Source organism: Somniosus microcephalus, chromosome 24, assembly GCF_052327205.1.
Source record: "Somniosus microcephalus isolate GS21.2 chromosome 24, FLI_Smic_1.0, whole genome shotgun sequence".
Lineage (NCBI taxonomy): Eukaryota > Metazoa > Chordata > Chondrichthyes > Squaliformes > Somniosidae > Somniosus > Somniosus microcephalus.
In genome coordinates this window covers 60,735,797-61,024,154 of record NC_141010.1, presented here as the reverse complement: position 1 = coordinate 61,024,154, position 288,358 = coordinate 60,735,797, and the positions used below count along the sequence as shown (strand labels likewise).

General features: G+C 51.0%; 2 protein-coding genes across 5 annotated transcripts in view; one reads left to right on the top strand and one right to left on the bottom strand.

Annotated features, from left to right (window-relative positions):
- Positions 1-72,114: 72,114 nt before the first annotated feature.
- Positions 72,115-193,096, top strand: LOC147101506 (1-phosphatidylinositol 4,5-bisphosphate phosphodiesterase delta-3-like). Of its 2 annotated transcripts, XM_085966653.1 has the most exons (15): positions 72,125-72,532; positions 111,309-111,458; positions 114,521-114,749; positions 118,093-118,222; positions 138,307-138,532; positions 139,305-139,506; positions 150,325-150,469; positions 151,843-151,995; positions 166,123-166,251; positions 170,311-170,455; positions 172,030-172,146; positions 177,849-178,027; positions 183,692-183,827; positions 184,750-184,899; positions 188,784-193,096. In XM_085966653.1, exons 1-15 carry the CDS (start codon positions 72,445-72,447, stop codon positions 188,870-188,872), a joined length of 2,268 nt encoding a protein of 755 aa, XP_085822779.1. In that variant the 5' UTR covers positions 72,125-72,444; the 3' UTR covers positions 188,873-193,096. The 2 variants fall into 2 exon arrangements, 1 of the variants encoding a protein (XP_085822779.1); XR_015073490.1 differs by lacking the exons at positions 184,750-184,899; positions 188,784-193,096 and having other exon boundaries at positions 72,115-72,532; positions 172,030-172,180; positions 183,692-183,786.
- Positions 193,097-279,865: 86,769 nt separating this feature from the next.
- The window catches only part of nmt1a (N-myristoyltransferase 1a), a 128,531-nt gene continuing 120,038 nt past the window's right edge, over positions 279,866-288,358 (bottom strand). For all 3 annotated transcript variants that reach the window (XM_085966646.1, XM_085966644.1, XM_085966647.1), the window contains one exon: positions 279,866-279,923. In XM_085966646.1, the coding sequence (XP_085822772.1) occupies positions 279,903-279,923 (21 nt within the window). In that variant the 3' untranslated portion in view covers positions 279,866-279,902. The remainder of the gene's footprint in view (positions 279,924-288,358) is intronic.

Genomic DNA, 288,358 nt, shown 5'->3' with positions numbered 1-288,358 from the left:
CAGGAAGTGCATTCCAGGTCACAGCAACTCGCTGTGTAAAGAATTGTTCCTCAGGTCGCCTCTGGTTCTTTTGCTAATTATCTTAAACCTGTCCTCTGGTTACCGACACTTCTGACACTGCATCATTTTAAATACTTCAACCAAGTCTTTCCAAAGTTTACACTTTTCAACAGTAAAAAGGCCCAGCTCTCGGAACCTATCATGCTGGCTAAGAGTTTATAAACTAGATTTTAATCGAGTGGTCCGCCTCTAAACGTTTTCCAGAGACTCTGGCCCCGATTTTCGGCTTGTGTGGGAAATGGTCGGGTTTCCCCGAATGTGGGGTTTCTGACACACATAAAAAAGTGTTAGCCAGCTCCACACAATTTTCCCTCAAGTGGCCAATTAATTCCCAGCATGTGGGAAGCCTTGCTAATTGTCCAATTCGAGTCAGAAATCCCCACAGTATGATGTCATCATTCGTGGTGCTTTCAAAATGTCCAGCAAGCTTCTCCACCTCTGCAGGCTTCTCAACCACTCTTGCACAATGGCAGAGGAGCCTGCACCAGCTGCTGCCAGCGGCAGAGGCCGAGCTGCCTTCAAATTCGACAAGGCTTCACTGCAGGCATTATTGGATGGGGTTAGGGCACACGGGGAGGTCCTCTTCCCTAGGTCAGGGAGGAAGAGGCCTCCCACTGAGACCAATGCTGCATGGATGCAGGTGTCAGCAGATGCCAACTCGCTGGGAGTCACCAGAAGAACCTTGGCATTACATCTCTAATTCCTTCCTTAACTTTTTATTTTATTTTTTTATTCATTGATGGGCTGTGGGCGTCGCTGGCTGGCTAGGCCTGCATTTAGTGCCCATCCCTAATTGCCCTTGAGAAGATGGTGGTGAGCCGCCTTCTTGAACCGCTGCAGTCCATATGGTGTAGGTACACCCACAATGCTGTTAGGAAGGAAGTTCCAGGATTTTGGCCCAGCGACAGTGAAGGAAAGGTGATACAGGTCCAAGTCAGGATGGTGTGTGGCTTGGAGGGGCACTTGTAGGTGGTGATGTTCCCATGCGTCTGCTGCCCTTGTCCTTCTAGTGGTAGGGCCCCCATCCTCACTGTGGAGGAGGAAGAGGCTGTGCAGCCAGACTCCTCAGAGGAAGCTCCAACCTCTGAGGGCGCAGCGTCAGCAGAAGTAAGCGCACCCAGCAGCAGCGCAGACACTCACACCTTGGGGGGACCTTCGGGACATAGAATAGTGTTGTGACCTGGTGTTTCACAGCTCACAAGTGAGCCTCAGCAGATTCTGGAGACAGGGACAGTAGTGGAGAGTCCTCGTCGGAGGGCGCAGGACTCTGCCAGCTCAGCTCAGCTGCACTGCATGTCGACCCTCTGCCTCTGGGTCCATCCGCAAGAGAAGAGGTGATGGATCTCCATGCACAGATGCAGGAGTCTCTGGCAGGTTTTGTCTCCAGGGTCGCTGCGAGTGTGGAGCGAATGGAAGAGTCCATAGCGACCATGAGCAGAGCCTTTGTGGAGTCATTGGCGCATGAACGCAACACCATGGAAAGGTTGGCAACCTCCATGGAGGAGATAACTCGCCAGGGTACGGAAAACATGGTGAGTGCTCATAAGAGAATGACATCTCTTGAGCAGCATTGGCCATCTGTTGAACAGAGAAACCAGACCTTCATGGAAGTCCTTCTGAGTAGGACTGCCAGTGCAGATATGGGTCCCCATGGCCCCCTAAAGCACAGCAAGGTGCTCTCAAGCCACTTCCAAGCGCTGGCCCCTTCTGGCCTGTGCAGCTTCGGGTGAGCGAGCAGCAGCCTGGTGCTCCTGGTGCTCATCCTGCTGTTCCTGGTTCTGCTGCTGCCGCCTCTGCTGCTGGAGATCCTCTAATGGCAAGAAGGGAAGGAAAAAAAGGTGTCCCATGCTTCTCGTAGATGCCTCCGCTGAGGAAGCGCTGAGTGAGGGTGGCGAGAGGGGCTTCCCAGGAGATCACACTGGAGAAGTGTGTGAGGCTCCAACCTTCCACAGCTGTGCCTAAGCCTTGAAGAAGTAGCCCCAAACCTGCAACAACAAGGTCCTTCAACATACAAGTGCTGTCCCTTTAAACCGCAGCTTCTCCGATTGACCTGCAGCTGACAGCAAGCAAGCCGGCCAGCTTCACGCCAGGTCTCAGCAGCTGGGTTCCCCGCAGGCGGGTTTGATGTGGGGAAAGCCCCAAGTCGCAACGGCCCCGGAAAATCTACCTCAACCAGCTGATAATTGCTTATTAGTGCTCCGACGGCCAGACCCGCCAGCAGCGGCCGGGACTGAAGCGGGTCGCGGGGAAATGGCGGTCCGAAAATTGGACGGGGCGGGGAATCAGGTGGGGGGGTCCCGACCCGCTTTTTTGCTGATTTTCGGCCCCCGGCTACATGAAAAGCTACCCGACGGCGGCCAGAAAATTGACCCCTCTATCTCCCACAAGGTGAGGGGAACAGAACTGGATGCCTCCTCAATTTCAGAAGGTGGAAGATATTTGCAGTGTTTGACCGCCTTGTCCAATCTGCTTGGCCAATCAGGATGATACTGGGTTGCTCCAGTGTCACCATCAAATCAAAATCATTTAACAAAAGTGCCCCGTTTTTAAAGGGGACAGAAACAAAATACACCCACATCATAATATAATCTTAAATAAAACAAAGGAAACTTAGCAAATTAAATCAGAATGTTGTCTTCTGTGTCGAGAATACCCTCCAGATTCTCCGGTGCCCACCGCTCACGGAAGGCCTCAAGTGTTCCGGCGGACAGCATGTGCTCCCTCTCCAGGGAATCCCGGGCGTGTGGAAGAGAGGCAGGCGGTTGGTCAGACCGAATGACCCCCTCGACTGCCCACTGCCTAGACCTGTCAATGGCCACTTTGGCCAGGCCCGGGAGCAGACCTATGAGGAGGTCCCCGGCCTGCCCGCTCCCCTCCGCACTGGGTGACCAAAGATCAGGAGCATGGGTCTGAAATGCAGCCAGAAATTGAGGAACAGTCCCTTCAAATAGTGGAGGAGGGGCTGCAACCTACCAAACTCCACGTAAACGTGGAAGACGGGCTCCTCCAGGCCGCAGAAATTACAGGTAGCCTGAGAATCCGTGAATCTGTTTAAAAGCTTAGGCCTAGAAATTCAGTATAGCCAGTTTTGGGGCGGTAAAGTCGGGCGGGCGCTAAAGTTTGCGCCCGGCGCAAAGTCGAGGGCGCTTCGCCGATATTCAGTAGCTTCGCCCTAAGAGGTTGCTGGAGCGCTAAAACTGGCGATGCACAACTATCTTTAGGCGCTAAGCTGGCGGTGCTGAGGGATAGCGCTGAGGCCGGGCGCAGCGCAGGTGCGGTCATTTCTTGATTGACAGCAGACACCATGGCGCCGGGCAGCTCTTAAAGGGAGAAGGGTCGACTTGGTCTGCTGCAACGGCCTGCACACTGCAGCCTTCCAGCTAGGCCTGAACACTGCTGGTGAGCAGAAGGAGCCATGGCAACGGTACAGAAGGCCCGTGAGCGTGCCCTGCGCCACTCAGCCCAAGACTTGAAGGTGATGGTGACGGCCTTGGAGAAGAGACAGCACATCTTGTTCCCGGACACTGGCAGGAAGCCTCCCACCAGCGTCTATAGGAAAGCCTGGAGGGAGGTCGCCCGCAGGGTGTCGACCACCGGCGATGCCCCCAGGGACAATGTCCAATGCCGGAAGAAGTTCAATGACCTGACCAGGATTGTCAGGGTGAGTACCCTTTCCAGTCTCCTCCTCATCCTTGCATGTACACCTGACATGATGGGCAAAGGGACCTGAAAGCCCTAATGGCCAGCCCTCAGCCAGCAGCTATGGGACAGTCATGAACATCAATTGCACATTCTGCACTTTACACCATGGGAGGCAGTGCACACCACATCAGGGCTACACACTGGCCAAGCTATTCCACCATGGGAGGCAGTGCACACCACATCAGGGCTACACACTGGCCAAGCTATTCCACCATGGGAGGCAGTGCACACCACATCAGGGCTACACACTGGCCAAGCTATTCCACCATGGGAGGCAGTGCACACCACATCAGGGCTACACACTGGCCAAGCTATCCCACCATGGGAGGCAGTGCACACCACATCAGGGCTACACACCGTACTTACAGGCCGTCCTTTCTCTTGCAGGCAAAGCTTGCAAACAACCGAAGGCACCAGGAGGAGACCGGGGGAGGCCGCCCCCAGATCCAGGAGCTCACTCCCCTGGAGGAGCGCGTGAGTCGCCTCATGGGACCCCGGGTGATTGGGCCCGTCGCCTGTGGAGATGCCGACCCTCTTCTGGGCCACAATGGTAAGGACATCACTTTTTGGACCTCTCTCGTCGCACTTGCACATCCGATCTACCTCCTTTGCCACTGTCCGACCAATGCGCTGAATGCCACCAGTCATGCCTCCCTCGCTGACGCCCTCTCCTCACTCTAAAGCTACTCTTGTGCCTTCCTGCTTTCAGCTGGTGACGAGGAGCTCCCTGAAGCTGCCAGTGACAGCCCCTCCGAGGAGGAGGAGGAGGAGGAAGAGGAAGGCGGACCATCAGGGCAGCACTCAGGTCCGGCTGCAGATGCCGAAGTAGTGGACACGTCTTCCCTGGAGGAGAGCCTGGAGGAAGTGTCGGAGGGGAGTGGAGCTGCTGGGACCAGTGGCGTTCAGCAACCCAGGAGGGCTGCGGTTGGTCCGCGGCCTTCCCCCCAGAGGGGGGAAGGATCGGAGGGGAGTGCAGTTGCTGGGCCCAGTCGCCGCCGGCAACGTGGCAAGGGTCGGGCAGCTCGGCCCCCTGCTCCCCAGCGGGCGAGTCCGGACTCCAGTCCGGGCACGTTCAACTCAGAGGAGGCGCGCCACCTCGATCAAATGGCCCAGGATTCGGATCGCCGGCACACCGAGCTGATGGGGGTAGTGGCACGGATGCCTGAGGCGATCGAGTCCCTGGCTAGCAGTGTGCGCGAGTTCGGGGCCTCACATGCCACGAGTGGCCGGCTGATCAGTGATGCCGTCCAGACAGTGGCTGCTCTGTTGCGGTCGCAGACCAGGGCAACAGGGGCACTCACTGCTGCCGCACGCGCTGCGTCAGCCAGGCATTGCCTGGACACCCGCCGCGCTGCAGCAGCACAGCGGGCTGCCCTTCGGCAGATTGGTGCGCATGCTGCAGTGCGGGCCCGGGCGAGTGCCAGCGTGCCACATCACCAGCCAGCGCCTCCCATCCGCCAGCTTGCACACATTCCTCCAGCCGTCACCGCCACTCCCCCAGTGGAGCCTCAACGGCAAGCGGCTGCGAATGATGTTGGCCAGGCACAGCTGCGCCAATCACCAGCTGGCCCCTCGACGGCCAAACCCCGTCTAGGCCGCCCCCCAAAGGCATCTGCCGGAAGGACATCTGACCCTCAGGAGCCTTCCCCCAGCCTCGCAGCAGCCACTGGGCAGAGCTTGCGGAGGAGCAGCAGGCCGGGCAGGGGCCCCAAAAGGCTCGACAAGGTCTCGCCCTCGCGGCCCAATAAGTAGACGGTGTGGCCAAGTGTTATTTTATATGGCGATGCCTATGTTTCTTTTGGGGATGGTTGTTTTGTTTCTGGGGATGTTTTTTGGGTTAAGGCCGAGGATGAAGGCCATTTTTGTCCAAATGTTCAGTTATTCCTCCCCAGGTTGTAGGAGTGAGTCATTTGATGTACTGTTTTTTGGGGCCGTTGAATGTTTCCGGGTTTCATGTGGGAAGGGGTTTCATTGGTCTAAAATAAAGATTTCTCTTTATTCAGAGAGTGTCCATGTTTGTTGTTGTAAGTGTTTGTTGCCTTCGCCGGCTGAGGGCTTGCGGAGCGGCTGCGTTCATGTTCCTTCATGGCCACAAGGCATTCCCTGACAGGGGGCTTTAAAGTGACGTTCAATAAGCCGCCGACGGACGGCCCTTGGACCTTCTTGCTCCCTCCTGGGATGATACTCCTCCTCCTCCTGCTCCTCCTCCTCATGCTCCTCCTGCTCCTCCTCCTGAGGTGGTGGTCCAACGTGAGGTGGCAGTGCCTGAGTCCTGCGGAGAGCCAGGTTGTGCAGCATGCAGCAAACTACGACGAATTGGGAGACTCGGTCCGGCGAATACTGCAGAGATCCGCCGGAACGATCCAGGCAGCGGAACCGTTGCTTGAGGACGCCAATTGTTTGCTTGATTATGTTCCTGCTCGCTTGATGACTCTCGTTGTATGCCTCTTCAGCAGGGGTCCTGGGCGCGCGGAGCGGAGTCATGAGCCAGGTACACAAAGGATAGCCTTTGTCCCCGAGAAGCCATCCTCTTGGGGGAGGCTGTGCCTCGAACATGTCACGTACAGTTGTCTGCCGCAGGATAAAGGCATCGTGGCTGCTGCCTGGAAAGCGGGCATTGACAGCTAGGATGCGCTGCTTGTGGTCACACACCAGCTGCACATTGAGGGAATGGTAGCCCTTCCGGTTGCGGTAATCCTCGGCATGCTCCACAGCTGCCCGCAAAGCCACATGCGTACAGTCAATGGCGCCCTGCACCAAGGGGAAGGCTGCGAATCTTGCAAATCCCAGTGCACGCTGATGCTGCCTCTCCAGGGCCATGGGGAAGGAGATGAATTGGCGTCTCCTTCTGAAAAGGGCATCGGTCACCTGGCGGATGCAGCAATGCACGGCGAACTGGGATATGTTAGCAATGTCCCCAGCAGCGGATTGGAAGGAGCCGGTGGCATAGAAGTTCAAGGCCACCGTCACCTTCGCTTCCACCGACAGAGACGTCCTGCTCCTGAGCTTTGGACGCAGATCTCTGCGAAGCAGCTGGCAGATCTCTGCAACCACCTCCTTTCGGAATCTCAGCCTTTTTACACATCGCGCGCCACTCATGTTGAGGTAGGAGCGCTGCTGGCGGTATGCCCTGACTGGGTAAGGCCTATGTTGCCGACGCCTGTTGCCCCCTCTGCGTCTAGCCAGGGCTGCCCCTCTCACACCGCGTCTGCGAGCCCTATGGACATGACGCTGAAACTCAGCGTTGGCACCCCATGCAGCCCCCATAATATGCTGCCAAACAGTCAAATATCCAAGAGGCCACTTGCAACGCTCTGGCCTGAAGCCAAAAATACCTGAGCTAGTGTTGGCCCAAACCAGAAAGCTCTCTTCCTTGGTCTCTCTCCAGAAATCCGTTGCACAAGAGTGTTTGCTGCAAAATGCCTGCCCTTTATATTGCAGGGTAAGTGCCCTTTAATTTACGCTCCCCGGGGCACGCGTCGGCTCTGTTGCGTTCCACTAAACAAGCGTGCGGGCCGCCGGTCGCACAATGGGGCGGTCCCACTGAAGTTCTGGATCGGGGCGCGCAAAGGGCGTTGCACGAGGATATGACGTCATTTTCTGTGCGCGCAGGTGAACGTGCGCTAAGACTTTGCGCCGGCGCTAAATGTCTACTTAATTTGGGGCGAGGCGCAGGTCGCGCTGCGCCCAGACGCTACACACATAGCGCCCGAAATTCACTTCTCTTAAGGCACTAACGGCTGGCGCAACCAACTGAATTTCTAGGCCTTAGTAACCTGGGCTGCTCCATGTAACACTCTCCACGCCAGATCCCCAATGGAACAGGAGAGACTCCCAAAGAGAGAGCCCTCGACAGTGGACACCCACCTCCTCCGGACAGCAAGATGGAACGCCGGGCGTGTCCGGACAGTGCAATGGTTTGCCAGGGAGTGTCCAGACATAAGATCATAAGAATTAGGAGCAGGAGTAGGCCATACGATGCAGCATCCACAGCCCTTTGGGGTACAGAATTCCAAAGATTCACAACCCTCTGAGTAAATCTCCGATCTCCGAGCTCAGGGGGAGGGAGAGAAGTAAAAACTAATCAAAGTGTGACATCACCAGAAAGCAGGTAAGTGATTGGTTGGTGAGTATTTCTCTCTTTTTAAACTTTAACTCTGTGGTTTATAGTTGCTAAGGTCTCTCTGGTATAGCGGACTGTTGGTAAACCATTTAACTGTAGTGTAATTAGTGGGATTGATTGATTTAATTTAATTTCAATTAATTAAAGGGTAAGTCATGGCAGGACAGCCCGGCCACATGGTATGCTCCTCCAGCGCTATGTGGGAACTCAGGGACACTTCCTGTGTCCCTGACAACTACGTGTGCAGGGAGTGTATCCAGCTGCAGCTACTGACAGACCGCATTGCGGCACTGGAGCTGCGATTGGATGCATACTGGAGCATTCGTGATGCTGAGGACATCATGAATAGCACATTTAGGGAGTTGGACACACCGCAGGTAGAGGTTGGACAGGCAGAAAGGGAAGGGGTGACCAACAGGCAGAGTACTAGGCACAGGCAGGTAGTGCAGGGGTCCCCTGTGGACAACCCCCTCTCAAACAGATACACCACTTTGAGTACTGTTGGGGTGGATGGCTTATCAGAGGAAGGCAGCAGCAGCCAACTTCCTGGCACCAGGGGTGGCTCTGCTGCACAGGATGGGAGGAAAAAGAGGGGTAGAGCTATAGTAATAGGGGATTCAATTGTAAGGGGAATAGATAGGCATTTCTGCGGCCGCAAACGAGACTCCAGGATGGTGTGTTGCCTCCCTGGTGCAAGGGTCAAAGATGTCTCAGAGTGGCTGCAGAACATTTTGGAAGGGGAGGGTGAACAGCCAGTTGTCGTGGTGCATATAGGTACTGATGCACCTCAATAACTTCAAGGCTCAAAGTTAACTGGATAAAACTAGGCTTTTATTAGCAAAGAAAGACGCCTGTGTCTTCACCTAGCATTCTGCTGTTCTGCTGCAAGACAAGCCTGGGCTTGTCTTAAGTAGGGCCAGGTATGGGCGGAGCCGACACACCCAATGGGGAGAAAGGGGGCGGTGCACTATATACAATACAAGGTAAAAACACAGGAGCAGGCAATACAATATGTGTAGTTAAATACAGAGTCTGATGAATGACATATTTCATCACATTCACCCCTTCTACAGAATTAGTCTGTCCGGGGGTGTGATAGTCCTCTGTGACCGACGTAACGGTTGCGGTGCCGCGGGTGCCGGCTGGGTGTCCCAGGTGACCTCCTGGGTCTCTGCCGGGGGCGCCACTGGGGTTGTTGAAGGAGTAGGTGGTGGGGGTACCATTGGCTGGTGTTCTTCCGGGGGTGACGAAAGAATAGTGGGTGGAGTGGGTGGGTAATAGTTGTTGTGGTTGTTGTTGTTGTTGTTGTTGTAGTCATTGTCGTTGTTGCTGTTGTTACCGGCTGGGGCGAGGTCTTTTATGGACACAGTGTCCTCCCGTCCGTCGGCGTGCCGGACATACGCATATTGTGGGTTGGCGTGGAGCAGGTGCGCTGGCTCCACGAGAGGGTCCGTCTTGTGGCCCCTCACATGCTTCCGCAAAAGTACCAGACCTGGGGTGGAGAGCCATGACGGTATGGATACGCCTGAGGTGGATTTCCGGGGAAACACAAACATTAGCTCATGAGGCGTGGCATTAGTGGCGGTACACAATAGTGACCGTATTGAGTGGAGCACATCTGGGAGGACTTCCTGCCAGCGGGAGATAGGGAGGCCCTTGGTCCTTAGAGTTAGAGTGACTGCTCTCCATACTGTCCAGTTCTCTCGCTCCACCTGACCGTTACCCCGGGGGTTGTAGCTGGTGGTACGGCTCGTGGCAATCCCCTTGGACAGCATGTACTGGCGTAGCTCTTCACTCATGAAGGACGCCCCCCTATCCGTGTGGATATAGCTTGGCATACCAAACAGGCAGAACAGGCTGTTGAGGCATTTAATGACCGTGGCGCTGGTCATGTCTGGGCAGGGGAAGGCGAATGGGAAACGGGAGTATTCGTCCACAATGTTCAGGAAGTAAACATTGCGGTCGACGGACGGGAGGGGGCCCTTGAAATCTAAGCTAAGCCGCTCAAAGGGCCGTGTAGCTTTGATTAGGTGGGCTCTATCAGGGCGGTAGAACCGAGGCTTGCACTCAGCGCAAGTACGGCAGTTCCTGGTCAGAGACCGAACTTCCTCAATCAAGTAGGGTAAGTTGCGGGACTTTATGAAGTGGAACAGCCGTGTGACCCCTGGGTGGCAGAGGTCGTTGTGGAGGGTCTGTAGCCGATCCCCGGTGGTGTTGGCACACATCCCTCGTGAGAGGGCGTCGGGGGATTCGTTAAGGGCCCCCGGCCGGTATATGATGTCGTACTCGAAGGTGGAGAGCTCGATCCGCCACCTAAGAATCTTATCATTTTAATCTTCTCCCTCTGTTTATTATTGAACATAAACGCTACCGACCGCTGGTCGGTAAGTAGGGTGAAGCGTTTGCCGGCTAGATAGTGCCGCCAGTGGCGCACTGCCTCCACGATGGCTTGGGCCTCCTTTTCCACGGAGGAGTGTCTGATCTCGGGCCGCTGGAGGGTCCTCGAGAAGAAAGCTACGGGCCGCCCTACTTGGTTGAGGGTGGCCGCCAAGGCAAAGTCAGACACATCACTTTCCACTTGAAAGGGAGTGTTCTCGTCCACTGCCTGTAGCGTGGCCCGCTCAATATCCTGCTTAATGCTTTTGAAGGCAGCATGGGCCTCAGCAGAGAGCGGGAAAGAGGATGCTTTCAAGAGGGGGCGGGCTTTATCGGAGTAGTTAGGGACCCATTGGGCATAATACGAGAATAACCCCAGGCACCTTTTCAGGGCTTTGAGAGTGTTGGGCAGGGGCAGCTCCCGTAGGGAGCGCAATCGGTTGGGGTCTGGTCCGATTTCCCCATTCTCAACCACGCTGCATAGTATGTAGAGGCGCGTGGTGTTGAAAACGTACTTGTCCTCGTTGTAAGTGAGGTTGAGTTTTTGTGCGGTTTTCAGAAACCTCGCGAGGTTTGAGTCGTGGTCCTGTTGGTTGTGGCCGCAGATGGTGATGTTGTCGAGATAGGGGAAGGTTGCCTGCAAGTGGTGGTCATCGACCATGCGGTCCATCTCCCTCTGAAAGACCGAGACCCCATTCGTCACCCCAAAGGGGACTCTGAGGAACTGGTAGAGGCGTCCGTTTGCCTCGAAGGCGGTGTACGAACGGTCCTGTGGTCTGATAGGGAGCTGGTGGTACGCTGACTTGAGGTCGATACTGGAGAACACCCGGTATTGGGCAATTTGGTTCACCATCTCGGATATGCGGGGTAGCGGGTAGGCGTCTAGTTGGGTATAGATGTTGACTGTTTGACTATAGTCAATCACCATCCGCTTCTTCTCGCTACCCCTCACCACCACCACTTGGGCGTGCCACGGGCTGTTGCTACGTTCAATAATGTGCTCCCTCAGGAGACTGTCTACCTCGGTCGCGATAAACCGCCTGTCCTCCCAGCTGTACCTCCTGCTTTTGGTCGCTATTGGCCGGCAGTTAGGGGTAAGGTTCGCGAATAGCGAAGGCGGCTTTACCTTCAGGGTAGCCAGACCGCACACTGTGAGGGGCGGCTGGGTCCCACCGAAATTGAGCATGATGCTTTGGTGGTGGCACTGAAAATCCAGGCCCAAGATCACGCTCACACATAAATCCTTCATAATTAACAGTTTAAAATTATTATATACAGTGCCTTTAACGGCCAATCGTACCGCGCAGTAACCCGCAATAGTCGATATCTGGGTTTTGTCGGCCATAGAGATCGTGCCCTGAGTAGGGACTATAGTTAGAGAGAGTCGTTGTACCAGACCAGGGTGAATGAAGCTCTCTGTGCTCCCGCTGTCAATTAAACATTTAACCTTGCACCCGTTTACCTCGATGTCCACCATCGATTTGGATAGTGGGTGCGGTCTGGACTGGTCCACTGTGATCGACGCCACTGTAGGGCCCTGATCGGGACAAGATGGTGGGCCACACGAGGCCGGGTAAGATGGTGTCCACGATGTCTGCTCGCGAGATGGCGGACCCCACGAGGTCGGACAAGATGGCGTCCAAGATGGCCGCTCCCACGGCGCGCACGCGGCGGTGGCGGGTTTGCCTGCGGGGTTCCCTCTGCACACCTTCCCAAAGTGCCCCTTCTTACCGCACTTACAGCAGGTGGTGCCTTTCGCCGGGCACAGGTTCCTGGTGTGCTTTGGCTGCCCGCAGAAGTAGCATTTGGGGCCCCGATGCGTCGCAGCGGTCGTAGGGCTTCTGGGGGGAGAGCAGGGCCCCGACGGTGTTGGGCTACCGGGCGGGGAAGATGTCTTCCAACATGGCGGCGCCCTTGCTGCGTACGAGGCGGCGTGGGCCGCGCGGCCTGAAGAGTAGGAGTCAGAGTTCTTCTGAGCCACATCCAGTGATCACGCTGTGTCCACAGCCTGTGTCAGATCTAGGCCCGTTTTCTCTAGCAGTCTCTGCCGGATGTAATTAGAGCTAAGGCCTGCGATAAAGGTATCCCGAATAAGCTCGTCTGTGTATACCGTGGCTTTCACGTCTTTGCATTTGCAGTCTTTGCCAAGCACTTTTAGGGTGACTAGAAAGTCCTCTAGCGACTCTCCGGGTCGCTGTGTGCAGGTAGCAAGCAGTTGCCTGGCGTACACCTCATTGGTAGGCCACTGATAGTGGGCCTTTAGAATGTTGCAGGCATCCAGGTAGGTGGCGGCGTCTTGGATGAGTGGAAAAACCCGGTGGCTTACCCGATTCTGCAGGATCCCGAGTTTCACATCTCCGGTGGCTCTAGAGGCTGTGACGGCTTCGGAGTTGGCCATAAAAAATTCCAAGCACTGGAACCAGTGTCCAAACCATGCCGATGCATCCGAAGCATGCGGGTCCAAATCCAAGCGTTCCGGTTTCAAAAGTTGATCCATCGTTGAAAGTTTGCTAATAAAATTGATGCGCCTCAATAACTTCAAGGCTCAAAGTTAACTGGATAAAACTAGGCTTTTATTAGCAAAGAAAGATGCCTGTGTCTTCACCTAGCATTCTGCTGTTCTGCTGCAAGACAAGCCTGGGCTTGTCTTAAGTAGGGCCAGGTATGGGCGGAGCCGACACACCCAATGGGGAGAAAGGGGGCGGTGCACTATATACAATAGAAGGTAAAAACACAGGAGCAGGCAATACAATATATGTAGTTAAATACAGAGTCTGATGAATGACATATTTCATCACAGGTACCAACGATATAGGTAAAAACCGGGATGAGGTCCTAAAAGCTGAATATAGGGAGTCAGGAGGTAAATTAAAAAATAGGACCTCAAAGGTAGTAATCTCAGGATTGCTACCAGTGCCACGTGCTAGTCAGAGTAGACATAGAAGGATATTTCAGATGAATATGTGGCTAGAGGAATGGTGCAACGGGGAGGGATTCAAGTTCCTGGGACATTAGAACCGGTTCTGGGGGAGGTGGGACCAGTTCAAACCGGACGGTTTGCACCTGGGCAGGGCTGGAACTGATGTCCTAGGGGGAGTGTTTGCTAGTGCTGTGGGGGAGGGTTTAAACTAAAAGGGCAGGGGGTTGGGAACCTGAGCAGGGAGACAGAGGAAAGGGAAACAAGGATAAAAGCAAAAGATAGGAAGGAGAAAAACAAAAGTGGCAGTCAGAGAAATCAACGGTTTAAATCAAATGTGGCCACAGTAAATAATAATTCGAATAGGTCTAAGAGCGTTAAAAAAACAAGCCTGAAGGCTTTGTGTCTTAATGCGAGGAGCATTAGTAATAAGGTGAATGAATTGGCTGCGCAAATAGAGGTAAACAAATATGATTTGGTTGGGATTACGGAAACGTGGCTCAAGGATGGCCAAGGCTGGGAACTCAACATCCAGGGGTATTCGATATTCAGGAAAGATAGGCAAAAAGGAAAGGGAGGTGGGGTAGCTTTACTGGTTAAAGAAGGGATTAACACAATTGTAAGGAAGGATATTAGCTCTGATGATGTGGAATCTGTATGGGTAGAATTGAGAAATACCAAGGGGCAGAAAACGTTAGTGGGAATGGTATATAGACCTCCAAACAGTAAGGCGGAGGTTGGGGATGGCATTAAAAGGGAAATTAAAGAAGCATGCAATAAGGGGACAGTAATCATCATGGGTGACTTTAATCTACATATAGATTGGGCTAACCAAATTAGTAACAATACTGTGGAGGAGGAATTCCTGGAGTGTTTACGGGATGGTTTCCTGGACCAATATGTTGAGGAACCAACCAGAGATCAGGCCATCTTAGACTGGGTATTATGTAACGAGAAAGGATTAATTAGCAATCTTGTACGAGACCCCTTGGGTCGGAGCGATCATAATATGATCGAATTCTTCATTAAGATGGAGAATGAAGTAGTTGACTCAGAGACTAGGGTCCTAAATTTAAATAAAGGAAACTACGATGGTCTGAGGTGCGAGTTGGGAAAGATTGATTGGGGAATGTCACTCAAAGGGTTGATGGTGGATAGGCAATGGCAAACATTCAAAGACCGCGTAGATGAACTACAGAATTTGTTCATCCCAGTTTGGCATAAAAATAAAACAAAAAAGGTGACTCAACCATGGCTAACAAGGGAAATTAGGGATAGCATAAGATCCAAGGAGAGGACATATAAATTGGCCAGAAAAAGCAATAATCCTGAGGATTGGGAATAGTTTAGGATGCAACAAAGGAGGACAAAGGGATTAATTAAGAAGGGGAAAATAGAATATGAGAGTAAGCTTGCAGGGAACATAATAACTGACTGTAAAAGCTTTTATAGGTATGTGAAGAGAAAAAGATTGGTGAAGTCAAGCGTAGGTCCCTTGCAGTCAGAATCAGGGGAATTTATAATGGGGAACAAAGAAATGGCAGACCAATTAAATACATATTTGGTTCTGTCTTCACAAAGGAGGACACAAATAACCTCCCAGAGATGTCGGGGAACATAGGGTCTGATGAAAGGGAGGAACTGAAAGAAATCAGTATTTGTAGGGAAATGGTGTTAGGGAAATTGATGGGATTGAAAGCCGATAAATCCCCAGGGCCTGATAATCTACATCCTAGGGTACTTAAGGAAGTGGCCCTAGAAATAGTACATGCATTGCTGATCATCTTCCAACATTCGATGGAATCTGGAACAGTACCCATGGATTGGAGGGTAGCTAATGTTACCCCACTATTCAAAAAAGTTGGTAGAGAGAAAACGGGGAATTACAGACCGGTAAGCCTGACATCGGTAGTGGGGAAAATGCTGGAGTCCATTATATAAGATGTAATAGCAGAGCACTTGGAAAACAGTGACATGATCGGACAAAGTCAACATGGATTCACAAAAGGTAAATCGTGCTTGACTAATCTACTGGAATTTTTTGAGGATGTAACTGGTAATATAGATAAGGGAGAACCAGTGGATGTGGTGTAGCTGGACTTTCAGAAGGCTTTTGATAAGGTCCCGAATAAGAGATTAGTGTGTAAAATTAAGGCACATGGGATTGGGGGCGAGGTATTGATGTGGATAGAGAACTGGTTGGCAGACAGAAAGCAAAGAGTTGGAATAAACGGGTCTTTTTCCAAGTGGCAGGCAGTGACTAGTGGGGTACCGCAGGGATCGGTCCTTGGACCCCAGCTATTCACAATATATATTAATGATCTAGACAAGGGAACTAGATGTAATATCTCCAAATTTGCAGATGGCACAAAGCTGGGTGGGCGTGTGTGCTGTGAGGAGGATGTCGAAAAACTCCAGGATGATTTGGACATGTTGGGTGATTGGGCAGAAACATGGCAGATGCAATATAACGTGGATAAATGTGAGGTTATCCACTTTGGTGGCAAAAACAGGAAGGCAGATTATTATCTAAATGGCAATAGGTTGGGAGAAGGGGAAGTGCAACAAGACCTGGGTGTCCTTGTGCACCAGTCGCTGAAGGTAAGCATGCAGGTGCAGCAGGCGGTTAAGAAGGCAAATGGTATGTTGGCCTTCGTAGTGAGAGGGTTTGAGTACAGGATCAAGGATGTCTTGCTGCAGTTGTACAGGGTCTTGGTGAGACCACATCTTGAGTATTGTGTGCAGTTTTGGTCGCCTTATCTGAGGAAGGATGTTCTTGCCACGGAAGGAGTTCAGCGAAGATTCACCAGGCTGATACCTGGGATGGCAGGAATGACGTATGAGGAGAGATTGGGTCGACTGGGCTTGTACTCGCTGGAGTTTAGAAGAATGAGAGGGGATCTCATTGAAACTTATAAAATTCTGACAGGACTGGACAGACTAGATGCAGGAAGGATGTTCCCGATGGTCGGGGAGTCCAGAATCAGGGGACACAGTCTAAGGATAAGGGGTAAGCCATTTAGGACTGAAATGAGGAGGAACTTCTTCACCCAGAGAGTGGTGAACCTGTGGAACTCTCTACCACAGAAGGCGGTGGAGGCCAGTTCATTAAATATATTCAAGAAGGAGTTGGATATATTTCTTAAGGCTAAAGGGATCGAGGGGTATGTGGAGAAAGCAGGGACCTGGAACTGAATTTGGATGATGAGCCATGATCTCATTGAATGGCGGAGCAGGCTCGAGGGGCCAAATGGCCTACTCCTGCTCCTATCTTCTATGTTTCTATGTAAAAGAAATCCTTCTCATCTTAGTCTTAAATGAGTGACCCCTTATCCTCGTTTATCCCTACTCTCTGTTTACTGCTTGTTAACCAATCCTCTATCCATGCTATTATATTACCCTCAGCCCCTTGAGCCCTTATCTTTTCTGTGGAAACTTATCAAAAGCCTTTTGGAAATCCAAATATACTATATCCATTGCTTCCCCTTTATTTACCCTGCCAGTTACATCCTCAAAGAAATTTGTCAAACACTATTTCCCTTTCATAAAACCGTGTCGACTCTGTCTAATCATATTATGATTTCCTAAGTGCCCTGTTACCACTTCCTTAATCATGGATTCCAGCATTTTCATAGAATCATAGAATGGTTACAGCACCGGTGAAGGCCATTCGGCCCATCGAGCCCATGCCGGCTCTCTGCAAGAGCACTTCAGCTTGTCCCACTCCCCCACCCTTTCCCCGTAGTCCTGCACATTTCTTTCCTTCAGGTACTTGTCCAATCCCCTTTTGAAAGCAGCGATTGAGTCCGACTCCACTACCCTTTCAGGCAGCGCATTCCAGATCCTAACCATTCGCTGCGTAAAAAAGTTTTTTCTTTGGTTCTTTTGCCTTAAATCTGTGTCCTCTGGTTCTCAACCCTTCCGCCAATGGGAAGAGTTTCTCTCTCTCTACTCTGTCCAGACCCGTCATGATTTTGAACACCTCGATCAAATCTCCTCTGAACCTTCTCTGCTCCAAGGAGAACAACCCCAGCTTCTCCAGTCTATCCACGTAACTGAAGTCCCTCATCCCTGGAATCATTCTCGTAAATCTTTTCTGCACCCTCTCTAAGGCCTTCACATCCTTCCTAAAGTGCGGTGCTCAGAATTGGACACAATACTCCAGTTGAGGCCGAACCAGTGTTTTATAAAGGTTCATCATAACTTCCTTGCTTTTGTACTCCAGGGCCTCGATTTTCATTGGGCCGTGAGGCAGGCTTTTAGACGTGCAGGGGGTTAAAATCGCAAAACCTAGGGGTCGCGACCCCCCCACCTGGTTCCCGCCTCCACGCCATTTTAACCTAGGTGTGTCTGATTGACCCGAATCAATCCCACCTGCAACAGGCCGGACTGGTCTTTCGGGCCCTTAAGCAGCAATCATTGGCCTTTATAATCCCATTTTAACAGGCCCTTGCCTGTTTAACCGTTTTCCCACGTAAAACGCGCCTGGTGGGGATCACGCCTGTGAAACCTGGTGTGGGCACTATTGGCTTGCTGACCATCAGCTGCAGGTCAACCATTAAAGAGGAGATTTGATCAGTCATCATTTGCAGGTGGCAGGACTTTGTTGTCTCAGCTCTGGGGGAACTTTTAGAAGGCATAACCACAGCTGTGGAAGTTTGGAGTCTGACACCCATCTCCAGTGTGACTTCCTGCGCGACCTCTCTCGCCACCCTCACTCAGCGCTTCCTCAACTGAGGCACCTACCTACCACTTTTTGCTTCCCCTCTTGGCATTAGAGGACCTCCAGCCCCATTCGCGAAATGACACATGCCACAACTGCAGAAGTTGCCATCAGAAATTTTATTTACAATAACCAACTGATGGCATTTTTAAAATAAACACTACATTTCACCCAAGTGACTACCCTTGTGACTATTAGTGCTTTATTTTCCTCTTACGCGTGCCCCTACGTAGTGGTTCCCCTGTGGCTTCAGCAGATGTGGAGGCCCCTTGCTCACTTTCCTGCTGCTCCTGTCTCGACACCTTTGGCGGGTGTCCTCTGGGATGGCGAGCCTGTGAGGGCTCGCCAGCAGTCTGCTGCTCCTGCAGCTGTGCAGGGGTTGAGACCTCTATCTCCGTTGGGTGTGTACTCTGGCGGGATTCTGACCGAGGGCTCTGCAGTGGCATGGAAGTGTGAGCGCTTGGACAGGAGCCCCCACTTCCTTGAGGGCTGCCACCAACCTCCCTCTCATGAGTCAGGTCCCCCTCAGTGCCTTCAAGTGGCTTGAGAGCACCTTGCTGCACATCAGGGGGGCCATGGGGACCCGTATCTGCAATGGCAGTCCTACTCAGAAGGACTTCCATGAAGTTCTGGTTTCTCTGTTCAATAGATGCCCATCGCTCCTCAAGAGATTTCATTCTATTCTGAACACTCACCAAGTTTTTCATACCCTGGCGACTAACCTCCTCCATGGCCATAGCCCTCCTGTCCTCTACCGTAGCCAGCCTTACCACGGAGGCAGCAATCATTTACACGTAGGTAGCCATCCTTTCCGTGTTGACGCGTTCATGCGCCAATGACTCCAGAAAGGCTCTGCTCATGTTCGCAATGGACTCCTCCATTCGCTCCACACTCGCAGTGACCCTAGAGACAAAACCTGCCAGAGACTCCTGCATCTGTGCCTGGAGTTCCATCTGATCTTACGGATGGACCCAGAGGCAGAGGGTCGACATGCAGCTGAGCCGAGCTGGCAGAGTCCTGCGCCCTCCGACGAGGACTCTCCACTGCTGTCCCTGTCTCCACAATCTGCTGATGCTCACTTGTGAGCTGTGATACATCAGGTGACAACTCTACTCTATGTCCCGAAGGTCCCACCGAGGTGTGAGTGTCTGCGCTGGTGCTGGGTGTGCTCTGATGCTGCACCCTCAGAGGTAGCAGATTCCTCTGAGGAGTTTGGAAGCTCAGGCTCTTCCTCCTGCACAGTGGGGACGGGGGCTCTCGATGGTCCTGTGGGGGAGTCAAGGAAAAAGTTAGAGATGTGATGCCAAGGTTACATGCACATTGCATTTTGCAGATGATCATAAGTCCATATGATGTAGCTTCAGAATCATTATCAGTGACTCATGCAATGCCAATGAGAGAGATGGAAAACTATTCTGTCACCAGCTTATGGGAATGCTCCTGCCTGTCCTTCCCCAACATTCACATCTCGGTCAGCCCCGGCAATCTCCAGGACCGCCTCCTCCCAGGGGGTGAGCTGGGCTACTGAGGGTGGGCCTCCTCCTGTCCTCGCTCTTTCCCTTTTATTGTGAGCTCTCTTTTCCTGCAATGAGGGAGGCAACTGGAATTTGAGTGAGAATGAAGGAGTGAGTGTAGAGATTGTATAGCATAGATACTTAGAAGTAGACAAAGATGGAGTGAGGTTGCAAGACCAAGGGCCCACCCTGTGTTGTCAGTTGTGTTCAAAGCATCAGAGTGAGAGGGAGTGTGAAGGCTGCATGGTGGCATAGTTCTGTGAATGTGAGCATAGAGAGAGAGGGAATGGGTAAGGGTGCATGGATGTGAGTGTCTAGTGGGATGTGCAGGATGAGATTGCTAAAGCTGAGTGCTGGTGAGGAAAGGCAATGGGGATCAGATTGAGGGTGATGGAAACATCATACAGTACTTACTTTTCCAGTGCGAAGAACGTCATGGAATCTTTTCCTGCACTGTAACCACGTTCTTCGTGTTAGCCCCAAGGAGTTGACTTGACCTGCCACCTCTAGCCACACAGCCTTGGTCTGGCTGGGAGGCCTCTTCCTCCCTGAAGAAGGGAAGAGGACCTCCCTGTGGGCCCTAGCACCATCCAATAATGCCTGTAGTGAAGCCTCATCAAATTTGGGTGCAGATCTGGCCCTCCTGCTGGCCGTTCCTCCTGCAGGCTCCTGTGCCATCTTAATGCTGAAGGTTGGAAGCCTGCAGAAGAAGCAAGGCTTGCTGTGGACCTTAAAAGCAGCAGCAATGATGACGTCATATTCTGCGACTTTCTGACTGGAAATACTCAATTGCCAAGGCTTCCCACATGCTGGAAATCAATTGGCCAATTGTGTTAAATTTGCATCAATCTCACAGACCCATTTACAATCGTGTCGGAATCACTGAATTCGGGGAAACCACCAATTCCCCGCACCTGAATGAAAATCGACCCCTATATCTCTATTCATGAAGCCCAGGATCCCGTAAGCCTTTTTAACTGCTTTCTCAACCTGCCCTGCCACCTTCAATGATTTGTGCACACATACCCCCAGGTCTCTCTGTTCGTGCCCCCTCTTCAGGATTGTACCCTTTAGTTTATATGTCCTCTCCCCATTCTTTCTACTACAATGTATCACTTCACACTTTTCTGGGTTAAATTTCATCTGCCACGTGTCCGCCCATTTCATCAGCCTGTCTATGTCTTCCTGAAGTCTCTCACTATCCTCCTCACTGTTCACTATACTTCCAAGTTTTGTGTTAGCTGCAAATTTTGAAATTGTGCCCTGTACACCCACGTCCAAGTCATTAATATATATCAAGAAAAGCAGTGGTCCTAGAACCGACCCCTGGGGAACCCCACTGTATACCTTCCTCCAGTCCGAAAAACAATCATTCACCACTACTCTCTGTTTCCTGTCACTTAGCCAATTTTGTATCCATGCTGCCACTGTCCCTTTTATTCCATGGGCTTCAACTTTACTGGCAAGCCTATTATGTGGCACTTTGTCGAACGCCTTTTGGAAATCCATGTACACCACATCAACCACATTGTCCTCATCAACCCTCTCTGTTACCTCTGTTCCCGACGACTGATATCAGGCTAGCTGGTCTGTAGTTCCCTGTTTTCTCTCTCCCTCCTTTCTTGAATGGCGGGGTTTCAGTTGCAACCTTCCAATCCGCTGGGACCATTCTAGAATCTAGAGAATTTTGGAAGATCACAACCAATGCATCCACTATCTCTGCAGCCACCTCCTTTAGAACCCTAGGATGTTGGTCGTCAGGTCCAGGGGATTTGTTGGCTTTTAGTTCCATTAGTTTCTCAAGTAATTTTTCTCTACTGATATTGATTACTTTAAGTTCCTCACTCTCATTCACCCCTTCATTTTTGGTATGCCTTTTGCGTCTTCTACTGTGAAGACAGATACAAAATATTTGTTTAATGTCTCTGCATTTCCTTAAATGGCCGACAGTGAGATGGAATGTTGGGGAGTGTCTGGACAGTAGACGAATGCGATGAAGTGGAGAGTGTGCAGGACCAGCCGTACAGGAAACCCCTCCCTCCGCGCAGAGTGGAATGGCACGGAGGGAATTTCGGAGAGATGGCTAAAGTTAAGAGGCGAGGGAGGATTTAGACCACCTTTCTACAGGCTAAAGTGCTGACCATATTTATTTAAAAATAAAATTATTCACAGGACCAGTAACAGAAATGGAATGGAATACAGCACCGTCGGTATATTACACCTCGCACAGCTGGGGCCCCAAGATTCCAAGTCCCGCCATGTGCAGGAGTACATGAGGCAGGGGGAGGGGGGTGTGGTGGGTGTGTGTGGACTTCAATGCCCCCCAATCCCCCCAACGCTGACCCCATCCTCAATTGCAGAGTCAGTTCATTGCAATATTGCTGGTCGGGGCAAAGGCTCATGTCCTGCAGGAATTGGACGGTTATGTTAGGAGGCCAAGAAAATTCATGGGCGAGGGACAGATGAAGCCCTGCTGAAAGTGGAAGTGCTGCATTTATTGCTCAACTTCACCTACAGCAGTAGCAGCATGCAGCAATGTGAAGAGAGGGCTGCGACAAGACCCAGTCAGAAGAAAGGCTGCGATTCTTCGGCGTGACGTCGACGTAGTGAATGACATTAGACATAGGATGGGCGGAATGGTGGGAGTGGAGTGCTAAGAGACCTGTCAACACAGCAGCCAGGGCCATGGGAAGGAGGTGGTACAGACTCTGAGAGCAACTCCTCGACCTCAGGACACGTGTCCAACAAACTTGATTGAATTCTTTGATGAAGTAACGGAAAGGTGTGATGAGGGTAGTGCGGTGGATGTTGTGTATATGGACTTCCTGAAGGCATTTCATAAAGTGCCACATAATAGACTTGGATACGAAAGTGGCTAAGGGACAGAAAGCAGAGAATAGCGGTGACCAGTTGTTTTTCAGACTGGAGGGGGTTATACAGTGATGACCCCCAGGGGTCGGTATTAGGACCACTGCTTTATTTGATATATAATAATGACCTGGACTTAGGTTTAGAGGGATAATTTAAAAGTTTGCAGATGACGCAAAACTCGGAAATGTAGCAAATAATGAGAAGGATAGTAACAGACTTCAGAAGGACATAGACAGGCTGGTGAAATGGGCAGACACATGGCAGATGAAATTTAATGCAGAGAAGTATGAAGTGATACATTTTAGTAGGAAGAATGAGGAGAGGCAATATAAACTAAATGGTACAATTTTAAAGGGGCTGCAGGAACAGAGAGACCTGGGCGTGTACGTACACAAATCTTTGAAGGTGGCAGGACAAGTTGAGAAGGCTGTTAAAAAAGCACACGGGATCCGTGGATTTATAAACAGAGGAATATATAGGGTCCAAAAGCTAGGAAGTGACGCTAAACCTTTATAAAACACTGCTTAGTCCTCAACTGGCGTATTGTGTTAAATTCTGAGCACCGCACTTTAGGAAGGATGACAAGGCCATCAAAGGGCTGCAGAAGAGATTTACTAGAATGGTACCAGGGATGAGGGACATTAGTTATGTGGAGAGACTGGAGACACTGGGATCGTTAGCATTAGAGCAGAGAAGGTTAAGCGGAGATTTAATAGAGGTGTTCAAAATTACGAGGGGTTTCGATAGAGTAAATAGGGAGAAACTGTTTCCTGTGGCAGGAGGGTCGGTAACCTCAGGACACAGATTTAAGATAATTGACAAAAGAACCAGAAGTAAGCTACAAATTTTTTAATTCATTCTTGGGATGTGGGCGTTGCTGGCAAGGCCAGCATTTATTGCCCATCCCTAGTTGCCCTTGAGAAGGTGGTGGTGAGCTGCCTTCTTGAACCGCTGCAGTCCGTGTGGTGAAGGTGCTCCCACAGTACTGTTAGGGAGGGAACTCCAGGATTTTGACCCAGCGACGATGAAGGATCGGTGATATACTTCCAAGTTAGGATGGTGTGTGACTTGGAGGGGAACTTGGAGGTGGTGGTGTTCCCATGCGCCTGCTGCCTTTGTCCTTCTAGGTGGAAGAGGTCGCGGGTTTGGGAGGTACTGCCAAAGAAGCCTTGGCGAGTTGCTGCAGTGCATCTTGTAGATGGTACACACTGTTGCACCGGTGGTGGAGGGAGTGAATGTTTAAGGTGGTGGATGGGGTGCCGATCAAGCAGACTGCTTTGTCCTGGATGGTGTCGAGCTTCTTGAGTGTTGTTGGAGCTGCACTCATCCAGGCAAGTGGAGAGTATTCCATCACACTCCTTACTTGTGCCTTGCAGATTGTGGAACGGCTTTGGGGAGTCAGGAGGTGAGACACTCGCCGCAGAATACCTAGCCTCTGACACGCTCTTGTAGCCACAGTATTTATGTGGCTGGTCAGTTAAGTTTCTGGTCAATGTGACCCTCAGGATGTTGATGGTAGGGAACTTGATGCTGGTAATGCTGTTGAATGTCAAAGGGAGGTGGTTAGACTCTCGCTTGTTGGAGACAGTCATTGCCTGGCACTTGTGAATGGAACTGAACACTGTCCAATCACCAGCGAACATCCCCACTTCTGACCTTATGATGGAGGGAAGGTCATTGATGAAGCAGCTGGAGATGGTTGGGCCTAGGACACTGCCCTGAGGAACTCCTGCAGCGATGTCCTGGAGCTGAGATGATTGGCCTCTAACAGCCATAACCATTTTCTTTTGTGCTAGGTATGACTCCAGCCAGTGGAGAGTTTTCCCCCTGATTCCCATTGACTTCAGTTTTACTAGGGCTCCTTGATGCCAAGCTCGGTCAAATGCTGGCTTGGTGTCAAGGGACAGTCACTCTCACCTCACCTCATCTGGTTTAACCCAGACAGACTGATAGTAACCCTAGAAATGCAATAACAAACTGTTTTTATTCATTCTCGGGGTGTGGGCGTCATTGGCAAGGCCGGCGTTTATTGTCCATCCCTAGTTTCCTTTAAATGGTGTTGATGGGCCTTCTTAGCAGTGTGGTTGTGATGAAATATTTCCATTCATCACTGCCTGTGACTGAGATCGGTTTCAGTGTCATTTCCCTTCCCCCAGACCTCATTGTATTGTGTACTGGAATGTGCTGTATTGTATACTGGAATGTGCTGGAATGTGCTGTGTGTAGGGCTCCGCCCATACCTGGCCCCGTTTGTAAGCTAGCTTCAGTCTAGCCCCAGTCTCCAGAAGGACGACATCTCTCTCGCTTACGTGTTTCGTTCTAAGTTAATAAAAGCCTTGTTTTGTTCTGCTACCTTCGAGTCTCGGAATTATTGAGGCACATCAGTGGTATAACTGAATGGCTCGCTAATCACTTCGGAGGACAGTTGGTGTGGGCCTGGAGTCACATATAGGCCCAGACCGGGTAAGGACGGCAGGTTTCCTTCCCTAAAGGACACGAGTGAACCAGTTGGGTTTTTACGACAATCCGACAGCTTCATGGTCGCCGACACCAACTTTTTATTTCTAGATTTTAAAATAAACTGAATTCAAATCTCAACCTGGTGGGCTTTGAACTCAAGTACTCAAGATTATTAGTCTAGGGCTCTGGGATGCTCGTCCAGTAACATAACCACAACACTATCATACCCAACTAGTAACAACCTCAAGGATAGAAGCATATGAACTAAATGATCTGTACAGAGCCCTGGAAAAATTACATTATATCACTGGAGAATTCTGCAATGCTTGTATCTCTTTTGACGAATCATTTTCTAAATGGGAACTCTGTAAAACAAGCCAATCGACTCAGTCATATATACTGACTAGTCTGTGACTGAAAGTAACAAACATTCTGTTCCCAGGCAAGAGAAAATTGCACATAATACCCAGTAATGAAGAGCTACAGGAGGAGGAACAACAGATGTTCATCCGTTAACCCAACAGGATTAGGAGACAATTGAGATCCTGGGATTTTAAGGTAATTGGCAAAAGAATCGGGTGTGAGGTGAGGAGAATTTTTTTACTCAGTGAGTTGTTGTGATCCTGAATGTCCTGCTTGAAAGGATGGTGGAAGCAAATTCAATCGGAACTTTCAAGAGGGAATTGGATATATACTTGAAAAGGAAAAATATTTGCAGGGCTGTGGGGAAAGAGCAGGGGGGAGTGGGACTAATTGGAGAACTCTTTCAAAGAGCTGGCACAGGCACGATGGGCCGAATGGCCTCCCTCTGTGCTGTAAGATTCTATGATCTCACTCAGCTGAGGAAATAAGGGAAGAAGCATGGGACATCCTGCACCCACAGGTGACTCGTGCAGAAGAAGTGCTAATGTTCAAAGATACTAGATCAATTTCCCTTTCCTGACCTTCAGACTGTGAGGAGTCCCTCACAGGAGCAGGACTGGAAGGAGGCAATGGCTATCTGCAACCTGCATGCGTTTCTCAGTCCCTGTCTCTCCACAGGAGTCGAAGAAGAAGCAGAGAGAGAACTGAGTCAGTGGCAGGATCCTCCACAGAATGGACATCACCTTCTCACTTGCACTGACCAGCCTGGATAGAGTCACTCAGGGGAGGGGGCGGCTACAGGTAGTTCAGGTGACACTGGATGCTGAGGTGTTCAATTAGGCTCATCACTGTGCACTCCCCATGTGACTTTTCACCTTTATCTCATTCCTGTTCGAACACCTCTAAGTGCAGCGTGTCCAAGGCGTGCATGGCCGTTCTACTTGACTATAAGCCTCCTGGGATGGAGGTGACGCTTCCATCAGAGCCAGAGTCCTGGGCTGGCTCCTGCCCAAAACATGAACCAACTGCACTGCCCTGTCCCCCTGCGCTCCTTCCAGATAGAGGGCATTGAAAAGCTGGGCTCACACACTTCAGGTTCATTTTTTGATATTGGCAGCCCAGAGAGATTTATTAAACTTCTCAGAAGGGATGTCAGGAAGAGGAGCTGAAGATTGCTGGGGTTCTGTCTTGGAGTCTGACTGAGACGTGAAGCTCAGTTCAACCTGCTGCACACACCTCGCAATGCAGTGTCCGAGGAGAGTCAGGGGAGGAGCCTCACTTGGTTGCGATCCTGGAGGGATTAGTGCGTGAATCAAAGCTACCGGTTTCTCAGCCTTACCCAACATAACCTCCAGGCCGGGAAACCTCGCTCCAGATCAACACGGACACGCCAATTTAAACAAAAGATACAGAAGATAATATCCGCAACTCGGCAGACACAGTTTCTGATCCACTGGTGTGGGGAAATAAAAGAAATGGAAATGGGAGATGAGCAGAACGATGAGGGAAAGGGTGGAGACAGTCGTTCTTTGCTGTACAAGCCTTGTAGGCCGACAGCCTCTCACATCTCACTCCTGGCTTAACTTATCGCTCCTCCAGCCTGCTCCCACTGGCACCGATCCAGCTCAGGGTTTGCTTTCAGTGCAAATTGGGTTTCTGCCATAAACTGCTGTCATTAATTGCAGGGTATTTAAATTTCCCCCAAGCTATGCTTAGCTTTTATTTTCATAATTACAGGTTTATTAAGAATGTGTCTACATCTGCAGGAGGCTTGACACCACAGTGCGGCTGGTTCAGGAGCAGGCTCCACTGTTGTTAAAGACCTCACCAATGTTACCCGAAACCATACAGGACAAACAATCCCAGGTCTGATTGCTGGTCCGCGCTCTCTTAGGTGACCTCAGCCAGAGGTTCCTCGCCTCTACATTAGAGACGGCGAGAATCAGGCAGAGTTCCAGCTCTTGGTTACGATTCAGCGCTTTCTACGGGAACACGTGCACACATAGGCATTGGATCAGGACAGAAATAGGCCAGCTGTGATGCACGTCACAGTCAAAGAGCTAGCCAACATTCACTCTCAGGTATCACAGAGCTTCTGGGGCCTCTGGAACTGTATCCAGCAAGGGGTCAGTGAATCCAGGACTGGCCATTGACACCAACTCACACATGACACTGAGGGAGTAGGACTGAATGCTGCCAGGCTCACAGGCAGTCTTGTTCCGACACAACCGAGATAGACTAGGACTGTTCAATCTTTGAATATCTAACAATCATCGTGCCCAAAAATTAAGATAAAGACAGAAAACATCTCAATTTTAGATTGTGAATACAATTTGACTTAAAGATGCATGGTAAAAATGCAAAGAGTAACTGGACACAAAATAGGCCCTCCCTCACTTTACTGTCACAGAGATACCTGGTGTGTCCAGTCAGTGGAATCTCATTGACCAACTTTGGACCTTCCCTTGATGATCAGTTCAAAGCTGAAACAGTGAGGCTTTAATTAATCTGTCTGTGTTTTTCTGACTGACTCTAATCTTTCTGCTAAATCCAGTTGCAACATGACCGGGACATTTAATGACATGCTTCTCTGTAGCAAATGCCTTTCTCTTTAATTACATCATCTGGTCTCTGCAGTAATTCCATATACACAGTCATGAAAAGACAAATTAATGTTGTGAGCACAGTATACGTCATTGTGAACCGCACTGTCCTCACTGTGAGCCGCACTGTCCTCAATGGTGGGTGGAGAAAGCGCAGGAGATCCAGCAGCTAGCCGACAACAACGACGTGCGTGGATTCTTTAGCGCAGTCAAGACCATCTATGGCCCAAGCACCCAAGGCCCTTCCCCACTGCGGGCCAAGAACGGAGAGGTACTCATCAAGGACAGGGAAGCAGTCAGTGCCCGCTGGAAGGAGCACTTCGAAGATCTCCTTAACCACGAATCTGTCTTCGACACGAGTGTCCTCAGCTCCATCCCACAGCATGCTACCCGCCACCATCTCAGCACAACTCCAGCCCGGCATGACGTTGAAAAGGCCATCCGACAACTGAAGAACAACAAGGCCTCAGGAGCAGATGGAATCCCTGCCGAGGCACTAAAGCATGGCGGAGAAGCACTACTGGTGCGAATTCATGAACTTATTTCTCTTATCTGGAAGGAGGAGAGCATGCCAGGGGATCTCGAGATGCTGTAATTGTGACCATCTTCAAGAAAGGTGACAAGTCCGATTGCGGTAATTACAGAGGAGTTTCCCTGCTATCTGTCACAGGGAAAGTCATCGCAAGAATCCTCCTCAATCGCCTTCTTCCAGTGGCCGAAGAGCTCCTCACAGAGTCGCAATGCGGATTCCGCCCACTAAGGGGTACAATGGACATGAGCTTCACCGCGCATTAACTACAAGAGAAATGCAGGGAACAGCATCAACCGCTGTACATGGCCTTCTTTAATCTCACAAAGGCCTTCGACACTGTCAACCGTGAGGGATTATGGAGTGTCCTCCTCAAATTCGGCTGCCCTCAAAAGTTTGTCACCATCCTCCGCCTGCTTCACGACGACATGCAAGCCGTGATCCTGACCAATGGTTCCACCACAGACCCAATTCACGTACGAACCGGGGTCAAGCAAGGCTGTGTCATCGCACCAACGCTCTTCTCAATCTTCCTTGCTGCAATGCTCCAACTCACCCTCAGTAAGCTCCCCACTGGAGTGGAGCTAACTAACAGAACAAACAGGAAACTGTTGAACCTCCGTCGCCTCCAGTCCAGATCCAAGGTCGTCCCATCCTCTGTCATCTAATTACAGTATGCAGACGACGCTTGCGTCTGCGCTCACTCGGAGGTCGAACTCCAAACCATCGTAAACACCTTCACCGAAGCATACGAGAGCATGGGCCTTACACTAAACATCCGTAAGACAAAGGTCCTCTACCAACCTGCCCCCGCCACACAATGCTGCCCCCCAATTATCAAAATCCATGACAAGGCCTTGGACAACGTGGACCACTTTCCATACCTCGGGAGCTTACAGTCAACAAGGGCAGACATCGACGACGAACTCCAACACCGCCTTCAGTGTGCCAGTGCAGCCTTCGGTCGCCTGAGGAAGAGAGTGTTTGAAGACCAGGACCTCAAACCCGGCACTAAGCTCATGGTCTACAGGGCAGCAGTGATACCTGCCCTGCTGTATGCCTCAGAGACATGGACCATGTACAGCAGGCACCTCAAAGCACTGGAGAGGTACCACCAACGCTGCCTCCTCAAGATCCTGCAAATCCATTGGCAGGATAGGCGCACCAATGTCAGTGTTCTTGCTCAGGCCAACATCCCCAGCATCGAAGCTCTGACCATGCTCAATCAGCTCCGATGGATGGGTCACATTGTCACATGCCCGATACGAGACTCCCAAAACAAGCGCTCTATACGGAGCTCCGGCACGGCAAGGGAGCCCCAGGTGGGCAGAGGAAACGCTTCAAGGACACCCTCAAAGCCTCCTTGAAAAAGTGTAACATCCCCACCGACACCTGGGAATCCCTGGCCCAAGACCGCACAAAGTGGAGGTGAAGCATCCGGGAAGGCGCCGAACACCTCGAGTCTCTTCACCGGGAGCAAGCGGAAGCCAAGCGCAGGCAGCGCAAGGAGCGCACGTCAACCCAAGCACCCCACCCACACGCCCCTTCAACCACCGTCTGCCGCACCTGTGACAGAGACTGTAGGTCCCTCATTGGACTCATCAGTCACCTGAGAACTCATTGTTAATGTGGAAGCAAATCATCCTTGGTTCCAAGGTACTGCCTAAGAAGATAAGAAGAAGACTATGAGCCTCACTGTCCTCACTGTGATTGGCACTGTCCTCACTGTGAGACACACTGTCCTCATTGTGAACCACACTGTCCCACACTGTGAACCGCACTGTCCTCACTGTGAGCCGCACTGTCCACACTGTGAGCCGCACTGCCCTCACTGTGAGCCGCACTGCCCTCACTGTGAGCCGCACTGGCCTCACTGTACTCACTGTGAACCGCACTGTCCTCACTGTGAGCCGCACTGTCCTCACTGCGAACCTCACTGCCCTCACTGTGAGCCACACTGTCCTCACAATGAACCGCATTGTCCTCACTGTGAACCGCACTGTCCTCACTGTGAACCTCACTGCCCTCACTGTGAACCGCACTGTCCTCACTGTGAGCCGCACTGTCCTCACAGTGAACCACACTGTCCTCACTGTGTCACACTGTCCCTGGATTTACAAAAGGTAAATCATGCTTGACTAATCTGCTGGAATTTTTTGAGGCTGTAACTGGTAAAATAGATAAGGGAGAACCAGTGGATGTGGTGTATTTGGACTTTCAAAAGGCTTTCGATAAGGTCCCGCATAAGAGATTAGCATGTAAAGTTAAGGCACATGGGATTGGGGGCAAGGTACTGACTTGGATAGAGAACTGGTTGGCAGACAGAAAGCAAAGAGTTGGAATAAACAGGTCTTTTTCTGAGTGGCAGGCAGTGACTAGTGGGGTACCGCAGGGATCGGTCCCCGGACCCCAGATATTCACAATATACATTAATGATCTAGACGAGGGAACTAGATGTAATGTCGCCAAGTTTGCAGACGACACAAAGCTGGGTGGGCGTGTGTGCTGTGAGGAGGATGCCAAGAAACTCCAGGATGATTTGGACAGGCTGGGTGATTGGGCAGAAGCATGGCAGATGCAATATAATGTGGATAAATTCAAGGTTATCCACTTTGGTGTCAAAAACAGGAAGGCAGATTATTATCTGAATGGCTATAGATTCGGAGAAGGGGAAGTGCAACGAGACCTGGGTGTCCTTGTGCACCAGTCGCTGAAAGTAAGCATGCAGGTGCAGCAGGCGGTTAGGAAGGCAAATGGTATGTTGGCCTTCGTAGCAAGAGGGTTTGAGTACAGGAGCAAGGATGCCTTGCTGCAGTTGTACAGGGCCTTGGTGAGACCACATCTTGAGTATTGTGTGCAGTTTTGGTCGCCTTATCTGAGGAAGGATGTTCTTGACATGGAAGGAGTTCAGCGAAGATTCACCAGGCTGATACCTGGGATGGCAGAAATGACGTAAGAGGAGAGATTGGGTCGATTGGGATTATACTCGCTGGAGTTTAGAAGAATGAGAGGGGATCTCATTGAAACTTATAAAATTCTAACAGGACTGGACAGACTAGATGCAGGAAGGATGTTCCTAATGATCGGATAGTCCAGAACCAGGGGTCACAGTCTAAGGATAAGGGGTAAGCCATTTAGGACAGAAATGAGGCGGAATTTCTTCACCCAGAGAGCGGTGAACCTGTGGAATTCTCTACCACAGAAGGCAGTAGAAGCCAATTCATTAAATGTATTCAAGAAGGAGTTGGATATATTTCTTAAGGCGAAAGGGATCAAGGGATATAGGGAGAAGGCAGGGACAGGTTACTGAATTTGGATGATCAGCCATGATTGCATTTAATGGCGGAGCAGGCTCGAGGGGCTGAATGGCCTACTCCTGCTCCTATCTTCTATGTTTCTATGTTTCTCACTTTGAGACGCACTGTCCTCACTGTGAGCCGCACTTTCCTCACTGGGAGCCACACTTTCCTCACTGTGAGCCGCAGTGTTCTCACTGTGATTCACACTGTCCTCACTGTGAGCCGCAGTGTCCTCACTGTGATTCACACTGTCCTCACTGTGAACCGCACTGCCCTCACTGTGAATCGCACTGTCTCTCACTGTGAATCGCACTGTCCTCACTGTGAGCCGCGCTGTCCTTACTGTGAATCGCACTGTCCTCACTGTGAGCCGCTCTGTCCTCACTGTGAATTGCACTGTCCTCACTGTGAGCCGCACTGTCCTCACTGTGAATCGCACTGTCCTCACTGTAAGCCGCACTGTCCTTACTGTGAACCGCAATGTCCTCGCTGTGAGCCGCACTGTCCTCACTGTGAATCGCACAATCCTCACTGTGAGCCGCACGGTCCTCATTGAGAACCGCACTCTCCTCACTGTGAGCCGCACTGTCCTCACTGTGAGCCACACTGTCCTCACTGTGAGCCACACTGTCCTCACTGTGAACCGCACTGTCCTCACTGTGAACCGCACTGTCCTCAATCTGAGCCAAACTGTCCTCACTGTGAGCCGCACCGTCCTCACTGTGAGCCGCACCGTCCTCGCTGTGAGACGCACTGTCCTCGCTGTGAGACGCACTGTCCTCAATCTGAGCCGCACTGTCCTCACTGTGAGCCGCACTGTCCTCACTGTGAGCCGCACTGTCCCTCACTGTGAGCCTCACTGTGAGCCTCACTCCTCACTGTGAGCCGCACATTCCTCACTGTGAGTCGCGCTGCCCTCACTGTGAGCCGCGCTGCCCTCACTGTGAGCCGCACTGTCCTCAATCTGAGCCAAACTGTCCTCACTGTGAGCCGCATTGTCTTCATTGTGAGCCTCACTGTCCTCACTGTGAGCCGCACATTCCTCACTGTGAGCCGCACTGTCTCTCACTGTGAGCCGCACCGTCCTCACTATGAACCTCACCGTCCTCACTGTGAGCCGCACTGTCTCTCACTGTGAGCCGCACCGTCCTCACTGTGAACCTCACCGTCCTCACTGTGAGCCGCACTGTCCTCACTGTGAGCCGCAATGTCCTCACTGTGAGCCGCACCGTCCTCACTGTGAATCGCACCGTCCTCACTGTGAGCCGCACTGTCCTCACTGTGAGCCGCACATTCCTCACTTTGAGCCGCACTGTCTCTCACTGTGAGCCGCACCGTCCTCAATGTGAACCTCACCGTCCTCACTGTGAGCCGCACTGTCCTCACTGTGAGCCGCACTGTCCTCACTGTGAATCGCACTGTCCTCACTGTGAGCCGCACTGTCCTCACTGTGAACCGCACTGTCCTCACTGTGAGCCAAACTGTCCTGAATCTGAGCCAAACTGTCCTCACTGTGAGCCGCACTGTCCTCACTGTGAGCCGCACTGTCCTCACTGTGAGCCGCATTGTCTTCATTGTGAGCCTCACTGTCCTCACTGTGAGCCGCACATTCCTCACTGTGAGCCGCACTGTCTCTCACTGTGAGCCGCACCGTCCTCACTATGAACCTCACCGTCCTCACTGTGAGCCGTACTGTCCTCACTGTGAGCCGCACCGTCCTCGCTGTGAGCCGCACTGTCCTCACTGTGAGCCGCACCGTCCTCACAATGAACCTCACCGTCCTCACTATGAACCTCACCGTCCTCACTGTGAGCCGCACTGTCCTCACTGTGAGCCGCACTGTCCTCACTGTGAGCCGCACCGTCCTCACTATGAACCTCACCGTCCTCACTGTGAGCCGCACTGTCCTCACTGTGAGCCGCACTGTCCTCAATCTGAGCCGCACTGTCCTCACTGTGAGCCGCACTGTCCTCACTGTGAGCCGCACTGTCCCTCACTGTGAGCCTCACTGTGAGCCTCACCGTCCCCACTGTGAACCTCACCGTCCCCACTGTGCGCCGCACTGTCCTCACTGTGTCACACTGTCCTCACTGTGAACCTCACCGTCCTCACTGTGAGCCGCACTGTCCTCACTGTGAGCTGCACTGTCCTCACTGGGTGCCACAATGTCCTCACTGTGAACGGCTCTGTCCTCACTGTAAACCGTACAATCCTCACCGTGAGCCGCAATGTCCTCACTGTGAGCAGCACTTTCCTCACTGTGAGCCGCACTTTCCTCACTGTGAGCCGCACTCTCCTCACTGTGAGCCGCACTGACCTCACTGTGAGCCGCGCTGTCCTCACTGTGAGCCACACTGTCCTCACAATGAACCGCACTGTCCTCACTATGAACCGCACTGTCCTCACTGTGAGCCACACTGTCCTCACTGTGAGTCACACTGTCCTCACTGTGAGCCGCACTGTCCTCACTGTGAACCGCACTGTCCACACTGTGAGCCGCACTGTCCTCAATGTGAGCCGCACTGTCCTCAATGTGATCCGCACTGTCCACACCGTGTCACACTGTCCTCACTATGAACCGCACTGTCCTCACTGTGAACCGCACTGTCCTCACGGTGAACCGCACTGTCCCACACTTTGAACCGCGCTGTCCTCACTGTGAACCGCACTGTCCTCACGGTGAGCAGCACTGTCCTCACTGTGAGCCACACTGTCCTCACTGTGAGCCACACTGTCCTCACTGTGAACTGCACTGTCTCTTACTGTGATCCACACTGTCCTCACTGTGTGCCTCACTGTCCCACATTGTGAGCCGCACTGTCCTCACTGTGAGCCGCACTGACCTCACTGTGATCCGCACTGTCCCTCACTGTGAGCCGCACTGTCTTCACTGTGAACCGCACTGTCCTCACTGTCCCTCACTGCGAGCCGCACTGTCCTCACTGTGAGCCGCAGTGTCCTCACAATGAACCGCGCTGTCCTCACTGTGAGCCACACTGTCCTCACAATGAACCGCACTGTCCTCACTGTGAGCCGCACTGTCCTCACTGTGAATCGCACTGTCCTCACTGTGAGCCGCACTGTCCTCATTGTGAGCCACACTGTCCTCAATCTGAGCCGCACTGTCCTCACTGTGAGCCGCACCGTCCTCACTGTGAGCCTCACTGTGAGCCTCACTGTCCCCACTGTGAACCTCACCGTCCCCACTGTGAGCCGCACCGTCCTCACTGTGAGCCGCACCGTCCTCACTGTGAATCGCACGGTCCTCACTGTGAATCGCACGGTCCTCACTGTGAGCCGCACTGTCCTCACTGTGAACCGCACTGTCCTCACTGTAAACCGTACAATCCTCACCGTGAGCCGCAATGTCCTCACTGTGAGCCGCACTTTCCTCACTGTGAATCGCACGGTCCTCACTGTGAGCCGCGCTGTCCTCACTGTGAGCCGCACTGTCCTCACTGTAAACCGTACAATCCTCACCGTGAGCCGCACTGTCCTCACTGTCAGCCGCACTGTCCTCACTGTGAGCCGCACTGTCCTCACTATGTGCCACAATGTCCTCACTGTGAACCGCACTGTCCTCACTGTAAACCGTACAATCCTCACCGTGAGCCGCAATGTCCTCACTGTGAGCTGCACTTTCCTCACTGTGAGCCGCACTTTCCTCACTGTGAGCCGCACTCTCCTCACTGTGAGCCGCAATGTCCTCAATATGAACCGCACTGTCCTCACTGTGAGCCGCACTGACCTCACTGTGAGCCGCACTGTCCCTCACTGTGAGCCACACTGTCCTCACAATGAACCGCACTGTCCTCACTATGAACCGCACGGTCCTCACTGTGAGCCGCACTGTCCTCACTGTGAGCCGCACTGTCCTCACTGTGAGCCGCACTGTCCCTCACTATGAGCCGCACTGTCCCTCACTGTGAGCCGCACTGTCCTCACTATGAACCGCGCTGTCCTCACAATGAACTGCACTGTCCTCACTGTGAGCCACACTGTCCTCACTGTGAGTCACACTGTCCTCACTGTGAGCCGCACTGTCCTCACTATGAACCGCACTGTCCTCACTGTGAACCGCACTGTCCACACTGTGAGCCGCACTGTCCTCACTGTGATCCGCACTGTCCACACCGTGTCACACTGTCCTCACTATGAACCGCACTGTCCTCACTGTGAACCGCACTGTCCTCACTGTGAACCGCACTGTCCCACAATTTGAACCGCGCTGTCCTCACTGTGAACCGCACTGTCCTCACGGTGAGCAGCACTGTCCTCACTGTGAGCCACACTGTCCTCACTGTGAGCCGCACTGTCCTCACTGTGAACTGCACTGTCTCTTACTGTGATCCACACTGTCCTCACTGTGTGCCTCACTGTCCCACATTGTGAGCCGCACTGTCCTCACTGTGAGCCGCACTGACCTCACTGTGATCCGCACTGTCCCTCACTGTGAGCCGCACTGTCTTCACTGTGAACCGCACTGTCCTCACTGTCCCTCACTGCGAGCCGCACTGTCCTCACTGTGAGCCGCACTGTCCTCACTATGAACCGCGCTGTCCTCACTGTGAGCCACACTGTCCTCACAGTGAACCGCACTGTCCTCACTGTGAGCCGCACTGTCCTCACTGTGAATCGCACTGTCCTCACTGTGAGCCGCACTGTCCTCATTGTGAGCCACACTGTCCTCAACCTGAGCCGCACTGTCCTCACTGTGAGCCGCACCGTCCTCACTGTGAGCCTCACTGTGAGCCTCACTGTCCTCACTGTGAGCCGCACCGTCCCCACTGTGAACCTCACCGTCCCCACTGTGAGCCGCACCGTCCTCACTGTGAGCCGCACCGTCCTCACTGTGAATCGCACGGTCCTCACTGTGAGCCGCGCTGTCCTCACTGTGAATCGCACTGTCCTCACTGTGAGCCGCACTGTCCTCACTGTGTACCACAATGTCCTCACTGTGAACCGCACTGTCCTCACTGTAAACCGTACAATCCTCACCGTGAGCCGCAATGTACTCACTGTGAGCCGCACTTTCCTCACTGTGAATCGCACGGTCCTCACTGTGAGCCGCACTGTCCTCACTGTGAGCCGCACTGTCCTCACTGTAAACCGTACAATCCTCACCGTGAGCCGCAATGTCCTCACTGTGAGCTGCACTTTCCTCACTGTGAGCCGCACTTTCCTCACTGTGAGCCGCACTCTCCTCACTGTGAGCCGCAATGTCCTCACTGTGAGCCGCACTGTCCTCACTATGAACCGCACTGTCCTCAATATGAACCGCACTGTCCTCACTGTGAGCCGCACTGACCTCACTGTGAGCCGCACTGTCCTCACTATGAACCGTGCTGTCCTCACTGTGAGCCACACTGTCCTCACAATGAACCGCACTGTCCTCACTATGAACCGCACGGTCCTCACTGTGAGCCACACTGTCCTCACTGTGAGCCGCACTGTCCTCACTATGAACCGCACTGTCCTCACTGTGAGCCGCACTGTCCCTCACTATCAGCCGCACTGTCCCTCACTGTGAGCCGCACTGTCCTCACTGTGAGCGCACTGTCCTCACTATGAACCGCGCTGTCCTCACTGTGAGCCACACTGTCCTCACAATGAACTGCACTGTCCTCACTGTGAGCCACACTGTCCTCACTGTGAGTCACACTGTCCTCACTGTGAGCCGCACTGTCCTCACTATGAACCGCACTGTCCTCACTGTGAACCGCACTGTCCACACTGTGAGCCGCACTGTCCTCACTGTGATCCGCACTGTCCACACCGTGTCACACTGTCCTCACTATGAACCGCACTGTCCTCACTGTGAACCGCACTGTCCTCACTGTGATCCGCACTGTCCACACCGTGTCACACTGTCCTCACTGTGAACCGCACTGTCCTCACTGTGAACTGCACTGTCCCACAATTTGAACCGCGCTGTCCTCACTGTGAACCGCACTCTCCTCACGGTGAGCAGCACTGTCCTCACTGTGAGCCACACTGTCCTCACTGTGAGCCACATTGTCCTCAATGTGAGCCACACTGTCCTCACTGTGAGCCGCACTGTCCTCGCTGTGAACTGCACTGTCTCTTACTGTGATCCACACTGTCCTCACTGTGTGCCTCACTGTCCCACATTGTAAGCCGCACTTTCCTCACTGTGAGCCGCACTGACCTCACTGTGAGCCGCACTGTCCCTCACTGTGAGCCGCACTGTCTTCACTGTGAACCGCACTGTCCTCACTGTCCCTCACTGCGAGCCGCACTGTCCTCACTGTGAGCCGCACTGTCCTCACTATGAACCGCGCTGTCCTCACTGTGAGCCACACTCTCCTCACAATGAACCGCACTGTCCTCACTGTGAGCCGCACTGTCCTCACTGTGAGTCACATAGTCCTCACTGTGAGCCGCACTGTCCTCACTATGAACCACACTGTCCTCAGTGTGAGCCTCACTGTACTCACTGTGAGCCTCACTGTACTCACTGTGAACCGCACTGTCCTCACTGTGAGCCGCACTGTCCTCACTGTGAGCCACACTGTCCTCACTGTGAGCCGCACTGTCCTCACTGTGAGCCGCACTGTCCCTCACTGTGAGCCTCACTGTGAGCCTCACTGTCCTCACTGTGAGCCGCACCGTCCCCACTGTGAACCTCACCGTCCCCACTGTGAGCCGCACCGTCCTCACTGTGAATCGCACGGTCCTCACTGTGAGCCGCGCTGTCCTCACTGTGAATCGCACTGTCCTCATTGTGAGCCGCACTGTCCTCACTGTGTACCACAATGTCCTCACTGTGAACCGCACTGTCCTCACTGTAAACCGTACAATCCTCACCGTGAGCCGCAATGTCCTCACTGTGAGCCGCACTTTCCTCACTGTGAATCGCACGGTCCTCAATGTGAGCCGCGCTGTCCTCACTGTGAGCCGCACTGTCCTCACTGTGAGCCGCACTGTCCACACTGTAAACCGTACAATCCTCACCGTGAGCCGCAATGTCCTCACTGTGAGCCGCACTTTCCTCACTGTGAATCGCACGGTCCTCACTGTGAGCCGCGCTGTCCTCACTGTGAGCCGCACTGTCCTCACTGTGAGCCGCGCTGTCCTCACTGTGAGCCGCACTGTCCTCACTGTGAGCCGCACTGTCCTCAATCTGAGCCAAACTGTCCTCACTGTGAGCCGCACTGTCCTCACTGTGAGCCGCATTGTCTTCATTGTGAGCCTCACTGTCCTCACTGTGAGCCGCACATTCCTCACTGTGAGCCGCACTGTCTCTCACTGTGAGCCGCACCGTCCTCACTATGAACCTCACCGTCCTCACTGTGAGCCGTACTGTCCTCACTGTGAGCCGCACTGTCCTCGCTGTGAGCCGCACTGTCCTCACTGTGAGCCGCACTGTCCTCAATCTGAGCCGCTCTGTCTCTCACTGTGAGCAGCACCGTCCTCACTGTGAACCTCACCGTCCTCACTGTGAGCCGCACTGTCCTCACTGTGAGCCGCACTGTCCTCACTGTGAACCGCACTGTCCTCACTGTGAACCGCACTGTCCCACAATTTGAACCGCGCTGTCCTCACTGTGAACCGCACTGTCCTCACGGTGAGCAGCACTGTCCTCACTGTGAGCCACACTGTCCTCACTGTGAGCCGCACTGTCCTCACTGTGAACTGCACTGTCTCTTACTGTGATCCACACTGTCCTCACTGTGTGCCTCACTGTCCCACATTGTGAGCCGCACTGTCCTCACTGTGAGCCGCACTGACCTCACTGTGATCCGCACTGTCCCTCACTGTGAGCCGCACTGTCTTCACTGTGAACCGCACTGTCCTCACTGTCCCTCACTGCGAGCCGCACTGTCCTCACTGTGAGCCGCACTGTCCTCACTATGAACCGCGCTGTCCTCACTGTGAGCCACACTGTCCTCACAGTGAACCGCACTGTCCTCACTGTGAGCCGCACTGTCCTCATTGTGAGCCACACTGTCCTCAACCTGAGCCGCACTGTCCTCACTGTGAGCCGCACCGTCCTCACTGTGAGCCTCACTGTGAGCCTCACTGTCCTCACTGTGAGCCGCACCGTCCCCACTGTGAACCTCACCGTCCCCACTGTGAGCCGCACCGTCCCCACTGTGAGCCGCACCGTCCTCACTGTGAATCGCACGGTCCTCACTGTGAGCCGCGCTGTCCTCACTGTGAATCGCACTGTCCTCACTGTGAGCCGCACTGTCCTCACTGTGTACCACAATGTCCTCACTGTGAACCGCACTGTCCTCACTGTAAACCGTACAATCCTCACCGTGAGCCGCAATGTCCTCACTGTGAGCCGCACTTTCCTCACTGTGAATCGCACGGTCCTCACTGTGAGCCGCACTGTCCTCACTGTGAGCCGCACTGTCCTCACTGTGAACCGCACTGTCCTCACTGTAAACCGTACAATCCTCACCGTGAGCCGCAATGTCCTCACTGTGAGCTGCACTTTCCTCACTGTGAGCCGCACTTTCCTCACTGTGAGCCGCACTCTCCTCACTGTGAGCCGCAATGTCCTCACTGTGAGCCGCACTGTCCTCACTATGAACCGCACTGTCCTCAATATGAACCGCACTGTCCTCACTGTGAGCCGCACTGACCTCACTGTGAGCCGCACTGTCCTCACTATGAACCGTGCTGTCCTCACTGTGAGCCACACTGTCCTCACAATGAACCGCACTGTCCTCACTATGAACCGCACGGTCCTCACTGTGAGCCACACTGTCCTCACTGTGAGCCGCACTGTCCTCACTATGAACCGCACTGTCCTCACTGTGAGCCGCACTGTCCCTCACTATCAGCCGCACTGTCCCTCACTGTGAGCCGCACTGTCCTCACTGTGAGCGCACTGTCCTCACTATGAACCGCGCTGTCCTCACTGTGAGCCACACTGTCCTCACAATGAACTGCACTGTCCTCACTGTGAGCCACACTGTCCTCACTGTGAGTCACACTGTCCTCACTGTGAGCCGCACTGTCCTCACTATGAACCGCACTGTCCTCACTGTGAACCGCACTGTCCACACTGTGAGCCGCACTGTCCTCACTGTGATCCGCACTGTCCACACCGTGTCACACTGTCCTCACTATGAACCGCACTGTCCTCACTGTGAACCGCACTGTCCTCACTGTGATCCGCACTGTCCACACCGTGTCACACTGTCCTCACTGTGAACCGCACTGTCCTCACTGTGAACTGCACTGTCCCACAATTTGAACCGCGCTGTCCTCACTGTGAACCGCACTCTCCTCACGGTGAGCAGCACTGTCCTCACTGTGAGCCACACTGTCCTCACTGTGAGCCACATTGTCCTCAATGTGAGCCACACTGTCCTCACTGTGAGCCGCACTGTCCTCGCTGTGAACTGCACTGTCTCTTACTGTGATCCACACTGTCCTCACTGTGTGCCTCACTGTCCCACATTGTAAGCCGCACTTTCCTCACTGTGAGCCGCACTGACCTCACTGTGAGCCGCACTGTCCCTCACTGTGAGCCGCACTGTCTTCACTGTGAACCGCACTGTCCTCACTGTCCCTCACTGCGAGCCGCACTGTCCTCACTGTGAGCCGCACTGTCCTCACTATGAACCGCGCTGTCCTCACTGTGAGCCACACTCTCCTCACAATGAACCGCACTGTCCTCACTGTGAGCCGCACTGTCCTCACTGTGAGTCACATAGTCCTCACTGTGAGCCGCACTGTCCTCACTATGAACCACACTGTCCTCAGTGTGAGCCTCACTGTACTCACTGTGAGCCTCACTGTACTCACTGTGAACCGCACTGTCCTCACTGTGAGCCGCACTGTCCTCACTGTGAGCCACACTGTCCTCACTGTGAGCCGCACTGTCCTCACTGTGAGCCGCACTGTCCCTCACTGTGAGCCTCACTGTGAGCCTCACTGTCCTCACTGTGAGCCGCACCGTCCCCACTGTGAACCTCACCGTCCCCACTGTGAGCCGCACCGTCCTCACTGTGAATCGCACGGTCCTCACTGTGAGCCGCGCTGTCCTCACTGTGAATCGCACTGTCCTCATTGTGAGCCGCACTGTCCTCACTGTGTACCACAATGTCCTCACTGTGAACCGCACTGTCCTCACTGTAAACCGTACAATCCTCACCGTGAGCCGCAATGTCCTCACTGTGAGCCGCACTTTCCTCACTGTGAATCGCACGGTCCTCAATGTGAGCCGCGCTGTCCTCACTGTGAGCCGCACTGTCCTCACTGTGAGCCGCACTGTCCACACTGTAAACCGTACAATCCTCACCGTGAGCCGCAATGTCCTCACTGTGAGCCGCACTTTCCTCACTGTGAATCGCACGGTCCTCACTGTGAGCCGCGCTGTCCTCACTGTGAGCCGCACTGTCCTCACTGTGAGCCGCACTGTCCTCAATCTGAGCCAAACTGTCCTCACTGTGAGCCGCACTGTCCTCACTGTGAGCCGCATTGTCTTCATTGTGAGCCTCACTGTCCTCACTGTGAGCCGCACATTCCTCACTGTGAGCCGCACTGTCTCTCACTGTGAGCCGCACCGTCCTCACTATGAACCTCACCGTCCTCACTGTGAGCCGTACTGTCCTCACTGTGAGCCGCACTGTCCTCGCTGTGAGCCGCACTGTCCTCACTGTGAGCCGCACTGTCCTCAATCTGAGCCGCTCTGTCTCTCACTGTGAGCAGCACCGTCCTCACTGTGAACCTCACCGTCCTCACTGTGAGCCGCACTGTCCTCACTGTGAGCCGCACTGTCCTCACTGTGAGCAGCACTGTCCTCACTGTGAACCTCACCGTCCTCACTGTGAGACGCACTGTCCTCAATCTGAGCCGCACTGTCCTCACTGTGAGCCGCACTGTCCTCACTGTGAGCCGCACTGTCCCTCACTGTGAGCCTCACTGAGAGCCGCACTTTCCTCACTGTGATTCACACTGTCCTCACTGTGAGCCGCAGTGTCCTCACTGTGAATCGCACTGTCCCCACTGTGAATCGCACTGTCCTCACTGTGAGCCGCACTGTCCTCACTGTGAGCCGCACCGTCCTCACTGTGAACCTCACCGTGAGCCTCACCGTCCCCACTGTGAGCCGCACCGTCCCCACTGTGAGGCGCACGGTCCTCACTGTGAGCCGCGCTGTCCTCACTGTGAGCCGCGCTGTCCCTCACTGTGAGCCGCTCTGTCCTCACTGTGAACCGCACTGTCCTCACTGTGAGCCGCACTGTCCTCACTATGAACCGTGCTGTCCTCACTGTGAGCCACACTGTCCTCACAATGAACCGCACTGTCCTCACTATGAACCGCACGGTCCTCACTGTGAGCCACACTGTCCTCACTGTGAGCCGCACTGTCCTCACTATGAACCGCACTGTCCTCACTGTGAGCCGCACTGTCCCTCAATGTGAGCGCACTGTCCTCACTGTGAACCGCGCTGTCCTCACTGTGAGCCACACTGTCCTCACAATGAACCGCACTGTCCTCACTGTGAGCCACACTGTCCTCACTGTGAGTCACACTGTCCTCACTGTGAGCCGCACTGTCCTCACTATGAACCGCACTGTCCTCACTGTGAACCGCACTGTCCTCACTGTGAACCGCACTGTCCACACTGTGAGCCGCACTGTCCTCACTGTGATCCGCACTGTCCACACCGTGTCACACTGTCCTCACGATGAAACGCACTTTCCTCACAGTGAACCGCACTGTCCTCACAGTGAACCGCACTGTCCCACACTTGGAACCGCGCTGTCCTCACTGTGAACCGCACTGTCCTCACGGTGAGCAGCACTGTCCTCACTGTGAGCCACACTGTCCTCACTGTGAGCCACATTGTCCTCAATGTGAGCCACACTGTCCTCACTGTGAGCCGCACTGTCCTCACTGTGAACTGCACTGTCTCTTACTGTGATCCACACTGTCCTCACTGTGTGCCTCACTGTCCCACATTGTGAGCCGCACTGTCCTCACTGTGAGCCGCACTGACCTCACTGTGATCTGCACTGTCCCTCACTGTGAGCCGCACTGTCTTCACTGTGAACCGCACTGTCCTCACTGTCCCTCACTGCGAGCCGCACTGTCCTCACTGTGAGCCGCACTGTCCTCACTATGAACCGCGCTGTCCTCACTGTGAGCCACACTGTCCTCACAATGAACCGCACTGTCCTCACTGTGAATCGCACTGTCCTCACTGTGAGCCGCACTGTCCTCACTGTGAGCCGCACTGTCCCTCACTGTGAGCCTCACTGCGAGCCTCACTGTCCTCACTGTGAGCCGCACCGTCCTCACTGTGAGCCGCACCGTCCTCACTGTGTCACACTGTCCTCAATGTGAACCTCACCGTCCTCACTGTGAGCCGCACTGTCCTCACTGTGAGCCGCACTGTCCTCACTGTGAACCGCACTGTCCTCACTGTGAGTCACTCTGTCCTCACCGTGAGCCGCAATGTCCTCACTGTGAGCCGCACTTTCCTCACTGTGAGCCGCACTGTCCTCACTATGAACCGCACTGTCCTCACTGTGAGCTACACTGTCCTCACTATGAACCGAACGGTCCTCACTGTGAGCCGCGCTGTCCTCACTGTGAGCCGCACTGTCTCTCACTGTGAGCCGCACCGTCCTCACTGTGAGCCGTACTGTCCTCACTGTGAGCCGCACTGTCCTCGCTGTGAGCCGCACTGTCTTCACTGTGAGCCGCACTGTCCTCACTGTGAGCCACACTGTCCTCAATCTGAGCCGCACTGTCCTCACTATGAGCCGCACTGTCCTCACTGTGAGCCGCACTGTGAGCCGCACCGTCCCCACTGTGAACCTCACCGTCCCCACTGTGAGCCGCACCGTCCTCACTGTGCGCCGCACCGTCCTCACTGTGAGCCGCACTGTCCTCACTGTGTGCCACAATGTCCTCACTGTGAACCGCACTTTCCTCACTGTGAGCCGCACTTTCCTCACTGTGAGCCGCACTCTCCTCACTGAGAGCCGCACTGTCCTCGCTTTGAACCGCACTGTCCTCAATATGAACCGCACTGTCCTCACTGTGAGCCGCACTGACCTCACTGTGAGCCGCACTGTCCCTCACTGTGAGCCGCTCTGTCCTCACTGTGAACCGCACTGTCCTCACTGTGAGCCGCACTGTCCTCACTATGAACCGTGCTGTCCTCACTGTGAGCCACACTGTCCTCACAATGAACCGCACTGTCCTCACTATGAACCGCACGGTCCTCACTGTGAGCCACACTGTCCTCACTGTGAGCCGCACTGTCCTCACTATGAACCGCACTGTCCTCACTGTGAGCCGCACTGTCCCTCACTGTGAGCCGCACTGTCCCTCACTGTGAGCCGCACTGTCCTCACTGTGAGCGCACTGTCCTCACTATGAACCGCGCTGTCCTCACTGTGAGCCACACTGTCCTCACAATGAACCGCACTGTCCTCACTGTGAGCCACACTGTCCTCACTGTGAGTCACACTGTCCTCACTGTGAGCCGCACTGTCCTCACTATGAACCGCACTGTCCTCACTGTGAACCGCACTGTCCACACTGTGAGCCGCACTGTCCTCACTGTGATCCGCACTGTCCACACCGTGTCACACTGTCCTCACTATGAACCGCACTGTCCTCACAGTGAACCGCACTGTCCCACACTTTGAACCGCGCTGTCCTCACTGTGAACCGCACTGTCCTCACGGTGAGCAGCACTGTCCTCACTGTGAGCCACACTGTCCTCACTGTGAGCCACACTGTCCTCACTGTGAGCCACACTGTCCTCACTGTGAACTGCACTGTCTCTTACTGTGATCCACACTGTCCTCACTGTGTGCCTCACTGTCCCACATTGTGAGCCGCACTGTCCTCACTGTGAGCCGCACTGACCTCACTGTGATCCGCACTGTCCTCACTGTGAGCCGCACTGACCTCACTGTGATCCGCACTGTCCCTCACTGTGAGCCGCACTGTCTTCACTGTGAACCGCACTGTCCTCACTGTCCCTCACTGCGAGCCGCACTGTCCTCACTGTGAGCCGCACTGTCCTCACTATGAACCGCGCTGTCCTCACTGTGAGCCACACTGTCCTCACAATGAACCGCACTGTCCTCACTGTGAGCCGCACTGTCCTCACTGTGAATCGCACTGTCCTCACTGTGAGCCGCACTGTACTCACTGTGAGCCGCACTGTCCTCAATCTGAGCCAAACTGTCCTCACTGTGAGCCGCACTGTCCTCACTGTGAGCCGCATTGTCTTCATTGTGAGCCTCACTGTCCTCACTGTGAGCCGCACATTCCTCACTGTGAGCCGCACTGTCTCTCACTGTGAGCCGCACCTTCCTCACTGTGAGCCGCACTGTCTCTCACTGTGAGCCGCACCGCCCTCACTGTGAACCTTACCGTCCTCACTGTGAGCCGCACTGTCCTCACTGTGAGCCGCACTGTCCTCACTGTGAGCCGCACTGTCCCTCACTGTGAGCCTCACTGTCCTCACTGTGAGCCGCACCGTCCCCACTGTGAACCTCGCCGTCCCCACTGTGAGCCGCGCCGTCCCCACTGTGAGCCGCGCCGTCCCCACTGTGAGCCGCGCCGTCCTCACTGTGAATCGCACCGTCCTCACTGTGAGCCGCACTGTCCTCACTGTGTGCCACAATGTCCTCACTGTGAACCGCACTGTCCTCACTGTAAACCATACAATCCTCACCGTGAGCCGCAATGTCCTCACTGTGAGCCGCACTTTCCTCACTGTGAATCGCACGGTCCTCACTGTGAGCCGCGCTGTCCTCACTGTGAGCCGCACTGTCCTCACTGTGAGCCGCACTGTCCTCACTGTGAGCCGCACTGTCCCCACAGTGAATCGCACTGTCCTCACTGTGAGCCGCACGGTCCTCACTGTGAACCGCACTGTCCTCAATCTGAGCCACACTGTACTCACTGTGAGCCGCACTGTCCTCACTGTGAACCGCACTGTCCTCAATCTGAGCCAAACTGTCCTCACTGTGAGCCGCACTGTCCTCACTGTGAGCCGCATTGTCTTCATTGTGAGCCTCACTGTCCTCACTGTGAGCCGCACATTCCTCACTGTGAGCCGCACTGTCTCTCACTGTGAGCCGCACCGTCCTCACTATGAACCTCACTGTCCTCACTGTGAGCCACACTGTACTCACTGTGAGCCGCACTGTCCTCACTGTGAGCCGCACTGTCCTCCATCTGAGCCGCACTGTCCTCACTATGAGCCGCACTGTCCTCACTGTGAGCCACACTGTCCCTCACTGTGAGCCTCACTGTGAGCCTCACTGTCCCCACTGTGAACCTCACCGTCCCCACTGTGAGCCTCACTGTCCTCAATATGAACCGCACTGTCCTCACTGTGAGCCGCACTGACCTCACTGTGAGCCGCACTGTCCCTCACTGTGAGCCGCTCTGTCCTCACTGTGAACCGCACTGTCCTCACTGTGAGCCGCACTGTCCCTCACTGTGAATCGCACTGTCCTCACTGTGAGCCGCACTGTCCTCACTGTGAACCGCACTGTCCTCAATCTGAGCCACACTGTACTCACTGTGAGCCGCACTGTCCTCACTGTGAACCGCACTGTCCTCAATCTGAGCCAAACTGTCCTCACTGTGAGCCGCACTGTCCTCACTGTGAGCCGCATTGTCTTCATTGTGAGCCTCACTGTCCTCACTGTGAGCCGCACATTCCTCACTGTGAGCCGCACTGTCTCTCACTGTGAGCCGCACCGTCCTCACTATGAACCTCACTGTCCTCACTGTGAGCCACACTGTACTCACTGTGAGCCGCACTGTCCTCACTGTGAGCCGCACTGTCCTCGCTGTGAGCCACACTGTCCTCCATCTGAGCCGCACTGTCCTCACTATGAGCCGCACTGTCCTCACTGTGAGCCACACTGTCCCTCACTGTGAGCCTCACTGTGAGCCTCACTGTCCCCACTGTGAACCTCACCGTCCCCACTGTGAGCCTCACTGTCCTCAATATGAACCGCACTGTCCTCACTGTGAGCCGCACTGACCTCACTGTGAGCCGCACTGTCCCTCACTGTGAGCCGCTCTGTCCTCACTGTGAACCGCACTGTCCTCACTGTGAGCCGCACTGTCCTCACTATGAACCGTGCTGTCCTCACTGTGAGCCACACTGTCCTCACAATGAACCGCACTGTCCTCACTATGAACCGCACGGTCCTCACTGTGAGCCACACTGTCCTCACTGTGAGCCGCACTGTCCTCACTATGAACCGCACTGTCCTCACTGTGAGCCGCACTGTCCCTCAATGTGAGCCGCACTGTCCCTCACTGTGAGCCGCACTGTCCTCACTGTGAGCGCACTGTCCTCACTGTGAACCGCGCTGTCCTCACTGTGAGCCACACTGTCCTCACAATGAACCGCACTGTCCTCACTGTGAGCCACACTGTCCTCACGGCGAGTCACACTGTCCACACTGTGAGCCGCACTGTCCTCACTATGAACCGCACTGTCCTCACTGTGAACCGCACTGTCCACACTGTGAGCCGCACTGTCCTCACTGTGATCCGCACTGTCCACACCGTGTCACACTGTCCTCACTATGAACCGCACTTTCCTCACAGTGAACCGCACTGTCCTCACAGTGAACCGCACTGTCCCACACTTTGAACCGCGCTGTCCTCACTGTGAACCGCACTGTCCTCACTGTGAGCCACATTGTCCTCAATGTGAGCCACACTGTCCTCACTGTGAGCCGCACTGTCCTCACTGTGAACTGCACTGTCTCTTACTGTGATCCTCACTGTCCTCACTGTGTGCCTCACTGTCCCACATTGTGAGCCGCACTGTCCTCACTGTGAGCCGCACTGACCTCACTGTGATCTGCACTGTCCCTCACTGTGAGCCGCACTGTCTTCACTGTGAACCGCACTGTCCTCACTGTCCCTCACTGCGAGCCGCACTGTCCTCACTGTGAGCCGCACTGTCCTCACTATGAACCGCGCTGTCCTCACTGTGAGCCACACTGTCCTCACAATGAACCGCACTGTCCTCACTGTGAGCCGCACTGTCCTCACTGTGAATCGCACTGTCCTCACTGTGAGCCGCACTGTCCTCATTGTGAGCCACACTGTCCTCAATCTGAGCCGCACTGTCCTCACTGTGAGCCGCACTGTCCTCACTGCGAGCTGCACTGTCCCTCACTGCGAGCCTCACTGTCCTCACTGTGAGCCGCACCGTCCTCACTGTGAGCCGCACCGTCCTCACTGTGAGTCACTCTGTCCTCACCGTGAGCCGCAATGTCCTCACCGTGAGCCGCACTTTCCTCACTGTGAGCCGCACTGTCCTCACTGTGAGCCGCACTGTCCTCACTATGAACCGCACTGTCCTCACTGTGAGCTACACTGTCCTCACTATGAACCGAACGGTCCTCACTGTGAGCCGCGCTGTCCTCACTGTGAGCCGCACTGTCCCCACTGTGAACCGCACTGTCCTCACTGTGAGCCGCACTGTCCTCACTGTGAGCCGCACTGTCCTCAATCTGAGCCAAACTGTCCTCACTGTGAGCCGCACTGTCCTCACTGTGAGCCGCATTGTCTTCATTGTGAGCCTCACTGTCCTCACTGTGAGCCGCACATTCCTCACTGTGAGCCGCACTGTCTCTCACTGTGAGCCGCACCGTCCTCACTATGAACCTCACCGTCCTCACTGTGAGCCGTACTGTCCTCACTGTGAGCCGCACTGTCCTCGCTGTGAGCCGCACTGTCTTCACTGTGAGCCGCACTGTCCTCAATCTGAGCCGCACTGTCCTCACTATGAGCCGCACTGTCCTCACTGTGAGCCGCACTGTCCCTCACTGTGAGCCTCACTGTGAGCCGCACCGTCCCCACTGTGAGCCTCACTGTCCTCAATATGAACCGCACTGTCCTCACTATGAGCCGCACTGTCCTCACTGTGAGCCGCACTGTCCCTCACTGTGAGCCTCACTGTGAGCCGCACCGTCCCCACTGTGAACCTCACCGTCCCCACTGTGCGCCGCACCGTCCTCACTGTGAGCCGCACCGTCCTCACTGTGAACCGCACTTTCCTCACTGTGAGCCGCACTCTCCTCACTGTGAGCCGCAATGTCCTCACTGTGAGCCGCACTGTCCTCACTTTGAACCGCACTGTCCTCAATATGAACCGCACTGTCCTCACTGTGAGCCGCACTGTCCCTCACTATGAAACGTGCTGTCCTCACTATGAACCGCGCGGTCCTCACTGTGAGCCACACTGTCCTCACTGTGAGCCGCACTGTCCTCACAATGAACCGCACTGTCCTCACTATGAACCGCACGGTCCTCACTGTGAGCCACACTGTCCTCACTGTGAGCCGCACTGTCCTCACTATGAACCGCACTGTCCTCACTGTGAGCCGCACTGTCCCTCACTGTGAGCCGCACTGTCCTCACTGTGAGCGCACTGTCCTCACTATGAACCGCGCTGTCCTCACTGTGAGCCACACTGTCCTCACAATGAACCACACTGTCCTCACTGTGAGCCACACTGTCCTCACTATGAACCGCACTGTCCTCACTGTGAACCGCACTGTCCACACTGTGAGCCGCACTGTCCTCACTGTGATCCGCACTGTCCACACCGTGTCACACTGTCCTCACTATGAACCGCACTGTCCTCACTGTGAACCGCACTGTCCCACACTTTGAACCGCGCTGTCCTCACTGTGAACCGCACTGTCCTCACGGTGAGCAGCACTGTCCTCACTGTGAGCCATACTTTCCTCACTGTGAGCCACATTGTCCTCAATGTGAGCCACACTGTCCTCACTGTGAGCCGCACTGTCCTCACTGTGAACTGCACTGTCTCTTACTGTGATCCACACTGTCCTCACTGTGTGCCTCACTGTCCCACATTGTGAGCCGCACAGTCCTCACTGTGAGCCGCACTGACCTCACTGTGAGCCGCACTGTCCCTCACTGTGAGCCGCACTGTCTTCACTGTGAACCGCACTGTCCTCACTGTCCCTCACTGCGAGCCGCACTGTCCTCACTGTGAGCCGCACTGTCCTCACTATGAACCGCACCGTCCTCACTGTGAGCCGCACTGTCCTCACTGTGTGCCACAATGTCCTCACTGTGAACCGCACTGTCCTCACTGTAAACCGTACAATCCTCACCGTGAGCCGCAATGTCCTCACTGTGAGCCGCACTTTCCTCACTGTGAATCGCACTGTCCTCACTGTGAGCCGCACTGTCCCCACTGTGAATCGCACTGTCCTCACTGTGAGCCGCACTGTCCTCACTGTGAACCGCACTGTCCTCAATCTGAGCCAAACTGTCCTCACTGTGAGCCGCACTGTCCTCACTGTGAGCCGCATTGTCTTCATTGTGAGCCTCACTGTCCTCACTGTGAGCCGCACATTCCTCACTGTGAGCCGCACTGTCTCTCACTGTGAGCTGCACCGTCCTCACTATGAACCTCACCGTCCTCACTGTGAGCCACACTGTCCTCACTGTGAGCCGCACTGTCCTCACTGTGAGCCGCACTGTCCTCGCTGTGAGCCGCACTGTCCTCGCTGTGAGCCACACTGTCCTCCATCAGAGCCGCACTGTCCTCACTATGAGCCGCACTGTCCTCACTGTGAGCCACACTGTCCCTCACTGTGAGCCTCACTGTGAGCCTCACCGTCCCCACTGTGAGCCTCACTGTCCTCAATATGAACCGCACTGTCCTCACTGTGAGCCGCACTGACCTCACTGTGAGCCGCACTGTCCCTCACTGTGAGCCGCTCTGTCCTCACTGTGAACTGCACTGTCCTCACTGTGAGCCGCACTGTCCTCACTATGAACCGTGCTCTCCTCACTGTGAGCCACACTGTCCTCACAATGAACCGCACTGTCCTCACTATGAACCGCACGGTCCTCACTGTGAGCCACACTGTCCTCACTGTGAGCCGCACTGTCCTCACTATGAACCGCACTGTCCTCACTGTGAGCCGCACTGTCCCTCACTGTGAGCCGCACTGTCCCTCACTGTGAGCCGCACTGTCCTCACTGTGAGCCACACTGTCCTCACAATGAACCGCACTGTCCTCACTGTGAGCCACACTGTCCTCACTGTGAGCCGCACTGTCCTCACTATGAACCGCACTGTCCTCACTGTGAACCGCACTGTCCTCACTGTGATCCGCACTGTCCACACCGTGTCACACTGTCCTCACTATGAACCGCACTGTCCTCACAGTGAACCGCACTGTCCTCACTGTGAACCGCACTGTCCTCACGGTGAGCCGCACTGTCCCACACTTTGAACCGCGCTGTCCTCACTGTGAACCGCACTGTCCTCACGGTGAGCAGCACTGTCCTCACTGTGAGCCACACTGTCCTCACTGTGAGCCACATTGTCCTCAATGTGAGCCACACTGTCCTCACTGTGAACTGCACTGTCTCTTACTGTGATCCACACTGTCCTGACTGTGTGCCTCACTGTCCCACATTGTGAGCCGCACTGTCCTCACTGTGAGCCGCACTGACCTCACTGTGATCCGCACTGTCCCTCACTGTGAGCCGCACTGTCCTCACTGTCCCTCACTGCGAGCCGCACTCTCCTCACTGTGAGCCGCACTGTCCTCACTATGAACCGCGCTGTCCTCACTATGAACCGCGCTGTCCTCACTGTGAGCCACACTGTCCTCACAATGAACCGCACTGTCCTCACTGTGAGCCGCACTGTCCTCACTGTGAATTGCACTGTCCTCACTGTGAGCCGCACTGTCCTCACTGTGAGCCGCACTGTCCCCACTGTGAACCGCACTGTCCTCACTGTGAGCCGCACTGTACTCAATCTGAGCCAAACTGTCCTCACTGTGAGCCGCACTGTCCTCACTGTGAGCCGCATTGTCTTCATTGTGAGCCTCACTGTCCTCACTGTGAGCCGCACATTCCTCACTGTGAGCCGCACTGTCTCTCACTGTGAGCCGCACCGCCCTCACTGTGAACCTTACCGTCCTCACTGTGAGCCGCACTGTCCTCAATCTGAGCCGCACTGTCCTCACTATGAGCCGCACTGTCCCTCACTGTGAGCCTCACTGTGAGCCGCACCGTCCCCACTGTGAACCTCACCGTCCCCACTGTGAGCCGCGCCGTCCCCACTGTGAGCCGCGCCGTCCTCACTGTGAGCCGCGCCGTCCTCACTGTGAATCGCACGGTCCTCACTGTGAGCCGCGCTGTCCTCACTGTGAGCCGCACTGTCCTCACTGTGTGCCACAATGTCCTCACTGTGAACCGCACTGTCCTCACTGTAAACCGTACAATCCTCACCGTGAGCCGCAATGTCCTCACTGTGAGTCGCACTTTCCTCACTGTGAATCGCACGGTCCTCACTGTGAGCCGCGCTGTCCTCACTGTGAGCCGCACTGTCCTCACTGTGAATCGCACTGTCCTCACTGTGAACCGCACTGTCCTCAATCTGAACCAAACTGTCCCTCACTGTGAGCCTCACTGTGAGCCGCACCGTCCCCACTGTGAACCTCACCGTCCCCACTGTGAGCCGCACCGTCCCCACTGTGAGCCGCACCGTCCTCACTGTGAGCCGCGCCGTCCTCACTGTGAATCGCACTGTCCTCACTGTGAGCCGCACTGTCCTCACTGTGTGCCACAATGTCCTCACTGTGAACCGCACTGTCCTCACTGTAAACCGTACAATCCTCACCGTGAGCCGCAATGTCCTCACTGTGAGCCGCACTTTCCTCACTGTGAATCGCACGGTCCTCACTGTGAGCCGCGCTGTCCTCACTGTGAGCCGCACTGTCCTCAATCTGAACCAAACTGTCCTCACTGTGAGCCGCACTGTCCTCACTGTGAGCCGCACTGTCCTCAATCTGAACCAAACTGTCCTCACTGTGAGCCGCACTGTCCTCACTGTGAGCCGCATTGTCTTCATTGTGAGCCTCACTGTCCTCACTGTGAGCCGCACATTCCTCACTGTGAGCCGCACTGTCTCTCACTGTGAGCCGCACCGTCCTCACTATGAACCTCACTGTCCTCACTGTGAGCCACACTGTACTCACTGTGAGCCGCACTGTCCTCACTGTGAGCCGCACTGTCCTCAATCTGAGCCGCACTGTCCTCACTATGAGCCGCACTGTCCTCACTGTGAGCCGCACTGTCCCTCACTGTGAGCCTCACTGTGAACCTCACCGTCCCCACTGTGAACCTCACCGTCCCCACTGTGAGCCACAATGTCCTCACTGTGAACCGCACTGTCCTCACTGTAAACCGTACAATCCTCACCGTGAGCCGCAATGTCCTCACTGTGAGCTGCACTTTCCTCACTGTGAGCCGCACTGTCCCCACTGTGAATCGCACTGTCCTCACTGTGAGCCGCACTGTCCTCACTGTGAACCGCACTGTCCTCAATCTGAGCCAAACTGTCCTCACTGTGAGCCGCACTGTCCTCACTGTGAGTCGCATTGTCTTCATTGTGAGCCTCACTGTCCTCACTGTGAGCCGCACATTCCTCACTGTGAGCCGCACTGTCTCTCACTGTGAGCCGCACCGTCCTCACTATGAACCTCACTGTCCTCACTGTGAGCCACACTGCACTCACTGTGAGCCGCACTGTCCTCACTGTGAGCCGCACTGTCCTCCATCTGAGCCGCACTGTCCTCACTATGAGCCGCACTGTCCTCACTGTGAGCCACACTGTCCCTCACTGTGAACCTCACTGTGAGCCTCACTGTCCCCACTGTGAACCTCACCGTCCCCACTGTGAGCCTCACTGTCCTCAATATGAACCGCACTGTCCTCACTGTGAGCCGCACTGACCTCACTGTGAGCCGCACTGTCCCTCACTGTGAGCCGCTCTGTCCTCACTGTGAACCGCACTGTCCTCACTGTGAGCCGCACTGTCCCTCACTGTGAGCCGCACTGTCCTCACTATGAACCGTGCTGTCCTCACTGTGAGCCACACTGTCCTCACAATGAACCGCACTGTCCTCACTATGAACCGCACGGTCCTCACTGTGAGCCACACTGTCCTCACTGTGAGCCGCACTGTCCTCACTATGAACCGCACTGTCCCTCAATGTGAGCCGCACTGTCCCTCACTGTGAGCCGCACTGTCCTCACTGTGAGCGCACTGTCCTCACTGTGAACCGCGCTGTCCTCACTGTGAGCCACACTGTCCTCACAATGAACCGCACTGTCCTCACTGTGAGCCACACTGTCCTCACTGTGAGTCACACTGTCCTCACTGTGAGCCGCACTGTCCTCACTATGAACCGCACTGTCCTCACTGTGAACCGCACTGTCCACACTGTGAGCCGCACTGTCCTCACTGTGATCCGCACTGTCCACACCGTGTCACACTGTCCTCACTATGAACCGCACTGTCCTCACAGTGAACCGCACTGTCCCACACTTTGAACCGCGCTGTCCTCACTGTGAACCGCACTGTCCTCACGGTGAGCAGCACTGTCCTCACTGTGAGCCACACTGTCCTCACTGTGAGCCACATTGTCCTCAATGTGAGCCACACTGTCCTCACTGTGAACTGCACTGTCTCTTACTGTGATCCACACTGTCCTCACTGTGTGCCTCACTGTCCCACATTGTGAGCCGCACTGTCCTCACTGTGAGCCGCACTGACCTCACTGTGATCTGCATTGTCCCTCACTGTGAGCCGCACTGTCTTCACTGTGAACCGCACTGTCCTCACTGTCCCTCACTGCGAGCCGCACTGTCCTCACTGTGAGCCGCACTGTCCTCACTGTGAGCCGCATTGTCTTCATTGTGAGCCTCACTGTCCTCACTGTGAGCCGCACATTCCTCACTGTGAGCCGCACTGTCTCTCACTGTGAGCCGCACCGTCCTCACTATGAACCTCACTGTCCTCACTGTGAGCCACACTGTACTCACTGTGAGCCGCACTGTCCTCACTGTGAGCCGCACTGTCCTCCATCTGAGCCGCACTGTCCTCACTATGAGCCGCACTGTCCTCACTGTGAGCCACACTGTCCCTCACTGTGAGCCTCACTGTGAGCCTCACTGTCCCCACTGTGAACCTCACCGTCCCCACTGTGAGCCTCACTGTCCTCAATATGAACCGCACTGTCCTCACTGTGAGCCGCACTGACCTCACTGTGAGCCGCACTGTCCCTCACTGTGAGCCGCTCTGTCCTCACTGTGAACCGCACTGTCCTCACTGTGAGCCGCACTGTCCCTCACTGTGAGCCGCACTGTCCTCACTATGAACCGTGCTGTCCTCACTGTGAGCCACACTGTCCTCACAATGAAGCGCACTGTCCTCACTATGAACCGCACGGTCCTCACTGTGAGCCACACTGTCCTCACTATGAACCGCACTGTCCTCACTGTGAGCCGCACTGTCCCTCAATGTGAGCCGCACTGTCCCTCACTGTGAGCCGCACTTTCCTCACTGTGAGCGCACTGTCCTCACTGTGAACCGCGCTGTCCTCACTGTGAGCCACACTGTCCTCACAATGAACCGCACTGTCCTCACTGTGAGCCACACTGTCCTCACTGTGAGTCACACTGTCCTCACTGTGAGCCGCACTGTCCTCACTATGAACCGCACTGTCCTCACTGTGAACCGCACTGTCCACACTGTGAGCCGCACTGTCCTCACTGTGATCCGCACTGTCCACACCGTGTCACACTGTCCTCACTATGAACCGCACTGTCCTCACAGTGAACCGCACTGTCCCACACTTTGAACCGCGCTGTCCTCACTGTGAACCGCACTGTCCTCACGGTGAGCAGCACTGTCCTCACTGTGAGCCACACTGTCCTCACTGTGAGCCACACTGTCCTCACTGTGAACTGCACTGTCTCTTACTGTGATCCACACTGTCCTTACTGTGTGCCTCACTGTCCCACATTGTGAGCCGCACTGTCCTCACTGTGAGTCGCACTGACCTCACTGTGATCTGCACTGTCCCTCACTGTGAGCCGCACTGTCTTCATTGTGAACCGCACTGTCCTCACTGTCCCTCACTGCGAGCCGCACTGTCCTCACTGTGAGCCGCACTGTCCTCACTATGAACCGCGCTGTCCTCACTGTGAGCCACACTGTCCTCACAATGAACCGCACTGTCCTCACTGTGAGCCGCACTGTCCTCACTGTGAATCGCACTGTCCTCACTGTGAGCCGCACTGTCCTCATTGTGAGCCACACTGTCCTCAATCTGAGCCGCACTGTCCTCACTGTGAGCCGCACTGTCCTCACTGTGAGCCGCACTGCGAGCCTCACTGTCCTCACTGTGAGCCGCACCGTCCTCACTGTGAGCCGCACCGTCCTCACTGTGTCACACTGTCCTCACTGTGAACCTCACCGTCCTCACTGTGAGCCGCACTGTCCTCACTGTGAGCCGCACTGTCCTCACTGTGAGTCACTCTGTCCTCACTGTGAACCGCACTCTCCTCACGGTGAGCAGCACTGTCCTCACTGTGAGCCACACTGTCCTCACTGTGAACTGCACTGTCTCTTACTGTGATCCACACTGTCCTCACTGTGTGCCTCACTGTCCCACATTGTGAGCCGCACTGTCCTCACTGTGAGCCGCACTGACCTCACTGTGATCTGCACTGTCCCTCACTGTGAGCCGCACTGTCTTCACTGTGAACCGCACTGTCCTCACTGTTCCTCACTGCGAGCCGCACTGTCCTCACTGTGAGCCGCACTGTCCTCACTATGAACCGCGCTGTCCTCACTGTGAGCCACACTGTCCTCACAATGAACCGCACTGTCCTCACTGTGAGCCGCACTGTCCTCACTGTGAATCGCACTGTCCTCACTGTGAGCCGCACTGTCCTCATTGTGAGCCACACTGTCCTCAATCTGAGCCGCACTGTCCTCACTGTGAGCCGCACTGACCTCACTGTGAGCCGCACTGTCCCTCACTGTGAGTCGCAAAATCCTCACTGTGAGCCGCACTGTCCTCACTGTGAGTCACAAAATCCTCACTATGAACCGCACTGTCCTCACTGTGAGCCTCACTGTACTCACTGTGAACCGCACTGTCCTCACTGTGAACCTCACCGTCCACACTGTGAGCCGCACCGTCCTCACTGTGAGCTGCACTGTCCTCACAGTGTGCCGCAGTGTCCTCACCGTGAACCGCACTGTCCTCACTGTGAGCCGCACTGTCCTCACTGTGTCACACTGTCCTCACTGTGAGCCGCACTGTCCTCACTATGAACCGCACTGTCCTCACTGTGAGCCGCACTGTCCTCACTGTGTCACACTGTCCTCACTGTGAGCCGCGCTGTCCTCACTGTGAGCCACACTGTCCTCACTGTGAGCAGCACTGTCCTCACTGTGAGTCACACTGTCCTCACTGTGAGCCGCACTGTCCTCACTATGAACTGCACTGTCCTCACTGTGAGCCTCACTGTCCTCACTGTGAGCCGCACTGTCCTCACTGTGAACCACACTGCCCTCACTGTGAGCCACACTGTCCTCACTGTGAACCGCACTGGCCTCACTGTGAACCGCACTGTCCTCACTGTGAGAAACACTGTCCTCACTGTGAGCCACACCGTCCTCACTGTGAACCGCACTTTCCTCACTGTGAGAAACACTGTCCTCACTGTGAGCCACACTGTCCTCAATCTGAGCCGCACTGTCCTCACTGTGAGCCTCACTGACCTCACTGTGAGCCGCACTGTCCTCACTTTGAACCGCGCTGTCCTCACTGTGAGCCACACTGCCCTCACAATGAACCGCACTGTCCTCACTGTGAGCCGCACTGTCCTCACTGTGAGCCGCACTCTCTTCACTGTGAGCCTCACTGTCCTCACTGTGAGCCGCACATTCCTCACTGTGAGCCGCACTGTCTCTCACTGTGAACCGCACTGTCCTCACTGTGAGACACACTGTCCTCAATCTGAGCCGCACTGTCCTCACTGTGAGCCGCACTGTCCTCACTGTGAGCCGCACTAAGCCTCACTGTGAGCCTCACTGTCCTCTGTGTGAGCCGCATTGTCCTCACTGTGAGCCGCACTGTCTCTCACTGTGAGCCGCACTGTCCTCACTGTGAACCTCACCGTCCACACTGTGAGCCGCACCGTCCTCACTGTGTCACACTGTCCTCACTGTGAACCTCACCATCCTCACTGTGAGCCGCACTGTCCTCACTGTGAACCGCACTGTCCTCACCGTGAGCAGCAATGTCCTCACCGTGAGCCGCACTGTCCTCACTGTGAGCCGCACTGTCCTCACTATGAACCACACTGTCCTCACTGTGAGCAGCAATGTCCTCACTGTGAGCCGCACTGTCCTCACTGTGAGCCGCACTATCCTCACTATGAACCTCACTGTCCTCACTGTGAACCGCACTGTCCTCACTGTGAATTGCACTGTCCTCACTGTGAGCCGCACTGTCCTCACTGTGAGCCGCACTGTCCTCACTGTGAGCCTCACTGACCTCACTATTAACCGCGCTGTCCTCACTGTGAGCCACACTGTCCTCACAATGAACCGCACTGTCCTCACTGTGAGCCGCACTGTCCTCACTGTGAGTCACACTGTCCTCACTGTGAGCCGCACTGTCCTCACTATGAAACGCACTGTCCTCACAGTGAGCCTCACTATACTCACTGTGAAACGCACTGTCCTCACTGTAAGCCGCACTGTCCTCACTGTGAACCTCACTGCCCTCACTGTCAGCCACACTGTCCTCACAGTGAACCGCACTGTCCTCACTGTGAGCCGCACTGTCCTCACTGTGAACCGCACTGTCCTCACTGTGAACCTCACTGCCCTCACTGTGAACCGCACTTTCCCTCACTGTGAGCTTCACTGTGAGCCTCACTGTCTCACTGTGAGCCGCACTGTCTCTCACAGTGAACCACACTGTCCTCACTGTGATCCACACTGTCCTCACTGTGTCACACTGTCCCTGGATTTACAAAAGGTAAATCGTGCTTGGCTAATCTACTGGAATTTTTTGAGGATGTAACTGGTAAAATAGATAAGGGACAACCAGTGGATGTGGTGTATTTGGACTTTCAAAAGGCTTTCGATAAGGTCCCGCATAAGAGATTAGCGTGTAAAGTTAAGGCACATGGGATTGGGGGCAAGGTACTGACTTGGATAGAGAACTGGTTGGCAGACAGAAAGCAAAGAGTTGGAATAAACGGGTCTTTTTCTGAGTGGCAGGCAGTGACTAGTGGGGTACCGCAGGGATCGGTCCTAGGACCCCAGCTATTCACGATATATATTAATGATCTAGACAAGGGAAGTAGATGTAATATCGCCCTGTTTGCAGACGACACAAAGCTGGGTGGGCGTGTGTGCTGTGAGGAGGATGCCAAGAAACTCCAGGATGATTTGGACAGGCTGGGTGATTGGGCGGAAGCATGGCAGATGCAATATAATGTGGATAAATTCAAGGTTATCCACTTTGGTGTCAAAAACAGGAAGGCAGATTATTATCTGAATGGCTATAGATTGGGAGAAGGGGAAGTGCAACGAGACCTGGGTGTCCTTGTGCACCAGTCGCTGAAAGTAAGCATGCAGGTGCAGCAGGCGGTTAGGAAGGCAAATGGTATGTTGGCCTTCGTAGCGAGAGGGTTTGAGTACAGGAGCAAGGATGTCTTGCTGCAGTTGTACAGGGCCTTGGTGAGACCACATCTTGAGTATTGTGTGCAGTTTTGGTCGCCGTATCTGAGGAAGGATGTTCTTGCCATGGAAGGCGTTCAGCGAAGATTCACCAGGCTGATACCTGGGATGGCAGGAATGACGTAAGAGGAGAGATTGGGTCGATTGGGATTATACTCGCTGGAGTTTAGAAGAATGAGAGGGGATCTCATTGAAACTTATAAAATTCTAACAGGACTGGACAGACTAGATGCAGGAAGGATGTTCCTGATGATCGGGTAGTCCAGAACCAGGGGTCACAGTCTAAGGATAAGGGGTAAGCCATTTAGGACAGAAATGAGGCGGAATTTCTTCACCCAGAGAGCGGTGAACCTGTGGAATTCTCTACCACAGAAGGCAGTAGAAGCCAATTCATTAAATATATTCAAGAAGGAGTTGGATATATTTCTTAAGGCTAAAGGGATCAAGGGATATGGGGAGAAAGCAGGGACAGGTTACTGAATTTGGATGGTCAGCCATGATCGCATTGAATGGCGGAGCAGGCTTGAGGGGCTGAATGGCCTACTCCTGCTCCTATCTTCTATGTTTCTATGATTCTCACTGTGAGCCACACTGTCCTCACTGTGAGCCGCATTTTCCTCACTGTGAGCCGCACTTTCCTCACTGTGAGCCGCAGTGTCCTCACTGTGATTCTGACTGTGCTCACTGTGAGCCGCAGTGTCTTCACTGTGATTCACACTGTCCTCACTGTGAACCGCACTGCCCTCACTGTGAACTGCACTGTCTCTCACTGTGAATCGCACTGTCCTCACTGTGATTCGCACTGTCCTCACTGTGAGCCGCACTGTCCTCACTGTGAATCGCACTGTCCTCACTGTGAGCTGCACTGTCCTCACTGTGAATCGCACTGTCCTCACTGTGAGCTGCACTGTCCTCACTGTGAATCGCACTGTCCTCACTGTGAGCCGCACTGTCCTCACTGTGAATCGCACTGTCCTCACCGTGAGCCGCACTGTCCTCACTGTGAACCGCAATGTCCTCACTGTGAGCCGCACTGTCCTCACTGCGAATCACACTGTCCTCACTGTGACCCGCACTGTCCTCACTGTGAACCGCACTGTCCTCATTGTGAACCGCACTGTCCTCACTGTGAGACACACTGTCCTCACTGTGAGCCGCACCGTCCTCACTGTGAGCCGCACCGTCCTCACTGTGAGACGCACTGTCCTCAATCTGAGCCGCACTGTCCTCAGTGAACCTCACCGTCCTCACTGTGAGCCGCACCGTCCTCACTGTGAGCCGCACCGTCCTCACTGTGAGACGCACTGTCCTCAATCTGATCCGCACTGTCCTCAGTGAACCTCACCGTCCTCACTGTGAGCCGCACCGTCCTCACTGTGAACCGCACCGTCCTCACTGTGAGACGCACTGTCCTCAATCTGAGCCGCACTGTCCTCACTGTGAGCCGCACTGTCCCTCACTGTGAGCCGCACTGTCCCTCACTGTGAGCCGCACTGTCCCTCACTGTAAGCCTCACTGTGAGCCTCACTGTCCTCTCTGTGAGCCGCATTGTCCTCACTGTGAGCCGCCCTGTCTCTCACTGTGAACCGCACTGTCCTCACTGTGACCCTCACCGTCCACACTGTGAGCCGCACCGTCCTCACTGAGCCGCACTGTCCTCACTGTATCACACTGTCCTCACTGTGAACCTCACCGTCCTCACTTTGAGCCGCACTGCCCTCACTGTGAGCCGCACTGTCCTCATTGTGTGCCGCAATGTCCTCACTGTGAACCGCACTGTCCTCACCGTGAACCGCACTATCCTCACCGTGAGCCGCACTGTCCTCACTGTGAGCCGCACTGTCCTCACTGTGAGCCGCACTGTCCTCACTGTGAGCCTCACTGTCCACCGCACTGACTTCAGTGTGAACCGCACTGTCCTCACTGTGAGACACACTGTCCTCACTGTGAGCCGCACTGTCCCTCACTGTGAGCCTCACTGTGAGCCTCACTGTCCTCACTGTGAACCTCACCGTCCACACTGTGAGCCGCACCATCCTCACTGTGAGCCGCACCGTCCTCACTGTGTCACACTGTCCTCACTGTGAACCTCACCGTCCTCACTGTGAGCCGCACTGTCCTCACCGTGAGCCGCACTGTCCTCACCGTGAACCGCACTGTCCTCACCGTGAACCGCACTGTCCTCACCGTGAGCCGCACTGTCCTCACCGTGAGCCGCACTGTCCTCACTATGAACTGCACTTTCCTCACTGTGAGCCACACTGTCCTCACTGTGAGCCACACTGTCCTCACTATGAACCGCACTGTCCTCACTATGAACCGCACTGTCCTCACTGTGAGCCACACTGTCCTCACTATGAACTGCACTGTCCTCACTGTGAGCCGCACTGTCCTTCACTGTGAGCCGCACTGTCCTCACTGTGAGTCGCACTGTCCTCACTGTGATCCGTACTGTCCTCATCATGTCACACTGTCCTCACTATGAACCGCACTGTCCTCACTGTGAACCGCACTGTCCTCACTGTGAACCGCATTGTCCTCATGGTGAGCCGCACTGGCCCACACTGTGAACCGCGCTGTCCTCACTGTGAACTGCACTGTCCTCACGGTGAGCAGCACTGTCCTCACTGTGAGCCACACTGTCCTCACTGTGAGCCGCACTGTCCTCACTGTGAACCGCACTGTCTCTCACTGGGATCCACACTGTCCTCACTGTGAGCCTCACTGACCCACACTGTGAGCCGCACTGTCCTCACTGTCAGCCGCACTGTCCTCACTGTGAATCGCACTGTCCTCACTGTGAGCCGCACTGTCTCTCACTGTGATCCACACTCTCCTCACTGTGAGCCGCACTGTCCTCACTGTGAATCGCAATGTCCTCACTATGAACCGCACTGTCCTCACTGTGAGCCACACTGTCCTCTCTGTGAGCCCCACTGTCCTCACTGTGAGCCGCAATGTCCTCACTGTGAGCCGCACTCTCCTCACTATGAGCCGCTATGTCCTCACTGTGAGCCGCACTGTCCTCACTGTGAGCCGCACTGTCTCTCACTGTGAGCCGCACCGTCCTCACTGTGAACCTCACCGTCCTCACTGTGAGCCGCACCGTCCTCACTGTGTCACACTGTCCTCACTGTGAACCTCACCGTCCTCACTGTAAGCCGCACTGTCCTCACTGTGAGCCACTCTGTCCTCACTGTGTGCCGCAATGTCCTCACTGTGAACCGCACTCTCCTCACCGTGAACCGCACTATCCTCACCGTGAGCCGCAATGTCCTCACTGTGAGCCGCACTGTCCTCACTGTGAGCCGCACTGTCCTCATTATGAACCACGCTTTCCTCACTGTGAGCCACACTGTCCTCACAATGAACCGCACTGTCCTCACTGTGAGCCATACTGTCCTCATAATGAACCGCACTGTCCTCACTGTGAGCCTCACTATACTCACTGTGAACCGCACTGTCCTCACTGTAAGCCGCACTGTCCTCACTGTGAACCGCACTGTCCTCACTGTGAACCGCACTGCCCTCACTGTCAGCCACACTGTCCTCACAGTGAACCGCACTGTCCTCACTGTGAGCCGCACTGTCCTCACTGTGAACCGCACTGTCCTCACTGTGAACCACACTGCCCTCACTGTGAACCGCACTTTCCCTCACTGTGAGCTTCACTGTGAGCCTCACTGTCCTCACTGTGAGCCGCACTGTCTCACTGTGAGCCGCACTGTCTCTCACAGTGAACCACACTGTCCTCACTGTGATCCACACTGTCCTCACTGTGTCACACTGTCCCTGGATTTACAAAAGGTAAATCGTGCTTGACTAATCTACTGGAATTTTTTGAGGATGTAACTGGTAAAATAGATAAGGGACAACCAGTGGATGTGGTGTATTTGGACTTTCAAAAGGCTTTCGATAAGGTCCCGCATAAGAGATTAGCGTGTAAAGTTAAGGCACATGGGATTGGGGGCAAGGTACTGACTTGGATAGAGAACTGGTTGGCAGACAGAAAGCAAAGAGTTGGAATAAACGGGTCTTTTTCTGAGTGGCAGGCAGTGACTAGTGGGGTACCGCAGGGATCGGTCCTAGGACCCCAGCTATTCACGATATATATTAATGATCTAGACAAGGGAACTAGATGTAATATCGCCAAGTTTGCAGATGACACAAAGCTGGGTGGGCGTGTGTGCTGTGAGGAGGATGCCAAGAAACTCCAGGATGATTTGGACAGGCTGGGTGATTGGGCAGAAGCATGGCAGATGCAATATAATGTGGATAAATTCAAGGTTATCCACTTTGGTGTCAAAAACAGGAAGGCAGATTATTATCTGAATGGCTATAGATTGGGCGAAGGGGAAGTGCAACGAGACCTGGGTGTCCTTGTGCACCAGTCGCTGAAAGTAAGCATGCAGGTGCAGCAGGCGGTTAGGAAGGCAAATGGTATGTTGGCCTTCGTAGCGAGAGGGTTTGAGTACAGGAGCAAGGATGTCTTGCTGCAGTTGTACAGGGCCTTGGTGAGACCACATCTTGAGTACTGTGTGCAGTTTTGATCGCCGTATCTGAGGAAGGATGTTCTTGACATGGAAGGCGTTCAGCGAAGATTCACCAGGCTGATACCTGGGATGGCAGGAATGACGTAAGAGGAGAGATTGGGTCGATTGGGATTATACTCGCTGGAGTTTAGAAGAATGAGAGGGGATCTCATTGAAACTTATAAAATTCTAACAGGACTGGACAGATTAGATGCAGGAAGGATGTTCCTGATGATCGGGTAGTCCAGAACCAGGGGTCACAGTCTAAGGATAACGGGTAAGCCATTTAGGACAGAAATGAGGCGGAATTTCTTCACCCAGAGAGCGGTGAACCTGTGGAATTCTCTACCACAGAAGGCAGTAGAAGCCAATTCATTAAATATATTCAAGAAGGAGTTGGATATATTTCTTACGGCTAAAGGGATCAAGGGATATGGGGAGAAAGCAGGGACAGGTTACAGAATTTGGATGATCAGCCATGATCGCATTGAATGGCGGAGCAGGCTCGAGGGGCTGAATGGCCTACTCCTGCTCCTGTCTTCTATGTTTCTATGATTCTCACTTTGAGCCGCACTGTCCTCACTGTGAGCCGCACTTTCCTCACTGTGAGCCACACTGTCCTCACTGTGAGCCGCATTTTCCTCACTGTGAGCCGCAGTGTCCTCACTGTGATTCACACTGTCCTCACTGTGAATCGCACTGTCTCGAACTGTGAATCGCACTGTCCTCACTGTGAATCGCACTGTCCTCACTGTGAGCCGCACTGTCCTCACTGTGAATCGCACTGTCCACACTGTGAGCCGCACTGTCCTCACTGTGAATCGCACTGTCCTCACTGTGAGCCGCACTGTCCTCATTGTGAACTGCAATGTCCTCACTGTGAATCGCACTGTCCTCACTGTGAGCTGCACTGTCCTCACTGTGAATCGCACTGTCCTCACTGTGAGCCGCACTCTCCTCACTGTGAACCGCACTGTCCTCACTGTGAGCCGCACTGTCGTCACTGTGAGCCGCACTGTCCTCACTGTGAGCCGCACTGTCCTCACTGGGAGATGCACCGTCCTCACTGTGAGCCACACTGTCCTCAATCTGAGCCGCACTGTCTTCACTGTGAGCCGCACTGTCCTCACTGTGAGCCGCACTGTCCCTCACTGTGAGCCTCACTGTGAGCCGCACTGTCTCTCACTGTGAGCCGCAGTGTCCTCACTGTGTCACACTGTCCTCACTGTGAGCCGCACTGTCCTCACTGTGAGCCGCACTGTCCTCACTGTGAACCGCACTGTCCTCACTGTGAACCGCACTGTCCTCACCGTGAGCCACACTGTCCTCACTGTGAGCCGCACTGTCCTCACTGTGAGCGCAATGTTCTCACTGTGAGCCGCACTGTCCTCACTTTGAACCGCACTGTCCTCACTGTGAGCCGCACTGTCCTCACTGTGAGCCACACTGTCCTCACTATGAACCGCACTGTCCTCACTATGAACCGCACTGTCCTCACTGTGAGCGCAATGTTCTCACTGTGAGCCGCACTGTCCTCACTGTGAACCGCACTGTCCTCACTGTGAGACACACTGTCCTCAATCTGAGCCGCACTGTCCTCACTGTGAGCCGCACTGTCTCTCACTGTGAACCTCACCGTCCTCACTGTGAGCCGCACCGTCCTCACTGAGAACCTCACCGTCCTCACTGTGAGCCGCACCGTCCTCACTGTGAACCGCACCGTCCTCACCGTGAGCCGCAATGTCCTCACTGTGAGCCGCACTGTCCTCACTGTGAGCCACACTGTCCTCACTATGAACCGCACTTTCCTCACTGTGAGCCGCACCTACCTCACTATGAACTGCACTGTCCTCACTGTGAGCCGCACTGTCTTCACTGTGAGCCGCACTGTCCTCACTGTGAGAAGCACTGTCCTCACTATGAACCGCGCTGTCCTCACTGTGAGCCACACTGTCCTCACGATGCACCGCACTGTCCTCACTGTGAGCCGCACTGTCCTCACTGTGAGCCGCACTGTCCTCACCATGTCACACTGTCCTCACTATGAACCGCACTGTGCTCACTGTGAACCGCACTGTCCTCACGGTGAGCCGCACTGGCCCACACTGTGAACCGCGCTGTCCTCACTGTGAACTGCACTGTCCTCACTGTGAGCCGCACTGTCCTCACTGTGAGCCGGAATGTACTCACTGTGAACCGCACTGTCCTCACTGTGAGCCGCACTCTCCTCACTGTGAGCCGCGCTGTCCTCACTGTGAGCCGCAATGTACTCACTGTGAACCGTACTGTCCTCACTGTGAACCACCAGGGTGGCTCCAAGTGCTATTTGGAATCAGTCAGAAGGAGCCCAGTGTAAATGAATTAAAGGGAGTTTTCAAATAGCAAACAGAACAATGTATCATCTCCCGCATTTAATAAAAATGGAGTACAGCAACAACAACTTGTATTTATATAGTGTCTTTAACATAGTCAAATATCCCAGGATGCTTCACAGGGGCTTAATAAGGCAAAAGTTGACATGAAGAAATTAGTGCAAATGACCAAATGCTTGGTCAAAGAGGTAGGTTTTAAGGAGCGTCTTAAAGGGGTAGAGTGGTAGAGAGACAAATGTGTTTGGGGAGGGAATGCAAAGATTAGGGCCTAGACAGCTGAAGGCACGGCCGCCAATGGTGGGGCAAAGGAAGTGGAGGATTGCTGAGTTATTGGAGGGTTGTAGGGCTGGAGGAAGTTACAGAGATAGGGAGGGGCAAGGCCGTGGATGGATTTGAACATGATGACGAGAATTTGAAAGCTGAGGCGTTGGTGGACCAGGAGCCAATGTAGGTCAGCGAGGTGATGGGTGAACGGGACTAGGTGGGGGTCGGGGCTCGGGCAGCAGGTGATGGGTGAACGGGACGTGGTGGGGGTCGGGGCTCGGGCAGCAGGTGATGGGTGAACGGGACGTGGTGGGGGTCGGGGCTCGGTCAGCGAGGTGATGGGTGAACGGGACGTGGTGGGGGTCGGGGCTCGGGCAGCAGGTGATGGGTGAACGGGACTTGGTGGGGGTTGGGGCTCGGGCAGCAGGTGATGGGTGAACGGGACGTGGTGGGGGTCGGGGCTCGGGCAGCAGGTGATGGGTGAACGGGACTAGGTGGGGGTCGGGGCTCGGGCAGCAGGTGATGGGTGAACGGGACTAGGTGGGGGTCAGGGCTCGGGCAGCAGGTGATGGGTGAACGGGACGTGGTGGGGGTCGGGGCTCGGGCAGCAGGTGATGGGTGAACGGGACGTGGTGGGGGTCGGGGCTCGGGCAGCAGGTGATGGGTGAACGGGACTAGGTGGGGGTCGGGGCTCGGGCAGCAGGTGATGGGTGAACGGGACGTGGTGGGTGTCGGGGCTCGGGCAGCAGGTGATGGGTGAACGGGACTTGGTGGGGGTCGGGGCTCGGGCAGCAGGTGATGGGTGAACGGGACGTGGTGGGGGTCGGGGCTCGGGCAGCAGGTGATGGGTGAACGGGACTAGGTGGGGGTCGGGGCTCGGGCAGCAGGTGATGGGTGAACGGGACTTGGTGGGGGTCGGGGCTCGGGCAGCAGGTGATGGGTGAACGGGACGTGGTGGGGGTCGGGGCTCGGGCAGCAGGTGATGGGTGAACGGGACTTGGTGGGGGTCGGGGCTCGGGCAGCAGGTGATGGGTGAACGGGACGTGGTGGGGGTCGGGGCTCGGGCAGCAGGTGATGGGTGAACGGGACTTGGTGGGGGTCGGGGCTCGGGCAGCAGGTGATGGGTGAACGGGACTAGGTGGGGGTCGGGGCTCGGGCAGCAGGTGATGGGTGAATGGGACTTGGTGGTGGTCGGGGCTCGGGCAGCAGGTGATGGGTGAACGGGATTTGGTGGGGGTCGGGGCTCGGGCAGCAGGTGATCGGTGAACGGGACTAGGTGGAGGTCGGGGCTCGGGCAGCAGGTGATGGGTGAACGGGACTTGGTGGGGGTCGGGGCTCGGACAGCAGGTGATGGGTGAACGGGACGTGGTGGGGGTCGGGGCTCGGGCAGCAGGTGATGGGTGAACGGGACTTGGTGGGGGTCGGGGCTCGGGCAGCAGGTGATGGGTGAACGGGATGTGGTGGGGGTCGGGGCTCGGGCAGCAGGTGATGGGTGAACGGGACTAGGTGGGGGTCGGGGCTCGGGCAGCAGGTGATGGGTGAACGGGACTAGGTGGGGGTCGGGGCTCGGGCAGCAGGTGATGGGTGAACGGGACGTGGTGGGGGTCGGGGCTCGGGCAGCAGGGATTTGGATGAGCTCAAGTTTCTGGAAGCTGGAAGATAGGAAGCTGTCCGGGAGAGCATTGGAATAGTCATTTTACTGTGTAGTTACCCAACCTCTAGTTCTTCATTTAAGTTACTATTTCTTGTTTTAAGCAGCTTAGTGTTGCCCTGAACTCTCTGCCTGGGCTCTGCAGTCAGCTTAATAAAGCTATGTATGTACCAGAATTTGAGTGTAACCTGCCGTTTGATGTCTGCTCCGCCCAGTAACGTCTGACTAATTTGGTCAACTCTCAGTGTTCTCAGTCTCATGGTCCACGGAGAGATTCTTTCAGGGTCAATCATAAACTCACAGGAGCAGCCTTAACATTTCTGGAATATGCAACTGAGAACTGAACGATTTGCCCTGTAGCGAGATTGTAACAAGTTGGATCACAGCCTAGTTATCAATTCATTCATTGATTCAACATGAACTCAGCCAATAGCAACGCTCAATAAAGACATCAATGTCACACCAAACCCACTAGATTTCTAAACTTGCTGCTGCATGTGGAAGGCCCTGTAAGTGGGCCGGGACCTGGAGATGCTGGTCCTGGCCTTTACTCAGAGTCTCCAGGGGGCCCATACGCACCCCAAATGTGAGCACCCACTACAGAGAGCTGGGGTCACGGGCGGAGACGCCCTATTCTGGGAGTTCCTGCTTCTCCGACCTCAGTGAATCTCAACGTTACATCGAAAGCTGGTAAGCCCAGTGAGAAGGGTGCAAGTGTGCCTCACTAGGGGATCCAGGGAAGGGAAGACCATCGAAGATGAGGGCCTTTCTTTTCTAAAAAAATCATTCTTAGTATCAGGTCCCTTCCCAAGGTTCTCAAACATAATTTGTTTGGGTGGGGGGAGGGAACTGGACACCCCTCCCTGGACTACACCAGATATTGTATCCCTTCGAGCTGGCAGGAGCCGGTGACATGCTTGTAGAGGCATGGGTGCCCGACAGCACTATGCTAATGAGGTTCCCTCTGATCCCACAAACTCCAGCAAGGTTAGTTGATCTGTTGGAATTCTATACAATGGGACTGAATGGGAAGGGAATTTGTCCATTAGAATGTTACAGAGGGAGTGTTTGGGAAGGGGTTTGACCCACTAAAATTCTATGCAGTGGGAATGAATGGGATGTTGTTTGACCCATTATAATTCTGTACAATGGGCGTGAATGGGAAGGGGTTTGGTCCATTGGAATTCTACACAATGGGAGGGAAAGGAAACCTGTCTATTATCCAGCCTTCCCCAGAGACCTTTTCTTGCCTCTTGTGTAAAGGCCAGGTAAGCCTGCACTTCCTATCAACTGAACCATGACCCTCTGTGCAAAGCCTCAGGATTGTGTGCCCTGCACAAACAATGAAAATGTGCCTCGATACCTTTAGGATTTTCACTACGTATCTACGTTTACAGAACGTGATTAATAGTCACACCAGATACTTTTGTAACAGTCTAAACTACCAAACAGGTTTATTCATAGATGGTCATTTTCAGATCAAGCAGTAACAGAAAGTTACAGAGAATTTACAGCACAGAAACAGGCCATTCGGCCCAACTGGTCTGTGCCGGTGTTTATCCTCCCACCCCTCTTTAACTCACCCTATCAACAGATCCTTCTATTCCTTTCTCCCTCATGTACTTATCGAGCTTCCCCATAAATGCATCTTTGCTATTCGCCTCGACTATTCCATGTGATAGTGAGTTCCACATTCTCACCACTCTCTGAGTAAAGGCGTTTCTCCTGAATTCATTATTGGATTTAATAGTGACTGTCTTATATTTGTGGCCCCTAAGTTGTTGAAGTTAGTCCGAAGAACATAACAGCTCTGAACCAGTTCATGAAAGGGTTAATTAAACAATCCTGTCAGTTGACTTTCTTGGTTTGGCTTTGTGACAAACACTTCTTGGAAGGGCAGAAGCCATTCAATCCCTTTCTATTTCACTCCCTCTACAGTGAAACAACAACATGTCATAGTGTAGCCTCGGGCAAACACTGGACTATTGCACCAATGCAAGTTCGTCCACCTCTCCCAGCCGCTGACCTCTGACCTCTCTGAGATTGCCAATTAGAGACCGTTTTAAGCTGAGGGCCAATGCCCACTAAGAACTGATTGAGACTGCTCCAAATCATTTCACATCAGACTCCTGCACCCAGCGGACAGTGGAGACCTCCCTCTCAATGCCCAGGCTGGAATTGAACCCAGGTTGCAGTGGACAGTACAGTAGAGGTGTGGGTGACAGTCATTATTACCCTGCATTTCTGCATCATTGTGGAGTGGGAGAGGAGCTAAGCCTCCTGCTCCTGCACCCGAGGGCCTGGTGTCTGCCAGCGGTGGCTGCCAGGGAGATTGTTACTGATAGAGAAGAACTGACAGCAGAGTAGACTTTGTGCAATCACTGGGAACAAAGGAGTGGACCCACCACAGCTCGAGAATATTTTAAAATAGAACCACACAGCACAGAAGGAGGCCATTCGGCCCACCATGCCTGTGCCGGCTCTTTGAAAGAGCTATCCAATTAGTCCCACTCCCCCCTGCTCTTTCCCCAGAGCCCTGTAAGTATTTCTCCAATTCCCTTTTGAAAGTTATTATTGAATCTGCTTCCACCGCCCTTTCAGGCAGTGAATTTCTGATCATAACCACTCGGTCCATAAAATAAATTCTCCTCATCCCCCTCCACCCCCCCTGGCTTTTTTGCCGATGATCTTAAATCTGTGCCCGCTGCTTGCCAACCCTTCTGCCATTGGAAACAGTTTCTCCTTTAAAACGCTTCATCATTTTGAACACCTCGACTAAATCTCCCCGTAACTTGTTTTGCTCGAAGGAGAACAATTTAGCAAAAACAACTTTTAAAAAGTGGCCATTTGCGCTGGTCACAGTTTCGCTGTCACAAGTAGACTCAAAGTGAAGGGGCCACCTGCGGGAGAGGGCTTGGCTTGAGTTGAATCTGGGCAGTCGGAGCTTTCCACGCACTGAACATATTGACATGGCATCAAGCCAAGGGGGCAGGGCAAGGCTGCCCTTTATATTACAGTGTGAATGAGAGCATTCAGGGCTGACAAGTGGGAAAAAAGCTATTGAATTGACTGAAAGCATTCTCTTTCCAATTTTAGCTCATTTGGCGGCAACCCTTTCCTTATACAGAAGCTGAAAGTCACATGAGCTGAATTCCTGGTTTATAAGCAAAGGGTACAAGAAGCTTCTCATTAACAGGAGCCAGGCGGCAGCTTCAAGAACATTGCAGGGGAGCAGAGTTTGTGCAAAGGACGGGCGGCTGGGAGGAGGTGGACGGTGAGCAGAGGCAAGGCTGAGAGGAACAGCCCAATCCAACGGGACAGTGGAGCTCCGGGCACCGAGACAAGGGGCAGGAAGGAGAGGTGGAGGGAGAGAGGCTCGGCTCAGCCCAGCCCAGCCCAGCCGGCAGTCAATCAGAGCCTGGCTCTGTGTCTGAGGCTCCGAGCTCAGGAAACACAAGGCAGCGAGAAGCCGGACCATGATCGGCACCAGGTCCAGGGGTTCGCAGCTCCCGGACCCCGACCCAGATCCCAAGAAACTCGCTCTGAAAGCCTTCAAGAAAGTTGGTAAGGATCGGTGGGCACTGGGCACCGCTGAGGGGAGGGCAGGGCTGTGCCCAGCCAGGCACTGGCAGGAGGGCGAGGAAGGGTTTAACGGGTAGCGTTTAGACTGTGACTGTGCTGAGATCCCACTGCTGAGGTGACCAAATTTCGGGTCTCGCCCAAGGAGGAAACTCCAGGAATTTGCCACTGCATCAACAGTGCATTCCTTAAAGGTTTAACTTCATTGTCAATCTGGCTCGCTTGGCAACACTTTGCCTCGGAGTGAGAAGGTTTCTGAGACCTTACAGTGAACACATTGGCTGCTGTGTTTGCTAACAAAACAGCAGTGACTGCACTTTAAAAGCACTTCCTTGGTGTTAATGCCCACTGGGACGTCCCGAAGATGCGACAAGGCGCTATATAAATGCAACTTCTGTCTTTACTATTTCGAGAATCTCAGACTTGAAACGCTCTCCTGTTTGAGGCAACTACTGGTCTCAGAGTGGCATCTGTGAAGTGCCATGTGCCAAAACGGAGGTTATACTGCTGGTTGCACCTCCCTGTAGATAGCACTGAGGACAACCACAAAGGGAGATCTGTTCTGGTGGGGCTAATTTTTAATATAAAGAAAAGGCAGGGATGTCCCCTCTCTCCTAACATTGGTAGCAAGATTTGAAGGCTCCCAAATGTCCCAACAGGCAGCCTGAGACTGTAGTTATACTGCACCTAGTGTGAACTCAAACTGTGGTGAGATGCTCATGGGGTGGGGGGGGGGGCTGTCCCCATTCAGCTTTACTGCTCTCAGGATTCAGATCAGATCTCTCAAGTTGCACTGATGTGTTGAGTGATATTCAAACGCCCTTTCACCTCAGCAAGAGTGAGGGCTGTAGAATGGACTGTGAACCAATAAAGGGAGGGTAGGGGTGTGCTCAGGCACAAAGACAAACACAACTGAAAATAGCCGAAAGATAAGAAAAGGGACCAGAGCAAAGTCCAGATCATCACTACTGTTAAAGGCAATATAAATACTGCAGGGTCAGAGAAAAATATAGGAAATAGTTGCAAAGTAACGGATAAAAAAACAGGAGTGAAAAAATGCAAGGATTGTGATTCGTTAAAATGAGTGAGGAAAAGGGTAGGTTAGGGTCCGCTGCTCAAATTCAAGTACTCTGCATCGATCTAGTCCGAGACATTTTACACTAGTGTCGGGAATGGGGGACATTTTACACTAGTGCCAGGAGTGGGACACTTTACACTAGTGCAGGGAGTGAGACACTTTACACTAGTCCGGGAGTGAGACACTTTACACTAGTGCCGGGACTGGGACACTTTACACTAGTGCCGGGAGTGTGACACTTTACACTAGTGCCAGGAGTGTGACACTTTACACTAGTGTCGGGAATGGGGGACATTTTACACTAATGCGGGGAGTGGGACACTTTACACTGGTGCCGGGACTGGGACACTTTACACTAGTGCGGGGAGTGAGACACTTTACACTAGTGCCAGGAGTGAGACACTTTACACTGGTGCCGGGAGTGTGACACTTTACACTAGTGCCAGGAGTGTGACACTTTACACTAGTGCCAGGAGTGTGACACTTTACACTAGTGTCGGGAATGGGGGACATTTTACACTAGTGCGGGGAGTGGGACACTTTACACTAGTGCCGGGACTGGGACACTTTACACTAGTGCCAGGAATGGGGGACATTTTACACTAGTGCTGGGAGTGGGACACTTTACACTAGTGCCGGGACTGGGACACTTTACACTAGTGCGGGGAGTGAGACACTTTACACTAGTGCCGGGAGTGGGGGACACTTTACACTAGTGCCAGGAGTGAGACACTTTACACTGGTGCCGGGAGTGAGAAACTTTACACGAGTGCCGGGAGTGAGACACTTTACACTAGTGCCAGGACACTTTACACTAGTGCCGGGAGTGGGACACTTTACACTAGTGCCAGGAGTGAGACACTTTACACTAGTGCCAGGAGTGAGACACTTTACACTAGTGCCAGGAGTGAGACACTTTACACTGGTGCCGGGAGTGAGAAACTTTACACTAGTGCCGGGAGTGAGACACTTTACACTAGTGCCGGGAGTGAGACACTTTACACTAGTGCCGGGAGTGAGACACTTTACACTAGTGCCGGGAGTGGGACACTTTACACTAGTGCCGGGAGTGGGACACTTTACACTAGTGCCGGGAGTGAGACACTTTACACTAGTGCCGGGAGTGAGACACTTTACACTAGTGCCGGGAGTGGGACACTTTACACTAGTGCCAGGAGTGAGACACTTTAAACTAGTGCCGGGAGTGGGACACTTTACACTAGTGCCGGGAGTGGGACACTTTACACTAGTGCCGGGAGTGAGACACTTTACACTAGTGCCGGGAGTGAGACACTTTACACTAGTGCCGGGACTGGGACACTTTACACTAGTGCGGGGAGTGAGACACTTTACACTAGTGCCGGGAGTGGGGGACACTTTACACTAGTGCCAGGAGTGGGACACTTTACACTGGTGCCGGGAGTGGGGGACACTTTACACTAGTGCTAGGAGTGGGACACTTTACACTAGTGCCGGGAGTGGGACACTTTACACTAGTGCCAGGAGTGAGACACTTTACACTAGTGCCAGGAGTGAGACACTTTACACTAGTGCTGGGAGTGGGACACTATACACTAGTGCCGGGAGTGAGACACTTTACACTAGTGCCAGGAGTGAGACACTTTACACTAGTGCCAGGAGTGAGACACTTTACCCTAGTGCCGGGAGTGGGGGACACTTTACACTAGTGCCAGGAGTGGGACACTTTACACTAGTGCCGGGAGTGGGACACTTTACACTAGTGCCAGAAGTGAGACACTTTACACTAGTGCCGGGAGTGAGACACTTTACACTAGTGCCGGGAGTGGGACACTATACACTAGTGCGGGGAGTGGGACACTTTACACTAGTGCGGGGAGTGGGACACTTTACACTAGTGGCAGGAGTGAGACACTTTACACTAATGCGGGGAGTGGGACACTTTACACTAGTGCCGGGAGTCAGACACTTTACACTACTGCCGGGAGTGGGACACTTTACACTAGTGCCGGGAGTGAGACACTTTACACTAGTGCCGGGAGTGAGACACTTTACACTACTGCTGGGCGTGAGACACTTTACACTAGTGCCGGGCGTGAGACACTTTACACTAGTGCCGGGAGTGGGACACTTTACACTAGTGCTGGGAGTGGGACACTTTACACTTTAGGAACCTGTTTCAGCAGAATTATTAAAAAGACGTACATGGGGAAATGTCCTGAATGCGTGCTCCCTCTGCCTGCTTCAGCTGTGGAACTGGACATGGGGAAATCGTATGCATGAATTCCTGGAATGCTGTCCGTGGGTGAGACTCCACATCCAACGCATTCAGTCAAAATATTTAACCTGCACTGAATTTCCTGGGTTTCAGTACAGAAACACAGTGGTGTTCCTGGCAGCAGTTTGCATTTAGCTTTTGTTATTTGGAATATTTTTCTGAATATGATTCACTCTTTTTATTCTGTTGTTTTATTTTACCATTTTTCCTTTGTTTACCTGGTCCAGTCCCTACATTGTAGAGGCTGGGTCCCTAGGCCTACTCGCGGTGTAGAGGCTGGGTCCCTGGGCCTACTCCCGGTCTAGAGGCTGGGTCCCTGGGCCTACTCCCGGTGTAGAGGCTGTGTCCCTGGGCCTACTCCCATTGTAGAGGCTGGGTCCCTGGGCCTACTCCCGGTGTAGAGGCTGGGTCCCTGGACCTACTCCCAGTGTAGAGGCTGGGTCCCTGGGCCTACTCCCATTGTAGAGGCTGGGTCCCTGGGCCTACTCCCGGTGTAGAGGCTGGGTCCCTGGGCCTACTCCCGGTGTAGAGGCTGGGTCCCTGGGCCTACTCCCATTGTAGAGGCTGGGTCCCTGGGCCTATTCCCATTGTAGAGGCTGGGTCCCTGGGCCTATTCCCATTGTAGAGGCTGGGTCCCTGGGCCTATTCCCATTGTAGAGGCTGGGTCCCTGGGCCTACTCCCAGTGTAGAGGCTGGGTCCCTGGGCCTATTCCCAGTGTAAGGGCTGGGTCCCTGGGCCTACTCCCGGTGTAGAGGCTGGGTCCCTGGGCCTACTCCCGGTGTAGAGGCTGAGTCCCTGGGCCTATTCCTAGTGTAGAGGCTGGGTCCCTGGGCCTATTCCCAGTGTAGAGGCTGGGTCCCTGGGCCTATTCCCAGTGTAGAGGCTGGGTCCCTGGGCCTACTCCCAGTGTAGAGGCTGGGTCCCTGGGCCTATTCCCAGTGTAGACTGGGTCCCTGGGCCTATTCCTAGTGTAGAGGCTGGGTCCCTGGGCCTATTCCCAGTGTAGAGGCTGGGTCCCTGGGCCTATTCCCAGTGTAGAGGCTGGGTCCCTGGGCCTATTCCCAGTGTAGAGGCTGGGTCCCTGGGCCTATTCCCAGTGTAGAGGCTGGGTCCCTGGGCCTATTCCCAGTGTAGAGGCTGGGTCCCTGGGCCTATTCCCAGTGTAGAGGCTGGGTCCCTGGGCCTATTCCCAGTGTAGAGGCTGGGTCCCTGGGCCTATTCCTAGTGTAGAGGCTGGGTCCCTGGGCCTATCCTAGTGTAGAGGCTGGGTCCCTGGACCTACTCCCGGTGTAAGGGCTGGGTCCCTGGGCCTATTCCTAGTGTAGAGGCTGTGTCCCTGGGCCTACTCCCGGTGTAGAGGCTAGGTCCCTGGGCCTATTCCTAGTGTAGAGGCTGGGTCCCTGGGCCTACACGCAGTGTAGAGGCTGGGTCCCTGGGCCTATTCCTAGTGTAGAAGCTGGGTCCCTGGGCCTACTCCCGGTGTAGAGGCTGGGTCCCTGGGCCTATTCCTAGTGTAGAGGCTGGGTCCCTGGGCCTACACCCAGTGTAGAGGCTGGGTCCCTGGGCCTACTCCCGGTGTAGTGGATGGGTCCCTGGGCCTACACCCAGTGTAGAGGCTGGGTCCCTGGGCCTACTCCCGGTGTAGTGGATGGGTCCCTGGGACTACTCCCGGTGTAGAGGCTGGGTCCCTGGGCCTACTCCCAGTGTAGAGGCTGGGTCCCTGGGCCTATTCCCAGTGTAGATGCTGGGTCCCTGGGCCTATTCCCATTGTAGAGGCTGGGTCCCTGGGCCTGCTCCCTGTCTAGAGGCTGGGCTCCCTGGGCCTACCCCCGGTGTAGGGGCTGGATCCCTGGGCCTACTCCCGTGTAGTGGCTGGGTCCCTGGGCCTAATCCTGGTGTAGTGGCTGGGTCCCTGGGCCTACTCCCAGTGTAGAGGCTGTGTCTCTGGGCCTACTCCCAGTGTAGAGGCTGAGTCCCTGGGCCTATTCCTAGTGTAGAGACTGAGTCCCTGGGCCTACTCCCAGTGTAGAGGCTGGGTCCCTGGGCCTACTCCCAGTGTAGAGGCTGGGTCCCTGGGCCTATTCCTGCTGTAGAGGCTAGGTCCCTGGGCCTATTCCCAGTGTAGAGGCTGGGTCCCTGGGCCTATTCCCAGTGTAGAGGCTGGGTCCCTGGGCCTATTCCCAGTGTAGAGGCTGGGTCCCTGGGCCTACTCCTAGTGCAGAGGCTGGGTCCCTGGGCCTATTCCTAGTGCAGAGGCTGGGTCCCTGGGCCTATTCCCAGTGTAGAGGCTGGGTCCCTGGGCCTATTCCCAGTGTAGAGGCTGGGTCCCTGGGCCTATTCCCAGTGTAGAGGCTGGGTCCCTGGGCCTATTCCTAGTGCAGAGGCTGGGTCCCTGGGCCTATTCCCAGTGTAGAGGCTGGGTCCCTGTGCCTATTCCCAGTGTAGAGGCTGGGTCCCTGGGCCTATTCCTAGTGTAGAGGCTGGGTCCCTGGGCCTATTCCCAGTGTAGAGGCTGGGTCCCTGGGCCTATTCCTAGTGTAGAGGCTGGGTCCCTGGGCCTATTCCCAGTGTAGAGGCTGGGTCCCTGGGCCTACTCCCAGTGTAGAGGCTGGGTCCCTGGGCCTATTCCCGGTGTAGAGGCTGGGTCCCTGGGCCTATTCCCAGTGTAGAGGCTGGGTCCCTGGGCCTATTCCTAGTGTAGAGGCTGGGTCCCTGGGCCTATTCCCAGTGTAGAGGCTGGGTCCCTGGGCCTATTCCCAGTGTAGAGGCTGGGTCCCTGGGCCTACTCCCAGTATAGAGGCTGGGTCCCTGGGCCTATTCCCAGTGTAGAGGCTGGGTCCCTGGGCCTACTCCCAGTATAGAGGCTGGGTCCCTGGGCCTACTCCCAGTGTAGAGGCTGGGTCCCTGGGCCTATTCCTTGTGCAGAGGCTGGGTCCCTGGTCCTATTCCCAGTGTAGAGGCTGGGTCCCTGGGCCTATTCCCAGTGTAGAGGCTGGGTCCCTGGGCCTATTCCCAGTGTAGAGGCTGGGTCCCTGGGCCTATTCCTAGTGTAGAGGCTGGGTCCCTGGGCCTATTCCCAGTGTAGAGGCTGGGTCCCTGGGCCTATTCCCAGTGTAGAGGCTGGGTCCCTGGGCCTATTCCCAGTGTAGAGGCTGGGTCCCTGGGCCTATTCCCAGTGTAGAGGCTGGGTCCCTGGGCCTACTCCCAGTGTAGAGGCTGGGTCCCTGGGCCTACTCCCAGTGTAGAGGCTGGGTCCCTGGGCCTATTCCCAGTGTAGAGTCTGGGTCCCTGGGCCTATTCCTAGTGTGGAGGCTGGGTCCCTGGGCCTATTCCTTGTGCAGAGGCTGGGTCCCTGGTCCTATTCCCAGTGTAGAGGCTGGGTCCCTGGGCCTATTCCCAGTGTAGAGTCTGGGTCCCTGGGCCTATTCCCAGTATAGAGGCTGGGTCCCTGGGCCTACTCCCAGTGTAGAGGCTGGGTCCCTGGGCCTATTCCTTGTGCAGAGGCTGGGTCCCTGGTCCTATTCCCAGTGTAGAGGCTGGGTCCCTGGGCCTATTCCCAGTGTAGAGGCTGGGTCCCTGGGCCTATTCCTAGTGTAGAGGCTGGGTCCCTGGGCCTATTCCCAGTGTAGAGGCTGGGTCCCTGGGCCTATTCCCAGTGTAGAGGCTGGGTCCCTGGGCCTACTCCCGGTGTAGAGGCTGGGTCCCTGGGCCTATTCCCAGTGTAGACTGGGTCCCTGGGCCTATTCCCAGTGTAGAGGCTGGGTCCCTGGGCCTACTCCCAGTGTAGAGGCTGGGTCCCTGGGCCTACTCCCAGTGTAGAGGCTGGGTCCCTGGGCCTATTCCTAGTGTAGAGGCTGGGTCCCTGGGCCTATTCCCAGTGTAGAGTCTGGGTCCCTGGGCCTATTCCTAGTGTAGAGGCTGGGTCCCTGGGCCTACTCCCAGTGTAGAGTTGGATTTGTGGACCTTTCTCAGGCTCAGAAGGTATTAAGGCCTTCTCAGGCCGTGACCGTACCTTCCCCCCTCCTCTGATGGATGATCAGCCATGATCTCATTAAATGGCAGAACAGGCTCGAGGGGCCGAATGGCCTACTCCTGCTCCTATCTTCTATGTTTCTATGTTTCTCCCCCCAGTGGGAGACACTGCATCATCCAGTCACTGGCTCAGATTGGGACCTGATCGTACTGGCACTGAAACCTGTCTCTGTCCTGCTCTGTGGTGCTGAATGTTGGTTTACCAGCGCTGGGCTGCTGCAGATATATGTCACACTACAAACAAGAGTAAGGCACAATAACCTGTGACAGGAACTCAACGCTATGCGGGCGCTGTAAATATTGGTTTGTCTCAGGGCGCTGAGCCATTTACTCACAGCATTCTCTCAGTTTATTCATCAAAAGAAGCTGCAATGATTCTGGGTTGGCCTGCATTTCCTGTCACCTATTGTGATGTGAATGGGAGACAGAGCGAGAGGAGAGAGGGACAGAGACAGGAGAGAGAGATCATAGAATGGTTACAGCATGGAAGAAGGATATTCGGCCCGTCGAGCCCGTGCCGGCTCTCTGCAAGAGCACTTCAGCGAGTCCCTCTCCCCCGCCCTTTCCCTGTAGCCCAGCACATTTTTTTCCTTCAGATACTTATCCAATTCCCTTCTGAAAGCAATGATTGAGTCTCCAGGCAGTGCATTCCAGATCCTAACCACTCGCTGCGTAAGAAAGTTTTTCCTTACATCACCTTTGGTTCTTTTGCCAATCACCATAAATCTGTGTCCTGTGGTTCTCGACCCTTCCGCCAATAGGAACAGCTTCTCTCTATCTACTCTGTCCAGACACCTCATGATTTTGAACACCTCTATCAAATCTCCTCTCAACCTTCTCTGCTCCAAGGAGAACAACCCCAGCTTCTCCAGTCTATCCAGGTAACTGAAGCCCCTCATCCCTGGAATCATTCTCGTAAATCTTTTCTGCACCCTCTCTAAGGCCTTCACATCCTTCCTAAAGTGCAGTGCCCAGAATTGGACACAGTTCTCCAGTTGAGGCCGAACCAGTGTTTTATAAAGGTTCATCATAATTTCCACGCTTTTGTACTCTATGGGCTGGATTTTAATTCAGCAGTCGGGAAGGAGGCGGGACTACAACTTTCAGGTTTTAGTCCCGCCTCCATCGAGATGTGGCCAATCCACGCGATTTTCCCTTGATTGACCTTGTTGAGCCCGCCCAGCGGGCTCAGCAGGCCAATGAAGGGCCACCCGGCAACAGGTGACGTCACAAATTGAAATTTCATCTGTCAGGACGTGTTGACAGATGAAATATCAGTGTTTCACAGCTGTTTGAAGCTGTCAAACACTGACAGTCTGACTTCTAACCTGAGTCCTTTTACACAGACTCAGTTAGAACTCTCACCGGCACTGAAAGCTGAAGGCTGTCACTTTTGACAGCTCGCGGTCATTCTGCTTTCAGTGCCGGCTGAGTGATGGACTCCCGAAACCTAGAGGAAGAAAGGCTGTTAAGGTAAGTACAGGTAATTTAAACTTCTTTACACACTTTAGACACACCAAACACACTTACCTTTGCACTCATGCACCCATCACTCACCTGAACACTGACATCTCGACCCCTCCAAGTCCTTCAACCCGACGGCCCGACTGCTCTAACCTGGCGTGGTTTGGAGCCGTCGGGAATCCCACACGAAACCCCTCAAAATAGGGATTAGGCTAAAAACTGCCCATTAACTGCCTGTTAACAGGCAGTTAATTGGCACTAATTCCTTCCCGCCTCGGGTCAGCGGGTCCCAGTGCGGGGCGGGTACCCGCCTCCCCTGAAACTTACGTGGAGGCGGGTTTTGAGCGGGATGGTGTTGGGACCCCTGAATTCAGGATTTTTGCCCCCCGCACGCCTAAAAGTCCGCCTCACGGCTCACTGAAAATCCAGCCCTATATCTCTATTCATGGAGCCCAGGATCCTGTAAACATTTTTTACTGCTTTCTCAACCTGCCCTGCCACCTTCAATGATTGGTGCACATATACCCCCAGGTCTCTCTGTTCATGCTTGACCTCGTCCTCACCAATCTACCTGTCGCAGATGCATCTGTCCATGACAGCATTGGTATCAGTGACCGCAGCACAGTCATTGTGTAGAGGAAGTGCCGTCTTCACACTGAGGACACCCTCCATCGTGTTGTGTGGCACTACCACCGTGCTAAATGGGATAGATTCAGAACAGATCTAGCAGCTCAAAACTGGACATCCATGAGGCGCTGTGGGCCATCAGCAGCAGCAGAATTGTATTCCACCACAATCTGTAACCTCATGGCCCGGCATATCCCTCACTCTACCATTACCATCAAGCCAAGGGATCAGCCCTGGTTCAATGAGGAGTGTAGAAGATCATGCCAGGAGCAGCACCAGGTGTACCTAAAAATGAGGTGCCAACCTGGGGAAGCTGCAACACAGGACTACATGCATGCTAAAAAGCAGAAGCAGCATAATATAGACAGGGCTAAGCTATCCCACAATTAATGGATCAGATCAAAACTCTGCAGTCCTGCCACATCCAGTCATGAATGGTGATGGACCATTAAACAACTAACGGGAGGAGGAGGCTCCATGATTATCCCCATCCTCAATGATGGTGGAGCCCAGCACGTGAGTGCAAAAGACAAGGCTGAAGCGTTTGCAACCATCTTCAGCCAGAAGTGCCGAGTGGATGATCCATCTCGGCCTCATCCTGAGGTCCCCACCATCACAGAAGCCAGTCTTCAGCCGATTCGATTCACTTTACATGATATCAAGAAACGCTGCACACTGGATACAGCAAAGGCTATGGGCCCCAACAGCATCCCGGCTATCGTGCTGAAGACTTGTGCTCCTGAACTAGCCGCGCCTCTAGCCAAGCTGTTCCAGTACAGCTACAACACTGGCATCTACCCAACAATGTGGAAAACTGCCCAGGTATGTCCTGCCCACAAAAAGCAGGACAAATCCAATCCAGCCAATTACTGCCCCATCAGTCTACTCTCAATCATCAGCAAAGTGATGGAAGGTGTCGTCGACAGTGGTATCAAGCGGCACTTACTCACCAACAACCTGCTCACTGATGCCCAGTTTGGGTTCCGCCAAGACCACTCGGCTCCCGACCTCATTACAGCCTTGGTCCAAACATGGACAAGGAGATGAATTCCAGAGGTGAGGTGAGACTGCCCTTGACATCAAGGCAGCATTTGACTGAGTGTGGCATCAAGGAGCCCTAGTAAAACTGAAGTCAATGGGAATCGGGGGAAAACTCTCCACTGGCTGGAGTCATACCTAGCACAAAGGAAGATGGTTGTGGTGGTTGGAGGTCAATCATCTCAGCCCCAGGACATCACTACAGGAGTTCCTCAGGGCAGTGTCTTAGGCCCAACCATCTTCAGCTGCTTCATCAATGACCTTCATCCATCATAAGGTCAGAAGTGAGGATGTTCGCTGATGATTGCACAGTGTTCAGTTCCATCCGCAACTCCTCGGGTAATGAAGCAGTCCATGCCCGCTTGCAGCAAGACCTGGACGACATTCAGGCTTGGGCTGATAAGTGGCAGGTAACATTCACACCACACAAGTGACAGGCAATAACCATCTCCAACAGGCGAGCGTCTAACCACATCCCCATGACATTCAGCAGCATTACTGTCGCCAAGTCCCCCACCATCAACATCCTGGGGGTCACCATTGACCAGAAACTTTACTGCACCAGCCACATAAATACTGTGGCAAAAAGAGCAGGTCAGAGGCTAGGTATTCTATGGCGAGTGTCTCACCTCCTGACTCCCCAAAACCTTTCCACCATCTATAAAGGCACAAGTCAGGAGTGTGATGGAATACTCTCCACTTACCTGGATGAGTGCAGCTCCAGCAACACTCAAGAAACTCGACACCATCCAGGACAAAGCAGCTCGCTTGATTGGCACCCCATTCACCACCTTAAACATTCACTCCCTCCACCACCGGCGTACCGTGGCTGCAGTGTGTACCATCTACAAGATGCACTGCAGCAACTCGCCAAGGCTTCTTCGGCAGCACCTCCCAAACCCACGACCTCTTCCACCTAGAAGGCCAAGGGCAGCAGGTGCATGGGAACACCACCACCTCCAAATTCCCCTCCAATTCACACACCATCCTGACTTGGAAGTATACCGCCATTCCTTCATCGTCGCTGGGTCAAAATCCTGGAACTCCCTCCCCAACAGCACTGTGGGAGCACCTTCACCACACGGACTGCAGCAGTTCAAGAAGGCGGCTCACCCCCACCTTCTCAAGGGCAACTAGGGATGGGCAATAAATGCTGGCCTTGCCGGTGACGCCCACATCCCATGAACGAATAAAAAAAAAAAGCACCCCCTTTAGGATTGTACCCTTTAGTTTATATTTCCTCTCCTCATTCTTTCTACCAAAATGTATCACTTTGCATTTTTCTGCATTAAATTTCATCTGCCATGTGTCCACCCATTCCGCCAGCCTCTCTATGTCCTCTTGAAGTCTATCATTATCCGCCTCACTGTTCACTATACTTGCACCCTGTTCACCAAAGCAAGTAGAGCAAGTGAGGTAGAGACAGCGAAAGAGGGAGCGAGAGAGAGAGAGCGAGAGAGACAGACAGACAGAGCAACAGAGACAGACAGAGCGAGACAGACCGAGAGAGAGAGCGAGAGACAGACCGAGAGAGAGAGCGAGAGACAGACCGAGAGAGAGAGCAAGAGACAGACCGAGACACAGAGACAGACAGAGAGAGACAGACAGAGAGAGAGAGAGAGAGAGACAGACAGAGAGAGAGAGACAGACAGAGAGAGACAGACATAGAGAGAGAGAGACAGACAGACAGAGTGTGAGACCGAGAGAGAGCGAGAGACAGACCGAGAGAGAGAGAGACAGAGAGAGAGACAGAGACAGCCAGAGAGAGAGAGACAGACAGAGAGAGAGAGAGACAGACAGAGTGAGAGACCGAGAGAGAGCGAGAGACAGACAGAGAGCGAGTGAGAGCGAGAGAGAGAGAGAGAGAGACAGAGTGAGAGAGAGAGAGACAGAGTGAGAGTGAGAGAGGGAGTGAGTGAGAGCGAGAGAGAGCTAGAGAGACAGACAGAGCGAGAGAGAGAGACTGCATTTATGTGCTAAACCATAAATGTATTTTGATGCTTTGGCAACATAAGATGTAACTTATCATGCCAATAAAGCGATTTGAATTTGAATTTGAATTTGAGAGATACAGAGTGAGAGATTATAGTTTGGTTTAGCAAGATTGCATTAACAGTTTGTATTCAATGTGTTACTAAGTTTCCAGTATTAAGTGTCCCTCTCGGATATATAAGTATAAAATAAACATCCTCATCCTTTAAAGCTGGCTATCCAGTATTGGTCAGTTCTGCCTTCTTTTGGGATGCGAGGCTTCACCCTGGCTGTTACTGCCTTTCTGTGATTGTCCTCTTCTCGTCCTAGCTTGGCTAACCTTACACACAAGTATTTCTCTGTATCATTATACTGTTGTCTTACTCTCTGGGTTCAGAGACTTGAGCTGTTAAACACCAGTTGGCATACACTGCAGGTTTTCCTGTGACGCCACTCTGTTACGCGGGTTGCGGTGAATATTGGATATTCGGGGGGGTCGCATGCGCCAGTCACAGAAGTATCCAATTCTCCTTTTAAACATAGAAACATAGAAACTAGGAGCAGGAGTAGGCCATTCGGCCCTTCGAGCCTGCTCCGCCATTCAACGAGATCATGGCTGATCATCCAAACCCTAGCACACGGTCCCTACACCGACAGCCATCCCACCCAAGCCCTATCCCCGTAACCCCGTAACCCCACGTATTTAATCCCCCCTAACACTAAGGGCCAATTTTTTATCATGGCCAATCAACCTAACCCGCACATCTTTGGACTGTGGGAGGAAACCGGAGCACCCGGAGGAAACCCACGCAAACACGGGGAGAATGTGCAAACTCCACACAGACAGTCACCCGAGGCCGGATTTGAACCCGGGTTCCTGGCGCTGTGAGGCAACAGTGCTAACCACTATGCCACCGTGCATGCAAGGAAATCGGACAGTGCCTTTCCAAGTGTGTGTGCTCAGGCCTGTCCGAATTTCCAATCGTTGGTGTGTACCTCTCTTCAATTAATCTCTTCACCTTCTAACTTTCACTCAACACTTTCTCCACATGGAAGACCAGCTTGCAAAGCTCCTTGCAGCTTCCTGTAACCGCCTGCCTGTTCTGAATCTTCCAAGTGTTGATAGTTCTATTAACCTTCTGATTGGCTGTTGAAAGCATGACCTGGGGTCAATTTTTATTTACGAAGTACATCTCATTCAAGGGACACGATCAATCGAGATGGCCAATTCAAATCAAATCAGAATGATCTGATAGAGGTCTTTGAAATTATGAAGGGGTTCGATAGGGTAGACGTAGAGTAGATGTCTCCACTTGTGGGGGAGTCCAGAACTAGGGGCCATAAATACAAGAGAGTCACTAATAAATCCAATAGGGAATTCAGGAGAAACTTCTTTACCCAGAGAGTGGCGAGAGTGTGGAACTCGCTACCACAGGGAGTGGTTGAGGCGAATAATATAGATGTATTTAAGGGGAAGCTAGATAAACACATGAGGGAGAAAGGAATATGTTGATAGGGTTCAATGAAGAGGGGTGGGAGGAGGCTCGTGTGGAGCATAAACACCAGCATAGACTGGGTGGGCCGAATGGCCTGTTTCTGTGCTGTACAGTCTTTGTAAATCTATGCGATTCTGTCACATGTTTCCTTTGTATTTCCACCTCCGTAACATCGCCCGTCTCCGCCCCGCCTCCGCTCATCCGCTGCTGAAACCCTCATCCACGCCTTTGTTACTTCTAGACTTGACTATTCCAATGCACTCCTGGCCGGCCTCCTACATTCTACCCTACGTAAACTTGGGGTCATCCAAAACTCGGCTGCCCGTGTCCTAACCCGCACCAAGTCCTGTTCTCCCATCTCCCCTGTGCTCGCTGACCTACCCAGTTAATCACAGAATCACAGAAACCCCACAGTGCAGATAGAGGCCATTTCGGCCCATCAAGCCTGCACCGGCACATATCCCACCCGATCCCCGTAACCCCTACACCAACACATATCCCACCCTATCCCCACGTATTTAATCCCCCTAACACTAAGGGTCACTTTATCATAGCCAATCAACCTAACCTGCACATCTTTGGACTGTGGGAGGAAACCGGAGCACCCGGAGGAAACCCACGCAAACACGGGGAGAATGTGCAAACTCCACACAGACAGTCACCCGAGGCCGGATTCGAACCCGGGTCCCTGGCGCTGTGAGGCAACGGTGCTAACCACTATGCCACCGTGCTGCGCCTCAATTTCAAAATTCTCATCCTTGTTTTCAAATCCCTCCATGGCCTCGTCCCTCCCTATCTCTGTAATCCCCTTCAGCCCCACAACCCCCCGAGATATCTGCGCTCCTCTAATTCTGCCCTCTTGAGCATCCCTGATTATAATCACCCCACCATTGGTGGCCAAGCCTGGGCCCTAAGCTCTGGAATTCCCTCCCTAAACCTCTCCGCCTCGCTACCTCTCTTTCCTCCTTTAAGACTCTCTTTAAAACCGACCTCTTTGACCAAGCTTTTGGTCACCTGTCCTAATTTATCCTTATGTGGCTTGGTGTCAAAATTTTTTTGTCTTTTAATAGTCCTGTGAAGCTTCTTGGGATGTTTTACTATGTTAAAGGTGCTATATAAATACAAGTTGTTGTTTAAGGTGCCAGTCAACTCAATAGGGATGTGTCAGAACCCATAATTGCTGAGTTTTAATTAGTTTAATTCTCCAATTAATCTCACTTTGCTGTTCTGAGCTTAAACCACATTAAGACTGAAGATTGGTGATTGATCTGATCGAAGTGTTTATAATGTTAAAAGGATTCGATTGGGTAGGTAGAGAAAAATGGTGGGAGGAGTCCAGAACCAGAGGGTTCAATCTTAAAATTGGCCATTTAGGAGTGAAATCAGGAAGTATTTTTTCGCACAAAGGGTAGTGGAAATGTAGAAGTCTCTCCCCCAAAAGGCTATGGGTGCTGGGGGTCGATTGGTCAAGACGGAGATCGACAGGTTTTTGTTAGGTATGGGTATCGGGCGATATGGAGCAAAGGCGGATAAATGTGGAAGGTTGAAGGTAATGTGCGTTTAATTGTCTACAGTTTTGATTGGGCTCCAGTCAAGGTGGACAGCTGGCTTTAATTGGATTATGTCTGTGTGAGCCCTTTGTGTCACAAGGACCTCCCAGAATGCAATGACTTACCTGTTTAACTTTCTCAGAATGCCTGTGATGTGTTTTAGAATGGCTGTTTTTCCTACATTGACACCTCAGTGCAGCACTGAAGGAGTGCTGCATGGTTGGAGGTGCTGTCCTTCTGCACAGCTGGATGTAAAAGATCCAAGGGCACTTTCTCGAAGAGGTGCAGGAAGTTCTCAGAGTGTCCTGACCATCATTCATCCCTTGGGGTGAATCCACACAACACAATCAGCTTCCGGTATTATCGGTGGATTCTTAAAATAGTCATAAATAATTTTACTTTTATTTACGGTATTTATCATTTTGCCTTCTCCTTCCTCCCTTTCCCTGCCCAGAATGTTGTGTTCCAGCCTCTGCTTGTCGTCCTCTGTAATTAGGCCAAGGCCCCCTCTGCCCTCTCAGGTGGACTTGAAAGATCCCGCGGCTCTATTCAAAGAAGATCAGGGGAGTTCTCCCCGGTGTCCTGGCCAATATTTACCCCTCAACCAACACCTAAAACAGATAATCTGGTCATTATCTCATTGCTGTTTGAGGGAGCTTGCTGTGCACAAATTGGCTGCATTACATTACAACAGTGACTACACTTCAAAAATCACTTCAATAAAAACAGAAAATGCTGGAAACACTCACCAGGTCAGGCAGCATTTGTGGAGAGCGAAACAGAGTTAACGTTTCAGGCCGATGACATGTCATCAGAATTTATTTCAGATTTCCAGCATCCGCGGTATTTTGCTTTTGCTTCAGAAGTACTTCATTGGCTGTGAAGCACTTTGCGACATCCTGAGGTTGTAAAAGGCGCTACATAAATGCAAGTCTTTACTTTTGAATTGGTTGGAGGGAGGGGTGCAGCAGTGGCCTGGGACAGTCTTACTTACGGTGACCATCTCCTGCCTAAACTGTAAAGGGGCATTTAAAACATGCGGTGTATTTATAACGAGTGCAATTGTGTGTTCACAAAATGGGCTGTTCATATGTGCCAGAATGTGAAATCAGTCTCGCCTCGCTGTGAAGCCACTGCCCTGTAAAGTGCTGGGATTACTCTGCACATAATGAAACACTACAGAAATACAAGTTATTATTGTGCTTGTGTATTATTTCTTTTTAAATACAGCAATCAAATGGAATGCTACGGTCTGGTTTTCAATGATCAAAACTACCAAACTGTCTGATTCCAAACCAGCAGACTGGCCGCACTATCCCTGAGAGAAAGAAAGAAAGAGAGAGAGAGAGAGAATGAAGGGAGAGGCAGCGAGCGATAAAGAAAAGCCAGAGTGACAGGATAAAGAGAGAGAGAAAATGGAGTGACACAGAAAGATAAATCGAATGACAGGGTGTGAGAGAGAGATGGAGGGAGAGTGAGAAAATACAGTGATGGAGAGAGAGAAGGAGAATAAAGTGACAGGAGGGAGAGAGAGAGAGCGAGAGGGACTGAGAGGAGTAAGAGAGAGACAAAGGGCACCCTTGTGCATGTGCCACTCTTGCAGGACTGCCAGCTCCAGGCTGCTGAGCAGCAGAGGGACCTGGGGTTAAAGTTTTTGAATCATTGACTGTCCACGAGAAGAGTCGCAAGGCCTTTGCAAAAGCGACTAGGGCGTTAGGATGTATCGCTATCAATAAATATATAACTAGAAGAACAGTTCTTAACTAATACACGGCCTTGGTCTGGTTATGTCTACAATACTGGGCCCAGTTTCAGCCCCTTCCCATGGTGAGAATATTGGGATGTGGGAAAGGTTCAGCGGAGGGACACTCAATTCACCAAACTCTCGCTTTGGCAACTTACACTGATGTCTCCCAGACCTCCCCAGCCCCCCTCAATCCTCACCAGCCCCCCTCAATCCTCACCAGCCCCCTCAATCCTCCCCTGCCCCCCTCAATCCTCCCCTGCCCCCTCAATCCTCCCCTGCCCCCCTCAATCCTCCCCTGCCCCCCTCAATCCTCCCCTGCCCCCCTCAATCCTCCCCAGCCCCCATCAATCCTCCCCAGCCCCCCTCAATCCTCCCCTGCCCCCCTCAATCCTCACCAGCCCCCTCAATCCTCCCCAGCCCCCCTCAATCCTCCCCAGCCCCCCTCAATCCTCCCCTGCCCCCCTCAATCCTCCCCTGCCCCCCTCAATCCTCCCCTGCCCCCCTCAATCCTCCCCTGCCCCCCTCAATCCTCCCCTGCCCCCCTCAATCCTCCCCTGCCCCCCTCAATCCTCCCCTGCCCCCCTCAATCCTCCCCTGCCCCCCTCAATCCTCCCCTGCCCCCCTCAATCCTCCCCTGCCCCCCTCAATCCTCCCCTGCCCCCCTCAATCCTCCCCTGCCCCCCTCAATCCTCCCCTGCCCCCCTCAATCCTCCCCTGCCCCCCTCAATCCTCCCCTGCCCCCCTCAATCCTCCCCTGCCCCCCTCAATCCTCCCCTGCCCCCCTCAATCCTCCCCTGCCCCCCTCAATCCTCCCCTGCCCCCCTCAATCCTCCCCTGCCCCCTCAATCCTCCCCAGCCCCCCTCAATCCTCCCCAGCCCCCCTCAATCCTCCCCTGCCCCCCTCAATCCTCACCAGCCCCCTCAATCCTCCCCAGCCCCCCTCAATCCTCCCCAGCCCCCCTCAATCCTCCCCTGCCCCCCTCAATCCTCCCCAGCCCCCTCAATCCTCCCCAGCCCCCCTCAATCCTCCCCTGCCCCCCTCAATCCTCCCCTGCCCCCTCAATCCTCCCCTGCCCCCCTCAATCCTCCCCTGCCCCCCTCAATCCTCACCAGCCCCCCTCAATCCTCCCCTGCCCCCCTCAATCCTCCCCAGCCCCCTCAACCCTCCCCAGCCCCCCTCAATCCTCCCCAGCCCCCCTCAATCCTCCCCAGCCCCCCTCAATCCTCCCCTGCCCCCCTCAATCCTCCCCTGCCCCCCTCAATCCTCCCCTGCCCCCCTCAATCCTCCCCTACCCCCCTCAATCCTCCCCAGCCCCCCTCAATCCTCCCCAGCCCCCCTCAATCCACCCCAGCCCCCCTCAATCCTCCCCTGCCCCCTCAATCCTTCCCTGCCCCCCTCAATCCACCCCAGCCCCCCTCAATCCACCCCAGCCCCCCTCAATCCTCACCAGCCCCCCCTCAATCCACCCCAGCCCCCCTCAATCCTCCCCTGCCCCCCGCACTCCTCCCCAGCCCCCCTCAATCCTCCCTTGTGTAAGATGTAGGATCACAGGTCACACTCAGATTACCCAGAGGGTTTTAGGAGTTGTAAGGTGTTTTATTGGAGAGCTACAGTTTAGGTATAATCAGATACTACATGCGATTGAAATAGATACAGTAAACATACAAGCCGTGACAGATGAGGGCGATCTACGGCCCCGGAGCGGAACGAAACGACCGGACGGATGGACCGATGGTGAGGCAGTACGGTGGTCCCAGATTGGGCGGATTCTTGCAGTCTGTGGCAGTGGTCACTTCCGTTGGGTCATTCCTCGAGCTGCTGGAGGTGTTAGGCCATCAGCCAGCATCGATCCACTTCAGAGGCTAAACTTGACCAAGGTATGAGGCCGTAGCCACCTCGGGGAAGCCTTCGCCCCTAACTGAAGGCCTGTTTTCCTCTCTGTCGCCTGTTTTCAGATCTTATTTCGATGGGCTGGTGGACACCTGGTGTCAATCATTTTTACCCATCCCATTGTCCAATTGCAAGGGAGAGGCTACCTGTGACAGCCCCTCCCATCTTGCTGAGGTCAGCTGTTTCCCTATCTCTGTTCTAAATGTCTTGTTGCCCTTTATCAGCTTGTTTATCTTTAAGGCTCCTTGCTAAATCCCTTATCAGCATAGCTATGCCTTGAAATCCTGCTTTTGTGTTCTGACCCCGTAATTCAGCTCTCTCTGACATGACTGAAATCTTTGTGTCATCAACTTAGGCAAACTGCTGATCTAGGGAACCCGTAACAGACTATTATTTCTTCCAATCCACGATTTCTTACACCATCCACCTTGAGATGGAAATATCCTTATTGACTTCTCACAATTGGCTCTTGACTAATCCAGCTAGCTTTTATCTCAACTTGGACATTAATTAGTAGGAAGACTCAGAAATGAAGATTTCTTACAGTCTCTGAGGGGGAGGAGCAGCCTCCGATCCCTTACTTAAATTCAATTCACTGTTCCAATTCTGCCCCACCTGGGGTCTCCTCTATGTTTCTTTAGATCTTCTTTTCCGGTGTGCTCAATTAATTTGTTGGTGCTGGTTAATCATCGGCATGAGTACAATTGGCTTATGTATCAAAGTCTTACTCCACACGTTACATATATCAAATACACTATCACTACAAGTTGGAGAACTACCAGAGCGTGTGAAATAATACGAACCTAAGGGTATTAAGCCCAATATCCCACCAGTGTGAGTTGTCCTCTATGCTGTTAATTTCACAGAAAACATAGAAACATAGAGATAGGAACAGGAGTAGGCCATTCGGCCCTTCGAGCCTGCTCCGCCATTCAATGAGATCATGGCTGATCTTCGTCTGAGATCATAGCTGATCTTACCAGTTCAGTACCCCGTCCCCGCCTTTTCTCCGTAACCCTTAATCCCCTTAGCCTTCAGAAATATATCCAATTCTCTCTTGAAAATATTTATTGAATTAGCCTTCACAGCCCTCTGTGGCAGGGAATTCCACAGGCTCACCACTCTTTGAGTGAAGAAATTCTTCCTCATCTCTGTTTTAAATGATTTGCCCGCTATTTTTAGACTGTGGCCCCTGGTTCTGTGCTCCCCTGCCATTGGAAACATTCTCTCTGAATTCAGCCTGTCCAGGCCTGCCATAATTTTATATGTTTCGATGAGATCCCCTCTCAATCTTCTAAACTCCAGTGAGTACAAGCCCAAACTATTCAATCTCTCCTCGTAGGTCATTCCCGCCATTCCAGGTATCAGCCTGGTGAATCGCCGCTGCACTCTTTCCATGGCAAGAACATCCTTCCGCAGATGGGGCGACCAAAACTGTACACAATACTCCAGATGCGGTCTCACCAGCACCTTGTACAGCTGTAGTAAGGTATCCCTATTCCTATACTCGAACCCCCTTGATATGAAGGCCAACATACCATTTGCCTTCTTAATCGCCTGTTGCACCTGCATGCTCTCCTTCAGTGACTGGTGCACAAGAACACCCAGGTCCCTCTGCACTTCCCCATCTCCCAATCTATTGCCATTTAGATAATAATCCACCCTCCTGTTTTTACCCCCAAAGTGGATAACCTCGCATTTATCCACATTATAGTGCATCTGCCACGTATCCGCCCATTCCCCCAACCTGTCCAAATCGCACTGTAGCCTCCTGACATCCTCATCAGAGCCCACCCCTCCTCCTAGTTTAGTGTCGTCAGCGAATTTGGAAATATTGCATCCAATTCCCTGATCCAGATCATTTATATATATTGTGAACAGCTGGGGTCCCAGGACAGATCCTTGCGGCACCCCGCTGGTCACTGCCTGCCACTCCGAAAACGAGCCGTTTATTCCAACTCTCTGTTTTCTATCCGCCAGCCAGTTCTCTATCCACGTTAATACTTTGCCCCCAATCCCATGAGCCTTAATTTTGCATGATAATCTTTTGTGTGGAACCTTATCGAAGGCTTTCTGGAAGTCAAGGTACACCACATCCACTGGCTCTCCCCCATCTATTTTACCAGTTACTTCCTCAAAAAATTCCAGCAGATTAGTCAAACACGATTTACCCTTTGTAAATCCATGTTGACTCTGTCCGATCCTTTCCCCATTTGTCAAGTGCTCCGCTATTTTATCCTTAATAATGGACTCTAGCATTTTGCCCACAACCGATGTAAGGCTTACTGGTCTATAATTCCCTGCTTTCTCTCTACCCCCCTTTTTAAATATTGGGGTAACATTAGCTACCCTCCAATCCACGGGTACTGTTCCCGAGTCAATGGAGTTCCGGAAGATGATCCTTAGAGCATCTGCTATCTCCAGGGCCACCTCCTTAAGTACCCTAGGATGTAGTTTATCAGGCCCCGGGGATTTGTCGGCCTTCAGTCCCCTCAACTTACCCAACACCATATCCCTAGAGATACTAATTTCTGTCAGCTCCTCCCTCTCATTAGTCCCTATGTTTGCCGATATTCCTGGGAGGTTATTTGTGTCCTCCTTTGTGAATACAGAACCAAAGTATGAGTTTAATTGGTCTGCCATTTCCTTATTCTCCATTATATATTCTCCCGAATCGGACTGCAAGGGACCGACTTGGGATTTTACCAGTCTTTTCCTCCTGATATACCGATAAAAGCTTTTGCAGTCTGTCTTTATGTTTGCTGCAAGTTTACTTTCGTATTCTATTTTCCCCTTCCTGATTAATCCCTTTGTCCTCTTTTGCTGTATCCTGTACTGCCCCCAATCTTCCGGTCTGGTGCTTTTTTTTGCCAGTTGATATGCCCTTTTTTTTGATTTTATGCCGTCCCTAATTTCCCTCGTTATCCACGGTTGAGTCACCTTTTTAGGTTTATTTTTATGCCAAACCGGTATAAACATGTTCTGGAATTCTTCCATTCTATCTTTGAATGCTTGCCATTGTCTATCCACTGTCAATCCCCCCAGAAACACCACCCAATCAATCTTACCCAATTCCCGTCTCATACCCTCGTAATTCCCTTTATTTAAGTTCTGGACCTTAGTCTCTGATTCAATTTCCTCACTCTCCATCTCGACTGAGAGCTCGATCATATTATGATCGCTCTGACCCAAGGGGCCTCGTACAAGAAGATTGCTGATAAGTCCCTTCTCATTGCACAATACCCAGTCTAAAATGGCCTGATCTCGAGTCGGCTCCTCGACATATTGGTCCAGATAACCGTCCCGAAAACATTCCAGGAATTCCTCCTCCTCAGAATTTTTACTAATTTGGGTAGTCCAATCAATATGTAAATTAAAGTCACCCATGATGACAGCTGTGCTCTTATCGCACGCTTCTCTAATTTCCCTTTTTATGCCTTCCCTCACCTCCATATTACTATTTGGAGGCCTATATATCACACCCACTAACGTTTTCCTCCCCTTGCTATTTCTCATTTCTACCCATACAGATTCCGTTTCATCCGAGTTAATATCCTTCCTTTCCATTGCATTAATCCCCTCCTTTACCAGCAATGCTACCCCACCTCCCCTACCTTTTTGCCGATCCTTCCTAAATATTGTATATCCCTGGATGTTAAGTTCCCAGCCTTGCCCACCCTGCAGCCACGTTTCTGTAATCCCAATCAAATCATACTTGTTTACCTCTATTTCCACAACTAATTCATCCACCTTGTTCCTAATGCTTCTAGCATTAAGATACAAAGCCTTCAGGCTTGCTTTTTTCACACTCTCATTATGAATTAGTTTGGCCCTTTGTGTTTCTCTCCTTTGCTTATTGCTTCTCACCTTTCTACCATCTATTTCTAACTTCATATGACTTCCCTCTTTTCCACTACCTAGGTTCCCATCCCCCTGCCAAATTAGTTTAAATCCTCCCGAACCGCCCTAGAAAAAATTACCCCGAGGACATCGGCTCCCTCACAGTTCAGGTGTAGACCGTCCCCTTGGTACAGGTCACTCCTCCCCAAGAACTGGTTCCAATGCCTCAAGAATTTAAATCCCTCTCCCTTGCACCACTGCTCAAGCCACGTATTTAGCTTATCTATCTTACTCTCTCTAAACTTATTAGCTCGTGGCACTGGTAGCAATCCAGAGATTACTACCTTTGAGGTCCTACTTTTCAATTTAGCTCCTAACTCCCTAAATTCAGCTTGTAGGACCTCCTCCCTCTTTTTACCTACATCGTTGGTACCTACATGTACCACGACAACTGGCTGATCCCCCTCCCCCTTCAGAATGCTCTGCACCCGCTCCAAGACATCCTTGACCCTTGCACCAGGGAGGCAACATACCATCTTGGAGTCTCGGTCTCGGCCACAGAAACTCCTATCTATCCCCCTTACAATTGAATCCCCTATCACTATAGCCCTATCCCTCTTTTTCCCGCCCTTCTGTGCAGCAGAGCCAGTCATGGTGCCCTGAACCTGGCTGCTGGTGCCTTCCCCTGATAAGTCATCTCCCCCAACAGTACCCAAAACGGTAAACCTGTTTTGGAGGGAGATGACCGCAGGTGACTCCTGCACTACCTTCCTGCCTTTACCCTGCCTTTTGGTCACCCATTTACTGTCTGAGCTAGCCTTTACCTGCGGTGTGACCAACTCACTGAATGTGCTATCCACAACATCCTCAGCATCGCGTATGCTCCAGAGTGAGTCCATTCGCAGCTCCAGCGCCGCCATGCGGTCCGCTAGGAGCTGCAGCTGGACACACTTCCTGCACACATAGTTGTCAGGGACAGTGTCCCTGATTTCCCACATGGCACAGGAGAAGCATGACACAGGTCCGAGCTGCCCTTCCATGACTTAACCCTTACAATACCCTTTTATTTACTACGATTTAGCTTAATTATTGAATTCTACTTAGAATAAGTTTGTGAAAGTACTCACCAACCAGTCACCTACCTGTTTTCTGGTGTTGTATTTTCACTGCCGCCTCCTGTCCTGGAACCTTTTCCACCTAGGTTAGGCTCCTGAAATAAAATAAATTGAACCTACCTTTTCAACTTCCCCTAACCCCTAAAAGGTTAGAGGAGGTGGAAGGGTGGGAGACACTACACTGTAGTGTTTCGGGTTTAGCAACAGCTCCACCTATATAAGAGTTACTGGCCTCCTGCTCTCCCGACTGCACCAGCTGTGAAAGAAAAAGCCCGCGAAAGGTGAGCTTTTAAACTCACCAGTTACTGGCCTCCTGCTCTCCCGACTGCCCCAGCAGTTACTGGCCTCCTGCTCTCCCGACTGCCCCAGCTGTGGTCTCGGGCCTCGCCTCTCTCCGGTTTTTATACCGGGCTCCGACTCACTGCTCCCGACTGGTCTCGGGCCTCGCTGGTCGCCGGGTTTTCTCCCGAGCTCCTCCTCGCTGCTCCCGCTGGTCCCGACTCCGCCTCCACCCGCTGCCGATGCCGCACTGGGGCCTACCTGAGCCTCTGGGGCCTCTTGTAGTCGCTCTGCCGCTCAGCTCCGCCTCCACCCGCTGCCGATGCCGCACTGGGGCCTACCTGAGCCTCTGGGGCCTCTTGTAGTCGCTCTGCCGCTCAGCTCCGCCTCCACCCGCTGCCGATGCCGCATTTCAATATCTATTCTCGAGGTGTCTTGCTCCAAAACATAAAAATGTTTTAGGGAGGAGTTCAGTCACATCACGAGCTCACTGAAACCCTCAGACAACAGGGGGATGTAGTATCCGAATTGTGCCACATAATTGTGCAGCTCATACTTAAGTATCTCATTTGCTGTCAGTTTCACTTGAGCATAAGTTTTGATATTGAGTAAAACGTGTTGATTGATGGGACAGGTCCTGTTAGACCCGTAAACCATGGTAGTTGCGGTAGTGGTAACACAGGAGGCACCACCAAAAGCACCTCATACTGGATTTGTACTGGTTTTCCCCACGCTCTGTTACTTACAAAACACAATTATTACAGTCAGTTAAATTCAGTCTTACAATCATTTCAAGCGACATTACAGTTTAACATCTAATCAACAAATCATGGACTTAAAAGATTCTCCAGATCTCTCTTTTACTCATATCCATCTTGTGGATAATTCTTACTAAATTTATTTCTCCCTACCCCTCAATTGCCCCAATCCAAATTCCATGTAACTCTCCACTTAAACTTCAATTTCAATCCCTCTAACAGGTACCAGTGTGTTTAACTTTATTCTGATTGTTTCATTAATTAGATAGTTTCTCGATGGAGTGTGTGGCAATGCTTTAAAAGTTGTTTCACTCTCCTGAGCCACATTAACTATTTCATGTCTTGCTGTTGTCAAGTAACTGAGCATGTCTGAGACCTGTTCCTCAGTGCAAACTCACCATACATTCCCGGATGGTAATTGCTTCATACGTAACAAATCACAGTTACACACTCATATCGTATCTCAATATTTTGCCACACGTGCTATTCGATACAAGCCATTCTCGGGCTTTCAGGTGATCCTATCAAAAGATTGTAGTTGTCTGGAGATCTGTGATCATCTCCCTCTGCGTGGCCCCAATGTCTTGGGTAGTGGCCAGGCGATCAATGCAGTTTTCTTAAAAGGTTCATTAAAGGCAGGGACACAAATGTCTCCAAGAGAAAGCTATCAATTTACTATTTGTAACTACACTTTCCTGACTTTCACTAGAATGAAAAGTCCCATTAATAGCAGATTCTATCTCATTCATGAGCCCTGGAGGAACTTTACTGTCTAATACAATATTTAAGATAGAAATCATAGATCAAACATTCCCACTTGATCCAAGTTATTAACACCTTTTAAAAAAATTCTTTATAACCTGCTATATTGTGCCTGAGTCCATTTTATCATTTCAAAATGATCCTAAAATCCAAACAGCAGTATTGTTGGACTGACAGGTTTTGTCAATGTTCAATTTCATATTTCCCCAAATGCTTTCTTCCTTGATACCCAGCAATTGGCAGGACCACCTAGACTGCTCTCAACCAGTTTATTTTAATGAAAATGTAATTATCCCCTTTAACTTCCGGTAGATTTCCCCTTCTCGTATCTTATCTTATCAGCTCCAACTTCAGAAACAAGTGATTCCCAGACTGGGTGGTTTACACGGTGTTTTAACATTAGAGACAGAAGTGCTGCAATTGATTTACAAGGTAACTTCCATATAACAAAAGAAAGCAGAGAATCCATTGTGGCTCTGCTTAAAAGCCCAAGGGGTTAATTCATCAAATCATAATTTTCCTTCTATCACTGTGGGGAAATATTCACTTAAAATTAAGAAACTTAAATTTAATAATGTCCAATATCTAAATTTAATTCAACAATTCTAAAGTTGGTAAACTTAAACAGCTGTCAGTAGAACGGGTTAACTCCTTTGCAGGATTTTAAGAAGGCGGAGCGAATATTGGCAGGTGCACACAATTGCATCACTTCACGTAAATTAAAAAAAAACTTTCCTGAACGAAAAAGACAGTTGTGTTTTCACAATTCAATAGGATAGTTAACTTTAATAATTCCAGTTTAATTCAGGCCAATATTTTATTAACTAACCACGATACAGAACAGATAAAATAAAACAAATAAAAACACTAAGTTACATCATATTTCTCTTTGTTCTTTCTTCAGATGCCGTTTCAAATCACTGTAAAAATACTGAATACAACTGGAGAAAAATTAGTTTTCACATTTAAACAAAACAAATCAAAATACTTTGGAAAATTCACGATAGCAACCGTGACTCCAAGGTTAAATCTTAGACTGAAACTTAATCTTTTGTTAAACAAACTTTTTGTTTTTCTCAGCTTTTCCACACCAGCTTAATTAAGTTGTAGTTCAAAGTTTTTTTTTCAAATTCTGGGTGCCCAATCTTATTCGCACATTCTTAAACCTTCTAAAATCCAAGACAAGACTACAAAGGGTTAAATGGCTTTTAGCTCTATGTACAGAAAAGTGGGTGGAGCTAAAACAAACACAACAGACACTTTCTTTTAAAGACAAACTTTCAGACAAAAGGAATACTGTAACTCCTTAAACATTCATAAATGCTTTGTAAAAAGACATTAAAATTCACACTGAAAACAAAAAAACCTGCAGAACAGCAGAAAAGAGACATGATCTTTCCTTTTCTCCTTTATTCCATCATAATTATTTTATCCTTTTCCTCATAAGCCAATTTTCAATTTCTGATGTTTTCTACTGAATCTCATTCTGTACTGATTACTGCCGCTGGGATTCTGGGAGAGTAGGGTGGGTGCCTCCCGAACCACCGGGGCATGCACGCACGCACGGGGGTGACTGAGTTGAGTTTGCGATAGTCAATCGTCATTCGATAGTCATCTGGTTTTCTAACCGGCCAAACTGGGGAGCTGGTCATGAACGTGCCTTTGCAAACAACACTCTGCTTTAGCTCCAAGGGAAGGGATCCTTGTATAGTTGTCTGGGTTGAATTGTCAAAGCCTGATAAAACTTGGGGTACGCCCTTTGTAGGATCGGGGTGGGGATCGTGAATGATGGTGGCAGAGGAGCCGGAGTCGACTACCGTTAATTGTTGACGGGCTCCAGAGTCAACAGTGCGGACTACCGGTCTCCCACCACCATCGTAATGGAGAGGGGAAGTCATCTCTCCCTGAGAGGCCTGCAGGAGTCAGAGGGGAGGCAGAAGTTCTGTCATTTGCTCGGGTTGTTGATGCTCCACGGCAACCAGTCGGGCTCCCAGTCCGATGGTCAAAGCCCCTAAGGCTGCCTCTATTCTCTCTAGTCGCTGTTCGACCAGGTCGGGCTCCCGGTCCGATGGTCAAAGCCCCTAGGCTGCCTCCATTCTCTCTAGTTGCTGTTCGACCGGGTCGGGCTCCCAGTCCGATGACCAAAGCCCCTAGGGCTGCCTCCATTCTCTCTAGTCGCTGTTCGACTGGGTCGGGATCCCAGTCCGATGGTCAAAGCCCCTAGGGCTGCCTCCATTCTCTCTAGTCGCTGTTCGACTGAGTCGGGCTCCCAGTCTGATGGTCAAAGCCCCTAGGGCTGCCTCAATTCTCTCTAGTCACTGTTCGACCGGGTCAGGCTCCCAGTCCAATGGTCAAAGCCCCTAGGGCTGCCTCCATTCTCTCTAGTCGCTGTTTGACCTGGTCGGGCTCCCAGTCCGATGGTCAAAGCCCCTATGGCTGCCTCCATTCTCTCTAGTCACTGTTCGACCTGTTTGGGGTCTGCTTGGCTTCGGGGGTTGTTGTTGCACTGACGGGCACAGTTGCCTTGACGGTGGCAGATGGAACAACACATCGAGGCAGCATTTCCTGCCACAGGAGTTTCGGACGGCCCTGACTTTGGGGTAGGCAGTGGGCCTTCGACGGCCGCTACTGGAGCTTTAGCAGGTGTCCCGGGGATATTGGCACGGGGCTGATCCCAAGCCGTTCTGGCATGGGTGCGTACTTGTTCCCACGGGGAGTCTTTGGAGACGTAAACGCCCAGCGCGTTACAGACCAATGGTTGGAGGCCGTTAGCCCGGAGAGTTAAAGCAGTCCCCTCTACCACCCCTGGTGCGCTGGAAAATGTCATGGAGTTTATGCATGAAGGCATTGGGGCTTTGGGTAGGGCCCTGTTTGGTGCTAGTTAGGACCTGGTGGAAGTTGATACCCTCCTCCCCTAGTGCTTGACATACTTCTACCTCAATATCCTCTATTACGCCAAACAGCAGAATGTCCTGACCCATCTCTTATTTTAATTTGGAGGAACACGCAGCCAGGAGGACCTGTTTAAGGTCGTCCCCTTCTAGTTCTGGATGAGTGACCTTAAAAATCCTCCACCACTGCCTGAGGTCGATTGGGCTGGTGTTCATGTCCACCGTCCCTTGGTCATCCTTTAGTGCCCTGACCTCAAAAGTGATAAGGAGCCTATGCGTGGTGGTGGTGACCGTTTCCCCCCTGTCTTTAGGGTCGAGGAGAAGGATTGGACGCCTGCCACCTCCTCTTTAGTCAGGTGCTGAGACTGACGAGCAGCATTGGCCCGAGTGACCACACACACCGGTATCGCCTTGTTTGCTTCGCCATCCTTGTACGGTGGAGGCAGAGCCGAGGGGGTCGGGTTCTCCGCTAGGTTGTCCCAACAAGGGCCGGGATCTCTCAGTTTGATTTTGGAGACAGCAGCCACCACTGCCCGCTGTTGGCTGCTTATCGCCTGAAGCTGTTGGATTTTTGCTGAGCGTGGGATGTGGTCTGCTTCGGGGGAGGCAGTGGTTTGGCACCAGTTTAATTCCCTTATAGCGCTCCTTGCGTCTTCCAACTCCTCACTTAATCTGGTACTTTCTGCCTGTAGTTCAATATTTTGTTCTAGTATTTGCTCTCGTTTCCTTTGTGTACAGTGAGCTTGGTCGTGACCCTTTTTCTCCCAGCATAACTGGGTGCAAAGGTCAAAAGTGCTTTCCTGCCACCTGTTGTTTTCTTTCTGTAACTCTTTGTTTTTCTTATTTAATTGTACAGCGCACAAGTGTGCTCCGTAAGCTAACTTAGCTCGACCCGTTTCCAGCTTAAGTTTGCTTTTCTTAACATCCTCAGAGAGTCTGTCAAGAATATAATCACAGTCCCCGTTACTATCTTCGAGGATTTTTCGATGAACCATTGCCACAGATGTGCCGGCTTTTTCTGTCAGGCTGTCTATTAACCGTTCCCGGTGATATGCCAACACCATTGTATTTCTGGTTTTGCTTTTAACACACTCTCTCCCTGTCCCTTTTTTCAGGGAGCCCCCTACCCAGTCTACGCGACGATCACGCGCAGTTGACCAAGTCTCTCCGGTCCTCGAACCGGAACCTCACAACTCCCAACACTGTATCCCACTTCTGACACCAGTGTAAGATTTAGGATCACAGGTCACACACAGATTACCCCGAGGGTCTTAGGAGTTGTAAGGGGTTTTATTAGAGAGCTACAGTTTAAGCGTAATCAGATACTACATGCGATTGAAATAGATACAGTAGACATGGCAGCTCCGTGACGGGTAACTCGCAGTCCGGATGGGAGGAGGGGAGCCGGGCATGGTGGCCAGAGCGGGAGAAGCAGGCCACCACACGTGGAGCCGGCAACAGTGAGGAGGAGGCGGCGGTGACGAGGAGGACGGAGCGGCTGAGGGACATCGTGCTCCCACTGCCACGGGAAGCCATTGTATTGACTCTGAACGTGGCGCTGTATGTATAGCTGACGCGTCCCCACGGGGAACAAGCATTCCATTGTACTTGTACTTGTACTGGTTACATATGGCAAATAAAGCTGAACTGAACTGAACTGAACAACCCGTGACCGATGCGGGCGATCTATGGCCCCGGAGCGGAATGAAACAACTGGACGGACGGACGGTGAGGCAGTACAGTGGTCCCGGATTAGGTGGATTCCTGCAGTCTGTGGCAGTGGTCACTTCCGTTGGGTCGTTCCTCGAGCTGCTGGAGGTGTTAGGCCGTCAGCCAGCATCGATCCACCTCAGAGGCTAAACTTGACCAAGGTGTGAGGCCGTAGCCACCTCGGGGAAGCCTTCGCCACTAACTGAAGCCTGTTTTCCTCCCTCGGTCGCCCGTTTTTAGACCTTATTTCGATGGGCTGGTTGATACCTGGTGTCAATCATTTTTACCCATCCCATTGTCCAATTACAAGGGAGAGGCTACCTGTGACAGCCCCCACTCCCATCTTGCTGAGGTCAGCTATTTCGCTATCTCTGTTCTAAATGTCTTGTTGCCCTTTCAGGAGACAGCTTGTTTATCTTTAAGGCTCCTTGCTAAATCCCTTATCAGCCTTGAAGGCCTGTTTTTGTGTTCTGATCCCGTAATTCAGCCCTCTGTACAACTCCTTTTCTGACATGACTGGAATATTTCTGTGTCATCAACTTAGGCAAAATGCTGATCTAGGGAACCCGTAACAGACTATTATTTCTTCCAATCCACGATTTCTTACACTTGCGCCCCATAATCCTCCCCTGCCCCCCTCAATCCTCCTCTGCCCTCCTCAATCCTCCCCTGCCCCCCCGTCCTCCCCTTTCACACCCATGCCCTCCCTGCCCCCAGTCCTTCCTGCGTCCCCCCCCCCTCCAGTGGTCCCTGCTCTGGGACAGCCAGTATGAACAGCCACTCTGATATGATCAAAAACAGGAAACAATGTTGGCTGTAATAATTTGCTCTCTCGGTGATATCAGTGAAAGATACCAGTTACCAAAACAATTTCTTCAGGACTCTGGCTCCTGGGCACACAGAAAGCTTGGTCCCCTGTCTGAGTACTCACATTATTCTAACAATGGGCCAGTGTGTCCAGCCCTACTGTGCCGAGGTCTGGAGCTGGCTGCATCTTATTGTAATGTCAAACATTAATTTTATCAAATCAGACTGAAAAAGATTGCAGTCCATTAAAGGCCCATTGATTATAAACACCTGGGTTCTGAGTCTCCACACTCCGTGTCTCCAGACAGTCTGACAGTCTCTGGGCTCCGTGTCTCCAGACAGTCTGACAGTCTCCACACTCCGTGTCTCCAGACAGTCTGACAGTCTCTGTAAAGTCTGTGGGTTGTGCAGTTAATTACGACACAGACTTCAGGAGTAACATACAACAGGACTTTACTATTCGAAGGTCAGGGCGAATCTGCCCTATAAATCATGCCACAGCACTTATATACCGGTGTGGTCACCGTCGGTATTACCGTATACAGAAGCCAAACAAGTAGTGCCACACCTAAAATAGTTCTCTTAAAGGTGAACGGTTACATACAATAGTCTCTTAAAGGTAGACGGTTACATACACTACAATCCTCCCTTTTTAGCTTACAACATACGTATTCCCCATTAAACATAACATATTCAACTTCATGTAAAACAATTTACAGATATAGTCTCTGCGGAAAACAGTTCACAGGTTCAGTCTCTGTGGGAACAGTTCACAGATTCAGTCTCTGGTCTTGACTCGGTCCGAACAACATCTCTGTGGTGTAGCCGGTTCACATTGCTAGCGTGACTCATCCAATAGTCTTTCCCTTGACGCAACAGCTTGAACTTCCGTCCTGCTGAAGCAGCAGTGCTGACTTTTACAAACAGCTGGACTGCCTTAGTAATTTTTCCCTACTTTCCCATTAGAAGTGATAATGATTTAGATGGTTATCATCTTCGGCTTCGTCTTTTCCTTTTTTGCTTCTTGGAGACTTTCGGGGCTCCCTTATCAGCTGCCAGCTGTAGCGCCACCATCTCCCTATGTTCCTTAGACTTTAAGTGCTTCATCCTGATTTCTGCACTTTGGGAGTTTTCATCACAAGCTGGGCAGACCAAGTCCTCGTAATATTCCGTGTCACTCAACAGGTCATGGTAATATTCAGTGTCATCCTGAGCTAGTCTAGCGAGAGGGCCTGCTACTTCTTCCTTACCCAACTGGACGTTAGCCGACTGTTGTTCCCTCCCTAGACATCTTTCCTGAAGAGACTTCTTTATGCGTTCATATTCATCCCACTCTTCCTGGGTTTCCTGCAAATCCTTCACTAATGACTTCAATACTTCCCCTTCCAGCGGAGATTGATTGATTGGGCTATTCAATCCTTCTACTGGAGCATCTGTTTCAACATTCTGTTGTTCCCATTGACGTGATTCAGCGTACTTTTGGCATCCCAGTAAAATCCGTGTTGCACCCTCAGCTATATCCGTAACTTTTGAGAGCTCCGAACTCCTTCCCTCTGAAGATTGAAGCTCGTGTTCAGATTGTTCCCATTGCAGAGTCTTGTCCCTCAACGTATGAAGGAGTTGGCTGACCGTTAACTCTTCCACGGGAACACTGTGAATCAGAGTCTTCTCCATTTCATCCACCTTTTCCTCCAATGCTTTCACCTTCTTTTCCTCTTGGACTTTGGTTTTCAGCGCTCGGAGAAGTTGTGCCATGATGCTATCTAGCTCTTGTGCCATGATGCTCTCTAGCTCATGTCTTACAGTCTCTGTGTTTCTTACAGTTTCCTTTTCTTCCACTGAAAGGATTCCCAGTTGACTCTGTTCTTCAAGTTGTTGAACCTCGGTCATTGCCGCCTCATATTTGTCTTGGGTTTCCTTCAATAATTTTCTGAGTTCTTGGACATCTTGCCTTTCATGTTCTGCCATGTCTTTCACCTCTACTTTCTCATCTATGGATGGAACTTCTACCGATGAGTCTGTCTTGGCCTTGAGCTCATCAAGAATTTCCTGCAGCCTTTGGACTTCTTGCTCATGTTCAACCTTTAGTTGCTCATATGCTTCTACTGAAACTAGCTTTTCGGAGGTTGCCGAGTTAACCCCCTCCAGAATTGTAGCCTGGGCCTGTTCATACTGTTCTTTCAACTTCTCACACTCTGCTTGTAAGGAGTCGTAGAGAAGAACTGGAATAAAATCCTGGCTTCCTGAAGATTCCTCTTCATTTGCTTCTTTCGCAATTTTCTGTTGGAGTTCAGCCAAGGCTGCTATGCTATCTGCCTCTCGAAGTCTCACTGCCATCAAATCTTCTTTATTCTTGCAGTCTATCTCAGCCATTTTCCCTTTACTTTCATTTAACTGAGTGAGTAGTCCCTTATTCTGGGCTGAGAGATATTGCACCTTCTCATGTAGACCATAGCACTCCTTCTCTGTTCGACCTAGCTGGTTACTGCTGATTTGGTTCTGTGTTTCAAGTTCCAACATCCTTTGCTTAGCTTCTTTCAGTTTCGCCCCTATAAGCTCCTCTTGCAACATGGCCACATTATTCTCATCAGGTAAAGAAGCGTTTCTCTTTTCCATGTCCAAGATTTTTTTCTGCATCTCTTTAAGTGCACACTGCGATTCAGCTTCTCTTAACCTTGCCTGCACTAGCTCCGTCTCCAATTGCAGAACAAAATCCTCAGTGTAGCGTGGGTTGCCTTTATGCTGTATCTCTAGATCATGCAAATATTCTAACTCCTGAACATCATAAGGGAGATGTGATCGGTAATTGGTCACGATGGCTCTATGGTCGCTCTCTGCTTGAGCCAGCAGGTTCTGTTGTCTTTCCAGACTCTCCCATTCGGTGTCATAGAACTTTTTCATTGTTTTCATCTCTTGTACGAGACGGTAACTCAATTGTTCTAATTGTTGTCGTACTTTGAGATAACGTTGAGTTCGAGCCCGGTGTTCCTCCGTAATGCATATGTCTGTAACTTGAACAGACTCAAAATTCTCTGTCTTTAGACACGCCATCGTTTTTCCAACCTTAGTCAGTGAGTTCATGTTAACCTTGTTTTTCATACTTGGGCTGGACTTATCGTCTTCCGGCTCAGAGTCTGAGCTGCTTGTCTGCACCGAGTCCTCACTCGTCATTGCTTGTAGGTAGTGCCATTCCATGTCTATTTTCTTGATCCACTCCCGTCCTAGAAGTGGTGGTCCTCCCTCAGGTAGTACGTACAAGTTCATTCTTGGGTGTTCTTTACCCCTATCTCTCACCTTGACTCTTATCTTTCCCATGGGGTATACTTTATGCCCCGTGTATGTCTGCAAGACGAACTTGGTATCTCTTAAGGGTATATGTGAGAAGAGCCGGTGGTAATCCCTTCGATTTATGGCTGATACAGCTGATCCAGTGTCCAACTCCATTTTCACTTGGACTCCAGCTATTTTTAGCATGACCCAGATAGTTTGTAGGTCAGCTTCCTTACTCACATTATGAATTCTCAGACTACCCAGCTCCTGGCCGTTTGGGTCTGAGTCTGAATTCTGTTCGTCTGAACTCTTCTCAGCCACCTTGTGTACCTTGTTGTACTTTTCCTGTGATGGCTTCCTTTGGTTGTTGGTCTTCTTCCCTGACCGGCATACCTTAGCGATGCGACCCAGTTTGCCACATTTCCTACATTCCTGGTTCTTAAACCAGCATTGGTTCTGATCGTGTGTTGTCTTCCCACAGCGATAGCATTTTGTTATACTCGAGGTAATTTGGTCCACACCGAGTGCCGCTGCCTTTAGCTGCATTTCCGCAGTTCCTTTCGCTGCAGCTTCGTGCGATGCTGCTATAAGGACAGCCCTGTCAAGTGTAAGGTCGTTCTCTTCGAGTAATCGCTTTTGCGTCCCTTCCTTGGACAGTCCGCATACGAACTTGTCTCGCAATGCCTCTGTCAGATTCCCTTCAAACTGGCAGTATTTCGCTAGTCTACGCAGTTCGACCAAGTATTCCGCGTTGCTTTCGTCTTTCCGTTGCGTTCTCGCATAGAATATGAATCGCTCAGCCAACATCAACGGTGTGGGGTTCAAGTGATCCTTCAGAACAGCCACTATCTCATCGAAAGTCTGATCCGCCGGTTTAGCTGGTGATAGTAGATGCTTCAAGAGCCCGTATGTCTTTGCTCCCATCGAGTTTAGCAAGGTTATAGCTTTGTCGTCTTCTTCTATTTTGTTGGCCTCACAATAGACCTCAATGCGTTCCACGTACGTGGCCCAGTCTTCTATCTCCGAATTAAAATCGTTGATGTTACCATGCTTAGGCATCTTCCTCTCTTTGGGAACAACACAAGTATTTCTTTAAATTATTATTTCTTTTTTTTTCTAAGATGGCGGTTTTCCCGCAAAAATGGCGGTTTCCCGCTCTTATCTTCTCTCCCCGCCCACTTCAATGGCGGTTTCCCGCTTCTGTCTTCTTCCCCGCCTAATGGCGGCTTCCCGCGTTTCTTCCCTGGCGGGAGGGGTACACTTTCCCCACGGGCGACGGCCGCTGGCTTTCAGGTTCACAGCCTGCGCGTCGGCTTCAAGGCTTTCCCTTTTTTTTTATTTTATGGCAGGGCGACCGGCTCTGGGTACCCCGTTGACGGCGAACAGGTTCAGCCGCTGGGCTGGCTCTCGCACAGTTCCCCTTGCTCGGCTCTGTCTCTCTCCCACTCGCTCGGCTCTACCGGCGCTGGGTACACCCCGTTGACGGAGGACAGTTCAGCCGCTGGACTGGCTCTCGCACAGTTCCCCTTGCTCGGCTCTGCCTCTCTCCCACTCGCTCGGCTCTACCGGCGCTGGTTACACCCCGTTGACGGAGGACAGTTCAGCCGCTGGACTGGCTCTCGCGCAGTCTCTCTTGGTCGGCTCTGCCTCTCCCGCTCGCTCGGACCCCAGCCCTCTCGCAGTCCGGTGCTTCTCTCCCCGGCTGCGGCTGAGTTTCTCTCTTCCCGCGCCTACGCTCCCGGTCGCAGCGCTTCGTGGCTTCGGTCACTGCCCGGCTTTTCCCGCCGGTCGCGGTCTCTCACGACGCCGTTGGACCCGACTTTTTGTCCGGCTCCTTTTCCCCCTCGACCGTGGTCGAGTGCCCAGCCCTTATCCTCCGGCTATTCTTTTCACTTTCCCTTACTCACAGTCACCGTGGCAGAAGGGACAGTCAGTGCCTGTTGCTGATGGAAGTTTTTGTCGCTAAAGTCTTCCTCCTTTCTATTGCTGCAGCCTTGAGTTTTCTCCCAGCCGAATGACGAGGGCGGTTGCCTCTTTTCGACGCTCTTTCGTTGCTTTGAAAATATTGTTGCCGCAGGGTACGATCGGACTCGTCGCCACTGTAAAGTCTGTGGGTTGTGCAGTTAATTACGACACAGACTTCAGGAGTAACATACAACAGGACTTTACTATTCGAAGGTCAGGGCGAATCTGCCCTATGAATCATGCCACAGCACTTATATACCGGTGTGGTCACCGTCGGTATTACCGTATACAGAAGCCAAACAAGTAGTGCCACACCTAAAATAGTTCTCTTAAAGGTGAACGGTTACATACAATAGTCTCTTAAAGGTAGACGGTTACATACACTACAGTCTCCACACTCCGTGTCTCCAGACAGTCTGACAGTCTCCGCACTCCGTGTTTCCAGACAGTCTGACAGTCTCCACACTCCGTGTCTCCAGACAGTCTGACAGTCTCCGCACTCCGTGTTTCCAGACAGTCTGACAGTCTCCACACTCCGTGTCTCCAGACAGTCTGACAGTCTCCACACTCCATGTTTCCAGACAGTCTCCACACTCCGTGTCTCCGGACAGTCTCCGCACTCCGTGTTTCCAGACAGTCTGACAGTCTCCACACTCCGTGTCTCCAGACAATCTGACAGTCTCCGCACTCCGTGTTTCCAGACAGTCTGACAGTCTCCACACTCCGTGTCTCCAGACAGTCTGACAGTCTCCACACTCCGTGTTTCCAGACAGTCTGACAGTCTCCACACTCCGTGTCTCCGGACAGTCTCCGCACTCCGTGTCTCCAGACAGTCTGACAGTCTCTGGGTTCCCGTGAGAATCCTGGGGAATTCTCCATTTTGAATTCTCCCTAAATAAGTATTATTAGTTGTCGGTTCAAGTTTGTATTCTGTAACTGTTACGCGAGGTACGGCGATTCTTGAATAATCATGCTTTTAAACTCGGGTAATACGCCCTGGGTGGACCCGATTAGATTTAAAATGGAGGAAGCCAAGGTGCTGGGCCTTTCTCGGCCAAATTAAAGATGGTTTCCTCGCAGAACAAAAGAGACAGCTTTTCTGTAGGAACAGAACTAGACGAATTAATGGAATTCCAGGGCCTGAGATAAGAGGCGAAGGGAGTGTAAGATTATCATGGAATGTTACGATATCTGCGGTGAATTAAAAACATTGGTCTCTCACGGAAACAGCAAGAATACCATGGAGAACTGTTTAATTTGTGATGCCATAACTACCCCGGATGGGTCTTGATGGTCAAAAACAGGTGATGTAAGAGTGTCATCAGACTAGAAGCTGCGTGAGCCAAGGTGCTGCCGACATGGCATCTCTACGATTGGATTTTGGGTTTGAGTAGTCGGCCAGTGATTGGTTCAGGAGGACTCCATCGGTTTTGAATGAGAGTAAGGGTACAAGAAGAGGTCTCTCAGACACTTCGGTTGTAGAGATATTTGGCAGAAGAGAGCTTGGGAACATCCCCTAGAAGAGCCGAGGAGAGATTCGGGTTGGCAGAGGACCCACACATGTCACATTGGGCGGACGAGTGAGCCTAGAGGCCAGGGCTGACCGGGGTGGGCTTGTGGAGATCGCGACTTCTTCCCAGGACATAATGGGTAGTATAAATCTTGATCGCCCCTTGCTTAACCAGTGCTCAGATGCTGTAATGTATCCAGTCCCACTTACAGTGAACAAGATATAATCACTGACACCAATACGGGTCAAGTCGAATCTTTTGGAAATTAGGAGTGAAAGGGTTAATTGGCGAAGAGCCAGAAACTCACCAGTCTCCAGACAGTCTGACCGTTATGGGGGTCCCCGTGAATCTGCCGTTTGTAGAGGCAATATTCTGGCATCGTGCTCTGTGGGGTGTTTTGCCCTTGGAGTACCAATCAGAAATTCTGGGTGTAGGCGGAAAATTGTGTGGCATGTGTTTAAAATTCCCAAAGTGCGCTCTGGGTAGTCGAGCCGCCTCCAGTGAGCGCAGAGTTAGGATATCACCCTTTGTGCTTTCAAATTTACACTTGAGTTAACTGATGGACTGAATTATTGGGAAACGGAACGCACCTGTCTCCTCTCCTCTCCTCTCCTCTCCTGCCCTGTCCGGGAGCCTCTGAAATGTCCCTGCTTACTGTGTTTGTGCAGGGAACTTGACCTTTGCCCTCCTGCCTCACTCAGGACTGCATGAAGATGAAGACGTGAAGTTCATGCTGAAAGGCAGCAAGTTAAAAAAAGTAAAGTCGAGTACATGGAAGAAGGATCGACGGATGAAACTGCAGGAGGATGGGCTGTCCATCTGGTGCGAGTCCAGGAATAAGTCACCCACCTGTGAGTATGGGCACAGCACCGGCTGCATTACTGCTTCAGCAATCGTGTGTTTTCCTGGGGAACCGAGGACAAATAAATCGAGTGGAGCAAGAGACGGTCTCAGCCCCCACGTCCCCTAAATTCCCTGAGATGGCACAGGCCCATTGTCAATAACTGGACCATGTCATTGGTTAACAGACAGGAAACAGAGAGTAGGAATAAATGGGTCTTTTTCAGGGTGGCAGGCGGTGACTAGTGGGGTACCGCAGGGATCAGTGCTTGGGCCCCAGCTATTCACAATATATATCAATGATTTGGATGAGGGAACCAAATGTAATATTTCCAAGTTTGCTGACGACACGAAACTAGGTGGGATTGTGAGTTGTGAGGAGGATGCAAAGAGGCTTCAAGGCGATTTAGACAAGTTGAGGGAGTGGGCAAATACATGGCAGATGCAGTATAACGTGGGTAAATGTGAAGTTATCCACTTCGGTAGGAAAAACAGAAAGGCAGAGTATTATTTAAATGGTGATAGATTGGGAAATGTTGATGTACAAAGGGACCTGGGTGTCCTTGTACACCAGTCACTGAAAGCAAACATGCAGGTGCAGCAAGCAGTTAGGAAGGCAAATGGTATGTTGGCCTGCATTGCAAGAGGATTTGAGTACAGGAGCAAGGATGTCTTACTACAGTTATACAGGGCCTTGGTGAGACCACACCTGGAGTACTGTGTGCAGTTTTGGTCCCCTTACCTAAGAAACGATATACTTGCCATAGAGGGAGTGCAGCAAAGGTTCACCAGACTGATTCCTGGGATGGCAGGACTGTCGTATGAGGAGAGATTGGGTCGCCTAGGCCTGTATTCACTAGAGTTTAGAAGAATGAGAGGGGATCTCATTGAAACGTATAAAATTCTGACAGGGCTAGACAGACTGGATGCAGGGAGGATGTTTCCCCTGGCTGGGGGTGTCTAGAACGAGGGGTCACAGTCTCAGGATACGGGGTAGGACATTTAGGACTGAGATGAGGAGAAATGTCTTCACTCAGTGAACCTATGGAATTCTTTACCACAGAAGGCTGTGGAGGTCAAGTCACTGAATATATTTAAGAAGGAGATAGATAGATTTCTAGACACAAAAGGCATCAAGGGGTATGGGGAGAGAGCGGGAATATGGTATTGAGATAGAGGATCAGCCATGATTATATTGAATGGCGGAGCAGGCTCGAAGGGCCGAATGGTCTACTCCTGCTCCTATTTTTTTTCCCTATGTTTCTATTAATTGGGGAAAGTATTTTTTCCTCATTAGCCACATCCTCTGCTTTGTTGGGTCGATGGTTTGTTCTGTGACTACTGACAGCGTGGGCATCAGTGATGGCAAATAGTGTCAATGATACACTGTACCATTAGCACAATGTGTTACTGTAAGGGAGGGCTGAGAGACAGAGTTATTGGGGGGATTTCTAACCCCATAAAATGGATGGGTTGGGGTCAGAGGGAGGTTAACGAGTTTAAAAACTTGAATCCCGACCCCAACCTATCTCCAACCTGCCCACTTCTGGCTTTAACAGAGGCGAGACGGTGAGCGGTCAACCGGCCCGCTCCCAGGAGGCGAGAGTCCATTTAAATATTACAATCAGGCTGCGAGCCTCATGGTGATCCACCATTTTAAATTTAACTTTGAATGGTCGGGTTTCCCGCTCGCTCGGCTCTACCGGCGCTGGTTACACCCCGTTGACGGAGGACAGGAAACAGAGCTTTAAAATGTTAATCAGGACCTGCTGTTAAATTTAGCAGGGCCTGCGGAGGCAGTCTTGGCCCCCCATCCCCCCCACCCCCCCCCCCCCGGATCCCTACCCACCCCCAGATTAAAAGTCCGGCTATCGAGTCAAAACAGAGCTTTTACAAGGGCTGTTGGCATCCTAGATCTAAGCAATAAGTGAAGGTAGAATTCGATCTATAGGATCTGATTACAGTAACTGAAGGGAGGGTTAGATCTACAGGACGGATTCATTGATTGTGGGATCGCTTAGCTCTGTCTATAGCATGCTGCTTCCGCTGTTTAGCATGCATGCAGTCCTGTGTTGCAGCTTCCCCAGGTTGGCACCTCATTTTTAGGTACGCCTGGTGCTGCTCCTGGCATGCTCTTCTACACTCGTTGTTGAACCAGGCTTGATGGTAATGGTAGAGTGAGGGTTATGCCGGGCCATGAGGTTACAGATTGTGGTGGAATACAATTCTGCTGCTGCTGATGACCCAAGCGCTTCATGGATGCCCAGTTTTGTGCTGCTAGATCTGTTCTGAATCTATCCCATTTAGCACAGTGGTAGTGTCACACAACATGATGGAGGGTGTCCTCAGTGTGAAGACGGGACTTTGTCTCCACAAGGACTGTGTGGTGGTCACTCCTACCAGTACTGTCATGGACAGATGCACCTGGACAGGTAGATTGGTGAGGAGGAGGCCAAGTTAGTTTTTCGCTCGTGTTAGTTTCTCGCCACCTGCCACAGGTCCAGTCTGGTATCTATGTCCTTTAGGACGTGGCCAGCTCGGCCATTATATAGCACCTTTAACGTACTAAAACGTCCTAAGGCACTTCGCCGGAGCATAATCAAACAAAATTCGACACCAAGCCACATAAGGAGATATTGGGACACGTTTTGGTCACAGAATTAGGTTTTAAGGAGCATCTTAAAGGAGGAGAGAGAGGTAGAAAGGCAGAGAGGTTTAGGGAGGGAATTCCAGAGCTTAAGGCCTAGGCAGCTGGAGGCACGGCTGCCAATGGTGGAGCGATTAAAATACAGGCACAGAGCAAATTATTAGTGTTGTAGGTGAGGTGGATTGAATTGAATGGACTGCTGGAGTGAGCTTGGGGCACTAGGAAGGTAAATACGAAGCTTCTGAGAGATTGGGCTAAACTTTCCTCTTCACTGCCCGGGCAGTGAGCTGGCAGTGCCAATCGTCTGCCCATCAGAGAGCCTGGCCGATTTTCATTCCAGATTCCCGGCCAATCCGTGAAGAGAAATCTTTTCCCAGGTGATTTTCAGAAGCTCGTCCATTGCTAATCTCTTGTCTGATTTTTCAGTCTCGGTGATGGATATCCGGGATGTCCAAGAGGGTCACCAGTCGGAGGTGATGAAGAAACATGGCAGCAGCTTCTCCGAGACACGGTGCTTCACCATCGTGTTCACGGGCAGCCGGACCACCCTGGACCTGGTGGCAGCATCGGAGGAAGAAGGGAGGCGATGGGTTCATGGGCTTAAAAAACTGAGGAAAAAAGCAGAAACCATGAGCCAGCGAGATAAAATTGAACAATATCCTTTGTAAAATTCTTTTGACAAAGATAGGGGAAGGAATAGGCTGGGTAGTAGACTGGGTTCTAGCATTGTCATTGTGCACCAAGGACCTGATGTCACTCTCAATTTTTCTGGTTGCTGATGATGGTGCTGAGCACCATGACTTGAGTCAATGCCAAACTCGGTGCCCGGCAGCCATATCTACACAGCCGAAAACAGCCTCCAAATTGGCACCAACTTGGCAAACTCGCCCCAAAGTAAACCCAATAACAACAGACCATTTGAGAAACAGAATCCTCCTATTGCTACTGCAAGGGGTGTTTAGGATGGCCCAGGATGACCCCCATCTGATCTCCCCTCTCTTACTGCAGCTTCCCCAGGTTGGCACCTCATTTTTAGGTACGCCTGGTGCTGCTCCTGGCATGATCTTCTACACTTGTTGTTGAACCAGGCTTGATGGTAATGGTAGAGTGAGGGATATGCCGGGCCATGAGGTTACAGGTTGTGGTGGAATACAATTCTGCTGCTGCTGATGGCCCACAGCGACTCATGGATGCCCAGTTTTGAGCTGCTGGATCTGTTCTGAATCTATCCTGTTTAGCACGGTGGTAGTGCCACACAACACGATGGAGGGGGTCCTCAGTGTGAAGGCGGGACTTTGTCTCCTCTTGGCCTGGCTTTTGTTGGGTGTTATGATCATGAGGCCCTGTCCTGATGTTGTTCACACATCGATTTTCCTGGAGTTTCTCTTTGTGTAAGTTTCCTCTGGTGGGGGGAGTCCTGAACCTTAAAATTAGAGCCAGGCTGTTCAGGGGTGATGTCAGGAAGCACTTCTTCACACAAAGGGTAGTTGAAATCTGGAACTCTTGCCCCCTTAAAGCTGTTGAGGCTGGGGGTCAATTAAAAATGTCAAAACTGAGATTGATAGATTTTTGTTAGGCAAGAGTGTGAAGGATTACGGAAACAGGGCAGGTAAATGGAATTAAGATACAGATCAGCCATGAAAAAGAAAGAAAGACTTGCATTTATATCGCACTTACCACGACCTCAGGACGTCCTAAAGCGCTTTACAGCCAATGAAGTACTTTTGAAGTGTAGTCACTGTTGTAATGTAGGAAACACGCCAGCCAATTTGCGCACAGTAAGCTCCCACAAACAACAATGTTATAATGAGCAGATGATCTGTTTTTAGTGATGTTGATTGACTATTGGCCAGGACACCTCAGATAATTCCCCTGATCTTCTTCAAAATAGTGTCATGGGATCTTTTACATCCACCTGAGAGGGCAGAGGGGGCCTCGGTTTAACATCTCACCCGAAAGACGGCGCCTCCGACAGTGCAGCGCTCCCTATAGGCCTTGTTTGTAAATACATTGCAGGTCTCTGGAGTGGGACTTGAACCCACAACCTTCTGACTCAGAGGCGAGAGTGCTGCCCACCGAGGCACAGCGAACTGCCTTGTTATGAGGCATAGGTATCATTTGCAAATACAGCACGGATCTTTGAAACTGAGGCCAAAAAATGAGTCACCCTATTAGCGCCCCGGAAAAATTAGCGCCCCCGCGACCGAAATTGAGTGGTAGCGCCCCAAGATGGAAGCGGGGTGCTACTGGAAGCACCCCGCCTCCCTCTTGGGGCGCTATGAGGGAATATCGCGGCGCTACGTGCCACCGTATTGCAGACCTTCCTCCCCTTCTTAAAGGGGAGGGGCCTTGCGCAGCACGACCCGCGGCCCAGCTGGGCCCCCAGGGATCAGAGTGCCAGCAAAAGAGCCCGGCACTCAAGAGAATTGCCGGGCTCATGGAGCGCAGCCGGCACTCCGCGGGGGGGGGGGGAAGCAGGTAAGGAGGCCGGGGACAGGAGCGGAGGCAGGTGCTGGCAGGTGGCCACCAACAAAAATGGCCGCCCCGCACCTCGCCTTTAAATAGCGCCTCCCCGGCTACAGGTAGGCCTCCCTGACCCTGTCGGACATAGCGTCCGGTGGTAAGTCAGGGGGCGCTCCCGAAGATCGTGAGCGTGGCGCTGCGCACGATGATGACATCATCGCCGGTGGCGCAGCGCCACAGAGCGCAAACAGTTAGCGCTGCCGCTAACCTCCCGCTGAATATCGCGGGAGGCGTCGGCGGCACCACGCCTGGGCGCGAGTTGCTTTGCGCCCAGGCGCGGCACCGCCAACGCCTCCCGCGCTAACTGGAGTCGCAAAGCAACTGAGTTTTTCCCCCTGAGAGTTATGGTAGACAAGGCCACGTAAAAGGTAAATAGGATTCTGGGATTTATACACAGGGACTTGAATATAAAAGTAATGAAGTGACGTTGAACTTGTGGAAGACATTAAGTTGGGCCAAAGTTGGACTATTGCGAGCAGTCCTGGGAATCTCGTTATAGAAAGGTCATTGCAGCAAAGACCCACGCCAATGACACGGAATGAGAAGTTACACTGAGGAAGAAAGGTTCAAAAAATTAGGGCTTTGTCACTGGAACTGGGATGATTAAGGGGGATCTAAAAAGTTTTTCAAATCTATGAATGGTTGTAAATGGGTTGATAATAAAATATTGTTTTGAATGGTTAATAAATCGACAGAAGTGGGTACAGAGTGAAGGCATCAGTAGCGACCGAAGGGAACGTTAGCAGAAGTATGTTCACACGGAGAGTTATTAGAACATAGTTATTGGAGCATGGTTTGCTTCACCACCCGTGTCTACTGAGGCAGAGACATTTATTAAAAGGGAATTGGATTAATATCGGAAAAGGATAGGGAAGGGCAGTGAAATGGGATTAGAGTAGGGAGCTGCAGCTGGAAAGCTGACACCAACATGTACATGAGGGGCTGAATGGCCTCCCATGCTGTAGTTTCTATGGTTCTATAAGCCAGCGTGCGATACCAGCACATACCAGGCCTATCGCTCTACTTTAAGCCTTGCATCCATTTATGTATCTGTGCACATGCTGTGCATGCTACTGTTCCTTTTTATATTTCAGTTTACAGGAAACTCTTTTAACCGGCACCTCGACATCCGGAAATCTCTCTTAACCGGCAAAATTCAGGAGTAGGTTCAGGTAAGTTTTACTTCATATTAGTGGCCGTGTAACCGGGGTTCCTGGATCTGTGGCCGTGTAACCGGGGTTCCTGCACCTGTGGCCGTGTAACCGGGACTCCTGCGCAAGTGCCATGTAACCAGGGCTCCTGCACCTGTGGCCGTGTTTGGGGCTCTCGTACCTTGGTAATTATACCTCTCTGTAATCTGGACTTTTTGATCAACCGACACCACGCCAGTCCCGTCGGTGCCGGATAAGAAAGAGTTTCCTGTAGTTTCCTGAATAAGTGTCCACTGATTTCGTTATTGCCTTAAATCCAGCCACCTTGATTCATCAACACCTACAGAAGGCTGATAAAAATAATGACAACAAAATCAGCTTCAAGGAAGTGAAAAATCTGCTGAAGATGATCAATCTCAAAGTTAATGACGATTACGTCAACTTGCTCTTTGAGGTAAGACCCATGAGTGTGGAGGGAGGGAGCCTGACGATGGGTGCTTATCCATCACTGTATCTCAGTGACACCTGACCCTTTGACTGTGTGATATGTTGCTGGGCTCATCAGAGCGAAGGATGTCCATGGGGAATCTGGCCATAAGCCCAACTGTCTATTGGGCCATTGCCTTACCAAATGACCACTGAGGGAGCTGGTCCATACAACAATGCTCCAATATTAATGTTATAATCTGTTGCATTTGGTCAGTATTGACTGAAAGAAAAATTTACATTTCTATAGCGCCTTTCACAACCTCAGAATGTCCCAAAGCGCTTTGCAGCCAATGAGGTACTTTTGAAGTGTAGTCACTGTTGTAATGTAGGAAACACGGCAGCCAATTTGCACACAGCAAGCTCCCACAAACAGCAATGAGATAATGACCAGATCATCTATTTTTTTAGCAATATTGATTGAGGGATAAATATTGGCCAGGGAGAACTCCCCTGCGCTAATTCAAAATAATGCCCTGGGATCTTTTATGTCCACCTGATGGGCAGGTGGGGCCTCAGTTTAATGTCTCATCTGAAAGACGGCACCTCTGACAGTGCAGCACTCCCTCAGTACCGCTCTGGAATGTCAGCCTGGATTATGTGCCCCAGTCCTCGGAGTGGGGGCTTGAACCCACAGTCTTCTGAGGTGAGAGTGCTACCACTGAGCCAAGCTGACACCTTTACCGCTGTATTGGTTCATATCTGGTGGACGATAACCTGGACTGTCGACATTGGACAGACTCTGGGTCCGTTTACCCAACAATGGTGGGTCCGTGACGGGCGGAAGCAATGACGGGTCTCGGCCACACTGCTGGATCCATTCCGGCCTCCGAAATTACTTTCCGATGATTGGGCTTGTTAAGCCCGCCTAGCGAGTTTCCTGGCCAATTGAAGGAAGCGCGTCTGATGACATCATTTGATGACACGTCATCAGCTGGTTTCCTTAAAGGGACCATGCCCAAATTTAGTTTGACAGTTGTGCTGTCAGTGTTCTACAGCACTGAGGTGCTGCAAACACTGACAAGCACTGCACAAAGGCACAGGGCTGCACCCAGGCTCTCCCTTGATTCCCTCCATATGGACACCAACACAGCCTGGTTGCACATTGCACAGGAGGGCACAAGCAGGGATGTCGTCAGGAGGACCAGGCTGCAGTGGCGCAAACCTTTCAATGATCTCAGTAGATCATGAAATGTTACTGCAAAGTCACACTCCGCCTCATCCTGCTGTGCCACTCATCACATCCCCATCGCTCTGTCTTCCCTACCCTACTCCTGCACATCCTTACTCACACCAACTTACCTTTAACCTCCACCCATCCCTCTCTATCTACATTATCACTTCCCCATATCACTAGCCACCCCTCACACTCACCCTCATCCTAGTCCAATCATACCAATTAACAACACACAAGGGTAGGCACTTGAGTGTTTTAGCCAATATTCATGTAAAGTTTCTGTTAATATGTTGTCAAACATTGAAATCTTTATTTTCAACACTTTGCCTTCTTGGACAGATTTCAGTGCACCTTTGGAAGTGGCTTAGTGAGTTGCAGTGAATGGTGAGACATAACGGTACCCCCCCCCCCCCCAATGCTGATGGGTGTGAAAGGAATGGCGTGGGCATTGTAGGGATGCTTTATGGTGTTGGTGTGGGATGGTGCCAACCTGGCAAATCATGAGGCAGCCAGGGTGTACAGCGTCAAGTGAAGTAAATCTGGCCATGGTGAGACTATCCCTGGCCTCCCGGGCAGCAATGCGGTCAGCTGCTGATGCTCTCTGTCCTGTACAGCATCAAGTGATTACGGAGAAGGTTGGTGTTGTTGGTGCTGCTGGTGTGCCTGGTGATGCTGGTGTTGAGGCTGATAGTGGTGGGATTCTGAGGACCAAGGTGAGAGAGTATAAAGTGCACCTATGCTGGTGGAATAGATGGCAGGTGAAGTCGAGATGACAGAAGTGATCTGTCAATGGTGAGAGAGGTAATGAGGTCAGACTGGATGGAGACTTGTGTAAAGACTTGCAGCATCCCTGAATCTGTAGTGGAAATGCAGTTTACAGAAGCTAGTGGTTAAGGGAACATATCTCAATGAGCTGGGAGCTTTGACTTGACATTTGAAGCTGATTCAATGGCCAGTGACCTTCTGCCTCAGCTTCACAGACGCGGTCTAGGCACAGCGGAAAACCAGTGGGTGACCTGTCAAATCCAAAAAGCTGGGAAACATCCATTGATAAGTGGCTGTAAACAGGCCACTAATGATTTTAATTGCCTCCCCCGCCACTGCCTGTCGGGTCTGCTCAGCGCTGGCAGACCCGACATCGGGAACGTCTAGTGTGCACATTTTGACAGCGGGTTCCTGACCCATTGTCAATCATTTTAAATTTAACAGCTGACCCGTCACCCATCCTGTCCGCTGAGCGCCAGCAAAATTCCAGCCTGGGTGTGAGCTCGTCTGACCTGTAAACACAAACATAGCTGAAAACACCAAGGGGTAAAAATTGGGTAGCTAATTTTAGCGCCCCGAAAAAGTTAGCGCCCCCGCGACCAATTTTCCCAGATAGCGCCCCGAGAGGGAGGAGGAGGGGCGCTACTGGAAGTGCCCCATGTCCCTCTTGGGCTGCTGCGAGCCAATATTGTGGCGCTACGTGCCGCAGCACCACGCTCTGTGGCACGTCGTGCCGCAGTACTGCAGGCCTTCCTCCCCTTAAAGGGGAGGGGCCTGGCACAGCATGTCCTGGCGCCCAGCTGGGCCACCAGGGATCGGGAGTGCCGGCAAACGAGCCCGGCACTCAAGAGGAGTGCCGGGCTCACGGAGAGCAGCCAGCACCCCACGGGGGGGCTTCACGGGAGCCGGGGACAGCAACGCGGGCAGGTGCTGGCAGGCGGCCAGCATCAAAAATGGCCGCCCGCCACCAACCATTTAACTAGCACCGCCCCGGCCGCAGGTAGGCCCCCCGACCCTGTCAGACATGGCATCCGGCGGTAAGTCGGGGGGCCCCACCCAATATTACAGCTGGGGCGCGAGCGGTGCGCTAGTTGATTTGCGCTGAATTTCGCGGGAGCAGTTAGCTGCGCCGCGCCCAGGCGCTATTTGATTAGCGCCCCATTAGCGCCCTCTTAGGGCCCTCTTAGCTAATGGGAGGCGCAAATCAAACGAACTTAGCCCCCCCAAGTGTTGCCTGTTACATAGGCTGTTAGCCTTTATAGCGTTATTAATATATTCCTCTCTACTCTCTTGTTCTATATTCCCTGTTATCTTTCTTTTCCTTTTCTGGTGTGCATTCCTGCTTCTCTCTCCAATAGGTTGATTTGGCTATGATAAATTGACCCTTAGTGTTAGGGGATTAAATACGTGGGGTTACGGGGATAGGGTGGGATATGTGTCGGTGCAGGCTCGATGGGCCGAAATGGCCTCTAGCTGCACTGGTGATTCTGTGATCTGTGATCCGTGAATACCATGCATGGCTGAAGGCTTGAGGTTGTTCTCTTTGATTTCTCTGCGTGAGGGGTTGGATCCAAGGGTCGGTGAAGGACAGTACAAAGCAAGAAACAGATAAAGAGCTGGAGCTATATCAGCATTCATAGCATTAGTGATACCCATGGATGTAATAAAGGACTTTCCCTATCCCTGTGGATACTGGGATAGACTGGCCTCCATTGTGCCTTCTTGGAAAGCAAGAGAAGGGCAGAGATCCACATTCTACACCTGCAGGAGATTGCGTACCTGAAGGGGGAGTGGGGGGAGATTGTGTTCCTGAAGGGGGAGGGGGCGGGAGATTGCGTACCTGAAGGGGGAGGGGGGCAGATTGTGTTCCTAAAGGGGGAGGGGCGGGAGATTGTGTTCCTGAAGAGGGAGGGGCGGAGATTGTGTTCCTGAAGGGGGAGGGGCGGGAGATTGTGTTCCTGAAGGGGGAGGGGGGGAGATTGTGTTCCTAAAGGGGGAGGGGGGGAGATTGTGTTCCTGAAGGGGGAGGGGCGGGAGATTGTGTTCCTGAAGGGGGAGGGGCGGGAAATTGTGTTCCTGAAGGGGGAGGGGGGGAGATTGTGTTCCTAAAGGGGGAGGGGGGGAGATTGTGTTCCTGAAGGGGGAGGGGCGGGAGATTGTGTTCCTGAAGGGGGAGGGGCGGGAGATTGTGTTCCTGAAGGGGGAGGGGGGGAGATTGTGTTCCTGAAGGGGGAGGGGCAGGAGATTGTGTTCCTGAAGGGGGAGGGGCAGGAGATTGTGTTCCTGAAGGGGGAGTGGGGGAAGATTGTGTTCCTGAAGGGGGAGGGGGGGAGATTGTGTTCCTGAAGGGGGAGGGGGGGAGATTGTGTTCCTGAAGGGGGAGGGGGGGAGATTGTGTTCCTGAAGGGGGAGGGGTGGAGATTGTGTTCCTGAAGGGGGAGGGGGGGAGATTGTGTTCCTGAAGGGGGAGGGGCGGGAGATTGTGTTCCTGAAGGGGGAGGGGCGGGAGATTGTGTTCCTGAAGGGGGAGGGGGGGGAGATTGTGTTCCTGAAGGGGGAGGGGGGGAGATTGTGTTCCTGAAGGGGGAGGGGCGGGAGATTGTGTTCCTGAAGGGGGAGGGGCGGGAGATTGTGTTCCTGAAGGGGGAGGGGCGGGAGATTGTGTTCCTGAAGGGGGAGGGGCGGGAGATTGTGTTCCTGAAGAGGGAGGGGGGGAGATTGTGTTCCTGAAGGGGGAGGGGTGGGAGATTGTGTTCCTGAAGGGGGAGGGGCGGGAGATTGTGTTCCTGAAGGGGGAGGGGGGGAGATTGTGTTCCTGAAGGGGGAGGGGGGGAGATTGTGTTCCTGAAGGAGGAGGGGTGGGAGATTGTGTTCCTGAAGGGGGAGGGGCGGGAGATTGTGTTCCTGAAGAGGGAGGGGGGGGCAGATTGTGTTCCTGAAGAGGGAGGGGGGGCGATTGTGTTCCTGAAGGAGGAGGGGTGGGAGATTGTGTTCCTGAAGGGGGAGGGGGGGAGATTGTGTTCCTGAAGGGGGAGGGGTGGGAGATTGTGTTCCTGAAGAGGGAGGGGGGGAGATTGTGTTCCTGAAGGGGGAGGGGGGGAGATTGTGTTCCTGAAGGGGGAGGGGCGGGAGATTGTGTTCCTGAAGGGGGAGGGGTGGGAGATTGTGTTCCTGAAGGGGGAGGGGTGGGAGATTGTGTTCCTGAAGGGGGAGGGGCGGGAGATTGTGTTCCTGAAGGGGGAGGGGTGGGAGATTTTGTTCCTGAAGGGGGAGGGTGCGGGAGATTGTGTTCCTGAAGGGGGAGGGGTGGGAGATTGTGTTCCTGAAGGGGGAGGGGTGGGAGATTGTGTTCCTGAAGGGGGAGGGGTGGGAGATTGTGTTCCTGAAGGGGGAAGGGCGGGAGATTGTGTTCCTGAAGGGGGAGGGGGGGAGATTGTGTTCCTGAAGGGGGAGGGCGGGAGATTGTGTTCCTGAAGGGGGAGGGGTGGGAGATTGTGTTCCTGAAGGGGGAGGGGTGGGAGATTGTGTTCCTGAAGGGGGAGGGGCGGGAGATTGTGTTCCTGAAGGGGGAGGGGTGGGAGATTTTGTTCCTGAAGGGGGAGGGTGCGGGAGATTGTGTTCCTGAAGGGGGAGGGGTGGGAGATTGTGTTCCTGAAGGGGGAGGGGTGGGAGATTGTGTTCCTGAAGGGGGAGGGGTGGGAGATTGTGTTCCTGAAGGGGGAAGGGCGGGAGATTGTGTTCCTGAAGGGGGAGGGGGGGAGATTGTGTTCCTGAAGGGGGAGGGGCGGGAGATTGTGTTCCTGAAGAGGGAGGGGGGGAGATTGTGTTCCTGAAGAGGGAGGGGCGGAGATTGTGTTCCTGAAGGGGGAGGGGCGGGAGATTGTGTTCCTGAAGGGGGAGGGGGGGAGATTGTGTTCCTGAAGGGGGAGGGGGGGAAGATTGTGTTCCTGAAGAGGGAGGGGGGAGATTGTGTTCCTGAAGGGGAAGGGGGGGAGATTGTGTTCCTGAAGGGGGAAGGGGGGAGATTGTGTTCCTGAAGGGGGAGGGGCGGGAGATTGTGTTCCTGAAGGGGGAGGGGTGGGAGATTGTGTTCCTGAAGGGGGAGGGGTGGGAGATTGTGTTCCTGAAGGGGGAGGGGCGGGAGATTGTGTTCCTGAAGGGGGAGGGGTGGGAGATTTTGTTCCTGAAGGGGGAGGGTGCGGGAGATTGTGTTCCTGAAGGGGGAGGGGTGGGAGATTGTGTTCCTGAAGGGGGAGGGGTGGGAGATTGTGTTCCTGAAGGGGGAGGGGTGGGAGATTGTGTTCCTGAAGGGGGAAGGGCGGGAGATTGTGTTCCTGAAGGGGGAGGGGGGGAGATTGTGTTCCTGAAGGGGGAGGGGCGGGAGATTGTGTTCCTGAAGAGGGAGGGGGGGAGATTGTGTTCCTGAAGAGGGAGGGGCGGAGATTGTGTTCCTGAAGGGGGAGGGGCGGGAGATTGTGTTCCTGAAGGGGGAGGGGGGGAGATTGTGTTCCTGAAGGGGGAGGGGGGGAAGATTGTGTTCCTGAAGAGGGAGGGGGGAGATTGTGTTCCTGAAGGGGGAGGGGGGGAGATTGTGTTCCTGAAGGGGGAAGGGGGGAGATTGTGTTCCTGAAGGGGGAGGGGTGGGAGATTGTGTTCCTGAAGGGGGAAGGGGCGGGAGATTGTGTTCCTGAAGGGGGAGGGGCGGGGGGGATTGTGTTCCTGAAGAGGGAGGGGAGGAGATTGTGTTCCTGAAGGGGGAGGGGCGGGAGATTGTGTTCCTGAAGGGGGAGGGGGAGGGGGCGGGAGATTGTGTTCCTGAAGAGGGAGGGGGAGGGGGCGGGAGATTGTGTTCCTGAAGGGGGAGGGGGAGGGGGTGGGAGATTGTGTTCCTGAAGGGGGAGGGGGCGGGAGATTGTGTTCCTGAAGGGGGAGGGGGAGGGGGGGAGATTGTGTTCCTGAAGGGGGAGGGGGAGGGGGGGAGATTGTGTTCCTGAAGGGGGAGGGGGGGAGATTGTGTTCCTGAAGGGGGAGGGGTGGGAGATTGTGTTCCTGGAGGGGGAGGGGCGGGAGATTGTGTTCCTGAAGGGGGAGGGGCGGGAGATTGTGTTCCTGAAGGGGGAGGGGGGGAGATTGTGTTCCTGAAGGGGGAGGGGGGGAGATTGTGTTCCTGAAGGGGGAGGGGGGGAGATTGTGTTCCTGAAGGGGGAGGGGGGGGAGATTGTGTTGCTGAAGGGGGAGGGGCGGGAGATTGTGTTCCTGAAGGGAGGGGCGGAGATTGTGTTCCTGGAGGGGGAGGGGGGGAGATTGTGTTCCTGAAGGGGGAGGGGGGGAGATTGTGTTCCTGAAGGGGGAGGGGGGAGATTGTGTTCCTGAAGGGGGAGGGGGGGAAGATTGTGTTCCTGAAGGGGGAGGGGCGGGAGATTGTGTTCCTGAAGGGGGAGGGGTGGGAGATTGTGTTCCTGAAGGGGGAGGGGCTAGAGATTGTGTTCCTGAAGGGGGAGGGGGGGAGATTGTGTTCCTGAAGGGGGAGGGGCGGAGATTGTGTTCCTGAAGGGGGAGGGGGGGAGATTGTGTTCCTGAAGGGGGAGGGGGGGAGATTGTGTTCCTGAAGGGGGAGGGGCGGAGATTGTGTTCCTGAAGGGGGAGGGGGGGAGATTGTGTTCCTGAAGGGGGAGGGGCGGGAGATTTTGTTCCTGAAGGGGGAGGGGCGGGAGATTGTGTTCCTGAAGGGGGAGGGGGGGAGATTGTGTTCCTGAAGGGGGAGGGGGGGAGATTGTGTTCCTGAAGGGGGAGGGGCGGGAGATTGTGTTCCTGAAGGAGGAGGGGCGCGGGTTGGATCCAAGGTCTGGGTCGCGATATGCATGGTGCTGCGGCACATAGTGCCGCGATATTGACTCGCAGTGCCCCAAGAGGGAGGCGGGGTGGTAGGTGTGCTTCCAGTAGTGACCCGCTTCCCTCTTGGAGCGCTACCACTCAAGTTCCGACGCGGGGGCGCTAATTTTTCTGCGAAGTTAGTGCCCTCAATTTTTAGCCCCTTGAATTTAACGGCAGATGCCTAGGACATTGGACTCCTGTGAACTCGCAGCATGTTTATCTTAGCTTAACTATTGCACGTTTGAAATTTGTTCTTGGGATGTGGGCAATGTTGACAACAACACATTGATTGTCGTGAGAAGTTGGTGGTGGGCTTGCTCCTTGACCCGTTGCTGTCCTGGTGAAGATGGCGCTCCCCCAATGGTGTGAGATAGGGAATTCCAGGATAGCGACCCAGCGATGATGAAGGAATGGCGATACATGTCAGAAGGAATGGTGATATATGTTGGAGTGTAAGAACACTGGGTTTCAGTATTCCAACTAATATATGCCAATGAGCCAGATGAATTCTTAACCCCTTGATTTTCTCCTCACCTAAGGAACCGTCTGGAGTTGTAACGCTCCATTTAAGCCGAGGAGTGAGTGATGCCTGGGCCAGCTCATCAAATTGCTCTTTCATTAACCAGTTCGCATTAAATTTAAGTTTTAGATTTCGACCCTCGATTAGAATACGAACAAGCTACAGAGTGAATGAATTAACTCTTGTTAAATAATCAAAGACCGAGTCAGACAACTGGTCATGCACTAACGACTATTTATTGGTTACAACATCACAACTTAAGGCTAAAGTTGGGTGCACAACCACGAATAGATCGGAGTTGATGTAGTCAGAATTACCTAGCAGTTAATGGACAGACACTTAACAAAGTCAGTAGCTGAGGTTATGCTAGTTTTTTTGCCCCTAATAGGCTAATATACATTGGACACATACAGGCTGAGGTACTAACTGAATACTTTGCATCTGTCTTTCCCAAGGAAGAAGATGCTGCCAAAGTCATAGTGAAAGAGGAGGTAGTTGAGATACTGGATGGGATAAAATTGATAAAGCGCAGATACTAGAAAGGCTGGCTGTACTTAAAATAGATAAGTCACCAGGACCGGATGGGATGCATCCTAGGATGCTGAAGGAAGTAAAGGTGGAAATCGCGGAGGTACTGGCCATAATATTCCAATCCTCCTTGGATACGGTGGTGGTGCCAGAGGACTGGAGAATTGCAAATGTTACACCCTTGTTCAAAAAAGGGTGTAAAGATAAACCCAGCAACTACAGGCCAGTCAGCTTAACCTCGGTAGTGGGGAAGCTTTTAGAATCAATAATCAGGGACAAAATTAAGCTACTTGGATGAGTGTGGATTAATTAAGGAAAGCCAGCAGTGATTTGTTAAAGGCAAATCCTGTTTAACTAACTTGACCGAGTTTTTTGATCTTTGAGTTAAAAGAGAGGGTTGAAGGGGGCAATGTGGTTGACGTGGTGTACATGGATTTCCAAAAGGCGTTTGATAAAGTGCCACCTAATAGGCTTGCCAGCAAAGTTGAAGCCCATGGAATAAAAGGGACAGTGGCAGCATGGATACGGAATTGGCTCAGTGACAGGAAACAGAGAGTAGTGGTGAACGGGTGTTTTTTGGACTGGAGGAAGTTATACAGTGGTGTTCCCCAGGGGTTGGTTCTAGGACCACTGCTTTTCGTGATATATATTAATGACTTGGACTTGGGTGTACAGGGCACAATTTCAAAATTTGCAGATGACACAAAACTTGGTAGTATAGTGAACAGTGAGGAGGATAGTGATAGATTTCAAGAGGACACAGACAGGCTGGTGAAATGGGCAGACACGTGGCAGATGAAATTTAACGCAGAAAAGCGCGAAGTGATACATTTTGGTAGGAAGAATGAAGAGAGGCAATAAAAACTAAAGGGTACAATTCTAAATAGGGTGCATGAACAGAGAGACCTGGGGGTATATGTGCACAAATCATTGAAGGTGGCAGGGCAGGTTGAGAATGTGGTTAAAAAAAGCATACAGGATCCTGGGCTTCATAAATAGAGGCAGAGAGTACAAAAGCAAGGAAGTTATGATGAACCTTTATAAAACACTGGTTCGGCCTCAACTGGAGTATTGTATCCAATTCTGGGCACTGCACTTTAGCAAGGATGTGAAGGCCTTAGAAAGGGTGCAGAAAAAATTTACAAGAATGGTTCCAGGGATGAGGGACTTCAGTTACATGGATAGACTGGAGAAGCTGGGGTTGTTCTCCTTTAGAGCAGAGAGGTTGAGAGGAGATTTGATAGAGGTGTTCAAAATCATGAGGGGTCTAGACAGAGTAAATAGAGAGAAACTGTTGCCATTGGCGGAAGGGTCGAGAACCAGAGGACACAGATTCAAGGTGATTGGCAAAAGAACCAATGGCGACATGAGGAAAATTTTTTTTACGCAGCGAGTGGTGATGACCTGGAATGCACTGCCTGAAAGGGTGATGGAACATAAGAACATAAGAACATAAGAAATAGGAGCAGGAGTAGGCCAATCGGCCCCTCGAGCCTGCTCCGCCATTCAATAAGATCATGGCTGATCTGATCCTAACCGCCAATCCACTATCACAGAACCATCTCCTGAATCTAACAGAATTAGACACACGAAATAGGAGCAGGATCAGGCTACACGGCCCCTGGGCCCGCTCCGCTACCCACAGGGCCATGACCGATCCGAACCTAGGCTCATGTCCAAATTCCTGCCCGCTCCCCGTAACCCTTAATTCCCTTTACTTCTAGGAAACTGTCTATTTCAGTTTTAAATTTATGTAATGATGTAGCTTCTACAGCTTTTTGGGGCAGCATATTCCATGGACCTACCACCCTCTGAGTGAAGTAGTTCCTCCTCATCTCAGTTTTGAAAGAGCAGCCCCTTATTCTAAGACTATGCCCCCTAGTTCTAGTTTCACCCATCATCGGGAACATCTTCCCTGCATCCACCCGATCCAACCCCTTCACAATCTTATATGTTTCAATAAGATCGCCTCTCATTCTTCTGAACTCCAATGAGTAGAGTCCCAATCTACTCAACCTCTCCTCATATGTCCATCCCCTCATCCCCGGGATTAACCGAGTGAACCTTCTTTGTACTGACTCGAGAGCAAGTATGTCCTTTCTTAAGTATGGACACCAAAACTGTACGCAGTATTCCAGGTGCGGTCTCACCAATACCTTGTACAACTGAAGCAATACCTCACTATTTTTATATTCTATCCCCCTAGCAATGAAAGCCAACATTCCATTGGCCTTCTTAATCACTTGCTGCACCTGCATACTAACCTTTTGAGTTTCGTGCACCAGGACCCCCAGATCCCTTTGTACTTCAGTACTTTCCAGTTTCTTGCCATTAAGATAATAACTTGCTCTACGATTTTTCCTGCCAAAGTGCATAACCTCACACTTTCCAGTATTGTATTCCATCTGCCAAATCTCAGCCCACTTACTTAGCCTGTCTATGTCCCCTTGCAGGTTTTTTATGTCCTCCTCACTCACTACTTTCCCTCCCATCTTAGTATGATCCGCAAACTTTGATATGTTACACTCGGTCCCCTCCTCCAAATCGTTAATATAGATTGTAAAGGGTTGGGGACCCAGCACTGACCCCTGCGGAACACCACTAGTTACTGATTGCCAGTCTGAGAACGAACCATTTATCCCAACTCTCTGCCTTCTGTTAGATAGCCAATCCTCTATCCATGCCAGAATATTACCCCCAATCCCGTGATTTTTTACCTTAAGCAATAATCTTTTGTGTGGCACCTTGTCAAATGCCTTTTGGAAGTCTAAATACACTACGTCCACTGGTTCCCCGGTCTCATCCTCTAAGGGACCAACATTTACTTTAGCCACCCTTTTTCTTTTTATATAACTATAAAAACTCTTACTATCTGTTTTTATATTTTTTGCTAATTTACTTTCATAATCTATCTTCCCTTTCTTAATCAATCTTTTTGTTATTTTTTGCTGTCTTTTAAAGTTTTCCCAATCCTCTATCCTCCCACTAGATTTGGCTACCTTATATGCCCTTGTTTTTAGTCGAATACTATCCTTAATTTCTTTACTTAGCCACGGATGACTGTCTTTTCTTTTACACCCTTTTCTTCTCAGTGGAATATATATTTTTTGGAAGTTGTAAAATAACTCCTTAAATGTACACCACTGATCATGTATCATCTTACCCTTTAATCTATTTTCCCAATCCACTCTACTCAATTCCGCTCTCATACCTTCATAGTCTCCTTTATTCAAGCTTAGCAAGCTTGTTTGAGATCCAACCTTCTCACCCTCTAATTGAATATGGAATTCAACCATGTTATGGTCACTCATTCCAAGGGGATCCTTTACTAGGACATTTTTAATTAATCCTGTCTCGTTACACAGGACCAGATCTAAGGTTGCCTGCCCCCTGGTCGGTTCAGTTACATACTGCTCAAGAAACCCATCCCTAATACACTCAATGAACTCATCCTCAAGGCAGCCCTGCCCAATTTGATTTGTCCAATTAATATGATAGTTAAAATCCCCCATAATTATAGATGTTCCCTTATTACAAGCCTCAACTATTTCCTGATTGATACTCCGTCCAACAGAGTTGCCACAGTTCGGAGGCCTATAGACTACGCCCACTAGTGTTTTTTTCCCCTTATTATTCCTTACCTCCACCCAAACTGTTTCATTATCCTGATCTTTTGACCCAATGTCATTTCTCTGTATTACAGTGATTCCTTCCTTTATTAACATAGCCACCCCACCTCCCCTTCCTTCCTGCCTGTCCTTCCTGATCGTTAAATAACCTGGTATGTTTAATTCCCAGGCATTGTCGCCCTGCAGCCATGTTTCTGTAATGGCCACAAGATCATACCCATATGTAGTTATTTGTGCCATTAACTCATCTATTTTGTTACGAATGCTACGTGCATTCAGATAGAGAACTTTCAAAGATGTTTTGTGACACTTAGTTCCTGCTTTTGCCCTTTTTATTACTTTACCTTTTACTCCATACCTTCTGCCCCTTCCTGACACGCTCTGGTTTTTAATTTCCCCACTGCTACCTAAGTCTATGACCTTCTCTGTTGTCATTTTTATTATTTGCTCTCTAGGAACCTCCCCCCCACTAGTTAGTTTAAAGCCCTCTCTACAGCCCTAGTTATATGATCCGCCAGGACTCTAGTCCCAGCACTGGCCAAGTGAAGCCCGTCCCAACGGAACAGCTCCCTCCTGCCCCAGTACTGGTGCCAGTGTCCCAGGAAGCAAAACCCATTTCTCCCACACCAGTCTTTGAGCCACGCATTTAACTCTCTAATTTTATTTGTCCTAGCCAAATTCGCTCGTGGCTCAGGTAATAATCCAGAGATTATTACCCTTGTGGTTCTGCTTTTTAATTTGGCCCCTAGCTGCTCAAACTCCCTCCGCAGAACCTCCTTCCTTGTCCTATCTATGTCGTTGGTACCAACATGGACCATGACAACTGGATCCTCCCCCTCCCACTCCAAGTTTCTCTCCAGTCCAGAGGAGATGTCCTTAACCCTGGCACCAGGCAGGCAACACAGCCTTCGGGACTCTCGCTCTCGGCTGCAGAGAACTCTATCTATCCCCCTAACGATACTATCCCCTACCACTACAACATTTCTTTTAACTCCCCCCACTTGAATGGCCCCCCACTCCACGGTGCTGTGGCCAGGTTGCTCATCCTCCCCGCAGTCCCTGTTCCCATCCTCACAGGGAGTAAGAGCCTCGAACCTGTTGGACAAGTGCAAGGGCTGCGGCTCCTCCAACACTACCTCCTGGATCCCCGTACCTGCCTCACTTCTAGTCACAGCATCCTGACCCTGGCCACGGACTACATCTGAATTAATTAATCTAATTGGTGTGACTACCTCCTGATACACAGAGTCCAGGTAACTCTCCCCCTCCCTGATGTGTCTCAGTATTTGAAGCTCGGACTCCAGCTCTTCAACACGGAGCCGGAATTCCTCGAGCAGCCAACACTTACTGCAAATGTGATCACCGTGAGCATCAATGGTGTCCACCAGCTCCCACATATTGCAGCAGCAACACATCGCCTGATCTCCCATTCTATGTAATTAATTAAATTTATTAATATTATTCTTAAATACCCTCTGCCTCGATTCTAGATGGTGAATATCACACCTTAGAAACTATAAACCAAGGGGATTTAAGCTTAAAAAGGGAGAAATACTTACCAACCAATCACTTATCCGCTTTGTGGTGATGTCACACCTTGAATACTTTTTACCTCTCTCCTTCCCTGAGATTGGAGATTGATGAAGCCTACTGTTGTGTATGTAATATGTGTGCTACTTTGAACCTATGGACAGGACTGCACTACTTGTAGGGCGTAGTGATACGCAGTACCACTCCTGGCCATAGGGGTATAAATAGTACTGTGGGTACTGATCTCCCCTCAGTTCCCGCCTGTGGGCATGAAGTAAAGACCTACGTGCAGTCCCTACCTCCAACCAGTAAAGACCTGTTTGAGTTATACGTTTAAGTCTTTGTGTTAATTGTTCAATACAATACACATACTTAACACTGGCGACGAGTCAGGTTCTTACCCTGCGGCAGTTGAAGAGAGGTTTCAAACATCACCACCCCACTAGAAGCGACAGGCTTTAGGACTCTGAAGCCTCCATCAGCGACTGAGCACTGGAGTGCAGCAGCCATCCTGACAGCTTCCAGCGACTGACAGAAGTCTTTCTGCAGTTTCCTTGTTCAACCTAGGTGGTGGGGTAAGCCGTGCAGCGTTGGCTGCAAAGACAGGGCTGGGGAAGTTGGAGAAGATAAGGGCGATCGCAATCCCTGATAAGAGCCGCGGTGAAACGCGCGAGCGGGTAAGCCAGAGCCCGGGAGGGAGCGAGCAAGAGCCGCGCGAGCGGGTGAGCCAGAGGCCGGGAGCCGCTTCAAGTGCGAGGCGCAGCGCGGGCCAGCGATCGGGACCAAAGATAAGGGCCGCACTCGGACTGAAAGGCGCGGCGGCTGCAGAAGCTCAAGGTGCGAGAGCCGCGGTGCACAGCGCGGGCTATCGATCGCGGCGAAGATAAGGGCCGCACTCGGGGGCTGAAGGGAGACGGCGTCGGGGGACGGGTGAAGACCGCCAAGCGCGGGAAAACCGCCATTTTGTGGGCGGAGGACGACGGCAAGAGCGGGAAGCCGCCATCTTTGATAACAAGTAAACAAAATAAAATCTGAGAAATTGCAAATCTACAATGCCTAAACACGGGAATATTAGCACCTTTGATAGTGACCTCGAAGATTGGGCCATATATGTTGAAAGAGTAAAAAATTATTGTAAGGCCAATAAAATTCGTGACCAAGATAAAGCTCTAACATTATTAAATTTAATGGGTGCGAAGACATACGGGCAATTGAAACACCTGTTATCACCAGATGAACCGGCGGATAAGACGTTCGATGAGATTGTTACTGTCCTGAAAGATCATCTAAACCCCACGCCGCTGATGCTAGCGGAACGATTTAAATTTTACGACAGAAAGCAGCTACAGCATGAAAGCAATGCTGAATATTTGCTGGAATTGCGTAAATTAGCGAAATATTGCCAGTTTGGAACGGGACTGACAGATGCACTACGAGACAAATTTGTGTGTGGTTTATTTAAACAGGATACACAAAAGCGACTGCTCGAGCAGAATGAGCTGACGCTTGAGAAGGCGGTCACTATGGCAGCAGCACACGAAGCCGCAGCGAGAGGCACGGCAGTAATGCAGCTACGGTCACCGGAGCTCAGTGCACACAAATTGGGTGTGAGTTCTGGCAAATGTTATCGTTGTGGAAAGACAACGCATGATCAGAACCAGTGTTGGTTTAAAAACCAAGAATGTAGAACTTGTGGTAGGCTTGGACATATAGCTAGAGTATGCAGGTCAGGGAAGAAGACCAGCAACAAGAAGTCACCGCAAGGAAAATACGCAAAGGTACACAAGGTGACCGAACAGGAGTCCGATTCAGACGCTAGCAGTAATGAACTGGCTAGCTTAAGCTGTAATGAACTGGCTAGCTTAAGAGTACTCAACGCTGGTAAGGGTGCAGACCTCCAGACAATTTGGGTCACTCTTCAGATAGAAGGAGTCCAAGTAAAACTGGAATTGGACACTGGATCGGCATTGACGGTCATAAATAAGAAAGATTACGGAAAGTTATTCCAACATATTCCCCTACAGGATACGGGGATTATATTGAAAACATACACGGGGCAAAGAGTGTACCCCATCGGGAAAATAGAGGTTGCAGTGGTCCACAAGGGCGAAGACAGTCAAATAATGGACTTATATGTGATATCTGAAGGAGGTTCTCCACTACTAGGACGGGAGTGGATTAGGAAAATGAATATGGACTGGCATTTCCTACAAACAATAACGAGTGAGAACTCGGGGAAGATAGTCGGCCCAGACTCTGGAACGGATGATGGTAAGCCCAACTCAGGTGCAAAAGACAAAGTTTCAGCACAGAATTCCACTGAGCAACAACAACATAGTTTAACTGTGGATTCTGAGTCTGGCAAGTCTACTGATGTGCCCATTTCTGAGGGACACCGGGCTCGAACTCAACTCCATTTCAAACTACAACAGCAATTAGAACAAATGCTTCGCCGTTTTGAGCAAGAGTTGAATGCAACGAAAGAGTTCTTTGATATAGAGTTGGAGAATCTGGAAAGACAACAGAAGCAGCTGATGGAGAAAATGGAGCAGGAGCACACAAAACGTCTGATGTCAGAGGAGTTAACGGTCAGCCAACTCCTGCATATGCTGAAGGACAGGACTCTGAAATGGGAAAAACTTGAACACGAACTTCAATATTCAAACGAAAGGGGTTTGGAGCTCTCAATAGTTATTGGAAGAGCTGAGGTGGCAACACAGACTGAGATGACTGCAACAGAGCAGCCCTTGGATGCCAAAAGTACGCTGACTCACGTCAACGTAGAACAACAGACCGCTGAAACAGCTGCTCCGGTAGAGGGATTGAATAGTCCGATCAACCAATCTCCAAAAGAAGTTGAAGTAGTAAAATCTCAAATGAGGTCATTAGTAAACGACTTGCTGAAAGCCCAGAAAAAGCTGGATGAAGAGGTACGCATGAAGAAGTCTCTTCAGGAAAGATGTCTGGACTTGGAACAAAAGCTGGGTATGGAGGAAATAGAAGACCCTCTCGCTGGCCTAGATCAGGATGACACCGAATATTACTATGTCCTGTCCTGCCCAACTTGTAACTTCGACTCCCACCATACAGAAATCATGGAGGAGCACCGAAAGTCTACGGAACATCGGGAGAAGGTGGCTCTACTACGGAAAAAGGAGGAAGAGAAGGAGGAACTGCGCATGCAGCTGGCAGCTGACAGTGGAGCCCAGAGAGTCTCCAAGAAGCAGAAAAGGAAAAGTCGAAACAGAAGATGACCCATCTGAACCATTATTACCTCTACCAGATCACACACGTGGTCCCTCCGAACGGAGCCAATTCAGTTTGGAAGTTCAAACTGTTAAATCCATGGAAGGACTATTGAATGAGTCACTCCAGCAACGTGAACCGACTACACCACAGAGATTGAATCTGTGAACTGTTTTCCGCAGAGACTGAATCTGTGATCTGTTTTGACATGAAGTTATCTATGTATCTATGTTATTCTGTTATGTAAACCTGAAGTTATATATGTTATATATGGAAAGAGTGCAACGGCGATTCACCAGGCTGATACCTGGAATGGCGGGAATGACCTACGAAGAGAGATTAAATAGTTTGGGCTTGTACTCACTGGAGTTTAGAAGATTGAGAGGGGATCTCATCGAAACATATAAAATTATGGCAGGCCTGGACAGGCTGAATTCAGAGAGAATGTTTCCAATGGCCGGGGAGCACAGAACCAGGGGCCACAGTCTAAAAATAGCGGGCAAATCATTTAAAACAGAGATGAGGAAGAATTTCTTCACTCAAAGAGTGGTGAGCCTGTGGAATTCCCTGCCACAGAGGGCTGTGAAGGCTAATTCAATAAATATTTTCAAGAGAGAATTGGATATATTTCTGAAGGCTAAGGGGATTAAGGGTTACGGAGAAAAGGCGGGGACGGGGTACTGAACTGGTAAGATCAGCCATGATCTCATTGAATGGCGGAGCAGGCTCGAAGGGCCGAATGGCCTACTCCTGTTCCTATCTCTATGTATCTATGTATTACGTTATGTTAAATGGGGAGATGACTGTAAAGCTAGGAAGGGAGGAATGTTGTGTATGTAATATGTGTGCTACTTTGAACCTATGGACAGGACTGCACTACTTGTAGGGCGTAGTGATACGCAGTACCACTCCTGGCCATAGGGGTATAAATAGTACTGTGGGTACTGATCTCCCCTCAGTTCCCGCCTGTGGGCATGAAGTAAAGACCTACGTGCAGTCCCTACCTCCAACCAGTAAAGACCTGTTTGAGTTATACGTTTAAGTCTTTGTGTTAATTGTTCAATACAATACACATACTTAACACCTACCTGAGCCTCTGGGGCTTCTTGTAGTCGCTCTGCCGCTCAGCTCCGCCTCCACCCACTGCCGATGCTGCACTGGGGCCTACCTGAGCCTCTGGGGCTTCTTGTAGTCGCTCTGCCGCGCTGCTCCGCCTCCACCCACTGCCGATGCCGCACTGGGGCCTACCTGAGCCTCTGGGGCCTCTTGTAGTCGCTCTGCCGCGCTGCTCCACCTCCACCCGCTGCCGATGCCGCACTGGGGCCTACCTGAGCCTCTGGGGCCTCTTGTAGTCGCTCTGCCGCGCTGCTCCGCCTCCACCCGCTGCCGATGCCGCACTGGGGCCTACCTGAGCCTCTGGGGCCTCTTGTAGTCGCTCTGCCACTCAGCTCCGCCTCCACCCGCTGCCGATGCCGCACTGAGGCCTACCTGAGCCTCTGGGGCCTCTTGTAGTCGCTCTGCCGCGCTGCTCCGCCTCCACCCGCTGCCGATGCCGCACTGGGGCCTACCTGAGCCTCTGGGGCCTCTTGTAGTCGCTCTGCCGCGCTGCTCCGCCTCCACCCGCTGCCGATGCCACACTGGGGCCTACCTGAGCCTCTGGGGCCTCTTGTAGTCGCTCTGCCGCGCTGCTCTGCCTCCACCCGCTGCCGATGCCGCACTGGGGCCTACCTGAGCCTCTGGGGCCTCTTGTAGTCGCTCTGCCGCTCAGCTCCGCCTCCACCCACTGCCGATGCCGCACTGGGGCCGACCTGAGCCTCTGGGGCCTCTTGTAGTCGCTCTGCCGCTCAGCTCCGCCTCCACCTGCTGCCGATGCCGCACTGGGGCCTACCTGAGCCTCTGGGGCCTCTTGTAGTCGCTCTGCCGCGCTGCTCCGCCTCCACCCGTTGCCGATGGAGATAGATTCAATCATGGCTTTCTAAAGGGAATTTGGATAAGTACCTGAAGGATAAAGATTTGCAGGGCTACGGGGAAAGGGCAGGGGAGTGGGGCTAGCAGAAAGCCGGCACAAGCTGAATGAGCTGAATGGCCTCCTTCTGTGCTGTAATGATTCTATGATTCTAAAATAGGATAATCCGTATCCAGACCCCTTTAAACAAGCTCGCAAACTAGGAAACAATGAGACGTCGGTTTGATGCATTTTAATAATATTGTCCTACCAGGTACATACAGTAACCATGAGATTACTGGTACAGACAGATACTCACGGAGGAACTCATCGGGAAAAGTTTAAACGCATAGTTCTAATCTGCTTACGCTGGACAAAGTGAGAAGTTCATGTCCTACTGAGCTTTTGTGTGTTGTTCCATTTATAGTGTCAGTAATGTCTTGCTAGCACACTGATAACATGTCAATACGTTCTGGTTATTTTAAATTAATACGTAACATGTTAACCCATTAAGTCACCTTGTCCTCTTTAGTGCACCTACGTGCCACTATCATTGCTGTTCTCACAGCTTGTACCCCACCATCTCTGCAAAGGCAAATGCTTTGTACCAATCAACCATGGGGAAGTTGGTAGAAACCCATTCAGAATCTCAAACTGGGAGTGGCTGCAGGTTAACTTAATGGAGCACCGCATGAGGTGCTTTTGATATTTATTGTGTTAATGATTCTTTAAGGTATATGGAGTATTTATTGTCAGCACTCAGGAAAACCAATCATCTTCTCTGTACCATGACAAATTTTAGCAATGTCTCACTGGGCAAATGTCGTCTCTCTTTCAGCAATGTGACAAGTCCAAAACAAATAAATTGGAAGAGCACGAGATCGAGGAGTTCTGCAAGCTCCTGATGCAGCGGCCAGAGTTGGAGGAGATCTTTCAACGTTTCTCGGGCAAGGACCAGTGGCTGACTGCTGGTGAGATGGAACATTTCTTGAAGGAACAGCAGGAGATGGTTACGAAGGAAAATTGTTTGAGCATCATACAGAAATACAGACTTAATGATAATGGTATGGCAAATATTGAAGGCAACTGTGTGTTCAACTTATTTTAAACACTAGCTGATCTTTTGTGGCAGTGCTATGGGATCCTGAGCAGGGTTGTGAGATTTAGCGGTTAAGTTGGCCTGTCCCTTTAAGACTACTGCTGTTAATAGGCACATCCTGGTAATTATGTGGGAGAAATGGGGAAGGTGTTTTGGGGTAATGGGAGAATTGGGCATGGGATGGCAGGATTTGAGTGGGGTGTCCCAGGGTCTGAGAGGTGCGTGTGTGTGATATGAAAAGGAAGGGGTCGAGGTTCGAGGGTGTTCGTTGTGAGTAGCTTCCTGTTGGGGTTATGGGTCACAGAATTGGTCCTCCATTGTGGAAATGTTGGGGGACGGTGATGAGTGTCATGAAGTAGGAAGTTGGGCATATTGGCAGAATTTACAATATAGTGCTCGCAGCATGCTTGTGATAGGGGTGGCGCATGGAGGGTTGGGTAGAGTTCTAGTGTACAGGCTCCTTGTGCTTCAGATCTTAGGCCCACCCTCCCTTTGCTGCAGAACCATGGGCCCCTGACCTTTGAGCTTCCAGACCTGAGACCAACTTGGTACTGCTACATTCTGGGACCCTCTCTTCCTGTGCTGCCTAAACCTGGGACCTTCTCGAGTTCTGACCCTGTGGTCCTTGTAAAGTTGGGCTTGGCTTACTGAGTGACTCCTAGGTCTGGCTGTATTAGGATATAACCCTGCAATATTTTCCTGAGTAATAGTAACCTTGAAACTGTTTTGATCTTCAGCCAAACAAAACCAGCTCTTGACCTTAGATGGCTTCATGATGTACTTGCTGTCTGCTGAAGGGGACGTGTTTAACCCCGAACATGACCAGGTCTACCAGGACATGACCCAGCCACTCAGCCACTACTTCATTTCAACTTCCCATAACACCTATCTGATGGAGGGCCAGCTGGGAGGACCAAGCAGTACTGAGGCGTACATTAGGTAATTAGATCGTATTACAGTACATAGTATTTACAGCACAGAAACAGGCCTTTCAGCCCAATAGGTCCATGCCAGTGTTTATGTTCCACACCAGCCTCCTCCTTCCCTTCTTCATCTAACCCTATCAATATATCCTTATACTATTTTCTCCCTCATGTGTTTATCTAGCTTCCCCTTAAATGCATCGGTGCTATTCACCTCAACCATTCCCGTGGGAGCGAGTTCCACATTCTCACCACTCTCTGGGTAAAGAAGTTTCTCCTGAATTCCCCATTGGATTTATTAGGAACTATCTTATATTTATGGCCTCTAGTTCTGGTTGCACCTGGAAGTGGAAACATCTTCTCTATATCCACCCTATCAAACCCTTTCATTATCTTAAAGTCCTCTATCACCCCTCAGTCTTCGCTTTTCTAGAGAAAAGAGCCTCAGCCTGTTCAATCTATCCTGATAGTTACAACCTCTCAGTTCTGGCATCATTCTCGTAAATCTTTTTTGCACCTTCGCCAGTCCTTTTGATAATATGGAGACCAGAACTGTTCACAGTGCTCCAAGTGGGGTTTAACCAAGGTTCGATATAAGTTTAACACAACTTCTCTGCTTTTCAATTCTATCCCTCTAAAAATGAACCCCAGTGCTTGGTTTGCTTTTTTATGGCCTTATTAACCTGCATCGCTACTTTATTCTGCATTTTTATATACCTTTTTATCTTTATACCTGCATCCCTACATTACAACAGTGACTGCACTCCAAAAGTACTTCATTGGCTGTAAAGCGCTTTGAGATGTCTGGTGGTCGTGAAAGGCGCTATAGAAATGCAAGTCTGTCTTTCTTTCTTTAAATGATTTGTGTTCTGTTCCTCTACCTGATTGAGACACTACGGGGAGAAATTCGATGCCTTAGCGCCTCCCGTTATCGCCTCCCGGGGGCAATAACAGGGCGCTAACAACTTACCGACCGGGCGCGGCGAAATGAACGACTCCCGCTAAATTAGCCGAGAGGTTTGCGGCGGTGGTAACACATTGTGCCCGGAGATCGTGACGTCTTTGTCCTGTGCATCGCCCCGGACCCGAACTTCGGTTCCGCCCCCTGCAGCATCGCCAGGTGAAAACACCGGCAGCCGCAGGAGGCGTTCATCGGGAGGCCGGGCACTTCGGGGGCGCAAGTTAAAGGGGATGTTGGCGTGGTAAGTATAAAAATTGTTCCAATGCATTATTTCAATTTTTTCCATTTTTCTTTAGCCGCGATCGATCGGCCCGGCGCTCGGCTGGAGGGCATGGGGATGATTGGGCCGGATTGCGGCCGCCGTCGGGGGTCAGCTAACTGATCCCAATGCAGAACCTGCCGCAATGTCCCTTCCCTTTAAGGGAGGGAAGGAGCCTCGGATCGGGGCAGTGCTGCACCACTACCGCCCTGCCTGCGTCCTTTAGCGCTCCAGGAAGGAAGTGGAGTGCTTGATTTGGCATTCCACTTCCTTCCCGGAACGCTAACAGCCAATTTATTTTTCAGGATTTGAAAAATTAGCGCCCCAAACAGGGCGATACCGAATTTCTCCCCCTTATTTTCCAAGGACTATGTGGCCTCTTTATTTACCAAAATGTTCCACCTCACACTTATCTATATTGAAGCTCTTTTGCCAATTACGTGCCCATTCTGCAAGTTTACTAATGTCTTCCTGTATTTTGTCGCAGTCCTCCTCAGTATTAACGACAGCCCCCAGTTTGGTGTCATCTGCAAATTTTAAAATTGTACTTCCGATTCCCAAGTCCAGATCGTTTATGTAAATGGTGAACAACAGTGGTCCCAGCACCGTTCCCTGTGAAGCATCAATTATCATCAGCTTCTCAATAGCTTTCTTGATCAGTTGTGCAAAGGCTCCCATATTTCCGCGTATTATCCATGCCTCACTGGCATAATACATTTATAAAATATTAAGGGGGAAAAATTGGGTGAGGAGCGCCACCTGTTAGTGCCTAAAGAGGCAGGCAGTGGCTAGAGCGCCACTGGCTGCGCCTCCCGCGATATTCAGCAGGGGCGCTAATGGTGGCGTTAGCCATTTGCGCTGCGCCGCCACTGATGACATCATCGGTGCGCACAGCGCCCCGTTCGCGATATTTGGTAGCGAACGCCGCAGTTGCGCCGTTCGCTACCCGCGCCCGGTTCATGGGGCCTTACTGTGCCGGCAGCGGTGCAAGTTAAGGTGAAGGTGCGGGACGGCCGCCTTTTCGGCAGCCACCTGCCAGCACCTCCGTCCCCGGCCTCCTGACCACCCCCCCCCCCCCCGCGGCATTGCCAGCTGTTTCCCGAGAGCCCGGCACTTCTCCTTGGTGCCGGGCTCGTTTGCCGGCACTCGCAATCGGGGTTCGCGCTGTTGCAGGCCCCTCCCCCTTAACAGTGGGAGGAAGGCCTGCAGTACCGCAGCGTGCCGTGCCGCAGCGTGTGGCACTGCGGCACGTTGCGCTGCGATATTCAGCTTCAGCGCCCTAAGAGGGACGTGGAGCGCCTCGAGCCTCGCCCCGTGTCCCTCGAGGGGCAATGAAACTGAATACCTGACGATCGCTAAAGCCTCGAACGCTGCGCTAAATCCTGCGCTCAGGCGACTTTTGCGCCACTTTGGCGCCCCAACCCAATTTCTAGGCCTAAAAGTCTTGTGTAGACTGCACAGTTTCTCTACACGTTAACACTACTTTCTGTGTCTTGATTTTTCAGTCATGCCTTATGTGTCAATATTTGGAGGGTGTGTTACATCTGCGTATGTTAATTTCTAAGGCTGATTCACTGAAGTCCTCCTGGTGAGGAATAGTGCTCACATGGAGTGTGCCAAGGAGTGGAGGAACTGATGCGTCAGTTGTACAGCGCCTTGGTGAGACCCCACCTGAAGTAATTGTGTTCCATTCTGGGCACCGCACATCAGGAAAGATATATTGGCCTTGGAGGGGATACAGCGCAGATTCACCAGATTAATACCGGGTCTTAAAGAGTTAAATTATGAGGATAGGTTGCATAAACTTGGTTTGTATTCCCTTTTATTCCCTTGCGTTTAGATGGTTGAGGGGTGATCTAATCGAGGTGTTTAAAATGATAAAGGGAATCAATAGGATAGATACAGAGAAACTATTTCCTATCGCATTTATAATGTAGTGAAACGTCCAAGGTGGATAATCAGACAAAAACTGACACTGAGGCAAAGAAGGAGGAGTTAGGGCGGGTGATCAAAACCTGGGCAGTCGCGTTTTGGATGAGCTGAAGTTTATGGCGGGTGGAAGATGGGAGGCCGTCCAAGGGACCATCGGAATAGTCACGGCTGAAGGCAGCAAAGGTGTGGATGAGGGTTTGAGTCTGGCCGAGGCACGGGCGGAGCTAGGTGATATTACTGAGGTGGTCTTTATGATGCAGAGGATCTGAAGCTGCACTCCGGGTCGCTAAGATTGCGAACAGTCTGGTTCAGCCTGAGACGGTGAGCAGAGAGGGCGATGGAACCAGTGGCTGGGGAACAGTCTGGTTCAGCCTGAGACAGTGAGCAGAGAGGGTGATGGAACCAGTGGCTGGGGAACCGTCTGGTTCAGCCTGAGACGGTGAGCAGAGAGGGTGATGGAACCAGTGGCTGGGGAACCGTCTGGTTCAGCCTGAGACGGTGAGCAGAGAGGGCGATGGAACCAGTGGCTGGGGAACCGTCTGGTTCAGCCTGAGACAGTGAGCAGAGAGGGTGATGGAACCAGTGGCTGGGGAACCGTCTGGTTCAGCCTGAGACGGTGAGCAGAGAGGGCGATGGAACCGGTGGCTGGGGAACCGTCTGGTTCAGCCTGAGACAGTGAGCAGAGGGGGCGATGGAACCGGTGGCTGGGGAACCGTCTGGTTCAGCCTGAGACGGTGAGCAGTGAGGGCGATTGAACCGGTGGCTGGGGAACCTTCTGGTTCAGCCTGAGACGGTGAGCAGAGAGGGCGATTGAACCGGTGGCTAAGGAACCGTCTGGTTCAGCCTGGGACAGTGAGCAGTGAGGGCGATGGAACCGGTGGCTAAGGAACCGTCTGGTTCAGCCTGAGACAGTGAGCAGAGGGGGCGATGGAACCGGTGGCTGGGGAACAGTCTGGTTCAGCCTGAGACAGTGAGCAGTGAGGGCGATTGAACCGGTGGCTAAGGAACCGTCTGGTTCAGCCTGGGACAGTGAGCAGTGAGGGCGATGGAACCGGTGGCTAAGGAACCGTCTGGTTCAGCCTGAGACAGTGAGCAGAGAGGGCGATGGAACCGGTGGCTGGAGAACAGTCTGGTTCAGCCTGAGACAGTGAGCAGAGGGGGCGATGGAACCGGTGGCTGGGGAACAGTCTGGTTCAGCCTGAGACAGTGAGCAGAGAGGGCGATGGAACCGGTGGCTAGGGAACAGCATTTGTGGCGGGGGGATGAAGTCAATGGCTTTGGTCTTCCCAATATTTAAATAGAGGAAAGTTCGGCACATCCAAGACTGGGTGTCGGACAAGCAGTCTGCCAACACGGAGGCAGTGGAAGGGTCGGTAGAGGTGGTGGTGAGGTAGAGCTCAGTATCATCAGTTTACATGTGGAACCTGATGTCACTTCCACAGCTAATGTCGCCAAGGGGCAACATGTAGATGAGAGAGCCAAGGTTAGATCCTTGGGGGACTCCAGAGGTAACAGTGCTGCAGGGGTGGGGGAAGAGAAGCCATTGCAGGGGATTCTCTGGCTATGACTGGATCGGTAAGAACGAAAGCAGGCGAGGGCAGTCTCACCCAGCTGGACAACAGAGAGGAGTTGCGGGAGGATGATGTGATCAACTGCGTCAAAGGCTGCAGAAAGGTGGAGAAGAATGAGCAGCGATAGTCTACCGCACTCACCGTCACAGAGGCTGTCATTTGTGACTTTGATTAGGGCTGTCTCAGTGCTGTGGCAGGGGCGGAACCCTGATTGAAGGGATAAAACATGGAGTTGCGGGAAAAATGGACATGGGTTTGGGAGGTGACAACGCGTTCAAGGACTTGATAGAGGAAAGGGAGGTTGGAGATGGGGCAATAAGGACAGAGGGGTTAGGGTGGGTTTTTTGAAGGGGTGGAGAGTAAGGACAGCAGATTTGAAAGCAGGGATGACAGTACCTGAGGAGAGGTCGCCGTTAACAATATCAGCTGACCTGGGGGACAGGAAGGGAAGTTGGGTGGTCAGCAGTTTGGTGGGAATAGGGTCGAGGGAGCAGAAGGTGTGTCTTATGGACAAGATGAGCTCAGAGAGGCCATGAGGGGAAATAGGAGTGAAACTCGAGAAAGATGCGAGTTCAGGGCTAAGGCAGGGGGATCCTTAGGGAAAGTTTGGCTTGGTGGGCTAGGAGAAGGGAGGGAAGTGGCAGAGGCAGCTGAATAGATGGTCACGATCTTTGTGACAAAGAAGTCCATGAGCTCCTCACACTTGTTATTGGAGGTGAGGGTGAAGGAGACAGGGGAGAGGGGTTTAAGAAGACGGTTTACAGTAGAGAAGAGAAGCCGGGGATTATCTTTGCATTCCAGGCTGATCCTGGAATATGAACAGTTTGGGCCGAGGAACGCGGGACCCGATAGTGCTTTTTGTGGTCCAGCCAGATCTGGTGGTGAATGGCTAAACCAGTTGTCTGCCATAAACATTCAAGTCTGGTCTCTTGGACTTAAGGGAGCAGAGATGAGACTGTACTGGGGGGAACTACCAGGGTGGGAGAGAGTAAGGGGGGGGAAATTGAGTTGCGCCACCTTTGGGGGCTAACTTCGCCGGGGCACCCCGAAAAAATTAGCGCCCCCGTGGCTGAAATTTACCGATAGTGCCCCAAGAGGGAAGCGGGGTGCTACTGGAAGCACCCCGCCTCCCTCTTGGGGCGCTGCGAATGACTCTCGCGGCGCAACGTGCCGCAGCGCCAAGCTCTGTGACACGTCGTGCCGCGGTACTGCAGGCCTTCTTTCCCTTCTTAAAGGGGAGGGGCCTAGCGCTGCGTGACCCGGGGCTCAGCTGGGCCACCAGGGATCAGAGTGCCAGCAAAAGAGCCCGGCACTCGAGAGAAGTGCCGAGCTCACGGAGTGCAGCCGGCACGCCGTAGGGTGGGCGGGTCAGGAGGCCGGGGATGGCAATGGGGGCAGGTGCTGGCAGGCTGCCAGCTACAAAATGGCCACCCGGCACCTCCCCTTTAATTTGCGCTGCCCCGGCTGCAGGTAGGCCCCCCCTGACCCTGTCGGACATAGCGTCCGGCGGTCAGTCAGGGGGCGCTACCGACGATCATGGCCAGGGTGCGAGCGGGCATCAAAGGCGGAGTTGATTGATCAGATTGGTAGCTGCAAAAGTCTCGTGGTGAATTGAGGGCCAAAGGTGACAGTTGAAAGTGTGAAAGTGCCTTTGTGATTGAGTTGGGGGACGTAGTGATCAATAACATGTCATTCTGTGGTGGACACTAGGTGGAGCAGTAGAGCTGTATATAGCTGTATGTATAAAACTACACTACCCAGCTATACATACATTAAGACTACATTACCCAGAAGGCAACAGTCAAGATGGCAGCCTGCACACAGGAGCACACATGGAAGCCTCTACAGGTACTGTACCTAGAGAACGTGTACTGAATAAATAACTAGCTAGAAGCTAGCAGTGTTCATAATAAGAATGTCTAGTTATTAATGAACATAACATGGTACCAGGGTGGTGAAGATCTGCTGAAAATTGTGAAAAGCGACATGGAGAATTTGAAGCCACCAGGAGGTTTGAATCTCGAGGGAAATGTCGACTACAATTGGCGGATTTTTAAACAACAATTCGAACTCTACATTGCAGCCATCGGATTCGGTACGAAGCCAGACGCAAGGAAGATAGCGTTGCTGCTTACGGTTGCAGGCCCACAGGCGATAGAGGTATTTAATACATTTGTATTTAATCCAGCGGAGAACAGAGAAAAATTAGAAGATGTGCTAAAAAAATTTGATGCACATTGCTCTCCCAAAAAAAATGAGACCTATGAAAGATACATCTTCCGTTCTCGGACACAGCAACAAAATGAGACTTTTGTTAGCTTTATAACTGATCTGAAACTGAAAGCACAGACATGTAATTTCTCTGAGCTCAAAGCATCCATGATTCGTGACCAGATTGTGTTTGGTATTCATGATAAAAAAGTCAGGGAACGTCTGTTGAGAGAAATCGAACTAACCTTGGAAAATGCTGTGAAAATATGCAAAGCCAGCGAGCTAGCTCGAAATCACGCGAAGACTTTCAGTGAAATCAATAATGATGCGAATGTAATGTGTGATAATGCTGCTGTCGGTGCTGCGTCCTACAAGGGGAAGAACCGTGGGCAGAACAGAAATGAAAAGCAATCGGAGGATGAAATTTTTAATTGTAAACGCTGTGGTTACAAACACCAGTTAAGACAATGCCCAGCGTTTGGAAAAATGTGCACAAAGTGTAATGGAAAGAATCACTTTGCCAAACAATGCTATTCAAAAGTAAAAACGACGAAAGGGCAACGAGTTAATGTGATTGAGGACACTGATGTAAGTGAGACATTTTTTGTAGGAATGGTGTCATGTGACAATATCAAAAAAGATACAGAAAATGTGCAGCCCTCAGAAATAGACAATGCTGAACATAAAATTAATGCAGTAAAAGAGGACAAATGGATGATCCCACTGCAGATAAATGGATCATTAGTTACACTGAAACTGGACACTGGGGCAAAAGCAAACTTAATCAGTATGAGTGACATTAACAATATGAAAGAAAAGCCCAAAATACAGAAAAAGTCAGTACTACTGAAGGACTATAATGGACAGAAAATAGATAGCTTAGGTGTATGCAGACTTAAAGTGACAGTCAAAGACAAAGTGCATCATCTCATGTTTTCTGTTGTGGCTGAAAGACTTGATTCACTACTGGGTGACAAAGCTTGTGAAGACTTAGAACTGGTCAAGAGAGTCTACCGTATAAACTGTGCCATAAGCAGACCAGATGACTCAGGTGATGAAGCAGAGAGCCCATCAAGGATGAAAAGGCCAAAGGGTATCCATGTCTTCAAAAAGCCTAGTTTCTCCAAGAAAATTTTCTGAATGGCAGGCAGTAACAAGTGGGGTACCACAGGGATCTGTCCTGGGCCCCCAGCTGTTCACAATTTACATTAATGACCTGGATCAGGGAGTCGGATGCAGCATTTCCAAATTTGCAGACGACACTAAACTAGGAGGTGGGGTGGGCTCAGAGGAAGAGACCAGGAAGCTCCAGAGCGATTTGGACAGACTGGGAGATTGGGCGGATAAATGGCAGATGCACTATAATGTGGACAAGTGCGAAGTTATCCACCTTGGGTGCAGGAACGGGAGGGCAAATTATTATTTAAATGGCAATAGATTGGGAGAGGGGGAAGTACAGAGAGACCTGGGTGTTCGTGTACACCAGTCACTGAAGGCGAGCATGCAGGTGCAACAGGCGGTCAAGAAGGCAAACGGTATGCTGGCCTTCATAGCAAAAGGGTTAGAATACAGGAACAGGGATACCTTGCTGCAGCTGTACAGGGCACTGGTGAGACCACACCTCGAGTACTGTGTACAGTTTTGGTCGCCTCATCTGAGGAAGGATGTTCTTGCCATGGAGGGGGTGCAGCGGCGATTCACCAGGCTGATACCAGGAATGGCGGGAATGACCTATGAGGAGAGACTATGTAGTTTAGGGATGTACACACTGGAGTTTAGAAGATTGAGAGGGGACCTCATAGAAGTGTATAAAATTCTGACAGGTCTAGACAGACTGGATGCAGAAGGAATGTTTCCCTTGGCGGGTGAAAACAGAACTAGAGGACATAATTTAAGGATAAGGGCTAAACCATTTAGGACAGAGATGAGGGGGAATTTCTTCACTCAGAGAGTGGTGAACCTGTGGAACTCATTGCCACAGAGGGCAGTGTACGCCAGCTCATTAAATATATTTAAGAGGGAATTAGATATATTTCTACGGGCAAAAGGGGTTAAGGGTTACGGAGAGAAGGCGGGGACGGGATACTGAATTAAAGGATCAGCCATGATCTCATCGAATGGCGGAGCAGGCACGAAGGGCCGAATGGCCTACTCCTGCTCCTATCTTCTATGTATCTATGTATCTAAGAAAGAAAAATACTTTAAGGTCAAAGAGAAGCCAAAGGAAGAAAAGCACAAAGAGGAAAAACACAAGGAGAAAAAGTCCAAAGATATAACCGCAACAGATGTTGTCAAGCAGTGGAAAGAGAAAAAGAAAAAGAAGCCTGCACCAGAGCAGGAAGCAGTTCCGGTGGATACTCCTTCTTCCCTCAGGCCAATCTTTGGTGTTCCATTAGCCGAGGCTGCTGAGAGGACTATGCTGTATGATGGGATCCAGCTGCCAGCAGTTTTTCAAGAGTACATTGACTACATTGAGAGTTATGGCATGAAGAGTGAAGGAAACACTGAAACCCTCTCCAAGCAAAGATCGCAAGGAGACCTCGATCTATACAAAAGCAGATTGATGACAATGCCGCAACTGCATCTTGTCATTCACTGCCAGAACAATCTCATGAAGACACATCAGACTTACCCGTGTTCACAGAATCACAGAAATCACAGAAACCCCACAGTGCAGATAGAGGCCATTTCAGCCCATCGAGCCTGCACCGACACATATCCCACCCGATCCCCGTAACCACTACACCAACACATATCCCACCCTATCCCCGTAACCCCACGTATTTAATCCCCCTAACACTAAGGGTCAATTTATCATAGCCAATCATCCTAACCCGCACATCTTTGGACTGTGGGAGGAAACCGGAGCACCCAGAGGAAACCCACGCAAACACGGGGAGAATGTGCAAACTTCACACAGACAGTCACCTGAGGCCGGATTCGAACCCGGGTCCCTGGCGCTGTGAGGCAACAGTGCTAACCACTATGCCACCGTGCTCCACACGTGAAGTAAAAGAGCCTGATAGACTTAATCTTTGAGTACAATGTAAAGCTTTGAAAATGTGTTGACTGTTTTGAAAATGTTTATGTTTATAGAGCACTAACAAAAGTGTTACTGATATTATCTTTATTGTTTTCTTGAAAGTTGATTGATATTGATTTTGTTAAACCTCCAAAGAAAGGGGGATGTAGTGATCAATAACATGTCATTCTGTGGTGGACACTAGGTGGAGCAGTAGAGCTGTATATAGCTGTATGTATAAAACTACACTACCCAGCTATACATACATTAAGACTACATTACCCATGAGGCTAGGCTACCTAGAAGGCAACAGTCAAGATGGCAGCCTGCACACAGGAGCACACATGGAAGCCTCTACAGATACTGTACCTAGAGAACGTGTACTGAATAAATAACTAGCTAGAAGCTAGCAGTGTTCATAATAAGAATGTCTAGTTATTAATGAACATAACAGGGGAGAGTTTCTTTCAGGGGCAGATGCAGCAGGAAGTAGGGTTGGTGAGGAAAGGGATGTGGATGGAGAGAGACTCAAGGAAGTGATCAGATAGGGCCTCATCTGTGATTGAGACGATGGGAGTAGAGAGGCCATGTGAGATGGTAAGGTCGAGGGTGTGGCTGTGAATATGAGAAGGGGAGTTTATATGGAGGGAGAGATTCAGGGAGGGCAGGACGGTAGTGAACTCCGAGGAGAGAGAGCATGATGAGTTGAGATGGAGGTTGAAATCTCCAAAGATGAGAAGTCGCTCGATGCTGTTCTCTCATGAACGATATTGTTCTTGTGTTGCTCACACGTTCCAGTCATGAGAGAGAGATGGTTTTGTAAATTTTGTGATTTTTAATATTCCAACATTCGGTGTGTGACTCTGGGTGTTTTTCAGAGCTCTTCTGAGGGGCTGTCGCTGTGTGGAGTTGGACTGCTGGGAGGGGCCAAATGGAGAGCCAATCATCTACCACGGATACACCCTCACCTCGAAAATCCTCTTCAAAGACGTTGTCACAACCATCCGGGATTACGCCTTCACGGTAAGAGACAGGGACCATTCCCAGAGTCTGACAGTAAGAGACAGGGACTATTCTCAGAGTCTGACAGTAAGAGATAGGGACCATTCCCAGAGTCTGACAGTAAGAGTCAGGGATCATTCCCAGAGTCTGACAGTAAGAGTCAGGGACTATTCCCAGGGTCTGACAGTAAGAGATAGGGATCATTCCCAGAGTTTGACAGTAAGAGACAGGGACCATTCCCAATATCTGAGTGCAGCGAATGCACCCTGTCAAACCAGGTCCACGCAGTCTGCATTCCCATTTCTGAGGGACACCAGGTTTCATGTCCTAAACCACCCGAATTCTTGTTGTTTCAGACACGTTTTATGCCATTGTTGTGTTTCACACATGGATCTTGTGTATACTGTACATTGTGAACTAGCTGAGCAAACATACCAAACTCTTTTTTGCCAATAGTTTCCCCATCTCTCCTGAAGGTGCTGACTCTCACTGGGGTACAGGTCCCTTCCTCCCCTGAAGGTGCTGACTCTCACTGGGGTACGGGTCCCCTCCTCTCCTGAGGACTGACTCTCACTGGGGTACGGGTCCCCTCCTCTCCTGAAGGTGCTGACTCTCACTGGGGTACGGGTCCCCTCCTCTCCTGAAGGTGCTGACTCTCACTGGGTTACGGGTCTCCTCCTCTCCTGAAGGTGCTGACTCTCACTGGGGTACGGGTCCCCTCCTCTCCTGAAGGTGCTGACTCTCACTGGGGTACGGGTCTCCTCCTCTCCTGAAGGTGCTGACTTTCACTGGGGTACGGGTCCCCTCCTCTCCTGAAGGTACTGACTCTCACTGGGGTACGGGTCTTCTCCTCTCCTGAAGGTGCTGACTCTCACTGGGGTACGGGTCCCCTCCTCTCCTGAAGGTGCTGACTCTCACTGGGGTACGAGTCCCCTCCTCTCCTGAAGGTGCTGACTTTCACTGGGGTACGGGTCGCCTCCTCTCCTGAAGGTGCTGACTCTCACTGGGGTATGGGTCTCCTCCTCTCCTGAAGGTGCTGACTCTCACTGGGGTGCGAGTCCCTTCCTCTCCTGAAGGTGCTGACTCACTGGGGTACAGGTCTCCTCCTCTCCTGAAGGTGCTGACTCTCACTGGGGTACAGGTCTCCTCCTCTCCTGAAGGTGCTGACTCTCACTGGGGTACTCAGTGCTGCATAATCACACATTAGTGCATAATTGCACACTACTGTATAATCACAGTTTGCAGTGTATAATCACATGCTATATAATTAGACTGCTGTATATTCATGCACTCTGTATAATCACAGACTGCACACACTACTTATTAAATGTTGAGTTCTCAGGAATTGCCTACTCTTGGCTGATGCCATGTAACCTCTTGAATTCTCTCCCCAGGTCTCTCCCTATCCCGTTATTCTGTCCCTGGAGAATCACTGTGGCGTCGAGCAGCAGACTGTCATGGCCCGGCATTTGAAGGAAATCCTCGGCGACATGCTGATAACCGCAACGATCGACGGCAAAGTCCCGAAAGAGCTTCCCTCACCCGAGGTAAATGTGTGGCCAGTGTGGATTGTGTCGTATCTCTCCGTGTAATTACTTTGTACAGGTTTGCATTTCTATAGCACCTTTCATGACCTCAGGATGTCCCAAAGCACTTTACAGCCAATGAAGTACTTTTTGAAGTGTAGTCGATGTTGTAATGTAGGAAGATGGACACTGATGATTCTATGGCACTTTACAAAGCAGTGCAGGGACCTCTGGCCAACATTCTCGCCCTTCACACTACCACTAAACTGTTCAGTCCCCTCAAGACTGTTTGTGGGAAGTTGAGTGCTCTCATTGGCTGCTATGTTTCCCTGCTTAACAACAGTCACTGCTCTCCAAATCACTATGAAGGGTTTGGAGACTTATTGATCTATTAAAGAACTATAGGAGCACTGGTGTGATCTTTAAACCACTAGAACCCCTGTTTGTTTCTCTATATCCCACTGTTCCAGTGTGACCCCTCGATATCACACTGTTCCAGTGTGACCCCTCTAAATCCCACTGTTCCAGTGTGACCCCTCTATATCCCACTGTTCCCCAGTGTGACCCCTCTATATCCCACTGTTCCCCAGTGTGACCCCTCTATATCCCACTGTTCCCCAGTGTGACCCCTCTATATCCCACTGTTCCCCAGTGTGACCCCTCTATATCCCACTGTTCCCCAGTGTGACCCCTCTATATCCCACTGTTCCCCAGTGTGACCCCTCTATATCTCACTGTTCCCCAGTGTGACCCCTCTATATCCCACTGTTCCCCAGTGTGACCCCTCTATATCCCACTGTTCCAGTGTGACCCCTCTATATCCCACTGTTCCAGTGTGACCCCTCTAAATCCCACTGTTCCCCAGTGTGACCCCTCTATATCCCACTGTTCCCCAGTGTGACCCCTCTATATCCCTCTGTTCCCCAGTGTGACCCCTCTATATCCCACTGTTCCCCAGTGTGACCCCTCTATATCCCTCTGTTCCCCAGTGTGACCCCTCTATATCCCTCTGTTCCCCAGTGTGACCCCTCTATATCCCACTGTTCCCCAGTGTGACCCCTCTATATCCCACTGTTCCCCAGTGTGACCCCTCTATATCCCACTGTTCCAGTGTGACCCCTCTATATCCCACTGTTCCCCAGTGTGACCCCTCTATATCCCACTGTTCCCCAGTGTGACCCCTCTATATCCCTCTGTTCCCCAGTGTGACCCCTCTATATCCCACTGTTCCAGTGTGACCCCTCTATATCCCACTGTTCCCCAGTGTGACCCCTCTATATCCCTCTGTTCCCCAGTGTGACCCCTCTATATCCCACTGTTCCCCAGTGTGACCCCTCTATATCCCACTGTTCCCCAGTGTGACCCCTCTATATCCCACTGTTCCCCAGTGTGACCCCTCTATATCCCACTGTTCCAGTGTGACCCCTCTATATCCCACTGTTCCAGTGTGACCCCTCTAAATCCCACTGTTCCCCAGTGTGACCCCTCTATATCCCTCTGTTCCCCAGTGTGACCCCTCTATATCCCTCTGTTCCCCAGTGTGACCCCTCTATATCCCTCTGTTCCCCAGTGTGACCCCTCTATATCCCTCTGTTCCAGTGTGACCCCTCTATATCCCTCTGTTCCCCAGTGTGACCCCTCTATATCCCTCTGTTCCCTAGTGTGACCCCTCTATATCCCACTGTTCCCCAGTGTGACCCCTCTATATCCCACTGTTCCAGTGTGACCCCTCTATATCCCACTGTTCCAGTGTGACCCCTCTAAATCCCACTGTTCCCCAGTGTGACCCCTCTATATCCCTCTGTTCCCCAGTGTGACCCCTCTATATCCCACTGTTCCCCAATGTGACCCCTCTATATCCCTCTGTTCCCCAGTGTGACCCCTCTATATCCCTCTGTTCCCCAGTGTGACCCCTCTATATCCCTCTGTTCCCCAGTGTGACCCCTCTATATCCCTCTGTTCCCCAGTGTGACCCCTCTATATCCCTCTGTTCCCCAGTGTGACCCCTCTATATCCCTCTGTTCCCCAGTGTGACCCCTCTATATCCCTCTGTTCCCCAGTGTGACCCCTCTATATCCCACTGTTCCAGTGTGACCCCTCTATATCCCACTGTTCCAGTGTGACCCCTCTAAATCCCACTGTTCCCCAGTGTGACCCCTCTATATCCCACTGTTCCCCAGTGTGACCCCTCTATATCCCACTGTTCCAGTGTGACCCCTCTATATCCCACTGTTCCCCAGTGTGACCCCTCTATATCCCTCTGTTCCAGTGTGACCCCTCTATATCCCACTGTTCCCCAGTGTGACCCCTCTATATCCCTCTGTTCCCCAGTGTGACCCCTCTATATCCCTCTGTTCCCCAGTGTGACCCCTCTATATCCCTCTGTTCCCCAGTGTGACCCCTCTATATCCCTCTGTTCCCCAGTGTGACCCCTCTATATCCCTCTGTTCCCCAGTGTGACCCCTCTATATCCCTCTGTTCCCCAGTGTGACCCCTCTATATCCCACTGTTCCAGTGTGACCCCTCTAAATCCCACTGTTCCCCAGTGTGACCCCTCTATATCCCTCTGTTCCCCAGTGTGACCCCTCTATATCCCTCTGTTCCCCAGTGTGACCCCTCTATATCCCTCTGTTCCCCAGTGTGACCCCTCTATATCCCTCTGTTCCCCAGTGTGACCCCTCTATATCCCACTGTTCCCCAATGTGACCCCTCTATATCCCTCTGTTCCCCAGTGTGACCCCTCTATATCCCACTGTTCCCCAGTGTGACCCCTCTATATCCCACTGTTCCAGTGTGACCCCTCTATATCCCACTGTTCCAGTGTGACCCCTCTAAATCCCACTGTTCCCCAGTGTGACCCCTCTATATCCCTCTGTTCCCCAGTGTGACCCCTCTATATCCCTCTGTTCCCCAGTGTGACCCCTCTATATCCCTCTGTTCCCCAGTGTGACCCCTCTATATCCCTCTGTTCCCCAGTGTGACCCCTCTATATCCCACTGTTCCCCAATGTGACCCCTCTATATCCCTCTGTTCCCCAGTGTGACCCCTCTATATCCCTCTGTTCCCCAGTGTGACCCCTCTATATCCCTCTGTTCCCCAGTGTGACCCCTCTATATCCCTCTGTTCCCCAGTGTGACCCCTCTATATCCCTCTGTTCCCCAGTGTGACCCCTCTATATCCCTCTGTTCCCCAGTGTGACCCCTCTATATCCCTCTGTTCCCCAGTGTGACCCCTCTATATCCCTCTGTTCCCCAGTGTGACCCCTCTATATCCCTCTGTTCCCCAGTGTGACCCCTCTATATCCCTCTGTTCCCCAGTGTGACCCCTCTATATCCCTCTGTTCCCCAGTGTGACCCCTCTATATCCCTCTGTTCCCCAGTGTGACCCCTCTATATCCCACTGTTCCCCAATGTGACCCCTCTATATCCCTCTGTTCCCCAGTGTGACCCCTCTATATCCCTCTGTTCCCCAGTGTGACCCCTCTATATCCCTCTGTTCCCCAGTGTGACCCCTCTATATCCCTCTGTTCCCCAGTGTGACCCCTCTATATCCCTCTGTTCCCCAGTGTGACCCCTCTATATCCCTCTGTTCCCCAGTGTGACCCCTCTATATCCCTCTGTTCCCCAGTGTGACCCCTCTATATCCCTCTGTTCCCCAGTGTGACCCCTCTATATCCCACTGTTCCCCAATGTGACCCCTCTATATCCCTCTGTTCCCCAGTGTGACCCCTCTATATCCCTCTGTTCCCCAGTGTGACCCCTCTATATCCCTCTGTTCCCCAGTGTGACCCCTCTATATCCCTCTGTTCCCCAGTGTGACCCCTCTATATCCCTCTGTTCCCCAGTGTGACCCCTCTATATCCCTCTGTTCCCCAGTGTGACCCCTCTATATCCCTCTGTTCCCCAATGTGACCCCTCTATATCCCTCTGTTCCCCAGTGTGACCCCTCTATATCCCACTGTTCCCCAGTGTGACCCCTCTATATCCCACTGTTCCAGTGTGACCCCTCTATATCCCACTGTTCCAGTGTGACCCCTCTAAATCCCACTGTTCCCCAGTGTGACCCCTCTATATCCCTCTGTTCCCCAGTGTGACCCCTCTATATCCCTCTGTTCCCCAGTGTGACCCCTCTATATCCCTCTGTTCCCCAGTGTGACCCCTCTATATCCCTCTGTTCCCCAGTGTGACCCCTCTATATCCCACTGTTCCCCAGTGTGACCCCTCTATATCCCTCTGTTCCCCAGTGTGACCCCTCTATATCCCTCTGTTCCCCAGTGTGACCCCTCTATATCCCACTGTTCCAGTGTGACCCCTCTATATCCCACTGTTCCAGTGTGACCCCTCTAAATCCCACTGTTCCCCAGTGTGACCCCTCTATATCCCACTGTTCCCCAGTGTGACCCCTCTATATCCCACTGTTCCAGTGTGACCCCTCTATATCCCACTGTTCCCCAGTGTGACCCCTCTATATCCCTCTGTTCCAGTGTGACCCCTCTATATCCCACTGTTCCCCAGTGTGACCCCTCTATATCCCTCTGTTCCCCAGTGTGACCCCTCTATATCCCTCTGTTCCCCAGTGTGACCCCTCTATATCCCTCTGTTCCCCAGTGTGACCCCTCTATATCCCTCTGTTCCCCAGTGTGACCCCTCTATATCCCTCTGTTCCCCAGTGTGACCCCTCTATATCCCTCTGTTCCCCAGTGTGACCCCTCTATATCCCACTGTTCCAGTGTGACCCCTCTAAATCCCACTGTTCCCCAGTGTGACCCCTCTATATCCCTCTGTTCCCCAGTGTGACCCCTCTATATCCCTCTGTTCCCCAGTGTGACCCCTCTATATCCCTCTGTTCCCCAGTGTGACCCCTCTATATCCCTCTGTTCCCCAGTGTGACCCCTCTATATCCCACTGTTCCCCAATGTGACCCCTCTGTTCCCCAGTGTGACCCCTCTATATCCCACTGTTCCCCAGTGTGACCCCTCTATATCCCACTGTTCCAGTGTGACCCCTCTATATCCCACTGTTCCAGTGTGACCCCTCTAAATCCCACTGTTCCCCAGTGTGACCCCTCTATATCCCTCTGTTCCCCAGTGTGACCCCTCTATATCCCTCTGTTCCCCAGTGTGACCCCTCTATATCCCTCTGTTCCCCAGTGTGACCCCTCTATATCCCTCTGTTCCCCAGTGTGACCCCTCTATATCCCACTGTTCCCCAATGTGACCCCTCTATATCCCTCTGTTCCCCAGTGTGACCCCTCTATATCCCTCTGTTCCCCAGTGTGACCCCTCTATATCCCTCTGTTCCCCAGTGTGACCCCTCTATATCCCTCTGTTCCCCAGTGTGACCCCTCTATATCCCTCTGTTCCCCAGTGTGACCCCTCTATATCCCTCTGTTCCCCAGTGTGACCCCTCTATATCCCTCTGTTCCCCAGTGTGACCCCTCTATATCCCTCTGTTCCCCAGTGTGACCCCTCTATATCCCACTGTTCCCCAGTGTGACCCCTCTATATCCCACTGTTCCCCAGTGTGACCCCTCTATATCCCTCTGTTCCAGTGTGACCCCTCTATATCCCACTGTTCCCCAGTGTGACCCCTCTATATCCCTCTGTTCCCCAGTGTGACCCCTCTATATCCCTCTGTTCCCCAGTGTGACCCCTCTATATCCCTCTGTTCCCCAGTGTGACCCCTCTATATCCCTCTGTTCCCCAGTGTGACCCCTCTATATCCCTCTGTTCCCCAGTGTGACCCCTCTATATCCCACTGTTCCCCAGTGTGACCCCTCTATATCCCACTGTTCCCCAGTGTGACCCCTCTATATCCCTCTGTTCCAGTATCCTCCCTTAATACCCCACTGTATCTCTATATATAGGAAACTCTCGTTTAAACGGCACCTAACTATCCGGAATTCTCTATTAACCGGCAAAATTCTCACTCCGAAAATAACACCTCAATAACCGGCAATGTTGCCGAGTCCGAGTCTCCCGCGGTGGCCGAGTTCGTCAGTGGGGGTAGTTCTCCAAACTGCCACTACTCGTCTTCTTGGCGCTGTCGGAAGTCGGAACACCTCAATAACAGGAGTCTGACTCTCCCGCGCTACCGGGAGTCTCTTCCGATCCGCCATTTTGCAGGGGTACTGTGACTCCCACGCTGCTGGTAGTCATTGCATTGCATTACCCTCAACTGGCAGTACTGTACTTAATCAAGCATCTTCCACCATCCATTTAACACAACATTCTCTAGGTGAGTACCCAATTACTGTATACTGCACATTTCTTGATTTTTTAATTTTTATTTGTTAAAAATAGCCTCGGTAGATAACCCTCTCTGTCACCTGGAATTTTTGATCAACTGGCAACACGCCGGTCCCGTCGGTGCCGGAGGCCAAAGAGTTTCCTGTACCACTGTTCCGTAGTGTGTTGCCTCTGTATTCCTCTTTTCCCCAGCGTCCCCTTCTCTATATCCCACTGTTTCCCAAGCTGCCTTACAGGAGGCCAGTATTTACTGTAAGGGCCGAACGAGCGGTGCTCACCGTTAGGTTTGCCATTGTCTGTTTACTCTCCTTGAGCTTTTGCAGGGTTTAGCGGGACATCGAAATGGCACAGCGCCCTCTGCAGGGCATCTGGGATTATGTGAACAGAGCAAGCAACTGTGTGTCTCCTTAACCAAACTGAAGTATTGTTAATGAGCACCTCAGGGTCTGAACCAGGAAGTGTAAGTTAGAATATTGAATTCAATGTCAAATCAGGTACAGAAAGCAAAATAAAGAGAGGGGAAGAAAGATTGGTTTAAGAGAGAGAGAGGAAAAAAAGAGATGGAAATTTAAAAAAAAAGTTTCTAACAATTAAAAGCTGAAGGAATGAGACTCCACACTTGTAAAAGTTAATTTTCAGTGCCAGAGAGGTTGTTTGGCAGCAATTAAGAGTTATTATATGCCATTAAAAGGGTACTTACACTGGAATGGCAGATGGAGTATAATGTGGGAAAGTGCGAGGTTATCCACTTTGGCAGGAAAAATAAAAAAGCAAATTATTATTTAAATGGAGAGAGATTACAAAATGCTACAGTTCAGAGGGACCTGGGGGTCCTTGTGCATGAAACACAAAAAGTTAGCCTGCAGGTACGGCAAGTAATCAAAAAGGCAAATGGAATGTTGGCCTTTATTTCAAAGGGGCTGGAGTATAAAAGTAGGGAAGTCCTGCTACAACTGTACAGGGTATTGGTGAGACCACACCTGGAGTACTGCGTACAGTTTTGGTCTCCTTATTTAAGGAAGGATATACTTGCATTGGCAGTTCAGAGACGATTCACTAGGTTAATTCCAGAGATGGAGGGGTTGATATATGAGTAAAGGTTGAGCAGGCTGGGCCTATACTCATTGGAATTTAGAAGAATGAGAGGTGATCTTATTGAAACATATAAGATACTGAGGGGGCTCGACAAGGTGGATGCAGAGAGGATGTTTCCCCTCGTGGGGAAATCTAGAATGCGGGGTCGCCCTTTTAGAACTGAGATGAGGAGGAATTTCTTCTCTCAGAGGGTTGTAAATCTGTGGAATTCTCTGTCCCAGAGAGCTGTGGAGGCTGGGTCATTAAATACATTTAAGGTGGAGATAGTAGATTTTTGCAAGATAAGGGAGTGAAGGATTATGGGGAGCAGGCGGGGTAGTGGCTTTGAGCCCAAGATCAGCCATGATCTTATTGAATGGCGGAGCAGGCTCGAGGGGACAAGTGGCCTGTTCCTGCTCCTAGTTCTTATGTTCTTATGAATGGACAAGCCCTAACTTTCTGTGGCGAACTTAGTCCATATCTACGTCCATATCAGTACAGGAACTTCACTCCGCTCAATACATTTGAATGGAGAGCCAGACGCCGAGATGCTGTTTCTGCGCAGCTTACGGAGGGGCAGCGCATCTCGGACAGTAACTTCCAGATTTTCACGTTCAACTGCGCATCTGCTCTCGCCTGAAGTTGCTGCCCTATTTGCACGTAAATAACAGTGAGCGCTGTTAGCCCCATCGTTACTTTTACAGTAAATTCTGGCCCACCATGTAAGTCTTTCACTTTATCATGTCATGTACTGCACTGTTGAGCTCCATTCTGGTTTTAGGCGGACTTTGTGCTGGAATTGATGGTAATCATTGAATGTTTGCCCAAATATGGGTGAACTAACGACTGGACGCCAGGAATGTCTGCAAGTTACCCATGTCCAGTGTTGCATGCGTTAGTGCATTTTGACTTATGATACACAGACCCGTTGCTGTCTATATTGGCCCAGAAATTCGGGTCGGGGGCTTCCCGCGGGTGTAAGCCCCCGACCTGCACTTACCTTGCGCGCCGGCCGTTGAGATGTGGGCCCCCGTGGAATTCCAATCCGGGGCCTGCTCCAACTGCCGGCGCACAGTGCTTGCGTATCCCAGGGGCGCAGTTAGTTCAATGCTTCCCCTGGGATCACGTGGGCCATGGGGAGCCAATCGGAGCAGGGAATGCTCCATTCATAAGTTTGACAGGAAGAGCTGTCAAAACTTATAAATACTACGGGCCCCAAAACATCACTAAATCTTCAAATAATTTTTTTTTTAAATCAAATTTTTTAAATAAACTATAAATTACATGAAATAACTATTTTAAACAATAATTTAAATTTTTGAAAAAATAATTTTATTTTCTAACGGGGCTAAAAATAAACTTTAAAGTATTTAAAAATAATAAACCTGTGGAAAAGATGTTTTAATTTTAATTAATTCACCACTTACCTTGTAAAAAGCAGGCCTTGCGACAGCTTTTTAAATGTGTAAATTCTGGAGACCAGCAGGTGTCTTGAATCTCCATTCTCTGAATACCTCATAGAAATCTCGAGTATTACAGTTGTCAAATTGGACCAACTCTCCCCCTTTCTCCAGTACAAAGCTTGTAAAAGCAGGACGCATTTTACTTCCTTTGGATATTTCCGCATTTATTTCTCCCATCCAATCGTGTGGCATTGCCCTCACAATCTTCTCATACATAATTCCTATTGCTTTTCCTTCTACCTCCTGATCCTCCTCCCACACCATGTCCCTCACTATCGCTTCCGGCAACCAACCTGGAATTACCTCGTATAATACATCTTTCACAGATATAATCCCAGCTTTTATAAAAGCTTGATTAAATAAAACCTCTCCTTCGATGATGACCCACCTGTTCAACAATAAGGGCTGTTCTAAAAATTCCTCAGCCCCCTTGGGCATAAACTGCACACTCTTTAAAAATTGGGCCCAAGTCCCTACAACCCACTTATAAAACCTAGGGAGAAGTTTAATCGATTTCAAAAACATGTTATTGTATTCCATATACAATAGCCCCTGCCCTCCTATCCCACTTCATTTTTAAAAATGCTCAAAACAACTCTTCCAAAAACTTGTATTTGACTTCTGAAGAAATCTCTTCACCCATTTGATTCTAAAGGATTTCTTCTTCAAATCAATATCTGGAAAATTGAGTCCTCCCTGATTTCTCCGTCCAATGATGGTATTGTATGCCACCAAGGCTGGTTTCCCTTCCCATAAAAACCTCACACAAGCCTCTCAGATGGACTTTTCCGCCCACTCAGGAATATCCTCCACCGTCAATAAGTACCATAGCTTAGATAGCAGGAGAGCGGACACCACTGTCGCTCTTCCTTGCACTTTCAACCACCTTCTTTCCCATCTTCCCAAAATCTTTTTAATTTTCATAACCTTCGGTTCCCAATTTAATCGATCCACTTCGTCTCTGTCTTTCTTGCACCCCATATGCACCCCCAGAACTTCTAAAACCTCCACCACCTTAAAGGGACATTCCCCCAACCCCTCCCTGCAACCAGGCATTGGGACTTACTATAATTCACTCTGGCTCCTGAAGCTCTACAATATTCCTCCACTATATCCATAGCTTTCCTCACTGACTCCCCATTTCTCAATGTTAAGGTTGTGTCATCTGCATATTGGTGCATCACCGACACCAGCCCAGAACTGGGGACCACAATCCCAACTACACCTTGTTTCTTTCGCATCATGTAACCTAATGGTTCTGCTACCAATGTGTACAACAATTGGGACAGGGGACAACCCTGTCTCACTGACCTCTGTATCGGAAAATACTTGGATAAAAAAACCATTACATTTAACACAGCTAAATATGTTTGAATAAAAAATCCTTATCCACTGAATGAAATTTTCCTTGAAACCAAATGCTTCCAAAACCTTCAATAAAAACTCATGAGAGACCCGATCAAAGGCGTTCTCTTGATCTATCTTTAATACATAAGCCTCCCTCCCACTCTCTTCCATGAGCTCTATCGCATCTTGGATTGAGACCACAGAGTCTGCGATGTCCCAGCCTATGACTCCATAGGACTGAGAGGGCCAAACTATCTCCGGTAACACCTCCTTCAAATGATTTGCCATAACCCTCGCCAAGATCTTATAATCCACATTTAATAATGTGATGGGCCTCCAATTCTTCAGATCCCGTCTATCCCCTTTATTTTTATAAGCTAAGCTTATGATCCCTCTCCTCATAGATGCATGGGCCAGGCTTCCCTCAATTTTAATTTCCTTAAAAACTTCTAAGAGCAATGGACTTAAAATCTCAAAAAATTCTTTATAAAATTCTGCACTTAGTCCATCGGACCCTGGGCTTTCCCCCCCTTCATTCCACTTATTGCTACTTTTATTTCCGCTAATCCTACTTCTTGTCACACATGCTTCTCTCATCCTCCTTTAAACCCTCTTCAATAAAAGCAGTGACCTTCCCCATCGCCAAATTGGAAATGTCTTCTTTAGTATATAACTCTTGATAAAAGCTGCTAGCCGCCTCTAAAATCTCCCCACTTTCATGAATGATCTTCTCCCCAACCGTCAACTCTTCAATTAACGATAATCTCTGTCGCAGCTTCTCCTGCTCTAGAAAATATCTAGTGCATCTTTCGCCCTCCAATGCATCTCTAGCCTTTGCACGGAGAATGGCCCCCTTGCATTTTTCAGCTTGCAATAATTCCCACTCTTCCTTTAGCACCCGGAACTTAGTCTCAGCTCCCTTATCCCCTCCGTCAACTGCTTTACAGACATCCGTAAACCTTTTGTTTATATTCTCTTCTCGTTGCCGGTTAGCTGCCATTCTCTTGTTCCCATAATGTACCGAAAAAACTTTTACCTCATATTTGAAATTGTCCCACCAAACTCTTCTTCCTTTCAAGAACAAAGGTTCCTTCCGAGCATTCTTTATTATATTTATAATCCCTTCTTTATAAGCAATTTCTTTCAGGTATTGATTGTTTAAAATCCACACCCCTGTTGTTCCTAATTCTAAGAACCAAAGCCGAGTGATCACTAAAAAATACTTTTTTATAATAAATCTCCATGACCTCCGAACTTAACCCTTCCCACATTAATACAAAATCTATTCGGCTCTGTTTTAAAACATCACCCACCCAACCTGCTCTGGAGAACTCCCTTTTTATGGGGTTCCGGTCCCTCCATAAGTCTCTCAAATTTAAATTTGCCATCATTTTTACAATCATCCCTCTGGAGTTATCATCCTTAAAGGTCATCTGGGCTGAAATGTCCATCCGAGATAAAAATACATTAAAATCCCCCACTATACAAGAATTTTCCACCTCTGCCGCTTCAGTGAATAACCCCCGAAAAACCTCGCGACGCTTGCAATGGTCGTTCGGTGCATAGATATTAAAGAGATCGCAATTAAATCCCTCCATTTTTACCCTTAGCCGTAAAAATCTCCCCTCAGTGTCCTTGTCCACCAAGGCAACGTTCTCTTTTATGGACGGACTCACCAAAACAGCCACCCCTCTACGGTTATTGTTTGCACAACTTGCAAACACCTCTCCCTTCCAAACCTTCTGAACTCTTTCTAGAATATCCTCATCCCAAAAGGTTTCTTGCAGACACAACAAGTCCGAACCTTTAAAACCCTGCAACAACTGCTGCAATTTCTTCTCACCCCTCAGTCCGTTCACATTAATCAAGACCAATGTAATCATGGCTCCAAAGAAGGGAAGTATGCCCGATAATCTCCCCATCATTTAATCTCTGGCCCTTCCCTCCTCTCATGCTCCTTCTCAATTTTTCAGGCAGCTGTTGCTTTTTCCTGCAGCCTCCGGCTCTTTTTCACCTCCTGTTTGACCCCTCCCTGCTGTTTCAGCCTCTTCCTTGCATTAAGTTTGGGCCCGGGAGCTGCCCTTTCTCCCTCCTTCTGCCCCTCACTAACCTTTCCCTTTCCACATGATGCCACCCCACCCCCGACCTCCATGTCTCTGTCCCCCTCTAATTCCTCACACTCAAGCTCTTCTGCAACCCCCTGTGCCTGCTCCCCGTCCGATACATAATCCTGCTCCCAGTCAGGTACTTCATCTCCCATAGAGAGTCTTCCTGCTATCGCAGTTTCTCCCAGTGCCACCCCCTTCGACCACATCTCCACCTCTGACCCTTGCACCTTGTTCCCTCACTCCATGGGACAATGGCACACCTAAATTGTTCCCTTCTGACGTCTCTATCTCGCCGATCCCATCCTGCTGTCCCTTTAATGCTCCTGCCTCTTGCACCCTCTCCCCGTCCTGCCCCCTCCCGCTCACCAAGATATCCGACTCCCCGCCTCTCCCCGGAGCACCCACTTCCACCCCACACCCCGCTCCCGCCTCCTCTCCCCCCGCAGACACCAGACTCCCCAGGGGGAGCCGAACTGCACTAAGGCTCGAGTCTGCACTCGACCCTCGCTGCCCGCTGCTGTCTTTGTTCCCCTCCACAGCACTCGGCATGTTTTCCGCCATCTCCATCCTGTTCTCCGCTCCGCCATCCTCTGCCTCTTCCTGTGCTCCTTTTTCCTTCATTTTACCGGCTGTGTCCTCCGACTGCACCGCTCCTCCGGCCGTTCCGCACTCATCTCCTGCTCCTTCTCCCATCTCCTTATCACTCATATCGCTCCCTTCTGCCACACACTCACAGTGGGTGGGGCCTTTGCGACACACCCCACAGCTCTCTGCCTTGCAGCTCCGAGCAATGTGTCTCGACTCACCGCAATTGTAACAACACAGGTCTGGACAGTTTCTTACGAGATGGTCATGTCCAAGACAATAATAGCACACCTTTACTTGGTTATCATGCAGCACACGAAAGTACTGCACTCCTTCCAGTGTCTCGAACTTCATACTGTACGGCAATGACCTCACCCCCTCAGGGAACTGCACCTTTACATACCGGGTTCCGTCTGCTACCCGTGTTCCCGGGTAATACCTCCTCTTTACTGCAGAACAGATTTTTATGTCCCACGACTCCAACTTCTTGCTTAGCACTTCATCCTCAATGTAAACTGGCAAGTTTAGAAATGAAACCACCACCTCCTCTGAATATAGCAGAGCCACCTCCAAGAATTTCTCACCAACTTTCAGACTGAGTAACAGTCTTTCCACCTCCTCACAGCCACTGACCGTCACCGCGAGTCCCACATTTGGCTTAGGTCGGCAGGTAAAGCAGCTTCCCTCGCCACAGTCCTCATGAACCGCCTGGATAATATCCCAAGCTCGAATCTTCTTATCTTCACACTGCACCACCACCGTGTTTTCTTTACCAAACCTCCTGAGGTCCCGGCCCAAATCTTTGGGCCTTTTTTTTCCCCTTTCCCACCACAGTTTCTCCCCTAATTAAATTCCTCTCGGGAACACTGTCCTCTGAGGGGCCCGGCACTCCGGACCCCTCAGCAGCCATCTGGCTGTTTTTGTGGGCCCAAAAAAGGCCCTAAAACCTGAAAACAAAACCCCAAAACCCACCACCAACTTTTGACAAAAATCCCTCCAACTCCCAGCTGCAATCAGGCAACCAGTAACACCTGGCTCACTCCTAGCCCCTCCCACCTAGAGAGTGCCACCCACTGAGCCAAGCTGACAATTATAGCAGCATACAAATTCGGGAGGTGCATCATATGATTTTTTCATTTGCACCCGAAGGTAATTTAAAATTTGAAAGTCCAGTTTCACAATGCAGTGAGTCACAAGCTCAGCCTACATAGATGAACTATTTACAAACAAATGCATGTTTCCTTAAATCTGAACTCTCTCTAAGTGGTAGAGAGAAAGTTGTTCCGAGGGCCGATACAATCCTCTGACACCATTTCTTTGGCAGGAACTCAAGAGAAAGATTCTAATAAAGGGGAAGAAATTGAAGCACTCTGGGCCCACAGCAGAACAGCAGGAGGAAACGGCAGATGAAAATGAAGAGGAGATTGTAAAAAATGAAAAGAAGAACAAAAAGGTAAAGGGGTACAGGCTGTGGGTAAGGGGGAGGGGCGGTTAGAGCAGAGCGATGGACTTGTTTCAGTGTTCCCTTGAGTACACCTATGTTACACCTATGCAGGAGCTGGGTGAGAACGTTTAGATCTTATATTGAATTTGATACAAAATGTTTCACAGGAACAACGTGCATTGTGCCATTAATGTAGTAAAACATCCCAAGGCCCTTCACAGGAGCCTAATCAGACAAAATCTGACACCGAGCCACATAAGGGGATGAGGTCAGGTGACTAAAAGCTTGGTCAAAGAGGCAGGTTTTAAGGAGCGTCTTAAAGGAGGAGAGAGAGGTAGCGAGGTGGAGAGGTTTAGGCAGGGAATTCCAGAGCTTAGGGCCCAGGCAGCTGAAGGCACGGCCGCCAATGGTGGAGCGATTAAAATCGGGGGATGCGCAAGAGGCCAGAATTGGAGGAGCGCAGAGATCTAAGGCTTGTCGGGCTGGAGGAGGTTACAGAGATAGGGAGGGGCGAGGCCATGGAGGGATGTGAACACTCGGGTGAGAATTTTAAAATCGAGGCGTTGCCAGTGTAGCACACCCATTATTTGGCTACCGCCAATTCTGCCATGCCCCGAGGTGAAATCTCGCTCGGATTTCCCGTTATTAAGTGAGCAGCTACATGCTTCTGCCACTAGATGGAGCCTCAGAAAGCCCAGTGCCCCTGGTTTCTGAAACTTCTCAGAATCTCCAGCCGCCATTTTCTTTTCTCTTCGGGTAAGAGATAGTTTTAGATTTTTGTCTCCTACAGTTTCTTTAAGCATTAATTTAAAAAACTTCTTTCTCAGCAGATTGCTGCCTTTCAGCCTCCTGCTTCTCTTCTAAAATTAAAACGAGATCAGGCTCCTGTTCATCCACTCCTGATACCTCTAGGCTTCTGTTTGTGAATAGGTTTTAATTTTAATATTTATTTTTAGTTTTAATAAATAATCAATGACGCCAGCTGTAGATAGATAATATCATCCCACCGGCTGCATGCGATTCAGGGTGGCCCAGTACGTCCCACTCCACTGGCTCCCAGTGCAGGCCCAGGCGGATTATCTACCTGGGGCCTCGCCCTCTCTCCCCTCCGCCCCATGTGGGCCAGTCCAAGCCCATTGTGCTTGCTTCCATCCCCACCCTGCTGACTGTGGCCCAGCTCCCAGTGCTGTCCTGCTGGCCAAAGTCTGGCTCTCCCCTCCCCTCGCACTGGATGTCCATCAATCCCAGCCTGCTCCCCATGTCTGTCTGGATCAGCGCTAGTTGTGTCGGCCCAGGCCGTGTGTCATTGCTACTCCAGGGCAATTCGAGGTAGTTCCGGTCTAAACAAGATGAAGTAGTTCCAGTCTTATATCTGAGCGCCCTGGTCCCAGGGGCAGACTGGCTGTGATAACTTGGAAGAGTTCCCAAGTGCCCTCATGAATGGTTCCATAGAAACATAACTTAGAAACATAGAAGATCGGAGCAGGAGTAGGCCATTCGGCCCCTCGAGCCTGCTCCATCATTCAATGCGATCATGGCTGATCATCCAAATTCAGTACCCGGTCCCTGCCTTCTCCCCATATCCCTTGATCCCTTTAGCCTTAAGAAATATATCCAACTCCTTCTTGAATATATTTAATGAATTGGCCTCAACTGCCTTCTGTGGTAGAGAATTCCACAGGTTCACCACTCTCTGGGTGAAGAAATTCCTCCTCATCTCTGTCCTAAAAGGCCTACCCCTTATCCTTAGACTGTGACCCCTGGTTCTGGACTCCCCGACCATCGGGAACATCCTTCCTGCATCTAGTCTGTCTAGTCCTGTTACAATTTTATAAGTTTCAATGAGATCCCCTCTCATTCTTCTAAACTCCAGCGAGTATAAGCCCAATCGACCCAATCTCTCCTCATACGTCATTCCTGCCATCCCAGGTATCAGTCTGGTGAATCTTTGCTGAACTCCCTCCATGGCAAGAACATCCTTCCTCAGATAAGGCGACCAAAACTGCACACAATACTCAAGATGTGGTCTCACCAAGGCCCTGTACAACTGCAGCAAGACGTCCTTGTTCCTGTACTCAAACCCTCTCGCTACGAAGGCCAACATACCATTTGCCTTCTTAACCGCCTGCTGCACCTGCATGCTTACCTTCAGCGACTGGTGCACAAGGACACCCAGGTCTCGTTGCACTTCCCCTTCTCCCAATCTATTGCCATTCAGATAATAATCTGCCTTCCTGTTTTTGACACCAAAGTGGATAACCTCGCATTTACCCACATTATACTGCATCTGCCATGCTTCTGCCCAGTCACCCAACCTGTCCAAATCATACTGGAGTTTCTCGGCATCCTCCTCACAGCACACACACCCACCCAGCTTTGTGTCGTCTGCAAACTTGGAGATATTACATCTAGTTCCCTCGTCTAGATCATTAATATATATTGTGAATAGCTGGGGTCCTAGGCTGTTGGCGCACAGGAAATCCGCGCCGAGAATGGGTTGCGAAACCTTGGCCATCACAAACTCCCAGTAAAAACAGTTGGCCCCCGAAACACAACTGCACCCGCCGTCTGCCAAAGGTCCGAATTGCTCCGCCATTGGCCGCTTCAAGGGCGAGGCCATGAATCCCGGTCTGCACATTGAGGGCGGACGCGGGTAATATGCTGCACTGCGCCCCGGTGTTGCACAGAAAACGATGACCGGAGAGAGTATCGGTAATAAGCAGCAACTTGCCCGCGTTGCCGATCGCCATCGCGGCCGCGGGGCGCCCGTTAGACCCGTTCCTCGGTGGTCGTAGTTTTTTTGGGGGGGAAGCTGCAGGGAGGGCGGCAACGTCTCTCTTTCGCGCCGAACTGCGCATGGTAGATACACAGCCCAGCAGGCTGATGAGCTGGGGCGGCGTCTGTGGGGGATGGGTGCCTCGTACTGCTGAGTAACCGCAAAAATTTTGTCCGCCTCTGCCGCGAGTGCTGCGCAGTCCTCAACTTCGGATCTGGCCAGGGCGGCTTGCACCTGTTCCAGTAGCTGGCTGAGGAATATTTCACGGAATAGGAAGCATTCCGGTTCGGAGCCAAGGAGTGTGAGCATTTGGCTCATTAACTCCGAAGGCTTGGAGTCCCTGAGCCCGGGCATAGTGAGCAATCGACGGGCGCGCTCTGCTTTAGTGAGCCCGAAAACTTGCAGCAACCGCGCCTTGAGGGTTTCATACTTGCGCTTGGAGGGTTCTCGAGGAGGCTGACGATCTGCGAGGCAGTAGAGCTGTCGAGTGCGGGACCACATAGAGATATTTGGTCTGATCTGCAGCGATGTCCCTCAGGGCGAATTGGGCCTCTACCTGAATGAACCACGAGGTCACTTGCTGCTCCCAGAACTGCGGTAGCTTCAGCGAAACGGCGTTGGCCTCCATGCTGTGTCCTTTTTGTGAAAAACGTTCACAAAAAACGGGGTCACCAATGTAGGAATTGATGAATTCCTAACTAAGAACTGAGGTCGACTCAGGAGATCAATCAAACAGGTCTTTAATGTAAGACTAAACGAGTTCAAACAGTTTGATGAGATCGATACAGGAGAGCCACGAAAACAGGTCTTAACAAGATGGAGATTCCACGAGGACTGCCTGGGCAGTCACGTGGTTTGCGACGTGACGTCATCGCATTTGCCCGCATTTTCCCGCACTCTTAAAGGGGCCACGCCCCGTGCATACAAACACTATATACAAAACAAAGTAATGTCTAACACAATGGTACCGGCTTAGGCTGGTGTTAGAACATCGGTAAAGGGAATTATGTACAGTTGCCCAGAGTCCTTCAGTGGCTCCGCCACAATCTCACACTATCAGCATGACCTTCTATTTCTTTTTCCCTCATGTGTTTATCGCTAACTGCACGATGCTATTCACCTCAACCACTCCCTGTGGGAGCGAGCTCCACATTCTCACCACTCTCTGGGTAAAGGGGTTTCTCCTGAATCCCCCATTGGATCTGTTAGTGACTGTAATATATTGATGGTCCCTAGTTTTGAACTAAACCAAGGTTGGTTTATATTCCAATGAACCTTTATTGATTTTGCAGAAACTCACCAGGGAGCTGTCGGACTTGGTGATTTACTGTCAGAGTACTCACTTCCAGAGCTTTGACCAGACTTGGAGCAGGCAAGCTGTCCACGAGACATCCTCGTTCTCCGAAACCAAGGCCAAGAAGCTGATTGCTGAAAATGGTGAGCCCTGCTGTTTAAATTAAATGCTGCGTTCCCCTGGGGATGCATTGTGCGAATCAGTAATTCTCGTTAGATTTTTCAGTGGGATCCCTTGGGACTTAACAACGCACGAGGAGCACAATGCGAATATTATAGTGAGCTGGCCCAGGGGTGGAGCAATGGGCAAAGGATTGGCAGGGCTGGTGGTCAAAGTCCAGACCTGGCTGACTCGGTCCCCAGAGGCCAAAAATTTAGGCAAGGGGTCTGAAGGCCACCAGAGGTCCCCCTGCAAGGTCCAGGGGCAGAACCCCAGTAGGGTCGGCGGTCGAAGCATGATGTAACCTATTGATGTGGCCTCTGTGAGCACCGTCACCCCTCTGTCCCTTCCTCCCTGTTGAAAGAAATGGAAGGGCGACCAGACAGCTCAGGTTTTGTGCAAATCTGGCCCACTTCGGAGTGATTGGGGGGCAGTGGTCATATTCATCCCATCATGACCACCCCACTGGCTCCGCCTCTGAGCGGACTTCACCGTGACGGGGGGGGGCTGTCGACTCATATGGCAGCACGGTGGCATAGTGGTTAGCACTGTTGCCTCACAGCGCCAGGGACCCGGGTTCAAATCCAGCCTCGGGTGACTGTCTGTGTGGAGTTTGCACATTCTCACCGTGTTTGCGTGGGTTTTCTCCGGGTGCTCTGGTTTCCTCCCACAGTCCAAAGATGTGCGGGTTAGGTTGATTGGCCATGATAAAAAAAATTGGCCCTTAGTGTTAGGGGGGATTAAATACGTGGGGTTACGGGCTTACGGGGATAGGGCTTGGGTGGGATGGCTGTCGGTGTAGGGACCGGGTGCTAGGGTTTGGATGACCAGCCATGATCTCGTTGAATGGCGGAGCAGGCTCGAAGGGCCAAATGGCCTACTCCTGCTCCTAGTTTCTATGTTTCTATGTTTCTATATCTGGGCAGACACACAGAGCGCCCGTGCAGCGGCGAAGAGAGAGAGTCGCGGTGGAATTCCTGACAACCAGCTGAAGAGCAGCATCGGCGCGCGGCAGAGAGCGCCGCACGCTTTGCCGGAGAATGCCGCCTGTCAAAGGGAGAGGTTAAAGCGGTGACATTTCAGCCCGCAGCACCCGCAGCATATCGCCGTTCTGCACTCCCCGAATCACTGGGGGCTGGTGTGCGGACTCCAGTGTCCCTCCCCTTTAAAGGCTGGAAGGCACCTTCACCGCCACTCTCTCCCGATTACACAACACCTCATATTCGTTATCGCTTGGAGCCTAACGCCACTCACCTACACCATTAGCGCCTGATTTAGCACTCCCCTGCATTCTTTGAGCGCTGTGACTGAATTTAGCGGGCAGCGAGATTGATTAGCGCCTGGCGCTAAACTTCCAACCTCTCAAAAGATACCGAATTTCTAGCCCTATGAGTTAGCCACAATGGTCACACGTTGCTTGGAATGCATTGCACGTGATGAAACCATTGCAAGTTATAGCAGTGGTGGCCATTCCTTGCTCATGTCAGTGTCAAGTATTACATGTATCCTGTTTTTTGAGGCCCATCTAAAGACTCTTTTCCTTTTCTCTTCTTTTTAGGGTGCACTTTTGTCATTCACAACACCTTGCAGCTGTCCAAGGTCTATCCCTTAGGCTCCCGGGTAGATTCTTCCAACTTCAACCCTCAGGAGATGTGGAACGGTGGATGTCAACTGGGTCAGACTCGCTCACACCTGCCCGTGTTATTCATGTGTGTAATTGGGAGATCGCGATGAGGGCTTTGTTCAAAAAAAAAACCTGCAGTTCTGGAGATCAGCAGTGCTGCACAGGGAAATAGGAGTTTTGCAAATTCTAGCACAGTGTGAAGGAATTCTTGCTGCTCTGTGTACCCAGTCTGATGTGAGCCCTAGTAGCCCAATTCTAAACAACTCACCAGATGCCTGAATTTAGCCCAGTATAGAAACTTTTCACAAGATCACAAGCTAGGTTCAGCTTAGAAAGACCATCCTGTCCATTTAATCCCATCCTTCCAGGATACCCACCCTGCCATTATCCCATAACAGCATCCAGCTGTTTCTCAAATAATACAGTATTCAGGCCTCAACCGTCCTTCCTGCTGAACCTGTTACAGCTGCTTGGCACTCCCGGCATCTGTCCTAAGCTTACCCTTCACACCCCTGACCCTGTGCCCTGTTGTCGAGCTGCCCTGGTGTATGAAGGGATTTTGAGCTTCACTCTCTGTATCTCAATACCTCTGAGATGCTTGTAGTTTAGATTATCTGCCCTCCATGAAGAATGACAGGACCTGTGCATAGAATCCATAGTTTACATGCACGACCATTTCTACAGGGTCAGCCATGTCTCACTTGGTTGCACTCTCGCATCTGAGTCAGAAGGTTGTAGGTTCAAGCCCGACTCCAGGACTTGAGCACGTAATCTCAGGCACGTAATGAGGCTGACATTTCAGTGCAGTGCTGTGTGACTGCTTCATAGCCAATGAATTACTTTTTAAAGATCCCACTAACAGCAAATGAATGAGTAACCAGTTAATCTGTTTTTGGTGGTGTTTGATTGAGGAAGGAATATTGTCCACTGTACCAGGAGAACTCCTTTGCACAGTACCATTAGATCTTCAGCGTTCACCTTGATAGACAGACACGGTCTTGGTTGAGCATTTCATCTGAAAGATGACACCTCTGCCAATGGAGCATTGTCACTACTGCACTGAAGTGTCAGCCTAGATTAGCTGCTCCAGTCCCGGAGTGGAGCTTGAACCTAAAACCTTGGCCCGTATTTCCCGATCGGAGGCTTCCTGCGTGCAGAGGCCTCCGATCTGGAAAAAATCTACGGACTTACCGGAGGGCTCCCGCGGTCCTGACACTTCCAACGTTGGACCTCTTCAACTCAAAATGTGCAGGGCCCACGTATCCCGGGGGCGCAGGCGGTTCGCTAACATCCCTGGGATCACGTGGGCCACGGGGAGCCAAAGAAGGGGATCTCCCTAGATCACCCCAAAAACACAGTAAAACATTCAATAATTTTTTTTAAATCACATTTTTAAAATGAGTTGAAATTACAATAAATTAAATATTTTAAACAAAAATTTAATTTTTGGAAAAAAATAATTAAAGTTTTTTACGGGGTTAAAAATAAACGTACCTTTTTTTAAAGTATTTTTAAATGATAAATGAATGGAAAAACACATTTTTTAAAACTTTTTTTCCAACTCTTATGCTGGTACATAAGCAGGCCTTACGCCTGTTTTTACCAGGCGTAAGATTTCTAAGGGTTTTCTGGCAGCGGAGGTGCTCCAGAGAGCGGAACTATCCGCCCGCAGAGGCCCTTCTCCAGGGCAGGCGTTCGATCTGTCAAGAGCATTCTTGACAGATCAGACATGTCGGTTTTCAGCGCATGCGCTTGGCATACCTGAAACCGGCATTTCCGATGTCCCTACAGGTGTGTACACAGCGCGTACGGCCCCTTATTGACATCAAGGCAAGCATTACCCTAAGTATTTGTATTATCTTGAATTTAAATTTACTTTATGTTTCAAAAAATATAAGGGGCCCATTTTCTGAAGAAACAAAAATATTTGGATCAGTGTTAGTTTAGATCGGGGACTGAAAGCTACAGAGGTAATAAAGAGACAAGAAAGAAGGTGCATTTATATAACTCCTTTCACAGCCTCAGGATGTCCCAAAATGCTTCACAGACAACGAGTTGCTTTGGAAGAGTAGTCACTATTGTTTTGTAGGCAAATGTGGCAGCCAATATGTAACACAGCAAGATCCCACAGAAAACAGCCAGTTAATCTGAAGTTCAAGATAGTATTAGATCAAAGGAAGAGGCTTATTAAGTTGCCAAAAAGAGCAGTAAGCCTGAGGATTGGGAGGATTTTAGAATTCAGCAAAGAAATTGATAAAGAAAGGGAAAATAGAATATGAGAGTAAACTAGCAAGAGACATAAAAACAGACCGTAAAAGCTTCTATAGGTATGTAAAAAGGAAAAGATTAACGAAAGTAAATGTGGGTCCCTTACAGGCTGAGACAGGGGAAATTATAATGGGGAATAAGGAATTGGCAGAGAAATTAAACAAGTACTTTGGCCACGATCTTATCTGAGGATACGCGTTGGGGGCGGGACTGCTGGTTTCTGGGTTCTAGTCCCGCCCCCAGCGACGTCTGAGGAATAGACATTATTTTCCCTTGATTGGCCTTGTTAAGCCCGCCCTGCGGGCTTGCCGGCCAATTAAGGGAAAGCCGGTGTCAGGTGACGTCAGTGCATGACACTTCATCTGCCGGTTTTCTTAAAGTGACAGGCCCCATAATTTTTTGACAGATGAATTGTCAGTGTTTGAGGTGCTGTCAAACACTGACAATCACTGTCCAAAGGTGAGCCCTTGTACCCAGGCTCACCAATGACTCTCCCCTTGGGAGAAAACAGATGGCAGCTGCAAGTGAGATTGGAGAAGCCATCTGTCAATTCTCCCGATCAGATGAGGCTTCACAGAAACATCAAATCTTGTCACCTGCAGATACATATAAACAGAATAAAAATATTTCTCACTACATTCTCTCACCTGTCATACTTACCTGTGCACCATTGCACCCATCACACTACCTCTGTAGCTGTCACTTGCACACTTACACTGCAGCAGACCCACAGCTCGCCTCGCTGACCCTGGCGGGGTTTCCCGCCATCGGGAAGGCCACATCAGCAGGTGGAAAATGGTGAAAAGCCTCTTAACTGCCTGTTAACTACCTGTTAATTGGCTCTAATCCCCTTCCCGCCGCTAGGAGACGGGTCCCTGCATGAGTCGGGGACCCGCCTTCCGGGAAGATGGTTCGGAGGCGGGTTGGGAGCGGGATTGGGACCCGCTCCCAATTTTTCCCAGCAGTCCCGCCTCCAAACCCGCCTCCTCAGGGCTGGGAAAATTCCAGCCTTTGTGTCTGTCTTCGCGGAAGAAGACGCAAAATATTTCCCCAGAAATAGTGGAAAACCAAGGGTCTAACGAGGATGAGGAACTGAAAGAAATTAGTATTAATAAAAAAAAGTGCTGGTGAAATGAATGGGACTGAAAGCTGATAAATCCCCTGGACCTGGTGGCCTACATCCTAGGGTTTTGAAAGAGGTGGCTATAGAGATATTTTCCAAAATTTCATAGATTCTAGAACGGTTCTTGCGGATTGGAAGGTAGCAAATGTAACTATTTAAGAAAGGAGGGAGAGAGAAAACGGGGAAGTACAGACCAGTTAGCCTGACATCAGTAGTAGGGAAAATGCTAGAATCTATTATCAAGGACGTGGTAACAGGGCACTTGGAAAATAATAATAGGATTGGGCAGAGTCAACACGGATTTATGAAAGGGAAATCGTGTTTGGCAAATCTGTGAGAGTTTTTTGAGGTTGTAACTAGCAGAATAGATAAGGGGGAACCAGTGGATGTGGTGTATTTGGATTTTCAGAAGGCATTCGATAAGGTGCCACACAAGAGGTTATTAAACAAAAATCGGGCTCATGGGATTGGGGGTAATATACTAGCAAGGATCGAGGATTGGTTAACGGACAGAAAACAGAGAGTAGGCATAAACGGGTCATTTTCGGGTTGGCAGGCTGTAACTAGTGGGGTACTGCAAGGATCAGTGCTTGGGCCTCAGCTATTCACAATCTACATCAATGATTTGGATGAGGGGACCAAATGTAAAATATTCAAGTTTGCTGATGATAAAAAGCTGGGTGGGAATGTAAGTTGTGAGAAGGATGCAAAGAGGTGTTCAGAGGGACCTGGGTGTCCTTGTACACGAATCACTGAAAGTTAACATGCAGGTACAGCAAGCAATTAGGAAAGCAAATGGTGTGTTGGTCTTTATTACAAGAGTATTTGGGCTAAAAGTAGCGCCCCGGAAAAATTAGCGTCCCCGCACCGGAAATTGAGTGGTTGCGCCCGAAGAGGGAAGCAGGGCACTACTGGAAGTGCCCCGCACCTCTCTTGGGGCGCTGTGAGTCAATATTGTGGCATTATGTGCCGCAGCGCCACACGCTGCAGCACGTCGCGCCGCAGTATTGCAGGCCTTCCTCCCCTTCTTAAAGGGGAGGGGCCTTGTGCAGCGTGACCTGGAGCCCAGCTGGGCCCCCGGGGAGCGGGAGTGCAGGCAAAAGAGCCCGGCACTCAAGAGAAGTGCCGGGCTCTTAGAGCGCAGCTGGCACTCCGCGGGGGGGGGGTGCGTTTCAGGAGGTCTGGGACGGGAACGCAGGCAGGTGCTGGCAGGCGGCCAGCAACAAAAATGGCCGCCCCGCACCTCGCCTTTAAATTGCGCCTCCCCGGCCGCACGTACGCCCCCCTGACCCTGTTGTACATAGCGTCCGGCGGTAAGTCAGGGGGTGCTCCCGAAGATCGTGGCCGGGGCATGAGCGGGGCACTGCGCACACCAATGATGTCATCACCAGTGGCGCAGCGCTGCAAGGCGCTACCGGTTAGTGCCACCACTAACCTCCCGCTGAATTTTGCGGGAGGCGTGGGCAGTGCCGCGCCCGGGCTCTAGTTGCGTTGTGTCCCGTTAGCGCCCTCTTAAGGCGCTAACAGGAGGCACAGCCAACTGAATTTTTCCCCCTTTGAGTATAAAAGTAAAGACGTCTTACTGCGATTATATAGGGCCCTGGTGAGACCACACCTGGAGTATTGTGTACAGTTCTGATCGCCTTACCTAAGGAAGGATATACTTGCCATAGAGGGAGTGCAACGAAGGTTCACCAGACTGGTTCCTGGGATGGGGGATTGTCCTATGAGGAGAGGTTGAGTAGACTAGGCCTATATTCTCTGGAGTTTAGAAGAATGAGAGGTGATCTCATCGAAACATACAAAATTCTTACAGGGCTTGACAGGGTAGATGCAGGGAGGATGTTTCCCCTGGCTGGGGAGTCACAGTCTCAGAATAAGGGGTCGGCCATTTAGGACTGAGATGAGGAGAAATTTCTTCACTCAGAGGGTGGTGAATCTTTGGAATTCTCTCCCCCAGAGGGCTGTGGAGGCTCAGTCGTTGGGTATATTCAAGACAGAGATCGATAGATTTTTGTTTATTAAGGGAATCAAGGGATATGGGGATAGTGCAGGAAAGTGGAGTTGATGTAGAGGATCAGCCATGATCTCATTGAATGGCGGAGCAGGCTCGAGATGTCGAATGGCCGACTCCTGCTCCTATTTCTTATGTTCTTATGTAATCTGTTTTTAGAGCTGTTGACTGACGGAGAAATGTTAGTCAGGACAAAACACTCGGGATTATAGCTTACCACACAATAAATGAAACTTCAAACTCCGTGATAAAGTTCCAGTCAGCTAAAGGATTATTTTGGAAATTCAATGAAAACCGTTTTCATTTGAAGCATATTAATCACTACTTGTATATATTTATCTCTTGCAGTGTCCCTGAATTTCCAGAAGCCCGGAACGGAGATGGATCTAAACAAAGGGAAGTTTCGACAGAATGGTCGCTCTGGCTTCATCCTGAAACCCAGTTTCATGAGGGACAGGTCCATTCAGTTTGACCCCTCACGGCCAGTGGCTGGAGCAGGCCTCGCCAGGAAGCAGCTGATCATCGATGTAAGCTTATTTCAATATTCGTTTCCTTAAACCCGGAGCGGTGTGTGTTTGGGATAAGTGACAATCCAGGATAAAATCAAACTCACATCAGTTCAGATTGAATACATTTGGATTTCTTAACAGTTGTCAGATTTTATACTTTTAGCAGTGGAAAGATAAAGTAATTTGTATTGATTTCTGTTCAGCGTGAAGGGCACTATTCTCGACTAATACTCCTCGATTCCAGTATCCAATGTGGGACCTTTCACTGCAGCACAGAATGAGAATAGATCCCTTCACTCCAGTACAACACAATAGTTGGATCATCACTCCAGCATAACTCAACTATAGGAAACTTCACTGCAGTATAACAACAATCCTGCCACATCCAGTCGGGAATGGTGGCGGATGATTAATGGGAGGAGGAGGCTTCATGAACATCCCCATCCTTAATGATGGTGGATGTTAGATCCATGGTTCAGTGGATAAATAATCACACGGATGCTGTACATTAACAAATAACAGGTCTTTACTGGAGGAGGGTAATCTTTAGGCTGGGGTACAGAGGCATGCGCACAGCTTATATACCGGTGTGGTCACTGCCGGTACTACAGTATACAGGAGCTGTAAAAAGTAGTTCTGACTTAAAGGCACATACACTACAATTCCTCCCTTTTTAGATTAATAATACCCCCTTAATATTCAAACAACAATTACATTTTTACATGTACATTCAATAACAAAAGTCCATTTATAGATTCAGTCTTTGGGGCGGCTTCCTGACCCTTTCGGGATAGCGCCTTTCCAGAGGTTCTTGTTCTTGGTGCAGAGGCGATTCTGACCCCTTTTCATCGGGTAGTTCATCGGGTTCCACTGCTACTGGGTCTGAAGTAGATGCTACCGGTATGTCAGGTTCATCTCCAGGTACTCGAGACATGGGGTTGACGCATTCCTGTGATGCTAAGATCTGATCGACGTGGCGTCTCACAATGTTCTCCCCGACATCCACTGTGTACATTAATGGCCCCTGCCTTGTACATATCGTTCCGGGTTGCCACTTCTCTGTTCGATAGTCCCGGGCCAAGACTGGTTGCCCTACATTGAAGCTCCTTGTCGGCTTCTCGTTGATGTGCTGGAATTGTTTGTCCTCAACATTTCTTCGCACATTTGGTCTGAGCAAGTCCAGACGAGATCTCAACCTTCGGTTAAAGAACATCATGGCCGGGGTCTGGTTGGTAACTGCATGTGTCGCGTTTCGGTAGGCTAATAAGAAATTGTCCAGCTTATGCTGTAGTGGAATTTCCTCGTCGCACATGGCCTTTATCGCCTTCTTAAAGGTTTGTACGAACCTCTCAGCCAATCCATTGGTGGCTGGATGATACGGGGCGGATGTGTAATGCCTTACCCCATTCCTTTTCATGAATTTTTGGAACTCGTCGGACACAAACTGTGGTCCATTATCAGAGCAGATCTGCTCTGGCAAACCGTTTCTGGCAAATATGGTCCATAGGACTGCAATCGTTTTCTCTGTAGTGGTTGAAGACATCTTTATCACCTCAGGCCACTTTGAATGAGCATCCACTGCTATTAAGAACATTGAGTCCATGAATGGACCAGCGAAATCAATGTGCACCCATTGCCATGGAGAGGAGGGCCACTCCCATGGGTGTAGAGGGGCATGTGGTGATGCATTTTGGACCTTCTGGCATCCTAAGCAGCTCTTCGTTAGGTCTTCGATTTGTTGATCGATTCCCGGCCACCACACATAAGCCCCAGCAAGGCTTTTCATTTTCAGTCCCCCCAGATGACCTTCATGTAGCTCATTTAGCACTCTCTTCCTTAACTTGGGTGGAATCACCACTCTGGATCCACACATCACTGTCCCCTGGCATACTGACAGCTGTTCTCTTCTGGATGAGAATGCTGGCAACAGTGAGTTGCCATGTGTTGGCCATCCCCTCACCGTCAATTCAAATACCCGTGACAGCGTCGGATCATTGCGGGTCTCCTTCTCTATATCCGCGTTTGTTACTGGCAATCGTTCAATTATCGACGAATAAAATATCTCGATAGGGTCCACTGCTAGTGCTTCCTCCACCGTAGGCAGTGGCAGGCGCGATAGCCCATCAGCGTTCCCATGCTGTTTCGTGCCTTTATATTCTATTTCATATTGATTCGCCCTGCAGTACACCTCAATACGTTCCACATATGTCGCCCAATCTTCGACTTCATTGTCGAACGTAGAGATACTGCCACTCTTCGGCATCCTTGGTTGTGCGTTAACTATCACCAATGGCGCCTCCCGCGCTTCCCCTTCTTCTCCGCTGGCACAAAATGGCGTCTCCCGCGCTTTCCTTCCTTCCCGCGCTCGCCCATCTTCTCCACTGTGGCTTCGCAAAATGTCGTCTCCTGTGCTCCTCTTCTCCGCGGCTCAATGGCGCCTCCCGCGCTCTCCCTGCTTCTCCGCGGCTCAATGGCATCTCCCCTTGCTTCGCCCCGCGGACCCTGATCAGCCCGTGATTCCTGGCTGTGCTCTGCGCGTTCTTCTCTTGGTATTTGTCGACGCCGCTCAGTCTAGAACCCGGCTGTTTCTTACCCTCTCTCCGGTTTGCAGTATTTTTCCTCGACGCCGCTCGGTGGTCAACCCCCGGCTGCGCCCTGCTCTCTTCACCCTCTTTCTTACCCCGTCGACGCTGCTCGGCTCTCTCTGCCGTCGGTCGGCTCCAGCCGCCGCTGCTCGGGAAGGGTCTGCTCTGGACCTGTCGTCTGTCTCTTACTGCTTGTTGTGGCTGGGGAACCAAGCCCGGCTCTCCACAGCCTCCCCAGCGAAGTTGGATCTCTGCCTGACTGCTGGGCGGTTGCTCGCGGTCGATGCCCGTGTTCCTGGACTCGACTATTTTTTTTTTTTTTTTTATGTTGCAGGTAGATTCGAATCGACACTCGTCGCCACTGTTAGATCCGTGGTTCAGTGGATAAATAATCACACGGATGCTGTACATTAATAAATAACAGGTCTTTACTGGAGGAGGGTAATCTCTAGACTGGGGTACAGAGGCATGTGCACAGCTTATATACCGGTGTGGTCACTGCCGGTACTACAGTATACAGGAGCTGTAAAAAGTAGTTCTGACTTAAAGGCACATATACTACAGTGGAGCCCAGCACACGAGTGCAAAAGTCAAGGCTGAAGCATTCGCAACCATCTTCAGCCAGAAGTGCCGAGTGGATGATCCATCTTGGCCTCCTCCTGAGGTCCCCACCACCACAGAAGCCAGTCTTCAGCCAATTCGATTCACTCCACGTGAAATCAAGAAATGGCTGGATAAAGCAAAGGCTATGGGCCCCGACAATATTCTGGCTTTCATGCTGAAGACCAGCCACATAAATACTGTGGCTACAAGAGCAGGTCAGAGGCTAGGTATTCTGCGGCGAGTGTCTCACCTCCTGACTCCCCAAAGCCTTTCCACCATCTACAAGGCACAAGTAAGGAATGCGATGGAATACTCTCCACTTGCCTGGATGAGTGCAGCTCCAACAACACTCAAGAAGCTCGACACAATCCAGAACAAAGCAGCCCGCTTGATTGGCGCCCCATCCTCCACCTTAAACATTCACTCCCTCCACCACCGGCGCACCGTGGCTGCAGTGTGTACCATCGACAAGATGCACTGCAGCAACTCGCCAAGGCTTCTTCGGCAGCACCTCCCAAACCCATGACCTCTTCCACCTAGAAGGACAGGGGCAGCAGGCGCATGGGAACACCATCACCTCCAAGTTCCCCTCCAAGTCACACAGCATCCTGACTTAGAAGTATATCGCCGATCCTTCATCGTCGCTCGGTCAAAATCCTGGAACTCCCTCCCTAACAGCACTGTGGGAGCACTTTCACCACACGGACTGCAGCGGTTCAAGATGGCAGCTCACCACCACCTTCTCAAGGGCAACTAGGGATGGGCAATAAATGCTGGCCTTGCCAGCAACGCCCAGATCCCATGAACAAATACAAAAAAAATGGACCTTCACTCTAATATAACAAAACCGTTGAACCTTTCACTCCAGTATCGCACATGTTACACTGTCCGACCATCTCGGAGCCGCCTTCCTCCTAAAAACGGTCTCCAACTCCCAGCTTCTTTCAGCCTTTTCTTGAATCTTGCCTTTTATGCTCAACTGGCTGGAGCAAGTCTCCCCCTACTCCATTTGCAATTACCTTTTAAAGGGGCCATACCCTTCCTCTTAAAGATGGACATCCTGCCAATGTCACTGCGGCCTCGGGTTTACAGCTGCTGAAAATGGTTACCAGCGCTACCGGGCAAAAATTTGCACTGGGGGCTGGAGATTTGTAGCGCAGCGCTAACTTACCGTGTAATGTCCTCCTGGTGGCTTTAATGTTGGCAACCGACCCGGGTTTCCCATCCTGGGGCAGCATTGCTGCTTCTGACAGCCTCTGGGAGTGAGGCTGTGGAGTTTGCAAGGAATTGTGGCCAATTAAAAGGGCAATGAATTAAAGGGGCAATGCATTCAGAACTCATAAAAGTTAAAATGCAGTGAAAAAATTCAGTTTTCAGCCCTTACTGTCTTTCAAAAAAAATTACCATTAAAAAGAAGTCCTAAATGGTCGTCTTCAGCACTTAAAACTGAATTTCCTTCGGCACCTCGAAAAGTGGGAAATTTTGGATACATTGTGGATTGTGGATAAGGATGGGTGAAGCTGGGATCCCTTTCTGCCATCTCTCATGCTTACAGTTGGGGAGGTGCCCCAGTCCTCCACAGGGTTTTCCCTGTTCGAGCCGCTGTATGGGCAACAGCCTCGCGGAATTCTCGACATCGCTAAAGAGGAATGGGAGGAACAAAACAGTTCCTCCCATAATATTGTTGAGCACGTAATGAGGATGAGGGAGCGGATCGTGGCGGTTACGCCCATAGTGAGAGCTCATTTAGAGAAGGTGCAGGAAAACCAGAGAGCCCAGTATAATAAAGAGGCTGCAGTCAGGAGGTTCTGCCCAGGCGACCGCGTTATGGTCCTTATCTCCACACCAGAAAGCAAGCTCTTTGCACAGTAGCAGGGACTGAAGCGCTTCCTGCACTGGATCCAGGTCTGCCTTACAACATCCCTGCTGTTGACCTCCTCAGCAATTGGGAGCCAGCCTCTTGGCGAGGTCTCTTCCGCCCATCAGCAGGGAAGAAGACCTCCCTGCGTGCTCTGACTCGCTCCACAAGAATATGGAGGGAATCATCGGAAAAACGGGTTGCAGCCCTCTGACTTTGGGAAGTAATTTTTCAATATCTCTGTAACAAGAAGCTCCTCTCCAATCGTGCCTCCACACTCCTACATCAACCTTCCAAAGCGGTGTGACCAAGGCTGCTTTAAATATCCCCGCTGGAAATGAGTCATCGATGACGTCATCAGACCCGCACCATTTAATAGGGCTGGGAAATGCGTAGGTCTGCCTTAATAGTGGCCATTACACTAAAGTCGCTCTGAGGAGCGGGCTGATCGATACATCGCGGTACTGTCCCGCTACACGGCCCGACTCAGTAGAGTCGGGAAAATTCCGGCCGTTTCTCCTCTCACTGTCTCCAATGGATCCCCATTCATTCTGTCTCAGGCTCCTATCTCTGGTGAATTACAATGCACCCCATGATGTAGAACCCCAAATTCTCAGATTGTTGTCTCTTTTTCAGATTATTACAGCTCAGCAGCTCCCTAAAGTGAATAAGGATAAAAAGAATTCCATAGTGGATCCCCTAGTGCGTGTGGAAGTGCACGGTGTCCCTGACGATAACGCCACAAAAAAGACAAAACATGTTGAAAATAACGGTAAGATGATGATGTGTGTGCAACACTAATCTGATGGGAGTTATACTGTCAATGGTGTGTCTGAGGCTCTCGATAGCGTCGTGGCTATTAACTGTTCTGTACTGAAGCCCTGCATTTGGGTAGCTGATGGACACAAGTCAACGACTTGTGTAAGAACTTTCAGGTGCTTATGATGCACATCTGTAACGTTATCACAACAACAACTTGTATTTATATAGCGCCTTTAACTTAGAAAAACGTCCCAAGGCGCTGCACAGGAGTACTTTAAGACAATAAATTTGACACCGATCCACATAAGGATAAATTAGGGCAGATGACCAAAAGCTTGGCCGAAGAGTTAGGTCTTAAGGAGTGTCTTAAAGGAGGAAAGAGAGGTAGAGAGGCGGAGAGGTTTAGGGAGGGAATTCCAGATATTAGCTGAAGGCACGGCTACCAATGGTTGAGCGATTATAATCAGGGATGCTCAAGAGGGCATCGCCAGTGTTGTGTCTGCACAGGACACACAAAATGGCCACACACGGGATCAGAATGGTGTCACAACTCAGCTGGGAATGGCCGTGAGCCGTGTGGACCAGGAGGTCCCCGGCTCGATCCCTGGTCTGCGCTGACTTAACTGAAAACGGCTGGAGTGGCGGAGGGACCGTTACTGTTGACCTCTTCGCCTCTGGATTTGCCGTGGTTCCCTCCCGCGTTGTGATGCATTGTTGGATGCCCTTCCTCTCCAGAGGAGGGAGAATGAGCTGGGGTCTCATTCCTGTGCTGCACAATTGAATATTCAATCACAAATCGCAATGTTCCCTTGTAAATCTTCCAGAGAGAATGCCGAAACATTACCCAGCCATTGCGGAGCTCTGGTGTGAGGCAGGCTGCTCAAACTCGAACAGGTAGTTAACAGTCGCTGTATATTTTTGTTGAATGGCAGGTTTTAATCCGGTGTGGAATGAAGTGCTCCGGTTTACAATCAGCGCTCCCGAGCTCGCTCTCATCCGATTCGTGGTTGAAGATTACGACTCAGCTTCCAGCAATGACTTCATTGGGCAGTTTACACTCCCGTTCTCAAGTGTTAAAGAAGGTAATCGCCAATTTACATCCCCACTGACTCTGCCCCGCCCACTCTGACTCTGCCCCGCCCACTCTGACTCTGCCCCTCCCACTGAGACACTGCCCCTCCCACTGAGACACTGCCCCTCCCACTCTGACAGTGCCCCGCCCACTCTGACACTGCCCCACCCACTCTGACACTGCCCCGCCCACTCTGACAGTGCCCCGCCCACTCTGAAACTGCCCCGCCCACTCTGACTCTGCCCCTCCCACTCTGACACTGCCCCGCCCACTCTGAAACTGCCCCTCCCACTCTGACACTGCCCCTCCCAATATGACACTGCCCCTCCCACTCTGACACTGCCCCGCCCACTCTGACAGTGCCCCGCCCACTCTGACACTGCCCCGCCCACTCTGAAACTGCCCCACCCACTCTGACACTGCCCCTCCCAATATGACACTGCCCCACCCACTCTGAAACTGCCCCTCCCACTCTGACTCTGCCCCTCCCACTCTGACAGTGCCCCGCCCACTCTGACACTGCCCCGCCCACTCTGACACTGCCCCTCCCACTCTGACAGTGCCCCGCCCACTCTGAAACTGCCCCGCCCACTCTGACACTGGCCCGCCCACTCTGACTCTGCCCCTCCCACTCTGACACTGCCCCTCCCACTGACACTGCCCCTCCCACTCTGACAGTGCCCCACCCACTCTGACACTGCCCCTCCCACTCTGACACTGCCCCTCCCACTCTGACTCTGCCCCTCCCACTCTGACTCTGCCCCTCCCACTCTGACTCTGCCCCTCCCACTCTGACTCTGCCCCTCCCACTCTGACTCTGCCGCTCCCACTCTGACAGTGCCCCGCCCACTCTGAAACTGCCCCGCCCACTCTGACACTGCCCCTCCCACTCTGACTCTGCCCCTCCCACTCTGACACTGCCCCGCCCACTCTGAAACTGCCCCGCCCACTCTGACACTGCCCCCCCACTCTGACTCTGCCCCTCCCACTCTGACTCTGCCCCTCCCACTCTGACTCTGCCCCTCCCACTCTGACACTGCCCCTCCCAATATGACATTGCCCCTCCCACTCTGAAACTGCCCCTCCCACTGAGACACTGCCCCTCCCACTCTGACACTGCCCCTCCCACTCTGACACTGCCTCACCCACTCTGACATTGCCCCTCCCACTCTGACTCTGCCCCTCCCACTCTGACACTGCCCCTCCCACTCTAACACTGCCCCTCCCACTGAGACATTGCCCCTCCCACTGACACTGCCCCGCCCACTCTGACACTGCCCCGCCCACTCTGACACTGCCCCGCCCACTCTGACACTGCCCCGCCCACTCTGACACTGCCCCGCCCACTCTGACACTGCCCCTCCCTCTCTGACACTGCCCCCCACTCTGACATTGCCCCGCCCACTCTGACACTGCCCCGCCCACTCTGACACTGCCCCGCCCACTCTGACACTGCCCCGCCCACTCTGACACTGCCCCTCCCACTCTGACACTGCCCCGCCCACTCTGACACTGCCCCGCCCACTCTGACACTGCCCCTCCCACTCTGACACTGCCCCGCCCACTCTGACACTGCCCCGCCCACTCTGACACTGCCCCTCCCACTCTGACACTGCCCCACCCACTCTGCCTGTCAAGCCTCAGCTAGAGTTCTGATTGGGTGCAGTCAATGTGTTCAGTTTGTGTCAATGCTTTAATCTCCAGTGTAAGTTTCCTCTTTTTAAAATTCCATTTCCTTTTTTTGCAAGACGTCGGGTGCAAAGTCCAATCCCAGATTGCCAGTGCAAGATGGGACTTTCCCCTGTCTTTCCCCGTGGGATTGTCAACTCTGGTTTGACGTATTCCTGGACATTTGATCATGTGACATTTGATCACGACATTTGATCATGTGACATTTGCCCACTGTTTATAATCGCATTTACCTTAGTTGAGTGTCTCAGTGTCACCAAGCCCCGAACATAAGAACATAAGAGGCAGGAGCAGGAGTAGGTCATTTGGCCCCTCGAGCCTGGGTAAGGAGACCAAAACTGTCCACAATACTCCCGGTGTGGTCTCACCAGGGCCCTATATCATTGCAGTAAGACGTCTTTACTCTTATACTCAAATCCTCTTGTAATAAAGGCCAACATACCATTTGAACAAAAGAACATAAGACGTAGGAGCAGGAGAACGCCATTTGGCCCTCAGTTTGTGTTTCTCTCTCTCTCTCTCTCCCTCAGTTTGTGTTTCTCTCTCTCTCCCTCAGTTTGTGTTTCTCTCTCTCTCTCTCTCCCTCAGTTTGTGTTTCTCTCTCTCTCCCTCAGTTTGTGTTTCTCTCTCTCTCTCCCTCAGTTTGTGTTTCTCTCTCTCTCTCCCTCAGTTTGTGTTTCTCTCTCTCTCCCTCAGTTTGTGTTTCTCTCTCTCCCTCTCCCTCAGTTTGTGTTTCTCTCTCTCTCTCCCTCAGTTTGTGTTTCTCTCTCTCTCTCTCTCTCCCTCAGTTTGTGTTTCTCTCTCTCTCTCTCTCTCTCCCTCAGTTTGTGTTTCTCTCTCTCTCTCCCTCAGTTTGTGTTTCTCTCTCTCTCTCTCTCTCCCTCAGTTTGTGTTTCTCTCTCCCTCAGTTTGTGTTTCTCTCTCTCTCTCTCCCTCAGTTTGTGTTTCTCTCTCTCTCTCTCCCTCAGTTTGTGTTTCTCTCTCTCTCTCTCCCTCAGTTTGTGTTTCTCTCTCTCTCTCCCTCAGTTTGTGTTTCTCTCTCCCTCAGTTTGTGTTTCTCTCTCTCTCTCTCCCTCAGTTTGTGTTTCTCTCTCTCTCTCCCTCAGTTTGTGTTTCTCTCACTCTCTCTCCCCCAGTTGCTCTCTCAGGACTCGGGGAGTCTCCTGACCACTTTTGTTGGCCCCGATGCCATCTCCATCACAACCAGAATGATGCAATTTTTCCGAATCGTGGGGGGACCAGCGGCGCCCTTGGTTGCAAGCCATGACAGCCAGGGTGCTGTGCATTCGTTCTCCTGAGTCACCAGCAGCATCTGGGGGACCAATGCCCATTCCGGGGACTCCTGCCCAAAGCGGGATGGGTGGGATCACGACCATGGGGCAATGCTCAGCTTCTACTCAGCACTAAATTTCATAGTTTTATCTCCGTTTTAATACATTTTTAACATACAACTGAGGTGCAGTAGATGCAGCATTGATGCTGTGTGAAGTTAGCACTGAGGTTAATAAGACGGCAAGACAGCGGGCTGTGCGGAGTGGGCTAATGCAGGGTCCAGGGCCCTGTGCTGCACTATCGCCCCTCCTCCTCGTACCTTGGTGGCCCCTTTAATAAGCATTTCTGTCTGTATCTGCAGGCTATCGACACATCCCCCTGTAATGTTTCTGTCTGTATCTGTAGGCTTTCGACACATTCCCCTGCAATGTTTCTGTCTGTATCTGCAGGCTATCGACACATCTCCCTGCAATGTTTCTGTCTGTATCTGCAGGCTATCGACACATCCCCCTGCAATGTTTCTGTCTGTATCTGTAGGCTATCGACACATCTCCCTGCAATGTTTCTGTCTGTATCTGCAGGCTATCGACACATCCCCCTGTAATGTTTCTGTCTGTATCTGCAGGCTATCGACACATCTCCCTGCAATGTTTCTGTCTGTATCTGCAGGCTATCGACACATCCCCCTGCAATGTTTCTGTCTGTATCTGCAGGCTATCGACACATCTCCCTGCAATGTTTCTGTCTGTATCTGCAGGCTATCGACACATCTCCCTGCAATGTTTCTGTCTGTATCTGCAGGCTATCGACACATCCCCCTGCAATGTTTCTGTCTGTATCTGCAGGCTATCGACACATCTCCCTGCAATGTTTCTGTCTGTATCTGCAGGCTATTGACACATCCCCCTGTAATGTTTCTCTCTGTATCTGCAGGCTATCGACACATCCACTTGCTGTCCAGAGACGCAGCCTCTCTCTCACCGGCGACTCTCTTTGTGCGGATCAGGATTAAGAGCGTCTAGCGCGGAGCGAGCAAGGATCCGCTCGCAGTCTGACTGCGTGACACGAACTGTTACTGTGACCCACTCCATACACCTGCCCAGTGCCAAGCCCAGCAAGTCGGGGGAGTGTGGCTGGGGAACGGAGACTGAAACTGAAATGATGTTGCCTGCCTGTCAATGGGCCCTGTGTATAGTAATACTGCGTCAGTATTTTAAAATGTTAACAACAGTGAGTTACATGTTTTAAATTAGGTGTACATCAGTAGATTAGAGCAATGAGTAGTGTATTTTTACAGAATTATTTTTACATGAGTAATGCAGAGTTTGAAAGCTCTCCCGGTTTTGTAAAATAACTTTTTTGTCTTTGTTCAAGAACTTGCAACTTATGGTTATATCACGCCTTTAGTGTGCGACCGAGCAGTGAAGGGAGAATGGGTAGGGAAGGTGATGAATGCAGGGTCAGAGAGGTAGGTTTCAAGGCTGGGGAGAGAGGTAGCAAGGGGGAGATCTTTATGTAACCGCTAAGTGTGGGGCTGAGACAGCTGGAGGACCTGTCACTGAATGTGGAGCGGAGGGAGGGACAGAAAATGCAGAGAGAGTGGGGTGGGGGGGGGGATGTTGGGAGCATGTTTCAGAGGGAGGGAGGAGTTGGCCACCGAGGGACTTGTAGACAATTTTGAATTTGCAATGTTGGTGGATGGGTGTAAGTTAGTGGAGCAGGATTTGGTGGGAGATAAGTTGTGGGCAGGGGAGTTTTGGAGGATTACAGAGGATATACGGCACAGAAACAGGCCATTCGGCCCAACCAGTCCATGCCGGCGTTTATGCTCCACTCGAGCCTCCTCCCGTCTTTCCTCATCTAAATCTATCAGCATAACCCTCTCTTCCCTTCTCCCTCATGTGCTTATCTAACCGCCCCTTAACTGCATCGAGACTATTCGCCTCGACCGCTCCCTGTGGCAGCGAGTTCCACATTCTCACCTCTCTTTGGGTAAAGAAGTTTCTCCTGAATTCCCTATTGGATTTCTTGGTGACTATCTTATATTGATGGCCTCTAGTTTTGCTCTTCCCCACAAGTGGAAACTCTCTCTGTATCCACTCTATCAAAACCTTTCAGAATTTTAAAGACCTCTATTAGGTCACCCCTCAGCCTTTTTTCAAGAGAAAGGAGACCCAGCCTGTTCCTCTTTCCTGATATGTATACCCTCGCATTTCCAGTATCATTTTGTAAATCTTCTCTGCACCCTCTCCAGTGCCTCTATATCCTTTTTATAATACGGCGACCAGAACTGTACACAGTACTCCAAGTGTGGTCTAACCAAGGTTCGATACAGGTTTAGCATAACTTCACCACTTTTCAATTCTATATCTCCAGAAATAAACCCCAGTGCTTGGTTTGGTTTTTTATGGCCTTGTTAACCTGTGTCGATACTTTTAGTGACTTCTGTATTGGAGGGTTTGAGCAATGGTGGGTGAGGTAGGGGCAGATGTGCGGAGGTACAAATAGGCAGTCAGGCTATTGCCTGAATGGATGTGGGGTTTAAAGATCAGCTTAGTGTGAAAACAGGACACGAGGGCTGGATTTTATCAATGGAGGTGAGTAGGAGGTGGGACTCCCACTTTCGGGGTTGTAGTCCCGCCTCCATCGAGTTGTGGCCAACCCACTCGATTTTCACATGATTGACCTTGTTGAACCCGCCCAGCGGGCTCAGCAGGCCAATTAAGGGCCACCCGGCAACAGGTGATGTCACAGATTGACATTTCATCTGTCAAGAGCTTTTGACAGATGAAATATCAGCGTTTGGCAGCTCTGTGAAGCTGTCAAACACTGACAATCTGTACTCTAAGTTAATTCCTTCCTCTCAGGCTGATTTAGGGATCTCTCCAGAACAGAAAGCAGAGGCTGTAGCTATTGACAGCTCGCGGCCATTCTGCTTTCTGTACCGGTGAGATGAGGGACTCCCGAGACCTGAAGGAAGGAAGGCTGCATTAGTAAGTAAAGGTAAATAAAACTTATTTAAACACTTTACACACACCAAACACACTTACCTCTGCATTCATGCACCCATCACTCACCTGAACACCGGACATCTCGAACTCTCCAAGTCCTTCAGCCCGACGGTCCGCCTCGCTAACTTGGCGTGGTTTGGAGCCGTCGGGAATCCCACACTTCAGGAATAAAAATAGGGATTAGGCTAAAAACTGCCTGTTAACTACCTGTTAACAGGCAGTTAATTGGCACTAATCCCCTTCCCGCCTCGGGGAGGCAGCGCCCAGCACAGGTCGGGTACCCGCCTCCTGGGAAACGGGCATGGAGGTGGGTTGGGGGCGGGATGGGTTCGTGCCCCCCAATTTCACGATTTTAACCCCCCCCGCCCCCACACGTCTCCAATCCCGCCTCAACGGCCTGATGAAATTCGAGCCCAAAGTGTGTGTGTTATTGGGTGTGGTGTGAGTGAACAGCCAGAATCTGAGACATAAGACATATTTTTAGAAACAGTAAAAGGCCGTCCCCTATCCCTCAACCCCACCTACCAACCTTCTCCCCATATTCCTCAACCCCACCTACCAACCTTCTCCCCATATCCCTCAACCCCACCTACCAACCTTCTCCTCATATTCCTCAACCCCACCTACCAACCTTCTCCTCAATGTCTACTTTCCTCTGTAATGCACCAGATTGCCATTTTATATGAAAGTTCTTCTGACATCCCTTCTTAATTCTAATTTCCTCATTTTAAGCTGTGTCCCATGGAATTTGAACCTTTTGCACAGGGAACAATTTTATCAGTTCCCTTCATAATTAAAAAAAACTCCAACGAGATCTCTTCGACATCTCCACTTCTCCAAAGAGAACTCAACTTCATCCTCCTTGAGCTTTCCTCGGAATGTAAACTCCTGATACCTGGATTCACCTTTGTGCCTTCTCAAGGGACAGTGATCTACTTCCTGTGATTAGGTGCATCAGATAGGACATCTTATGCAGCTACAGCACCAGCTTTAAGTCATACTCTATCCCTCTGCTAATGGAACCTAATGGAGCCTCAAACTAATCCCAGACTAAAACCATGACAAGCTGATAGATACCTGGGATTCCTGTTTCTAATCCACCCGCTTAAGAACAAAACCCGCTCAGTCTGCACCTTGGGCACAGTAATTATAATACTTCGCCAGAATGATCCCGGGGCAAAAGGGGTTAAGTTATGAGGACAGGTTGCACAGACTAGGCTGGTATTCCCTTGAGTTTAGAAGATTAAGGGGTGATCTAATTGAAGTTTTTAAGATGATTAAAGGATTTGATTGGGTAGATCGAGAGAAACTATTTCCTCTGGTGGGGGGAGTCCAGAACGAGGGGGCATCGCCTTAAAATTAGAGCCAGGCCGTTCAGGGGTGATGTCAGGAAGCACTTCTTCACACACAGGGTGGTGGAAATCTGGACCTCTTCCCCCCAAAAAAGCTGTTGAGGCTGGGGTTAATTGAAAATTTCAAAACTAGAATTGATAGATTTTTGTTAGGTAAGGTTATTAAAGGTCACAGAACCAAGGCGGGTAAATGGAGTTAAGTTACAGATCAGCCATGATCTAATCGAATGGTGGAACAGAATGGCCTCCTCCTATGTTCCTATAGTACATCTGCTCAGAGCCCCCGGACACCCTGAGGATCAAAGGCATGGCAGAGAGCTGGAGCATCCTTCAGCGGCCAGAGAGCTGCCTTACTGGCCTGATGGGTAAATGCACCATCTGGCACTGAGCGATGTGGCCCTGTAGGGTGGAGCCTTGGTCTGCGCTACGTTCGTTGATCTCGGAGGGGACGGCTGTTGGGGTTCTACAGGTGATCTTGGTGCACCTGGAGTTAGGGACAGGGTGAACCAGCCATGGTTCCTGCTCCTGATCACCATTCAGCAAACCCCTGGTGGATAGTCTGCAGGTGTGGGTGCCGGAGAGGACAGGATAGGGTTCGCGTGTGGTGCCCTCCAGGGTCAAGTATCCAGGATCACTCTGGAAGAGTGGTCACTCAAAGTTCTGGAGGATGGGCACTGGCTGTGGCATTGTACCCAGTGGAGAGGCGGGCAGGAAACTAGAAGAAAAGTGAGAAAACAGATGAAGATTAAAGGAATGAGGTGAGGAGCAGAACAAAGACATTGATTGATTAAAACAACACTGACATTAATGTAAATAACACAAGCAATGTTAGACTGTAAGTGACAGTCCTGGAATGTATTATAGAATAAATTATTAACAAGAACTCTGGGTTGTTAATAACAGGTTGATGTCAGTCTGCAATGTAGCACTTTTAACATCCTAAATTATCCCAGCATGCTTCACAGTTGGAGGTCAGACCCGAGTCGGTGCAAGGTGGGGGTCAAGGGCGGGGGGGGGGTGGTGACTGGGAGCGTTGTTGCACATGTGCGTTTTAAGGATGCTTCTGTTCAACTGCGCGCTTCATCTCTGACAGCGAGGGGTTGTGTCTCACCCGATGAAGCGAAGAATAGAGCGAGGACATCGGATTATCTCAACCTCACCAATAACCTGCTCAGTTTGGGTTCTGCCAGGATGATTCGGCTCCAGACCTCATTACAGCCTTGGTCCAAACATGGACAAAGGAGCTGAATTGCAGAGGTGAGGTGAGAGTGACTGCACTTGACATCAAAGCAGCATTTGGCCTAGTGTGGCACCGAGGAACCCTAGTAAAACTGAAGTCAGTGGGAATCGGGGAAAACTCTCCACTGGCTGGAGTCATACCTAGCACAAAGGAAGATGGTTGTGGTTGTTGGAGGTCAATCATCTCAGCCCCAGGACATCGCTGCAGGAGTTCCTCAGGGCAGTGTCCTAGGCCCAACCATCTTCAGCTGCTTCATCAATGACCTTCCCTCCATAAGGTCAGAAATGGGGATGTTCGCTGATGACTGCACAGTGTTCAGTCCCATTCGGAACTCCTCAGATAATGCATGCAGCAAGACCTGAACGACGTTCAGGCTTGGACTGATAAGTGGCAAGTAACATTCGTGCCACGCTAATTCCAGGCAATGACTGTCTACAACAAGCGAGAGTCTAACCACCGCCCCTTGACATTCAACAACATTACCATCGCTGAATCCCCCACCATCAACATCCTGGGGGTCACCATTGACCAGAAACTTAACTGGACCAGCCACATAATACTATGGCAACAAGAGCAGGTCAGAGGCTGGGTATTCTGCGGCGAGTGTCTCACCTGCTGACTCCCCAAAGCCTTTCCACCATCTACAAGGCACAAGTAAGGAGTGTGATGGAAAACTCGCCACTTGCCCAGATGAGTGCAGTTCTAACAACACTCAAGAAGCTTGACTCCATCCAGGACAAAGCAGCCCACTTGATCGGCACCCCATCCACCACCTTAAACATTCATTCCCTCCACCACCGGCGCACCGTGGCTGCAGTGTGTACCATCTACAAGATGCACTGCAGCAACTTGCCAAGGCTTCTTCGGCAGTACCTCCCAAACTCGTGACCTCTTCCACCTAGAAGGACATGGGCAGCAGGCACATGGGAACACCACCACCTCCAAGTTCCCCTCCAAGTCACACACCATCCTGACTTAGAAGTATATCACCGTTCCCTCATCGTCGCTGGGTCAAAATCCTGGAACTCCCTCCCCAACAGCACTGTGGGAGCACCTTTACCACACGGACTGCAGCGGTTCAAGAAGGCGGCTCATCGCCACCTTCTCCAGGGCCATTCCAGCAACGCCCACATCCCAGGAATGAATTTTAAAAAGGACACTGATGAAGAGTTATACCTGAAACATTGGCCTCGAAATTGGATTGTGCTACACCCATTTCACAGGCATGGAACAGACACAATGGGCTGGATTTTCTCAATCTGAAGCTTTTGGGGGCGGGACTGCTGCTTGCCAGCTTTCAATCCCGCCTCCATCAGCTTCTGGCCAACCAGCGGGATTTCCCCCTGATTGACCTTGTTAAGCCCGCCCGGCGGGCTCAGCAGGCCAATTAGGGGGAAGTCAGTGACAGAGCACGTCAACGTATGATGACTCATCTGTCAAGAACTTTTGAAAGAAGAATTGTCATCGTTTGACAGCTCTGTGAAGCTGTCAAACACTGACATTCGGTGTAGTTTGATGAGCCCTTGTGTTCAGGACTCATCAAACCTTTCAACTTTGCAGAAATCACCTGGCTGTTGGTTCGGAGGATCCAACAGCCAGTCTGTGAAATCTACAATGGAGATGTCAGGATTCTGGCTCCTCAGTGTCTGAAGACTGTAGGCGGAAACAAAGATAAGTGAACATTTTCTAACACTTTACACTCACCTTACGGGTCATTCGGCCCGATTGCCTGCCTCTCTTCTGCAGCCATGTTCATGCCCGGGTGGCCCTGGAGATGGAGCACGCAGTGTCCGCTGGCACGCTTGAGGCCTTCCGCGACCGGTGGGCGCCGCAGGGACTGGAATGCATCATCACCCCGGCCAATGAAATTTTAATTTAATTTGTTAAGGTTCTTTTAAAGTTTTATCAATTTACAGACTATTTGGTTAATCACCCAACTAAAAGAGTACACTCACCTTACATACTTACCACTCCACACTTGCATCCATCACTCACTTCTACATCGCACCCTCAGACCCCTCCAACCCCCACAGACCTCTTACTCGTCTCCTACACCCTGGCGGGGTGCCCCGAGTTCGGGAAGCCCGCACTTCGGAATGCAAAATGGGGATAATCCTATTTTCTGCCTTTTAACGACCTGTTAACAGGCAGTTATTAGGCTTTAGTCCCTTTCCCACCTCGAGGAGACGGGACCCGGGGCTGGCCGGCTTCCCGCCTCCTGGCAAGAGGGCACGGAGGCGGGTTGGGGGTGGGTGGCAAACCCGCCCCCAAATTCTGCAACATTACCGGCAGTCCCGCCTCCATACCCGCCTCCTCGGGGCTGACAAAATCCAGCCCTAAGGTTCCAATATGGCGGATGTCAAGCGCATGCTCATTCCGCACCTGAAATGTGCCACCCGCCATATTGGTAAAGGCTCCTCCGTAGGCGCACAGGGAGCGCACCTGCAACAGGTGTTAGGGCCTTTGCGTATGTAAATGGGGGGCTAATGGTTGTCGGAGGCCCCCATCGCGATATCCGCAGCAAGGGCCATGTAACCTGCAGTCAGATTCTTCCGGGGATTGGCAACCAAACCAGCAGACACTAAAGGTAAGTTTCATCTTTTTATTTAATCATGAACTCTCCTCCCAGCTCCACATTAAACCCCCAAGACACGGCCAGAGACCGCTTGCCCCCTCCCGATGTCCCCCCTCTCGATTGCCCCTCCTGATCGCACCCCCCGGACTTTCTTAACCATCTCGCCCAGTGTCTGAGCCGTCCGATCCCCCTGCACCTCCCCCGGGATTGGCGATGTGTCTGTGGGGCCATGGCTGGTTCCCACAACTCGCCAGTAATTGGCCGGCGGACCAATTTACCGTGGTCCTTTTGCCGGCCTCATTAGCCGCGTGCACCGTGCGCAGCACCCAGATCACAGCACAAATTGGCACATATATTCCTTTGCAGATGCTGCCTGACCTGCTGAGTGTTTCCAGCACTCTGAGGTTTTGTTGTTTCCACTTTCCTGTATTGCTTTTTTTTTTCTAATTTTGCTTGAAACTGTCTGCGGGGACATGCAGGACAGAGAGGACCCAGGGTTCACTGTGCTCTCTGCTGGGAGATCAGGAGAGAGAGGAGCCAGGGTTCACTGAGCTCCCTGCGGGGAGAGGCAGGAGAGAGAGGACCCAGGGTTCACTGTGCTCTCTGCGGGGAGAGGCAGGAGAGAGAGGTCCCAGGGTTCACTGTGCTCCCTGCGGGGAGATCAGGAGCGAGAGGACCCAGGGTTCACTGTGCTCCCTGCGGGGAGAGGCAGGAGAGAGAGGACCCAGGGTTCACTGAGCTCCCTGCGGGGAGAGGCAGGAGAGAGAGGACCCAGGGTTCACTGAGCTCCCTGCGGGGAGAGGCAGGAGAGAGAGGTCCCAGGGTTCACTGTGCTCTCTGCGGGGAGAGGCAGGAGAGAGGTCCCAGGGTTCACTGTGCTCCCTGCGGGGAGAGGCAGGAGAGAGAGGACCCAGGGTTCACTGTGCTCTCTGCGGGGAGAGGCAGGAGAGAGAGGTCCCAGGGTTCACTGTGCTCCCTGCGGGGAGAGGCAGGAGAGAGAGGACCCAGGGTTCACTGTGCTCTCTGCGGGGACATGCAGGAGAGAGAGGTCCCAGGGTTCACTGAGCTCCCTGCGGGGAGAGGCAGGAGAGAGAGGTCCCAGGGTTCACTGTGCCCCCTGCGGGGAGATCAGGAGCGAGAGGACCCAGGGTTCACTGTGCTGTCTGCGGGGAGAGGCAGGAGAGAGGTCCCGGAGTTCACTGAGCTCCCTGCGGGGAGAGGCAGGAGAGAGGTCCCAGGGTTCACTGTGCTCCCTGCGGGGAGAGGCAGGAGAGAGAGGACCCAGGGTTCACTGTGCTCCCTGCGGGGAGAGGCAGGAGCGAGAGGACCCAGGGTTCACTGCTCTCTGCGGGGAGAGGCAGGAGTGAGAGGACCCAGGGTTCACTGTGCTCCCTGCGGGGAGAGGCAGGAGCGAGAGGACCCAGGGTTCACTGTGCTCTCTGCGGGGAGAGGCAGGAGCGAGAGGACCCAGGGTTCACTGTGCTGTCTGCGGGGAGAGGCAGGAGAGAGGTCCCGGGGTTCACTGAGCTCCCTGCGGGGAGAGGCAGGAGAGAGAGGTCCCAGGGTTCACTGTGCCCCCTGCGGGGAGAGGCAGGAGAGAGAGGTCCCAGGGTTCACTGTGCTCTCTGCGGGGAGAGGCAGGAGCGAGAGGACCCAGGGTTCACTGTGCTCCCTGCGGGGAGATCAGGAGAGAGAGGTCCCAGGGTTCACTGTGCTCCCTGCGGGGAGAGGCAGGAGAGAGAGGACCCAGGGTTCACTGTGCTCTCTGCGGGGAGAGGCAGGAGAGAGAGGTCCCAGGGTTCACTGTGCTCCCTGCGGGGAGAGGCAGGAGAGAGAGGTCCCAGGGTTCACTGTGCTCTCTGCGGGGAGAGGCAGGAGAGAGAGGTCCCAGGGTTCACTGTGCTCTCTGCGGGGAGAGGCAGGAGAGAGAGGACCCAGGGTTCACTGTGCTCTCTGCGGGGAGAGGCAGGAGAGAGAGGTCCCAGGGTTCACTGTGCTCCCTGCGGGGAGAGGCAGGAGAGAGAGGACCCAGAGTTCACTGACCTCCCTGCGGGGAGAGGCAGGAGAGAGAGGTCCCAGGGTTCACTGTGCTGTCTGCGGGGAGAGGCAGGAGAGAGGTCCCAGGGTTCACTGTGCTCCCTGCGGGGAGAGGCAGGAGAGAGAGGTCCCAGGGTTCACTGTGCTCTCTGCGGGGAGAGGCAAGAGAGAGGTCCCAGGGTTCACTGTGCTCCCTGCGGGGAGAGGCAGGAGAGAGAGGTCCCAGGGTTCACTGTGCTCCCTGCGGGGAGAGGCAGGAGAGAGAGGACCCAGGGTTCACTGTGCTCTCTGCGGGGAGAGGCAGGAGAGAGAGGTCCCAGGGTTCACTGTGCTGTCTGCGGGGAGAGGCAGGAGAGAGAGGACCCAGGGTTCACTGTGCTCTCTGCGGGGACATGCAGGAGAGAGAGGTCCCAGGGTTCACTGAGCTCCCTGCGGGGAGAGGCAGGAGAGAGAGGTCCCAGGGTTCACTGTGCCCCCTGCGGGGAGATCAGGAGCGAGAGGACCCAGGGTTCACTGTGCTGTCTGCGGGGAGAGGCAGGAGAGAGGTCCCGGGGTTCACTGAGCTCCCTGCGGGGAGAGGCAGGAGAGAGAGGTCCCAGGGTTCACTGTGCTCCCTGCGGGGAGAGGCAGGAGAGAGAGCTCCCGGGGTTCACTGAGCTCCCTGCGGGGAGAGGCAGGAGAGAGAGGTCCCAGGGTTCACTGTGCTGTCTGTGGGGAATCTAACACCAAGTGGCTCCGGTGAAATGCTGTCCCTTCACGGCTCTGTTTATCCCACATGAAAATATTGCATCCAGTGACAGGATCAACGTTGACTCCTTTGTGCATTTTTTAAAGGGCCCTCATTAATCTCACACCCAATTCCAGCTAAATAGGAGCTTGTTAGATTCTGGCTGTATAATATTGTAGCGTTAGGAGCCTCAGGCTGACTTTTGTTCTGAAACACATACAACTAATTATACATTTGCCTTAACCGGATTTCATCAATCATGATATGGATGGACTCATTTCTTGTGATACAAAATATTAGAAGTTACTTTGTGTAAAAGTTTGGGAGTGGGATTGATTTCAAGGACCCCGTAGGATCAGGAAAATGGGGTGTCAGCCATATTGCCACTCAAGTCTGTTCCCATAATTGTGCCAGTGTGGGGCAATCATTTCTATTGGTCAGAGTCCAGCGGGAGTAACAGTGTTCAGTTCAGGGAACCGCACCTCAAAAAGGATATATTGGCCTTCGAGGGGGATTAGCGCAGATTCACCAGAATTATATCGGGACTAAAACATAGAAGATAGGAGCAGGAGTAGGCCATTCGGCCCCTCGAGCCTGCTCCGCCATTCAATGAGATCATGGCTGATCATCCAAATTCAGTACCCTGTTCCCGCCTTCTCCCCATATCCCTTGATCCCTTTAGCCTTAAGAAATATATCCAACTCCTTCTTGAATATATTTAATGAATTGGCCTCCATTGCCTTCTGTGGTAGAGAATTCCACAGGTTCACCACTCTCTGGGTGAAGAAATTCCTCCTCATCTCTGTCCTAAATGGCTTACCTCTTATCCTTAGACTGTGACCCTTGGTTCTGGACTCCCCGGCCATCGGGAACATCCTTCCTGCATCCAGTCTGTCTAGTCCTGTTAGAATTTTATAAGTTTCAATGAGATCCCCTCTCATTCTTCTAAACTCCAGCGAGTATTAGCCCAATTGACCCAATCTCTCCTCATACGTCATTCCTGCCATCCCAGGTATCAGTCTGGTGTATCTTCGCTGCACTCCCTCCATGGCAAGAACATCCTTCCTCAGAGAAGGCAACCAAAACTGCACACAATACTCAAGGTGTGGTCTCACCAAGGCCCTGTACAACTGCAGCAAGACATCCTTGTTCTTGTACTCGAACCCTCTCGCTACGAAGGCCAACATAGCATTTGCCCTCTTAACCGCCTGCTGCACCTGCATGCTTACCTTCAGCGACTGGTGCACAAGGACACCCAGGTCTCGTTGCACTTCCCCTTCTCCCAATCTATTGCCATTCAGATAATAATCTGCCTTCCTGTTTTTGCCACCAAAGTGGATAACCTTGCATTTATCCACATTATACTGCATCTGCCATGCTTCTGCCCAATCACCCAACCTGTCCAAATCATACTGGAGTTTCTCAGCATCCTCTTCACAGCACACATGTCCACCCAGCTTTGTGTCGTCTGAAACTTGGAGATATTGCATCTAGTTCCCTCATCTAGATCATTTATATATATTGTGAATAGCTGGGGTCCTGGGACCGATCCCTGCGGTACCCTACTAGTCACTGCCCGCCACTCAGAAAAAGACCCGTTTATTCCAACTCTTTGCTCCCTGTCTGCCAACCAGTTCTTTATCCAAGTCAGTACCTTGCCCCCAATCCCATGTGCCTTAACTTTACACGCTAATCTCTTGTGTGGGACCTTATCGAATGCCTTCTGAAAGTCCAAATACACCACATCCACTGGTTCTCCCTTATCTATTCTACCAGTTACATCCTCAAAAAATTCCAGTAGATTAGTCAAGCACGATTTACCTTTTGTGAATCCATGTTGACTTTGTCCGATCCTGTCACTGTTTTCCAAGTGCTCTGCTATTACATCTTTTATAATGGACTCTAGCATTTTCCCCACTACCGATGTCAGGCTTACTGGTCTATAATTCCCCGTTTTCTCTCTACCACCTTTTTTGAATAGTGGGGTAACATTAGCTACCCTCCAATCCATGGGCACTGTTCCAGAGTCTATAGAATGTTGGAAGATGACCAGCAATGCATCTACTATTTCTAGGGCCACTTCCTTAAGTACCCTAGGATGTAGATTATCAGGCCCTGGGGATTTATCGGCCTTCAATCCCGTCAATTTCCCTAACACCATTTCCCTACAAATACTGATTTCTTTCAGTTCCTCCCTCTCATTAGACCCTATGTTCCCCGACATGTCTGGGAGGTTATTTGTGTCCTCCTTTGTGAAGACAGAACCAAAGTATGTATTTAATTGGTCTGCCATTTCTTTGTTCCCCATTATAAATTCCCCTGATTCTGACTGCAAGGGACCTACGCCTGACTTCACCAATCTTTTTCTCTTCACATATCTATAGAAGCTTTTACAGTCAGTTTTTATGTTCACCGCAAGCTTACTCTCATACTCTATTTTCCCTCTCTTAATTAATCCCTTTGTCCTCCTTTGCTGAATCCTAAACTGCTCCCAATCCTCAGGTTTACTGACTTTTTAGTCAGTTATGAGTTATGAGGACAGGTTGTATAGACTAGGCTTGTGTTCCCTTGAGTACAGAAGATTGAGGGGTGATCTGATCGAGGTATTTAAAATGTTAAAAGGATTTAATAGGATAGATAAGAAGAAACTATTTCCCCTGTTGTGGAAATCAAGGACGAGAGGAAATGATCTTTAAATTAGAGCTCGGCCATTTAGGAGTAAAATCAAGAAGCATTTTTTCACACACAGATTAGTCGAAATCTGGAACTCTCTCCCCCAAAAGGCTGTGGGTGCTAGTGGTCAACTGGAGCTTTAACGACTGAGATCGATAGATTTTTGTTATCAAGGGAGCTAAAGCGAGTAGATGGAGTTGAGGTACAGATCAGCCATGATCTAATTGAATGGTTGGGCAGGCTCAAGGGACTGAATGGCCTCCTCCTGTTTCTAAGAAGATTATAGTACACAAGTTAGTTAAAATTTAAAACAAATAAAAACTTGTTTTTATATAGCACCTTATCACATTTGTCAGAATGTCTCAAAGCATCGCCCATGAATATATTTTGGAGGGCAGTGATGGTTATTACTAGGCTAGCATGGGTGCTCTTCAAACTGAGCTTAAAGTGGACAGTGCAGGGATCTTGCTGACTCTTCTCTACTGCAGAGAGAATTGGGCAGATGACACATCAAAGACTTTATCCACCTCTACGGCTGTTGCGTCATTACAAACATCAGAGGACAAGGCAAGGTTCCAGACATCTTCATCCTGGCTCATTCCAGCTCATTATGGCTAAGATCTCGATTGTCAAGCCTCAGCCGAGATGGTCTGGCCTCACCTTTAGGATGTCCGGTGACAGGCTGCCCAATTGTCCGAGAATCATACAAGGTTCCAGCACTCTGAAACAGATCATTGAGCCCAAGAAATCTGCTGGGTTTATTTCTAGCAATGAACCATCTAGTCTAATCCCACTCTCCTCTCTCCCCTTACTCTTCAATCATCCTCTTTTTCATGCAACCATTTAAAAGAACTCTGCTTTAACAACCGTTTGTTCCACTAAATTCCACATTCTAATCACTCTGTAACTAACTAGTGGGCCGGATCATGCTGGAAAATAATGGCGTGTTAACGACGCACACTGTTATTAATGCGTAATTCGGCCAGCAAATTCAGGGGATGAAGAAATACGGCATGAGTTGCCAATCTCAAGATTTTCACTGCTCCGCCATCTGCTTCGCACAGATGGCACCTCGCCCTTCGACTCCCTGCTATTTTTAACATGCTGAATTTACACATTAAACTTGTGGCAGAAAGTTAGGGCTGGTGATTAAGAGCGTAAGTAACCTTTTAACAGCGTGATCATTTTTAATGCAATGCCAGTCAATCTCTCCGGCCCAGGAAGGGAACCATTTAAATAGTTGAGTCTCATTCCTTCAGGTGGTGAATTGTTCTAGAGATTTAAAAAAATGTAAATTTTATAATTTTTTTCCTACTTTTCCTTTCTGTCTTTTTTCTCTCTGAATCCAACCTTTCTTCCCCTCTATTTATTTCTCTTTCTGTACCTGACGACTCTAATTCACCCTCCTTCTCTGTCGTTCCTCTGTTTCTTTCGCAATCCTTAAATCTCATTGGTTAAGGAGATAGACTGTTGGTGCCATCGTTCACTGAGGTCCCCGAGCCCTCGCTGTCCGTTATCGGCTCGCACTTCCAGCAAGTTACAGGGCAAAAATATTTTGCGCTGAAGAGTGCCGGAAACGTCTTTAACTAATGGTGCACACCACGAGATGTCCTGCTCCATCCAGCAAGATCTGGCCCAGTGTTTTTCAAACCTCCCCTTTCATTTTTTTTCTGATTATCTTAAGTTGGGCCATCTCATTAAAAGAAAGAAGGAAAGACTTGCATTTATATAGCGCCTTTCACGATCACTGGACATCTCAAAGCGCTTTACAGCCAATGAAGTACTTTTGAAGTGGAGTCGCTGTTGTAATGTGGGAATTATCATCTTCGTGACCAATGGTAACAATCTGTCACTGTTTCATAAACCATAATAATCTTGAAGACCATCATCAGGTCTCCCCTTAACCTCCCAGCTCTAGTGAAAAGAGCTCTAATTTCAGGCATTACCTGTAATCCCAGCTGGACAATGGCTGTCAGTCCAAGGCTTATAACACAAGGGAATCCCGGGAGCAGCTTGCTGCTGATAGCCAGGTGGTAGAGATTCATTCCTCGAGGACAAAGTCAGCATGAAGTGTGCTGCTCCACAGAAAAAAAGGAAGAAGGGAAAGAATCATACAGCACATAAGGAGGCCATTCGGCCCATCGTGCCCGTGCCGACTCTGTGAAAGAGCTCTCCAATTAGTCCCACTCCCCTGCTCTTTCCCCATGGCCGTGCAAAATTTTCTCTTTTGAAAGTTATTATTGAATCTGCTTCCACCATCCTTTCAGGAAGTGCATTCCAGATCACAACAACTCGCTGCATTTAAGAAATGTTCCCTCAGGTCGCCTCTGGTTCTTTTGCCAATCACCTGAAATCTGTGTCCTCTGGTTACCGACCCTCCTGCCACTGGAAACAGTTTCTCCTTATGTAATCTATTAATACCCTGCATAATTTGAACACCTCTATTAAATCTCCTCTTAACCTTCTTTGCTGTAAGGAGAACGATCCCAGCTTCTCCAGTCTCTCCACATAACTGAAGTCCCTCATCCCTTGTACCATTCTAGTAAATCTTTTCTGCACCCTCTCCAACGCCTTCCTAAAGTGTGGTACCCAGAATTGGACACAATACACTAGCTGAGGCTTATGATTTACAAAGGTTTAGCATGACTTCCTTGCTTGTGTACTCTGTTCCTCTATTTATAAAAGCACAGATCCTGTATGCTTTTTTTTACCAGCCTTATCAGCTTGTCCAGCCACCCTCAAAGATTTGTTTGACAAGTTGCAACTGGACTGGAAAAACAAACTTTGGCCTCTCCTGTACTAACTATGGTCACATCTATCTATGGATGAGTGAGTCACAGCATAGCTCATGAGAGAGGACGCTGGGCTGTGGCCTGTTTAAGATACCACTGTTTGTTCAACAACCAATCACAATGTTCTTACTGTATATTGATTATTTGTAAATAAACTAAATTTGTTGTGTTAAACTAAAGCAGGTCTATCATCAATATATTCTGCTTTTCAAATGGTAGATATGTAGTAAGAATACTACGTGATTTCCAGTGTACAGTGTTATTGTTAAGGTGGATTGACAGGGTAGATGCTGAGAGATTGTTTCCCCTGGCTGGAGTGTCTAAAACTAGGGGGCACAGTCTCAGGATAAGGGGTCGGCCATTTAAGACTGAGAAGAGGAGGAATTTCTTCACAGAATCACAGAAACCCCACAGTGCAGATAGAGGCCATTTCGGCCCATCGAGCCTGCACCGACACATATCCCACCCGATCCCCGTAACCCCTGCACCAACACATATCCCACCCGATCCCCGTAACCCCTACACCAACACATATCCCACCCTATCCCCGTAACCCCACGTATTTAATCCCCCTAACACTAAGGGTCAATTTATCATGGCCAATCAACCTAACCTGCACATCTTTGGACTGTGGGAGGAAACCGGAGCACCCGGAGGAAACCCACGCAAACATGGGGAGAATGTGCAAACTCCACACAGACAGTCGCCCGAGGCCGGATTCGAACCCGGGTCCCTGGCGCTGTGAGGCAACAGTGCTAACCACTATGCCACCACGCTCAGAGGGTTGTGAATTGTTGGAATTCTCTGCCCCAGAGGGCTGTGAATGCTGAGTCTTTGAGTATATTCAAGGCTGAGATTGATAGATATTTGGACTCGAGGGGAATCAAGGGATATGGGGATCGGGTGGGAAAGTGGAGTTGAGGTCGAAGATCAGCCCTGATCTTATTGAATGGCGGAGCAGGCTCGAGGGGGTCGTATGGCCGACTCCTGCTCCTAATTCTTATGTTCTTATGTTTATATGTTAAGTAGGGTAACTGTAACTCCTGGACCATGTAATTGGTTGGGTTTCGATATCCTACACACTTTACATGCTTTGCCATAATATTTAGGGACTTGCTATTACTTGGAATTTCTTTCAGTGCCAGCACATACTTTGGACGGAGGGTGTAGCACATCTATTGGTCAAGACTGACCAGAGAGGCTAGGAGACATTGCAAATGTCCCATACTTTGAAATGAATCCTCTGCGACTATTTAACATCGACTATTTTCTCTGCATCAGAATCTGAATTCTGCCAGCAGAATCCACACACACCCATTGTAATGATTCCAGGCACCACCACTGATACAGATGCACCTCCATCTCTGGGGCCTAACCGCCAGACCATAAGCAACCACCCAGCACGGAGGGTGCAGCACACCCATTGTAATGATTCCAGGCACCACCACTGATACAGATGCACCTCCATCTCTGGGGCCTAATCGCCAGACCATAAGCAACCACCCAGCACGGAGGGTGCAGCACACCCATTGTAATGATTCCAGGCACCACCACTGATACAGATGCACCTCCATCTCTGGGGCCTAACCGCCAGACCATAAGCAACCACCCAGCACGGAGGGTGCAGCACATCCATTGGTCAGGACTGACCAGAGAGGCTTGGAGACATTGAAAGTGTCCTAGGCTTGAGCCCAAACAGAAGGACCAGTAGGTCAAAGGAGCTCAGAGAGGGCCAGCTCTTATGGTGAGCGTACTGGAGCAGTCAAAAGAGATCTTAAATATCATGGCCATTCTGCACACAGTAATAGAGCAGAGACTGAAAGATTGGAAAACGCCATCTCAGGACTGAATACCCCATCTCTAGTATGCATAATGTGCTTATTCAATGCACTGCAGTCCTTTATTGAGAGAATGATGACCAACATAACGTGACCCAGACAATAAGTAAACTAGGAGCATCATTTCAAACTGCGCTGACTGCCCCATGTGCGCTGTGCTATTCAAGCTGTCCTGCAGTCAGACAGTAGGTAGTCTTGGAGTGAAATTGCAGTCAACTAGAAGATGTAAAGTAATTAAATCAGGAAAGAGAAATAAGAAATGTGTGAGTAAAACATTAGAGCAGAAGGACAAGTTAGGGTGTGTGGACCAAATAAATGTTCTTTATACAAACCCACCGACATTAAGGAACAAATTGAATGAATTGCAGGCACAGATTCAACGTAGCGGGTACAATATGGTAGCCATTACTGAGATATGGCTGCAAGTCTATCAGGACTGGGAACTGAATATATCAGGTTATAAGGTCGACAGGAAGGATAGATAAAATGGTAGAGGGGGAGGAGTGGCCTGAGTGATTAAGGATGAAATCACTTCAATGATAAGAGATGATATAATGAGCGGTAAGCAGGCAGTGAAGACTTTATAGGTAGAATTAAGAAATAGAAAAGGACTTAAGACTGGGTTAGATACAGAGTAAAGCTCCCTGTACACTGTCCCATCAAACACTCCCAGGGCAGGTACAGCACGGGTTAGATACAGAGTAAAGCTCCCTCTACACTGTCCCATCAAACACTCCCAGGGCAGGTACAGCATGGGTTAGATACAGAGTAAAGCTCCCTCAGCACTGCCCCATCAAACATTCCCAGGGCAGGTACAGCACGGGTTAGATACAGAGTAAAGCTCCCTCTATACTGTCCCATCAAACACTCCCAGGGCAGGTATAGCACGGGTTAGATACAGAGTAAAGCTCCCTCTATACTGTCCCATCAAACACTCCCAGGGCAGGTACAGCACGGGTTAGATACAGAGTAAAGCTCCCTCTACACTGTCCCATCAAACACTCCCAGGGCAGGTACAGCACGGGTTAGATACAGAGTAAAGCTCCCTCTGCACTGTCCCATCAAACACTCCCAGGGCAGGTACAGCATGGGTTAGATACAGAGTAAAGCTCCCTCTGCACTGCCCCATCAAACATTCCCAGGGCAGGTACAGCACGGGTTAGATACAGAGTAAAGCTCCCTCTATACTGTCCCATCAAACACTCCCAGGGCAGGTACAGCACGGGTTAGATACAGAGTAAAGCTCCCTCTACACTGTCCCATCAAACACTCCCAGGGCAGGTACAGCACGGGTTAGATACAGAGTAAAGCTCCCTCTGCACTGTCCCATCAAACATTCCCAGGGCAGGTACAGCACGGGTTAGATACAGAGTAAAGCTCCCTCTACACTGTCCCATCAAACACTCCCAGGGCAGGTACAGCACAGGTTAGATACAGAGTAAAGCTCCCTCTACACTGTCTCCATCAAACTCTCGCAGGGCAGGTACAGCACAGGTTAGATACAGAGTAAAGCTCCCTCTACACTGTCTCCATCAAACACTCCCAGGGCAGGTACAGCACGGGTTAGATACAGAGTAAAGCTCCCTCTACACTGTCCCATCAAACACTCCCAGGGCAGGTACAGCACGGGTTAGATACAGAGTAAAGCTCCCTCTACACTGTCCCATCAAACAATCCCAGGGCAGGTACAGCACGGGTTAGATACAGAGTAAAGCTCCCTCTACACTGTCTCCATCAAACACTCCCAGGGCAGGTACAGCACGGGTTAGATACAGAGTAAAGCTCCCTCTACACTGTCCCATCTAACACTCCCAGGGCAGGTACAGCACGGGTTAGATACAGAGTAAAGCTCCCTCTACACTGTCCCATCAAACACTCCCAGGGCAGGTACAGCATGGGTTAGATACAGAGTAAAGCTCCCTCTACACTGTCCCATCAAACACTCCCAGGGCAGGTACAGCATGGGTTAGATACAGAGTAAAGCTCCCTCTACACTGGCCCATCAAACACTCCCAGGGCAGATACAGCACGGGTTAGATATAGAGTAAAGCTCCCTCTACACTGTCCCTGATGTGCCTCAATGACTTCAAGACTCAAAGTTAACTGAATAAAACAAGGCTTTTATTAGCAAAGAAAAGATGCCTGTGGCTTCACCTAGCATGCTGCTGTTCTGCTGCAAGACAAGCCTGGGCTTGTCTTAAGTAGGGCCAGGTATGGGCGGAGCGAACACACAAAGGGGGCGGTCCACTATACACAATACAAGGTAAAGCACCGGAGCAGGCAATACAATATATGTAGTTAACTACAGAGTCTGATGAATGACATATTTCATCACAGTCCCATCAAACACTCCCAGGGGAGGTACAGCACGGGGTTAGATACAGAGTAAAGCTCCCTCTACACTGTCCCATCAAACACTCCCAGGGCAGATACAGCACGGGTTAGATATAGAGTAAAGCTCCCTCTACACTGTCCCATCAAACACTCCCAGGGCAGGTACAGCACAGGTTAGATACAGAGTAAAGCTCTCTCTACACTGTCCCATCAAACACTCCCAGGGCAGATACAGCACAGGTTAGATACAGAGTAAAGCTCCCTCTACACTGTTCCATCAAACACTCCCAGGGCAGGTACAGCACGGGTTAGACACAGAGTAAAGCTCCCTCTACACTGTCCCATCAAACACTCCCAGGGCAGGTACAGCATGGGTTAGATACAGAGTAAAGCTCCCTGTACACTGTCCCATCAAACACTCCCAGGGCAGGTACAGCACGGGTTAGATACAGAGTAAAGCTCCCTCTGCACTGTCCCATCAAACATTCCCAGGGCAGGTACAGCACGGGTTAGATACAGAGTAAAGCTCCCTCTACACTGTCCCATCAAACACTCCCAGGGCAGGTACAGCACAGGTTAGATACAGAGTAAAGCTCCCTCTACACTGTCTCCATCAAACTCTCCCAGGGCAGGTACAGCACAGGTTAGATACAGAGTAAAGCTCCCTCTACACTGTCTCCATCAAACACTCCCAGGGCAGGTACAGCACGGGTTAGATACAGAGTAAAGCTCCCTCTACACTGTCCCATCCAACACTCCCAGGGCAGGTACAGCATGGGTTAGATACAGAGTAAAGCTCCCTCTACACTGTCCCATCAAACACTCCCAGGGCAGGTACAGCATGGGTTAGATACAGAGTAAAGCTCCCTCTACACTGGCCCATCAAACACTCCCAGGGCAGATACAGCACGGGTTAGATATAGAGTAAAGCTCCCTCTACACTGTCCCTGATGCGCCTCAATGACTTCAAGACTCAAAGTTAACTGAATAAAACAAGGCTTTTATTAGCAAAGAAAAGATGCCTGTGGCTTCACCTAGCATGCTGCTGTTCTGCTGCAAGACAAGCCTGGGCTTGTCTTAAGTAGGGCCAGGTATGGGCGGAGCCGACACACAAAGGGGGCGGTCCACTATACACAATACAAGGTAAAGCACCGGAGCAGGCAATACAATATATGTAGTTAACTACAGAGTCTGATGAATGACATATTTCATCACAGTCCCATCAAACACTCCCAGGGGAGGTACAGCACGGGGTTAGATACAGAGTAAAGCTCCCTCTACACTGTCCCATCAAACACTCCCAGGGCAGATACAGCACGGGTTAGATATAGAGTAAAGCTCCCTCTACACTGTCCCATCAAACACTCCCAGGGCAGGTACAGCACAGGTTACATACAGAGTAAAGCTCTCTCTACACTGTCCCATCAAACACTCCCAGGGCAGATACAGCACAGGTTAGATACAGAGTAAAGCTCCCTCTACACTGTCCCATCAAACACTCCCAGGGCAGGTACAGCACGGGTTAGATATAGAGTAAAGCTCCCTCTACACTGTCCCATCAAACACTCCCAGGGCAGGTACAGCACGGGTTAGATGCAGAGTAAAGCTCCCTCTACACTGTCCCCATCAAACACTCCCAGGGCAGGTCCAGCACGGGTTAGATACAGAGCAAAGCTCCATCTACACTGTCCCATCAAACACTCCCAGGGCAGGTACAGCACGGGTTAGATACAGAGTAAAGCTCCCTCTACACTGTCCCATCAAACACTCCCAGGGCAGGTAGAGCATGGGTTAGATACAGAGTAAAGCTCCCTCTACACTGTCCCATCAAACACTCCCAGGGCAGGTACAGCACGGGTTAGATACAGAGTAAAGCTCCTTCTACACTGTCCCATCAAACACTCCCAGGGCAGATACAGCACGGGTTAGATACAGAGTAAAGCTCCCTCTGCACTGTCCCATCAAACACTCCCAGGGCAGGTACAGCACGGGTTAGATACAGAGTAAAGCTCCCTCTACACTGTCCCATCCAACACTCCCAGGACAAGTACAGCACGGGTTAGATACAGAGTAAAGCTCCCTCTACACTGTCCCATCAAACACTCCCAGGGCAGGTACAGTATGGGTTAGATACAGAGTAAAGATCCCTCTACACTGGCCCATCAAACACTCCCAGGGCAGGTACAACACGGGTTAGATACAGAGTAAAGCTCCCTCTACACTGTCCCATCAAACACTCCCAGGGCAGGTACAGCACGGGTTAGATACAGAGTAAAGCTCCCTCTACACTGGCCCATCTAACACTCCCAGGGCAGGTACAACACGGGTTAGATACAGAGTAAAGCTCCCTCTACACTGCCCCATCAAACACTCCCAGGGCATATACATCACGGGTTAGATACAGAGTAAAGCTCCCTCTCCACTGTCCCATCAAACACTTCCAGGGCAGGTACAACACGGGTTAGATACAGAGTAAAGCTCCCTCTACACTGACCCATCAAGCACTCCCAGGGCAGGTACAGCATGGGTTAGATACAGAGCAAAGCTCCCTCTACACTGACCCATCAAACACTCCCAGGGCAGGTACAGCACAGGTTAGATACAGAGTAAAGCTCCCTCTACACTGGCCCATCAAGCACTCCCAGGGCAGGTACAACACGGGTTAGATACAGAGTAAAGCGCCCTCTACACTGTCCCATCAAACACTCCCAGGGCAGGTATAGCACGGGTTAGATACAGAGTAAAGCTCCCTCTACACTGTCCCATCAAACACTCCCAGGGAAGATACAGCACAGGTTAGACACAAAGTAAATCTCCTTCTATGCTGTCCCATCAAACACTCGTAGGGCAGGTACAGAATGGGTGTGATAACGAATATCACTGGAATGCACTGACACGCAGCCTCCTCTCCATAGAAACTCACTACTACCTGGCAGCAAAAGCTTCCAGGATCATCCTGGAATGTAAAGATAACCCCCGGCTTCTCTCCACTACAAACCGTCCTGTTCAACACTTCTCCCCTGCCCTCGCCACCCTCACCTCCAACAAGTGTAAGGAGCTCATGGACTTCTTTATCACAAAGGTTGAGACTATCCTTTCAGCTGCCTCTGCAGCTTCCCTCCCTTCCCTTACCCCACCGGGCCAAACCTCCCCCCGCGCTAGCCCCAAACACGCATATTTCTCGAGTTTCTCTCGTATCTCCCCTCATGTCCTCTCTGAGCTCATCTTGTCCATGGGACCTACTTCCTGCTCCTTCAATCCTATTCCCACCAACTGCTGACCACCCAACTTCCCTTCCTGGCCCCCATGTTAGCTGATACTGTAACTGGTTCCCTCTCCTCTCTGCCATTATTACCCCCCTCAAAGATCCCACCTTTGACCCCTCTGTCCTTGCAAACTACTGCCCCATCGCCACCCTCCCTTTCCTCTGCCAAGTCCTTGAACATATTGTCACCTCCCAAATCTATGTCCATCTTTCCCGCAACACCATGTTTGAACCCTCCCAATCAGGTTTCCGCTGCTGCCACAGCACTGAAATGGCCCCAATCAGAATCACAAATCACATCCTATGTGACTGACCATGGTAAATTATCCCTCCTCGTCCTTCTCGATCTGTCTGCAGCCTTTGACACAGTTGATAACACCATCCTTCTCCAACGACGCTCCTCCATTGTCCAGCTGGGTGGGACTGCCCTTGCCTGGTTCCATTCTTATCCAGTCGTAGCCAGAGAATCACCTGCAATGGCTTCATTCCCGCTCCCTGTGGTATCCCCCGAGGATCTATCCTTGGCCCTCTCCTATTTCTCATCTACATGCTGCCCCTCGGTGACATCATCCAAAAATATGACATCAGGTTCCATGTGCACGCCAACGACACCCAGCTCTACCTCACCACCACCTCTCGCGACACCTCCACTGCCTCGGTGTTGTCAGCCTGGATGAGTTGCAATTTCCTCAATTAAACATAGGGAAAGACCGAAGCCATTGTCTTCGGCCCCTGCCACAAACTCTGTTCCCTCACCATTGATTCCATCCTTGGCCCTGGCCACTGTCTCAGGCTGAACCAGACTGTTCACAACCTCGGAGTACTATTTGACCCTCAGCTGAGCTGCCGACCCCATATCCACTCCATCACCATGACCACCTACTTCCACCTCGTAACATCGTCCGTGTCCAACCTTGCCTCCGCTCATCTGCTGCTGAAACCCTCATCCATGTTTTTATTACCTCTAGACTTGACCATTCCAACGCTCTCCTGGCCAGCCTCCCGGTTTCCACCCTACACAAACATCAGCTCATCCAAAACTCTGCTGCCCGTGTCCTAACCCGCACCGAGTCCCGTTCACCGATCACCCCTGTGCTCGCTGACCTACACTGGCTCCCGGTCCGGCAACGCACCAAACTTTAAAACCCACCATGGCCTCGCCCTTCCCTATCTCTGTAACTTCCTACAGCACTACAACCCTCTGAGAACTCTGGCTTCTTATAGAGCGCTCATTCCCTATGATGCCCACTACAGCAAAAAATATCACGTCAAGGACAATTGGGTTTTGTTTGATGCACGTGGACCCACTTCTCCGCCACTCACCCTTTTGAGTCCTTTGTTTGCACATCTTACTCTACTGGTGCCAATTTCTTTACTGCAACAAAGGGCTCCTCCACTTTGGGTATAAGGAATATTACATATAATCACATATAGGCCCAGAAATTCGGGTCTCCACGGGTGAGTACGCACGGGGTCCTCACCCGTAAGCCCAATGGAAGTGCCGGTTTCCTGCATACACTGCGCATGTGCGGGAAACCGGCACTTCCGTTCCCCTGAAAGAAGGGGTTCAGAGGTCGAACGCGTGCGCGGGAGAGACTGCACGTGCGCATCGAACTTACGTTTTTTTTCCAGGTTTTCCCGGGAGGGTAAGTCTCCAGAAGTTAGACATTTAAAAGTAAGGCCTGCTTTTTACAAGGTAAGTGGTGAATTAATTAAAATTAAAACATTTTTTCCACAGGTTTATTATTTTTAAATACTTTAAAGCAAGGTAAGTTTATTTTTAGCCCCGTTAGAAAATAAAATTATTTTTTTCAAAAATTTAAATTATTGTTTAAAATAGTTATTTCATGTAATTTATAGTTTATTTAAAAAATGTGATTTAAAAAAAAAATTATTTGAAGATTTAGTGATGTTTTAGGGCTTATAGTCCTTCTTGTCAAACTTATGAATGAGGCATTCCCTGCTACGATTGGCTCTCCATGGCCCACGTGATCCCAGGGGACGCATCGAACTAACTGCGCCCCTGGGATACGCAAGCACTGTGCGCCGGCAGTTGGAGGAGGCCCAGGATCGGAATCCCACGCGGGCCCACAGCTCAATGGCCGGCGCGCAAGGTAAGTGCAGGTCGGGGGCTTGCACCCACGGGAGCCCCCGACCCGAATTTCTGGGCCAATTATCTCCTTCTTTGGCTCGGTGTCATGTTTTGCCTGATTACGCTCCTGCAAAGCATCTTGTGATGTTTTCTTACATTACAGATTGTTAACGGATTCCCTGTGGTAACTGTTGCAACAAAGGGCTGTTAGTCTGGCAACAATAACTCCAGTCATGATTCAGGACCGAGTGGTTTTTATACATACAAGCTTTATTTACATTGACTAATAACAGTATTGGTTTTTATATAACTGATCTATAGTATTACATTAAATAACAAGAAGACATGCAAATAATACAACCTGGTTACCAGGCTCCGAGTGATCACGTTCTGTTGTCTAGGCTGTTTGCGTGGTGGTGGTCTTCCGACTGACCCTGAAAGCACTCCGCGGAACTCCCCAAGAGAACAACACAGCCTGATTTGATAGCAAAATACTGCAGATGCTGGAAATCCGAAATAACAACAGAAAATGCTGGAAAAACTCAGCAGGCCAGGCAACATCCGTGGAGAGAAATTAGAGTCAACCTTTTGGGTCAAAACCCTTTGTCAAGACTAAAGAGGCACAGGGAATGAAATAGATTAAGAGGCCGGGCTGGGAGAGAACAAAAGAGAAGAAGAGACATTAAGAGGTATTCAAAACGAGACGAGATGGTGATAGGACGAGTGGAGACAAAAGACGGCTCTAGATTAGGTGTGAAATGTGCTGGCAGAATGGGAGACAGCTGCCATGTGGGAGAGAGAAAAAAAAGGAAAGGGTGGGGGGAAAGGCCAAAACAAAGGTATGGATAAAAAATATAAATAAAATGGATCAACCAGCTCCAGCCCTCCAGGTTGCCCATGCGGCTGCATGTCCCCTGACCAACCAGAGAACACTGTGCTCTTTAAGAGAAAAATATCCCATTCTTATATATTCAGTGACCTTGGGCTGCGTCTATGCGCAACAGCATTGGTGCTTGTTTGCTGAGGCCACGTATTTAGGTGTTTACCCCACTTCTAATCTTTCGGCCTTCATCTCTATTCTACAAGCTTGGTTTCACTTTGGCTGCCTTGCACTATCTCTTACTGTGGTGTCTCAGCAACTGCCCCCTTGTCTCAGTGCCTCATTCTCATGGCTCAGCTCATTTTTGTTCACAGAGAAACAAAAAGCTTCAAATCTTTTCTCCGCATTCTCCCTCTGGCAAAAGTTGCTAAAACAAAACATGCTGGGATACTTTGAATAATTTAAACCATTTAAAGATATTCTAACACAAGGGGTTGCTATAGAAATGCAAGTTGTTGTTATATAGCACCTTTCACTGGCTCAGGAGCTCCCAAAGTGATTTTGAAGTGTAGTCACTGGTGTAGGAAATACAGCTGCCAATTTGTGCACAGCAAGGACCCACAAACAGCAATGAGATAAATGACAAATAATCTGCTTTTAGTGATGTTGGTTGAGGGATTAATATTGGCCAGGACACTCTTCTTCCAATAGTGCCATGGGTTCTATTATGTCCGCCTGAGAGGGCAGATGGGGCCTCTGTTAAACATCTAATCCGAAAGACGGCACCTCCGACAGTGCAGCACTCCCTCAGCACTGCACTAGAGTGTCAGCCTAGATTTATGTGCTCAGGTGTCTGGAGTGGGACTTGGACCCACAATCTCCTGACTCAGAGGCAAGAGCGACACCGTAAAAGCAAAGTTTATTTAACTTATGATTTTTGCTATTACAAGGGGCAATAGGAAATAGGTAAAACTCACTCGGAAAATGGTATTCTGTTCATTCATATATTTCATGCCACATAAATCATCTTGTTGGTTTGGATTTGATCTCATTTCACTAGAATGTTAAGTTGGAGGCACAGGTCAGATTGTGGTATTGAGTACACTCGTTACAGCTCCCGGAGTACGCTATCAATCTGTGAGGGGTTTTCCTCGAGAGATGTCCCTGAGGTTTCTCTCTCTAGAGGCCTCTCTCTCTTGCACAGTAAAACCGTGAGTGGTTCGACCCACTCGCCCCTTAGATTCTATACTCTGGTCTTTGGCGCAGGAACTACAATGTAGAGAAAACTCTTGTAGACCAAGTTTGATGAAACAAAATGAAACTTTATTGCATAAGGAAAAATATCAAATCAAATGCAAGCAGATAAGAGAGTACATGGGAGGGAAAAAAACACACAAACAAATCATAACGACACATTACTAACTAAAGCAAATACAGGCATCTTATACTCTACAAAGATCATCATGAAATAAGGAAACACACGGAACATCGAGGGACAACAACTCATGTTAATTGTACCCTTAAATCCACCCCCTTATTAAACCTATCTAGATCTGATTGTGAAGGGCCAGAAACATGCTCACCAATCCCACTAGGAAGTGCAAGGTTTTGAACCAGTCTGCGTTTGATCCTTTCAGGCTTTCCGTCTCCATGTGAATCGTGGTGCCCCTGCGAGCTGCGCCACACCTCTCTCCTGAGGTGGGGGTCGGGGGCGGCTGGACACCGGCGGGCCTGGATGTCGGCGGGGTCGAGGATCGTCGGCTCGACCCTGGTCAGAGGAGCCTTGGGCTGGCTCCCATAGATTTCCTTGGTTCGTTACTGTTTCTTTTCGAGCCGGAGTGGCTGGAAGGTTTCTTTTATTGGGGCTTTATTTTTTTGTTTCTTCTTCCAAGTTGGGTCGATGGCCTCTCGTTTCGGCAACGGCCCGGGGATGGTCGATGATCTCCCGATGTGTTTCCCCGGGGCGGGACGCCGGCTTTGAAACGGCCTTCTTGATGTTGGCTTGGTTCTTCTTCCTCCTCCGATGGTGGAGAGGAGTTTGCTGATCTTCTCCCGAAGTGACTGCTCTGCACCCACCGGTTCTCTCTCCGAAGCTGTGTCTGTGTTCAAGCTTGCCCCAACTGCCGAAAAGTCTTCCAGATATACCTTTCTTCCAGAAGCTTCCGTCTCCCGCCCAAAATCAGGTTAGTCTTTGTTTAAAATAACAACAGGAAATGCTGGAAAAACTCAGCAGGTCAGGCAACATCCGTGGAGAGAAATTTGAGTTGACGTTTCGGGTCGAACCCTTCTTCAAAACTGGAAAGAAAAGAAAATAGATCGAAGGCAGGGCTGCGATCGGACAAAAGAATAAAAGAAACAAAAGAAGTAAAAGAGATTAGAAGCTAGACGAGATGGTAATAGGCTGAGATTAGGTGTAAAGTGTACTGGCAGGGCAAGGGATAGCTGCCAGGTGTGAGAGTGAAACAAAAGGAAAGGGGGGGGGGAAAAGGAGTGGAAAAATTACAAGAAAAAATGAAATAGGGGCCGTGCTTATGATCTGAAATTGTTGAACTCGATATTGAGTCCGGAAGGCTGCAGAGTGCCTAATCGGAAGATGAGGTGCTGTTCCTCGAGTTTACGTTGAGCTTCCGTGGAACAATACAAGAGGCCAAGGACGGTGAGGTCCGAGTGGGAATGGAGCGGTGAATTAAAATGACAGGCGACCGGAAGCTCGGGGTAACTTTTGGCGGGCTGGGAGCACAGCGGGGTAGTTATTATATTTTTTAATGTTTTAAATGGCCAGTAAAGGCCCATCTCTGGTCTGGAATGACCTTCATTGTTTTTAATGTCCTGCTGATCTTGTTATCTAGTCCTGGGTGCTGTTCTCATGAATATGAAATTGTCCCCTTTTGTCTGGGTCAACATTTAGATGGCCTCTGTCTCCAGGCCGATCTTGACTGGATCTGCATCTAGTCCATATGTGTACGTGTGGGTCTGGTTTCGTTCTCTCAGAAACGGCTTCCAGAACTTACTGTGGGTTGAATCCACAAAGCTGTCTGCGGTTGCGCAGGAACCATTTTAAAGTGTCCCAATAAGCTGGTCACATGGTATGGTGGCCATTTTGTATGCCCCTTTTTCTGGGCTTCTTTTAAAACAGTCTTTAAAATCATGGCCTCTTCTGCCATTTGACCCTTATTAATACAAAGTCCAATTTTGCGAATCCTACACTCCCCCCTGATGATACTGTAACTTGCTTGAAGTATCATAATTCTGGGTGAGCAAAATTTTCTGACTTTCCACAATCTAACCATCCCCAGTATTTACCTACTATGACCCCACGACACATGCATTTCCCATTTCAGAAAAATCTAGTATACATTAAGCATCTATAGATGGCAATACCTTGGAGTTAAAAATCTAACAATTTACTTCCAGGCGTGGAGGGGGGCCTTATACCCCTACATCACCTAGTGCATACACATTACCCTTTTAATAATAACATCACATCTAATAAAACTTCAATCATAAAATAAAATACACACACGAAAAATCAAAAATGCACATGAATACATATCAAAATAATACAGAGGAGGGAGGGAAAACTTTAACTTTATACAAAGCAGCAAAATCTAAACGGGTGTCTCTTCTTCTACCCGCACATAATGCTCCCTCCATTCCCCTCTGTTCTCGTACTTTTGCGAATGTTTGACCTTTTTACAGTGTACAAACAGTAAATAAACTACAATGACAACCTGGCACACTACAAGAATGTGGGAGGCTATCCTAATCCAGGAAGGGACTTCTATATTAGTGAACAGGTCCCACCATGGTGGGGTCACTATATCCAATATGTCTGCCCCTATCTCTAAAGTCTTCTGCTCCAGTGTGTAGAAGTGTTTCTGTGAAACAGCAACGACTTTTAATATCTTGGTGAGGTGTTCAGGGAGAGGGGGATTGATATAACCAAAATGTGCAATGAATCGCGGCAGATCGGTGGAATTCTCTTTCACAGTGATGTGAACAGTGGAAGGTTTAGGAATGGGGACAATTCACCACTTGAACTTCTGCCCTGGGCTTGAAACAGAAGCTGCTGTCACTAACCGGACACCAACTGTGCTGTCCATGCTGGTAGTGGGGCGCTGCAGTGGTGACACAGTATGTCCCACCTCCTATATATACCACCTGCGGGGGCACATGGCCTTGTGCCATTGCCTCCATGGTGCAATTTATAGGCTTCGCGCCAGCAGTTCTGAACCCGCACTGTGGTTTTGAATGGGCATTCAAGTGCTGGGGACACAGGATGATGTGTGCTCCCCGGCTCCGGCACCCCGAGAGGTCGGTACCCGTCATTGCATGCTCCCATCGAATGACGTAAGGTGGGACCCCTCTGTAGCAAATGTGCGCACCCCCTTGAATGACTCCAATGTTCTCCACCCTGTATACCGGGGCGGGTTTTGCTGTCTTTCCCATCACCGGCATTCTTACCACTATACCCATAATGGTGTGATTAGACCGTCCACAGTCCACTGGGACTGGGTAGGCCTCTGAAGCTAGTCTGAGCTGGCACGGACTCAATGCATTCTCAAAAGGGTGGAGGGCTGCGAGATGCTCGTTGCTGATCCAGGAGGGGACTAAACCTTGCTTTAAATCCTCCAGATTACTGCGGCCCTCGCCCAGTAACCACGCCCCGTATAGCACACAAGCTTCGTTCTGCGCAGCCTGATCGGACGCATTCCGATCCTCCCTGATGAGAGCATTTACCATTCTGGCGTGTTTCTCCAGCTCAGCTATTATCTCTTTTAAGTGTAGTGTCATGGCCTGGTCCTCATGTAACTCAGAACCCGCGACCTTATTCTCATCAGTCAGTATCTTTCTCAACTGTGTTTTCAAACCATTGATCTGGGTTTGCAGTTCCACATCATCCAGTGTGTTGATGACGGAAATTCCTGTATTAAAAGCTGTGAAAATATCATTTACTGCACCCCTTCTTTGCCTCCCTACTCTGTCCAAGACCTCATGTGGTGTGGTGTACAATTCAGCTCTGTCGACATCGGCAAAGTCGAATTCGTAAAACTGTTTAAACATGTTTGTTAACAGGACCTGGTATAATTGCTCCGTTTCCCTGGGGCACCACTCTGGCAATCGTACCTCGGTGAGGTTTAATATCACCGAAGCCACCACGTAGCGGACCCCTTGGTACAGTACCTGACCTGTGGGTACCAATACCAATCCGTTCCCGGGTCCCTTTGTCGTGGTGGGGCACCCTTCCTTGAGGGCTTTAGCTACTGGAACTGTGGGCAGGGGCTTGCGGGGTCGGGTGATGAGCTCCGTGGCGTTTACTGGGATCTGAGAGTATGGGACTCCGCACGCCCGTGAGCTGACGTCCCACCTCATTCCTTGTCCAGCATCCTGCCACTGTCTTTGGAAAAAGATGGAGATGCCTGTGGGGCAAGCGCGTTCTGAACCCCACATACAGATGTAGATCCCCTCATCTGGTTCCCACCATTTGCCCCAACAGACACTCAACCCCCCGTGAGTTCCCGTTATAGTCCGATGGGTGTTGTTCCCCAATCTCTCCCATTCCACAGTGGAATTCTTCATGGTGCTGCTCAACTTGCGCAGCCACCACCAACGGTCCAAAGGTACATGTCCGTTGCAAACAAGGCAAATCTTCTTGCCCACAGTGACGCTGATCCTGGGTGCAATGATCCGCACCCTGGGGCACATCAGAGACGTTTCTCTGTATGCAAACCCCGTCTGGCTGGAGTATTCAGTAGAGTTCGACCCCAGCCAGCCTGGCCATCTTCCTCTATGGAAGTAGGCAGCAGTCTCTTCAGCGTCCCGTGAGCCGGTTCCGTCATTCGCGATGGGGCCTCTATTGCCCGAGCACCCATAGATGGTAGAGTCCTTGGTGCGGCCCCGATAGGCCCAGCTCCACCCGATCGTCATGAACACGAGGAGTCCCTCTCATCTTTCTCCTGGTTCCTGCAACAAATCAAACAATATAGCCAGGCTCCCAAGAGATTCTGGCTTAGGTGACGGCATGATCGGGTCTTTCGACCTCGATCCAAAACAACACACATACTGGGCAGATTTAAAACTACTTAAACTCTAATCATTTTAATATTTACACACGTTAAACTTAAACCTAAACTTATGTACAGCGCCGCCCGTCCCCGGGCGGCTTGCCTAATCTCTGATTGGACTGCAGCTCGCCGCTCCCTGTGGCGGGGCTGCAGTGACCTGTGGCTCGGGTTCCCTGCAGCCTTTTGCTGTTAATCGGGGACTGTGTTTTTTCATGGATTTCTGAAGTCGGCGTTTACTGGGAGCGGGGGAATCGGGCCAAGGTTTTACTGGTTGAAGCGTACGAGTCGACCTGCGAAAAGGTACTTTGGGCGTGGCTCCCTTAGCGAGTGGACCTTCAGGTGGGACCTTAGCTCTCACAGCCTGTGGCTCTTCCACGACTGTGGGCTTCGGCTCCCTTCCCTCAGGCTCCCCCCCTTTGGGATTCGGGCAGGCTCCCTTGGCGAGTGGACCTTCGGGTGGGACTTCAGCTCTCACAGCCCGTGGCTCTTCCACGACTGTGGGCTTCGGCTCCCTCCCCTCAGGCTCCGCCCCTTTGGGAATTGGGCCTGTGGCAGACGGCTCCTCCTCACCTGTCCCTACAGGTGGAGAATCTCTGCCCCCAATTTCTACCTCCCCCACGCTCGAGTTGAGGGTGGGATCTCCGTACTCCGACTCCACCTCCTCCAGAATCGTGTCGAGGGCGGGACCTTGTTGTTCGGGCCCCTCCTCGTCCGAGTCCCAGGCCATCAGGGAAACCTCCCCCCAGGTGGGCAGGACAGCTTCTCCTTCCAAGCAGGCTACAACACCAGCTTGTGTGGTCTGTGACTCATCGCGCGCCTCAGGCTGAGGATCTTTACCCTCAGACCTGGCTTCGGTTACTGATGCTCTCGCACCCGGTTTAAATAGTTTGCACCGCTTCATGCGAAACCACTTGTTGCGTCGGGACACCTCCACTGTGCGAATGGCGTAGACCGGTGGATTTTCCATCGATTCCGGTCAATCCTCCTGGTCTACGGCTCTCTCGCCAGCGCATAGACCCAAGAATTTTACTTCTCGCCGGCCAACCCGTGCCTTCATAGGGTTTTCCTTAACACTCTCTATCTCCTTCACACTCGTACCCGCTCACCAGAGACAATGATTTCTCAGGTCCATGTGGATCCCGTGGGCCACCAAGAAATCAGACCCACTTCATTAGGGTACACTTCCACGTGGTGCGGAGTGGTCCTAAACGAATGGAGAGGGGAAGGGAATGTGCGCCAGCCTGTTCTTCGCCCGTGAAGCCCGACAGAAGGTATGGGACCCCGGTGGACAGAGGCGAGGTGGTGGGGTTATCTGCGTGGATTACAGTGCACGATGCTCTCGTATCCAACAGATAGGTTCCCTTCACATCCTCCACCTCCATCTCCACGAGGGGTCGTCTCCATACATCATATCGCAGCGCACACAGGTAGATGGGCTGCGCTGACTCTAATCACTTGGGTACAACGGTCTGTGTTTTGGGAGCGACAAGACCGGTGGTGACAGCTATTTTCCCCTGTGAAATCATCAGAGACCGCATTGTCTCTAAGATCGATTCAATCGCAGCGGGATCCATAACTGCACCAGCTCCTTGTGCTGGGGCAGGAGCTACGGCTTGGGTTTTGGCTGGTGCTGGGGCGGCAGTCTGGGCTTGGGCTTGGGCTGCGGGAAATCTCCCTTTACTATCCTTCCACGGATTTCTACAGTCCTTGCGCCAATGTCCATCCTTCCCACACCCGTAGCAATTGAGCTTGGCTTGGACAGGGCGGTTCCCCTCCTGACGCCACTCCTTCTTGCTTGGGGCTGCGGGTTTTGCCTCATGCACCTTTCCTTTCTGGGGAGGTGTTTCCTGACCTCTACAATTCTTGTACGCCACATTGAGCTGACGGAGTACCGTCTCCTCCGTGACACCGGGACCTTGGGGATCAAACCATGATCTGGCTAGGGCCCGTATCTCTGGCAAGCTGTTGGTGACCAAGCAACGGAGCCAATGAACCCGCTGTTCGTCGCTCATTCAGCCCGTTCAGGCACACCCGGCAGCTGCGTCGATACACCGGCCACAGTCTTTCTGCAAAAACCCGTGGGGGTTCTCCAGATAGCTGCACGTTCCCTTCCACACGGTCGAACGGACTACCATCGTCCACTCCGATTACTTCTAAAACTTCCTCCCTGAGATCCGCATACCCTTTCCGTCCCCTCTTACTATCCTCTGAGAGGTACTGATGGATCGTGTAATCCAGGGAGAAAAGCGACAGTTTCACCTGTTCCTGATCATCACAGTCATTAATGGCTGCTGTTTCCTCTATCTCCCCTGAAGTGAATCGAGGGATCTCCCTTTACTGTGAGTCGTGCGAGGTGGCTCACCATGGACATTAATTGGGGGCCAGCGTAGGGCACCACGAGCTGGTTCTGGTGGGGTCCGATACGGCCATCGGCAGCGTTGGGACCGAACCTCTGGTGCCGAGCGGGACACATTGGTGCTGGTCCCGGCTTTGCTACCAGTGGTTCTTCCACACACTCCACCTCGGCTACCTCCTCTTTCACTACCCCCTCCTTTTCCGGCCAAGTCTCACTATAGCTCGGTGGTGCTGAGGGCTCGGTGGTTGGTACCACAATTACCTCAGCTGGAATCGGCTGTTTTGATTCCTTTAAAAAGTCCATGTGACTGGCTTTCGGGCTGACGAGACACACCATGCCTTTTGCCTTAACCAGGGCCGTTCTTAGGTCCTCTATGGTCTTTTGGCAGGGGCCGTGGTCTGTGCTCTCAAACCCGTGCTCGAGGGTTAGCTTGTAAGCTGCCTTAACCTCCACTACTCTCTCCTCCTGCGCTCCTGTGCTCTTAGCTGTTGTGCGAGGCGGGCGTTTCTCTCCCGTATCCTCATTTCATTGATCTTTGCCTCAGTAAACTTTATTGCATAAGGAAAAATATCAAATCAAATGCAAGCAGATAAGGGAGTACATGGGAGGGAAAAAAACACACAAACAAATCATAGCGGCACAATACTAACTAAGGCAAATACAGGCATCTTATACTCTACAAAGATCATCATGAAATAAGGAAACACACGGAACATCGAGGGACAACAACTCATGTTAATTGTACCCTTAAATCCACCCCCTTATCAAACCTATCTAGATCTGATTGTGAAGGGCCAGAAACATGCTCACCAATCCCACTAGGAAGTGCAAGGTTTTGAACCAGTCTGCATTTGATCCTTTCAGGCTTTCCGTCTCCATGTGGATCGTGGAGCCCCTGCGAGCTGCGCCACACCCCTCTCCTGAGGTGGGGGTCGGGGGCGGCTGGACACCGGCGGGCCTGGATGTCGGCGGGGTCGAGGATCGTCGGCTCGACCCTGGTTAGAGGAGCCTTGTGCTGGCTCCCATAGATTTCCTTGGTTCGTTACTATCTCTTTTCGAGCCGGAGTGGCTGGAAGGTTTCTTCTCTTGGGGCTTTATTTTTTTGTTTCTTCTCCCAAGTTGGGTCGATGGCCTCTCATTTCGGCAACGGCCCGGGGATGGTCGATGATCTCCCGATGTGTTTCCCCGGGGCGGGACGCCGGCTTCGAAACAGCCTTCTTGATGTTGGCTTGGTTCTTCTTCCTCCTCCGATGGTGGAGAGGAGTTTGCTGATCTTCTCCCGAAGCGACTCCTCTTCACCCACCGATTCTCTCTCCGAAGCTGTGTCTGTGTTCAAGCTTGCCCCAACTGCCGAAAAGTCTTCCAGATATACCTTTCTTCCAGAAGCTTCCGTCTCCCGCCCAAAATCAGATTAGTCTTTGTTTAAAATAACAACAGAAAATGCTGGAAAAACTCAGCAGGTCAGGCAACATCCGTGGAGAGAAATTTGAGTTGACGTTTCGGGTCGAACCCTTCTTCAAAACTGGAAAGAAAAGAAAATAGATCGAAGGCAGGGCTGCGATCGGACAAAAGAATAAAAGAAACAAAAGAAGTAAAAGAGATTAGAAGCTAGACGAGATGGTAATAGGCTGAGATTAGGTGTAAAGTGTACTGGCAGGGCAAGGGATAGCTGCCAGGTGTGAGAGTGAAACAAAAGGAAAGGGGGGGGAAAAGGAGTGGAAAAATTACAAGAAAAAATGAAATAGGGGCCGAGCTTATGATCTGAAATTGTTGAACTCGATATTGAGTCCGGAAGGCTGCAGAGTGCCTAATCGAAAGATGAGGTGCTGTTCCTCAAGTTTACGTTGAGCATCCAAAGATGTGCGGGTTAGGTTGATTGGCTATGATAAATTGACCCTTAGTGTTAGGGGGATTAAATACGTGGGGTTACGGGGATCGGGTGGGATATGTGTTGGTGCAGGCTCGATGGGCCGAAATGGCCTCTATCTGCACTGTGGGGTTTCTGTGTGTTTCTGTGTGTGAATACAAGAGGCCAAGGACGGTGAGGTCCGAGTGGGAATGGAGCGGTGAATTATAATGACAGGCGACCGGAAGCTCGGGGTAACTTTTGGCGGGCTGGGAGCACAGCGGGGTAGTCATTATATTTTTTAATGTTTTAAACGGCCAGTAAAGGCCCATCTCTGGTCTGGAATGACCTTCATTGTTTTTAATGTCCTGCTGATCTCGTTATCTAGTCCTGGGTGCTGTTCTCATGAATATGAAATTGTCCCCTTTTGTCTGGGTCATCATTTAGATGGCCTCTGTCTCCAGGCTGATCTTGACTGGATCTGCATCTAATCCATATGTATACGTGTGGGTCTGGTTTCGTTCTCTCAGAAACGGCTTCCAGAACTTACTGTGGGTTGAATCCACAAAGCTGTCTGCGGTTGCGCAGGAACCATTTTAAAGTGTCCCAATAAGCTGGTCACATGGTATGGTGGCCATTTTGTATGCCCCTTTTTCTGGGCTTCTTTTAAAACAGTCTTTAAAATCATGGCCTCTTCTGCCATTTGACCCTTATTAATACAAAGTCCAATTTTGCGAATCCTACAATTGAACTAGATATCAGGCAGTAATGGTGCTCTGCAGATGGTTGGGGATGTAAGGTCCACTTATGGTGTTGTGACCTGGAGACTGTCTAGTGCAGACTCGTGCAATTTCTCACAACTTTTATGTGAAAATTGGATAAATATTTGTTGCATACAAGCTCTAAAGTTATGATAGTCAGGCATTACTTAACTAATACTTAACTAATTCAAAAGCAAAATACTGCGGATGCTGGACTATTACATAAATAATGGCCCAGAAATTTGGGTCTCCACGGGTGAGTACGCACGGGGTACTCACCCGTAGGCCCAATGGAAGTGCTGGTTTTCTGCATGAACTGCGCATGCGCGGGAAACCGGCACGTCCGATCCTCTGAACGAAGAGGTGGAACGCGTGCGCAGGAGAGGTTGCATCGAACTTACGTTTTTTTTGCAGGTTTTCCCGGGATCGTAAGCCTGCAGGATTTAGAAATGTAAAAAGCAGGCATAAGGCCTGCTTTTTACAAGGTAAGTGGTAAATTAATTAAAATTAAAACATTTTTTCCACAGCTGTATTATTTTTAAATACTTTAAAGCAAGGTAAGTTTATTTTTAGCCCCGTTAGAATATAAAATAATTTTTTTCAAAAATTTAAATTATTGTTTAAAATAGTTATTTCATGTAGTTTATAGTTTATTTTAAAAATGTGATTTAAAAATTTTTTTATTTGAATGTTTAGTGCTATTTTGGGGCCGTAGTATTTATAAGTTTTGACAGCAATCTTACGAATGGAGCATTCCCTGCTCCGATTGGCTCCCCATGGCCCACGTGATCCCAGGGGACACATCGAACTAATTGCGCCCCTGGGATACGCAAGCACTGCGCGCCGGCAGCTGGAGCAGGTCCCAGATCAAAATCCCACGGGGGCCCAGAGCTCAACGGCCGGTGCGCAAGGTAAGTGCAGATCGGGGGCTTGCACCCACGGGAAGCCCCCGACCCGAATTTCTGGGCCAATATTGACTAATTGACTAATACAGTATTAAAAACTGACTGTAAAAGCTTCCATAGATCACAGAATCACAGAAACCCCACAGTGCAGATAGAGGCCATTTCGGCCCATCGAGCCTGCACTGACACATATCCCACCCGATCCCCGTAACCCCTACACCAACACATATCCCACCCTATCCCCGTAACCCCTACACCAACACATATCCCACCCTATCCCCGTAACCCCACGTATTCTAATCCCCCTAACACTAAGGGTCAATTTATCATAGCCAATCAACCTAACCCGCACATCTTTGGACTGTGGGAGGAAACCGGAGCACCCGGAGGAAACCCACGCAAACACGGGGAGAATGTGCAAACTCCACACAGACAGTCACCCGAGGCCGGATTCGAACCCGGGTCCCTGGCGCTGTGAGGCAACAGTGCTAACCACTATGCCACCGTGCTGTGTGAAGAGAAAAAGATTGGTGAAGTCAAGCGTAGGTCCCTTGCAGTCAGAATCAGGGGAATTTATAATGGGGAACAAAGAAATAGTGAATCAATTAAATACATACTTTGGTTCTGTCTTCACAAAGGAGGACACAAATGAACTCCCAGAGATGTCAGGAAACATAGGCTTTGATTTTCATTGGGCCGTGAGGCAGGCTTTTAGGCGTGCGGGGGGTTAAAATCGCAAAACCTAGGGGTTGCGACCCCCCCCGCCTGGTTCCCACCTCCACGCCATTTTAACCTAGGTGTGTCCGATTGACCCGAATCAGTCCTGCCTGCAACAGGCGGGACTGGTCTTTAAGGCCCTTAAACAGCACTGATTGGCCTTTATAATCCCATTTTAATAGGCCCTTGCCGGTTTAACCCTTTTCCCACGTAAAACGTGCCTGGTGGAGATGACGCCTGTGAAACCTGGCGTGAACACTATTGGCTTGCTGACTATCAGCTGCAGGTCCAACATTAAAGAGGAGATTTGATCAGTCATCATTTGCAGGTGGCAGGACTTTGTTGTCTCAGGCCTGGGGGAACTTTTAGAAGGCCTAACCACAGCTGTGGAAGTTTGGAGCCTCACACACATCTCCAGTGTGACCTCCTGCAAGACCCCTCTCGCCACCCTCACTCAGCGCTTCCTCAACTGAGGCAACTACCAGAAGCATGGGAGGCCTTTTTTTCCTTCCCCCCTTGGCATTAGAGGACCTCCAGCCCCATTCGTGAAATGACACACGCCACAACTGCAGAAGTTCCCATCAGAATTTTTATTTACACGAACCAACTGATGGCATTTTTAAAATAAACACAACATTTCACCCAAGTGACTACCCTTGTGACTATTAGTGCTTTATTTTCCTCTTACGCGTGCTCCTACGTAGTGGTTCCCCTGTGGCTTCAGCAGATGTGGAGGCCCCTTGCTAACTTTCCTGCTGCTCCTGTCTCGACACCTTTGGCGGGCGTCCTCTGGGGTGGCGAGCCTGTGAGGGCTCGCCAGCAGTCTGCTGCTCCTGCGGCTGTGCAGGGGTTGAGACCTCTATCTCCGTTGGGTCTGGACTCCGGTGGGGCTCTGACCGAGGGCTCTGCAGTAGCATGGAAGTGTGAGCGCTTGGAGAGGAGCCCCCACTTCCTTGAGGACTGCCACCAACCTCCCTCTCATGGGTCAGGTCCCCCCTCAGTGCCTGCAAGTGGCTTGAGAGCAGCTTGCTGCACATCAGGGGGGCCATGGGGACCTGTTTCTACAATGGCAGTCCTACTCAGAGGGCCTGCCATGAAGGTCTGGTTTCTCTGTTCAATAGCTGACCATCGCTCCTCCAGAGATGTCAGTCTATTCTGAACACTCACCATGTTTTCAACACTCTGGCGACTTAGCTCCTCCATGGCTGTAGCCATCCTCTCCTCTACTGTAGCCATCCTTTCCACGGAGGTTGCCATCCTTTCCATGGTGATGCGCTCATGCGCCAATGACTCCACAAAGGCTCTGCTCATGTTCGCTATGGACTCCTCCATTCGCTCCACACTCGCAGCGACCCTAGAGACAAAACCTGCCAGAGACTCCTGCATCTGTGCCTGGAGTTCCATCACCTCTGATCTTACGGATGGACCCAGAGGCAGAGGGTCGACATGCAGCTGAGCCGAACTGGCAAAGTCCTGCGCCCTCCGACGAGGACTCTCCACTGCTGTCCCTGTCTCTACAATCTGCTGATGCTCACTTGTGAGCTGTGATACACCAGGTGACAACTCTACTCTATGTCCCGAAGGTCCCACCGAGGTGTGAGTGTCTGCGCTGGTGCCGGGTGCGCTTATTGCTGATGACGCTGCGTCCTCAGAGGTTGCAGCTTCCTCTGAGGAGTCTGGCTGCTCAGGCACTTCCTCCTGCAGAGTGGGGATGGGGGCTCTCGATGGACCTGTGGGGTAGTCAAGGAAAAAGTTAGAGATGTTATGCCAAGGTTACATGCACATTGCATTCTGCAGATGATCATAGGTCCATATGATGTAGCTTCAGAATCATTATCAGCGACTCATGCAATGCCAGTGAGAGAGATGGAAAACTATTCTGTCACCAGCTTGCGGGGATGCTCCTGCCTGTGCTTCCCCAATGTCCACATCTCGGTCAGCCCCGGCAATCTCCAGGACGCCTTCCTCCCAGGGGGTGAGCTGGGCTAATGAGGGCGGCCCGCCTCCTGTCCTGGCTCGCTCTCTCCTGTTGTGAGCTCTCTTTTCCTGCAATGAGGGAGACAAGTGGAGGCTGAGTGAGAATGAAGGAGTGAGTGTAGAGATTGCATAGCATAGATACTTAGAAGGAGACAAAAATGGAGTGAGGTTGCAAGACCAAGGGCCCTCCCTGTGTGTAGTCAGTTGTGTTCAAAGCATCAGTGTGAGAGGGAGTGTGAGGGCTGCATGGTGGCATAGTTCTGTGAATGTGAGCATAGAGAGAGAGGGAATGGGTAAGGGCGCATGGATGTGAGTGTCTAGTGGGATGTGCAGGATGACATTGCTAAAGCTGAGTGCTGGTGAGGAAAGGCAATGGGGATCAGATTGAGGGTGATGGAAACATCATACAGTACTTACTTTTCCAGTGCGAAGAAGGTCATGGAATCTTTTCCTGCACTGCAACCACGTTCTTCGTGTGAGCCCCAAGGAGTTGACTTGACCTGCCACCTCTAGCCACACAGCCTTGGTCTGGCTGGGAGGCCTCTTCCTCCCTGAAGAAGGGAAGAGGACCTCCCTGTGGGCCCTAGCACCATCCAGTAATGCCTGTAGTGAAGCCTCATCAAATTTGGGCGCAGATCTGGCCCTCCCGCTGGCCGTTGCTCCTGCAGGCTCCTGTGCCATCTTAATGTGGAATGTTGGAAGCCTGCAGAGGAAGCAAGGCTTGCTGTGGACCTTAAAAGCAGCAGCAATGATGACGTCATATTCTGCGACTTTCTGACTGGAAATACTCAATTGCCAAGGCTTCCCACACGCTGGAAATCAATTGGCCAATTGAGTTAAATTTGCATCAATCTCACAGACACATTTACAATCGTGTCGGAATCACTAAATTCGGGGAAACCGCCAATTCCCCGCACCTGAACGAAAATCGACCCCACAGAGTCTAATGAGAGGGAGGAACTGAAAGAAATCAGTATTTGTAGGAAAATAGTGTTCGGGAAATTGACGGGATTGAAGGCCGATAAATCCCCAGGGCCTGATAATCTACATCCTAGGGTACTTAAGGAAGTGGCCCTAGAAATAATAAGAACATAAGAACATAAGAAATAGGAGCAGGAGTAGGCCAATCGGCCCCTCGAGCCTGCTCCGCCATTCAATAAGATCATGGCTGATCTGATCCTAACCGCCAATCTACTATCACAGAACCATCTGCTGAATCTAACAGAATTAGACACACGAAATAGGAGCAGGATCAGGCTACACGGCCCCTGGGCCCGCTCCACTACCCACAGGGCCATGACCGATCCGAACCTAGACTCATGTCCAAATTCCTGCCCGCTCCCCGTAACCCTTAATTCCCTTTACTTCTAAGAAACTGTCTATTTCTGTTTTAAATTTATGTAATGATGTAGCTTCTACAGCTTTTTGGGGCAGCATATTCCATGGACCTACCACCCTCTGAGTGAAGTAGTTCCTCCTCATCTCAGTTTTGAAAGAGCAGCCCCTTATTCTAAGACTATGCCCCCTAGTTCTAGTTTCACCCATCATCGGGAACATCCTCCCCGCATCCACCCGATCCAACCCCTTCACAATCTTATATGTTTCAATAAGATCGCCTCTCATTCTTCTGAACTCCAATGAGTAGAGTCCCAATCTACTCAACCTCTCCTCATATGTCCATCCCCTCATCCCCGGGATTAACCGAGTGAACCTTCTTTGTACTGACTCGAGAGCAATATGTCTTTTCTTAAGTATGGACACCAAAACTGTATGCAGTATTCCAGGTTCCTGGGACTAGGGACAGGGTCACTGGCAAGGCTTGGAAGCTAATGCAAGAGCCAGGCCTGGTTAGTACCTGGAGGGGTGACCATCAGGGAAGACCAGGTACAGAAGGTCACGGAAGGAGCCCCGAGGAGGGGCGGTTGGTGAGAAGGTCACGGAAGGAGGAGCGGCTGGTGAGCAGGCCCGGGCGTTGGGCTGAAGGTCGGAATGGTGGAAATGGAATGGCGGCGTGCACCGACGCAGCGGCTTTGCTTCTCCCAGTCATGGGAGCTTGCAAGATCACATTTCGTTGTTCATGTACTTGTGCAATGACAATAAAGTTGAATTATTATTATTATTAACTGAAGCAATACCTCCCTATTTTTATATTCTATCCCCCTAGCAATGAAAGCCAACATTCCATTGGCCTTCTTAATCACTTGCTGCACCTGCATACTAACCTTTTGAGTTTCGTGCACCAGGACCCCCAGATCCCTTTGTACTTCAGTACTTTCCAGTTTCTTGCCATTAAGATAATAACATGCTCTACGATTTTTCCTGCCAAAGTGCATAACCTCACACTTTCCAGTATTGTATTCCATCTGCCAAATCTCTGCCCACTTACTCTGCAAACTTTGATATGTTACACTCGGTCCCCTCCTCCAAATCGTTAATATAGATTGTAAAGAGTTGGGGACCCAGCACTGACCCCTGCGGAACACCACTAGTTACTGATTGCCAGTCTGAGAATGCATTGCTGGTCATCTTCCAAAATTCTATAGACTCTGGAACAGTTCCTATGGATTGGAGGGTAGCTAATGTAACCCCACTATTTAAAAAAGGTGGTAGAGAGAAAACTGGGAAAACTGACATCGGTAGTGGGGAAAATGCTAGAGTCCATTATAAAAGATGTAATAGCAGAGCACTTGGAAAACAGTGACAGGACCGGACAAAGTCAACATGGATTTACAAAAGGTAAATCATGCTTGACTAATCTACTGGAATTTTTTGAGAATGTGACTATTAGAATAGATAAGGGAGAACCAGTGGATGTGGTGTATTTGGACTTTCAGAAGGCTTTCGATAAGGTCCCGCATAAAAGATTAGCGTGCAAAGTTAAAGCACATGGGATTGGGGGTAAGGTACTGACTTGGATAGAGAACTGGTTGGCAGACAGGAAGCAAAGAGTTGGAATAAACAGGTCTTTTTCGAGTGGCAGGCAGTGACTAGTGGGGTACCGCAGGGATCGGTCCTTGCACCCCAGCTATTCACAATGGCACAGAACTTCGGGTCTCCACGGGTGAGTACGCACGAGGTACTCACCCATAAGCCCAATGGAAGTGCCGGTTTCCTGCATGCACTGCGCATGCGCGGGAAACCGGCACTTCCATTCCCCTGAAAGAAGGGGTTCAGAGTTCGAACGCGTGCGCGGGAGAGGCAGCGCGTGCGCATCGAACTTTGTTTTTTTTTGCAGGTTTTCCTGGGAGGGTAAGTCTCCAGAAGTTAGACTTATAAAAATCAGGCGTAAGGCCTGCTTTTTACAAGTTAAGTGGTGAATTAATTAAAATTAAAACATTTTTTCTACAGGTTTATTATTTTTAAATACTTTAAAGAAAGGTAAGTTTATTTTTAGCCCCGTTAGAAAATAAAATTATTTTTTTCGAAAATTTAAATTATTGTTTAAAATAGTTATTTCATGTAATTTATAGTTTATTTAAAAAATGTGATTAAAAAAAAAAATTATTTGAAGATTTAGTGATGTTTTGGGGCTTGTAGTATTTCTAAGTTTGACAGCACTTCCTGTCAAACTTATGAATGAGGCATTCCCTGCTCCGATTGGCTCTCCATGGCCCACGTGATCCCAGGGGACGCATCGAACTAACTGCGCCCCTGGGATACGCAAGCACTGCGCGCCGGCAGTTGGAGCAGGCCCAGGATTGGAATTCCACGCGGGCCCACAGCTCAACGGCCAGCACGCTAGTTAAGTGCAGGTCGGGGGCTTGCACCCGCGGGAAGCCCCCGACCCGAATTTCTGGGCCATTATATATTAATGATCTAGATGAGGGAACTAGATGTAATATTTCTAAGTTTGCAGATGACACAAAGCTGGGTGGGCGTGTGTGCTGTGAGGAGGATGCAGAGAAACTCCAGTATGATTTGGACAGTGATGCGCTATCAATTACTCATAAAAGACTGAGAGTTAGAAGAGTAACTAAAGGCTTTTATTAACAACAGAATGGAGGTCTGCCTCGAGTGGTCGACCGGTCCAGGATACCAAGGGCTGGGGAGCAGTCACCTTTATACTAGGACCTGTGGGAGGAGTCAGCCGAGGCATGTCCAGGCATGTACACAGTGGAATACAAACAGGACAAACAGGAATACAAGCAGTGGTTTACCACAGACAGGTTGGGTGATTGGGCAGATGCATGGCAGATGCAGTATAATGTGGATAAATGCGAGGTTATCCACTTTGGTGGCAAAAACAGGAAGGCAGATTATTACCTGAACGGCAGTAGATTGGGAAAAGGGGAAGTGCAACAAGACCTGGGTGTCCTTGTGCACCAGTCACTGAAGGTAAGCATGCAGGTGCAGCAGGCGGTTAAGAAGGCAAATGGTATGTTGGCCTTCATAGCGAGACGATTCGAGTACAGGAGCAAGGATGTCTTGCTACAGTTATACAGGGCCCTGGTGAGACCACACCTTGAGTATTGTGTGCAGTTTTGGTCACCTTATCTGAGGAAGGATGTTCTTGCCATGGAGGGAGTGCAGCGAAGATTCACCAGACTGATACCTGGGATGGCAGGAATGACTTATGAGGAGAGATTGGGTCGTTTAGGCTTATATTCGCTAGAGTTTAGAAGAATGAGAGGGGATCTCATTGAAACTCATAAAATTCTAACAGGACTAGACAGACTGGATGCAGGAAGGATGTTCCCGATGGCCGGGGAGTCCAGAACCAAGGGTCACAGTCTAAGGATAAGAGGTAAGCCATTTAGGACAGAGATGAGGAGGAATTTCTTCACCCAGAGAGTGGTGAACCTGTGGAACACTCTACCACAGAAGGCAGTTGAGGCCAATTCATTAAATATATTCAAGCAGGAGTTAGATATATTTCTTTAGGCTAAAGGGATCAAGGGATATGGGGAGAAAGCAGGGACAGGGTACTGAATTTGGATGATCAGCCATGATCTCATTGAATGGCAGAGCAGGCTCGAAGGGCCGAATGGCCTACTCCTGCTCCTATCTTCTATGTTTCTATGTTTCTATGTATAACAACAGCAGCATTTATATAGCACACTTAACGTATTAATACGTCCCAAGGCAATTAGCAAGAGCATAATCAGTCAGAAATTGACACCGAGCCAAAGAAGGAGACATTAGGAAAGGTGATTAAAAGCTTGGCCAAAGAGTTAGGTTTTAAGGAGCGTCTTAAAGTAAGAGAAAGAGGCGGAGAGATGTAAGGAGGGAATTCCAGAGATTAGGGCCTGGTCAGCTGAAGGCACGGCCGCCAATGGTGAGGCGATGGAAATCGGGGATACGCAAGTGGCTAGAATTGGAGGAGTGCAGATCTCGGAGGCTTGTAGGGTTGGAGAAGGCTCCAGAGATAGGGAGGGCTTTTGTATACATGGATGACGAATTATGTTGAGGCTATTATTGAATCAGTTGTTAAAAACTTTACCTTTTCTAATTTTTTTCATTTGTCTGCGGTGTGGTTTCAGAGCAGGTTATGAGCCTGCATCATCAGGATGTCATGTATATGATAGTTGGAAGAAAGAAAGCACTTTACCGCCAGTGAAGTACGTTTGAAGTGTAGTCACTGTTGTAATGTAGGAAACGCGGCAGCTAATTTGCGCATAGCAAGCTCCCACAAACAGCAATGTGATAATGACCAGATCATCTGTTTTAGTGTTGTTGGTTGGGGATAAAACTTTGCCAGGACACTGGGGAGAACTCCTCTGTTCTTCGAAATAGTGCCCTGTGATCTTTTACATCCACCAGAGAGGGTAGACAGGGCCTTGATTTAACGCCTACATCTGAAAGACAGCGCCTCTGTCAATGCTGCACTCCCTCAGTGCTGCCCCTCTGTCAGTGCAGCACTCCCTCAGTACTGCCCCTCTGTCAGTGCAGCACTCCCTCAGCACTGTCCCTCCGACAGTGCAGCGCTCCCTCAGTACTGCCCCTCTGTCAGTGCAGCACTCCCTCAGTACTGCCCCTCTGACAGTGCAGCACTCCCTCAGAACTTCCCCTCTGTCAGTGCAGCACTCCCTCAGTACTGCCCCTCTGTCAGTGCAGCACTCCCTCAGTACCGCCCCTCTGTCAGTGCAGCACTCCCTCAGTACTGCCCCTCTGACAGTGCGGCACTCCCTCAGTACTGCTCCTCCGACAGTGCGGCGCTCCCTCAGTACTGCCCCTCTCAGTGCAGCGCTCCCTCAGTACTGCCCCTCTGACAGTGCGGCACTCCCTCAGTACTGCCCCTCTGTCAGTGCAGCACTCCCTCAGTACTGCCTCTCTGACAGTGCGGCGCTCCCTCAGTACTGCCCTTCTGTCAGTGCAGCGCTCCCTCAGTACTGCCCCTCTGACAGTGCGGCGCTCCCTCAGTACTGCCCCTCCGACAGTGCGGCGCTCCCTCAGTACTGCCCCTCTGTCAGTGCGGCGCTCCCTCAGTACTGCCCCTCTGACAGTGCGACGCTCCCTCAGTACTGCTCCTCCGACAGTGCGGCGCTCCTTCAGTACTGCCCCTCTGTCAGTGCAGCACTCCCTCGGTACTGCCCCTCTGACAGTGCAGCACTCCCTCAGTACTGCCCCTCTGTCAGTGCAGCGCTCCATCAGTACTGCCCCTCTGACAGTGCGGCACTCCCTCAGTACTGCCCCTCCGACAGTGCGGCGCTCCCTCAGTACTGCCCCTCCAACAGTGCGGCGCTCCCTCAGTACTGCTCCTCCGACAGTGCGGCGCTCCCTCAGTACTGCCCCTCTGACAGTGCGGCACTCCCTCAGTACTGCCCCTCCCGACAGTGCTGCACTCCCTCAGTACTGCCCCTCTGATAGTGCGCTGCTCCCTCAGTACTGCCCCTCTGACAGTGCAGCACTCCCTCAGCACTGCCCCTCTGTCAGTGTGGCACTCCCTCAGTACTGCCCCTCTGATAGTGCAGCGCTCCCTCAGTACTGCCCCTCTGACAGTGCAGCCCTCCCTCAGCACTGCACCTCTGTCAGTGCAGCACTCCCTCAGTACTGCCCCTCTGACAGCGCAGCGCTCCCTCAGTACTGCCCCTCTGTCAGTGCAGCACTGCCTCAGTACTGCCCCTCCGACAGTGCGGCACTCCCTCAGTACTGCCCCTCTGACAGTGCGGCACTCCCTCAGTACTGCCCCTCTGACAGTGCGACGCTCCCTCAGTACTGCTCCTTCGACAGTGCGGCGCTCCTTCAGTACTGCCCCTCTGTCAGTGCAGCACTCCCTCGGTACTGCCCCTCTGACAGTGCAGCACTCCCTCGGTACTGCCCCTCTGACAGTGCAGCACTCCCTCAGTACTGCCCCTCTGTCAGTGCAGCGCTCCATCAGTACTGCCCCTCTGACAGTGCGGCACTCCCTCAGTACTGCCCCTCCGACAGTGCGGCGCTCCCTCAGTACTGCCCCTCCAACAGTGCGGCGCTCCCTCAGTACTGCTCCTCCGACAGTGCGGCGCTCCCTCAGTACTGCCCCTCTGACAGTGCGGCACTCCCTCAGTACTGCCCCTCCGACAGTGCTGCACTCCCTCAGTACTGCCCCTCTGATAGTGCGCTGCTCCCTCAGTACTGCCCCTCTGACAGTGCAGCACTCCCTCAGCACTGCCCCTCTGTCAGTGTGGCACTCCCTCAGTACTGCCCCTCTGATAGTGCAGTGCTCCCTCAGTACTGCCCCTCTGACAGTGCAGCCCTCCCTCAGCACTGCACCTCTGTCAGTGCAGCACTCCCTCAGTACTGCCCCTCTGACAGCGCAGCGCTCCCTCAGTACTGCCCCTCTGACAGCGCAGCACTCCCTTAGTACTGCCCCTCTGTCAGTGCAGCGCTCCCTCAGTACTGCTCCTTTGACAGTGCAGCACTCCCTTAGTACTGCCCCTCTGTCAGTGCAGAGCTCCCTCAGTACTGCTCCTCTGACAGTGCAGCACTCCCTCAGTACTGCCCCTCTGTCAGTGCGGCGCTCCCTCAGTACTGCACTGGGAGTGTCAGCCTGGATTTTGTGCTCAAGTCTCTGGAGTGGAACTTAACTTAAACCTAAACCTCCTGACGCAGAGCCTAGAGTGTTACCCACTGAGCCCTGGCTGACGCCTTTGGTTTGAATGCTCTTTATTACAGGGTTGGAGGAAAGATAAAAGAGAACTGTCGTGAAAGGTTTGAGGGGAATGAGTAGATCAAGTGAATCGCTGGGCAATCAACTTAACCCGAACATCTCTGGTTCCAACTGCTGTATTGACCCTCCCACTTCTGCTCCTGCCACACCTTCACCCTAATCTTCCTTCACAGATCAAAAGAGGTCCTCTAATTGTTCTTCTCCCTGTGCAATCCCCTTTGCATAGCGAGGCTATGCAAGATGCAGCAATGCCGGAGACTCTCCGTACGGTGCATTCTCCTGATAGGCCCAACTGCAGCTCCTTGTGGTTGGGCAGCCTTATACTTCTCCTCTTCCTCCTCATCACTTTTGATGTTCCAGGAATGACCCACATCATGAGCTGTGTGCTTACTGAGGGTGTAGAAGCTGAGTAACTGCAGAATTAAGGTAAACTCCAAAACCCACGATAACAAGCATAGAGCAATGATCTGAGTGATCCTGCAGGTGAGTGCCCCTTTAAATACCGCTGGCATTGGCCCTTTGGACACCAATCCTGTTGGGTTTTACTCAGGGCGTTCAGCGTTCCGTTTTTGTGGTGTTAATGATGTCATTAGGACATGTCTGTATTAATGAGACTCCCGACTGCTTCAGTGAGCCCAGTGAACTGTGGGGTTAAGATGGTGGTGGGCGGGAATCAGGCTGGAATGAGGAGGGTGGCTTTACGATGAGATTTTAACTCAGCTACCAGTCCATTCAACAGAAGAAGGCTAAGTTACTGAGATAACAGACGTTGGAAGCAGGACAAAAGGCTTCAACACCGTGATGTCCGAGTCAGTCCAAATATCTGTAGGGGGGCATCTATTAACTGGTTTAAGGTAATTTACCTGGTCATGCAGCCTTTGCCTGCACTCTGACCAATTCCAACCTTTTACCTGGTTTACGGTAATTCACCTGGTCAGGCAGCCTGCTGCTACACTGGAAACCAATTTTCAAACAGCGGTTTCGAATCGCTGCCCCACCTTCCAGCTCTGACTGGAGGGCTTATAATTAATGATATTAAAACGGACAATGGTCTGGATGAGAGAAAAATCAAGCTTTATTAACTAAAAGAAACTATACCGCACGAACACAGTAATTACAGTAAAATTGCTCAAATGGGGGAAGGCAGACGGCAAAAATGAGGGGTAAGTGGCTACAATGTTGATTAAACAATCTTAGCAATATCCCCTTAATTACCACCCCTAACTCCTTACTAGTTGCTTTGCTGAGGAGTCAGAAACCCTGCTCACCTGTGGTCCAGCGAAGTGAGAGAGAGAGAGAGAGAGAGAGAGAGAGGCTCACCTGTGGTCCAGCGAAGTGAGAGAGAGAGAGAGAGAGAGAGAGAGAGAGGCTCACCTGTGGTCCAGCGAAGTGAGAGAGAGAGAGAGAGAGAGAGGCTCACCTGTGGTCCAGCGAAGTGAGAGGGAGAGAGAGAGAGAGGCTCACCTGTGGTCCAGCGAAGTGAGAGAGAGAGAGATAGCTTCTCAGGAGCGATCTTTATACCTGGAAAAGTCTGTCTGCAAAATTCATGCCCAAAGTTCTGGTACACAAGAGAAACGCTGATGATTGGTTGATTCAAAGTGGTTGGAATGGGTTAATGTGTCTGCACTGTGGGGCCGAAATGTTCCCGCCCACGTCCGGAGCTCACCTGGGCTAAAACAAAAGGGAATGCAACTCCCCTATTGTCCAGAATGATTCAAACCTATTCAATGCTTAAACTGTTCTCTTTCAAAAGTCCATTCCATGGTTTCAGTATCTCATTGTCTGTGAGTGCTTTGAATGGCTGTGTAAACAGAAGCAGTTGCAATCGATTGTCCTGCGGTTGGTCTCAAGTGGGTGAATCCCGTATGTCAATAAGCAACTTCAAGTGCTTCTGAAGGGAATCTCCCTTTGATTGGCAGGTCTTTGACTGCCACTGTATCCTCCCACTTTTTCACACAGACAACTCGAGCTGCTTTTTTTCCAAGCCCCATTCTTCTTGGCCAATGCTTTCTGTGGCCATTTTAAAACCTTTTGTGATTGCCCAAACTCCAGGGAACAATTTTATTAATAAAAGTACTGTTTTAAGGTGTGTGAATATTTTCCACAGAGCTCCATGAGTCTGGTGTTGTCCACGTTCTTTCCATCTCAGAGCAGTCTTTTGCGGTTCTAGGCACATTTTAAAACATTGTAGACAAGTCACATCACCCAATTCTTTGTCCACGATGTGGACCAATATTTTCAATCTTCAGGGAAAAATAGGGGAACTTTGCGAAACCCCTACATATCCCAGCAGGAGGCAAGATAGCCAACTTTACCACAATGATCCAGAAGGAGAAGGTCAGGGAAGCTCTGAAATCTTTGTTAAAGATGCAAACTTACCATCGTTACTAGCATACAGATGCAGCATAACGTGGATAAATGTGGAGTTATCCACTTCGGTAGGAAAAACAGAAAGGCAGAGTATTATTTAAATGGTGATAGATTGGGAAATATTGATGTGCAAAGGGACCTGGGTGTCCTTGTACACCAGTCACTGAGAGCAAACATGCAGGTGCAGCAAGCAGTTAGGAAGGCAAATGGTATGTTGGCCTTCATTGCAAGAGGATTTGAGTACAGGAGCAAGGATGTCTTATTGCAGTTATACAGGGCCTTGGTGAGACCACACCTGGAGTACTGTGTGCATTTCTGGTCTCCTTACCTAAGAAAGGATATACTTGCCATAGAGGGAGTGCAGCAAAGGTTCACCAGACTGATTCCTGGGATGGCAGGACTGTCGTATGAGGAGAGATTGGGTCGCCTAGGCCTGTATTCACTAGAGTTTAGAAGAATGAGAGGGGATCTCATTGAAATGTATAAAATTCTGACAGGGCTAGACAGACTGGATGCAGGGAGGATGTTTCCCCTGGCTGGGGGGTCTAGAACGAGGGGTCACAGTCTCAGGATATGAGGTCAGCCATTTAGGACTGAGATGAGGAGAAATGTCTTCACTCAGAGGGTGGTGAACCTGTGGAATTCTCTACCACAGACAGCTGTGGAGGCCAAGTCACTGAATATATTTAAGAAGGAGATAGATAGATTTCTAGGCACAAAAGGCGTCAAGAGGTATGGGGAGAGAGTGGGAATATGGTATTGAGACAGAGGATCAGCCATGATCTCATTGAATGGCGGAGCAGGCTCGAAGCGCCGAATGGCCGACTCCTGCTCCTATTTTTCTATGTTTCTATTACAAGCTAAATGAACTGGCCTTTCAATATGCCCGATAGTGTCATGATTCAAGGCTCTTGCTATACACAAAATTACATAGAAATTACAGCAGAGACAAGCCATAGACTATGCCCGTGTTTATGCACCACACAAGCCTCCTCCCATCCTATCATATTTATAACCCCTAGTTCTGGTCTCCCTCACAAGTGGAAACATTTTCTCTACATCTACCCTATCAAACCCTTTCATTATCTTAAAGACCTCTACCAGGTCATCCCCTCAGCCTTCTCTTTTCTGGAGAAAAGAGCCCCAGCCTGTTCAGTTTTTCCTGATAATTATAACCTCTTAGTTCTGTTATCATACTTGTAAATCTTTTTTGCACCTTCTCCAGTGCCTCTATACCCTTTCTGCAATGTGGAGACCATAACTGTGCACCGTACTCGAAGTGTAGTCTAACCAAGGTTCCATTGAAGTTTAACATAATTTCTCTTTAAATGATGAACAACTATATGGTACCTTATCAAAGGCATCTTGAAAATCCACATATATTACATCTACTACATTACCCTTTACTACTCTTTCTGTACTTCTTCAAAGAATTCAATAAGGTTGGTCAAGAATAACCTTCCCTTTTGAAATCCATGTTGACTACTCTATTATATTTTCAGTTTCCAGATGTTTTTCTATTACAGCTTTGAGTAAAGATTCCATTATTTTTCCTATCACCAACATTAAGGTAATGGCCCAGTAATTCCGTTCCAAACGCATGAGTATGGTCGGGGTACTCACGCGTCTGGCCGGAGGAAATGCAGGTTTTCAGCATGCACAGCACATGCGGAGAAAACCGGCATTTCCTGTCCTCTGAACGAAGGGGTTCAGAGGCACAGCGCGTGCGACTGCACAGGCAGCGCGTGCGTAGTGAACCTCGTCGATTTCATTCATGGATTCAGTGAGGTTAAGTCCTTACAACTTACACATGAAAAAAGCATGTGTAAAGTTGCTCCAGAGGCTGCGGAGGAAGATATATTTTATCGTGGAGCTTCTGAAAGGCAATATTTTTGTTTGGGAAAGGGAGGAAAGTTATTTTAAGAAATGATGAGGTAAGTTTTAAAGTTTAATTTTTTTTTTTAAAACGGGTTTTCAGTACTGTAGGTAGAAGGAGCAATTGTGGCTGTGTGAATTGAATTTGCTGTGTTTATTAAATGTGAAAATGACTGTTCTAAAATGAATAATGTAACATTTCCAACATTTTTAAGAAAGAAACTGTTCATCAGTAATATATTCTTTTAAGTAATTATGTATGTATGTCCGTATATATTCCTTTACGTATATGTATATATTCCTTTACTTATGTGTATGAATGTATGTATTTAATTATGATTTTCCAATAAGTTACTTTCTCTGAAAGTCATAATTAAATACATACATTCATACACATAAGTAAAGGAATATATACATACATATACGCAAAGGAATATATACAGACATACATACATAATTACTTAAAAGAATATATTACTGATGAAAAGTTTCTTTCTTAAAAATGTTGGAGTCATTTTCACATTTAATAAACACAGCAAATTCAATTCACATAGCCACAATTGCTCCTTCTACCTATAGTACTGAAAACCCGTTTTAAAAAACAAAAATAAACTTTAAAACTTACCTCAGCATTTCTTAAAATAACTTTCCTCCCTTTCCCAAACAAAAATATTGCCTTTCAGAAGCTCCACGATAAAATATATCTTCCTCCGCAGCCTCTGGAGCAACTGTACTCATGCTTTTTTCACGTGTAAGTTGTAAGGACTTAACCTCACTGAAAGCATGAATGAAACCGGCGAATTTTACTGCGCACGCGCTGCCTGTGCAGTCGCATGCGTTCTGCCTCTGAACCCCTTCGTTCAGAGGACAGGAAATGCCGGTTTTCCCCGCATGCGCTGTGCATGCTGAAAACCGGCATTTCCTCCGGCCAGACGCGTGAGTACCCCGACCGTACTCACGCGTTTGGAACGGAATTACTGGGCCAACATTTTACATGTCAATAAAATGAAAAATTTAACAATTGCACGATTTGCCCCCTCGCATCTGCGACTGAGGGTCCAAGGAGGTGCATTGCGCAAGAGGTCATCATCGTACGTATCCTCACACTGTTCCCTTTGGGGAACTGTATGAAGTGGTGGAAGGATTTCTGGCCACGTTAACGCTCCTTCCGTGACCGTAACCATCTTCATACCAGCCATTAGGGTGGTTATTCCTATGGCGTGAGAGTTTTACGGGCTCCCACAACCCATCTGAGGGGGGGGGGCCACCCACACCCGCGGACGCAAGTATCCCGCTGGATGTCCACCCAGAATTTATAGTTGGAGCTCTGACTCCACTTGCCGGGACTGTCTGGAGCGGGGTTCGAAACCCTACTCCTTCTGGCCCAGCGGCGGGGATGCTTACCGCTACGCAAAAGGCCCACTCCGCGCAAAAGGTGACACCCATACGTTTCCTGCGCCTTTTCCCTCCCCGTGACTGGAGCCCTATGCTGCCACTTGAAATACCAAGCTATCATCTGTCCTTTTTGCGGCGCCTTGGACTTCTCATTACCAATGATGAGCAGGCGCTGCACCTCCACCTCGTTGAGGAGATTGCTGAGGTCATCATCAGTTCAATTGTGAGTTCTTTTAATGCCGTGAATTGTGCTCATTCCAGCCATTTCACGTTGCTAATCTGAGTGGGCCTTTGGTGTAGCGGTAGCATCCCCGCCGCTGGGCCACACGGCGTAGGGTTTCTAACCCCGCTCCAGACAGTCCCGGCAAGTGGAGTCAGAGCTCCGGCTCTAAATTCTGGGTAGACATCCAGTGGGATATTTGTGTCCATGGGTGTGGGTGGCCCCCCTCCTCGTATAGGTTGTGGGAGCCCGTAAAACCCTCCCGCCACAGGACTAACCACCCTAATGGCTGGTACAAAGATGGTTACGGTCACGGAAGGAGTGTTAATCACGGCCAGAAATCCTTCCACCACTTCATACAGTTCCCCAAAGGGAACAGTGTGAAGACACGTACGACGACGATGTTGCTAATTAAATAAATGGAATGAAAAAAATGCTTTCAGGGCTTTTAAAAGTCTTTAAATCGCTTTAATTCTGTTTAAAACTACTTCAGATTCTTCAAAATAATGTAAACGTTTTTAAAAGTTTATAAAAGTTACCAAAAGCTTCTTAAAAATACCAAAAGCCTATTTAAAATGCTGCTCGCCATGTAAAAATGCTTTGCAGCTTGTGAGAAACATTGGGGGCGTGTCCTTTTAAAATGAAACCTCAAGGGGCGTGTCTCACTTGCACAGCGCGCTCCAGGCTTCGCGCTGGCTGCACTCCTGGGCGGCGTGACGTCAGACGCTGCCCGGGAGTCAACATTTTAAAACAGGAATTCCAGGCGTCCCTGAAGCTCAACGGCCGGCGCGTCGGGTAAGTGCAGATCGGGGTCTTGCACGCGCGGCAAGCCCCCGACCCGAATTTCTGCCCCAATAGGTCTATAGTTCTCTGGATTTGTTCAATCTCCCTTTTTAAATATAGGAATCACATTAGCTGTCCTCCAGTCTTCTGGCACTATACTATTTTCTATTGTATTTATATATATATATATGTAAATATAATAGTGCCTCTACTATCTCGTCCCTCGCTTCTTTTAATATCCACAAATGCAATCCATCTGGATCAGGGGTTTTATCCTCTCTAAGTTTGACTAGTTTATCAATTATCTCCCCCTTAAACGTATGGATATCTTTTTTGCACTCTTCTTCCAATGTCATGTCCACCCTGTGAGCCTCCCTGGTAAATACTGAGGCAATGTAATTATTCATTGGCCCAGATTTTACGATCAGCAATGAACGAATGGTGCCAGCTGTTCATTACACCTACACTTGCCCACAGACTTGCTGTGGGCTTTTACGCTGGAACCTATGGTCATTAGAGAGCTAAAACAGCGCGGCGCCCTCTACAGGGTATCTGGGACCTGCGTAAACAATGGTGTGTTTCCTTAACCAATCAGATTGAAGAATCCTTACTGAGACTACAGAGGGGAATTTTAACCCCCCAAAACAGGTGGGTTTGGGTCGGGTGGGATGTAAATTTTTTTTAAATCTCAAATCCGAACCTAACCCGCCCATTTTCAGTTTGATTGGGCAACCAATCCACTCCCAGGAGGTGGGTTGCTCATTTAAATATTTTAGTAAGGCTGCGTGCCTCAGATTTTATCTCCATTTTAAATCTAACCCTGGCCGGCCGGGTTTCCCTGTCCTCGGGAAACCCAACAGCTAAAGGGAGGTGAGGACTGCTGCGTGGAAGAGGTAAGTGCCTTTCCAGCACTGCTTGTGGGCCAGGAGGAGCAGGAGTTCTTCCCCCCATTCCTCCAAGCTAACCTGCTTCCACCCCCCATAATCAGACCCTCCATTTCTGCCCCCGATCTGTCTCCAACCACCCGTGATAACCCCGACCCTACAAGCCACTGTACCCACCCACTTCCCTCACAATTGCTACCCCAGCATGAACGTACCTGCTCCTGTGGCTGCGGCCTCCGTCACAGCATTCCCTGCCCGACAGGGAGCCAAGCTCATCAATCAGACTGGCTTCCAGGCGGGGATCCTGTTTAGGAAAAAACACACATGTCGTGGAGTCAAAGCTCCGCACAATTCGGTTTCCTAACCAGAACAGTTACCCCACCGCTTGGAAATCCCACCCCAGTAAATATCAGGGCAACAGTGTCCAAACCAGGAAGTGTAATGTCAAATCATGTACAGAAAGTGAAATAAAGAGAGGGAAAGAAAGATGGGATGGAGAGAGAGAGATAAGGAGCAGAAAGAAAAATTCAACCAAAAACGTTTTTGTTTAAATCTCCATCAATAATTAAAATCGGAAGGAATGAGACTCCATACTTGTAAAAGTTAATTTTCGGTGCCAGAGAGGTTGTTTGGCAGTAATTAAGATTTATCATACTGTTAAAAATTCACTTACGCTTGAATGGACAAGCTCTAACTTTTTCTGGCACGTTTAGTGAGTATCTAGTGGGTAAGTACCGTAACTTCACACCCTTACATGTATTTCAATGCCGAGTCTCTCAGCGAGCTGTATCAAAGCTTGTGGAGGAGCAGGGCAAATCAGACAGCAACTTCCGGATTTCCGCATTTAACTACGCGTGTGCGGGCGCCCGAAGTTGCTGTCTGATTTACTCTTTAATAATGGTGAGCGCTGAAAGCTTCACTGTTATTTCTATCGCAAAATACGAGCCAATATTTCTGCTATTTCACTGTCATTAACTGTGAGTTTATCTTGTGCATCCCCTATCGGCGCTATTCCTATCCTAATTTTTGTTTTTTTATTTATGTGACTGTAGAATAATTTACTATTTCTTTTTCTATTCTTTGATAATTTAATTTTGTAGTTTCTCTTTTCCTTCCTAATTGTTTTTTTGACTTCTATCCTAACCTCTTTGTATTCCCTTTAGTTATCCTCTCCTTTGTTGTCTATGGACTGAGTGTATGCCTTTTTCTTTAGCTTAATTTTGCCCTTATTTCTTTATTCACCCTAGGTGTTTCATTATGGCCCAGAAATTTGGGTCGGGGGCTTCCCGCGGGTGTAAGCCTCCGACCTACACTTACCTTGCGCGCCGGCCGTTGAGCTGTGGGCCCGCGTGGAATTCCGATCCTGGGCCTGCTCCAACTGCCGGCGTGCAGTGCTTGCGTATCCCAGGGCCTCCTGGGATCATGTGGGCCATGGAGAGCCAATGGTAGCAGGGAATGCTGTAAGGGGTTGTTTTAACGAGCGTATGGTGTGCTAAATCGGTTTTGATTTTCGCACTACTCGTGAGCGGTTTTGAAGCGCTCCCCCCTCACGGTTCTAGACACTGGGCTTATTGCCAGACAACCTTTGTGTGTTGCCCCAACTCGTGACTCGGAAGACAAATGGTCAGATGAGACAGATTGAGTTTTAAATCAAAACGATCTTTAATTTTGAAAGAGAATGTACACAGAGAAAAATGGCAAGAATAAATGCAGACGAAAAATAACGTTTCTCACAGAGGACTAAATTATACACTGAGAAAAATAACTTTAAAGCATATAAACAGTTCTAAAATAGCGATAAGCTAAAAGCGGGGGTGAGGGAAGCGCACGGACACATCGAGGGATAAATCACACTCCTGACTTACAAATACCCTTAACGTTACAAACCCTCCCGTTACTGAATATACCTCAATTATGTCAGTTAGGTAGAGTTGGGCCTTTATGCTCACCAGAATTTCAAAACCCTTCTGGACCTTGGTACTTCTTTTTACGTCTGGAATTTCCGATCTTCCTTATGGGACCGGCTCCTGGACCCTGTTACTTGGTGTCGTCCGGGACCTCCGACCTTCCTTATGGGACTGGCTCCTGGACTTGCTCTCCTGTACAAACTTTGGAAGTCCTCCGAAATCCTCGAGCCATTTTCTGTTCCGCACGGTCCTCGAACTCCTGATGGTAACTGGACTTGGACTTCACGGTGTGAACCGTCTCCGGAGGAGTCTTCCTTACTCTGGTCGAATCTTAGACTGACTTGCTGACGATTTACCTGAGTGGTTATACTCTTTTCTGGCCCTAATCTTGGCGCCAAATCAACCGTTTTCCTTTGTTAAGGTTGCTTTAACAAAAGCAAGCACATTAATTTTAACTGCTCGCAAATCGAACTAATGGGAATCCGATTAGTGTCCCTTCGTTTGTGTGTGCTCAGCAGTTTCTGAGATCGGTTACCGCTTTGCCATAATGGGAATCCGATTAGTGTCCCTTCGTTTGTGTGTGCTCAGCAGTTTCTGAGATCGGTTACTGCTTCGCCATAATGGGAATCCGTTTAGTGTCCCTCCGTTTGTGTGTGCTCAGCGGTTTCTGAGATCGGTTACCGCTCTGCCAGCGATTAGCGCACCTTCAGGTGCTAATAGTTTTGTTTACTGCTGTAACCACATTACAATATCAAAAACAGTAAGGTTCTGGATTCTTCTAATCGATGATGACTCAGTGTGTGTGTCCTTTTGAACTGGGCCATGAGAACTGCCAACTCCATTCTGTGTTCTCACAATGTGGCCACTTCAGGGGCCCTACCCGTATACTGTATTTCATGGATTTTTGCAAAGCCTACAGTCCCCCCTGTAATACAATGAGCATCTTCAATCGTCTTTGTATCATAAAATGTCTTTGGGTGAGCACAAATCCGTTCCCTCCCCAACTGACCTTCCCCGTAATTTACCTTGCCATGGAGTGTACCTCGCCCGCACTTTCCTCATTCCGAACAACGAAGTTTGAGAAAACATTTCCCATCGGAGAAAACATTCAAACAATGTACAGACTCGCCTAGAGTCATAACATAATCTTATTTCAATAATACAAACCATCCAATGTACAAAACAATCCAATGGAATACCTTATACATTCATTCTAAAATAACAATAACTAAACCTTATTCTCCAAAACTATATATATCTATGTACATCTGCCGCCCGTCTCCGGACGGCCAGCTTATAATCTGCGGGGACTGTCGCAGGCCTCCCCCTGCGGTGTTCCCACATCAGTCTCAGCTGCTAGTCCCTGGCAGCCTGTGGCTGCTAGCTGTGGACTGTTTAAATTTCCCGCAGCTTTCTTACGGGGGTTTCTTTTTGCGAAAACCGGCGACCAGACCTTTTTCGGTTGCGGTTTTCTCTCTGACCATCTGACGGTCACCACATATGAGGTTTCCTCACGGGTCGGACCCTTGGCTGGAGTTTTGGCCCTGGCTGCAGTTCGTGGCTTCCCCACGACTGCCGGCTGTGGGCTTCCTCCCGCAGGCTCCACCTCCCTAGGCTCTGGGTCAGCGGCAGGCACCCCTTTGCTACCTGGGACTCCAGGTTGAGAGTCCCCGCCCCCAGACGCCACCTCTCTAATGCTACACTGAGGGACAAGACCTAAAACCTTCGGCTCCTCCCCTTCGCCGCAGTCAGGGGCGGGACTTCGTCCTCCGACTAGGCTTCATTATGACCAGGGACAGGACCTGGGACCTCTGGCTCCTCCCCTTCTGGGTGATCGGGGACAGGACCTGGGACCTCCGGCTCCTCCCCTTCTGGGTAATCAGGGACAGGACCTAAGACCTCCAGCTCCTCCCCGCCTGGGTCCCAGAACAATGGGGGAGTCTTCCGTTTAGATGAGACCACTCCTCCCTCACGCAGGCTGCACGTCCAGCCTGTATGACCTGTGGCTGCAGCTCCCCTACAGCGTTTGACTCTTTACTGGCCCTTTCAGCCCCTGCTGTCTGTTTCCCTGCCTCCAGCTTAAACAGCTTGCACTGTTTAATATACCTGGTAGCTAGCCAGTAATCTAGTTTTATCTCCTCTTCCCTACCCACTCCTGTACTGGGGGCAGGTATCCCCTCACCACCCGCTGCTGGTGGCTGAAAATCTTCATGAACCATTTTAAAAACCTTTAGCTGACCCTCTAAACTGCCAGCCCTCGCTGTTAACCTAGCGTTCTCCTCCCTTAAAGCCTGCTCAACTAACTTAGCCTCCGCAACCTGGCACCGCAGGTATTCCTCCATTTTACTGGAGGTCTTTTCCTGTGCATGTCTTTCTGGGGGACACAGGTCGACAGGCCGCGCTGGCTCTAGTCATTGTGGGGGGGCAGAGGTGGGGGAGGGAACTACAGCAGCTGTACTTCCCTGGCCAGTCAGAAGAGACCGCATGGCCTCTAAAAATGACTCGATCCCAGCGGGAGCAATTTCTGTCTCTGCCTTTTGGACTGGGGCTGTGGGAACCTTTTCCCTTGTGTCCTTCCAGGGATTCTTACAGTCCCTGCGCCAATGCCCCTCCTTCCCGCAACCGTAGCACATTTGCCTGCTTTGGTTGGGATGGCTCCCTTCCTGGCGCCACTCTTTACGGGGCTGGTCACCAGGCCTGACCTCACAAACCTCCCCTTTTTGCTGGGGTGTCTCACTATCCCTCCCGTTTCTAAAGGTGACGGTGAGTTGGCGGATTACCGTCGCCTCCGTGGTCAGAGGGTTTCGGGGGTCGAACCAGGCCATTGCCTGCATTCGAACGCGGGGCAGGGAGTTGTTCATAAGGCACCTTAGCCAGTGAACTAACTGTTCCCCGTTCAGGTGCACTCGTGCCGGCATTCCCGGGCACGCATCCTGATAGACTGGCCACAGCCTGTCCGCGAACGCCTGTGGGAATTCCCCGGGGAGCTGGACAGTTTTCTCTACCCGGGAGAACGGACTCCCCTCGTTCATCCCCATGGCCTCCAGGATCTCTTCCTTGAGCTTGCCATAATTCTCCTGACCCCTCTTACACTCATCGGGTAGCATCTGGAGGAGATCGCTACCCAGGGAGAACAGCATCATTTTGGCCTTTTCTGCCTCGTCGCAGTCATTCACACAGGCCGCCTGCTCTATCTCCCTAAAGTGCAGGGAAGGGTCCCCCCTCATGGTGAGCTTGGGGATGTAGCTCACCATGGAACGCAATTGTTGCGTACCATGTGGAATCTGGATTTGGTTCTGGATGTCCCCAGTTTCCCCGTCGTTACCGGATGGTCCGTACCTCCGCTGTATAACGGGGTACACTGGTCCCGGTCCCTGACTCTCTCTTGGGCTAGCCTGGTCTACCTGGGGTTCTTCATCCCCCACCTGCTCCTGTTCCCAGACCTCTGGAAAACTAGGGGCTAGGGGTGGTGGCTGTGCAACCTCAGGTTCCCTAACCCGTTTAGTTCTAGGGGCTGCCTGCGGGACTGCCCTGACTGGGTTGCCGTTAAATTCGGCCTGGCCGATTTTTGGGCTAATGAGACATATCATCCCCTTTGCTTTGGCCAACTCCATACGTAGGCTTTCAATTTCCTGCCTACAGGGGCCGTGGTCTGCTTCCTCAAACCCCTGAGCGCAAGCCACCTTATAGGCTGCTTTTACCTCGGCTACTTTCTCCTCCTGTGCCTTAAGTTCCCCCGTGAGACTGCTAATTTCCGCCTTTAACTTCCTTTCTCTTTCCCTAGATTCTCTTGCTTGGTACTCAACATGTTCTACCCTAAAACTAGCACTCCCCTCTAACTCAGCTATCTTGCCCTTTAGCCTTTCTACCCTGGCTTGGTGCTCACGCTGTACTTCAGCGGCCTGGCTTTCCATGGGCTCTACTTTCGCCCGATGATCCCAGACCATCGCTGCCCTCTCTTGGCTTATTGCCTCCAGGGCCACTAGCACTTTCCCTTCTGCTGCAACCTTTTCCTGCAGCTCTTGGGACAAATACCTAATCTTAGATTCTTTACTGGCCACCGCATGGTCCAGTACCAGAACCTGCTCTTTGTAACACATGAGCCATACCGCTTTCTCAATGCCCTTGCGGTGCTTTTCACTAGCCGTCCACTGAGCGGCTGCCTTGAGGGGACGCTCGGCTCCTAACATGTCATACACCCATTTTTTTCGCTACATTGACTTTACCACACACGTAGGAAGCTAACTTATCTTCCATCACATCTGTCTCACCCGAGTCTTTGTCCACCACACAAGGTTACTGTAGCCAGTGTCCTGCCGCGGTCGCCATTCTGTAAGGGGTCGTTTTAACGAGCTTATGGTGTGCTAAATCAGTTTCGATTTTCGCACTACTCGTGAGCGGTTTCGAAGCGCTCCCCCCTCACGGTTCTAGACACTGGGCTTATTGCCAGACAACCTTTGTGTGTTGGCCCAACTTGTGACTCGGAAGACAAATGGTCAAATGAGACAGATTGAGTTTTAAATCAAAACAATCTTTATTTTTGAAAGAGAATGTACACAGAGAAAAATGGCAAGAATAAATGCAGACAAAAAATAACGTTTCTCACAGAGGACTAAATTATACACTGAGAAAAATAACTTTAAAGCATATAAACAGTTCTAAAATAGCGATAAGCTAAAAGCGGGGGTGAGGGAAGCGCACGGACACATCGAGGGATAAATCACACTCCTGACTTACAAATTCCCTTAACGTTACAAACCATCCCGTTACTGAATATACCTCAATTATGTCAGTTAGGTAGAGTTGGGCCTTTATGCTCACCAGAATTTCAAAACCCTTCTGGACCTTGGTACTTCTTTTTACGTCTGGAATTTCCGATCTTCCTTATGGGACCGGCTCCTGGACCCTGTTACTTGGTGTCGTCCGGGACCTCCGACCTTCCTTATGGGACCGGCTCCTGGACTCGCTCTCCTGTACAAACTTTGGAAGTCCTCCGAAATCCTCGAGTCGTTTTCTGTTCCGCACGGTCCTCGAACTCCTGATGGTAACTGGACTTGGACTTCACGGTGTGAACCGTCTCCGGAGGTGTCTTCCTTACTCTGGTCGAATCTTAGACTGACTTGCTGACGATTTACCTGAACGGTTATACTCTTTTCTGGCCCTAATCTTGGCGCCAAATCAACCGTTTTCCTTTGTTAAGGTTGCTTTAACAAAAGCAAGCACATTAATTTTAACTGCTTGCAAATCGAACTAATGGGAATCCGATTAGTGTCCCTTCGTTTGTGTGTGCTCAGCAGTTTCTGAGATCGGTTACCGCTTTGCCATAATGGGAATCCGTTTAGTGTCCCTCCGTTTGTGTGTGCTCAGCGGTTTCTGAGATCGGTTACCGCTCTGCCAGCGATTAGCGCACCTTCAGGTGCTAATAGTTTTGTTTACTGCTGTAACCACATTACAATATCAAAAACAGTAAGGTTCTGGATTCTTCTAATCGATGATGACTCAGACTGCTGTTAGGTACTGTGTGTGTGTCCTTTTGAACTGGGCCATGAGAACTGCCAACTCCATTCTGTGTTCTCACAATGTGGCCACTTCAGGGGCCCTACCCGTATACTGTATTTCATGGATTTTTGCGAAGCCTACAATGCTCCATTCATAAGTTTGACAGGAAGAGCTGTCAAAACTAATAAATACTACAGGCCCCAAAACATCACTAAATCTTAAAATAAATCTTTTAAAAATCACATTTTTTAAATAAACTATAAATTACATGAAATAACTATTTTAAACAATAATTTAAATTTTTGAAAAAAATAATTTTATTTTCTAACGGGGCTAAAAATAAACTTACCTTGCATTAAAGTATTTAAAAATAATAAACCTGTGGAAAAAATGTTTTAATTTTAATTAATTCACCACTTACCTTGTTAAAAGCAGGCCTTGCGACTGCTTTTTACATGTCTAACTTCTGGAGACTTACCCTCCCGGGAAAACCTGCAAAAAAACCGTAAGTTCGATGCGCACGCGCTGCCTCTCCTGCGCACGCGTTCGACTTCTGAACCCCTTCGTTCAGGGGAACGGAAGTGCCGGTTTCCCACGCATGCGCAGTGCATGCAGGAAACCGGCACTTCCATTGGGCTTAAGGGTGAGTACCCAGTGCGTACTCACCCGTGGGACCCGAATTTCTGGGTATATATATGGGGGAGAAATTCGGTATCGCCCCGTTTGGGGCGCAATTATCGGCCAGGCGCAAAGTTTAGAGCCTGATGCTAATTATCACCACCGACTGCAAACTTGGCTTTTATCGCCCTTGGAGGTGATTGGAGCGCTAATCAGGCGTTACACACCTCTCTAAGGCGCAAAGGCCGAGGAGCGAGGCGCTACCTCAGAGCGCGGGCGGAGCTCATGTGATGTCAGTCAGCAATGGAACACAGGCACACTGGCGCCAGCCAGTTCTTAAAGGGGAGGGTCGATCTTGCTCTCCAGCCACACCCTGCTCATTGCAGCCTTGAATCTCGTTGTGGACAGACCTGTGCCTGAAATTTCAAGCCAAGGACTATGGAGAGAGTCAGGGAACGAGCTCAGCGCTTCAGCGAGCGGGCCTTGGAGGCTCTGGTTGGCGCAGTGGAGCGCTGAAGAGCTATACTGTACCCTGAGAGTGGCAGGAGGCCATTGCCGTGTGACTACAGAAGAGTGTGGAGGGAGGTGGCACAGAGCGTCTCCCCCAGGAGCATGGTGCCCAGGACCCATACACAATGTCGCAAAAAGTTCAACGACCTCACTTGGGTGGTCAGGGTGAGTGGCTGCTTTTCAATACCTCTCCATTCCTCCATCTTAACTTCACTCTATGGCCAGAGGGTCTTAAAACCCCAAATGCCCAACACTCATCCAAGACCTATGGCCATCTCATAAAACACACACGCACATTTCACACCTTACATACATTAAGGGCTATTCAACTATGGGAGGCACATCAGGCAAGACCATGGCTGCATATTTACTCAGATGCCGTCCTTTTTCTTGCAGGCCAAGTTATCTCACAATAGGAGACAGCAGCAACGGATGGGTGGAGGGCCGCCTCAGCTGCAAACCCTCAGTGAGCTGGAGGCGCGCGTCCACAGGATTGTGGCAAGCCAGGTGATCGGTCCCGTCGCCCCTGGAGAGGCCGACCCCATTCGGGACAGCAATGGTAAGGTCATCAGCTCCCCAGAAGGTGAGTAGGCCAGCGAGTCCTGCTGCACTGGACGCAGAGGAGGAGCGGCTCATCACTGAAATGAACACCCAGGCAGTGGACATGCACACTGAGCTCATGGGTGCAGTGGGAAGGGTGACCGAAAGCATTGATGCACTGCCAAGGAGTGTGGAGTACTCTGCTGCAGCACAGGCGGATGCCACACAAATGCTAAGTGCTGCAATTCAATCACTGGTTGCCGTGATCCAGTCTCAGACTGCTCTCATGCAGTCTCAGATTGAGGCCATGCGAGCACTGACTGCTGCCATTGTCGCTGGGTCGGCCACATTGCCCTGGGGCTCTCATGGTGCCGCAGCAGGCCAGCAATTTGTGCTCCAGCAGATTGCTCCGGATGCTGAGGTGCTGCCCAGTGGGAGTGCCAGTGTGTCGGTCGAGCAGGGGGTTGCTGTCCTCTCTCAAGACAACAGCATTCCTGCTGCCACCACTGTCACTTCTCCACTGCACTTGCCACCGCCTGTAGGACAGACTGCTGCCGCCCATGCAGAGTTGGTGCAGTCAGCAGCCGGGCCCTCCAGGCCCAGAGCTGGTCGAGGCCGTCCTTCAAGGGCATCTGCAGTCTCAGGTTGTGACAATCAGCAGCCTTCCACCAGCCTTGCTGCAGCCACTGGGGTCCCATTATGGAGGAGCAGTGGGGTGGGAAGGGGGGAAGTGGGCAAAGGAAGGAGGTGACCCCCGAAGGGCAAAAAGTAGGAGGTCTGATGAAATGTTGGGAATGTTTTTATTAAAGGCCGAGGTTCGTCTGATAACTTTTGTTTAGTGGTTTGGCCATTATCTCCAGGTTGTGAGAACCAGTTATGTTAATGATTTTTTGTGTTTGTTTTTATTAGTTTGTCATGAATAAATGACACACACAGAGTTTGTAAAATAAAAAAGTTGTTGTATTCAAAATGTACATGTTTGGCCTTTGGAATCATTGCTGCCTTGGCCGGCTATAGTGGTTGCGGGTTGCTTTCCATCACGTTGTTCCCCATGCCAGAAGCCATTTCCTCAGCAGGGGCCTAGAAGCGGCTTGCTATCAGCCGTTGACGGATGGCCCTTGCAGTTTCAACATTGTGGGCCTCCCTCCCGCCTTGGTGCTGCTGCTGATCATCCTCCTCCTCTTCCTCCTCCTCCTCCTCCAGTGGTGCACCAAGGCCTGGTGGCATTGGCTGGGTCCTGAGGATTGCCAGGTTATGCAGCATGCAGCACACAACTATGAAGAGGGAGACTCACTCAGGCGAGTACTGCAGGGCTCCTCCTGAGTGGCCCAGACAGCGAAACCATTGCTTGAGCACGCTGATCGTCTGCTCAATGATGTTCCAGGTGGCAAGATGGCGCTCATTGTACCGCAGCTCAGCAGGGGTGTTGGGGTTACGGAGCGGTGTCATCAGCCAGGTGCAGGGTGGATAACCCTTGTCCCCATGGAGCCAACCACTTGGCTGATGTGCAGCCTGGAAAAGCTCTGGCACACCAGTCTGGTGCAGGATAGAGGGCATTGACAGCGAGTATCAGCTGTCTGTGGTCACAGACCAACTACACATTTAAGGAATGGTAGCCTTTACGGTTTTGGAAAACCTCTGCATTTTCATGCGGTGCCCGCAATGCCACATGCGTGCAGTCAATGGCGCCCTGCACCATGGGGAAGGCCGCTATCCTCACAAAGCCCAATGTGCGTTCATGCTGTTTGGCCCGTGTCATCAGGAAAGAGATGTACTGGCGTCTCCTTTTATAGAGGGCATTTGTGACCTGACAGATGCAGCAATGGATCACGAACTGGGAGATATTGGCGATGTCCCCAGTAGCTGATTGAAATGAGCCAGTGGCATAAAAGTTGAGAGCCACTGTTACCCTCACTGCCACCGACAGAGACGTCCTGCTCCTCAGTTGAGGCTGCAGATCTGGCTGCAGCGGGTGGCAGAGCTCAGTGACCACCTCCTTGCTGAAGCGCAGCCTGCGCAAACACTGCTCCTCAGACAAATGAATGTAGGAGAATTGTTCCTGGAATACCCTGGGAGGGTAAGGTCTCCTGTACAGAGGCCTGTTGGCCCTCTTCCCTCTGGCCATGATTACTACTCTCTCTCTGTGTCTCTGATGCCTGCAATTCTGCAGGCGCAGGACGACACCCCGAATCAGTGCAGCCCCCATAGTCTCTTGACAATCGAAGCAATGAAGGTCAAATCAAAAAGAACCTGCAAAGTGCTGCTCAGTAGCCAAAACTACTTCACACAGCGTTGACTCCCTACAGAATTCTCTCTCTCTCAGAATCTCTCTCTCTCTCTCTCTCAGAATCTCTCTCTCTGTCAGAATGAGTGGTACAAAAATGTCTCCCACAAAAAAGGCAGGAAGAGGGCACCTTTAAATAGCGCTCCCCCAGCCCCTTACTGACTGGAAACTGTTCCACTCTCCCTCTCGTTGATTGCGGCCGGCAGAAAGGCAGGGTGCACCACTCAATATCCAGTCCGGGGCGCCACCGGGGCGTTGCACGCTTGACTGATGTCACGATCTGCGGGCGCAGGAGATTGGGGCGGTAGAGTTTAGCGCCGCCGCAAAAAATCTGGTCAATTTCGCGAGTGGTGCAAACATCGCCGGCACGGGCGCTAGTTGCGTTGCGCCCCATTAGCGCCCCTAAACAACCGAATTTTTCCCCCTATGAGCATAATACCAATCTCTGGGGTAAGCAGGATTGCTTTTGGGGGGTATTCGGATATGAACTTGCCAAACCAAACATAACTTACTTCAACAGATCTATTTTTCAAATAGGAATTTCACAATAAGGTTTAAACAGAAACATTACTTCTATTAATCTAATAATTCAAATAAAGAAAATAATAAGAACAAACAGTCTTGTTGGGCAAACACTCTAAAGCACAAAGTCCAAGCGCTGCTTCTGTGTTGCTAGTCTAGCAATAACTGTGCTGTGATTCACTGCAATATCCTGGGGAACATGGATTAGCTCAAGCCCAACTAATCTGGTTTCACTGTTCGAATTGTGGCACCGACTGGCAGTGGAAGAACATCTGCTGTTTCTAGCAAGTGATCTAAGGCTCATTCAATGGACTCATGGACATTTCAGGGGGTGTTTGAACACCCTGAACAACCCCCTCCCAATGTTCATGATAACGTTATAACAAAGAGAGCCCAGCTGATGCGGTGTTAGTGTGATATACTGGAACTGGCTCTGTAACCTCGGACATTAGCTCCATCAGTTTATAATATGTGCCTCAGTACCTTGTACGCTCTTACTGTTTAACATTACGGTGTGTTGATAAAGAATGTTAGTTCATGATTCAACTGTCTTTCTTCACCTTTGGTGACTTTGGCAAGAAAAGCTAATTGATTACAATACTGTCTACTGTTTCCATCTATTACAGTACTGTCTTCCATCTCTCTTGTTACAGTACTGCCTTCAGACTTTCCGTTATGGGCCTCCCTTTATTCCTTCTGTTAGTGTATTGCTTTTCATTCCAGTACTGACTTCGATCTTTATTACTGTCCTCTCTTCGAGTTTTTTGTTATAGTGCTGCCATCAATCTCTGAATTACAGTACGCCCTTCCATCTCTCCATTACAATACTGCCTTCCATCTCTCTATTGCCATACTGCCTTCCATCTCTCCCTTCGATCTTTGTTAGTGTATTACTTTCCATCTTACAGTACTGTCTATTGTCTTCAGTCAATTACAATACTGCACTCCATCTCATTACAGTACTGCTTGATGCCTTCCACCTCTCCATTACAATACTGTCATAGAATCATAGAAATTTACAGCACAGAAGGAGGCCATTTGGCCCATCGTGTCTGTGCCGGCCGACAAAGAGCTATCCAGCCTAATCCCACTTTCCAGCTGTTGGTCAGTAGCCCTGCAGGTTACGGCACTTTAAGTGCATATCCAAGTACTTTTTAAATGTGTCGAGGGTCTCTGCCTCGACCACCCTTTCCGGCAGTGAGTTCCAGACCCCCACCACCCCCTGGGTGAAAGCATTTCTCCTCAAATCCCCTCTAAACCTCCTACCAATTACTTTAAATCTATGCCCCCTAGGCTAAGGGAAATCGGTCCTTCCTATCCACTCTATCGAGGCCTCTCATAATTTTATACACCTCAATTAGATCTCCCCTCAGCCTCCTCTGTTCCAAAGAAAACAACCCCAGCCAATCCAATCTTTCCTCATAGCTAAAATTCCCCAGCCCAGGTAACATCTTACAGCCTTCCATCTTTACAATACTGCCTTCAATCTCTCAGTTACAATACTGCCATCAGACTTTCCATTACGGTCCTCCCTTTATTCTTTCTGTTATTGTACTGCTTTCCATCGCTCGATTGCAGTACTGTCTACTGTCTTCAATCTCCATTACTGTCCTCCCTTTGAGCTTTTTGTTACAGTAGTGCCTTCCATTTCTCCATTATATTACTGCTTTCCATCTCTATATTAGAGTAGTTCCTTCAATTTTTCGATTACAGTAGTTCCTTCAATCTCTCCATTAGAGTACTGCCAAGCAGGTGAAGTTTCAGCAAAAAACAATGCATTGGTGCCTGATTCTGGAATTATTTTGAAGGCAGTACTAACTTATAGATGTCCTCTTTCTAGCCTTGCTCACAGCGCCAGGGACCCGGGTTCGAATCCAGCCTCGGGTGACTGTCTGTGTGGAGTTTGCACATTCTCCCCGTGTTTGCGTGGGTTTCCTCCGGGTGCTCCGGTTTCCTCCCACACTCCAAAAATGTGCGGGTTAGGTTGATTGGCTATGATAAATTGACCCTTAGTGTTAGGGGGATTAAATACGTGGGGTTACAGGGATAGGGTGGGATATGTGTTGGTGTAGGGGTTACAGGGATCGGGTGGGATATGTGTCGGTGCAGGCTCGATGGGCCGAAATGGCCTCTATCTGCACTGTTGTGATTCTGTGATTCTGTGATTCAGACTGAAAGTAATTTTACTGCTGTAGATGAGTGCTACACTGGGGATGGGTGGGGTGGGGTGCAGAGTGACATAAGAACATAAGAAGTAGGAGTAGGAGTAGGCCATACTGAGTCTGCTTCATCATTCAATAAGACCATGGCTGAACTTCTTCATCAACTTCACTTTCCTGTCCTATCTCCATATCCCTTAGTGGCCAAAAATCTATCGATCTCAGTCTTGAATCTATTGATCTCAGTCATCGATTGAGCATCCACAGCCCTGTGGGGTAGAGAATTCCAAAGATTCACAACTCTCTGAGTGAAGAAATTTCTCCTGATCTCAGTCCTAAATGGCCGACCCCTTATCCTGAGGCTATGACCCCTAGTTCTAGACTCTCCAGCCAGGGGTAACAACCTCTCAGCATCTACCCGGTCAATCCCTCTAAGAATTTTCAATGAGAATACCTCTCATTCTAGGAATGAATCTGGTGAACCATTGTTGTACCAATGTGCATCATTTAGTTAGCCCATTCCCCTCTCTAAAGTGTTTGTTTAGACACGGGGGTCGGAGCAGGAGGTGATTACACTGATTGAGGTGCTCACCAGGAACCAAGTATCCCTCAAATGGCAGCACCAAGCTCCCTCCAGTAGAGCAATGCCTTTAACCCTCACCTAATGCCGTGATATCTCATGTGCCACACCAACCATTCCTGAATGACCGTGCCACATTTATGCCCAGTTTTGTGCTGTGAACTTGCACCATCCAATATTTAGTTACGGCTGATTCACACGCTCAATTTTGAACCATTAAAACTGGCAGTGAGGGCGATTCATCCATTTATGTTTGATCCAAGGTGCAGAGGTCATTGGGATGTTGCAACCCACTGCAGTGGTGGGCAGCGCCATATCAATGCTATAGCTTATTCTTCCTGTGGTATCACACCATCAATTCTTAGTTCCCATTACTGGGAATGGATGGTCAAACATCCTGGTGCCTCAGTAGATGCAGGAAGGATGTTCCCGATGGTGGGGAGTCCAGAACCAGGGGTCACAGTCTAAGGATAAGGGGTAAGCCATTTAGGACTGAGATGAGGAGGAATTTCTTCACAGAATCACAGAAACCCCACAGTGCAGATAGAGGCCATTTCAGCCCATCGAGCCTGCACTGACACATAACCCACCCAATCCCCGTAACCCCTACACCAACACATATCCCACCCTATCCCCGTAACCCCACGTATTTAATCACCCAGAGAGTGGTGAACCTGTGGAATTCTCTACCACAGAAGGCAGTTGAGGCCAATTCATTAAATATATTCAAGAAGGAGTTAGATATATTTCTTAAGGCTAAAGGGATATGGGGAGAAGGCAGGGACGGGGTACTGAGTTTGGATGATCAGCCATGATTTCATTAAATGGCGGAACAGGCTCGAGGGGCTGAATGGCCTACTCCTGCTCCTATCTTCTATGTATCTCACACTGTTCAGCAGCTGCTATCCATAATGTCTGGACTTTGCAGGCCACTGCCTAACCCAATCACTTGCTTGAGACAGTTTTTGACAAAATCACAGCAACAAAGACATCATTCAACAATAGATACAAGGGCAGGATTACCCTATATCTAAGGAAATAAAAGACTCTCAGTTCGTCAAGGTAATGCTACCTCTTTGCTGTACCATCATGGTGATCCTCTCTATACACAGAGCTGCAACCACATCTGCAGTGATTAGTTTTTGGTAATGTACTGCATTAACATCTCACATCATGTCCTCCCTCACGCCTGTCAACATTTGAGCAAGTTGTTTCTGCAGCAGGAGGTCCAGTGAGGTGTTCAAGGCTCCATGAGCTAATCATTGCTTAGGACTTACAGTTCTGGTTATTTCTAACAAGACAGACCCAAAACCTGTGCAGGAGTGTCAAAACACATTGTGTTAATGGAGCCCCAGGCAAATTTTAGAATAATTTCAGCTCACCTAAATCAATTTATTTCTTTGGTAAAATAACACTGAGCATATCACTGAGTGTTTTCTCCGATTGAATCACTTGTTAAGGAGGAGGGGAGATCAATGATGGAGGAGACTTAAATAGTGCAGGTTATTAAAAGCCTGGACAAGAGTTATAGACCCATTAGCGTATCCAGCAACATCCTCTAATGGTATGATTGGACCCATTTTCTTTGGAAGCCTGTGATCCAATTGAAGTTTAAAAGGTAAGGGGTTAGAGTGGCACGGTGAATGGGTCAGGTGACATGGGAAGTTAGGCTGAACTTCAGAGGCAGTAGAGTTACTAGGAGGGTACTGATCTGAACAAACTAAATGGGCTCAAGAGACAAGTAGATGCATTTGTGGAGAAAGGATTGGTGACTAGGTGCAGTTGATGACTGAAAATTGGACCTTTCCCAGTTCTAATCATTTTTTTTCCTTCATTTATTCGCGGGATGTGGGCACCGCGGGCAAGGCCGACATTTATTGCCCATCCCTAATTCTCTTGAAAATGTGGTGGTGAGCCTTCTTCTTCAACCAATTTGTGGCTTCCTAGGTCACTTCAGAGCAGGTAAGTCAACCTCATGGGACTGGAGTCACATTTGGCCAGACCAGGTAAAGATGGCAGGTTGCCTTCCCTAACGGACATTTGTGAAGCAGTTGGATTTTTAACAACAATCCGATAGCGTCATGGTCACTTTTACTGATACCAGCTTTTCATTTCCAGATGTTAAAAACTGAAGTATGGATTAATTAAGGAAAGCCAGCACAGATTTGTTAGAGGCAAATCATGTTTAACCAAATTGATTGAGCTTTTTGATGAGTATTGTAACAGACAGGGTTGATGAGGGTAATGCGGTTGATGTGGTGTACATGGACTTCCAAAAGGTGTTTGATAAAGTGCCACATAATAGGCTTGCCAGCAAAGTTGAAGCCCATGGAATAAAAGGGACAGTGGCAGCATGGATACGGAATTGGCTAAGTGTCAGGAAACAGAGTAGTGGTGAACAGTTGTTTTTCAGACTGGAGGAAGGTATACAGTGGTGTTCCCCAGGGGTCGGTACTAGGGTCAAAGGATCAGGATAGTGAAATAGTTTGGGTGGAGATAAGGAATAAGAAGGGGACAAAGTCACTAGTGGGCGTAGTCTATAGGCCTCCTAACAGTTGCAACTCTGTTGGTCGGAGTATAAATCAGGAAATAGTTGGGGCTTGTAATAAGGGAACAGCTATAATCATGGGGAATTTTAACTTTCATGTTGACTGGACTAATCAAATTGGGCATGGCAGCCTTGAGGAAGAGTTCATAGAGTGTATTAGGGATGGGTTCCTTGAGCAGTATGTAACTGAACCAACCAGGGGACAGGCAATCTTAGATCTGGTCCTGTGTAATGAAACAGGATTAATAAAAAATGTCCTAGTAAAGGATCCCCTTGGAATGAGTGACCATAATATGGTTGAATTCCAAATTCAGTTTGAGGGTGAGAAAGTTGGATCTCAAACCAGCATACTGAGCTTAAATAAAGGAGACTATGAAGGTATGAGAGTAGAATTGACTAAAGTGGACTGGGAAAACAGATTAAAGTGTAAGACGGTACAAGAGCAGTGGTCTACATTCAAGGAGATATTTCACATCTTTCAAGATAAATATATTCCACTGAGGAAAAAGGGGAGTAAAAGAAAAGACAGCCATCCGTGGCTTAATAAAGTAATAAAGGATAGTATCCGACTGAAAACAAGGGCATATAAAGTAGCCAAATCTAGTGGGAGGATAGATTGGGAAGCATTTAAAAGCCAGCAAACAATAACTAAAAGATTAATTAAGAAAGGGAAGATAGATTATGAAAGTAAACTAGCAAAAAATATAAAAACAGATAGCAAGAGTTTCTACAGCTATATAAAAAGAAAAAGGGTGGCTAAAGTGAACGTTGGTCCCTTAGAGGATGGGACCGGGAAACTAGTGGTGGGGAACATGGAGATGGCAAAGACGCTGAACAAATATTTTGTATCAGTCTTTAGAGGACACTAAAAATATCCCAACACTGGACAAACAGGGGGCAATGGGGGGGGGGGGGGGGGGGGGGGGGGGAGAGGAGGAGCTAAAGATGATTAAAATCACTAAGGAGATGATACTCAGTAAAATAATGGGACTTAAGGTGGATAAATCCCCTGGACCTGATGGCCTACATCCTAGGGTCTTGAGAGAAGTGGCGGTAGGGATTGTGGATGCATTGGTGATTATTTTCCAGAACTCCCTGGACTCAGGAAAGGTCCCGGCCGATTGAAAAACTGCTAATGTAACACCCTTATTTAAGAAGGGAAGTAGACAAAAAGCTGGAAACTATAGACCAGTTAGCCTAACATCTGTGGTTGGCAAAATGTTGGAGTCCATTATTAAGGAAACAGTAACAGAGCATTTGGATAAACATAATTTAATAGGACAGTCAGCATGGTTTTATGAAGGGGAAGTCATGTTTGACAAATTTGCTCGAATTCTTTGAGGATGTAACATACAGGGTGGATAAAGGGGAACCAGTGGATGTAGTGTATTTGGACATCCAAAAGGCATTTGACAAGGTTCCACACAAAAGATTACTGATCAAGATAAGAAATCACAGGATTGGGGGTAATATACTGGCATGGGTGGAAGATTGGCTATCTAACAGAAAACAAAGAGTTGGGATAAATGGTTCGTTCTCGGGCTGGCAATCAGTAACTAGTGGTGTTCCGCAGGGGTCAGTGCTGGGACCCCAACTATTTACAATCTATATTAACAATTTGGAGGAAGGGACCGAGTGCAACGTATCCAAGTTTGCCGACGATACAAAGATGGGAGGGAAAGCAGTGAGTGAGGACATAAAAAACCTGCAAAAGGACATAGACAGGCTAAGTGAGTGGGCAGAGATTTGGCAGATGCAATATAATGTTGGAAAGTGTGAGGTTTGCACTTTGGCAGAAAAAATCAAAGAGCAAGTTATTATCTAAATGGAGAGAAACTGCAAAGTGCTACAGTACAAAGGGATCTGGGGGTCCTGGTGCATGAAACACAAAAAGTTAGTATGCAGGTGCAGCAGGTGATCAGGAAGGCCAATGGAATCTTGGCTTTTATTGCAAGGGGGATGGAGTATAAAAACAGGGAAGTCTTTCTGCAGTTATACAGAGTATTGGTGAGGCCACACCTGGAATAATGCGTGCAGTTTTGGTTTCCATATTTAAGAAAAGATATACTTGCTCTCGAGGCGGTTCAGAGAAGGTTCACTCGGTTGATTCCGGAGATGAGGGGGTTGATGTATGAGGAAAGGTTGAGTAGGTTGGGACTTTACTCATTGGAGTTCAGAAGAATGAGAGGCGATCTTATCGAAACATATAAGATTGTGAGGGGGCTTGATCTGGTGGATGCGGGGAGGATGTTTCCACTGGTGGGTGAGACTAGAACTAGGGGGCATAATCTAAGAATAAGGGGCTGCCCTTTCAAAACTGAGATGAGGAGAAACTTCTTCACTCAGAGGGTAGTAAATCTATGGAATTTGCTACCCCAGAGAGCTGCGGAAGCTGCAACATTAAATAAATTTAAAATGGAGACAGTTTCCTAGCAGATAAGGGAATTAGGGGTTACGGGGAGAGGGCAGGGAAGTGGAAGCGAGTCTAGATTCGGATCAGCCATGATCCTATTGAATGGCGGAGCAGGCCCGAGGGGCCGTATGGCCTACTCCTGCTCCTACTTCTTATGTTCTTATGACCACTGCTTTTCTTGATATATATTGAGTTGGACACAGGTGTACAGGGCACAATTTCAAAATTTGCAGATGACACAAAATTGAGAGTATAGTGAACAGTGGGGAGGATAGTGATACACTTCAAGAAGACACAGACAGGCTGGTGAAATGGGCGGACATGTAGCAGATGAAATTTAATGCAGAAAAGTGCAGTGATACATTTTGGTAGGAAGAATGAGGACAGGCAATATAAACTAAAAGGTACAATTCAAGAGTGGGTGCATGAACAGAGACTTGGGGGTATATGTGCACAAATCGTTGAAGGTGGTAGAGCAGGTTGAGAACGTGGTTAAAAAAGCATATGAGGTCCTGGGCTTCATAAATAGAGGCATAGAGTACAAAAGCAAGGAAGTTATAATGAACATTTATAAAACATTGATTCGGCCTCAACTGGAGTATTGTGTCCAATTCTGAGCGCTGCACTTTAAGGCCTTCACATCCTTCCTAGAGAGGGTGCAGAAAAGATTTACGAGAATGGTTCCAGGGATGCAGGACTTCAGTTATATGGATAGGCTGGAGAAGCTGGCATTGTTCTCCTTAGAGCAGAGAAGGTTGAGAGGAGATTTGATAGAGGTGTTCAAAATCATGAGGTGTCTAGACAGAGTAGATTGAAACTGTTCTCATTGGCAGAAGGGTCGAGAACCAGAGGACACAGATTTAAGGTGATTGGCAGAAGAACCAAAGGCGACACGAGGGAAAACTTTTTTACGCAGCTGGAATCTGGATCTGGAATGCACTGCGTGAGAGGGTGGTGGAGGCAGATTCAATCGTGGCTTTCAAAAGGGAATTGGATAAATACCTGAAGAAAAATAATTTGCAGGACTAGGGGGAAAGGGCGGGGGAGTGGGGATAACTTAAGTGCTCTTGCAGAGAGCCGGCACAGGCTCGACGGGCCGAATGGCCTCCTTCTGTGATGTAACCATTCGATGATTTTACAAATTCCATTTTTCAAACTGATAGGAATTTGAACACATGTTCTTTGGATTATTGGTCCAGGCCTCTGGTTGCTAGTCCAGTAACATTAACTACACCATTGTATGCTTATGTTCTAGTGGTGATGCAAAATAAATATCACACTGCTCCTTGAATGGTCGTGTGTAAATCAGCTGTGGGGCTTCCTCTCACCTACAATTCACATTGGGAGAGCTGAAAAAGATGCTACAATTTTGTAGACATAGTGTGCAATTGTTTTACAGCTAGTAAAGGAATGGTAAGCTTCAGTGAGCTGTGTAAACTGAAGAGCCCCCGCTAATGGAAGAGTCATAGAGTCATACAGCATGGATAGAGGCCCTTCGGCCCATCGTGTCCGCGCCGGCCATCAAGCCGTCTAATCTAATCCCATATTCCAGCATTTGGCCCGTAGCCTTGTATGCTATGGCATTTCAAGTGCACATCCACACACAGAATCACACAGAAACCCCACAGTGCAGATAGAGGCCATTTCGGCCCATCGAGCCTGCACCGACACATATCCCACCCGATCCCTGTAACCCCTACACCAACACATATCCCACCCTATCCCCGTAACCCCACGTATTTAATCCCCCTAACACGAAGGGTCAATTTATCATAGCCAATCAACCTAACCTGCACATCTTTGGACTGTGGGAGGAAACCGGAGCACCCGGAGGAAACCCACGCAAACACGGGGAGAATGTGCAAACTCCACACAGACAGTCGCCGAGGCTGGATTCGAACCCGGGTCCCTGGCGCTGTGAGGCAACAGTGCTAACCACTATGCCACCGTGCCACCACTATCCAAATGCTTCTTAAATGTTGTGAGGGTTTCTGCCTCCACAACCCTTTCAGGCAGTGAGTTCCAGACTCCAACCACCCTCTGGGTGAAAAAGTTCTTTCTCAAATCCCCTCTAAACCTCCCGCCCTTTACCTTGAATCTATGCCCCCTAGTTATTGACCCCTCTACTAAGGGAAAAAGCTCCTCAGCATCCATCCTATCTATGCCCCTCATAATTTTGTACACCTCAATCATGTCCCCCCTCAGCCTCCTCTGCTCCAAGGAAAACAAACCCAATCTGCCCAGTCTCTCTTCATAGCTGAAGCGCTCCAGCCCTGGTAACATCCTGGTGAACCTCCTCTGCACCCTCTCTAACGCGATCACCTCCTTCCTGTAGTGTGGCGACTAGAACTGCACACAGTGTTCCAGCTGTGGCCTAACCAGTGTTTTATACAGCTCCATCATAACCTCCTTGCTCTTATATTCAATGCCTCGGCTAATGAAGGCAAGTATCCCATATGCCCTTTTTACCACCTTATCCACCTGTTCCGCCGCCTTCAGGGATCTGTGTACTTGCACACCCAGATCCCTCTGACCCTCCGTCTTGCCTAGGGTCTTTCCATTCATTGTGTATTCCTTTGCCTTGTTAGTCCCCCCAAAGTGCATCACCTCGCACTTTTCCGGGTTAAATTCCATTTGCCACTGTTCCGCCCATCTGACCAACCCATCTATATCGTCCTGCAGACTGAGGCTACCCTCCTCGCTATTTACCACCCTACCAATTTTTGTATCATCCGCGAACTTACTGATCATACCCTTTACATTCATATCCAAGTCATTAATGTAGACCACAAACAGCAAGGGACCCAGCACCGATCCCTGTGGTACCCCACTGGCCACAGGCTTCCAGTCACAAAAACAACCTTCGACCATCACCCTCTGCCTTCTGCCACTAAGCCAGTTTTGTATCCAATGTGCCAAGGCACCCTGGATTCCATGGGCTCTTACCTTCTTGACCAGTCTCCTGTGCAGGACTTTATCGAAGGCCTTACTGAAATCCATGTATACCACATCCACTGCGTTACCCTCATCCACACACCTAGTCACCCCCTCAAAAAATTCAATCAAATTAGTCAGACATGATCTTCCCTTGACAAAGCCATGTTGACTATCCCTGATTAATCCTTGCCTCTCCAAGTGGAGACAAATTTTGTCCCTCAGGATTTTTTCCAATAATTTTCCTACCACTGATGTTAGGCTCACTGGCCTGTAGTTCCCCGGTTTTTCCCTACTACCCTTCTTGAATAATGGTACTACATTAGCGGTTCTCCAGTCCTCTGCCACATCCCCTGTGGCCAGAGAGGTCCTGAATATATGTGTTAGAGCCCCCGCAATCTCCTCCTTTGCCTCACACAGCAGCCTGGGATACATTTCATCCGGGCCTGGGGATTTATCCATTTTTAGGCCAGCTAAAACCGCCAATACCTCCTCCCTCTCGATGTTAATATGTTCGAGCATATCACAGTCCCCCCGCCCTATTTCTATGTCTACATCGTCCTTCTCCATAGTGAAAACAGATGCAAAAAATTCATTTAGAACCCCTCCTACATCTTCCGGCTCCACACACAGATTGCCACTTTTGTCCCTAATAGGCCCTATTTTTTCCCTAGTTATCCTCTTACCCTTAATATACTTATAAAACATCTTCGGATTTTCCTTTATTTTGCTCGCCAGTGTTATTTCATGGCCCCTCCTTGATCTCCTAATTTCTTTTTTAAGTATCCCCCTGCACTTTTTGTACTCCTCTAGGGCTTCCTCCGTCTTTAGCCTTTTGTATCTACCAAAAGCCCTCCTTTTTTTCCCCAATCCATTCTCGTATATCCCCTGACATCCAAGGTTCCCTGTGGTTTTTGGAACCACCCTTGACCTTTACGGGAACATGTTGCCATTGTATGATCTCAATCTCCCTTCTGAAAGCCTCCCATTGCTCCGATGCGGATTTTCCTACAAGTAGCTGATCCCAGTCCATTTTGGCCAGATCCTGCCTTATCCTATTAAAATCGGCCTTCCCCCAATTTAGAACCTTTATTTCCGGCCCATCCCTGTCCTTTTCCATGACCACCTTAAATCTTACCATATTATGGTCACTATCACCAAAGTGCTCACCTACTAGCACTTTTTCCACTTGGCCGGCCACATTCCCGAGAATTAGGTCCAGTACCGCCCCCTCTCTTGTAGGACTTTCTACATGCTGGCTCAAGAAGCTCTCCTGGATGCACTTTAAGAATTCTACACCCTCTGAGCCTTTCACACTCTGACTATCCCAGTTAATATTGGGGAAGTTGAAATCCCCCATTATTATTACCCTATTTGCACATTCCTCTGAGATTTGCCTACATATCTGTTCCTCTATCTCCCCCTGACTGTTTGGAGGCCTATAGTACACTCCCAGCAAAGTGCTTGCCCCCTTTTTGTTTTTAAGCTCCACCCATATGGCCTCATTAGAGGACCCTGCTAATATATCATCCCTCCTTACTGCAGTAATTGACTCCTTAATTAATATTGCAACACCCCCTCCTCTTATACCTCCCCCTCTGTCTCGCCTGAAGATTCTGTACCCCGGAATATTGAGCTGCCAGTCTTGCCCTTCCCTCAACCATGTCTCCGTGATAGCAACAATATCATACTCCCATGTGTTTATCAACACCTTCAGTTCATCCACCTTATTTGCAAGACTCCTTGCATTAAAATAGATGCCATCCAGCCTTGCCCTTATATATTTGCCCTGTCTACCAAGCTGACTTGTTTTTTTCTCTATAATTGGCAGCACATCCCCCCCTATTTCAGCTCCCCTCTGTATCCCATCCCCCTGCCAAGTTAGTTTAAACCCCCCCCCCAACAGTGCTAGCAAACCTCCCCGCAAGGGTATTTGTCCCGCTCTGGTTCAGGTGCAACCCGTCCGACTTGTACAAGTCCCACCTTTCCCAGAAGCAGGCCCAGTGATCCAGGAAAGTAAAACCCTCCCCCCTACACCAACTCTTTAGCCACGCATTCATCTGCTCTATCCTCCCATTCCTATACTTACTAGCACGTGGCACTGGGAGTAATCCAGAGATTACAACCTTTGAGATCCTGCTCTTTAATCTGTTACCTAGCTCCCTAAATTCTTGATGCAGGACCTCATCCCTCTTTTTACCTATGTCGTTGGTACCAATGTGGACCACGACCACTGGCTGTTCACCCTCCCCCTCCAGAATGCCCTGCAGCCGCTCAGTGACATCCTTGACCCTGGCACCAGGGAGGCAACAAATCATCCTGGATTCACGTCTACGGCCACAGAAACGCCTATCTGTTCCCCTTACTATAGAATCCCCTACCACTATTGCTCTCCCACTCTTTTTCCCCCCTTCCTGGGCAGCAGGAGCACCCCCAGTGCCAGGAAGTTGGCTGCTGCTGCCTTCCCCTGGTGAGTCATCCCCCTCAACAGTATCCAAAGCGGTATACTTGTTTGAAAGAGGGCAGATGTACAGCAGTTGAATTTCTAACACTGACCCAATGGAAGGCTAGTTTCTGCAACGATGTAAAACATGGTCCCTGAGCTCAGTGAAACTTTATATCCGTGGCAATAAATTACAGCAAACAAAATGGAACAAGGTTTACATTTAAAATAAAAATAGAAAACTGTCCAAATGGAGGTTACTTCAGGTGGTTAAAAGGATCAGGCTAGTGTAGATCCCACGAAAACATGAACATAATCCAACCGACTCAGAAACGAGATGGTTCCACCAGGGTTAATATACCTCTCAACGTGGTTCATTGGCCAGCTTGTTACAGATCACCAAACCTTGCCAACTGCCCACTAGTCCCATACTTAGAAAGGTACCTGCCCCGACAACACAGGGGTGGTACAGATAATCTTTGGATTGTACAAGAGTATTTTACACACAAATTAGTTTGATGAATCAGCATTAAAATCAGTCAATTTAGAGTTTTCACCTCAATGTAATGCCATTTAATTATCCATCCATCCATCCATGAAATTTATTGTGGTTATCACAGGAGGAGAGAGTAAAAGAAAAGGAGATGCGGAGAAAGAGAGGAAGTGTGCGAGTGAGAGGATGACAACCAGAGAATGTGACACAGAGTAAATTCGATTCAGCTGCTAGACAGAGAGCGACAGGTAAGGATTACACACAAAGGGAGAGACACACATATAAGAAAGGGGCGGGGGGGAGAGCGAGAGAGGGAAAGAGCGAGCGAGAGGGGTGCAGAGATGTACCCCATGGTGGGAACACTACATTTTAATCGTATTGCTGACCTCCGGATATTGCAGCATGTCTAGTTTCCTGCAGTCAATGGCTTACATCAACAGTTGTGTGTTTGCAATTTCTGGTATAAAACCTGGTTCTTAACACAAGTTTCAACCTCTCTCATCCCTGCACATTACTCTTCACATGTTTAATACCTCTCCTCTCCCAAACTTTGAACAGAAAATATATAAAAATGGTGTGTGAAGGCAGGACTTTTTGGCAATCTGTAGTTTCAGTGCACAGCATCCACTTTAAAAACTCCCCAAAGCACAGAGAGAACCCCACATTTCTAATATCTAGAATCACCCAACTGAGTCCCAGCCAGCACAACCCTCTGCATTGGAAAGGCTGCTCAAGACTGTTCAAAGCGTGCGCGACGAATCAGATCGCCCAAAGGCTCCACGACAGAACATTCATCCACCGAAAGAAATCTACTCTGGTTATAATGTTAAGCAATAGGATTCTTAAAGAGTTTTAATAAACGAGACATGTTTTAGTCGACGTGGTATTTTGGGCGAGGGAAAACGTGGTCAAAGCTCAGAGATAAAAACACGGCTTCAATCTTTGCACACTCTTGACATTGCCTTTTCCATTTTGACTGGTTCTAATCCATTTATTAAAATCATGTATAATGCATATATCTTGATTTTGACAGAGTTGGGCAGGGTAATAAATGTATGTGGGATGGTATAATCTGTAAACTCTGAGTTCCATTCCCTCCCATTTCTCGCGAGCTTCCAGGTTCAGCGGTGTTAGGCCAGAGGTCAGAGGGCATTTCTGATATGGCTGTTTGGTGGCTTTTTCCAGCTCCACTGATGGCAACTTTACTGTAGCACGAGCCCGACCTGCGGAGAAAGAACAGCGGGGGTCACCATTAGACCGAGGGGTGAACAGTGGGGTCACCATTAGACCGAGGGGGTGAACAGTGAGGGTCACCATTAGACCGAGGGGTGAACAGTGGGGTCACCATTAGACCGAGGGGTGAACAGTGAGGGTCACCATTAGACCGAGGGGTGAACAGTGAGGGTCACCATTAGACCGAGGGGGTGAACAGTGGGGGTCACCATTAGACCGAGGGGTGAACAGTGGGGTCACCATTAGACCGAGGGGTGAACAGTGAGGGTCACCATTAGACCGAGGAGTGAACAGTGGGGTCACCATTAGACCGAGGGGTGAACAGTGAGGGTCACCATTAGACCGAGGGGGTGAACAGTGAGGTCACCATTAGACCGAGGGGTGAACAGTGAGGGTCACCATTAGACCGAGGGGTGAACAGTGAGGGTCACCATTAGACCGAGGGGTGAACAGTGAGGGTCACCATTAGACCGAGGGGTGAACAGTGAGGGTCACCATTAGACCGAGGGGTGAACAGTGAGGGTCACCATTAGACCGAGGGGTGAACAGTGAGGGTCACCATTAGACCGAGGGGTGAACAGTGAGGTCACCATTAGACCGAGGGGTGAACAGTGAGGGTCACCATTAGACCGAGGGGGGTCACCATTAGACCGAGGGGTGAACAGTGAGGGTCACCATTAGACCGAGGGGTGAACAGTGAGGGTCACCATTAGACCGAGGGGTGAACAGTGAGGGTCACCATTAGACCGAGGGGTGAACAGTGAGGGTCACCATTAGACCGAGGGGTGAACAGTGAGGGTCACCATTAGACCGAGGGGTGAACAGTGAGGGTCACCATTAGACCGAGGGGTGAACAGTGAGGGTCACCATTAGACCGAGGGGTGAACAGTGAGGGTCACCATTAGACCGAGGGGTGAACAGTGAGGGTCACCATTAGACCGAGGGGTGAACAGTGAGGGTCACCATTAGACCGAGGGGTGAACAGTGAGGGTCACCATTAGACCGAGGGGTGAACAGTGAGGGTCACCATTAGACCGAGGGGTGAACAGTGAGGGTCACCATTAGACCGAGGGGTGAACAGTGAGGGTCACCATTAGACCGAGGGGTGAACAGTGAGGGTCACCATTAGACCGAGGGGTGAACAGTGAGGGTCACCATTAGACCGAGGGGTGAACAGTGAGGGTCACCATTAGACCGAGGGGTGAACAGTGAGGGTCACCATTAGACCGAGGGGTGAACAGTGAGGGTCACCATTAGACCGAGGGGTGAACAGTGAGGGTCACCATTAGACCGAGGGGTGAACAGTGAGGGTCACCATTAGACCGAGGGGTGAACAGTGAGGGTCACCATTAGACCGAGGGGTGAACAGTGAGGGTCACCATTAGACCGAGGGGTGAACAGTGAGGGTCACCATTAGACCGAGGGGTGAACAGTGAGGGTCACCATTAGACCGAGGGGTGAACAGTGAGGGTCACCATTAGACCGAGGGGTGAACAGTGAGGGTCACCATTAGACCGAGGGGTGAACAGTGAGGGTCACCATTAGACCGAGGGGTGAACAGTGAGGGTCACCATTAGACCGAGGGGTGAACAGTGAGGGTCACCATTAGACCGAGGGGTGAACAGTGAGGGTCACCATTAGACCGAGGGGTGAACAGTGAGGGTCACCATTAGACCGAGGGGTGAACAGTGAGGGTCACCATTAGACCGAGGGGTGAACAGTGAGGGTCACCATTAGACCGAGGGGTGAACAGTGAGGGTCACCATTAGACCGAGGGGTGAACAGTGAGGGTCACCATTAGACCGAGGGGTGAACAGTGAGGGTCACCATTAGACCGAGGGGTGAACAGTGAGGGTCACCATTAGACCGAGGGGTGAACAGTGAGGGTCACCATTAGACCGAGGGGTGAACAGTGAGGGTCACCATTAGACCGAGGGGTGAACAGTGAGGGTCACCATTAGACCGAGGGGTGAACAGTGAGGGTCACCATTAGACCGAGGGGTGAACAGTGAGGGTCACCATTAGACCGAGGGGTGAACAGTGAGGGTCACCATTAGACCGAGGGGTGAACAGTGAGGGTCACCATTAGACCGAGGGGTGAACAGTGAGGGTCACCATTAGACCGAGGGGTGAACAGTGAGGGTCACCATTAGACCGAGGGGTGAACAGTGAGGGTCACCATTAGACCGAGGGGTGAACAGTGAGGGTCACCATTAGACCGAGGGGTGAACAGTGAGGGTCACCATTAGACCGAGGGGTGAACAGTGAGGGTCACCATTAGACCGAGGGGTGAACAGTGAGGGTCACCATTAGACCGAGGGGTGAACAGTGAGGGTCACCATTAGACCGAGGGGTGAACAGTGAGGGTCACCATTAGACCGAGGGGTGAACAGTGAGGGTCACCATTAGACCGAGGGGTGAACAGTGAGGGTCACCATTAGACCGAGGGGTGAACAGTGAGGGTCACCATTAGACCGAGGGGTGAACAGTGAGGGTCACCATTAGACCGAGGGGTGAACAGTGAGGGTCACCATTAGACCGAGGGGTGAACAGTGAGGGTCACCATTAGACCGAGGGGTGAACAGTGAGGGTCACCATTAGACCGAGGGGTGAACAGTGAGGGTCACCATTAGACCGAGGGGTGAACAGTGAGGGTCACCATTAGACCGAGGGGTGAACAGTGAGGGTCACCATTAGACCGAGGGGTGAACAGTGAGGGTCACCATTAGACCGAGGGGTGAACAGTGAGGGTCACCATTAGACCGAGGGTGTGAACAGTGAGGGTCACCATTAGACCGAGGGGTGAACAGTGAGGGTCACCATTAGACCGAGGGGTGAACAGTGAGGGTCACCATTAGACCGAGGGGTGAACAGTGAGGGTCACCATTAGACCGAGGGGTGAACAGTGAGGGTCACCATTAGACCGAGGGGTGAACAGTGAGGGTCACCATTAGACCGAGGGGTGAACAGTGAGGGTCACCATTAGACCGAGGGGTGAACAGTGAGGGTCACCATTAGACCGAGGGGTGAACAGTGAGGGTCACCATTAGACCGAGGGGTGAACAGTGAGGGTCACCATTAGACCGAGGGGTGAACAGTGAGGGTCACCATTAGACCGAGGGGTGAACAGTGAGGGTCACCATTAGACCGAGGGGTGAACAGTGAGGGTCACCATTAGACCGAGGGGTGAACAGTGAGGGTCACCATTAGACCGAGGGGTGAACAGTGAGGGTCACCATTAGACCGAGGGGTGAACAGTGAGGGTCACCATTAGACCGAGGGGTGAACAGTGAGGGTCACCATTAGACCGAGGGGTGAACAGTGAGGGTCACCATTAGACCGAGGGGTGAACAGTGAGGGTCACCATTAGACCGAGGGGTGAACAGTGAGGGTCACCATTAGACCGAGGGGTGAACAGTGAGGGTCACCATTAGACCGAGGGGTGAACAGTGAGGGTCACCATTAGACCGAGGGGTGAACAGTGAGGGTCACCATTAGACCGAGGGGTGAACAGTGAGGGTCACCATTAGACCGAGGGGTGAACAGTGAGGGTCACCATTAGACCGAGGGGTGAACAGTGAGGGTCACCATTAGACCGAGGGGTGAACAGTGAGGGTCACCATTAGACCGAGGGGTGAACAGTGAGGGTCACCATTAGACCGAGGGGTGAACAGTGAGGGTCACCATTAGACCGAGGGGTGAACAGTGAGGGTCACCATTAGACCGAGGGGTGAACAGTGAGGGTCACCATTAGACCGAGGGGTGAACAGTGAGGGTCACCATTAGACCGAGGGGTGAACAGTGAGGGTCACCATTAGACCGAGGGGTGAACAGTGAGGGTCACCATTAGACCGAGGGGTGAACAGTGAGGGTCACCATTAGACCGAGGGGTGAACAGTGAGGGTCACCATTAGACCGAGGGGTGAACAGTGAGGGTCACCATTAGACCGAGGGGTGAACAGTGAGGGTCACCATTAGACCGAGGGGTGAACAGTGAGGGTCACCATTAGACCGAGGGGTGAACAGTGAGGGTCACCATTAGACCGAGGGGTGAACAGTGAGGGTCACCATTAGACCGAGGGGTGAACAGTGAGGGTCACCATTAGACCGAGGGGTGAACAGTGAGGGTCACCATTAGACCGAGGGGTGAACAGTGAGGGTCACCATTAGACCGAGGGGTGAACAGTGAGGGTCACCATTAGACCGAGGGGTGAACAGTGAGGGTCACCATTAGACCGAGGGGTGAACAGTGAGGGTCACCATTAGACCGAGGGGTGAACAGTGAGGGTCACCATTAGACCGAGGGGTGAACAGTGAGGGTCACCATTAGACCGAGGGGTGAACAGTGAGGGTCACCATTAGACCGAGGGGTGAACAGTGAGGGTCACCATTAGACCGAGGGGTGAACAGTGAGGGTCACCATTAGACCGAGGGGTGAACAGTGAGGGTCACCATTAGACCGAGGGGTGAACAGTGAGGGTCACCATTAGACCGAGGGGTGAACAGTGAGGGTCACCATTAGACCGAGGGGTGAACAGTGAGGGTCACCATTAGACCGAGGGGTGAACAGTGAGGGTCACCATTAGACCGAGGGGTGAACAGTGAGGGTCACCATTAGACCGAGGGGTGAACAGTGAGGGTCACCATTAGACCGAGGGGTGAACAGTGAGGGTCACCATTAGACCGAGGGGTGAACAGTGAGGGTCACCATTAGACCGAGGGGTGAACAGTGAGGGTCACCATTAGACCGAGGGGTGAACAGTGAGGGTCACCATTAGACCGAGGGGTGAACAGTGAGGGTCACCATTAGACCGAGGGGTGAACAGTGAGGGTCACCATTAGACCGAGGGGTGAACAGTGAGGGTCACCATTAGACCGAGGGGTGAACAGTGAGGGTCACCATTAGACCGAGGGGTGAACAGTGAGGGTCACCATTAGACCGAGGGGTGAACAGTGAGGGTCACCATTAGACCGAGGGGTGAACAGTGAGGGTCACCATTAGACCGAGGGGTGAACAGTGAGGGTCACCATTAGACCGAGGGGTGAACAGTGAGGGTCACCATTAGACCGAGGGGTGAACAGTGAGGGTCACCATTAGACCGAGGGGTGAACAGTGAGGGTCACCATTAGACCGAGGGGTGAACAGTGAGGGTCACCATTAGACCGAGGGGTGAACAGTGAGGGTCACCATTAGACCGAGGGGTGAACAGTGAGGGTCACCATTAGACCGAGGGGTGAACAGTGAGGGTCACCATTAGACCGAGGGGTGAACAGTGAGGGTCACCATTAGACCGAGGGGTGAACAGTGAGGGTCACCATTAGACCGAGGGGTGAACAGTGAGGGTCACCATTAGACCGAGGGGTGAACAGTGAGGGTCACCATTAGACCGAGGGGTGAACAGTGAGGGTCACCATTAGACCGAGGGGTGAACAGTGAGGGTCACCATTAGACCGAGGGGTGAACAGTGAGGGTCACCATTAGACCGAGGGGTGAACAGTGAGGGTCACCATTAGACCGAGGGGTGAACAGTGAGGGTCACCATTAGACCGAGGGGTGAACAGTGAGGGTCACCATTAGACCGAGGGGTGAACAGTGAGGGTCACCATTAGACCGAGGGGTGAACAGTGAGGGTCACCATTAGACCGAGGGGTGAACAGTGAGGGTCACCATTAGACCGAGGGGTGAACAGTGAGGGTCACCATTAGACCGAGGGGTGAACAGTGAGGGTCACCATTAGACCGAGGGGTGAACAGTGAGGGTCACCATTAGACCGAGGGGTGAACAGTGAGGGTCACCATTAGACCGAGGGGTGAACAGTGAGGGTCACCATTAGACCGAGGGGTGAACAGTGAGGGTCACCATTAGACCGAGGGGTGAACAGTGAGGGTCACCATTAGACCGAGGGGTGAACAGTGAGGGTCACCATTAGACCGAGGGGTGAACAGTGAGGGTCACCATTAGACCGAGGGGTGAACAGTGAGGGTCACCATTAGACCGAGGGGTGAACAGTGAGGGTCACCATTAGACCGAGGGGTGAACAGTGAGGGTCACCATTAGACCGAGGGGTGAACAGTGAGGGTCACCATTAGACCGAGGGGTGAACAGTGAGGGTCACCATTAGACCGAGGGGTGAACAGTGAGGGTCACCATTAGACCGAGGGGTGAACAGTGAGGGTCACCATTAGACCGAGGGGTGAACAGTGAGGGTCACCATTAGACCGAGGGGTGAACAGTGAGGGTCACCATTAGACCGAGGGGTGAACAGTGAGGGTCACCATTAGACCGAGGGGTGAACAGTGAGGGTCACCATTAGACCGAGGGGTGAACAGTGAGGGTCACCATTAGACCGAGGGGTGAACAGTGAGGGTCACCATTAGACCGAGGGGTGAACAGTGAGGGTCACCATTAGACCGAGGGGTGAACAGTGAGGGTCACCATTAGACCGAGGGGTGAACAGTGAGGGTCACCATTAGACCGAGGGGTGAACAGTGAGGGTCACCATTAGACCGAGGGGTGAACAGTGAGGGTCACCATTAGACCGAGGGGTGAACAGTGAGGGTCACCATTAGACCGAGGGGTGAACAGTGAGGGTCACCATTAGACCGAGGGGTGAACAGTGAGGGTCACCATTAGACCGAGGGGTGAACAGTGAGGGTCACCATTAGACCGAGGGGTGAACAGTGAGGGTCACCATTAGACCGAGGGGTGAACAGTGAGGGTCACCATTAGACCGAGGGGTGAACAGTGAGGGTCACCATTAGACCGAGGGGTGAACAGTGAGGGTCACCATTAGACCGAGGGGTGAACAGTGAGGGTCACCATTAGACCGAGGGGTGAACAGTGAGGGTCACCATTAGACCGAGGGGTGAACAGTGAGGGTCACCATTAGACCGAGGGGTGAACAGTGAGGGTCACCATTAGACCGAGGGGTGAACAGTGAGGGTCACCATTAGACCGAGGGGTGAACAGTGAGGGTCACCATTAGACCGAGGGGTGAACAGTGAGGGTCACCATTAGACCGAGGGGTGAACAGTGAGGGTCACCATTAGACCGAGGGGTGAACAGTGAGGGTCACCATTAGACCGAGGGGTGAACAGTGAGGGTCACCATTAGACCGAGGGGTGAACAGTGAGGGTCACCATTAGACCGAGGGGTGAACAGTGAGGGTCACCATTAGACCGAGGGGTGAACAGTGAGGGTCACCATTAGACCGAGGGGTGAACAGTGAGGGTCACCATTAGACCGAGGGGTGAACAGTGAGGGTCACCATTAGACCGAGGGGTGAACAGTGAGGGTCACCATTAGACCGAGGGGTGAACAGTGAGGGTCACCATTAGACCGAGGGGTGAACAGTGAGGGTCACCATTAGACCGAGGGGTGAACAGTGAGGGTCACCATTAGACCGAGGGGTGAACAGTGAGGGTCACCATTAGACCGAGGGGTGAACAGTGAGGGTCACCATTAGACCGAGGGGTGAACAGTGAGGGTCACCATTAGACCGAGGGGTGAACAGTGAGGGTCACCATTAGACCGAGGGGTGAACAGTGAGGGTCACCATTAGACCGAGGGGTGAACAGTGAGGGTCACCATTAGACCGAGGGGTGAACAGTGAGGGTCACCATTAGACCGAGGGGTGAACAGTGAGGGTCACCATTAGACCGAGGGGTGAACAGTGAGGGTCACCATTAGACCGAGGGGTGAACAGTGAGGGTCACCATTAGACCGAGGGGTGAACAGTGAGGGTCACCATTAGACCGAGGGGTGAACAGTGAGGGTCACCATTAGACCGAGGGGTGAACAGTGAGGGTCACCATTAGACCGAGGGGTGAACAGTGAGGGTCACCATTAGACCGAGGGGTGAACAGTGAGGGTCACCATTAGACCGAGGGGTGAACAGTGAGGGTCACCATTAGACCGAGGGGTGAACAGTGAGGGTCACCATTAGACCGAGGGGTGAACAGTGAGGGTCACCATTAGACCGAGGGGTGAACAGTGAGGGTCACCATTAGACCGAGGGGTGAACAGTGAGGGTCACCATTAGACCGAGGGGTGAACAGTGAGGGTCACCATTAGACCGAGGGGTGAACAGTGAGGGTCACCATTAGACCGAGGGGTGAACAGTGAGGGTCACCATTAGACCGAGGGGTGAACAGTGAGGGTCACCATTAGACCGAGGGGTGAACAGTGAGGGTCACCATTAGACCGAGGGGTGAACAGTGAGGGTCACCATTAGACCGAGGGGTGAACAGTGAGGGTCACCATTAGACCGAGGGGTGAACAGTGAGGGTCACCATTAGACCGAGGGGTGAACAGTGAGGGTCACCATTAGACCGAGGGGTTGGTGGCTTTTTCCAGCTCCACTGATGGCAACTTTACTGTAGCACGAGCCCGACCTGCGGAGAAAGAACAGCGGGGGTCACCATTAGACCGAGGGGTGAACAGTGGGGTCACCATTAGACCGAGGGGTGAACAGTGAGGGTCACCATTAGACCGAGGGGTGAACAGTGGGGTCACCATTAGACCGAGGGGTGAACAGTGAGGGTCACCATTAGACCGAGGGGTGAACAGTGAGGGTCACCATTAGACCGAGGGGTGAACAGTGAGGGTCACCATTAGACCGAGGGGTGAACAGTGAGGGTCACCATTAGACCGAGGGGTGAACAGTGAGGGTCACCATTAGACCGAGGGGTGAACAGTGAGGGTCACCATTAGACCGAGGGGTGAACAGTGAGGGTCACCATTAGACCGAGGGGTGAACAGTGAGGGTCACCATTAGACCGAGGGGTGAACAGTGAGGGTCACCATTAGACCGAGGGGTGAACAGTGAGGGTCACCATTAGACCGAGGGGTGAACAGTGAGGGTCACCATTAGACCGAGGGGTGAACAGTGAGGGTCACCATTAGACCGAGGGGTGAACAGTGAGGGTCACCATTAGACCGAGGGGTGAACAGTGAGGGTCACCATTAGACCGAGGGGTGAACAGTGAGGGTCACCATTAGACCGAGGGGTGAACAGTGAGGGTCACCATTAGACCGAGGGGTGAACAGTGAGGGTCACCATTAGACCGAGGGGTGAACAGTGAGGGTCACCATTAGACCGAGGGGTGAACAGTGAGGGTCACCATTAGACCGAGGGGTGAACAGTGAGGGTCACCATTAGACCGAGGGGTGAACAGTGAGGGTCACCATTAGACCGAGGGGTGAACAGTGAGGGTCACCATTAGACCGAGGGGTGAACAGTGAGGGTCACCATTAGACCGAGGGGTGAACAGTGAGGGTCACCATTAGACCGAGGGGTGAACAGTGAGGGTCACCATTAGACCGAGGGGTGAACAGTGAGGGTCACCATTAGACCGAGGGGTGAACAGTGAGGGTCACCATTAGACCGAGGGGTGAACAGTGAGGGTCACCATTAGACCGAGGGGTGAACAGTGAGGGTCACCATTAGACCGAGGGGTGAACAGTGAGGGTCACCATTAGACCGAGGGGTGAACAGTGAGGGTCACCATTAGACCGAGGGGTGAACAGTGAGGGTCACCATTAGACCGAGGGGTGAACAGTGAGGGTCACCATTAGACCGAGGGGTGAACAGTGAGGGTCACCATTAGACCGAGGGGTGAACAGTGAGGGTCACCATTAGACCGAGGGGTGAACAGTGAGGGTCACCATTAGACCGAGGGGTGAACAGTGAGGGTCACCATTAGACCGAGGGGTGAACAGTGAGGGTCACCATTAGACCGAGGGGTGAACAGTGAGGGTCACCATTAGACCGAGGGGTGAACAGTGAGGGTCACCATTAGACCGAGGGGTGAACAGTGAGGGTCACCATTAGACCGAGGGGTGAACAGTGAGGGTCACCATTAGACCGAGGGGTGAACAGTGAGGGTCACCATTAGACCGAGGGGTGAACAGTGAGGGTCACCATTAGACCGAGGGGTGAACAGTGAGGGTCACCATTAGACCGAGGGGTGAACAGTGAGGGTCACCATTAGACCGAGGGGTGAACAGTGAGGGTCACCATTAGACCGAGGGGTGAACAGTGAGGGTCACCATTAGACCGAGGGGTGAACAGTGAGGGTCACCATTAGACCGAGGGGTGAACAGTGAGGGTCACCATTAGACCGAGGGGTGAACAGTGAGGGTCACCATTAGACCGAGGGGTGAACAGTGAGGGTCACCATTAGACCGAGGGGTGAACAGTGAGGGTCACCATTAGACCGAGGGGTGAACAGTGAGGGTCACCATTAGACCGAGGGGTGAACAGTGAGGGTCACCATTAGACCGAGGGGTGAACAGTGAGGGTCACCATTAGACCGAGGGGTGAACAGTGAGGGTCACCATTAGACCGAGGGGTGAACAGTGAGGGTCACCATTAGACCGAGGGGTGAACAGTGAGGGTCACCATTAGACCGAGGGGTGAACAGTGAGGGTCACCATTAGACCGAGGGGTGAACAGTGAGGGTCACCATTAGACCGAGGGGTGAACAGTGAGGGTCACCATTAGACCGAGGGGTGAACAGTGAGGGTCACCATTAGACCGAGGGGTGAACAGTGAGGGTCACCATTAGACCGAGGGGTGAACAGTGAGGGTCACCATTAGACCGAGGGGTGAACAGTGAGGGTCACCATTAGACCGAGGGGTGAACAGTGAGGGTCACCATTAGACCGAGGGGTGAACAGTGAGGGTCACCATTAGACCGAGGGGTGAACAGTGAGGGTCACCATTAGACCGAGGGGTGAACAGTGAGGGTCACCATTAGACCGAGGGGTGAACAGTGAGGGTCACCATTAGACCGAGGGGTGAACAGTGAGGGTCACCATTAGACCGAGGGGTGAACAGTGAGGGTCACCATTAGACCGAGGGGTGAACAGTGAGGGTCACCATTAGACCGAGGGGTGAACAGTGAGGGTCACCATTAGACCGAGGGGTGAACAGTGAGGGTCACCATTAGACCGAGGGGTGAACAGTGAGGGTCACCATTAGACCGAGGGGTGAACAGTGAGGGTCACCATTAGACCGAGGGGTGAACAGTGAGGGTCACCATTAGACCGAGGGGTGAACAGTGAGGGTCACCATTAGACCGAGGGGTGAACAGTGAGGGTCACCATTAGACCGAGGGGTGAACAGTGAGGGTCACCATTAGACCGAGGGGTGAACAGTGAGGGTCACCATTAGACCGAGGGGTGAACAGTGAGGGTCACCATTAGACCGAGGGGTGAACAGTGAGGGTCACCATTAGACCGAGGGGTGAACAGTGAGGGTCACCATTAGACCGAGGGGTGAACAGTGAGGGTCACCATTAGACCGAGGGGTGAACAGTGAGGGTCACCATTAGACCGAGGGGTGAACAGTGAGGGTCACCATTAGACCGAGGGGTGAACAGTGAGGGTCACCATTAGACCGAGGGGTGAACAGTGAGGGTCACCATTAGACCGAGGGGTGAACAGTGAGGGTCACCATTAGACCGAGGGGTGAACAGTGAGGGTCACCATTAGACCGAGGGGTGAACAGTGAGGGTCACCATTAGACCGAGGGGTGAACAGTGAGGGTCACCATTAGACCGAGGGGTGAACAGTGAGGGTCACCATTAGACCGAGGGGTGAACAGTGAGGGTCACCATTAGACCGAGGGGTGAACAGTGAGGGTCACCATTAGACCGAGGGGTGAACAGTGAGGGTCACCATTAGACCGAGGGAGTGAACAGTGAGGGTCACCATTAGACCGAGGGGTGAACAGTGAGGGTCACCATTAGACCGAGGGGTGAACAGTGAGGGTCACCATTAGACCGAGGGGTGAACAGTGAGGGTCACCATTAGACCGAGGGGTGAACAGTGAGGGTCACCATTAGACCGAGGGGTGAACAGTGAGGGTCACCATTAGACCGAGGGGTGAACAGTGAGGGTCACCATTAGACCGAGGGGTGAACAGTGAGGGTCACCATTAGACCGAGGGGTGAACAGTGAGGGTCACCATTAGACCGAGGGGTGAACAGTGAGGGTCACCATTAGACCGAGGGGTGAACAGTGAGGGTCACCATTAGACCGAGGGGTGAACAGTGAGGGTCACCATTAGACCGAGGGGTGAACAGTGAGGGTCACCATTAGACCGAGGGGTGAACAGTGAGGGTCACCATTAGACCGAGGGGTGAACAGTGAGGGTCACCATTAGACCGAGGGGTGAACAGTGAGGGTCACCATTAGACCGAGGGGTGAACAGTGAGGGTCACCATTAGACCGAGGGGTGAACAGTGAGGGTCACCATTAGACCGAGGGGTGAACAGTGAGGGTCACCATTAGACCGAGGGGTGAACAGTGAGGGTCACCATTAGACCGAGGGGTGAACAGTGAGGGTCACCATTAGACCGAGGGGTGAACAGTGAGGGTCACCATTAGACCGAGGGGTGAACAGTGAGGGTCACCATTAGACCGAGGGGTGAACAGTGAGGGTCACCATTAGACCGAGGGGTGAACAGTGAGGGTCACCATTAGACCGAGGGGTGAACAGTGAGGGTCACCATTAGACCGAGGGGTGAACAGTGAGGGTCACCATTAGACCGAGGGGTGAACAGTGAGGGTCACCATTAGACCGAGGGGTGAACAGTGAGGGTCACCATTAGACCGAGGGGTGAACAGTGAGGGTCACCATTAGACCGAGGGGTGAACAGTGAGGGTCACCATTAGACCGAGGGGTGAACAGTGAGGGTCACCATTAGACCGAGGGGTGAACAGTGAGGGTCACCATTAGACCGAGGGGTGAACAGTGAGGGTCACCATTAGACCGAGGGGTGAACAGTGAGGGTCACCATTAGACCGAGGGGTGAACAGTGAGGGTCACCATTAGACCGAGGGGTGAACAGTGAGGGTCACCATTAGACCGAGGGGTGAACAGTGAGGGTCACCATTAGACCGAGGGGTGAACAGTGAGGGTCACCATTAGACCGAGGGGTGAACAGTGAGGGTCACCATTAGACCGAGGGGTGAACAGTGAGGGTCACCATTAGACCGAGGGGTGAACAGTGAGGGTCACCATTAGACCGAGGGGTGAACAGTGAGGGTCACCATTAGACCGAGGGGTGAACAGTGAGGGTCACCATTAGACCGAGGGGTGAACAGTGAGGGTCACCATTAGACCGAGGGGTGAACAGTGAGGGTCACCATTAGACCGAGGGGTGAACAGTGAGGGTCACCATTAGACCGAGGGGTGAACAGTGAGGGTCACCATTAGACCGAGGGGTGAACAGTGAGGGTCACCATTAGACCGAGGGGTGAACAGTGAGGGTCACCATTAGACCGAGGGGTGAACAGTGAGGGTCACCATTAGACCGAGGGGTGAACAGTGAGGGTCACCATTAGACCGAGGGGTGAACAGTGAGGGTCACCATTAGACCGAGGGGTGAACAGTGAGGGTCACCATTAGACCGAGGGGTGAACAGTGAGGGTCACCATTAGACCGAGGGGTGAACAGTGAGGGTCACCATTAGACCGAGGGGTGAACAGTGAGGGTCACCATTAGACCGAGGGGTGAACAGTGAGGGTCACCATTAGACCGAGGGGTGAACAGTGAGGGTCACCATTAGACCGAGGGGTGAACAGTGAGGGTCACCATTAGACCGAGGGGTGAACAGTGAGGGTCACCATTAGACCGAGGGGTGAACAGTGAGGGTCACCATTAGACCGAGGGGTGAACAGTGAGGGTCACCATTAGACCGAGGGGTGAACAGTGAGGGTCACCATTAGACCGAGGGGTGAACAGTGAGGGTCACCATTAGACCGAGGGGTGAACAGTGAGGGTCACCATTAGACCGAGGGGTGAACAGTGAGGGTCACCATTAGACCGAGGGGTGAACAGTGAGGGTCACCATTAGACCGAGGGGTGAACAGTGAGGGTCACCATTAGACCGAGGGGTGAACAGTGAGGGTCACCATTAGACCGAGGGGTGAACAGTGAGGGTCACCATTAGACCGAGGGGTGAACAGTGAGGGTCACCATTAGACCGAGGGGTGAACAGTGAGGGTCACCATTAGACCGAGGGGTGAACAGTGAGGGTCACCATTAGACCGAGGGGTGAACAGTGAGGGTCACCATTAGACCGAGGGGTGAACAGTGAGGGTCACCATTAGACCGAGGGGTGAACAGTGAGGGTCACCATTAGACCGAGGGGTGAACAGTGAGGGTCACCATTAGACCGAGGGGTGAACAGTGAGGGTCACCATTAGACCGAGGGGTGAACAGTGAGGGTCACCATTAGACCGAGGGGTGAACAGTGAGGGTCACCATTAGACCGAGGGGTGAACAGTGAGGGTCACCATTAGACCGAGGGGTGAACAGTGAGGGTCACCATTAGACCGAGGGGTGAACAGTGAGGGTCACCATTAGACCGAGGGGTGAACAGTGAGGGTCACCATTAGACCGAGGGGTGAACAGTGAGGGTCACCATTAGACCGAGGGGTGAACAGTGAGGGTCACCATTAGACCGAGGGGTGAACAGTGAGGGTCACCATTAGACCGAGGGGTGAACAGTGAGGGTCACCATTAGACCGAGGGGTGAACAGTGAGGGTCACCATTAGACCGAGGGGTGAACAGTGAGGGTCACCATTAGACCGAGGGGTGAACAGTGAGGGTCACCATTAGACCGAGGGGTGAACAGTGAGGGTCACCATTAGACCGAGGGGTGAACAGTGAGGGTCACCATTAGACCGAGGGGTGAACAGTGAGGGTCACCATTAGACCGAGGGGTGAACAGTGAGGGTCACCATTAGACCGAGGGGTGAACAGTGAGGGTCACCATTAGACCGAGGGGTGAACAGTGAGGGTCACCATTAGACCGAGGGGTGAACAGTGAGGGTCACCATTAGACCGAGGGGTGAACAGTGAGGGTCACCATTAGACCGAGGGGTGAACAGTGAGGGTCACCATTAGACCGAGGGGTGAACAGTGAGGGTCACCATTAGACCGAGGGGTGAACAGTGAGGGTCACCATTAGACCGAGGGGTGAACAGTGAGGGTCACCATTAGACCGAGGGAGTGAACAGTGAGGGTCACCATTAGACCGAGGGGTGAACAGTGAGGGTCACCATTAGACCGAGGGGTGAACAGTGAGGGTCACCATTAGACCGAGGGGTGAACAGTGAGGGTCACCATTAGACCGAGGGGTGAACAGTGAGGGTCACCATTAGACCGAGGGGTGAACAGTGAGGGTCACCATTAGACCGAGGGGTGAACAGTGAGGGTCACCATTAGACCGAGGGGTGAACAGTGAGGGTCACCATTAGACCGAGGGGTGAACAGTGAGGGTCACCATTAGACCGAGGGGTGAACAGTGAGGGTCACCATTAGACCGAGGGGTGAACAGTGAGGGTCACCATTAGACCGAGGGGTGAACAGTGGGGTCACCATTAGACCGAGGGGTGAACAGTGAGGGTCACCATTAGACCGAGGGGTGAACAGTGAGGGTCACCATTAGACCGAGGGGTGAACAGTGAGGGTCACCATTAGACCGAGGGGTGAACAGTGAGGGTCACCATTAGACCGAGGGGTGAACAGTGAGGGTCACCATTAGACCGAGGGAGTGAACAGTGGGGGTCACCATTAGACCGAGGGGTGAACAGTGAGGGTCACCATTAGACCGAGGAGTGAACAGTGAGGGTCACCATTAGACCGAGGGGTGAACAGTGAGGGTCACCATTAGACCGAGGGGTGAACAGTGAGGGTCACCATTAGACCGAGGGTGTGAACAGTGAGGGTCACCATTAGACCGAGGGGTGAACAGTGGGGTCACCATTAGACCGAGGGGTGACAGTGAGGGTCACCATTAGACCGAGGGGTGAACAGTGAGGGTCACCATTAGACCGAGGGGTGAACAGTGAGGGTCACCATTAGACCGAGGGGTGAACAGTGAGGGTCACCATTAGACCGAGGGGTGAACAGTGAGGGTCACCATTAGACCGAGGGGTGAACAGTGAGGGTCACCATTAGACCGAGGGGTGAACAGTGAGGGTCACCATTAGACCGAGGGGTGAACAGTGAGGGTCACCATTAGACCGAGGGTGTGAACAGTGAGGGTCACCATTAGACCGAGGGGTGAACAGTGAGGGTCACCATTAGACCGAGGGGTGAACAGTGAGGGTCACCATTAGACCGAGGGGTGAACAGTGAGGGTCACCATTAGACCGAGGGGTGAACAGTGAGGGTCACCATTAGACCGAGGGGTGAACAGTGAGGGTCACCATTAGACCGAGGGGTGAACAGTGAGGGTCACCATTAGACCGAGGGGTGAACAGTGAGGGTCACCATTAGACCGAGGGGTGAACAGTGAGGGTCACCATTAGACCGAGGGGTGAACAGTGAGGGTCACCATTAGACCGAGGGGTGAACAGTGAGGGTCACCATTAGACCGAGGGGTGAACAGTGAGGGTCACCATTAGACCGAGGGGTGAACAGTGAGGGTCACCATTAGACCGAGGGGTGAACAGTGAGGGTCACCATTAGACCGAGGGGTGAACAGTGAGGGTCACCATTAGACCGAGGGGTGAACAGTGAGGGTCACCATTAGACCGAGGGGTGAACAGTGAGGGTCACCATTAGACCGAGGGGTGAACAGTGAGGGTCACCATTAGACCGAGGGGTGAACAGTGAGGGTCACCATTAGACCGAGGGGTGAACAGTGAGGGTCACCATTAGACCGAGGGGTGAACAGTGAGGGTCACCATTAGACCGAGGGGTGAACAGTGAGGGTCACCATTAGACCGAGGGGTGAACAGTGAGGGTCACCATTAGACCGAGGGGTGAACAGTGAGGGTCACCATTAGACCGAGGGGTGAACAGTG

Coding starts and splice junctions, on each gene's coding strand:
- LOC147101506 (XM_085966653.1), top strand. CDS start 72,445: ATGATCGGCACCAGGTCCAGGGGTTCGCAGCTCCCGGACCCCGACCCA. Junction 151,996..166,122: donor AAGAGCTTCCCTCACCCGAG/GTAAATGTGTGG, acceptor TTTCTTTGGCAG/GAACTCAAGAGAAAGATTCT. Junction 170,456..172,029: donor GAAGCTGATTGCTGAAAATG/GTGAGCCCTGCT, acceptor TCTTCTTTTTAG/GGTGCACTTTTGTCATTCAC.